General features: G+C 41.7%; 1 pseudogene; it reads right to left on the bottom strand.

The window, feature by feature from the left end:
• Positions 1-90,922: 90,922 nt before the first annotated feature.
• Positions 90,923-209,352, bottom strand: LOC126460251 (RNA-binding protein Pasilla-like; annotated as a pseudogene).
• Positions 209,353-210,522: the final 1,170 nt, after the last annotated feature.

The following is a 210,522-nucleotide window of genomic DNA, read 5'->3' as shown; positions in this document are numbered from 1 at the left end:
GCAGTGTTGTAGTCACTTGGTGGTGAATTTGTGAATGACCATTAATTGTGTTACTGGTAGGCTGCATACCGTATTTACTCGAATCTAAGCCGCACTTTTTTCCGGTTTTTGTAATCCAAAAAACCGCCTGCGGCTTAGAATCAAGTGCAAAGCGGAAGTTCTGAAAAATGTTGGTAGGTGCCGCCACAACTAATTTCTGTCGTCGAATATATGCAGCGCTTCGCAGGCACAAAGATAAATACTGGCACCAAAACCTCTGTGTCAGTAAATAAATTAAAAAAAGGAGGAAGACGAACTTTCTTTCTCCGCCCTGAGTTTCGACCACTGCCTTTTCATACATTATCCAACGAAGTAAATACAAATTCCGTATTGTTCATCTTCGAATGTAGCAGCATTTCAATGTATTGCGAAAATCCAACTGGCAGGACTGTTTGGGATGTTTATCAGTATGGCCAACTCTGCGTTCTGAATTTTTTCCTACCTGTGAGAAGAGATGGTTGCCAATAGGAACTTTTATGAATTGTGAATCACATGCAGTATTCTCTTCACCATAATAATAATAATACGAATATAAACATTTTGCCATGTATTCTTTCGTGTTTGCTGCTATCTCATTTACATTCTGTCTGTCAAACTAGAGTGAGACAACAGCAAACGCGGAAGAATATACATGTCATGTCATGTTTATATTCGTATTATTCTTATGCCGAATAGTGATACAGTCAGAAATGAAGCGCGGCAATTGATTAGATTTTTAAATTTAAGATGATTCTAATTTCTGTGCAATATGTAATGTACTAAAGAGGCGTCTGCAAAGATTTTCAAACGGAGAAAAATTTTCACTTTACTCTCGTTCAGAACATCTTCTCTCATACGCAGCCTATTATTTGGTTCTTGTTGATCATTATCAAAGAAAACAGCAGTGTAAGTAACAACAAATAGCAGTCTCTTGCCATTGTTTCGCTAATGATCCGATTCCTCTCTCTCTCTCTCTCTTTTTTTTAAAGCGGCGGTAGTGCGCACAAAAGCAAGCCATGTCGCAAGCAGCGACAGGCCGTAAACACTCATTATCAGAAAGCGACAAACAATGCATGACACAGTACAGTAATGCATTTTCAGCTTTGAGTGACGTAAACACCTATAACAAAGAGAACGGCACGTATCAGATCAAAGAAAAATAAGCAATCAATTCAAACCAGACCAAGCACGTGAAAAAGGAAGGGTACTCGTATAAATACGGACGGAGTGCCCGATGCATAGCAACGGCTACCTGGTAAAGCTTAACTGCTAAGCTTACGACTCGAACCAAACTACTATAGCTGTATCGTCATTCATTCGACCTAAATCGTGTCTCATATTACAATGGACCAACTTTGTTTCGATTTGGAGGTGTGGTCTAAACTTTTCTCTCCCCTTGAATTTCCAGTCTCGGATTTTAGGTGCGGCTTAGATCCGGGAAATTTTTTTTCCTCGATTTCGAGTCTCATTTTTCAGGTGCTGCTTAGATTTGAGTGCGGCTTAAATTCGAGTAAATACGGTAAATCTTTCCCATTCGGGAATAGCTGGCACTTGTGGAGAGGAGCCACTCGCCACGCATACATAGTTTATCTTGCAAGGAGAGTGTCCGTACGTGTGATTGAACAGGACCTATAACAGTAATCTGCTGCAACACATTGTTTGACTTGTGATGAAATATCTGAAGTTCCGTAACACATGGGTGACTGAATTCTGTTGTAGAGGTATGCAATTTAAGCCTCTGGTTCTCTTCAGATGTTGGGAGGTGCGAGGTTAGGGAGATGGATTTGATAACCCTCACGATGTGTAAAGCATTCCAAACAGTACTGGTGGAGCCAGTGTAACTGATATTGTCGAATACATATTGACAGCATGTTCCAGTTCGTATAGGCTCTTCAGTGTGGTAGGCAGTAGACAGCTCCAGCTGTTTGAGTTTATTTACATACTAGCTCACGTAAAAACTGAATAAGTACTTACTTAATAAACTGAAAATAACCGCCGGCCGGTGTGGCCGTGCGGTTCTAGGGGCTTCAGTCTGGAACCGCGTGACCGCTACGGTCGCAGGTTCGAATCCCGCCTCGGGCATGGATGTGTGTGATATCCTTCGGTTAGTTAAGTTTAATTAGTTCTAAGTTCTAGGCGACTGATGACTTCAGAAGTTAAGTCACATAGTGCTCAGAGCCATTTGAACCAGTTTTGAAAATAACCCCACTATTTAAACACGAGCTCATCGAAGTTATTTTCTCTACTCGCATAAGAGAACTGGACACGAAATGCAGGGGAGTGGGGAAGTTGCCTTTCCCAGAACAACTGCTGTACAGGAAGATTAAAAATGAGCTCCTCTTCAGCACATTAATTTTGTACCATTACAACAATATTTTTAATAATCCGCAACTTCTCCATCCCCTGCAATGCCAAAACTATCAGTCCAAGTGGAAAAATGAGTAAGACCTTTTTTGTAGGAAATTTAATGTAGTTCTTTTGTACTGGGAAACATTTATGTTAGGAGCAGCAGTTTTTGAGTTATATAACACAAAAAGCAATCTTTATACAATCACCGACACTAACACACACACCCCATTGATCAGTATTTTTGATATGTTGTTCGTGACACTAACTCCTGGCACTGTGCAAAAATTACTACTACACGATTTTTTTCCCTGTAACTTACTGGTTTTGGTCTTCATTGACTGGACTGAAATAGCAGAATTGGTCTACTACTTCTAAGTGCCACAATTCCTAATCTAATCCCTCAATTGCCTGATTTAGTTCTGCCATATTCCAGTAGGGCTACACTTGTTTTGCTTTTGTTGGTTTTCATCTAATATCCTTTTTTCGAGATGCTGTCAGTTCTGTTCGGTTTCCACGTATTTTGCTGTCTCTGACAGAATTACAATGTCATCTCCATGAAGGTTAGTGCTTTCTCCAAATTTTTCTTGTGTTTCCTTTACTGCTTGTTCATTATACTGATTGAATAGCATAGAGATATGTTACAACTCTCACACTCTCCTCTCAACCACTGCTTCTTTTTCAATCCCCTCTACTATTTGTAAAGGAATTATATAATTTTTGTTTTATGAATATATAGAGACTAGTTCAACTACCAGAGATTAATGCATAAAGCATTTGCTGAACAAAAGAAGCTTTACGCTCTTCGTTTATTAGTTGTAGAATAAGTTACCTTTCGCTGTTATCCTGTCCTAGTGTTAAGACGTGGTGATTTGTAGATTGCTGTTAGTAAAATATACGTGAATGTGTCACAAGATGGCGGATCATTTTCATTGATTGCATGCGTAAAAGTCATTTATGAGTCTACTGTTTTACCAGAGACATATTTTACTACATTGAATTACGCGAAAGAGCACGACGTCATCTGTGATTTGTTTACTTGTAGTACGAGCAGCAATAGTAGTGAAGTTCGGCTGCACGCTGGTTTACAATTACATACAGCTATGGTGAAATTAAGATCACAAACCAAAACGACGGATAATTCGTCAGATGAGGAATCAGAGAGAAAACATTGCAGATACCGCAGTCGCAGCGACTAAGTCGCAAGCGACAGACGAAAATATGTCAACTCTAGAAACTGGATTCCGCAGGTGTACCAGGTCCAGCAGAGCCAGGCATTACGCAGATGTTAAGAATAATAACAATACAGATAGGGAATGTAACAGTCCAAATGAATACGCAGATAGAAAACGTCACCGCACAGATAGGGAATGAAACAGCCCAAATGAACGCAAAGGCAGAAAATGTCACAACACCGATAGAAAATGTAACAGTCCAAATGAATACACAGATAAAAAATGTCACAGCGCAGATAGGGAATGTAACAGCCCAAATGAATGCACAGGCCGAAAATGTCACAACGCAGATAGAAAATGTCACAACGCAGATAGAAAATATCACAGCACAGATAGGGAATGTAACAGACCAAATGAACAAGTTCGACAGCAATGTAAAAACCCTTACTGAAATGCACAATAAGCTGACGACACTACAAAAAAGAGAGGTAGCAGATCAGGTAATAGAAGTGGTGCACGAAGATCTAAACTGTATGAATCGGGACACTGATAATTTGAAAACCACAGTTAAAGGTGTGCCAAATCGGAGAGGTAAGTTAACTGAAAATTTCAGTGCCATGAGTGTACAGCAAACCAAGCTCAATACAAAAATGGAGGAAGCTGTAAATGAGGTTGAGGACTTGACAAAACAGCAGAAACAGCAATTCCAGGACTTTTTAGAAGAGAAAGATACACACATAAACTGTACTCCAGAAACAAAGCTACAAAAAGCAATAAGTAACACAATGGAACAAGTACACACTACACAAAACATATCTGTAGTTAAACTGCAAGCTGACATAGGCCAGATACAGAAAACTTTGACACAGGACTTGCCAGGTTGGCAGAATGAAATAGTCGAGCAACTAAGCGGGAAACTTGGTACAATGAAAGAACAAAACCTACATGCAGCAGAAGAACTTGACAACATACCCACAGGTAAGAGCGATAGTGCGATCAGTAAATATCCTACGCCGAATGTACATGTGTATTCACCAAACTATGAGGTGTACGGTAACCAACGACCAAGAAGGGAACAGCAGATAGCTGAACCCACTTTGTCATAAGTTTTGTTTGAAGAGAGTCTTATAAACACCGCCAATTTCAAGTGTTTATCCCGGAAAAAAAATCCGTGCATCCGGCAATTTTTATAAAGTAATTCAAAAATGTATTGCCTAACACGTGGCTGGAACAGCAAAAAATACAATATGTTACGGGTTATATCCAAGGCGATGGAGCGTTATGGGCGACGGAAATATCAGAAACTTGTCAGACATTAGAACAGTTTGAAAACGCATTTCTTTCAAAGTATTGGTCACATGGCGTGCAAGAGGGATAAAGAAAAGCCTTATTCAACACTGAACAATATAATCCAAAATTTGGGTCACTCCAAAAGTACTTTGAGAAATATTTAAATAAAACAAGATTCTGGAATGAACCAGTGACACGCGCGGATGTCCTACGCATTCTTAAAGCTAAACTACCGCTAAATATTCGGGAAAATCTAGTACAAGTACCCAAAAGCAATTTGGAATATTTTCTATCTGTCTTGGACTCTATTGACTTAATTAATGAAGATGCAAGACAAAGCCACAGCAATCAACATAATTTCTGTAGCAGCGGTGGCAACCAGCCTGCGTAGTATGGCGCCAACAATATAGCATGCGCGGTTGAGTCACGACCGGCTTTTGTCGATCCTGCACCAGCAGCGCATATGCCAGACCAAAAATCGGGAGGCAATTGCAATAACAACTACAATCAAAATTTTAATCCAGGATTTAAAAGAAAAAGGAAAAAATGGGGACAGAAACTACTCTGGCTATTCCCGTAACCGGAAGCGAAACTGGAATAGCAACGATAACGGAAATCAGTGGGGTAACGCTTACAGTAATTTTCATCCTCAATTTAGCAACAACACGGCTAACCCACGAAATACGCAGTGGCAGTACCCGATTAGGAATCAACATTACCAGTCCCAAGCTCAAAGTAACATTACGTCTGTAAACTCGGGTAAAATCATAGTCACAGCGTGCAATGGAGTAACAACACATCGGGAGTGAATATTATAGAAGTGACGAATGGAACACCTACAAACAGTAATAATGGGGTATTAAACTAAACGTGGCCTCATTATGCTCCCCAATGTTGGCCATGAATAGTCGTTGGGGTGATCCATGCTACCACGGTAATAACTTGGTAAGATATCAAGATGAAACGGATATGCGGGCTTTGTTAACCAATGAGGGAGAACCACAGTTGTACAAAAAAGATGGTATAGTGCAAGCTAGCCCACAGGCTATAGTAGGAAAAATACCCACTCGTATCCTTGTGGATACTGGCGCAAAAATTAGTGTTATGTCGAAGGCATTGTTTAACGAGATTGACAGCCACAAAGCTTTACCGACCTAACCAGTGCAGAACTGCAGGATATTAGGAGCCATAGGTGGAAAATCTAAATTAATTAAGGTACAAACCATGGTCGAAATACAAATTGAAGAAATTGTTTTTCAGGCAATTTTTCTAGTAGTGGAAGGACTGACGGAACAGTGTATTTTTGGCGTGGATTTCTTAAGGGAAAATGTGCAAAAATTGACCTAAAAACTGAGAAGTGTTATCTGTTTATAAATGGAAAGAACTGTACTGTAGATATGATAAAAGTCAAAAGAAGCAATGCTAGGCCTTGTCAAGTTATACACATCCAAATTTTAAAAGTCAACACCTTTCGATGCCACGACGTACGAGATGTGGTGTCACCAAGTAGAGCAGCACGAATTTGAGGATAAAATATCAGAATGCACAGGAATCTCTCACCAACAAAAGAACGACCTCAGAATTGTATTGTTACGTTATGTACGCGTGTTCAACAAGAAACGTATCAATATCGCACAGATGTCCGGCCCCACAACACGTTCAGCAGAAACACTTATTCCGTACCGTGGTCACAAAGAGGGGCAGTGGCCCAGGAGATAAGAAGGATGCTTGCATGGAATATTATGGAGACCTCCTTATCGCCATATTGCAGTCCATTGCTTGCAGTAAAGAAAGCGGATAAATCGGTGAGACTTGTTCTCGATGCCAAGGAAAGATTATTGTTCCAGTAACCACCCGACCTGGAAACCTAGAAGAACAATTGCAGCGGTTCCACGGAGTACAATTTTTAACTAAAGTGCGCGTCATTTATGTTGGCGGCCGAGTTTAGGTTCGTTCTGCGCATCTGACGTCATAAAACACAGTCAGCCAATGAACAGAGAACGACGTTGCCACATCTCGACTGCAGTGCAGAGCATGGACGAGTGTCTTCAGTTTTAGAAACGTTCAGTCATAAATAAAGTACTAGAACAAAAGCAATGTCTTATAGCAGACATTCTTTTATACACAGTTTTGAAAAAGCATTCTTTATACCAATTGCTTCATATTCTATTAATTAATTAAACCAAACAAGCAATAAGACTCCTAATTCAGGTGATAGCGAGGAAAGGTGTTTGTATCACTCTCACGAACCGCTTTTTCGCAATAAAGAACAGCGGTAATTATTTATTTCCTATTGTACTTCGACAAAACGTGAATAATTCATAGTCATACCAACAGTGTTTGTCAGTATTTTGCGTACGTGTTATAGTCCTCATGGCATTAGGTAACCAGGCGATGTGCGTTAGCGTAACGGCTAAGGTGTTGGGCTGCTATGGGTAGGGTTATGAGTTCAAACCTTGTGTGGTGCTCAATATTTTCATTATTTAAAAACAATATCGAAGTGCCTTACTTCACGAATTATATTCGTTTGAATGCAATTTTTTGAAATTTCTAGTGCTTTGTCTCTTCATTAACCCTTTCGCTGCTGCAGACACGTGCTCGCCGCATTCCGCGCTGTGCGCGATTTTGTCATCACTGCACTGCTCGCCTGTGCAGACACATGGTGTTCCCACTGCTTTGACACACTTATCATTCGATTTCACAAAAACTATTTGGCCCAAAAATTTGATTTTTACACATCTTCTTGACTGATACCTTCGCCCCATAAATGACTTAATTTTGTTTCGATGTTCAACGCAGTTATTATGCAGCATTAAATGTAGTAAACCATTGCACGAAATTTTGAAGAGTTTGCAGAGGTAGAAGTCCATAGCGTATACTTTCCGTATGGTCGATTTTAGTTGCCACAATGTTGAGAATGAAATGTGGACAAGATACCTAAATTTCATATAAAATTTACTGTATAACAATATCTCATTTAATTTAAGTACGACATAGGTGTCGTATGTAATATTGAGAAATATTCCGTCTTTCGCGACTGTAATAAAAGTATTATTTACACCGGACGGGTTTGGCTTTATTTTAAAGCACTTCAATCAAGGAAAGGTATGGCACATACACAATGGTACTCATGTTCTCTTTCTTGGTTTTGTTCCACAGTTGCAGTTTTACCAATGGTACTGAAATATATTCCTCTTCTGCAACTTTAATAAGGGGCTTATTTAGACCAGACGCGTTTCTCTCTTTTGAAGCATCTTTAGTGGACAGTATTTTGTCTCCTCCATTGCCAAGTCACCTTTCGTAGTTTTGTGCTGCGATAACACAATACTCAACGTTTGTGTTGGCAGATCAGTGTTTTAGCAAATAAATGATGTTTGTGTGTGCCAGACACAAAAATTATATTTGACATAGCTCAGAGCACTTCACTGATAGACGGTATATTCAAGTCCTAATGTTTTTGTAAGTCCACAGTTTTGTTTAATGTATTTTGTCTACTTACTTTTGGTTGATTGAAGTGCTTTAAAATAAAGCCAAACGTGCTCAGTGTAAATAAAACTTTTGTTACAGTCACGAAAGGCGGGATATTTCTCAATATTACATACGACACCTATGTGGTACTTAAATGAGCTATTGTTATACAGTAAATTTTATATGAAATTTAGGTACCTTGTCCACATTTCATTCTCAACATTGTGGCAACTTAAATCGACCATACGGAAACTCTTCAAAATTTCGTGCAATGGTTTACTATATTTAATGCTGCATAATAACTGCGTTGAAAATCGAAACAAAATTAAGTCATTTATGGGGGGAAGGTATCAGTCAAGAAGATGTATAAAAATCTAATTTTTGGGCCAAATCATGGAGGTAAGAATAGAGGGAAACGACGTGACGTCACAGCTGTGAAGCTATGTGAAGCCGAGAGTAGCCATCTCAATCCGACCAAAACATTGCTGCTGTAAGCTTGTGTGCATAGGCTTGTCGCTCGTTTTTGGAAGGATTTTGGGCTATTATGGTGACTTGTGTGGTGTTCGGGTGTACGAATTCTTAGTTTTCAAGTTCACGTTTCAGTATAATACGTACGTATCGCCGATAATCGAAGTGTTGCGTAACTCACTTTGTCTTCATCATGTACCAAATTAAAAGCTAACACTACATTAACTGGCGTAAAGTATAGGCCTAAACAGGACACTGTGTAGATTTGCCATTCTGTGTACCGTATTTCAGTAAATATTGGTGGTAATGAACAGTGTTTCCCAGTAGTGTAACGTAGCTGAAATGTCCCAGTACGTATTACAAACAAGGTGTATTTATGGGGCTTTGGAGGGAGGGTATAGCTAACTTAGTTTTCAGTTTCTATTATTTAGTTTGTGATACACGTTTATTACTGAATTAACAAAATTGTATCGTTTACATTGAAGGCTAGCTATTCGTAATATTACATTAAAAACTATTTTTAATCAGAAGAAACGCGGAATTTCGCCTTTGCGAGATTTTATTTTAAACAAAAACTTTGAAACAACCAATCTGATGATGTTACATGCGTATGTGGTGCAATTAGCGACTGTAATACACGCAGCGCTATAGCACACTGGCAATGTTTTGGTCAGAGTGTCATGGCAGCGAGCCACGCCCCCATGGCTTCAAAACGTAGTACGGCTGGGATACGTAGCGCCATCTCCCCTTATTCTTACCTCCATGGGCCAAATAGTTTTTGTGGAATCGAATGATAAGAGTTTCAAAGCAGTCGGAACACGATGTGTCTGCACAGGCGAGCAGTGCAGTGACAAAATCGCGCACAGCGCGGAATGCAGGGAACACGTCTTTGTAGCAGCGAATGGGTTAATGCGGCCGTGGTGGCTTTACTTCATGAACTGCGTGCTCCCCCCTAAACGTAAGCTTGCGAACTATGCTATACTATGGCGCTGCTTCTATTGGCGCGTGCGTCGTGTGCAACTGGCAACGCAGCAATCTCCCGCGTCTGGGCGGGAATGCGCGATCCGCCAAGATAAAAGAATTGAACTATAGTGTCGACCTCCATAGTTCCCCTATCACCTGGAAGTAGGAAACACACAGCATTCATACTTGCCGGCAGATCCTACCAGTAGGCCTATTGCGTTTTGCCGTTCGGGTTAAACGTGAGTGCTGGTGTTTTCATCACTGCACTCGACACCGGCCTGACAGCTTAGAGAAACTCACAGTATCACAGTATATATAGACGACATCTTAATAGCAACACCTACTTGGGATGAACATACAGAACTTTTTTGACAGAATGTTACAGAGGTTTTCAGCAGCTGGTGTTACAGCGAACCTTAAGAAATCTAAGTTTGTAAGAAAATACATTAAATTTCTCAGTCACATAATTTCGCCCGCTGGCATAAAGCCTGACCCTAAGAAACTATTAGCGATAAAAAAATTTCCAGCCCCTTGCACAGAGCGACAGCTAAATGCATTCGTAGGCTTGTGTTCATTTTTCCGCCGGTTCGTTCCGAACCAATTGCTCAATAGCTCTGCATTATGAGACCTGTTAAAGCAAGACAAACAGTGGAACTGGGCGCAACAGTGCCGGGTTGATTTTGATAGAATAAAACATGCTTTGGTAAACTCCAATATTTTAGGACATCCTGACATGAGCAAAGATTTTTGTATAGTGGCAGATGCTTCATTTTCAGGATTAAGAGCCTGTCTGGACGAAGGTGGGGGCACAGACGATGTTAAAGTTATTGGTTTTGCTAGCTGCACACTATCAGAATGTGAATTCAGATATTCCACCAAAGAGTTAGAAGCCGTTTCTATTGTGTGGGCATTCAAGAAATTTAATTATTACCTATTTGGCAAACATATACGAGTCTACAGTGACCACCAGGCCTTAAGCTTTTTACTCATATGTAAGTTATTACATAATCGTCTTTTGTGGTGGACTTTGTTTTTGCAATCTTCTCATGATTTTGAAATTATATATATGAAGGGCAAAGACAACGTAATCGCCGATGCACTGTCACAGTTATTCCAAGGATTACCCGAGTTTAAAGAGTTGATACATTACTTAAGACCCAATGTGAAATGTTCTCTGTCAACCAAGAAAAACGCTAAGTGGCAAAAAAGATATACTGGTTCGTATATTATTGTACATATTCCGCATAACAAATGTTATTTACTTGCGTATCTACACAATGGTAAAATCAAAGAACACTATGCACACAGAGACTTGAGGAAATTCCACCATGTTTAAGTATCACACTTTATATCTATCTATGCACACGAGTGAAATAAGTAAGCTATGGTAAAAATACATGGAAGAACCCTGGAGATACTAAAAGGTATCAGATAGATTATATAATGGTAAGACAGAGATTTAGGAACAAGGTTTTAAAATGTAAGACATTTCCCGAGGCAGATGTGGACTCTGACCACAATCTATTGGTTATGAACTGTAGATAAAAACTGAAGAAACTGCAAAAAGGTCGACGGTTCTAGGCGTTTCAGTCCGGAACCGCGCTGCTGCTACGGTCGCAGGTTCGAATCCTGCCTCAGGTATGGATGTGTGTGATGTCATTAGGTTAGTTAGGTTTAAGTAGTTCTAAGTCTAGGGGACTGATGACCTAAGATGTAAAGTCCCATAGTACTCAGAACCATTTGAACCATTTCTTTTGGAAAAAGGTGGGAATATAAGGAGATGGGACCTGGATAAACTGAAAGAACCAGAGGTTGTACAGAGTTTCAGTGAGAGCATAAGGGAACAATTGACAGGAATGGGGGGAAGAAATACAGTAGAAGAAGAATGGGTAGCTTTGAGGGATGAAATAGTGAAGGCATCAGAGGACCAAATAGGTAAAAAGACGAGGGCTAGTAGAAACCCTTGAGTAACAGAAGAAATATTTAATTTAATTGATGAAAGGAGAAAATATAAAAATGCAGTAAATGAAGCAGGCAAAAACGAATACAAACGTCTCGAAAATGAGATCGATAGGAAGTGCAAAATGGCTAAGCAGGAATGGCTAGAGGACAAATGTAGAGGCTTATCTCACTAGGAGTAAGAGGGTCTATACAAGGGCAATGTACTTGAGGACAATATTATGGAAATTGAAGAGGATGTAGATGAAGATGAAATGGGAGATACGATACTGCGTGAAGAGTTTGACAGAGCACTGGGGGCCTGAGTCGAAACAAGGCCCCCGGAGTAGACAACATTCCATTAGAACTACTGACAGCCTTGGGAGAGCCAGTCCTGGCAAAACTCTACCATCTGGTGAGCAAGATGTATGAGACGGGCGAAATACCTTCAGACTTCAGGAAGAATATAATAATTCCAATCCCAAAGAAAGCAGGTGTTGACAGATGTGAAAATTACCGAACAGTCAGTTTAATAAGTCACAGCTGCAAAATACTAACGCGAATTCTTTACAGACAAATGGAAATACTGGTAGAAGCCGACCTCGGGGAAGATCAGTTTGGATTCCGTAGAAATATTGGAACAAGTGAGGCAACACTAACCCTACGACTTATCTTAGAAGAAAGATTAAGGAAAGGCAAACCTACGTTTCTAACATTTGTAGACTTAGAGAAAGCTTTTGACAATGTTGACTGGAATACTCTCTTTCAAATTCTGAAGGTGGCAGGGGTAAAATACAGGGAGCAAAAGGCTATTTTCAATTTGTACAGAAAGCAGATGGCAGTTATAAGAGTCGAGGGGCATGAAAGGGAAGCAGCGGTTGGGAAGGGAGTGAGACGGGGTTGTAGCCTGTCCCCAATGTTATTCAATCTGTATATTAAGCAAGCAATAAAGGAAACAAAAGAAAAGTTCGGAGTAGGTATTAAAATCCATGGAGAAGAAATAAAAACTTTGAGGTTCGTAGATGACATTGTAATTCTGTCAGAGACAGCAAAGGACTTGGAAGGACAGTTGAACGGAATGGACAGTGTCTTGAAAGGAGGCTATAAGATGAACATCCGAACATCGACAAAAGCAAAACGAGGATAATGGAATGTAGTCGAATTAAGTCGGGTGATGCTGAGGGAATTAGATTAGGAAATGAAATACTTAAAGTAGTAAAGGAGTTTTGCTATTTGGGGAGCAAAATAACTGATGATGGTCGAAGTAGAGAGGATGTAAAATGTAGACTGGCAATGACAAGGAAAGCGTTTCTGAAAGTATTTGCATGGAGTGTAGCCTTGTATGGAAGTGAAACGTGGACGATAAATAGTTTAGACAAGAAGAGAATAGAAGCTTTCGAAATGTGGTGCTACAGAAGAATGCTGAAGATTAGATGCGTAGATCACATAACTAATGAGGATGTATTGAATAGAATTGGGGAGGAGTTTGTGGCACAACTTGACAAGAAGATGGGATCGGTTGGTAGGACATGTTCTGAGGCATCAAGGGATCATCAATTTAGTATCGGAGGGCAGCGTAGAGGGTAAAAATCGTAGAGGGAGACCAAGAGATGAATACACTAAGCAGATTTAAAAAGGTGTAGGTTGCAGTAGGTACTGGGAGATGAAGAAGCTTGCACAGGATAGAGTAGCATGGTGTCAGGTCGATTTCCATCTTTATGCAGATAGCTACGTTGACTACGAAGTGTCTCTATAACAGCATTCTAAGCAGAGTTTAGCTGGTAACCGCTATCACGATTGATGAGAGTCTCGTTGTCAGGCAATCTTATTTCCACAGATTCATTGATAATCGAGCTCCAAAAGTTTGATGTATGGGCCAAAATTTTTGTGTCGTCGTAATTCATGGAATGGTCTGTGGAAATACAATGTTCGGCGATTGCGGACTTGGTGGGTTGGAGAAGGTGAGTATGCCGTGGGTGTTCCACAATGCGTTCCTGCACAGTTCGTGTCGTTTGCCCTATATATGATTTGCCGCATTCACACGGAATTTTGTAAACAGCTGGTTTACGCAGGCCCAGGTCGTCTTTAACGGATCCCACCAGTGATGAAATTTTGGAAGGAGGACGAAAGATGACTCTCACTTGATACTTTCTCAATATTCTGCCTATCTGTGAAGAAATATTCCCAATACATGGTAGATAAACAGTCGACCTGAAAGCCTCTTCCTCTTCATTGTTCCGTCGTTTGTAGGTCTTCACCACTCTGTTCACTTGCCTAGGTGAAAAGCCATTCTCCAAAATACTTTTTGCAGGTGTTCCAGTTCCGCTTGAAGACTGTCGGCGTCAGAGATAGTATGGGCACGGTGGACCAAGGTTTTGAGAACGTCCATTGTTTGTGCTGGATGGTGGAAACTAGTAGCTTGTAGATATAGATCTGTATGAGTGGGCTTTCTGTACACCGAGTGACCAAGTGTGCCATCACTCTTCCGTCACACCAAGACGTCTAAAAATGGCAGACAACCATCTTTCTCTGTCTCCGTGGTAAACTTTATGTTTTCATGTATGGAGTTCATGTGACGTAAAAATTCTTGGAGACGGTCCAGACCATGAGGCCACACTATAAAAGTGTCGTCAATGTACCGCCAAAATACTGTCGGTTTAAAAGTGGCAGAGTCGAGCGCTCTCTCCTCAAAATCCTCCATAAAAAGATTGGCTACCAGGGGAGACAAAGGACTCCCCATGGCGACACCATCAGATTGTTCGTAAATTTCGTTGTTAAGTATAAAATATGTAGAGGAGAGAGTGTGCTCAAACAATGCTGTAATGTATGCACCAAACATATTGCCAATGAGGTGTAGTGAGTCCACCAGAGGCACCTTTGTGAACAGTGAAACCATATCAAGACTGACCAATAAGTCACTACTTTGCAGTTGTAGCAAAATTCTTGGCATCTTTGTTCAAACCAATGATAGGCAAGTGTGCACATCACATAAAGAATTCTGGTGATTTTATCAGTCAACTTCAGTCAGTACTGATATCCGGCAGTTCTCCCGTGTTTTTATGGAACAATCAGTACGCCGGGAAAGCTTTAAACATCATATATGTATACGTGTCAGTGATACAATGATGCACACAAGTAAACATGAACAAACACAGACACAGACTCAGCAGTATAGCGTATAGCGGCCAAGCTTCATTATCAGTCTGTTGTTCGTAGTGCCTAACATTTTAATTTTTCTATTTATGTATGAATTTTAGTATAGTGATTTATTTATTGATATTTTTTATTTCTTTCTACTTGTTCTTGATGTGCACTATGCGTTGCTACAATCTTGGGTGATGTAAAGATGAAATTCTTCCCCCACAGTAACTAATGAACGGGTTTCGCCTCATTTGGAGACAATTTCTATAACAACTTTTTGTGCATTCATTTTTTGTAGTGTCATTTCAATGTGTGAGTGCGTCTATAGCATGGTCCTAAGTTAGGGGAGTGCTGTTGTTCACGAAAACGTGTTCTCTTCTGCCCTGTGAGATGTCAGATGGTATCGTGATTGCGAACTGTAGTACTAGAGGCACGTATGTTCTGTTCACACATTCAACTACCAACTTCTATAATGAAATATTTTGAGCAATATATACCCCAGTAAAGTTTTGAAAGAGAATACAGGAGCAAATAACGAGCATAGATATAAACTACTAAAAACCAGCCAGTGGTCCCATGAGCTATTATTTTTTTTGGGACAGAAAGAAAATCAACGGGACAGTGTACAGTTACCCACCGACAGGTTGTTATTCAGTGTCAGTGACATGTGAGATATACGCATAGGAACCAGTGAGAATACTGTTATACCACAAGCTTTCTCCTTCGAAGTAAAGAAGACTTGGTAAATCGAGAAAGTCTGTTATGGCACGAGTGTTTGTGCAAAGTATAGGACGGTGTGCCGTTGGCAAGCTAAATAATAAAGTGCAGTACTTAGCTTCGTGCAGTGACCGTAGGAATTGCCCTGTGGTCTCTTCTCACAGCCGAGGTGTACGGCGAGTGGAAGCAGATGCAGTAGTTTCGTTAATGCTGCACAAAACACTTCACACTCCAGCCTCATTGTTGCGCGTGCGGTTGCTTGTAACTGGCACTGACAGCGTGAAGCTGGGGGGCAATTTGAATAGGAAGCAAAAAATCTACGTTCAAATGGACGCTCACCATAGTGCAAAGAGGCATAGAGACTCGATTTCCTGACCTACTAAATAAAGTCTTATCACTACAGCTCATGATTTAGGCCTACGTCCCACGTTTGTGTAAATGTTAGTGTTAAGCTAGAATAAGTACTAATCTCTGTGAATGTCATTGTTAATTGTTTATCTTGCCCATGATGAGACACCTATGAAACCCAGAAAGGACATTATCAAATATCCTGGTATAAATGAGGGAGGAAGTGGAGAGCATAAGCGACTATAAGGAAGAATTTCTCCCACTTACTACTCCAGATACCCTTGCAGCTATACAGCCTGGATCGATACACTAAAATATACGACATTCTTGTACAACTTCTTGTTTTCAGCAAAAATGTAACTGCAGTATCATAGAAAAGACTTGTGAAACGTAATGTTATTGTCAACGTGCGATTGAAGATGTTTTTTCTACGTAGGAACAATGACATTGTGAGTCATCATAAAGAACTGAACCATAAATTTGATCTAAAAGACGACGTAATGTAAAATCCATGTATTTGATCTAAAAGACGACGTAATGTAAAATCCAATGTATTTGATCTAAAAGACGATGTAATGTAATATCCTTGTATTTGATGTAAAAGACGATGTAATGTAATATCCATGTATTTTATGTAAAAGATGATGTAACATAATATCCATGTATTTAATATAAAGGACGATGTAGTAATTTTTGTATCTAGTATGTGAGTATTTTGTGTGCCCTAGTGTGGACGTCTTGTTTTCCTTGCTAATACCAGTGCCAGCATCAGAAATATATAAACTAAGTGATGAAGAGAACTCCATTAAAGAAATGAACAATGTCATTTAAGTACATGTGTAGAGGAGTCAAGAACTACCAGTGTGTAAAGTGGTTGGGCCCATTGCCTGGAATTTGACATTTCTTCGGAGAATTCGCCAAAGGGGGAAATGTAAAGGAATTATGTAAATTTTTTTTAAATGAATATATAGACTCTAGTTCAACTATCAGATATTAATGCGTAAAGCATTTGCTGAACAAAAGAAGCTCTACGCTCTTCGTTTATTAGTTTAAGAATAAGTTACCTTTCGCTGTTATCCTGTCCCAGTGTTAAGACATGTTGTGCTATTTCTTACCGATAAAATTGGGTGAAATGATGAATTGATTTTGAACCAGAGCGATTTCATCTTTTGTGATACCATGGGTCCCAGCTCCTGAAATTCTGGAAAATTATTACTATTATTTTAATTTTATGCAGAGAATTTAGATGGAGGCGTCGATCTTCATGGCAATACTGCTCCACAATAGAGGTACGTGAGTGTGTTCATCTTTTTCCTTTCGTTGCCGCAACCGTCAACTTCAATATATTTGCCACGACATTCAGAACCTGCAGTCTTTCTTTTGATTTAATTTTGAAGTCCACATATTTACGTTGTTAAGATGAATAAATGCGTTTAACTGTAATTCTTTTTATCCAGGCCAAGGGGGATGATTGCAATCAAAATGTACATGCTTCTATCCAGTTCGTATGTTTACATACATTTGAGTATGTACAAGCGTAACTATATTTAAGACTCATTTCCTACCAGACGATTTATGTCGTTAGTGAGTGGGATTTGTGGTGTTCTTGACGTTTCTTCTGCGAATCCTGTCACATGGAAGACTCTAGTTCCTTGTATATCCAGCGTAGAAAATTGTTCGACTTTTTGTCGCAAATATGGAGTACTACCAGAGAAGGAAAGAAGGGACTGTGTACACTGTGGTGGTGCGGAGTGTGTAAAACTTCGTAAGAACAGTTTCGATGCTGAAATACCGTTACAATTTCATTGCGGACAGTGCGGAAAACGAACGAGTGTCAGAAAGAATACATGGTTCGACTCTTCCAAATTATCCATCCAGACCACCGTAATGGACTTTAACATGACAACACCGACGACGAGTAAGGTAAGTCGTCTCCTTTGCAATTACAAGTACACTCCTGGAAATGGAAAAAAGAACACATTGACACCGGTGTGTCAGACCCACCATACTTGCTCCGGACACTGCGAGAGGGCTGTACAAGCAATGATCACACGCACGGCACAGTGGACACACCAGGAACCGCGGTGTTGGCCGTCGAATGGCGCTAGCTGCGCAGCATTTGTGCACTGCCGCCGTCAGTGTCAGCCAGTTTGCCGTGGCATACGGAGCTCCATCGCAGTCTTTAACACTGGTAGCATGCCGCGACAGCGTGGACGTGAACCGTATGTGCAGTTGACAGACTTTGAGCGAGGGCGTATAGTGGGCATGCGGGAGGCCGGGTGGACGTACCGCCGAATTGCTCAACACGTGGGGCGTGAGGTCTCCACAGTACATCGATGTTGTCGCCAGTGGTCGGCGGAAGGTGCACGTGTTCTGTCGACCTGGGACCGGACCGCAGCGACGCACGGATGCACACCAAGACCGTAGGATCCTACGCAGTGCCGTAGGGGACCGCACCGCCACTTCCCAGCAAATTAGGGACACTGTTGCTCCTGGGGTATCGGCGACGACCATTCGCAACCGTCTCCATGAAGCTGGGCTACGGTCCCGCACACCGTTAGGCCGTCATTCGCTCACGCCCCAACATCGTGCAGCCCGCCTCCAGTGGTGTCGCGACAGGCGTGAATGGAGGGACGAATGGAGACGTGTCGTCTTCAGCGATGAGAGTCGCTTCTGCCTTGGTGCCAATGATGGTCGTATGCGTGTTTGGCGCCGTGCAGGTGAGCGCCACAATCAGGACTGCATACGACCGAGGCACACAGGGCTAACACCCGGCATCATGGTGTGGGGAGCGATCTCCTACACTGGCCGTACACCACTGGTGATCGTCGAGGGGACACTGAATAGTGCACGGTACATCCAAACCGTCATCGAACCCATCGTTCTACCATTCCTAGACCGGCAAGGGAACTTGCTGTTCCAACAGGACAATGCACGTCCGCATGTATCCCGTGCCACCCAACGTGCTCTAGAAGGTGTAAGTCAACTACCCTGGCCAGCAAGATCTCCGGATCTGTCCCCCATTGAGCATGTTTGGGACTGGATGAAGCGTCGTCTCACGCGGTCTGCACGTCCAGCACGAACGCTGGTCCAACTGAGGCGCCAGGTAGAAATGGCATGGCAAGCCGTTCCACAGGACTACATCCAGCATCTCTACGATCGTCTCCATGGGAGAATAGCAGCCTGCATTGCTGCGAAAGGTGGATATACACTGTACTAGTGCCGACATTGTGCATGCTCTGTTGCCTGTGTCTATGTGCCTGTGGTTCTGTCAGTGTGATCATGTGATGTATCTGACCCCAGGAATGTGTCAATAAAGTTTCCCCTTCCTGGGACAATGAATTTTTGTAACGCCCTTCTTTTGTCGTTGCTGTAGTGACCAACGTAAACATACTCATAACACCCGCCACCAGAGCCGCATGATCGATTTACGATCGCACGTTCAATATGTATCGTTTGGACCCAGCGACTTCGATAGGCAGTCATTCCTGGAAATTACCATTTGGAATATTCAGTGTCTTAGTTTCCACAATTGATCTTTGCCTGTGTCGCAAGAGCGCTTCACGCGAAGTATTTTTTACGCGACATCCACAATAACTTTTATTTCAAAATTTCGACGACCGACTGAATAAAGATTTTTCTAACGATAACAATAGCGAAACATAATAATATAATAGGACACATTACATATTGTAACTGCAATCTGGTTTCTCTGCAAATTTTAATCAGCTTTTCACTCCCTGTATTTTATCCCTGCCACCTTTAGAATTTGAAAGAGACTATTCCAGTCAACACTGTCAAAATCTTTTTCCGAATCTGCAAGAGCTATGAACATAGCTTTGCCTTTCCTTACCCTATCTTAAAGTCGTAGGGTCAGTATTGCCTCATTATTCCTATGTTCCTCTGGAATCCAAACTGATCTTCCTCAATATCGGCTTCTGCTAGTTTTTCCATTCTTCTTTAAATATAATGTATGTTTCTATTTTGCAGCCTTGAATTATTAACCTGATGGTTCGTTAACATTCACACCTATTAGCAACTGCTGCCTTCGGAATTGAAATTATTAGATTCTTCTTGAAATATAAGGATATTTCACCTGTCTCGTACATCTTACACACTGGGTAGAATAGTTTTGTTACTGCTGATTCTCCCAAGGATATCAGTAGTTCTGATGGAATTCTGCCTTCTCCAAGGGCCTTGTTTCAACTTAGGTCTTTCAGTGCACTCTCTTCTCACAGTACCGTGTATTCCATCTCATCTTCATCCATGTCCTCTCCCTTGATATTCAGACAGCTGCTATTCTTATCTCCCACAGTCTCTTTAATTTTGCTGTAGGCGATATCCATCCCCTAGTTGTATGTGCTTCTGTATCCTTATGGTTGTCTTCTATCCATTCCTGCTTAACCATTTTGCTCTTCCTGTCAGTCTCATTATTTAAACATTTGTCTTCTCTTTCACCTGCTTCATTTGCTACATTTTTGTACTCTCTCCTTTCATCGATTAAATTCAATATCCCCTGTGTTATCCAAGGATATCAACTAGGCCTTGTCTTTGTCCCTTTTGCTCCTCTGCTACCTCCACTATTTCATCTCTCAAAACTACTTGTTCATCTGCTGCTGTATTCCTTAACGCATTTCAGTTAGGGGTCATTCCATATCAAATCACCCGATAAAAAATAAATTTTACACCCACCTCCTTAGATTTTCATGAAATTTGGCTCAAATGGTTCTAATACCATCCTGACAACACCTGCATCTTTTTTTTTTGCTGTATCTCTTATAGCTTTTTTTATAAATTTTTAAAGTTTTTATGTTTTGCATTTTCAGAACCTTCGGAAATGGTAAATTTAATGTGTATTCAGAACTTTAAAATTGCTTATCTTAAAAACTCTTTTAGATAACATCATGAATTTTTGCAGCAAGTTTATTTATTATACATATTTGAAGATAAAAATGATACTATTAAAATATATTAATATTCTCTATGAAAAAAAATTGTTTTAATTTACTCTTAAACATATAGGCCACTTGATAAAACAAAAATAATGATGGCTTTTTAACATGTTTATTAATTATAGTAGATTACATTAGAATTATGTCCAAAGATAGTGTACTTACGACACTGATTGTTTAAAACATTGAATTTTTTGAGTAATTTTGTCTTTTTAATAAACATTAATGCTGATTCAAACTGTTTTTCCACTTCATCCAAGAACTTTCAGTTCTTTTGATACAGTCTTTTTTGAAGTAATACATTCTCCAGTGCCGCTTGATTGAGGTGCGTCTACTACACAGGCTATGTGCTCCAAAGGCACTATGCAAGAATCTTCTCTTTCAGGCCAATAAAATGATGCAGCTGGTCCTGAAGGATGTAGAAATAGAATTTCTGCATCTTATTCATCATTGAATATTTTTTTTACCAGTACAAAATACCCGTTACCATCATAATTTGCAGCCACATAGCTATTTATGGATGGTTCAACACGAACCCAGTCAGAAGAAGAATGGAAAGAAAAGACTAAGGAGGGTTTTACACTATCTGTAGTCCTTCTAATTTCAAGGTTGTTTGTTGGAAGTGGTTTGAAGCTATAAAAACTTCTTGTTCCAGGAATGGTTTGGGTTGCTGAAAAATGTTTTTCTAGTTTTAACCATAGCAAATCAGCTTCTTTTTTGTCAATAAAGTGAAAATGAATGTTTTCAATATTTTTTTCACAAAACTTGTACACATCAATTGCTGTCATTATTTGTTCTTTGTCTGAAAGCTGTAGACTGGCTTTCCTTAAAATTCTTTTAATAGTTCCTCCTAGGCCATCACAAATTGACTTCCCATGACTCCTGCAAAAAAGAGTGTTGGGCTTTCAAATTAAAGTATCTCAAGTGTTCAGTCAAATTTTTAAAACTGTTTCTATTTTTGTACTGCCCAGCACAACCATCTGTAAAGTAGTGAACTGAGTCAATGTCAATATGATGTAATGACAGCCACTTGTAATTTCTTTTTGTACAAAGTTAACAAAACCAGTGTTATGTTCTTGGTCATCACTAATAAAACAGTGGTTGGAAACAAAAACATTGTTTTCCTCATTTCTTAGAAAAACTCCAACTGGGTGTAGAGTACAGCCACCTCTATTCCAGTGGTAACTTTGGATCACAATAATTGCTGTTTTGGGTGGTGGGTCTTCTTTCATTCTTTTAAAGGCTGCTGATTGGGATTTTGCTATAAACGAGTGCGGGGTGAACTTTTCCAATGACCTAACCAATAAAGAAATGTAGTCTTCAACACTGATGGACTGTTTGATCATTTCTGCCCTGTCTGTGTTAACCCACTGACTGATTACAATTTCTTCTTCTAAATCATAATCTTCATTTAGTTTTTCAGTTAATTACTCAGTTAGTGCAGTATTTGCAAGACAGCTGTCGCAATGATGTAGCATGCAGTTTTGGTTTTCCGTGTTGTACACAAGCATCTTAATTAGGTCTTTATAAGATTCTTCAATTTTCACAGCATCCAGTAATAGTTTAACATTCTGGTGGATACTGCATACACAAACAGTGTGTGTGCCTGCAGCACCAGCAAGGATACACCATTTAGGTCTCAAGAAACAAAATTTTGAAAATCCTACTTCTACCTCGGGATTCTCCCATTTGAAAGAATAATAGAGTTCTCTCAAGTTACACAAAATGAGTCTTTTTTGCATGTACACATTTTTTTGAACACTTACTTTGTATTTTGTTCCAGGTATCACTCTGGAACTTTCATCCTTTTCATAAAAATCTGTTACAAGTCTTACTGTATTTTCAGAAAGAGTTTTACCTTTTTTTGGACCAGGAGTTTCCAAAATACCTTTTTCAGATTTTAGCTTTCTAGCTTGTCGCACCATGTACTCACTCACATTAAATCCTTTCATCACTTTATTTCGACTCCAAGAATCTGGAGCCAAGGTCAGAATCTGGATTTTTCTAGACCTACCAACAGATGAAATCTTCTCTTTCATAAGAGAAACCATTACATCAAAATCCTTTGCTTTCTCAACCACACTTGTATCTTCTTCGTCATCATCAGAACTTGTTGCATCATATTTTAATGCTTTGGAAATGGCCTTTTTTGCAGTCTTTTCAATACTGCTAATCTTCCTTTTAAAATAAGACCCTTTACTTTGTTCTGACAAGCCATGAAGCTGTATCGGTGTTAAACCTAAATTGTCAAGAGCAATGTTTGTTTGTACGAGGGATTCATTTCTGGATTCCAGTGATTCTAATTCAACCATGACTTCATCATCTGTTTCACTTTCATTGACTTCAACTCTTAATTTTTCCTCACAAAAGTTACAGCATGTTGAGCAAAGCTTTTGTCCAGGTTTTATGCTAATATTTTTTGTCAGTAATTGTTTAGTAAGATCCAAGCCTACACTTCTCAACGATTTTTTGATGAGCTTTTTGTGTTTTTTAGTGGGTCTACACATGTTGTTTGATACTTTTCAAAAACATTTAAAAAGTAGTAGCTGTGGTGTGAACATATATTCTTAAATTCACACAGATTAATTCCAGATCGTAAGTGGATCATATCTTTTTCTTCCTCACTCAATTCAGATACCGGTTGTAACTTTTTTGAAGGTGTGTAGGTTGTTTGGAAACAGTCAGATTTTTTAAATAACCCTACACTACAGGTTTGAATATCTGACATACTGATTTCACTTTTGGTCTGATTACTGTTCTGGTTACTTTTGTAGGATATTGGAAAAGAATCTCAGTAAACTAAGTAACAGTACTTACTGAAAGTTTGAATAAATTTAATAAAATACTATCCAAGCACTATTTAACACTGTAATAATTTTTTACTTCAAAACACAGGAGTAACAAAACAAAATCCAAGCGTACATTGTTACTCCAAGAAGACAAAAACTTATTTTCGGTGTCTAAGTCACTTGGTACTTTTTATTTTTAAAATATAATTAATATTATTTTAAAAATTAGATAACTATTAAACATGTTAAAAAGCCAACATAATGTTTCTTTTATCTAATAGCCTATACAATTAAGAGTATTTTAAAACAAATTTGAGCTTTCTATCAGGTCTGAGACTCTAGATATTGCAGTTTTTGTAAAACTAAACATCCGTTCCAAAATTTCATACTGATATCTTGAGTATTCTTTAATATACACATTTTTTTAGTTGTGAGGACATGTTTAAGTTACAATTTCTGACTGCTGAAACAACGCCAAATCTAAAAACTTTAAAAATTTATTAAAAAAAACTATAAGAGATAGAGCAAAAAAATTTTACAAGTGCTTTCAAGATGATAAAAGAAGTAATTATACCAAGTTTCATCAAAATCTGACATGGTTGGTGTCAAGGCCTGGGTGACTTGACATGGAATGACCCTTAGCCATTGCGTAATGCTCCCTCCGAAACTCTCTACAACCTCTGGTTCTTTCAACTTATCCAAGTCCCATCACCTAAATTACCTATCTGTTTGCTGTTTATTAATTTTAAATCTACAGCTCATAACTACATTGTGATCAGAGTCCAGCCTTGTCCCTGGGTCTGAAATCTCTGACTTCCCATTATACAGTAAAACTTGATCAAAACAGAACATGTATCGCTCGGAAAACTGCCCAAACCATACAAGTATTTCAGTCATGACACATTCAATACGTATTTATGTGCTAATTTTTCATATAAAGCAGAATGTGACTATCACAAATATGGAATGCAAATTTTAACTTGCAAAATACTACTGTATTATAGTATACGAGGGCTATTCAGAAAGTAGGAAACGTTTTGGCATTAAAAAAAAACTAAGTACAAGAAATACATTTTATTATATAAATCTGAAAGAGCGACTGACATACTACTTTTCCACATAGTCACCAAACACATTAAGGTGCTTATCATAACGGTGGACAAGCTTTCAAAGACCTTTGTCATAAAATTCTGCCACCTGAGACTTCAGCCAGTGAGTCACGCCCGCCTGGAGTTCTGCGTCGCCATCAAAGTGCTGTGTTGCAAGCCAATTCTTCATCTTGGGAAACAAGTGGAAGTCGCTTGGTGCAAGATCGGGCCTGTAGGATGGATGAGGGAAAATTTCCTATTTGAATGAATTAAGGAGTTCTTTAGTGCGGTTCACCACGTGAGGTTGGGCATTGTCACGCAAAAACAAAATTTTTCCTCGGGATTTGTTTTGAACTACTCTTCTAAGGCTGTGCATAGTTTGACAGTACCAGGCAGAATTTATGGTTGCTCCACATTCAAGAAAATCAATAAGAGGCACACCTTGCATATCCCAAAACACTGTCACCATCAACTTCCTTGCTGACAATGTTTACAAACATTTTCTTGGTTTTTGGGGGACCTAGTGTGCCCCCACCCCATGAACTATAATTTTGTCTCACAATTGAAGTGTTTTGCCGAAGTCTCATCACTGGTTACGATTCGATCCATTAATGACTCACCATGTTTGTGGTAGGCCTCCAGAAATGTCAACGTTGCCCTCATTCTCTGTTCTTTATCATGATCTGTAAGCATTTTGGGCACCCATCATGCACAATATTTGTGGTAGCCTAGCTTTTGAGAGACAATTTCAAACAAGAAAGTCTGTGAAACTTGAGGAAAAGAAAATGAAAGCTCCGTTATTGTGAAGTGACGGTTTTCACGAATTGTGTCATCAACTTGAGTGACAAGATCGTCAGTCACAATGCTCAGGCGTCCACTCTTCTCTTCATCATGAACGTTGGTTAGGCCATTTTTAAACTGAATGCACCATTTCCGGATGGATCACTCACACATTACATTGTTTCCATACACTTCGCACAGTTCATGATAAATTTCTGAGGTTTTAGGTTTTTTGCCAACAAAAACTGTATCGCAGACTGCACCTCACAATTGGCAGGATTTTTGATTGCAGCACACATTTCAAATTCGAATATAAAAAAAACCAGACGCGCAGAGATGATCCTGCTGTAACGGATGGATGCCGACTGAACTGATACCAAAATAACCTTGAACACAAAAACTGTACAGCCCTGACAATGCTATTCAGTGGAGCAAAGCCGAGAAAACAGGTGCGGACATCCAACTGCACCGCTCTGTGCAGTAACGACCAAGTTACGTGCAGTGTCAATACATTAAAATGAAACTGTTGGTGCTGTTTGTCGACTTTTCTCGTTTTCCATTATTATTGACCCGCAGGGGTGCACACTAGAACATTATTGTGCACCTACAAACACTGTGCTGTAATCTGCTCAGTGAAAGAGGTAGATCTTCTGTTAAACAGTGGTTTTACCCAGCAAGATCAAGCATCCCGAAGAAATACACTGCCTGCACTATTTTCTGCCAGTTTCAGTTAACTGATAGCACTTTAAGTGGTAACATCATGTCAAACAAAAATTATGTGGCACTGACACTTACTGGAAAGATTAAGTTGACTGAGAAAGGCAGACACTTTGTGTGCGAAATAATGTTGTGTTTCAAATGCGGTAAAACACAAATATATGATATCTTAAGAAACAACAATAAGATACAGGATGAATGGGTGAAATGGAATGGGCAAATGAAAAGAAAGCTGAAGAAGACAGGAAATAAAGAAATTAACGAGATAGTGTAGAAATGGTTTATAATTGTGTGGGCAAAGAACTTACCTTTGTCTGGATCCACGTTGCAGAGTGAGGCTCTGAAAGTCACTAAAGAGCTTGGAAATACGGAGTTTAAGGTGTCAACAGTATGTCTGGATAGTTGCAAAGATAGGCACAATGTCGTGTGGAATGCAGTGTGTGGGAAAGCTAGGAAAGTGTAACAATAGAGTGGAAAACAATACCTAACAACCTAATTGTGAATTATGATCCAAAAGATGTGTTCACTGTTGATGAAACAGCACTCTTTTATTGTGCATTGCCTCCAAAATCTATAGCAATTAGACGTGAAAAGTGGACCATGGAAAATTGTCCAAGGAATGACTCACTGTACTGCTGTGTGGAAACATGATGAATGAACTGGAGAATCCTCTGGGGATTGAAAAGGCAGCAAAAGCACATTATTTCAAAAACATAGCTGTCACTAAGTATCCAGTCACATGACGAAGCAATAAAAAGCCATGGATGGTGAGTGACCTTATGGAAGGAAAGCTGTGCTTTTTCAATGACAAAATGGAAAATTGAAATTGCAAAATTCTCCTTTTGCTAGACCATGCAACCTGCCACGCGAAAGTCAAGTTACCAAACATGAAATTGGCTTGATCCCCATCAGGCTCAACCAGCCTCACACAACCCCTTGGACCAAGGGGTTATTTAGACATTCGAGCCCCATTTAGGAAATTATTGTTACAGTTTCTTATTGTTATTGTTATGAAGTCGATACAGCATTTGCTCTTGCACAGTCAGTTTCTGTCCTGGATGTAGTAAACTGGACTGGCATGGCAGTAAGGGAAATAAAATCTGAAACTGTTACCAAGTACATCAACAAAGTGGGTTTGGGGGTCAAGAACAGGATGCTTAAGAAAATGCAGCAGCACTTTCTGTCAACTCACTTCATTTTTACTTCAGCAACATATTTAATAGAAATCTGCAACACAGAAGATGATCAGGAAGAAACAAATGAGGAAGAAGAGCAAAATGATGTGTGTATAAAAATTAATTTGCCTGAAGAAGCTACTGCATTCATAAACTATGTTATGCAATTTGCAACACACACACACACACACACAAATTCTCCCAAGCTGTTGGAACTATTGTATAGTGCAAGAAAGAAAAAACAGCTTTGAATGGGAGATTCAAACAGGTTCCCTCATCGATATGTGGAGAAAAAAAGAAATGCAAAGCAATTAAACACAAGAATATTATATATGTATGTACAACAATAAACAAATTTAGAGTAAAAATAAAGAAATGCTCTATTATTTATCAATTATTGTAATAGTCGAGTGTTCAACTCTAAATATACAGTAAAGGAACATCTACTGTGCAGGAGTGAAACTACGTAAATATGTGCAGAATTACACAATTTTACTTTTGTGCATGACCTGACAAATTTTATGTAGTGTAGTCTAGTGAGTTTTGTGTAATCCAGACACCTGTTCAATTTGGAAAATTATTTTAGTCCCATGTGATTCCATTTTGAGCAAGATGTATTGTATAATCCATCTGAAAACTTCCATTGGCTCCCGGTCTCTTCCACATATACATCGTTCTTTCATGATTGTTAAACCAAGTGTTAGCAATGATTAAATTATACTCTGTGCAAAATTCTACCACCATTTGCTTTTGTGCTTATAACCCTGTACTCACCTAACGAGAAGTCCAATTCCTTCTGCCACCAAGTTTCACTAATCCACACTATATCTAACTTCAGATTAACCACTTACCTTTTTAAATTTTCAAACCTACCTGCCTGATTAAGATATCTTAACCAACCTGTAGAGAGCCAGTTTTGTTTTTCCTGATGACAACATTCTCCTGAGTAGACCTCACTTGGAGATCCAAATGGGGAACTATTTTACCTCCAGAATATTTTACCCAAGGACATGCCATCATCATTTAACCATGCAGTAGAGCTGTAAGCCTTCAGGAAAAATAATGGCTATTGTTTCCACATGCATTCAGCCATTCACAGTACCAGCATAGCAGGACCATGTTGGTTAACATTACAAGGCCAGACGAGTCAATCATTCAGACTGCTGCCTCAGAAACTACCGGAAAGGCCATTGCCCCACTTCAGGAACCACATATTGGTCTTGCCTCTCAACAGATATTTCTATTGTGATTGCACCTTTGATAACCTATCTGTATTTTGACAATATTGTGCAAAGAAAAGTTGCTACTCACCATATAGCAGAGATGTTAAGTCACAGATAGGCACAACAAAAATACTTTCACAATTAAAGCTTTCAGCCATTGGCCTTCATCAGCAATACACACATGCGCACACACATGCACTCACACAAATGCAACTCACATGCATGTGTGTGTGTGTGTGTGTGTGCACGTGTGTGTCTATTGTTGACGAAGGCCAATTGCCGAAAGCTTTAATTGTGAAAGCCGGTATGTCGATCTTTGGCACGGATAACAGTGGCAACTCGACATGACATGGAAGCAATAAGACCTTAGCAGGTCACTGGAGGAAGTTGGCACCACAACTGTATACACATCACCTAATTCCCGTAAATTCCAGGGAGCGAGGTGATGAACTCTGACACGAGTTCAATCACATGCCAAATGTGTTCAATCAGGTTCAGATCTGGTGAGTTAGGGATCCAGCATACCAACTAGAACTAGTCACTGTGTTCCTTGAAGCACTTGATCACACCCCTGTCCTTGTGATACGGTGCATTATCTTGTTGAAAAATGCAATTGCTGTCAGGAAATGTGATCATCATGAATGGGTATATGTGGTCTGTAACCAGTGTATGATACTCTTTGGCCATCATGGTGCCTTGCTCCACTGGACCCAAGGATGCCCACACGAATGTTCCTCAGAACATAATGGAGCAGCCGCAAGCTCATCTCCGTCCTGTCGTACAGGTGTCAAAGAGCTGTTCCCCTGGAAGACGATGGATTCACATCCTCCCATCAACGTGATGAAGAAGGTATCAGGATTCATCACACCATATAACTCTCTCTGCTACTGCGCCAAATGTCAGGTGCCCATTTCACTCGTAGTTACCAATGTCATGCTGTTAACATTGGCACATGTGTTTCTCATTGGCTACGGAGGCCCATTGGTAGAAAAGTTTGGTGAAATGTGTGTTCAGACACACTTGTGCTCTGCCCAGCATTAATGTCTGATGTTGGTTCTGTCACAGTGTTCCACCTGTCCTGTTCTACCAGTCTGCCCAGTCTACGATGTCAGACATCCGTAATGAGGGGTGGCACCCAACCCCACGATGTCTGGACATTGGTTTTGCCACATGCTGAAGGCACTCACCATAGCACTCCTCAAACTCCCAACAAGTTATGCAGTTTCTGAAACGTTCGTGCCGAGCCTCCGGGCCATCACAGTCTGCCCTCAGTCACTTAGATAGATCACACGCCTTCCCCCATTCTACACATGGATAGCACACTCACTTGATGCTACATGAGGGATGCTACAGAGAGAGAGAGAGAGAGAGAGAGAGAGTGTGTGTGTGTGTGTGTGTGTGTGTGTGTGCACGTGTGTGTGTGTCTGGTCAATCCTCACCAGTGATGCTGCTATCACCTGGAAGCGTTTATAGCAGTAGTAGATTGTTGGTCATAATGTCCCGGCTGATCAGTGTATGTTCAGAATGGAGCCGATTAGTTAGACCATTTTATTCCAAAAACAGGTGACATGAATCACATGAGGACTGGCTGACACATGCTCCTCTGTGCCGTACTGAGTGAGTGAGGCAGTCAGGGCAAGAAACTTATTGGGTTATCTGGACCTTGCCTCAGTTACACAAGTTGGGTGGTACGGCGTACTGATATTTCAGAGCATTCACTTAGGAACTTGTCATTCCTGTCTGCAGACTGTTAAGCGATCTCCAGACTTCCCAATTTTTTGATCATCAGGGGATAGCTCTTTTGATGGTTCCATTCAGTAATGGTCTTTTGAACTTGGCCACATCTTCACTTTAGGCTCTGTTCAGTGTTCACAGTCCTCGGTTGCTCCGAGGAACTTGGATGTATTGTTGAATATCATGTAATCAGTCCTGTTCAGATGTGGAGCACTTCACTCTCACTTTGTAGGGAGTCGGCTCCTGTCAAATTGTGGGTAGAGCGATTCCAGCCAGTCGGCGAAACACACCTGCGGGACCAGGTTTCGTGCTGCAGTCATCTCTGAGTGTGACACCATCTGGCTTAGCACGCTTGAATTATTACCAGACAGGAGGAGCATATTTACTCGTGGAACTTCGAACTGCTAGTATTGTTTTTATCACTTGTCATTTGCCACCCTAATTTAAGCCTACAATTTTGTGCAGGATATTGTTTCTGCCTGTGAATTACATATAGGTATTGGCCTAGTACGAGTTATACGTGAAAGTTTTGTAGAGAGGAATACCAAACTCTTCGTAGTGACAATGCTCCGACAGGAATCCTCTCCACATAACCTCGAGCCATCACACGTGTGCCTGTCAGGAGGGATCAGTGTTTTTTAACATTTTCATTAAAGAAAGACTATTTGCTGTTGACTTATCTTTCTCTTCTCCTTGCATTATTTGATGACCATGTAGTACTGTTGGACTTATTCAAATCTCTGGCTTCAGGTTTATGTCAGTCATTGAAATCCAATAAAACACTGGTACCTGGCATTAGTGATCCTCTGAAGGCATAAAATAAATACTTCTCCTTTACATACATATGTTATGGAAAGTTCTGGCACAAAGTAAATAATTTAGGAACACGAGCAGCAACTCACTGAGCAGTGGAAGTGTTGAGTTCTCAACAGGCAAACCGGCATCCCTACTTGTCACTGCAGATGCCAGCTTCCTATACACCAATATTTCCCACACCTGTGGCCTCGCTGTTATCAAAAACTACCTCTTCTGATGTCCTTCAGACTCCAAACCCTCTATCTAATTTCTGGTACAGCTAACTGATTACACCCTCAGACATACATCTTTGTAGAGGAAGATTTATAAACAAATCTGCAGCACGACTGTAGCCATCCGAATGGCACTTTCCTATGGCAATCTGTTTACAGGCCATCTAGAGCAGTGGTTGCAAACCCTTCTGAAATCATTACACTTGAATCCAATCAGATATTAGCTAGTACACCCCCCCCCTCCCCCACCACCGCCACCAGGCCTGCCCCCCCCCCCCACCCCCCACCCCGTGTGCCTCCAACCATTGTCAAATTAGCTCCTAACAAAACCTTAGATTGAAAAAGACTTTCCTTTCATATCACGAGGCACCAGTGAAGTCTCCCTCTGCTGTGGCTGCCAGAGGCCTCAGGGCAGTCGGCCTCACGGTGCCGAGTGAGGAGCACCAGCACCTCTAGCACACTCACTCACTGCTCTCCACATCCCTCCGAGTAATTAATTTGCAATCACATTATGGCCAGTGATGGGTTCTTGATGGAGTCCGGACATTCACTAAGAGAATTGTGGAAATTAAGTGTCTCATACCCGTGGGACGGGTCACGATACTACCGCACACCCCTGTTCTACATCTACATCTACATTGATACTCCGCAAGCCACCCAACGGTGTGTGGCGGAGGGCACTTTACGTGCCACTGTCATTACCTCCCTTTCCTGTTCCAGTCGCGTATGGTTCGCGGGAAGAACGACTGTCTGAAAGCCTCCGTGCGCGCTCTAATCTCTCTAATTTTACATTCGTGATCTCCTCGGGAAGTATAAGTAGGGGGAAGCAATATATTCGATACCTCATCCAGAAACGCACCCTCTCGAAACCTGGCGAGCAAGCTACACCGCGATGCAGAGCGCCTCTCTTGCAGAGTCTGCCACTTGAGTTTATTAAACATCTCCGTAACGCTATCACGGTTACCAAATAACCCAGTGACAAAACGCGCCGCTCTTCTTTGGATCTTCTCTATCTCCTCCGTCAACCCGACCTGGTACGGATCCCACACTGATGAGCAATACTCAAGTATAGGTCGAACGAGTGTTTTGTAAGCCACCTCCTTTGTTGATGGACTACATTTTCTAAGCACTCTCCCAATGAATCTCAACCTGGTACCCGCCTTACCAACAATTAATTTTATATGATCATTCCACTTCAAATCGTTCCGTACGCATACTCCCAGATATTTTACAGAAGTAACTGCTACCAGTGTTTGTTCCGCTATCATATAATCATACAATAAAGGATCCTTCTTTCTATGTATTCGCAATACATTACATTTGTCTATGTTAAGGGTCAGTTGCCACTCCCTGCACCAAGTGCCTATCCGCTGCAGATCTTCCTGTATTTCGCTACAATTTTCTAATGCAGCAACTTCTCTGTATACTACAGCATCATCCGCGAAAAGCCGCATGGAACTTCCGACACTTCCGGAGAATATTCTACTAAAAGCAATTACACTTTAATTACATCAATTTACAAGTGCCTCACATAGTTTGCGGAACATAAAGAGCATGAAAAGTCTAAAAAATCGGGGACTCTAGAAATTACGAGCTACGTTTAACACTGGCACCTTTTCCGTGGCCAGCTCACCAGATGCATTTGCAGGCCGATTGTCTGGGGAGAGTGTCTGAGCTGAGTGAAGGCTTTGTGTCCATTCTTTTACAGGCTGACACTGTTAGTGAGGCTACAGTGAGAAGACAGCTCCCAGGTCAATTGCAGCAGATGCAGCTCCACATTCACACGTCATTCTCGTAGGTTTGATCCGTTTACTGACTGTCGGTATTTGTGTTAGTGGGTGCCGGAAATGTTTTGTGACCCGCTTCATTTCTCATTTAATTGACAGACGATGTGAGTGATTAAAGTTTAGCAGTGCCTTCGCCCGTCAGCACGGAGAGGTCGTCACCCTCCTTCGTGCCCAGTGCTCGTCAGTTCCGTCCGACAACGCGGTACATCGGGCTCGCCGGTTCTCCGGCCCACATCATCTGCAGCGGTGGGTGGTGCACTTGCAGCTTCACAGTTTGATGAGAGGAGCTATCTTACGAGTGACGGGACAGTGGAGCCACTGCTATTGTGGCACTACTGTGTTGTAGCGGAAAGAGGTAACACTGCAGCTACGGACACCGTTCACAGAACATTGTGACAGAACAAAGTACTGAAGTCCCCTGCCTCGACACAGACCTCCGATTGGAATTCCCTCCTAAGGCATAGGTGAACTTTGTACACGAAATGGAGAATGAAATCACTGCAGAGATAAAAACTCGTGACGAGATATGAAATATCACGATCCCCGTCTGACAAAAACTCATTCTGTAGACACACCACCAGGTGAAACGGGACAGCAGTTCCAGGAACTAAGAGTGGATAATATAAGGCAGTGACATGAAGTCACCCAGTCTCATCGTCAGAAGCAGAAATGTGAATTCATCTACATCTACATCTACATTGATACTCCGCAAGCCACCCAACGGTGTGTGGCGGGGGGCACTTTACGTGCCACTGTCATTACCTCCCTTTCCTGTTCCAGTCGCGTATGGTTCGCGGGAAGAACGACTGTCTGAAAGCCTCCGTGCGCGCTCTAATCTCTCTAATTTTACATTCGTGATCTCCTCAGGAAGTATAGGTAGGGGGAAGCAATATATTCGATACCTCATCCAGAAACGCACCCTCTCGAAACCTGGCGAGCAAGCTACACCGCGATGCAGAGCGCCTCTCTTGCAGAGTCTGCCACTTGAGTTTATTAAACATCTCCGTAACGCTATCACGGTTACCAAATAACCCAGTGACGAAACGCGCCGCTCTTCTTTGGATCTTCTCTATCTCCTCCGTCAACCCGACCTGGTACGGATCCCACACTGATGAGCAATACTCAAGTATAGGTCGAACGAGTGTTTTGTAAGCCACCTCCTTTGTTGATGGACTACATTTTCTAAGCACTCTCCCAATGAATCTCAACCTGGTACCCGCCTTACCAACAATTAGTTTTATATGATCATTCCACTTCAAATCGTTCCGTACGCATACTCCCAGATATTTTACAGAAGTAACTGCTACCAGTGTTTGTTCCGCTATCATATAATCATACAATAAAGGATCCTTCTTTCTATGTATTCGCAATACATTACATTTGTCTATGTTAAGGGTCAGTTGCCACTCCCTGCACCAAGTGCCTATCCGCTGCAGATCTTCCTGTATTTCGCTACAATTTTCTAATGCAGCAACTTCTCTGTATACTACAGCATCATCCGCGAAAAGCCGCATGGAACTTCCGACACTATCTACTAAGTCATTTATATATATTGTGAAAAGCAATGGTCCCATAACACTCCCCTGTGGCACGCCAGAGGTTACTTTAACGTCTGTAGACGTCTCTCCATTGATAACAACATGCTGTGTTCTGTTTGCCAAAAACTCCTCAATCCAGCCACACAGCTGGTCTGATATTCCGTAGGCTCTTACTTTGCTTATCAGGCGACAGTGCGGAACTGTATCGAACGCCTTCCGGAAGTCAAGAAAGATAGCATCTACCTGGGAGCCTGTATCTAATATTTTCTGGGTCTCATGAACAAATAAGGCGAGTTGGGTCTCACACGATCGCTGTTTCCAGAATCCATGTTGATTCCTACATAGTAGATTCTGGGTTTCCAGAAATGACATGATACACGAGCAAAAAACATGTTCTAAAATTCTACAAGAGATCGACGTAAGAGATATAGGTCTATAGTTTTGCGCATCTGCTCGACGACCCTTCTTGAAGACTGGGACTATCTGTGCTCTTTTCCAATCATTTGGAACCCTCCGTTCCTCTAGAGACTTGCGGTACACGGCTGTTAGAAGGGGGGCAAGTTCTTTCGCGTACTCTGTGTAGAATCGAATTGGTATCCCGTCAGGTCCAGTGGACTTTCCTCTATTGAGTGATTCCAGTTGCTTTTCTATTCCTTGGACACTTATTTCGATGTCAGCCATTTTTTCGTTTGTGCGAGGATTTAGAGAAGGAACTGCAGTGCGGTCTTCCTCTGTGAAACAGCTTTGGAAAAAGGTGTTTAGTATTTCAGCTTTACGCGTGTCATCCTCTGTTTCAATGCCATCATCATCCCGTAGTGTCTGGATATGCTGTTTCGAGCCACTTACTGATTTAACGTAAGACCAGAACTTCCTAGGATTTTCTGTCAAGTCGGTACATAGAGTTTTACTTTCGAATTCAATGAACGCTTCACGCATAGCCCTCCTTACGCTAACTTTGACATCGTTTAGCTTCTGTTTGTCTGAGAGGTTTTGGCTGCGTTTAAACTTGGAGTGGAGCTCTCTTTGCTTTCGCAGTAGTTTCCTAACTTTGTTGTTGTACCACGGTGGGTTTTTCCCGTCCCTCACAGTTTTACTCGGCACGTACCTGTCTAAAACGCATTTTACGATTGCCTTGAACTTTTTCCATAAACACTCAACATTGTCAGTGTCGGAACAGAAATTTTCGTTTTGATCTGTTAGGTAGTCTGAAATCTGCCTTCTATTACTCTTGCTAAACAGATAAACCTTCCTCCCTTTTTTTATATTCCTATTAACTTCCATATTCAGGGATGCTGCAACGGCCTTATGATCACTGATTCCCTGTTCTGTACATACAGATTCGAAAAGTTCGGGTCTGTTTGTTATCAGTAGGTCCAATATGTTATCTCCACGAGTCGGTTCTCTGTTTAATTGCTCGAGGTAATTTTCGGATAGTGCACTCAGTATAATGTCACTCGATGCTCTGTCCCTACCACCCGTCCTAAACATCTGAGTGTCGCAGTCTATATCTGGTAAATTGAAATCTCCACCTGAGACTATAACACGCTGAGAAAATTTATGTGAAATGTATTCCAAATTTTCTCTCAGTTGTTCTGCCACTAATGCTGCTGAGTCGGGAGGTCGGTAAAAGGAGCCAATTATTAACCTAGTTCGGTTGTTTAGTGTAACCTCCACCCATAATAATTCACAGGAACTATCCACTTCTACTTCACTACAGGATAAACTACTACTAACAGCGATGAACACTCCACCACCAGTTGCATGCAATCTATCCTTTCTAAACACCGTCTGTACCTTTGTAAAAATTTCGGCAGAATTTATCTCTGGCTTAAGCCAGCTTTCTGTACCTATAACGATTTCAGCTTCGGTGCTTTCTATCAGCGCTTGAAGTTCCGGTACTTTACCAACGCAGCTTCGACAGTTGACAATTACAATACCGATTGCTGCTTGGTCCCCACATGTCCTGACTTTGCCCCGCACCCATTGAGGCTGTTGCCCTTTCTGTACTTGCCCAAGGCCATCTAACCTAAAAAACCGCCCAGCCCACGCCACACAACCCCTGCTACCCGTGTAGCCACTTGTTGCGTGTAGTGGACTCCTGACCTATCCAGCGGAACCCGAAACCCCACCACCCTATGGCGCAAGTCGAGGAATCTGCAGCCCACACGGTCGCAGAACCGTCTCAGCCTCTGATTCAGACCCTCCACTCGGCTCTGTACCAAAGGTCCGCAGTCAGTCCTGTCGACGATGCTGCAGATGGTGAGCTCTGCTTTCATCCCGCTAGCGAGACTGGCAGTCTTCACCAAATCAGATAGCCGCCGGAAGCCAGAGAGGATTTCCTCCGATCCATAGCGACACACATCATTGGTGCCGACATGAGCGACCACCTGCAGATGGGTGCACCCTGTACCCTTCATGGCATCCGGAAGGACCCTTTCCACATCTGGAATGACTCCCCCCGGTATGCACACGGAGTGCACATTGGTTTTCTTCCCCTCTCTTGCTGCCATTTCCCTAAGGGGCCCCATTACGCGCCTGACGTTGGAGCTCCCAACTACCAGTAAGCCCACCCTCTGCGACTGCCCGGATCTTGCAGACTGAGGGGCAACCTCTGGAACAGGACAAGCAGCCATGTCAGGCCGAAGATCAGTATCAGCCTGAGACAGAGCCTGAAACCGGTTCGTCAGACAAACTGGAGAGGCTTTCCGTTCAGCCCTCCGGAATGTCTTTCGCCCCCTGCCACACCTTGAAACGACCTCCCACTCTACCACAGGTGAGGGATCAGCCTCAATGCGGGCAGTATCCTGGGCAACCACAGTCATAGTCCGATCAGGGGATGCGTGGGACGAGCTGGCCGTCCCCGACAAACCCCCATCCCGACCCCCACAGTGATGCCCATTGGCAACAGCCTCAAGCTGTGTGACCGAAGCCAACACTGCCCGAAGCTGGGAGCGAAGGGATGCCAACTCAGCCTGCATCCGAACACAGCAGTTGCAGTCCCTATCCATGCTAAAAACTGTTTTGCTAAGAACGTCTGAACTAATCTACAGAGAGCGCAAACAAATCGACAAAATTTAAACGGTTATTAAAATACAAGATTGCCTAGTAAATGCAGTAATGCTGCTACTTGCGCACTGCTGACACTGCTCGGCGGCGGAAGGAGACTAAGCGAAATTACACTATTCAGGTACTAAAACACGATGCTACACTCTCAAATACTATAATACGCCCGAAATTTATGAATTAAACAATGCAAGAATCAAAAACACGCAAAGAAATTAAGAATTAAACTATGTAACAAATGAGTGAGCTAGGAGTATACGACTTGCTGCTCAGCTGCTTATCCAACGGCGGCAGGGAGCAGTGGAGACAGGAAGAGCCACAGCAACCAGCTCCCTTTTATGCATCTGTGGCAGCAACTGATGCAAGAAACAAAATGGAAGCTCTCGCAGTCATGAAGATGTAATAGGCAAAATTGTAGCAAGATGCGACACTCTTTGTGAGATCTGTGAATGAGCAGGACACTGGGCAAATCTGGGTATCCCACACCAAAGAGATATACCCCAATAAAGCCCACTTAAAGGCCAGATCAATAAGCAAAACTAATGCAGTCATCATTGAGATAACATCCCAAGAAGACACTCAAAAATTTATAGAAAAGTCAAATAAAATAAAAAATATTAAATGAGGAAAAAAAAAAACCTGCTGATCTTTTGTCAGGTGCTGTACACCATAGCAGAGGAAGACTTTGTTACGAACTAAACTTAACTAAGGTAATGAGTAAGGATAAAAAAAAATGAGGCCAAGGCTGAGGTACACTTATCGCTTCAGTGAGGTAACCCCCATTTTGGAGATATCCTTTTGAAGCTGGGACACATATTGCACATTTTCAAGCCCTAAACGTCAATGATTTCATTCACATCTGAAAATATTTCAAATTTTGTGATCTAGGTCACCTAGCCAAATTCTGAAAGAAAACATGAGACTGTGAGTAATGTGGAAACAAAGGCCACCAGAAAAAGGACTGCATGAACCAAGAGAAGCAGGTAGGATGCATCCCACATGAGCAGCACGGGTGCCAGTGTAACGAGTGTGTGACATACCGACAGTTACCAGAGTGACAAACTGCATGGACGGAACACGAGCAGTAAGTAAGTAGCAATAAATAAAGAGGAATAGCAAAAGATAATCTGACTTCTCCTGATAAATATGTGGCTGGTAAAAAATCTGAGATAAAAACAAAACACAAATTCCCCTCCACCAGAGAACACTATTAGCAGTGTGCCACGGCTCCGTGTCAACAGCCGGTGCTTCTACCACGAGGATGGATGACTGGCGAAAATTCCTGTGCCACGGCTCCATGTCAACAGCCGGTGCTTCTCCCACGAGGATGGATGACTGGCGAAAATTCCTTACCGTACCTAGGTTTGAATCCTGCCTCGGGCATGGATGTGTGTGATGTCCTTAGGTTAGTTAGGTTTAAGTAGTTCTAAGTTCTAGGGGACTGATGATCTTAGAGGTTAGGTCCCATAGTCCTCAGAGCCATTTGAACCAATGCTGACTCAAGGAGGTTGGAATTAAAGGAGATGGCACTACCTATGCTGAGAACAGGCACTGATTGAAACCAGATAGCAGTACATTTCGCCATCTTTTTGTGACTAAACTAAGTATTTCTCCATTAAAACCTTGTGTGAAACTTGCCCTTCAGTTCAGGGAAAAGGTGAAAGTCACTGGGTGCCAGGTTAGGACTGTACGGTGAATGATTGTAAAATGTCCCATTGGAATTGTTCAAGGAGCTGTTGGGTTGTGTCAACAAGCATTATCATGGATCAAGTCAAATGCAAATTTGGTCATTCAAAACAAATGAAATGGCTCTGAGCACTATGGGACTTAACATCTGTGGTCATCAGTCCCCTAGAACTTAGAACTACTTAAACCTAACTAACCTAAGGACATCACACATATCCATGCCCGAGGCAGGATTCGAACCTGCGACCGTAGCAGTCACGCAGTTCCAGACTGAAGCGCCTAGAACTGCAAGGTCACACCGGCCGGCTCAAAACAAATGAAGAGGAATGCTGACTGAAGACATGGCTAGGAGGACAGCACTTTCAAACCAAAGATCTTCAAAACAATGTCAATGCTCATTTGAAATCATCGGCAGCAACATTTTTTGAAGAGGGTATGGCAAAGCTTGTCCACAGGTATGATAAGTGTCTCACTCTTTTTGGTAATTATGTTGAAAAGTAACCATAGGTATACAAAACTTTTGGTAATAAAATAATTGATTTCCATGAACTTATCTTTTATTTATAGCCTATTGGTGGTTGAAAAAAAAGACACTCATAATTTTTTATTAATTTTTTTTTTATCTCATTGTGACCTCACACCGATTTCAGTTGGTTTTTACCTTTCACTATTGCAGTACTCTCTCAGATTTTTTCTTGTTTCCCCTTATTTCAAGCCATTTCATCATTTTCATGATTTTTATTATGTAGTTGGGTGGCTTTTCTTATTTTTTTGGATTCAATTCTATGTTATTTACACATTTTTTCACCTTGTTTTGGCACTACCATGGATCCTTACTCCTTCCATATGCATCAATACAGGAAAGTTTCCAGAACCCAATCCCACAAACTGTTGCTGCATTGTTCGTTGGCTCACGGAATCCCACCAAACGCCTTAATATCAAATTACCCATCGCCAGCTGCCACCCTTCCTTCCACAATGATCTCCATCTGTTCCAATTGCACAAATTCTTAGCCCTCACCAACATAGTCCTGCAAAACCACATCAATCAAGCTCAATCTTCTTGCAATAACTCCTTTCCATCTGTAAAATACTCCTGCTATGCAATCCCAAATCCCTGGATCTCATAACACAGATTGAAACTCTTACCCTCCAGGAACTAGAGCAACATACACAATGTCACCTGAAAAACTCTCCACCTTGCTCACTTCCTACTCCCAGCTTGGACTACCACTGTCCACCACCTATCCCACATCCCCTCGTAGCTGACAAATCCAGTCTTGCAGACCTACTATAATTACACCATTCTTGTGGTCTGTACAGTGGGAAAACTTTTTTGCCACCAACCCTGCCCATCAGACACAACCAAAGACAAATGCTGAACCCTGCCTGACTCAGTTCACTCCTCCATCTAACTGTCGTCCACCCCCACTGCCCCTAAATCATCCTCGGTTAACTTTCCAGAATTTCTTAAACTCAAACCTTGCCTCACCACCATTCCCTGATCCCTCAATGTGCAAACTAACCTTGCCTGACAGATGGACTCCACCAGCTGTCAGATTTGTCCAGCTACAAACCCTGCCACAGTGACCATGATCCAGAAATCCAGGAGGATTTCCAGTCTCTCCTCAAAACCTTAGGACCATCCCAGAACCCCTCCCCAGAGTCCATATCTCTCCTCACCCCAACCACTCCTTGCTGCATTCCTACCTTCTACATACTTCCTAAAGTCCATAAACCCATCACCCAGGACCCCCCATTGTGGCCAGTTATTGTGCTCCACTGAGAGAGAGAGAATCTCTACTCTCAGAATCCTATACCTTCAGCCTATTACCTGCTACCTGCCCTCCTATATAAAAGATACCAACCTTTTCCTCCTCCAACTCTCCACAGTTCCTGTTCCTTTACCACAGGGTGCCCTGCTCGTCACTATTGTTGCCACCTCCCTTTGCACTAAGATCCCCAATGCCTATGGTCTTACCATTATTGAACACTATCTTACTCAATGCTTTACAGATTCCAAACCAATCACATCCTTCCTAGTCGCCATGACCAACTATACCCTCACCCACAATTACTTATCCTTTGAGGGCATTACCTGCAAACAAATTTGGAGTATGGTTAGGTGCACCCATGTGGCACCATCATATGCCAACCTATTCATGGGCCATCTATAGAAATCCCTCCTAAACACTCTATCCACATTCCTCCAGAACCTGAACAGCTTATCCCCCATTCACTTCACCTGGCCTTACTCAACACAACAAACACCTTCCTAGATGTTGATCCCTGCATCCAAGATGACTACATCAGTACCTCTGTCCATATCACACCTACTAATCACCTGCAATACATCCACTTTGACAGCTGCCACCCATTCCATATCAAGGAGTCCCCACCATACAACCTAGCCACCCAGTGACAAGCGGTTCCTCTCAAAATACATTGATGGTCTCACTGAGGCCTTTACAGACTGTAATTACCCCCCCCCCCCCAACACAAACTTGTACAAAAGCAGATCTCTCTTGCCTTATCTTTGCAGTAACCCACCATCTCCCAAAGTCCCACTGTCTGGCCACAGAGGAGCATTCTCCTTCATGACCCAGTATTGACCCAACACTGGAGCAATTGAATTAAATTCTCCGCCAGAGTTTCAACTACCCCTTGCTGTCCACTGAAATGAGAAATGTCCTACCCACTATCCCCCCCCCCTCTCATCCCCTCCTCACTGTGTTACTCCACCACCCACAGAACCTGCACAATACCTTCATCCATCCCTGCAAGGCCCCTGCTCCCAGACCTTTGCCTCATGGCTCTTATCCCTGTCATATACCTAGATGCAAGAGCTGTCCAATACATCCTCCCACCACCATCTACTCCAGTCCGGTCACAAGCATCACCTATCCCATCAAAGGCAGGGCTACCTGTGAAATCAACCATGTGGTCTATAAGCTAAGTTGCAGCCACTGTGCTACAGTCTACGTGGGCATGGCAATCAACAAGCTGTCTGTCTACATGAATGGCCACTGACAAGCTGTGCCCAAGAAACAAATGGACCATCCTGTTGCTGAGCACCTGCCCAACATGATATTCTTCATTTAAATGTCTGCTTCACAGCCTTCACCTTATGGATCCTTCCCACCAACACCAGATTTTCTGAATTACGTAGGTGGGAACTCTCCCTGCGATAAATCCTATGTTCCTGTAACCCTCTTGGTCCCAACCTTCATTAGTCATTTTCCTTACTCATCTAGCTCCTTCCCTGTTCCAATTCTAGCATTACACAGCCCTCCACCAATGCACTCAGCCTTTTTACTTCTCTCCTTTTCTACCAACCCCCCCACCTGCTTCCCCTCACCCCCAACATCCATCTAACCTCCCAACTGCACCTGGCTACTCTATCCTCTCTCCACCTCTTGCCTGCATGCTTTCCCATCGACACTTTACCATTTCCTACCCTTACCCCGCTATCCCTCCCCCTCTATGTGCCAACCTCATCCTTACCCCCACCACATTGCCTCCACCATCATGCACTGCTGTTTGTCCCTATCTGATGACTATCAACTTTCCTTTTCATAATATTGTTACTTTTTGGTTGTGTTAAGAACTTCAGTCCAGAGACTGATTTGAATCATTTCTCCATGCTACCCTATCCTGTGCAAGGTTCTTCATCTCTAAGCAACTACTGCAACCTACATCCTTCTGAATCTGCTTAGTGTATTCATCCCTTGGTCTTCCTCTGCGATTTTTTCCCTCCACACTCCCTCCAATACTAAACTGGTGATCCCTTGATGCCTCAGAATATGTTCTACCAACCGATCCCTTCTTCTGGTCAAGTTGTGCCACAAACTCCTCTTCTCCCCAATTCTATTCAATACATCCTCATTAGTTATGTCATCTACCCATCTAATCTTCAGCATTCTTCTGTAGCACCACATTTTTAAAGCTTCTATTCTCTTCTTGTCCAAACGATTTATCATCCATGTTTCACTTCCATACATGGCTACACTCCATACAAATACTTTCAGGAAGGGCTTCCTGACTATTAAATCTATCTTTCCTTGCCATTGCCAGTCTACACTTTATATACTCTCTACTTTGACCATCATCAGTTATTTTGATCCCCAAATAGCAAAACTCATCTCCTACTTAAAGTGTCTCATTTCCTAATCTGATTCCCTCAGCATCACCTGATTTAATTTGACTACATTCCATTATCCTCATTTTGCTTTTGTTGATGTTCATCTTATATACTTCTTTCAAGGCACTGTCCACTCTGTTCATTTGCTCTTCCAGGTTCTTTGCTGTCTCTGACAGAATTACAATGTCATTGGCAAACCTCAAAGTTTTTATTTCTTCTCCATCGATTTTAATTCCTACTCCAAATTTTTCTTTTGTTTCCTTCACTGCTTGCTCAGTATACAGATTGAATAACACCGGGTATAGGCTACAACCCTGTCTCACTCCCTTCCCAACCACTGCTTCCATTTTGCCCCTTGGCTCTTATAACTGCCATCTGGTTTCTGTACAAATTGTAAATAGCCTTTCCCTCCCTGTACTTGACAGTTGCCACCTTCAGAATTTGAAAGAGAGTATTCCAGTCAACATTGTCAAAAGCTTTCTCTAAGTCTACAAATGCTAGAAACATAGATTTACCGTTCCTTAATCTATCTTTTAAGATAAGTCATAGGGTCAGTATTGCCTCACGTGTTCCAAAATTTCAACGGAATCCAAACTGATCTTCCCCAAGGTCGGCTTCTACCAGTTTTTCCATTTGTCTGTAAAGAATTCGTGTTAGTAATTTGCAGCCATGACTTATTAAACTGATAGTTCAGTAATTTTGACATCTGTCAACATCTGCTTTCTTTGGGATTGGAATTATTATATTCTTCTTGAAGTCTGAGGGTATTTCGCCTGTCTCATACATCTTGCTTACCCAATGGTATATCTTTGTCATGGTTGGCTGTCCCAAGGCTATCAGTAGTTCTAATGGAATGTTGTCTACCCCTGGAACCTTAGTTCGACCTAGGTCTTTCAGTGCCCTGTCAAATTCTTCACGCAGTATCATATCTCCCATTTAATCTTCATCTACATCCTCTTCCATTTCCATAATATTACCCTCAAGTAGATCACCCTTTTATAGACTTTCTGTATACTCCTTCTACCTTTCTGCTTTCCCCTCTGTGCTTAGAACTGGGTTTCCATCTGAGCTCTTGATATTCATACAAGTAGTTATCTTTTCTCGAATGACCTCTCTAATTTTCCTGTAGGCTGTATCTATCTTACCCCTACATCCCTACATTTGTTCTCTAGCCATCTCTGCTTAGCCATTTTGCACTTCCTGTCGATCTCATTTTTGATATGTTTGTATTCCTTTCCACATGCTGCATTTACTCCATTTTTATATTTTCTCCTTTCATCAGTTAAATTCAATATCTCCTCTGTTACCCAAGGATTTCTATTAGCCCTCATCTGTTTACCTACTTGATCCTCTGCTGCCTTTACTATTTCATCTCTCAAAGCTACCCATTCATCCTCTACTGCATTTCTTTCCTCCATTCTTGTCAATGCAATATTGTATCAAATTATTTATTGAACTTAGGTGCAGTTCGGCATTACCACTAAAATCAGAAACTTCTGCTATATTCCATGTAAAGTCTGTCATTGTCTCTCTCACATATTTTTCTCCTTCTAAGAATGTGTAAATCATTCTACATACTATCAGCTTAGTCTGGCAGTTTTGCTCTATCAGGAATATATATTTCAGTCATGATTTTAATTCACCATTACAGTCATTAGTGCATATATATTCAGTTGTTGTTGCTGTAAAAAAAAGAGATATCAACAGCAAATGTGTTATACACTTAAATTATAATTTTATTTGCAACAAAACAATACTTGTTTTTTCCAAAGGTAAATCTTCATTTCACTTTCCAAACGAAAACAAACTTTCAAATAATTAAGCAGTGTACTTCACCAAAAATATACTTCACTGACTTTCAGAGATAATTAGGTTGATGTATTTACACTCACTTTTGTTTCTGTGAGGAATGATTTTGAGCAGTCTCACTGCATGAACTATACTATTCTGTAATACCAAGTGATTATCAAGCAAGCATTGATGTCTCATTTGAGCACTAATTCAGAAATAAAATCTTGTTTAAACACTTACTCATAACTTTACTAAGCATTAAATCAGTGGAATTCCATGGACATACATATTGCATCACCTGTGTAATGGGGTGCCTCACTTTGCTACCACTTATTTTTCTATAATGTCACAAGCAAATATTAAATATAAACCTGACATAATCATAAGCTCTTGTAGTGTAAAAGTTAAGCATTGATGCAAAAGGCCTCAAAGCTGATTGAAATTTTGTAAGAACAACTGAACATGTCTCAGCAAACTGATGTTACAAAACTTCATTCATTTATGCTGGATATACTGCTAACAACTGTAATACTATTCACCTATGTAATTCTTCTTTTGTAAGGCCTTTATAATGTGTGATTTTAATTTTTCCTAGAATAGGAAAATCTCGACTAGTTCTTGGGTGTTCAGCGAGGTGGCATCGTCTAAAAGGCATGATATTTCAGCACGCTCACTTCTTGCTATCTTCAGGCATTCCTGACTGAGTGATATCTACTGGGATCCATCTTTATAACCCCCCCTCCCCCCCTTCCGCTCACCTCCAGCCAGCACCACCAGGGACAGACATGGTGAGGTGGGGGAGGGGGGAGGGGGGGGGGGGGGGAGGAAGCACATCATCGGGCTTCAATCCAGGGCCCTCAGTAGTATTGCAACTGGTGTCAATTTCAGGTTTCTGTCCTCTCCAGTTGTCGTGACAGGAGCGGGCATCAACATAGACTGCCACTGTGTTCTGACAGCGTTCGAGCCTGGGTCTCGGGCCTTGCTTAATTGAAACCTGCTGTTCTTATTTATTAGTCCATCAAGCAATCAGATCTCTACAGCTTCTTTGAGAATACAATCTCAGAATTTGTTGGACTGTTGCAACAACTCAGTGTCGTCATAATTCACAGTACCTTCAAGGAAGATGAAATGCTTTGCCCCAGCAGACTTTGTCAGCTGAACATTATCTGTGTGGTGGTCCTGTTCAGTGCTGGTAGGCAGAACACACATTCGACTGTGTGTGTGTGTGTGTTCCACACACCAACTGAAACAAAAACGTTATTAGGATCAGTCGACAATGACCTAAGACTCTGGAAACCGTGAGTCTACTACATCTCTTGCCATTGTGGAAAAATGTATGTAGGCCAGACTATCCAGACAGTACAGGAGAGGTGCACTAAGCATAAATGCCACATGAACAATGTTCAACCAAAAACGTCCACTGTGACAGAGCATTGCATCTCTCAGAGACGTACCACGAATTATAATGACACTGAGCTGTTGCAAAAATCCGACATCTTCCAGGATTGTATTCTTGAAGAAGCTGTAGAGAGAGATCCAACTGCATGATGGACTAATACATAAGGACAGCAGGTTTCAATTCCGCCTGGCCTGGGACCCAGCCTTAAGCATGACCAGAGCATAGCAGCAGTCTATGTGGAGGTCTGCTGCCATCACAGTAACTGAAGAGGGCAAAGACACATTGTCACTACACTGGCAGTGACCCGCATCCGGCTCCAGCCGCAGCACTACTGAAGGCCCTGGACTGATGCTCAATGCCATGCCTCACCTGCCTCCCCCTCCCCCCCCCCCAACCACAACACAACTGTACCAGGTCTGTGCCCAGAGGCACTGACTGGTGGCAGCAAGAGGAGGAGGGGGGGGGGGGGGGGAGAGCGAGTGCAGCAGTTATCACTGTCTTCAGGAACGTCTGAAGATGGCAAGAAGCTGGCTTGCTAAAATATCACACCTTGTAGATGGTGCCACTCGGCTGTGTACCTGAGAACTGTTCAAGACCTCTATGATACAATTCAAATTACTATCTTGCTGCTCGGGGTGACAGTTTGATTGCTGAAGAAGATTGATTTTCTTTTCCACGTCCTGTGCATGTTCACACACAGTGCACAACTTTCTTTTGACGTGGGCAACAGCTTCATGAAGTGCAGCATCTGGACTGAAGGACATGTCACTGGCAGTGACCCGCATCCGGCTCCAGCCGCAGCACTACTGAAGGCCCTGGACTGATGCTCAATGCCGTGCCTCACCTGCCTCCCCCTCCCCCCCCCCCCCAACCACAACACAACTGTACCAGGTCTGTGCCCAGAGGCACTGACTGGTGGCAGCAAGAGGAGGAGGGGGGGGGGGGAGAGTGAGTGCAGCAGTTATCACTGTCTTCAGGAACGTCTGAAGATGGCAAGAAGCTGGCTTGCTAAAATATCACACCTTGTAGATGGTGCCACTCGGCTGTGTACCTGAGAACTGTTCAAGACCTCTATGATACCATTCAAATTACTATCTTGCTGCTCGGGGTGACAGTTTGGTTGCTGAAGAAGATTGATTTTCTTTTCCACGTCCTGTGCATGTTCACACACAGTGCACAACTTTCTTTTGACGTGGGCAACAGCTTCATGAAGTGCAGCATCTGGACTGAAGGACATGTCTCTTGGCAACACCAGAAAATAAACATATTCATAAAATTATCATTATGCTACATGTCACAGTTTTTGATGTGCATAAATTATTATTGCTTTCTGGAGCAGCTGTTCCAAAAATAAAGAACATTCTTCCAACATAGTATTTAGCAAAGTACAGAATAATTGCATATCCACAAAAAAGAATTAATATGTTGTTGTGTTAATTCAAATGTAAACATTTAAGTATAACATACAGTACATACAGCTGCCAAAGGCAAAGGAAGACAACATTATTTCACCCATTTTGGTTAGAGAGCACTGCAACCATTTTCGTAAATTACTCTGCAGGAAATACAGTATCCAGCCACTTGTGACGGGCTGCAATATTTCCTACATTGTAGCTAAAGGAAAATAAGTTTAACATCAAATTCTGAACTGAAACATTGTAATAATTTATGGAACCCGAATGAAACTTACATTCTACACGTACAAGGGAAACAATGATAAAAATTTGAGGTTTTGATGTGATCACATGATGCTGAAATACAATCACAGTGAGTTTTGTTGAAAAGTTCTGAACATGTTGTGTTGTATTTCACTGATGTGCTATATTTTGTCACAAAGCCTCGTTCCATGAGTTTTTCCTTGTGCCATCCTTGATCAATGAACGTACTGTAAATAAGGCAGTGAGTGAAAACATCAGAATGAACAGTCCACATTTAAACCAAAAGAATTAGTGTAGTTACAGTATTTACCTGTAGAAAGTAACATAGGCTTACATATGTGTAGGTAACACAAGTACCGATGTTTACACAAATTTACGTTTGCATTTTGATGAATAACCCTACAATACATACATGCCATTCACAATGTTTCAGTCACAAAAATTTAGCAGTGTGCGTAAGTTGTTGGCTTCACATCTACAGTGTTAGGCCATCTTTATAAATTCTAATCTCCTTGTGTTGAACCTAAAAAAACAGACTAGGCCCACTTGCATGTTTATAGCAGACTTGCCATTGGAGGCAACATAAGGAAACATGGGCTATAACTCATATATTTTCACAGGTTGTCCAGGAGGCAGGATTAAGGTGCATTTCTTGTGTTTGAATATACTGCTAGACAAAGAGTTACAGCTTCATCAACATTGGGCTTGCAACCAATCTGCTGAGTTACTGATAGGAAGTGTTTATTAAAAATCTCAGCCACACTTTTGGGGTTATCTACTGGGGTACCTTGATATCTGCTTTTATTTACATCTTCTTTACTTGTTGTGTCTCTTCCAGTTTTCTTTTCTTACAATGCTCAAGTCTTTTATACATGCTTAACATATTAACTGCACTTAGAGCAGCAATTTTTTTTAATGGGGAATGGATTAAGTCTCTTTGACACATTGGTTCTTTTTCCTAACACCTGTGCAAGAGCTTTTCTTGTGGGAACCAGTCATAATTCAGTAATGTCTGTACTTGATGGTACTGTGGAGAATAATGTCCTAAAGTGATGCCTACTGAAACCTCAACCAATTTGTGATGTTTTTGACGATTGCTATCTGTGATTAGATTCTGAGCAGTCAGAAGCAAATGCATAAAGACAAACTTCCAGTCATGGCAGGTGATTGCTAGAATCAATGACAAACATTGTCAAAGGCCGTCTATAAGAGGTGTGGATTTTGAGGTTGTTAGGGATACTTGTTATAAAAGACTCAAGGAACACAAGGGTCTGAATAACAGTTGTGATTTGCATTGAGACTAACTACTACACTGAAGGTTATTTGTAAACATAAGAAAAAGCAACAGAAGTGATTATCTGAGTCCATGGGGTGAGAGCTAACAAAAGTAGCAATCACTGGCAATGTCATAAAGTCAAACATTTGAGCAGCACCCAAACTGAGAAAACAGACTTGTATCAGAAGGAACCTGAGGCCAGTTGTCGAACAACACAGAGTGGATATCCCAACGATCTGATCAAGAACTCTTTTGAGTTTGAAAATTGGGAGTTTTTTAAGGATTTTGGTGCCATATAGTTTAATCCTGTCCATAGATGGCCAACCAATCCATCAGCACTTTAAGGCATCGGCCAATCTGACATGTCACTCTGAACTTCCCCTGTGCTGCTGGCCAATCATGTTCATATTCTTTCCCTCCTTCTACTCTTTAGATAGGAATGTTCCTGGGCTTTACACAAACAAACTCCATGTTTGGTAGTAACAGCATTCAGCTGAAATCTAAATGTCAGTTCCCTTCCTAATACAGCTAGCAACCACAGTGTTTTATGTTTCTTTGCCAACCCTACAGGTAGGACTCTTTTGGGAGTGGGGACCTCTGCTATACATCTACACCTACATCCACATCGCAACCCTGTGATTTACACTTCAGAGGGTTCATCAAACACCACCTTTGAGCCATTTCTTTGTCATTTCACTTTCAAACAGTCTGCAGAAAAAAACGAATATTTAAATCTTTCCATGTGAGCTCCGATTTCTCCTGTTTTACTATGATGATCATTACTTTCTATGCATGTAAGCGCCAACAAAATATTTTTGCATTTGGAGGAGAAAGTTTGTGACTGAAATGTCATGAGAAGATTCTACTGCAATGAAGAATGCCTTTGTTTTAATGATTGCCACCCCAATGTACATATCATATATGTGGCACTCTCTCCCCTATTTCATGATAATACAAAATATGCTGGCCTTCTTTGATTTTTTTTTATGTCCTCCAACAATCCTATCTGATGTTGATATCACACTATGCAGCAATGGTCCAGAAGCAAGCAGTGTGTAGGCAGTCTCTTTAGAAGACCTGTTGCACTTTTTAAATGCTCTGCCAATAAATCACAATCTTTGGTTCACTTTCCTGACAATATTTATCCACATGATCATTCTGAGTTCTTCCTAATGACAATCTCTAAGTATTTAACAGAACTCACAGCCTTTATATTTTTGTGTGATTTGTCATGTAAAGTTTTACTCATTTCCCATCTCACTCTAACTATTGTGAATCCACTCACATTGCAGTTCTCAGGGTCAAGTATGAAGCTTGGTGCATATGCTAACATGCCTGTTTGCAATCACCATCTATTGTGACACCTTACAACAGCACCTAAATGGTGTATAAAGTTACCAGTTAATTCTCTGAACTGAAACTCCTACCGTGGGACAGCCACCTGGAGCATATGCAATTCGCTGGCCTCTGCCATTACTATTTACCTCTCATAACTCAAATGCTACTATCTACAGTGGCCAACCTGCATTATGTCTTTGATTTCATGTTTCAGATTTCTCTCATTGGCCTCTACCAGCCTCGAGCTTAATGACACAATAATCAACAAATCATTGGCACATAGCATCTCACCCCGTGGGAAAAGTTTGTTGACAATCACTTGGCAACAGATATGCAGTCTGAAGGATATATTTGGTCATGGTCATGGTGACCAGTAATGAGGTTGTGGGATTAGATTTAGTTGGTCATTGGGAAAGGTAGTTTTGAATAGTGACAAGACCACAAGTATTGTGGATATTACTATGAAGGGAGATGGCATCAATAATGATGAGCAGGGTGCTGTGTGGTAAAGGAACAGGAACTGTGGAGAGACAGTGGAGTAAATGGTTGGTGTCCTAGGCTGAAGGTGTTGCCTCACAATATGGCCCCCTGGGTGATTGGGTTTGTGGACTTAGGAAGAATATAGAAGGTAGAAGTGTGGGGACTGGTAGCGATGAGGAGAGAGATAGATGCAGGTGAGAGGTTCTGTCGTGGCCCTAAGGATTTGAAAAGAGACTGGAGACCCTGTTGGATTTATGGAATGGAGTCACTGTGGTAGGGTTTGCAGATGGATGAATCTGACAGCCTGCAGAGTCCTTCTATCAGGTAATCCCTGTGGTTCAAATCACCTCGATGGAGCCTTTGTCAGCAGGTAGTATTATAAGGTCAGTATCAGCTTTTAGGAGGTGAATTGTGGTTATTTCCACAGAAATAGCGTTAGCTTCCATATTGAGGACTTGGGGAATGACGGTGAGGCAAGGTTCGAGACTAAGAAATTCTGGAATGTTAAATGCGGGTAAATTGGGGGCCGTGGGGGTGGATCGTGGTTGGATGGAGGAGTGAACTGAGTCAGACAGAGTTCAATATTGGTTATGGGTTGAGTCTGATTGATAGAGTTGGTGTCAAAAAGTGTTTGCACTCTATAGGTTCCAAGATAAAGAGAGAAGGTCTTTAACAAGTCCAGCATGATTGAATTTGGTAGTGGGGCAAAAGGTAAGGCATTTGAAAAGGACTGCTACTTCTATGAGACTAAGGCTTTTGTAGGAAACATTCATGGCTGTGTTTTTGGTCTGTTTAGGTTCTGTGTTGTGACTTAGCACGACAGCCAAGTCACAACGAGAGGAAGCCGAAAGGCACGCGTTAAACTCACGCAGATTGGCGTGAGGTCTGGAACAGTTAAAAGGAAATGAGAACTTAGAAAATGGACGCAGTTGCTGTAATACTTAACTTTAATCCACATTTGTAGAACATCGCTCTTGATGATACATGCTTCACAATATTAATTATCAAAGCTATGGCGCCTTGCTATGTCGTAGCAAAAGTAGCTGAAGGCTATGCTAACTATCGTCTCGGCAAATGAGAGCGTATTTGTCAGTGTACTGTTGCTAGCTACGTCGGCTGTACAACTGGGGCGAGTGCTAGTACGTCTCTCTAGACGTGCCGTGTGGTGGCGCTCGGTCTGCTATCAGTGACAGTGGCGACACGCGGGTCCGACGTATACTAACGGACCGCAGCCGATTTAAAGGCTACCACCTAGCTAGTGTGGTGTCTGGCAGTGACGCCACATTCTGCATTCTGTATGGTGGTGGGAGGGAGTTTCTGAGGATGTGGTAAATGTAATAATACTGTGAGACAGGATTTTTCAGCTATGTGCGATTAGAATTAGTTGGTCGTTGGGAAAGGTAGTGTTGAATAGTGACAAGACCACAAGTATTATGGATGTTACTGTGAAGGGAGATGGCATAGTGGTATAGGATTTCACACTGTTTTAGAGATTTTTTTATGGTGGTAGTCCAAGGCAGGAGTAGGAGATGAACAGGCTGGAGTGCTTTTGGGTGGCATTGTGCATGCCTCTCTAGTTCCTGCAGCACAAGAGTTTCAATGTGAGAGATGGGTTGAGGTATACTGGAAGGACTCCAAAAGCTAACAGATTTGTCCAGCTACAAACCCTGCAACAGTGACTTCGTTCCAGAAATCCAACAGGATCTCCAGTCTCTTTTCAGATCCGTAGGTCCACCCCAGAACCTCTTTCCTGAGTCTATCTCTCTCCTAATACCCATCAGTCCCTGCACTTCTGCCTTCTATGTGCTTCCTAAAGTCCATAAACTGATTAACCCAGGACACCCCATTATGGGCAGTCACTGTGTCCACACTGAGAGAAGCTTTGCTCTCATAGATCAACACCTTCAGCCTATTACATGTAATGTACCCTCCTATATAAGGAGCACCAACCATTTCCTCCACCATTTCTTCACAGTTCCTGTTCCTTTATCATCACACTTGTCATTGTTGATGCCACTTCCCTTCACACTAACATCCAAATGTCCATGGGCTTTGCACTATTGAACACTACTTTTCACAATGCCCCACAGATTCCGAAGCAACAACCTCCTTTCTGGTCACCATGACCAACTATATCATCACCCACAATTTCTTCACCTTTGAAGGAATCACCTACAAAGAAATCTGTGGCATGGCAATCATGGCAATGGTCATCTGAAGGATATCATATTATGTTAATTTATTCGTGGGCCATCTAGAGGAACCTTCCTTAACCATCCAGAATCCCAAATCTGTCATTTGGTTCAGACTGATTAATGATGTCTTTGTGATCTGGACTGAAGGTGAGCACACCCATTCACCTTCCTCCAGAACTTCAACACCTTCTCTCCCATTTGCTTCACCAGGACATTCCTCGATGTTGACCTCCGCCACAGATTGCTACAGACCAGATCTACCAACCAGCTGCAATACCTCCTCTTTGACAGCCGCTACTCATTCCGTACCAAGAAGCCCCTTCCACACAGCCTAGCTACCCATGGCTGCCACATCTGTAGTGATGAGCAGTCCCTCTCCATATACACAAAAAGGAGGCCTTCACAGACCGAAATTATCCTCCCAACCCTGTACAGAAGCAGATCTCCCATGCCTTATATCTCCAGTCACCCACTATCCAGCCACTATCCTTTCCCAACTCAGTACTGTGCACGACTGGAGCAACTGAATCACATTCTCTGCCAATGTTTCGACTACCTTTCATCGTGCCCTGAAATGAGGAATACTCTGTGCACTATCCTCCCAACCTCTCTCACAGTGGTATTCCACCACCCACTGAACCTATGCAATATCCATCCACACTGCATCCCTGCTCTCAACCCCTTGCCTCATGGCAAGGACATAGCCAGGATTTTGTCGAAGTGGGAATCTGATTTGTTACAGAGCACCTTAAAAACACTCACGTTTTTCATTTATTTTCAAAATTTCTATAAATAATGATCTCAGGGTTTTCATCCAGTGGTGATATTATCTAGTTATTTAGGAGTGCTGATTTTGCCAAACCACTAAGAAGCAGTCATGATCCAATCTCCCTTCACTCTCCAAGGTCATTTTACACTCTTCTTCTTTCAGTCTGGGTTTAAACTGAAGAAGTGATCAGGAATGGATGAGTGCTAACTTTTGGGTCACCACAATTATAACTGACACAGCTTTTGGAATATAGAGATCTCTGTTCACCAGAGATCCAGAAAAGTTTTTGGTGTCAAAAATTCAAAGGTTTCAGCTTTACATTTCCCTATATTTCCTCATTTAAGTATGCATCTGTCACATCTTGCAGAGTAAGAAAGAGCATTTTCTGTATAGAAGAATGTCCCAGCAGACAAATGCACCTAAATGAGGGAATTTGGATTGTTATTTATTTATCATTCGACTTTTAATGCTGGGACTCTCCAAAGAGGTGCTCTGCTTGCCTTTGACTCAGCTCTTTTCATTTAAGCAGATGGGTTGCATCTTTAATGGAATAAGAATCTGACAGGAAAGGTTGGCTGTGGCCTATAGTAAGGGACCAACACAAACATTTGCTTAAACTGAAACCGACAAAAGCATTTTCAAGGGTGCTGGCAGATGGATTCAAACCACCTCACCTCCCAGATCCAAGGATTGCTAACTTAGTGATGCAATGCTCAGAGCTACACCAAACTGGTTGAGAATTTGGTAAACTGGTCATTGTACATTGTTTTAAAATAAAATAAAATGCATCAAAGTGAAAGACCGAATTTTGACATTGCATATTTTTCCTTTCATTGTGCATATTTTGCATTGTGCATTTGATAGGACATGAATCCACATATACTTTACAAATTAATTGTACATGGAATTGCTGGATTCATTTATTATAGGCTTACAAGAGCATAAATAGATTTAGGATGAAAGTGGGGGGGGGGGGGGGGGGGGAGAGATGTAGTGAACACTCATCCTGGATGAAATTCAAGCAGCCTGCTGAGAAAATCATTTACAAATGAATGAACTATAGAATGAGCTGTCATTACATACTCCTTCTGCCCTCAAATCTCTCCCCAACATTCCATATTGAAACTGGTTTCCGTAATTGAGTACTGTTCAGATGACCAGATTGGGTGATGTTTTGCTGTTTTGGCTCCTAATGATAGAATATTGAGCACATCTGTTAAAGAAATGTAACCATTGCCATCTGGATGATATTTTTGTCGATTAACATGGTTTTTGGGCTACACGGACAGATCCAAGTCTATTCTTATGCAATAACTTCAATTTAATGTACTTGTAATGATTTTTACTGCTCCGCTGCCTTGTGAAATCTGAAATATTGCAACCCCGAAGTTCCAGAAGACTCCAAATAATGACTTAATTGCTAACATTAAATTGCTATAGATAGGTAATTAGGCTATTACAGATGTGTGCGCATACTTTTACCTTACCACAATAATAGCGGACTAATCGACATCAGTTTTCCTCTTCTTTCTTGTTACAAACTTATCCATAATTAGAAACTATCCCAACAGCACACAGCATAAAAATGATAAACAGTAACACCTATGTTAAATTCAACTGCAAGTAAGAACTGAACTTATCAACAAAACAACAACTGAGCTCAAGCAAGGCCAACAATTGGTCTCGGCTAAAATAGGAATGTGCGACCATCAATAGTGCTACAGATGTAGAGATAGTTTAAATGTATTGTCGACCTTGCTGAGTATCCATAGTGAATATTCCTTTCCATTGTATGACTGAAAATAAAAATATCTTTTAATTTCACTACACAGTAACTAGGTGGTGTGTAATTTCATTTAGGCCATATAGGGATGCAGACCCCCTGGAGCCCCCTTCACTACATCCATGCACGTGGCTCATAGCCCTGAAATAGACCTAGATGTGAGACATGTCCCATACACCCTCCCACCACCACCTACTCAACACCAGTCAACAGCATCAGCTATACCATCAAAAACTAAGCTATCTGCGAGAAAAGTCACGTGAACATCAAACTAAGCTTCAACCACTGTGTTGCCTTCTACATGGGCACAACAACAAACCAGCTGTTTGTCTGCACGAATGGCCGTCAATAAACTGTGGCTGACACAGCTGGACTGTCCAGTTGCTGAGGGTGTTACCCAACAGAATATTCTTCACGTCAATGAATATTTCACAACCTGTGCCATCTGAATCCTTCCTGTCAACATCAGCTTTTCTGAAATGTGCAAGCGGGAACTCTCCCTGCAATATATCCTACATTCCTATAACACCCCTGGCCTCAACCTTTGTTAGCCATTACCCTTACCCATCCAGCCTCTTCCCTCTTCCCATTCCAGCACTACATAGCCCTCTATTCCTCCAACACACACAGTCTTTTTACTTCTCTCCTTTCTCACTCCCCTTCACCCCTCTCTCCCAACTACACCTAGGTTCCCTATTCTGTCCCCACTATGCTCCTGCTGCATGCTTCCACAAGCAGCACATTACCATCCCCCACCCCTACCCTGATATCCCTCCCCCTCTCCTCCACAGTCTTGTCCTTGCCCCCATCACCAAGACTGCTTCTTTCAGTATGTGCACTTGTTCGCAGTGGCCAGAGATAGTGGTCATGTGTGTGTGAGCTGTGCTCGTGTGAATGTGTGTGTTGTCTACTTCAGAAGAAGGCCTCTTGGTTTACAGTCTTTTTGTTGTGCCTTTCTGTGATTAAATAACTTCTCTATTTAGTGAGAAGCAATCTATCCTTTTCATAATACTGTCATCATTCCACACTTGATTTGCCATTGTATAACAAAAACACAAACTATACCTAACATGACAAAAGAGAAAAGGATTCCCAGAAACAGTAAAGGAAGATAAAGGCACAAAAAATGGCCACAACAAACATAAGAAAAAAGTCATTATCATAGCATTAGAAACATAATAAAATAAGGCATACCTACAGGCTGAAAACTGTGAGCTAAAACACAGTTTAAAACGTTACTCACACCACTATGCTTGAGAAGATTCCAATCGTTCCTCTCCCTGCTAAAAGTACCACTCTTATTTCTGCTTGGGGTATATTTTTGCTGACCCCCCTCTGCGATTGCCGTGTTGCCTCATATGTGACTTGTGCATCCACAATAAAATTTTCGTTTCCCTGTGGTCTTGGATCGGAATCGGTTTTTGGGTTAAAAAATCGATTTTAGTTTTATTGGCGTATTATAGTACGTCAAGTTTCCTCTATAAATGACGTTATCATATGTAGCTCTACTAGAATTATAACTATTTTATTTTTATAGATTTGTGAGATCGGGTATTGCGCTTTAGTTATATACGTCTCTCACGGCTGACCATAAACTTTTTGGCAGTACATTAATGTGACATGAATTCAAATATCCTGCTTTCCAGCTACTCATTATACACTATTTGTCCGAAAATGTTACCCTCTAGTTTCCTCAAGTTACTCTTTGGCTTTGTGATGGGATTGTCTGTAAACTGTGTGCTATATGAAAGTTGTTGTTGTCGAGTTATTTTGTATTTAGTGCTTCATTTTTCGCAGTGAAAATGCCTAGAGCTAGAGCAAAAGTGTTTAAAAAGAATGATGATTAATTAGCAAAGCAAAGCAGTTCTTCATCATCACTGTTGGAAAATGTGAGTCCACTTACCGCTGATTTGCTGAGTGAACTTACTCCAAATGTAAACAGTGCTTCTCATAAAAAACTGAGAGATTTGGAAGAGAAATATAATTTACTTGATAAAGGGAAAGAAGTTTTTAAGCTCATTGATACAAGTATATTGTGCAAAGCTCTTGAAAACAGTAAGTGCTGCAAAAAATGTCAAGGAAACGTTTCTCTGAAAGTAGAATCCCATGTTGGCCTGGCTGCCCAGCTTAATTTAATATGCAGTGTTTGTAAGTACAGCTGCAAGTTTCCAAGTTCTGTTTCAGTAACTGTAAATAATGGAGACAAGAAAACTGAACTTAATAGTGTAAATATTAGGTTACTTTACGGATTACGAGCAATTGGTAAGGGTAAAGCAGCTGGTGATATGCTATGTGGTGTTGTAAATCTTCCAAGTGTACCTTCAAAGTTTGATGCATACAACTATGTACTAGGATCTGCAGTTGAAGATGTAGCACAGAAGTCAATGCAGGTAGCTGTGGAAGAAGCAGTGAAAGAAAATGATTGCAGTCATGACCTCACAGTGGCTTTTGATGGCGCGTGGCAAGAAAGGGGTCACATCTCCAACAATGGTGTTGTAACAGCAACTAGTGTTGACACCAGCAAGGTTATTGATGTTGCAATAATGTCTGAATTCTGTAGATGCATAGACAGGCTGAAAAATGAACATGGTGATGACTGTGTGGCTAATTATTATGGTAGTAGTGATGGCATGGAGGTTGCTGGGGTGGAAAAAATTTTTCATCGCTCTTCAGAGTGGTGTAATGTTTGCTATGTCAAGTATCTGGGAGATTGTGACTCTAAAGCATTCAAAGAAGTTTTGGAAAGCAAACCATATGGGAACAGTGTAAATATAAGCAATATTGAATGTATAGGAAATGTGGAGAAGAGAATGGTTGCCAGGCTGAGAAGGTTAAAATCAGTTATGAAAGGGAAAAAACTAGATGATGGGAAAACCTTGCAGGGCAAAGTAAGATTGACTGATTCCATAATAGACCGCATTCAGAATTGCTATGGCCTTGCAATCAGGCAAAATACAGGCAATCTTGAAGAAATGAGGAAAGCTATATGGGCTTTGTATTTCCACACCGCATCCACAGATGAGCATCCAGAACATGGTTTGTGCCCCAAAGGTAAAAAGAGCTGGTGTAAATACAATAGGGGACTAACAACTGGAGATTCACCACCACAGTCTACCACTAGCCATCATGGAAGAAATAAAGCCATTTTCAGAGATCTGGCTGACAAAAGTCTCCTGATGAAATGTCTTCATGGAAAAATGCAGAACCGCATCGAGTGCTTGAATATTGTGATATGGCATCGTCTCCCAAAAACAGTGTTTGTCGGAATTAATACACTACATTTTGTTGTGTATGATGCTGTGGTAACCTTCTATCTTGGGAATATAACTAATGCCAGGTCATTCAAAAGTTGGGTTTGCGTATTGGTTCCCGCACAGTACGTGCTATGTACTATAGAACAGCACAGACTAAGGCATGCTGACAATATAATCAAGACATTAGTGAAAAAAGCAATACATATGCAGAGGGGTGCCAAAAGAAGACTTGAAGATGATTATGGAGACTGTGAAGGAGGTATTAACTATGGATCAGGAATGTTTTAATCTTCTTTCTCCGTTTCCCATAAGTTTGCTTTTTACTTCTTCTAGGAACATTATTTCAAGTACTGGTGAATCTAGAAGTCTGAAATTTTTATGCCTTAGTCACATTGGTTTCTTTTACACACTGAAACAATTATTTTTTAATTACTTGATTTACAAAAGACTTAGGGGTGATAACCTAGTAAAAAGTGATGGAAAAAATTTACTTAAAAATAAATTTAAAATATCTCTGTAAGAAAATACTTTGACAATAAACTGCTGTTTCAGTATTGTTATGACATATCAATGCACATACAGTAAAAATTTTATCAATCTGTCTCCAGTACTTTGTGAGAAAATGTTCCCTGTAGTAGGCATATTTTAACATTGCGGGGATAGGCGATTCTGTATCCCCTTACGGGAGACAAATGATTATCCTTATGAACCTGATCATCCTCCTCACTGCAACTTGCATATTATATCTCTCACAATAACCTCTTGAACTCTTTGAGATTATCCTTACACAGCAAGAAACTGTTTGTAGCATACCCATATGATTACTGCAGAGCTGAACAGCACACCAAGACACTGATTTTTCCTCAACATTGCCTCAAAAAACTTCACTAGACTTTGGAAGTTACACCTTTCTAGATTATTATATCCTGTTTAACTATGTCATGGACTGATCTAGACCAAAAATATGTCTGTAAATGCCTTAGTGGCCAAGTGAGGGCAAAAGATGGCCAAATTGTGTAATCCTAGCCTTTATGTGTATGGTGTTACCATTATACCTAAAAATCTGGAATTTTCTCACCGAATGTAAGTGCTTGTAGTCAAAAGATTCATCTTCTTGTGATCTTGTTCAACTGTGGGTTGATGGATATTGCTCTTCCTTGTGATCACATAGTGTGGGAGAACAACCCATCAACAGCTTTTTTCTGGGCCAACGTATCCTATTCAACAACTATAGTTTTCCATAAACTACACACAATTATGTGCACTATTTGCATCTTCTTGTCAGCCAAACAACCTGGGCAACCTTTGCCTTGAAATCTTATCAATCATTATCCAAAGAGTCACTCCTTTGGTGCTGTATTTGGTTTATTCCTTCTTGTCTCTGTTTAGATGCAAGAACCAATTGTACTTCCACAGTTTCTGCTACTGATACCAGACATGTACCATCCAATTATTCATGCAAATTTCTCACTTCCTGGTCTATTATTTCAAGGCTGCTGATTTTAGGTTGTTCCATTACTTCACACAACCAATTTTCAACCTCTTCTGATACCTCATTAATTTGCTCCTCTAGGTCATCTATGCTATCAACATGGCTTTGTTGATCCCCTCGTCAAAGTTCTAGATAATTAATCTGTTGCTACATTATTTAGATTTGTTCGAGTTGGGTCCCCAAACAAATGCACTTCTGCATACTCAATATCTCTTTTGTATCATAACTTATTTTTACTATAAGTTTGAGTAATCCATCAACTTCTCCTTTTCTCCAAAGGATTTTGCCGATGATGCCCTGGGTTGGCTTGTTGAGCTTCACCAGGTGTGGTAAAATTTGAACTGGTGTTATCTCCTACATCAGAAATTTCAGATATCACAATCACATCTACATTTTCTGCATTGATGCATTCTCATTTGCACCTTCAGTTTCTATTTTCCATGACTCCCACTCTATTCTCTAAATTAAGAGCATCCTCTTGCTTACTCATATCAACACATGCCACATTTACACCACTAGTTTCCTGACTTTCAATATTTACCTCATTGTTTGCACCACAGTCCCCTTAACTATCACTCTCTAACTAGCTATGCTGCACAAGAGACTAGAATCACAATATTCCATCATTTTACCCTTTTATCTGTCTGATTTCCAATAATCTTCATTTTACAATAACAATTGAAAGTATCAAGAAAATCCTTAGAATGTGACATGCCCTTAGAAAGCAGCATTGAATCACACAAATACAATACTTACAAGTCAAATAACTGAGAACAAGAGAAAAATAATATTTTGCTGCGGTGCCCAAACCTCTATTCAGCAACCTAAAAAGTACCATACAAGAAAATAGTGAATCAGTGCTCCTGATCTCTCTCATATTTATTGTAGCTTGTGCCATTATGCATTGACCAGTAACATTGCCAGTAACATTACCAAGAACCAACAAAACTGTGATTACAGCAAAAAATTATGTCACACAGAAAAAAATCTTAAATTTGCTTAAAGCACCTTCATATTTGGATAACAAAAAAATCCCTTGGCAAACCTCTATCAGAAGCACGCTCCACACAAACCCAATAACCTCGATTACCTCTTTAGTTTCTCTGGATGTAACTATAGTCCAATCCCTAAAATTTCAAACCATAAGATAAAATTAATGTCAGGCCAAATATTGTGTAAGCACAATGTTCAGAGGCCTATACCCACTTAACAGTACCCATGTCCTACAGGAAATGTTACCTGCTCTTCTGCTACCATTTCCTGTCTGCTATGTGATATCTCCATATTTTTTCATGGTCTTTTCTTCCTGGCTCTCTATTTTGACCTATTCTGACTTTCGTCTTCATTCGTTTGTGACTTAATATAAGAAAGAAATTTTGCCTCTACTATCCTAGACAACACATGACATAGCAGCACACTGAACCAAGCACATCAGCACTAAAACACTTCCAAAAGGTTTCAGTGGTGACAAGTAACATTCTAGTCACAATAAAACACAATCCAAGAATAATCCTGAAGTAAAAAAAACACGAGTTTAGCTAAATGCATCAGTAATTTAAATTACTTAGCTTCCTCAATTTTGTTTTATGTATCAAAGATCTGGCTCTAAAGTGATCCCTTCTCACTGAAAACCCCGTAGTAGCTAGATCAATGGCAGCATGTTCTTTTTATGCAAGACATTGACTGCCATGATAGATCTTGAGTAGAAAAGCGAGCTATAACTGCCCATCAGTATATCTCAAAAAAGTGAATCATGGGAGCATTGCCACTTAATGTGAGATGCTGACTCAAGCTGCAAAGCATTTGGTCATTTTTGTGATCTGTTCCAGCTGGACCAACCAAGATACAGATCAGTGTGCATAAACTCAGATAGCAATTGAATTACTCGTGTAATGGACTGCATAATGAGAAAAAGAAGGACACTTTTAAGTGAGTTCTCGGTGTCAGTTCTTACAAAATCACTAAAGCTTAACAACTGTTGTAGGTAATATACTACTGAATTCATAACATTAGTCCAAATTACCCCAATTTCATTTACTCTTTGTGAGCACACATACAAAAAGAAAATACAAAAATAAAAGAAAATACAAGTAGCAAACATTGGTACAAATTAACAGATTCTTAGTTCTGCTTGACAGGCCAGCAAGAAATAGATAAGGCAAGAGTGACAATCATCTCAACAGGGTGTATCGCCTAACATGCATAATGGCTGTTGTATGCGCAATGATTGCTCCGATCACACCTGGAAACAAGATATGTGTTACACATATAAATATATAATCATTCTCAGTCACGAATGAGCCCTTTACTATGAGGTGAAATCTCAAGTTGCAATGTCCAATCAACTTCAAATGAAATGAGTTGGAAACATCTAACTGTTCCCCTTCTGTGACAGGCTACACTTCAAGCTGTTCTCACCAGAACCAACGGTTCAGAGCAACAAGACCTGTCTCTGCTGCAGCCCGCTGGAAGCTACAACTCATGTCATGGATTGATGACCTGATTCTCGAAGGCAACTCTGCGCCTGTCTTCTGGGTCTTCTGATTAACTACCTTTCTCCACATCCACTGAACAAGTGTGTTCTTCCAAATTTTATTCCTGTCTGCCACAGAGTCTCTCACAATAGTTCACATGAACTCTACTACACCTATTCCATTGCTTGGCCAAAGACTGTCCAATGAAATTTTAGAACTAAGCTCCAACATTTCACCTAGCAGATATTTTTAAGTCACCCACTGAGGTTCCTTTCCACATCATGAGAGAGAAATTTGTAGTTTGTGTGCTTTTGCATCTGGATGGCACCACTCCTCCCCACAAAAAAAGAGAAAAACTTCAACACTAAGTGCCAGATAACTTTCCCATTTAAAAAATGCAAATTGCTATATTTTGCCTGCGATGACTTTCTTCAGCTTTTTTTAGAAGATCTGTAAGTGAATAGGCACCACTACAGGCTCTTTTTAACGGTGATAGTGGCTGTAAAATAATTTATTTTGGATTGGCCAGACACACAACTTTGTCGCCAAACCAAACCGAGCTTTCTAGAAAGTCACCTCTGCCATGTGGAATGATGTTGACATTTCTGAAGCCACCCATTCACAGGCCAATGAGTCAGTCAATGCCCCCACCCCCTACCACTCAGTGGGTCGCCACTGAGAATGTGTGGGCACACTGGGACTGCGTCATGACTCTATCTGCGCCCAGTCTCGTGGCAGTTATCACCGTGCCAAAACAGTAGGGAAAAGGACAGAGTATGGAGCAGCAGGTAGAGGTCGGGGCCAGCAGGAAGTGGTGCACTGCTGCAACTGATGCACCCGGACCCCGGACCCAACCACTGTAAAATCATACACCATAAAGACGAATGTCTCGGAGCAGACTAGCTCGGCTAGAAGGTTAGCCGACTGGTCACCCTGTGAATGGACGGCTTAAGGGCCTGGATCTGCACATGACCACCCAGCACCACAGTGACAAAGCAGTGTGGCTCACAGAGACTACCTGATCTCGATCAGTCCTTTGTGTAGAATTCGCCCTATCCGTAGACACTCACTTGCTGCCCTCACGTGGCATTCCAGACTCGATGCTCTATGGCTCATCCATTTCTTCTGCAAAGACTCCAACTTCATTTAAGAAATGAACATGCTACTGGATAGTTGGATAAGAGAACAAAATAAGATGGGAGTTAGTAGCTCGGTCTTCTCAGTCATTATCATTACTAACAAACAGATATCTATAAACCGGCTCATTCCTCACACATACACTGATCAGTCAGAACAATACAACCACTGACCTAATATCTATATAAAACCAACCAGTCAATAGCAGTGTCACCTGGCAAGGAATGACAGCTCGCCAGACACAAGCACTGTGCACGTATTATCAGTGAGCGTGCTGTCTGTGTGTAGAATGAGGAAGGCACGCGATCTGTTTGAGTTTGACTGAGGTCAGATCGTGATGGCCCAGAGGCTTGGCATGAGCAATTCAGAAACTGAATGATTTGTTGGGTGCTCAAGGAGTGCTGTGGTGGGTGTCTTCAACAAGTGGTGAAACCGAGGTGAAGCGACGTCCAGACGCCATGGGGTTGGGCGGCCACCCTTCATTACAAATTACAGATGCCATAGGCTGGGCAGACAGATAAAACAGGACAAGCAGTGAGCTGTGGCAGAATGAACATCAGACTTTAACGTATGTGTCAATGTTAACACCACAACATCCGTAACTACGACTGAAATGGGAATGTGACCATCGGCAATGGACATTGGCACAGTGGCAGAGCATTTCATAGTCTGATCAATCTTGATACCTTCTTTATCGCACTAATGGGAGGGCACAAATACGCCATCTTCCAGAATGGAGACAAGACAGCGGCGGCTCCATTATGCCCTGGTGAACATTCACATGGGCAACCTTGGATCCAGTGGAGCTCCTGCAAAACTGCATGATCGCCAAAGAGTATCATACACTGGTTGCAGACCACATATACCCATTCATAACAATAATGTTTCCCAATGACAGTGGCAGTTTTCAACAAGATAATGCACCATGTCAAAAGGCCAGGAGTGTGATGTGATGATTCAAGCAACACAGTGGTGAGTTCCAGTTGATATTGCCAGTCCAGATCTAAACCCGATCAAACACATCTGGGATGTGATTCAACACTGTGTTAGAGCTCACCGCCCTCCTCCCCACTATTTACAGGAATTTGGTGACTTGTGTGCCAACTCCCTCCAGTGATCTAGTAAGGTCTCATTGCTTCCATACCATGATGTGTTACCTGCTCCAATGGTGCACATACTGGCTATTAAGAAGGTGGTCATAAATTTCTAGTTGATCAGTGTATTTCCATAAGTCATTGCAATGGAAAAATGAAACATGAAACTTATCAGCCCAATCCTTGGCCCACACCTTACAGTGGGAAGCGTCAACATGGCTAAACAACCTTCAACTATTATGGATGAAACAGGATCAGCAAATGAACACTTTGGTGTGTCACTATTGGAGCAACTGGATAATCTTGTTTCTAACATTGGTAACATAAATTACACCAAAAATGGTATTCTCCTTTGTGAGGAGCTTACACCCATTATAGAACCATTTTGTGACAACATTAGAGTTTTTAAAATATATGATCATGTGGACAGCCTAGAACAATTAGAGACTGGACTGGCTGTAATATTAAAAAAGTAAATGTGTGATGCATTAAATATTTTCATGATTAATTCTTGAAGTTCATCTCTGTAAAACTCAGCATCAAAGTAAAACTACCGTTTCTCATTCACTGGAACTACAATGTGGCAGCAAGAGGCTTATTGGAAAAAGTGGCAAGGAAGCACTGGAAACCATTTCAATGAAATATAAAGATCCTTTTGTTATACCATATAAAGTGCAATTGACTAATGCTAAAGTCACTGTAATAACAGAAGAGGTGCATTATTGCAGCAGCTCTGTTTAGCTGACCTTAAGGACCTGAACATAATGTAAGATTTTGCTGGGACTTTTAACAAAATGGAGATACATGATTACTTAACTTCAAACCACAACTTTCATGTGCAAGGAGACCACCAAGGAAATATCAGTGTGATTGTGAACAAGAATAAGACAATTGGAACAGATTGTTTAATACAGGTGTGCTCCAATTGCACAGATTGTGAACAAGAATAAGACAATTAGAATAGACTGTTTAAAATGGATGTGTTCCAATTGCAGAATAAAGATATGGAGTGAAGTTTTATGTCAGATCACAAGCCCAGCAATCATTACATCAATATTCTTTTACATATTCCGTTTCTTTTACATATTTCTTGGCTAAAAAACAGACTGGATACTGCAATATACTACTAGAGAATAGATCGTGTTTGACACTGTGGAAGTGTGTAAGTGTAATAAATGCTAACAAACAGTATTTACATTGTGCCCCTCTGTACCCTGTGGCATTTTCTTGTAGGCGGTATAAATTACTGGGTAGTTTGCAGGACAGTTATTGTGCTTTGTTTAACAGTGTTTTTTAGTTTGTTTACTGAGGCAACAAGAGTTCACAAAAACTGATTGATGGACAACTTCCAGACAATCAAGGTTGAGAAAAGACCACAAATTATCAGAATGAGATTTTCACTCTGCAGCGGAGTGTGCGCTGATATGAAACTTCCTGGCAGATTAAAACTGTGTGCCCGACCGAGACTCGAACTCGGGACCTTTGCCTTTCACGGGCAAGTGCTCTACCATCTGAGCTACCAAAGCATGACTCACGCCCGGTCCTCACAGCTTTACTTCTGCCAGTATCTCGTCTCCTACCTTCGGAACTTTACAGAAGCTCTCCTGTGAACCATGAAGAACTGGCACTCCTGAAAGAAAGGATACTGCGAAGACATGCCTTAGCCACAGCCTGGGGGATGTTTCCAGAATGAGATTTTCACTCTGCAGCGGAGTGTGCGCTGATATGAAACTTCCTGGCAGATTAAAACTGTGTGCCCGACCAAGACTCGAACTCGGGACCTTTGCCAGAAGCTTCTGTAAAGTTTGGAAGGTAGGAGACGAGATACTGGCAGAAGTAAAGCTGTGAGAACTGGGCATGAGTCATGATTCAGTAGCTCAGATGGTAGAGCACTTGTTCTCAAAAGGCAAAGGTCTCGAGTTCGAGTCTCGGACGGGCGCACAGTTTTAATCTGGCAGGAAGTTTCACCACAAATTATGTTCTGTCTGCATAGTTTTAATTTTTTGCTTGTAAACTATTTGGAAATTCTTAACCCAGAATCCAACAAAGACAACATAAGCATTATACATAAGTGTTATACTAAAGCAAGAGGATATGTTTTTCTCAATCCAGGATACAGTTCTAAAAAATAGCTCTGAGCACTATGGGACTTAACATCTGAGGTCATCCATCAGTCCCCCAGAACTTAGAACTATTTAAACCCAACTAACCTAAGGACATCACAAACATCCATGCCCCAGGCAGGATTCGAACCTGCGACTGTAGCAGTCGCGCGGTTCCAGACTATAGCGTCTAGAACCACTCGGCCACATCTGTCAGCGATACAGTTCTCCACAGTATCATCTGACACAGAAATTACGAAATTAGGATTGATTCCCATGAATAGTGTTATTCCATAGTTCTTAAGAAAAAGATCCAATGTATTCAAACACACTTAAACCATTCTCTATGAAAGAAATTACTTCCTTAATGTGTTAGGCATACACAAAACCGAGTGAGTTGGTGCAGTGATTAGCACACTGGACTTGCATTCAGGAAGACAACAGTTCAAACCCATGTCCGGCCATCCTGATTTAGATTTTCTGTGATTTCCCTAAATCACTTCAGGCAAATGCCAGGGTGGTTCCTTTGAAAGGGCATGGCTAGTTTCCTTCCCCATCCTTCCCTGATCCAAGCTTGTGCTCTGTCTCTAATGACCTCATAGTCAATGGGACGTTAAATTCTAATCTTCTCCTCTCTCTCTCATACACAAACAAAAACTGTTAATAGAAAAGACTGAAGTCAAAAAAATGCAAACTGGAACATATATTGAAAGCAATCAGCATAATGGAAGAATATAAACTGCTATTGGAAAAGAACAAGCCATTTGCAGGTGTGCAGGCGAGGCTTACATATTACCTTAAACACAGTGTGTGTAAAAATATGATTATGATTGAGGAATACAAGATCTCAGCATTTAGTGTAAATCCCAATGGAAAGTGGCTGTAAGTTGTGGTACTTACAGAATGCAATAGACCCATAAAAGTTCATTATATTAAAGACTTCACAAAAAATCTGTTTCTGAACCTACGTTGCCATTTGGACCTACTTAAGAAGAAAGGTTATATTGTATGTAAATGTGGCGGGTTGGACATTGTGTGTCTCATAACAGAAACACCATACCCAGAATTTAAAGCTGATGAAGTAATTATATTTAATGCTAATTTCTTTGCAAAAAATTTATAGTTACATTCAGGAATTCCACAAGAATTTGGAAGAGAAGTGTTGAAAACATACACCCAACAAGATGTGGAATGCTTTCACAAAAGTGTAAAGCAGGAAGTAAAAGTCAGAATTAAAATCCCTCAACGCTCTTCACTAGAATAACTGCAAGGAGGAACAGAGCTAATTGTTGATACAAGAGATAGTTTATGGGAAAAAATTAGATGTGTATTAGAATTTGAGAACATATCTTCTTTGTTTTTCACAAATTACTAGTTGAAAAAAGAATTGGATGATTCAGGCATAGATTTAAATTCTAAGTTGAAAATTAAGGTGGATGTTACTTAGACAACAACAGGCAAGAATTAAGAAATAGTTGTTTTCTGTATGTAAATTTATATGCAAAATTAATAAAGCTTTTGTACAAGAATATTTATTATTATTTGCTACACTGTGAACACCCTAAAAACTATCCTCCTCTAAAACGATCTACATGTGTATGTGGAATAGTGATTCATAAAAGTAGTCACAGGCAGATAGTTGGATAAACTTGATAAGTACATTGTTCATCATTTATTATTTACATGATGTTTTTTCTTCCTCCCTTTCCCATCTCCTCAATAATATATTACAAAGACACACATATTATTTGTCATAAACAGAGATATATGAAATATACTGATGAGGCAGCATTTTATTTTGGGATAAGCATTAGTGCAGTGTTGCCAGATCTCCCACACCCCTCCACCTCAACCTCACACCCTTATGACACCATGTGCTGTTGCCACATTTCCTCTTTCTTCCCATCCCTTCTGACTTACGCTAATTGTCCTATCCATCAAATGGCAGGGAATAAAAAGCAGCTGGGAATTAAAAACAATCCAGTAGTGCTAGAGGGTTTTCCCTGCACTCCTATGAAGTCAAGATTGTTCTAAGTATAACTTGGTGAGAAATCCAAGATTACACATTTTCCTGTCAAAATACAACATGTCGAGTCAAGATGACTGCCCTGGAATGCTTGGACATTCTGCACTGTTGGCAGATTTCCTCGGTTTCCCCAGCCATATGATGTCAGAACCCAAGAATGTGACATTTGCATGTTAGAGTGAGGGTGGCAATCTGGCCACATGAAGAGATCTGCTCTGTTATCAGATTTGCTGGGTTTTCCCCAGCCCTCATGCCAGTCTGAACCTGCAAAGGAAGTTCACAGACAGGATACAAGATGTTTATTTCCCCTGCAGGTCCATGCCTGCCTGTTAGACAAAAGATGTTTTCCTACTGTCAGCCTGAGCATGCTGGCTGTTACCAGGTCCTGTAAACATGTTTTTTCACAATGAAGGTAGTAACCATTGTGTAATTGCCTGCTGACCTACTTTCAATGACAAGAAAAACCATAAAACATATTTTCCCCATGCAGCAGAAAGCTGTTATTCTCTCCAGTATGAAAAGACCTGCAGAGCTATTTATAGCAGGCACAGTCGTCAGATTTCCCTGCTCACTAGTGCAGCTTGCGTGTGTGCCAGGCCATTTGTGTTAAGAATATAGTCCAGTCCTCAGTTTAAAATGGTGGGAAATTCTAAAATTATTAGTTTTCCTTTGACATTACAGATCATTTGCTGTAAGTTTAAAAACAGTGCAGCCTGCATGTTTAAAGGTTTCCCTCACCTATCTGACATCATAATTTAAATAATTATCACCCTAAGTTTGGAGCTGAGTTGCTTAAACTTCAGTCAAAACAACATACCACTACCACCTCACAGCCTACAGCAGACAAACAAGTCTGGCATATCACCACCCATGTGTTGTGCCATCATCAGCCAATGACAAGTTAAAATGACAGTCAAAATCTGAACATTCACTCAAGTTTAAAAAGACTTCTATGCCACACATACACTGTGCAGAGAGAATCCAAAGAATAGGGTGATGCACACTTGTCCTCCCTAGAGAAGAGGACTTGTGGAGTGGCTCAGAGCTAAAATAAAGGAAATGTTTAGGTTCTTTGTTGGTAAATTTCACAATAAAAAAATTATGGACTGCAGCTATGAAAACAAGCAATAACTTGCCTTGGTCATAGCCAGCTACGACAGAATCATCAGACACACAAATTTGTATGCACAACAAGAACACATGACACACATTTGAGAATGAAACACATCAATACTTATTAAAAAGTTGAACCGTAACCCTCAAAAATGTCACACATATATACAATGAAATAAAGAATATTTTACAACAATAATGGTCAAAAACCTTTATGTACAGTCAGTAGAATTTGAGATACCCCTCACCTCATCATTAAGCTGAACTACACAGTTTTACCATCTGTTAACACGGTATAACATGCAAGAACATGAAGTGCTACCGATCTATTGTCTGTAGAGGTGAAGTTGAAAAGCTATCGGAACATTGTCGGACGATTTTAGACACTGTGGAAGATTATACTGCTGCTGATTTATTTATCTCTTATGTTCATCTCCTCAGTTCAATAAATTAAAGAAAAAATGCTGTGTAGTATGCACTGTATTAATACAAATGAATTTCAGCTTATCTTTCTGACATTACAGAAAAGTCTTTTTAATAAAAGAAAGTATCCCAAGTTGTCATGAAATAGCAGGATAATACGAACTTTGAAATGGTATGTCTCTACTTCAATTTACATTTGTACTGAAGTAGCATTACTGGCGTACCATGAAAATATGCAAACACAGTAGTAGGTCTAGATATGGAACAAAACCCACCAAACAAATCATTCGGTGCGACAATTATGTCAGTTCAGTTAACAGAAGCATGAAAAATAGGCACTGACAAGTGTTCCATTCAGCAAGTTTATACCTTTAGATCTACAGGGTACAGAATCAAGGTAGCAATAAACGTTATGGGGCAGCTGTTTTAGCATTTCTTTACTGTTTGATGGTCTGCCCACAAGTACCTCTTTCACAGAAAAGGAAAAATCTTGTCTCCAGTGAGATCAGAACCATAAACTAACAAACTCTACTACTTAAAGGGTAAACAACTCTGTCATGAAATTTATTTTTGGTGAACCAATGATTTAACATGAAAATGAGTTCTATTTCTATAAACATCCTTTTTAAAGATAAGAGATTTTTACAAAATATTTCCACAATTTCTATCAATTAGGGATGTGTGAATTGCTGGAGTACTGAACAATTCAGTCTGCTTAACAAGACAGGTCCAAAGGAACAAAACAATCAAATACTTAAAAGTTACAGAATATGAAAGCATGTTTTTCACAACAACAGATAGTGAATGTACTGAAACTGACAAATCAATGACTATGTCAAATGGTATTATATATAATAGAGGGAAACATTCCACGTGAGAAAAATATATCTAAAAACAAAGATGATGAGACTTACCAAACAAAAGCGCTGGCAGGTCGATAGACACACAAACAAACACAAACACACACACAAAATTCTAGCTTTCGCAACCAACGGTTGCTTCATCAGGAAAGAGGGAAGGAGAGGGAAAGACGACAGGATGTGGGTTTTAAGGGAGAGGGTAAGGAGTCATTCCAATCCTAGGAGCGGAAAGACTTACCTTAGGGGGAAAAAAGGACAGGTATACACTCGCGCACACGCACATATCCATCCGCACATGCACAGACACAAGCAGACATTTTTAAAGGCAAAGAGTCTGGGCAGAGATGTCAGTCGAGGCGGAAGTACAGAGGCAAAGATGTTGGTGAAAGACAGGTGAGGTATGAGCAGCGGCAAATTGAAATTAGCGGAGATTGAGGCCTGGCGGATAACGAGATGAGAGGATATACTGAGGGGCAAGTTCCCATCTCTGCAGTTCTGATGGGTTGGTGTTGGTGGGAAGTATCCAGATAACCCGGACGGTGTAACACTGTGCCAAGATGTGCTGGCCGTGCACCAAGGCATGTTTAGCCACAGGGTGATCCTCATTACCAACAAACACTGCCTACCTGTGTCCATTCATGCAAATGGACAGTTTGTTGCTGGTCATTCCCACATAGAAAGCTTCACAGTGTAGGCAGGTCAGTTGGTAAATCACGTGGGTGCTTTCACACATGGCTCTGCCTTTGATCGTGTACACCTTCTGGGTTACAGGACTGGAGTAGGTGGTGGTGGGAGGGTGCATGGGACAGGTTTTACATCGGGGGTGGTTACAAGGGTAGGAGCCAGAGGGTAGGGAAGGTGGTCTGGGGATTTCATAGGGATGAACTAAGAGGTTACGAAGGTTAGGTGGACGGCGGAAAGACTCTCTTGGTGGAGTGGGGAGGAAGTCGTATCCCTGCTGGAGAGCCACATTCAGAGTCTGATCCAGTCCCGGAAAGTATCCCGTCACAAGTGGGGCACTTTTGGGGTTCTTCTGTGGGAGGTTCTGGGTTTGAGGAGATGAGGAAGTGGCTCTGGTTATTTGCTTCTGTACCAGGTCGGGAGGGTAGTTGCGGGATGTGAAAACTGTTTTCAGGTTGTTGGTGTAATGGTTCAGGGATTCCAGATTGGAGCAGATTCATTTGCCACGAAGACCTAGGCTGTAGGGAAGGGACCGTTTGACGTGGAATGGGTGGCAGCTGTCATAATGAACGTACTGTTACTTGTTGGTGGGTTTGACGTGGATGGACGTGTGAAGCTGGCCATTGGACAGGTGGAGGTCAATGTCAAGGAAAGTGGGATGGGATTTGGAGTAGGACCAGGTGAATCTGATGGAACCAAAGGAGTTGAGATTGGAGACGAAATTCTGGAGTTCTTCTTCACTGTGAGTCCAGATCATGAAGATGTCATCAATAAATCTGTACCAAACTTTGGGTTGGCAGGCCTGGGTAACCAAGAAGGCTTTCTCTAAGTGACCCATGAATAGGTTGGCATACGAGGGGGCCATCCTGGTACCAACCGCTGTTCCCTTTAATTGTTGGTATGTCTGGCCTTCGAAAGTGAAGAAGTTGTGGGTCAGGATGAAGCTGGTTAAGATAATGAGGAAAGAGGTTTTAGGTAGGGTGGCAGGTGACCGGCGTGAAAGGAAGTGCTCCATTGCAGCGAGGCCCTGGACGTGCGGAATATTTGTGTATAAGGAAGTGGCATCAATGGTTACAAGGATGGTTTCCAGGGGTAACAGACTGGGTGAGGATTCCAGGCGTCCGAGAAAGTGGTTGGTGTCTTTGATGAGGGATGGGAGACTGCATGTAATGGGTTGAAGGTGTTGATCTACGTAGGCAGAGATACGTTCTGTGGGGGCTTGGTAACCAGCTACAATGGGACGGCCAGGATGATTGGGTTTGTGAATTTTAAGAAGAAGGTAGAAGGTAGGGGTGCGGGGTGTTGGTTGGGTGATGAGGTTGATGGAGTCAGGTGAAAGGTTTTGTAGGGGGCCTAAGGTTCTGAGGATTCCTTGAAGCTCCGCCTGGACATCAGGAATGGGATTACCTTGGCAAACTTTGTATGTAGTGTTGTCTGAAAGCTGACGCAGTCCCTCAGCAACATACTCCCGACGATCAAGTACCACGCTCGTGGAACCCTTGTCCATCGGAAGAATGACGATGGATTGGTCAGCCTTCAGATCACAGCCGGCCGAAGTGGCCGTGCGGTTAAAGGCGCTGCAGTCTGGAACCGCAAGACCGCTACGGTCCCAGGTTCGAATCCTGCCTCGGGCATGGATGTTTGTGATGTCCTTAGGTTAGTTAGGTTTAACTAGTTCTAAGTTCTAGGGGACTAATGACCTCAGCAGTTGAGTCCCATAGTGCTCAGAGCCATTTGAACCATTTGAACCTTCAGATCACGGATAGCGTGGGCTTCAGCAGTGGTGATGTTGGGAGTAGGATTAAGGTTTTTTAAGAAGGATTGAGAGGCAAGGCTGGAAGTCAGAAATACCTGGAAAGTTTGGAGAGGGTGATTTTGAGGAAGAGGAGTTGGGTCCCGCTGTGACGGAGGACGGAACTGTTCCATACAGGGTTCAATTTGGATAGTGTCTTGGGGAGTTCGATCATTAGGAGTAGGAGTAGGATCATTTTTCTTCGTGGCAAAGTGATATTTCCAGCAGAGAGTACGGGTGTAGGACAGTAAATCTTTGACAAGGGCTGTTTGGTTGAATCTGGGAGTGGGGCTGAAGGTGAGTCCTTTGGATAGGACAGAGGTTTCGGATTGGGAGAGAGGTTTGGAGGAAAGGTTAACTACTGAATTAGGGTGTTGTGGTTCCAGATTGTGTTGATTGGGAGTTTGAGGTTTTGGTTTTGGGGGAATGGAGCTGGAAGTGAGAGATTGGGTAGATGGGAGAGACTGTGTCTGTGTGCAATGAGAGGAGGTTGAGGTTTGCTGGAAATATTGTGAAGGGTGAGTGAGTTGCCTTTCCGGAGGTGGGAAACCAGGAGGTTGGATAGTTTTTTGAGGTGGAGGGCGGCATGCTGTTCTAATTTGCGGTTGGCCTGTAGGAGGATGCTCTGAACAGTCGGTGTGGATGTGGGAGAGGGAAGATTGAGGACTTTTATTAAGGATAGGAGTTGACGGGTGTGTTCATTGGCTAAGTTGATGTGTAGGTGAAGGATTAGGTGGGTGAGGGCAATGGATTGTTCAGTTTGGAACTGGTATAGGGACTGATGGAAAGAAGGGTTACAGCCAGAGATGGGAACTTTAAGTGTGAGGCCTTTGGGGGTAATGCCAAATGTCAGACAAGCCTGAGAAAATAAGATATGGGAGTGTAATCTGGCTAGGGCCGCATGTTTGCGGAGGAAATGTAAATAAAACTTAATGGGGTCGTTGTGGGGATGTTTTGAGGGTGACATGGTATTAGAAGGTGGAAAGTGTAACATGAGGCTGAAATGAAAATGAAAATAAAAATATATGGGGAGAGATAAAGGTGAACTAGAAAGCAACTGGAGATCTGGTGTGAAAAACGGCGAAAAAGTTTGCCACGAAGAAAAATGAGCCTAATCCTACTCCTAATGATCCAACTCCCCAAGACACTATCCAAATTGAACCCTGTATGGAACAGTTCCGTCCTCCGTCACAGCGGGACCCACCTCCTCTTCCTCAAAATCACCCTCTCCAAACTTTCCAGGAATTTCTGACTTCCAGCCTTGCCTCTCAATCCTTCTTAAAAAACCTTAATCCTACTCCCAACATCACCACTGCTGAAGCCCACGCTATCCGTGATCTGAAGGCTGACCAATCCATCGTCATTCTTCCGACGGACAAGGGTTCCACGACCGTGGTACTTGATCATCGGGAGTATGTTGCTGAGGGACTGCGTCAGCTTTCAGACAACACTACATACAAAGTTTGCCACGGTAATCCCATTCCTGATGTCCAGGCGGAGCTTCAAGGAATCCTCAGAACCTTAGGCCCCCTACAAAACCTTTCACCTGACTCCATCAACCTCATCACCCAACCAACACCCCGCACCCCTACCTTCTACCTTCTTCCTAAAATTCATAAATCCAATCATCCCGGCCGTCCCATTGTAGCTGGTTACCAAGCCCCCACAGAACGTATCTCTGCCTACGTAGATCAACACCTTCAACCCATTACATGCAGTCTCCCATCCTTCATCAAAGACACCAACCACTTTCTCGGACGCCTGGAATCCTTACCCAGTCTGTTACCCCTGGAAACCATCCTCGTAACCATTGATGCCACTTCCTTATACACAAATATTCCGCACGTCCAGGGCCTCGCTGCGATGGAGCACTTCCTTTCACGCCGATCACCTGCCACCCTACCTAAAACCTCTTTCCTCATTATCTTAACCAGCTTCATCCTGACCCACAACTTCTTCACTTTCGAAGGCCAGACATACCAACAATTAAAGAGAACAGCGATTGGTACCAGGATGGCCCCCTCATATGCCAACCTATTCATGGGTCACTTAGAGAAAGCCTTCTTGGTTACCCAGGCCTGCCAACCCAAAGTTTGGTACAGATTTATTGATGACATCTTCATGATCTGGACTCACAGTGAAGAAGAACTCCAGAATTTCCTCTCCAACCTCAACTCCTTTGGTTCCATCAGATTCACCTGGTCCTACTCCAAACCCCATCCCACTTTCCTTGACATTGACCTCCACCTGTCCAATGGCCAGCTTCACACGTCCATCCACGTCAAACCCACCAACAAGTAACAGTACGTTCATTATGACAGCTGCCACCCATTCCACGTCAAACGGTCCCTTCCCTACAGCCTAGGTCTTCGTGGCAAACGAATCTGCTCCAGTCTGGAATCCCTGAACCATTACACCAACAACCTGAAAACAGTTTTCGCATCCCGCAACTACCCTCCCGACCTGGTACAGAAGCAAATAACCAGAGCCACTTCCTCATCTCCTCAAACCCAGAACCTCCCACAGAAGAACCCCAAAAGTGCCCTACTTGTGACGGGATACTTTCCGGGACTGGATCAGACTCTGAATGTGGCTCTCCAGCAGGGATACGACTTCCTCAAATCCTGTCCTGAAATGAGATCCATCCTTCATGAAATCCTCCCCACTCCACCAAGAGTGTCTTTCCGCCGTCCACCTAACCTTCGTAACCTCTTAGTTCATCCCTATGAAATCCCCAAACCACCTTCCCTACCCTCTGGCTCCTACCCCTGTAACCACCCCCGGTGTAAAACCTGTCCCATGCACCCTCCCACCACCACCTGCACCAGTCCTGTAACCCAGAAGATGTACACGATCAAAGGCAGAGCCATGTGTGAAAGCACCCACGTGATTTACCAACTGACCTGCCTACACTGTGAAGCTTTCTATGTGGGAATGACCAGCAACAAACTATCCATTCACATGAATGGACACAGGCAGACAGTGTTTGTTGGTAATGAGGATCACCCTGTGGCTAAACATGCCTTGGTGCACGGCCAACACATTTTGGCACAGTGTTACACCATCCGGGTTATCTGGATACTTCCCACCAACACCAACCTGTCAGAACTCCGGAGATGGGAACTTGCCCCTCAGTATATCCTCTCATCTCGTTAACCACCAGGCCTCAATCTCCGCTAATTTTAATTTGCCGCCGCTCATACCTCACCTGTCTTTCAACAACATCTTTGCCTCTGTACTTCCGCCTCGACTGACATCTCTGCCCAAACTCTTTGCCTTTAAAAATGTCTGCTTGTGTCTGTGTATGTGCGGGTGGATATGTGTGTGTGTGCGAGTGTATACCTGTCCTTTTTTCCCCCTAAGGTAAGTCTTTCCGCTCCAGGGATTGGAATGACTCCTTACCCTCTCCCTTAAAACCCACATCCTGTCGTCTTTCCCTCTCCTTCCCTCTTTCCTGATGAAGCAACCGTTTGTTGCGAAAGCTAGAATTTTGTGTGTATGTTTGTGTTTGTTTGTGTGTCTATCGACCTGCCAGCACTTTATATATATGTAACATAGCAATCATTTTGGCTTTTACTACTTTGTAGCCAACACAGCCAGGCCTCCATGTATGGCACCTAAGTCTCAATAGAAAACAGACGTTCTAATGATAATAATTATAATAAAATTTTATTGTCTTTCAGCTGTTTACAGCAATAGACAAAGTCAAGAGCATATATTTTTACTTAAACTACTATATTGATGTAAACTGGTTTACATAAAATAGGTACACATTAGAATACAGTATTTTCATTTTCAAAAAATTCATCAATGGTGTAAAATGGATTGTTCACTAGTAGCTTGTATAATTTAGCTTTAAAAATATTTACAAGCAGTTCTTTAAAGTCAGCACTTAATCTATTAAACATCCTCAGTCCAAGAACTAGGTAGGAATTCTGTAATTTTGGTCATCTATGATATGGCACGTCTAGAGATGTTCTGTTTCTAGTATTGTGGCTATGAATATCACTTCTCAACACAAAATTAGAGACATTGTTTCGAATGTACAATAAAACATTGTAGATGAATAAGTTTACTACTGTAAGACACTGAAATTTAATAAACAGAGGTTTACAATGTTCTGTTTTATCAGAATCTGTTATTGTTTTTATTACTTTCTTTTGTAAAAGTCAAATGTCATTTACATGACAGCTACTACCCCACAGTAAGATTCCATAAGAGATGATGCTTTGGAAGAAGGCAAAATATGTTGATCTCACATAGTCATTGGGAATATGTCTTTTTAAATTTCTAATTAGATAAATAACTCTTGAAAGCCTAGCCAATATATTTTTAATGTGTGGTTCCCATGTCAATTTATTGTCAACAGTAACACCTAAAAATTTGACAATTTCTAGTTATTGGTAGTTAGGAATCTCTTTGAGGCTAAAGTAAAGTGTCTGGGTTTTGTATTCATTTAGTAAGAAGCCATAAGCTTTGAACCATAATGAGGACTGAGCAAGGGTATTTTTGGTCAGTGTTTTCAGAGTACCTAGACCAGAGTTTTTACGTATAAAAGTTGTGTCATCAGCATACAATATTATGTGAGAATTTATGAACATGGGCAGGTCATTAATCATTAGTATAAACAGTAAAGCTCCAAGCACCAACCCTTGAGGCACTCCGTACCTAACATTAACCAAATTTGATTTCTCCCTACCAACGCACACGACTTGTTGACGGTTCTGTAGAAAAGACCTGAACATATTTATACTGTTGTCATCAAAACCATAGTAAACTAGCTTATTCAGCACAGTGTCATGCTCTACACAGTCAAAGGCTCTGCTCAGGTCACAAAATGTAGCCTGGGCGTAGTCCCTAGCCTCGAACACATCTAGTACCAAATTTATGAGGGAGTCCATTGCATCCGTTGTGGATTTACCTTTCCTAAATCCAAACTATCACTAATTGTATTTAGTTTACCCAAGTAGACACTAACTTGCTCATACATAATTGTTTCTAAAATTTGGAAAAAACTGGGGTTATGGACGTAGGTCTGTAACTAGCAGGACAGTTCTTTTCCCCTTTTTTATATATGGGCACAACTTTAGAAATATTTAATATGTCGGGGAACTTACTTTCAACTAGGCATTTGTTAATACAAAAAGTTAAGGGATAAATCACACAATCAATAACATCTTTCAACAAATTACATGACATATCATAGTAATCAACACTAACTGAAGGTCTGAAATTTTTCACTATTTTTGGGATATTATTTGGGCTCACTTCTGTGAAAGTGAAGGTGCCTAGGGGAAGCTTTTCAAAGCAGCTGTCCATAACATTAAATGCATTTTCAGGGGGTTTGTTTATTGAGCTACTAATTTCTTTGAGGAGGATTACTGGGTAGGTTGCACCAATAATCACACCCATTTAGCAATAGTTCATTTATTAACTTTAACACATACAAGGATCACAAAGAACTGACTGAACATGGAGGAACAGCCAAAGGTAATGCTCAGAGTCCCTAGATGAATGCATATCAATGTTGGTGTCCGATTTCTTCGGTGCCACATAACCCCCCACACACCCCTCCCCCTCCCCCCGCAGTATGGAGTACTCTTGAGAGGCCGGGGGGAGGGGGGGAGGGAGAGGGCTGACTATGGCATCGGCAGGGGTAGCCCGCAGGAGCCAGACCACGGTCAGCTCGACAGCGTCATCGGAGAGCTGTGTGGGTAGATGTCATGAAGGAAGGTTCGGCCACTGGACCTGGAAGTCGTTCAAGGGAGCTGGGCGTGCTGGTCATGCGGTGAGAGGTAGGCTGGCGGTTTGCGGGTGGAACGGGGCGACGACGACGACGTCTCCGGAGGGCGTGGCAAACACACGAAGCGTGTCCAGATCAGCGTCGTGCGGGAGGGGAACACATTTCACCAGGTGGCAGGGAATGGTGGAGGTTGTGTCATGAGCACTGGATGAAGAGAAAGACATGACAAACAGTGTATAATCACGCAGTATTATTGAGATGTCATGGATTATGTCCAGCGGGACAGGCACAAACACCTCGAGCGAGGGCACGTTCAGGATGGGGGGTGTGAGAAACCTCGACGGTGACAGGGAGAGGTCAAAGAGACCGGCAAAGGGCCTGGCGGCGAGGACGTGATCGTAGGTAAGCTCGACGTGGGGAGCATGTGGTCACTCGATGGAGTGTGTGAGACCGGTGTAGAGGGCGAGGTCGGAGGAGAGCTCGATGATTGGAGCTGGAAGTCACTCAATTGAGTGTGTAGGTCCGACATGGAGGGAGTGGTCAGAGCGTCATGAGCCACGACAGTGAGTGGCGTGGTCGTGGCCTGAAGGGGATGATAGCTGGACATCCGAAACGTGATACCCATGACTCGACAAAAGCTCGAGCAACAGTTTCTGCCGTAATATTGGGGAGGGGGACAGCCTCGACCCAGCGAGTTGTTCGGTCAATAGACGAGAGAACATAACGAAAGCTGTTAGAGGGGGAGAGAGGGCCGACAATGTCAATATGAATATGCTGGAAACGTCCAGGAGGGATCGAAAAGGCGCCGAGGGGGAGTGAAGTGTGCTTGTGTACTTTGCAGCGTTGGCACGCGATGCAGGAGCGTGCCCATTGCTCTGGCTGTCCTTGTTGACATTTCTCCACACAAAGCGCTCCGCTCCGAGACAGGCGGACGCACGAACAGTTGGGTGGGCTAAATTATGCAATGCATTGAAGACAGCTCCACTAAGTGTGGTTGGGATGACGGGGAGTAACGTGCCCGTACTGTCGTCGCACCAGATCTCACCAGAAATGCCAGGGTAGGTGGTTCGGACGAAGTGTAGTGAAGAAGTAGCGACTGAAATCAGGTTTTGCGTTTCCTCGTCGGCGGGTTGGAGGTTATTCAGTTCAGAGAGGTCTAACAGCGAATGGACCGCGTCGACTCGTGAAAGGAAATCAGCAACTATATTGTCAGCAACCTTTATGTGTCTGACATCGGTGGTGAACTGAGATATGAAGTCCACGTATCTGAAGCGGCGAGGAGGCGTGTCAGCTGGACAGTTTGTAATGGCCGCAGCCAGGGGTTTGTGGTCCGTTAAAACATAGAAAGGGTGTCCCTCAACGTCAGTCTTAAAATGCTTAATCGCTTCGTAAACCGCAAGCAACTCCCTGTCAAATGCGGAATATTTCCGTTGTGCGTTGGTGAGCTTTCGCGAGAAGAACTGCAGAGGCGAAGTTTGGCCGTCGATTGTCTGGCTAAGGACAGTGCCGACGGCAGTATCGCTTCCGTCTGTGGTGACGAAAAGCTGCGCATTGGGATGAGGATGCGCGATGGTGCAGGCCTCGGCAAGAAGGTTTTTGAGGGCAGTGAAAGAGTCCACGGAACGGGCCGAGATCCAGAAGTTTTGGTGCCTGCCAAGGCGTCCGTCAGCAGAGCCTGAATCTCCGCAGCCCGAGGCAGATGTCGGCGATAATAATTAAACGTCCCCATTAAGCACCGGAGATCTTTGAATGACAAAGGTCTGGGTAGGTTTAGTATTGTTTGTGCTTTCTCAGGGGGCGGTGAAATGCCGTCGGCAGAGACCCGAAAACCAAGAAAAGTGACAGTGGGTTGATGTAGCTGTAATTTGTCCTGGTTGGTCTCGATGCCTGCTGCTGTGAGAGTGTTCATAACAGTTTGCACATGTCGAATGTTGTCCTCGACGGAGGAGCTGAACACAAGAATGTCATCAAGATATGCAAAGCAGAATTTCAGGTCGAACAGCACTTCGTTGATGAAGCCTTTCCAGGTCTGGGTTCCGTTTTTCAGACTGAATGGCATGAATGGAAACTGAAATAACCCGATTAGGGTGGTCATTGCCGTCTTCTCGATGTCTTCAGGTGCCATGGGGATCTGTTGGTAGGCCCAACATGACAGAGAACATGGTCGCACCTGCGAGGGAACGGGTAAAGTCGGCAATGTTGGGTACGGGGTAGGTGTCCATAACTGTTCGTGCGTTTAGTCGACGGTAGTCTCTGTACATGTGCCAGGACCCGTCTTTCTTGGGTGTCGTATGTATGGGCATATACCAGCTACTGCCAGAGGGTTCAATGACGCCAGAGCTTAGTAGTTCAGAAATGTGATTTTTAAGGTCAGAGAGGGGCTCGGGACAGTCGGCGTGGTTTATTGGAGATCGGGGCACCTGGCGTGAGGCGAAGTTTGTGAACCGTGACGTTGGTGATGACGGAAATGTTGCCGGCGGCACGGGAGGCAGTTTGTTTACAGTGTGTGGCGGGCGGGGCAGGCGAGGTGTGGTCGTGGTGTTCGGAACCACTCGGCGAATCCGACGGGAGCCGAGGTGGCAAAGTGTCCCAGGAGTCAACGCGACAAGATGGCCGCCGGCCCGAAGCAGTGGCACCGTGGTAGGGTGAGCTCGTGATCCGTTAGTGAGTCCATTGTCCGAGGGCGCGGCCTGTGGCAGCACGATTGCGGGCGAAATGCTTGGCACGAGGGCACTGTTTGTGTTGTCAGTGGCGGTCGCACGGTGGCACACAGGAGCCGAAGTTGCACAGTTTGAGGTGCTGTCCGCGAGGGGCAGGGTAGGAGCCGTCAGTCTGGGAACACGTGACGCTCGTCGCGGATGCGCACTTGTGCCTGGCCGAGTGTCAAACACTGCCGTGTTAGGAAGGTGTGGCCCTGCGGAACGGTCAGTACACGTTATGGCAGTCTCGATAGCACAGTTGCGAGGTGTAGCAGGGGGTAAACACACGGAGGCTCGATTGCTGGGATTGCAAGCAGGTTCGGTGCACTTACTGACCTTGCTTTGTCCTTGCTGTAGTGTCTGTAATTCCTTTGCTGCATCGGAGAGCTGGAGCTGTGTTTCGTGGAGCCGGAGGGACAGCTCGAAGTTTTCCTTGTATAGGCGAGCGATGTGTTCAAGCTCGACAAGGCACTTGTGCCTGGTTTCTTGTAACGTCGTCGACAGAGACGAGCGTATACAGATGAGATGAGCCCAGACCGATGTGTCGGGGGGGTTGCTTAACAGAGCACAGGGGAAGTGAGTCTTGGACAGATGATGAAACACAGTGTTTCACACTAGGTCCGGTGAAAGTTTGTGGTGTCGCAAGAAGTCAATGCCTAGTATAGGTTTGTAATTATGCACACTAAAAAAGTCCACTTGAGTTTGCAGTTGGCAGTAAAGTATGATGAGGGCGGCTGTTCGACGACGCTAAGGACGTAGGCAGCAACGAAACATCGGCGCCTGTGTCCACTAGGAAAAGGTACCCCAACGAAATGTCTCTAATGTAAAGTCGTCCGCATTTATCCGGTTGTTCCCGGACAGAATGGAGCACTGGGGGGTGCCAGTCACGTTGTGCGCAGGAGGCAGCACCCGGACCTACCTGCGATTGGTGTTTTGGAAGTAGCAAGGTGGTCTGTAGTTCTGTGCCGCGTCACCAAACTGTGTGTGAAAGTAACAGTACGGGTTGTGCGGTTGCATTTTCTGTAGAAAGTTCGTTGCCAGTGGCAGTGGGCGAGGTTCGATGGCTGCAGCAGGTTCGGTTGCAGGAGGGAGCGTGACTGTGGACGGAGCTGGTGACGTCCCAGTTGCTCGTTTACTGCTTCCCGGAGTGAGCGGAACGGTCAGCACAGTACGGCCCTGGACGCGTCCTGACACAGGGCGATGAGCCTGAAACTGAGACTTGTCAGGCAGGCAGTGGCTGGCAAAATAGAGCAGTGATGCTTCGTGTAGCTTGTCAGCAATTGTCATTCTTTGCTCGACAGCTTCAGAAGACCTTTGAGCCAGAGCAAAGCCGATGTGAGTAGATAGTTTATCTGACCAGATGGCGAGGAGACCTGTCAGAGAATAGATCGGCGCTGACCGGGGCACGTAGCCGTCTCCAGAGCTAGGAAGGTTTGTAGTTGCCTCGTTACTCGACGTGGAGCACTTGCCGTATTGCTGCCTCAATTGAGCGTGCAATCGGACGTAGAACTGTCTTTTTGGCTGGAGTGTACTGGGTAGATGAGTCCGGGGCGTCGACCACGTCAGCAATCGAGTCCTCCTGGTCGTGCAGGCGGGTGATGAGCCACAGAAATCTGGTTGACTCGTCGAGTTTGTAATGGCCAAACACTTCGTCCACAATTTTGAACCGGGTTGTTGCTCTGTCGGGATTAAACGGCGTCAGCATCGGTAAGTGTTGTATAATGTTCGGAAGAACAGGTCGAGATGAGTTCGTCGGGGCACTGCCTGAATCGAGTTGTTGTTGCTGTAGTGTTCGAGGAGAGAGTGCCTCAGGGGGATGTGGCAACAATGGCCGTGCGGGTGGCAGCGTGAAGGTGACACGTTGTGGTCGAACACGATCTGTCGCGACGCGGAAGGCCGACGTGGGTGAGACACCGTAATGCGTCGATTGCGGCTGCAGAAGCTCGACACATTGTGGGTGTGTTCGGATTGACACATCGCGGAAGACCGATGCGGATGAGGCACCGAGATGTGCCGAGAACGGTAGCGGAAGCTCTACTGGAGCTGGCGCGGGGGCGAAAGGTGAGAAAAAGTTCAAAGTTTGAGAACGCGTGTCGGTCTGCGGAAAGCTCAATGTACACTCCTGGAAATGGAAAAAAGAACACATTGACACCGGTGTGTCAGACCCACCATACTTGCTCCGGACACTGCGAGAGGGCTGTACAAGCAATGATCACACGCACGGCACAGCAGACACACCAGGAACCGCGGTGTTGGCCTTCGAATGGCGCTAGCTGCGCAGCATTTGTGCACCGCCGCCGTCAGTGTCAACCAGTCTGCCGTGGCATACGGAGCTCCATCGCAGTCTTTAACACTGGTAGCATGATACGACAGCGTGGACGTGAACCGTATGTGCAGTTGACGGACTTTGAGCGAGGGCGTATAGTGAGCATGCGGGAGGCCAGGTGGACGTACCGCCGAATTGCTCAACACGTGGGGTGTGAGGTCTCCACAGTACATCGATGTTGTCGCCAGTGGTCGGCGGAAGGTGCACGTGCCCGTCGACCTGGGACCGGATCGCAGCGACGCACGGATGCACGCCAAGACCGTAGGATCCTACGCAGTGCCGTAGGGGACCGCACCACCACTTCCCAGCAAATTAGGGACACTGTTGCTCCTGGGGTATCGGCGAGGACCATTCGCAACCGTCTCCATGAAGCTGGGCTACGATCCCGCACACCGTTAGGCCGTCTTCCGCTCACGCCCCAACATCGTGCAGCCCGCCTCCAGTGGTGTTGCGACAGGCGTGAATGGAGGGACGAATGGAGACGTGTCGTCTTCAGCGATGAGAGTCGCTTCTGCCTTGGTGCCAATGATGGTCGTATGCGTGTTTGGCCCCGTGCAGGTGAGCGCCACAATCAGGACTGCATACGACCGAGGCACACAGGGCCAACACCCGGCATCATGGTGTGGGGAGCGATCTCCTACACTGGCCGTACACCACTGGTGATCGTCGAGGGACACTGAATAGTGCACGGTACATCCAAACCGTCATCGAACCCATCGTTCTACCATTCCTAGACCGGCAAGGGAACTTGCTGTTCCAACAGGACAATGCACGTCCGCATGTATCCCGTGCCACCCAACGTGCTCTAGAAGGTGTAAGTCAACTACCCTGGCCAGCAAGATCTCCGGATCTGTCCCCCATTGAGCATGTTTGGGACTGGATGAAGCGTCGTCTCACGCGGTATGCATGTCCAGCACGAACGCTGGTCCAACTGAGGCGCCAGGTGGAAATGGCATGGCAAGCCGTTCCACAGGACTACATCCAGCATCTCTACGATCGTCTCCATGGGAGAATAGCAGCCTGCATTGCTGTGAAAGGTGGATATACACTGTACTAGTGCCGACATTGTGCATGCTCTGTTGCCTGTGTCTATGTGCCTGTGGTTCTGTCAGTGTGATCATGTGATGTATCTGACCCCAGGAATGTGTCAATAAAGTTTCCCCTTCCTGGGACAATGAATTCACGGTGTTCTTATTTCAGTTTCGAGGAGTGTATGATCAGAGCCGGGGCCACCTGTGTTGCAGGGAGGCTACGGAGGTGCGGGCTGTCCAGAAGCACAGTGTGGGAAATGATGTCGAACGTGGGATGGAATGTGTGAATGTTCACTGTTCATAGTCACTCCACTCTAAACAGTGTGCGGATAAGGTGAATGTCGTGGCACAAAACACCGAGGCATAGCAGTGGGACAGAGGTGGAGGTCAGGCACAGATAACAAGCTATTGTTCCTGTTGTAGGCCGAGGTATCGAAGTAGGAAGGCATATGTTGACGCTGAACGGAGGTAGGCGCGGGCTTGGTCGGATGCTTAGGAGGTAGACCTGTGAATGAAGCAGTTCCGGCCATGTGGCGTGTATCCGCATGGTTCTGCACGGATTGCAGCGTGGAAAATTGTTGTCCTGGCGGTAGTAGGTTGTTCGACGAAGCATTTGCAGAAATCGGCATTGGTCCCGCACTGCACGGAGATCCGTAAGAAGTAACTACACAGTCAGTGAGGGAGGACACATGTGGCAGGAACAAAGGCGTTTGATAGCCGGAGTCATGCGCACTCCTAACCTCACTTATTGTTGCAGGCTCGAAAACGTCTGGCGGAATCATCGAGTGAGAGGCATCGTGTTGCAGACCTGGCAGGTGTACATCGCCCACAACACGTTGCATGTCGATCACAAAGCCGGCATTATGCGCTGGGCCGAAGTCATTGTTCGAATGCTGTGTTGATGTAATACACGCGAAAATAACCGACGCGGAGGACACAGTAAAACGGCAAAAACGGAAGACGTTACAACTCAGGGTCACCAGTGAGGAGGGTTACTGGGTAGGTTGCACCAATAATCACACCCATTTAGCAATAGTTCATTTATTAACCTTAACACATACAAGGATCACAAAGAACTGACTGAACATGCTGGAGCAGCCAAAGACAATGCTTAGAGTCCCTAGATGAATGCATATCGATGTTGGTGTCAATTTCATCGGCACCACATCTTCAATGGACTGAACGCAATATTTATTAATTTCTTCTGGAGTAATGGTGATTTCCTCTTTGTGTTTAGTGTGAGCAATGGAGTTTATTACACTCCAGGCCTTTTTGCATTTATTGTTAGATTTTTCAATGTTTACTATGTTATGCAGTTTTTTTGCTTCATTTATTGCCTTCCTATACTTGTATTTAGCTTTAGCATACAGTTCTTTATATAGTTCTGATTTACTGGTTTTGTACAGACTAGAATGTAGCATAACAGTATTTTTCAGTTGCCCTAACTGTGGAGTATACCATTTCTTCTTTTTCCTTTTCTTGTAATTACTACTAATATTCACTGTACATTTTTTCAGAGGGATGTTATTTTCGAATATATTTAAAAATATGGAGAAAAACTTGCTGAAAACAATATCAGCTGAATAGTGTTGAAGCCTAATAAAATGTGTGTCCCAACTGAAATAAGTGAGGGCATGTCTAAACCTATCCATCCTCTCTCTGCTCCCTGGTCTAGTAATCACAATTTTAGATTCTGATTTGGCACAGTGTGAAGTTACATTATTAAGACTAAGATATACTGCATCATGGTCTGAGTAAGGGAAACTAATTACATCTGTGGCATCGATCCATGGATCGATAGGCCACAATATCGTATGTGTATTATGTCTTCAAGTTGATCTTTGTTTGTATACTTCTGGGACCTCAGTTCCGGCCTAGTCTTCGACCTGTACATTTGTTGTGTAATAAAAGTATTGATGATTAGAAGAGAGAACCGTGGTCATTACCTTACCACCTTGATGTCTCCTTCACATCAGTGGACATACAAGTTATCTTAATATTTGTAAATATATTGTCTAGACTGGATGAGCCATTGGTAGGTTTGCAGTTAACATAGTACAGGTTAAATTGTTGAAACACCTTTTGAGCTCTGTCACAGTTTTTCTGTCCTTCAGGACATCAAAACTTGAATTGATATCGCCTCCAATGACAATATTGTATTTTTTCCATTTCAGTATACATATGTACATTAAGAGCTCCTCAAGTTTCTCCAGAAAGAAATGGGAGTCACCACTAGGTGGCCTGTACACTACTACTATCATTAGCTTAAGGTTCTCAATTACTAGACCTGATATTTCAAAATACGTTTTATCACAAAGGGTATTGAGATCCATCCTGCCACAGTTTGGTGCAAGAGGTGTTTTTGCATATATTCCTACCCCACCATGCAAGTGCTGTTTTCTGCAATAGCAGCTAAGTAGTGTGTAATCATCCAATACTTTGTACTCAAGCTCATCTTTTTTACACCAACGTTCACTTAAACATAAAATATCTACCACATTTTCATATGCACCATAATCTGTAAGAAAAAATTATATCATCCACAGTCCACTTACTTAAGGCAGTTTAATGAACAGCTATTAGGTCATCAAATACATCTACCTTGAAATAATATTTTAAAAAATCAAGACATCTAGAATGGAAATTTTTCATAGCTCTTAGAAACATATTAAAATTTACAAAAACAGAAAAACAAACATTAACAAGAGATTTCTTACTCACATACTGATTTTCTCACAATTTCTTGATCCCAGGAAGCACTGTACAATATACATAAATAGTGTACAATTTTAGAGAAACTTTTCTGGAAATTTTCCATCAACTAAATTTCCCACAAAACAGTCATGATCTTTGTGTCAGTAGGGCAAGTTGTTCTCCTGTACACTATCTTTATCTTAATGATAATAATAATGAAAAGGTAATGACAATAAAAATATAATGGAAACTTGACATTGAAGACTCTCATCTATACAGTAGTTATCACGTTTCACTTACGAATGTGATAATGATAAAACCCTACAATTTGAAAAATGCATACTGATGTCATACTCAAAACAAAGATGTGAGTTCCACTCATTTTTCATCTTCGTGATTAACATTATAAGAAAACATGACATGCTAATAAGCACAGAGAAAACAGAACCATAGTCTCTTGTGGAAACTTCCTAGACAATTACTACATCAATGCAGCTAACACAGACACTTTATAAAAGGATTGCTGCCAACAAGGGTGCAGAATGTTCACATAACACTGAAGTATATTTATCACTGAACAAGGAATATTAGTGCGGTACCTACAAGAGGCAACTTTCCGCAAACATTTCATCCGCTGAACACATTCCACAAAACTTCACACATTCATCCAACATGTAACAAATACACTGGAATATGTCATATATTATAGAACAACTGACAATTTTCTGCAAATGTTTTGCTGCCTATTCTGCCAAAATGGCAGTGCCAGCAACAGCTTTCAAGGAAATTAAGTAATAGCTCAACATTTTTGTTTTGTACTCAAAATTATCCTTGTCAATGTTACTGCAGAATATGACCTAGACATGCATTTCCTTAAAAAGATTCTTTTTTTCTCGTTCGATTTTATACTCTTACTGGTTTGGTCAGGTGACTGCAATTGTGCTATTGTTCAGCTTTCGATGACTTTGTGCATTCCAACTGTGAAAATATGACACAAATTTGGCTCCATTTACAATCTTTCTAAAATTGTGTAAACTGATTAACTCCTGAACTTTACTATTAATCTCTTTAATTAAACAAAGTGATCCCTGTGCATTAATAATCTTCCTAATAATGCTGTTCATGAAATGGTCTGCGTGTGCTGATAACTTTCGTAGCAAACTGATCCCGGAACACAAATATCTTACACCATAATTTAATTACTCAGAAATTCGGTGCTCGCTGCTCTCTGTGCGCCAGCAGCAAACTTCTAACCACAGTTGCTGCGAGTTCAGTGCAGTGTTCTGTACAATGAGTGAACTATTTTATACACACTGTTAAGTGAGACACCTTTAATAGAGACTGTCGATGCCACCTCCCTTTACGCTAACATCCCCGATACCCACAGCCTTACAGTTCCTTTCTTCAATATTCATATACTCATTCCTGACGGATGTCAGATTTCGGCATGTGCACAGCCACCAGGGCCAGTATTACACCAACATATTTCCACATTGACTTTCTTGTGATCTTCCTTGAGGTCTACACTTGCTCCCTTCAGCAGTGGTGAGGCTGCACCACCTGTGCCTAAACAAAATGAATTGCTGTTGAGAGATGGAGGGGAGGATGCACCTGGAGAGCTCATTTGTTGCCTGAAAGGATTTAGCCACCATTTGGACAATCAAAATGGTCAGTGTGGCTGCTAACTGCTGACACTGTGCCAAAATTGGCCCAAAGGTGCTAGAGCAGGCACATCCGCTCCTCAGTAGCCAGCTGAATCACTGCCCCCAGCCGCTGTCCCTGCAGTGTCCCTACACCTGCCAGTCCGAGGCCCACGCCGAGGATTCTGCAGGGAGCGGACGTGCTCATTGCAGCCATTATTTCTCCTGTCACTCATTCTGAGGAGCCACTTCCACATAATACAACTTGTATGTGTTCCAGTAACTGGGTTGTCAATGATGTACCTGCTGTTGGTGATTCTAAATTCAGGCTTAGGTTTAGTCCATTTAGTAGCTAGCAACTGACAGTAGTATTCAGACTCGTAGTTGAGCTACGTAGGTGCACGCTGTCCACTGTTAGTGTACGAAGAGCCTGTTGGGCTATAATTAACTACAGGACAAGAAACATCTGCATAACTCACATGAAGGCTGTGAGGGTCTTCAACAATTTTCACCAAAATTATTCTCCAAGCAGTCTCATTGTTTTCCATGTCACCAATGAGAATTACACATGTCTCCTGCAGAATCTGATCTTTTGCTTTTTGAGAAATCTTGACATATGAACCACTCTCCTCTTTAATTTACTTAATTTAACTGCCTTGCCAACAACCGTGCCAGCAGTGCTGTTTGGTACCAGTGTTTTAACCTGCTTGTCAAGCTCAGCAGTTGTTTTCTGTCAAAATCTGTAGCCTGTTTAGCATTCAGATCTGGTTGATGAAGATGAGAACAGAAATAATGGCATCCACAGTCTTTCTCTTGTGGCCGGACAAAAGTCGTTGGCCTCTAACACGTTAACCTGTATCCTTCTGCAGCTGAGCTATTGTCTCTCCACCCTTTCCTAGCACAGCTTGGTACTAACAATCTGGAATAGGAAGTGCTGTCCCCACCTCCAGCATAGTGTCATTTCTTAGCAACCTCATTTTTGACGTCACCATCTAGCAGCCTTTTTCTCGAATCTGATATTTCTGTGGATGGACACGCATCCGTACCCGTGTCAGCTGCCACACTGCACTGCGACCACTAAGCAAACACATAAGTGCATCAAACAACACTACCTTGTTGTCACAATGATGACCAAGACAGAGAATTCACAACTGAAATGGTGAAGGAAGCAGAAGTTTCTGTAGGAATTGGAATCACAACCATAAATTTGCTATTCCTGTCTTATTCCTTGAGTGAGAACAAATCAGAATATTTAATTAGAATGATGAGAAAATATGGTCTCAGTTTATCAGGATTCTGAACCAAATCAGGAAGTAAATTGACAGTTACATAATTTTCAAACATATTCTACAATGCTGTCAGTTTTACACTAGACTAAAAACAGGTAGAATGCATTTCCTTACCTGATGTCAATCTATAGCTGACTGTTACTATGCAAGCTCAACCATTCAAAAATGCAATGTTGACAGCTACGAAGCACTACCTGTATTTAAGACTCTATGTTTTTTATGGGAAAGAAAGTTTCATTGAAGATGGGGGACAGAATATATTTCAGTACACATTGCAGCTAAGTGCAAAAGAATTACTTGACCTTCATTTAGAACTTTTTTACCTCAAAGTCGCCCCTTCCTCTGCTTTCATGTCACACTAGTGAGCAAATCTGTTAACGTGCTTGTTAGATTGCAAGTGTCTGATCAACGTACTACAATTTTACAAAAATATCACAAAGCTACTGGAAAAAGATTGGTATGGAGGTTCTACGCGAGGCTTTAGTATCAAATAAAAAACAAATTTGCACTATTGGCATTTGGTCATTTGCCGTCCAATAGTTCATCACCGATCTCTCTGGTTTTAAGCCTGAAATAAAATTCTTAAAAAAACACAAACAATATTAAGTTCATAAAAGAACTATGTTAGATGAGAGAATTGAGATAATGCATGCCAGTACAAATGATGATAACATTTATTATTCAACTAATTAGGATATAGAGTTTAATTTGAACTTGAACAACAAAAAGGACAATACTTAGACAGTAGAAGAGTGAATCTTTATCACATTCCATGATGTGCATTTACAAAGCTAACACCCAGATTATACACCAACATGAGTCAAAAAGTGATACAAACTTCACTTGTATCCATCAAGGAAAAAAAAAAACTTTACCAAAATCCAACACTGAAATTATGAATTGAAACAAATCACAATTTATTCCAATCATACTGTTTTATCACTCCCTTGAATGCTTGTGGGAACAGCTTATGCTATGACAATTCAACTGCAGAGTGTGGGAGTGCAGTGTTTCTTTTAACACACAATACTTGCATCAACAATATTATGAAAAGGATAGTTGCTAGTCACCCTATAGGGCAGATGCGGAGTCATAGATAGGCACAACAAAAAGACAGTCACAAAATAACATTTCAGCCAATAAGGCCTTTGTCAAAAATAGATCACACACACACACACACACACACACACACACCTATGATAACAGTCTCTGGTAGCTGAAGCCAGACTATGAGCAGCAGTAGTGCATGATGGAAGAGGCAACTGGGTGGGGGTAAGGAGGATGCTGGGGTGGGGAGGGAGAGGTGGCATAAATAGTGACTATTGATGCCACATCCTTTATACTAACATCTCTAATACCCATGGTCTTATCCCTATTGAACACTTCCTTTCCAAATGCTTTACAGATTCCAAACACCTAGAATCCTAAACCCCTCACCTGCTTCAGATTCATTGATGACATCTTTGCGATCTGGATCAAGGGGGGGAGGTGGTGGTGGTGATGATGATGATGATGATTGGTTTGTGGGGCACTCAACTGTGCAGTCATCAGCACCCATACAAAATCCCAATTTTTTCAAAGACCAATTTTTTACACAGTCCAGCCTAGCCACTGTCATGAATTATGATGATGAAATCATGAGGACAACACAAATACTCAGTCCCCGGGCAGAGAAAATCCCCAACCTGGCCGGGAATTGAACCCAGGACCATGTGATCCAGGGGCAGCAATGCTAGCCACTAGGCCATGTGCTGCAGACTCAAGGGGTAGAACACCCAATCCACATTCCTCCAGAACCTCAAGAGCTTTTCCTCCATTCGCTTCACCTGGTCTTACTCAACACAACAACCGCCTTCCTTGATGTTGACCTCTGTCCATATCAGACCTACTAACCACCTGTAATACATCCACTTTGACAGCTGCCTCTTGTTCCATACCAAGACATACGTTCCATACAGCTTAGCCACTTGTGGCCATCGCATCTGCATTTTTGAGCGGTCCCTCTCAAAATATATTGAGTTTCTCACGGAGGCCTTTACAGACTTTAGTGCTCGAATGGGAACAAGAGGCCAAATGGGTGAGGAAAATGACTAACAAAGGCCAGGAGGGTTCTAGGAACATAGGGAGGGTTCCCACCTGCACAATTCAGAAAACCTAGTGCTGGTGGGAAGGATATATATGGTACAAGCCATGAAGCAGTCATTGAAATGAAGAATGTCATGTTGGGCAGCATGATCAGCAACAGGGTGGTCCACTTGTTTCTTGGCCACAATTTGTCAGTGGCCATTCATGTAGACAGACAGCTTGTTGGTTGTCATGCCCACATAGAATGCAGCACAGTCGTTGCAGCTTAGCTTGTAGACCACATGACTGGTTTCACAGATAGTCCTTCCTTTGATGCGATAGGCGAGGTTTGTGAACGGACTTGAGTCAGTGGTGTTGGGAAGATGTATGGCACAGGTCTTGCATCGAGGCCTATAACAGGGACACGAGCCACGAGGTATGGGGTTGGGAGCAGGGTTTGTGTAGGGGTGGACAAGTATATTGTGTAAGTTCAGTGGATGGCAGAAGACCATCAGCCCTGCCTGAATAGGGAGAGAAAGAAAATTAACAGGTCATTCTGAATGAATCGTATAACCAAACTTCATAACCAGATTTTTCATCCATCAAATAAAACAGTTCATCCATAAGTTTGCTGAGCACTAATACAGTCATAACTGTTATCGGAAAAACTTAATCATTCTTTCAGAAGAAACAGATCAGTTATGATTGAATTTATTTACTTTACAATCTAACAAACGTTTGAGAAAACTTGATGTTAGAAAATCGAGAAGAGAATGTAATAATATTATGAAAAAGATAGTTGCTATTAACCATATAGTGGAGATGCTCAGTAGTAGATAGGCACAAGAAAAAGACTGTCACAAAATAAGCTTTTGGCCAAAAAGGCCTTTGCCACAAATAGACAAAACACACACACACACAAGCAAATGCAACTCACGCACACACGACCACAGTCTCTGGCAGATGAAACCAAACTACGAGTAGCAGCAACAGTCCATGATGGGAGAGGCAACTGGGTGGGGGTGAGGAGTGAAGAGGGGGAGGGATAGCAGGTTGGGGGTCGGAGACAGTAAAGTGCTGCTGGGGAGCGTGCAGGGACGAGGTGGAGAGATGGTAGGGCAGCTAGGTGCAGTCAGGAGGTCAGGCAGAGGGCGGGGGGTTGGCAGGAGAGGAGAGAAGTAAAAGGACTGGGTGCATTGGTGGAGCCGAGGGCTGTATAGTGCAGGAGTGGGAACAAGGAGCTAGATGGGTGAGGACAATGACCAACGAATGTTGAGGCCAGGAGCGTTACAGGAACGAAGGATATATTACAGGTAGAGTTCCCACCTGCACCGTTCAGAAAAGCTGGTGCTGGTTGGAAGCATCCATTTGGTACAGGCCAAGGAGCAGTCATTGAAATGAAGAATGTCATGCTCAGCAGCGGAGTGTCCAGTTGTTTCTTGGCCACAGTTTGTCGGTGGCCATTCGTGCACACAGACAGCTTGTTGGTTGTCATGCCCACATAGAATGCAGCACAATGGTGTCATAGGTGGCCCCGCCTTTGGTGGGATAGGTGACGTTTGTGACCGGACTCGAGTAGGTGGTGGTGGCAGGAGAATGTATGGGACAGGTCTTGCATCTAGGTCTATTACAGGGGTATGAGCCACGAGTTAAGGGATCGGGACTAGGGGTTGTGTAAGGATGGACAAGTACATTGTGTAGGTTCAGTGGATGGTGGAATACCACAGTAGGCGGGGTGGGAAGGTTAGTGGGCAGGACATTTCTCATTTCAGGACACGATAAGTGGTAGTCGATACCCTGATGGAGAATCTAATTCAGTTTCTCCAGTACTGGGTGGTGCTGAGTTACGAGGGGAATGCTTCAGTGTGGCCAAATTCCTCCAAATAGCCCATGAATAGGTTGGCATAGGATGGTGCCATGCGGGTGCCCATTGCCATTGTTTGTAGGTAATGCCTTGAAAGGAGAAGTAATTTTGGGTGAGGATATACTTGGTCATGGTAGCTAGGAAGGAGGTTGTTGGTTTGGAATCCATTGGATGCTTGGAAAGGAAGTGTTCAATAGCTCACCGTCTGGCCACAATGGAGCATTCACCTAGTAACTCATTACCACCCAGGACTTCAGCAACTGAATTACATTCTCTGCCAGGGTTTTGACTACCTCTCGTCATGCCCTGAGGTGAGAAATTTCCTGACCACTAACCTTCCCACCCCTCTCACAGTGGTATGACAAACCTGCACAATATATTTGTCCATCCCTACACAACCATTGCTCCCAACCCCTTACCTAATGGCTCATGTCCATGCAATAGACGCAGATGCAAGATCTGTCCCATACATCCTCCCATCACCACCTACTCAAGTCCGGTCACAAACATCACCTATCCCACCAAAGGCGGGGCAACCTATGACACCATTGTGTTGCATTCTATGTGGGCATGACAACCAAAAATCTATCTGTCCGCACGCTGCTGAACATGACATTCTTCATTTCAATGACTGCTCCTCGAACTGTACCAAATGGATGCTTCCAACCAGCACCAGCTTTTCTGAACGGTGCAGGTGGGAACTCTACCTGTAATATATCCTTCGTTCCTGTAACGCTCCTGGCCTCAACATTCGTTAGTCATTGTCCTTACCCATCTAGCTCCTTGTTCCCACTCCTGCACTATACAGCCCTCGGCTCCACCAATGCACCCAGTCCTTTTACTTCTCTCCTCTCCTGCCAACCCCCCGCCCTCTGCCTGACCTCCTGACTGCACCTAGCTGCCCTACCATCTCTCCACCTCGTCCCTGCACGCTCCCCAGCAGCACTTCACTGTCTCCGACCCCCAACCTGCTATCCCTCCCCCTCTTCGCTCCTCACCACCACCCAGTTGCCTCTCCCATCATGGACTGTTGCTGCTACTCGTAGTTTGGTTTCATCTGCCAGAGACTGTGGTCGTGTGTGCGTGAGTTGCATTTGCTTGTGTGTGTGTGTGTGTGTGTGTGTGTGTGTTTTGTCTATTTGTGGCTAAGGCCTTTTTGGCCAAAAGCTTATTTTGTGACAGTCTTTTTCTTGTGCCTATCTACTACTGAGCATCTCCACTATATGGTTAGTAGCAACTATCTTTTTCATAATATTATTACATTCTCTCCTCGATTTTCTAACATCAAGTTTTCTCAAACGTTTGTTAGATTGTAAAGTAAATAAATTCAATCATAACTGATCTGTTTCTTCTGAAAGAATGGTTAAGTTTTTCCCATAACATTTATGACTGTATTAGTGCCGGGGTAAGTTATAGATGAACTGTTTTATTTGATGGATGAAAAATCTGATTATGAAGTTTGATTATACAGCTGATTCAGAATGACACGTTAATGTTCTTGCTCTCCCAACTTGGGCAGGGCAGATGGGAAAATAACGAACAGACAAAAAAGTGCAGCATTTAATGCATCTTTGCTTTCTGAAATATTTGCAACAAATCAAGATATGTGATACGGTCTTTTGACAATGACCATAAAGTTTGTCGAAGGCACTACATGTTCTGCAGAATCACACACATTACACGTGGTCCAAAACCAGACATTTTGTCTGTGTTCATAAGTGCACTATTTAGCCAAAATAAAGTTGTCTTTGAGTAACACGTAAAAACAAAGTAAGGTGCCGTCAATGATGGATACAGAAATACCTCGAGGAGGGGGCGCTAAAGGTATCTGGAACTACCTTTGCTTTTACCGCAGTAAAAAAAAATAATCAAGTGACATGCAAAGTCTAAGAAAGTTTTATTTAAAATGATTATAACGTATACAAGACAATGTCATCTTATGATATAAAAAAGTTACAATTGTGGTTCTCTTCCTTAACCCTTTTATCCCCAGTGTAGCCATGTGGCAACACTACTTTCTTATGGGCCACTCTTGGATTTGTCCACCTCTAATCTTTATCCTGTAATTGCCTTGTGGCCACACATATGTGTTTTGAGAAATCAGCAACAGATGGAAGCAGAATGCCCACCTATGAGTCTTAAAAGTAATCTTTGGTATGAGCTGCCATTCTGATGTTTCGATCAGCTGTTGTGTGCAATTGGATTGTACTCCTCTCTCCACGAATATTTATAAGGTAAGTTTTGCATAATATTGTTAAAAATGCAATGTATCACCAACTGTAAAATAATAACACATTTGTAATGATTTATATCAGGGCCGGCCAAACGCTGCACAATGTGCAGACGTGAGGAAGTGCTGCACATGTGCGCACGTGTGCGACAGCGACATTTGTTATTAGGCATGTGTCCTAAATGAACGGCGACGGCTCCACTTCCCTGTTTATGTGGTACAAGCAAGAGCGCAACATACCCAGTCTCGTTTATTCCTGGTGACCGTAACCTTAACAGAGAAGTACTGAAAAATGACAGGTACTATGAAAAAGCAAAGGACGTTAGATCTGTGTTCTCAGTCGTTTAAAAATGACTGGGAACTGCAATTCTTTTTTGTAGCCGTCGGCGAAAACTCACAGTGTTTGCTGTGCCGCCGAATAATAGGCGGCCAGCGTAAGTTTTCAATTGAAAGACACTACAATACATATCACAAAGACGATTGTAGTGTACTCAACAGTGGAGAACGGCAAGCAAAATTAAATGTCCTTAAGAAAATGGATGAGACACATCAACTCCATTTTACTGGACGTACAAGAAACTGATACTTCTTGAACTCTTAGTTTCTTGGGTTACATTTATGTCTATTTTACTGTACGCTGTACAATGTACTGTTTTCAATTTTCCAGAATGACAACCACACTAAATTTTGACTGCGAGCAAGTTCTAAAATTGCAGAATCTGGGAAACCCTTTTCCGAAGGGAAGCTTGTGAAAAGGCGTCTGATTGATGCTGCAGAACTTGTGTGTCCCACGAACGTCAGCAGGTTTCAAGAAATCAGTATATACAAACAAACAGTGACAAGACGTATCAGACGCCGGCGATGTGCACAGGCAGCTAATAAATAAGGCTAAAGACTTTGTTGCTTTCTCTGTTGCTCTCGATGAAGCAACAGATCTTACAGATACAGCCCAGGTTGTGATATACATACGAGGTGTCGACAACGCCCTTTGTGCAACAGAGGACGTTTCGGACTTAGTACCTTTGAAAGGGACTACTACAGGTGCGGACTTACTCCAAGCTGCCGAGCAAGCGATTGATGGTGTCGGTGTGGACTGGAATCGGTTAGTCTCAGTAACCACAGACGGAGCACCATCAATGCAAGGCCATCAGAGAGGACTCATAGCACGTATGCGCAAAAAGCTAGGGTGCACGGACGAGACGTTGTATGGAATTCACTGCATTCTGCAGCGAGAGGCGCTTTCTGCAAAATTAGTAACGTTAGAAACGTCATGCAACTTGTTGTGCGTACCATAAACTATCTGAAGACACGTGGGCTTACGCATCGACAGTTTCGGCGGTTCTTGGAGGAATTAGCAGCGGAGTACGGCGACATACCTTACTATATCGAAGTACGCTGGCTCAGTCGAGGTAAAATGCTGAAAATATTTTTTTATTTACTTTTGGTCATAGAAACATTCTTGCATGAGAAGGGAAAAAGTGACCCTATGTTGGAAGACCATTGTTGGATATCAGACCTTGCATTTCTCGTGGACATTACGTCTCACATGAACAGCCTGAACGTCAGTTTACAAGGTGAAAATAATTTAATTTCTGACATGTTGGAAAAAGTAAATGCCTTTGAAAGGAAGCTTGCGCTTTGGGAGAGCCAACTATTGACAGAAAACACTGCACATTTCCCGACTCTTGGACTGGTCCATGGAAGTGCTAGATTTCAAGAACAAGTGTCAATAATTGTAAAAATTAAGGAACAATTTCGAGCACGATTTGCAGATGTTACGAGTTTGTCTGCTGTCATTCGCCTCTTTGCTTGACCGTTCTCGTCATCAGTTGAAGATGCTCCAAATGATCTACAGATCGAACTGATGGACCTACAGTGCAATACAAGACAGATGGACAAGTTCTTTGCAGTGCGAAGTACAAAAGAATTCAACGAAAATTTTTCACAACAAGAATTTCGACGCCTGCACCGAGAAGCCGCGAGAGTTATGTCCATGTTCGGGTCGACATATGTTTGTGAAAGATTTTTCTCGGTGATGAAAATGAATAAATCAAGGTTTCGGTCAAGCATAAGTGATGAAAATCTTCGCAACTGCTTGCGTTTGTCAATGAGCCGTGCCTTTGTGCCCGATATTAACTATATCATTTCTCATGACCAGTGATAAACGTGTTTGGATTTATTCCTTTCATAATTAAAAAATATTGTTTACTAACTGTGCAATATTGCCTCATTCGGCTCCATGTTAGATTATTATCAGGAAAATTGGTCATTAAACCGATTGTTCCAATGTATACTTACATTTAGGTTTTTTTTTAAATGTCTGAAGGGTACGCTCAGCTGAAGTCGATAAAACATAACATTCATCTAATTGTCAGTTATTATGCAGATTTCAGACCGAACTGATGAAAGATATAGCAATAATGGTATTGAAATAACAGGTGATCATCGAGAGGTCTGCGGTTATCATTCTGTTCAGAGGTCAGTGAGACAGAAATTATGTGGGTGTAACTGAGGGCACCGATAATTAGTTATAGGAAACCTTGCATTAGTTTAATGTTATTTGAAATCATGAATAAGGTTCATTGGAAGTCGCTAAGTGCTCCCTTTTTTTAATACTAGATCGAAAACATTACGCGTATTTACGTGCCGTCAGTCAAGCTGCCTATAAAAACCCACTGTTGTTAATTGTATTACTTGTTTTACTGGGTTAAACTGTAAACATAAAAGTAGACGTCTCAATGAGTAGACTGTGACAGTATTTTAAATGTTTAATACGTGGAATACCTTCCCATGGTTGGCTTGCAAGCTGTGGAAAGAGTACTAAAATGCGTCGGAACAGAGTACCCCAGCAAGTGGATAAAGCGACATCTGTGCGTAGAAACCTGCACTGCATGAACGCTGACGGCTGCGGCGTGCACGCTGTGACCCGGAAGTTGCACACGTGCAGGAGCACCGCACGCGTGCAGAATTTCTGGCCGGCCCTGATTTATACTCTGATCACTTACTGAAATGTGACTGTTGCCATTTGGCAACTACGGGAATTCATGTCTTGCATTTACATGACCTCAGAAACTGCTTCCTGTTTCACAGTTTTATGAGAATGGCATTCCCCCAAAAAAGTCTAACTGATAAGGAAATATGAGAGCTGCTGCAGATTCCAGATGTCGATATTTCAGAGTTTAGCTTTTTGTCAGACGAAGAAAATAATGAGTCTGACTTCATCTAAAATGACTCCAACAGTGTCCTAGAATCTCCACAAAGTAATCATATTGAAACACACATGCAAGGAAAGGCTTATACTATTGAACATGAGGACATCTCTAAACTGCAAGTAACAAACATAGAAAGTAATGGTGTACAACCTTCCACCAGTAAGGTAAGTATTATATCATTTCAGCACGAAAAATTATTACATAGTGTAACCTCAAAATGCACATAACTGATTGTTTATGCGTACATTATGCTACAGGAAGCAGCTCAACCCGCAAAAAAGAAGAATAAAAATTGTTCATGGAAGAAAGGTGATTTCGTTCTGCCAGACGCCACATGGAAAGACAATATACCTCCACCACCATCTGATGAAGACCTGACTCCAATGAATTATTTCCAGATGTTCATTGATGATGAAATATGCAAATCCATTGTCCTTGAAACAAACCATTATGCCCACATCAAAGATGGGGTTTTCATTGATGTTTCTTGCAATGAAATAAAACAATATATTGGTATTTTACTATTTATGGGTGCAGTTCCAATGTCACAATATCAAATGTACTGGTCACAACAGTGTCGCTTTCCAACAATTGCAGATGTTATGAGTAGGAATAGGTTTCAAACCCTAACGTCATACTTCCATCTACGTAATAACAACAACCAGAAACCAGAAGGTGATCCCAAGCATGGCAAGTTATTGAAAGCAAGGCCCCTGATAGATTCTTTACAGAACAATATGTTGCAACTTTCTCCAGAAGAGAAACAGAGCACTGATGAACAGATGGTCCCTATCAAGGGAAGAAGTTCTTTAGTTCAGTATCTCAAAAACAAACCCCATAAATAGGGATATAAAGTGTTTATTCAAGCTGGAGTCTCAGGCCTAATATATGACTTTGCAATTTATGTGGGTAAAGGCACATGTGATGAGCACGGTTTAGGAGTTTCAGGAGATATTGTTCTGCCACTGTGTGAAGAATTACCAGAGGGCAAGATCTACAAGGCTTTTTTTAATAATTGGTTCAGCTCTTTAGAACTTTTAGACGTTCTCAAACGGAAAGGTATTTTATGTGTTGCGACTATTTGTTCAGACAGAATATCACTCAGCCCCGTAGCAGAAGAAAGGGAGCTAAAAAAGAAAGGAAGAGGGGCATTGGATTATAGCATTGATGAATCATCCAACATCATAGCAGGTATAAATCCACAGGATAAATGCAAGAGTTTGAGTAAAAAGGATAATCAGTCAATTCAGGTAAATCGGCCACTGATTGTGAAGGAATGTAATGAACACGTGGGAGGAGTGCATTTAGCAGACATGCACATAGAACTTCATAGGATAAATGTCCATTTCAAAAAGTGGTATATGTAAAATAGTTTATTGGTGCTTCAATGTTGCAGTTGTAAATTCATGGTTGCCTTACAGACATCAGTTGAATCAGCAAGGCACAACACCTCATGAAACTTCCTGGTAGATTAAAACTGTGTGCCCGACCGAGACTCGAACTCGGGACCTTCACCTTTCGCGGGCAAGTGCTCTGCCATCTGAGCTACCGAAGCACGACTCACGCCCGGTACTCACAGCTTTACTTCTGCCAGTATCTCGTCTCCTACCTTCCAAAGTACATCCCCCAGGCTGTGGCTAAGCCATGTCTCCGCTATATGCACATAGGAGTGCTAGTTCTGCAAGGTTCGCAGGAGAGCTTCTGTAAAGTTTGGAAGGTAGGAGACGAGATACTGACAGAAGTAAAGCTGTGAGTACCGGGTGTGAGTTGTGCTTCGGTAGCTCAGATGGTAGAGCACTTTCCCGTGAAAGGCAAAGGTCCCGAGTTCGAGTCTCGGTCGGGCACTCAGTTTTAATCTACCAGGGAGTTTCATATCAGCGCACACTCCACTGCAGAGTGAAAATCTCATTCTGGAAACAACACCTCATCTTTCTCTTCTGGATTTCCACATTCATATTGCTTCCGGTCTTACTATGGCAGGAAATGTTGTTCGTCACAAAAGAGGAAGACCATGTACAGAAGATATACAAGTTCCAAAGAAGATCCTCCATGCCTATTGCAAATGTCAGATATGATGAAGTTGGTCACTGGCCACAACAGAGCCACCAGAAAGGCCAATGCAAGCGATGCCCTAAAGGATTCAGCAGAGTGTCTTGCATAAAATGTAAAAAGTGTTCCTATATCTAACCATTAGGAAATTTTCTTATAACCAATGTAAAAAACCAACTCATGCTTCTAGATGAGAATGAAGATTTCCTACACAATTTAAATTCGGGAATAAAGGTAAATGATCAACCAAGTACAATCAGAACAAACCTAAAATCTCACCAGGTCACTCCTCTTCATCAGAATATATAGTCACTTAGGAATAAAGAAAGAGAGCTTGAAATCTTGCTATCAAGTGAACTCAGATATGTTAATGTACTGTGCGTAACTGAACACTGGCTGAAAGAAAATGAGTTAAAGACAGTGAAAATAACGGATTATGTGTTAGCAGCACAAACTTGTAGAAATCAGTTTACATGTGGAGGGAACTGCATATACATAAAGAAAGATATTGAATTCAATAACTTATACAATGTTGAATCCTTAAACACTGAGAAAGATTTTGAAATATCAGGCATAGAAATTCCAGCATTCAAGTTAATTGTAATCTGTTTATATAGATCTCCAGATACCCACCTAAAAAAATTCAACACTCGGCTTGATACTTTACTAAATAAAGTAGTAACAAATTGAAAGACAGTTCTTATATGTGGAGACCTAAATGTAGACATTAATAAGCGAACCAATTCAAAATCTGAGCTGATGAACATATTAATAGCCAATAATTTGGAGATTACAATCCGCTCCCCTAAACGTGAAACGAATCATTCTAGTACTACCATAGACCAAATAATAATTAGCTCCAAAACAAAATATAAATCAGTTGTAATTAAAGCTGGACTGGCAGACCATCATGCACAGGATATAAGCTTTTGTGTAAACACTAATCCATCCTATAATTATATGAGGAAGACTACACACATGGGCAGAACTTTCAGTAATACTGCAGTACAAACATTCCAGAATTATCTCCAACAAGAATCATGTGAGATAGTGTATAGCACAGAAAATATTTCTGATAAGTTTCAGACATTCATGAATATTTTTAAATATTATTTTGATCTTTTGATCTTGCTTTTCCATTGAAAGCCAAAACAACCCAAACCATTAAAAGCAACAAGTGGATTACTAGTTGGTATAAGGAAATCTTGTGCTAGAAAACAGTAACTTCACAATATTGCAAGAGGCTACATCACAAATCAGGAGTTTGATAGTTACTTTAAAAAATATAAACCTATCTTAAATAAAATAATATAGGGGGCAAAGAAATGAGACAGTGACAAATACATAGAAGATGCTTCAAACAGAACCAAAGTAATCTGCCTAGTTGTAAAGAAAGAAACCAAATCTTACAAAAATAGAGTTAATAATATAGTATTAAAGGCTGGCTTGGAAAACATTAATAACCCACAGGAAGTAGCTAATATGTTTAATAACTATTTTATAAATGTAACAGAGAAACTACTACAACAGACTTCAAATGGAAAACAGCATACAGAAACAGGGAAAAAAGTCTGTACCCAACAAATGTAGAAGTAGTACAAGTTACAATAAAAAGCCTCAAAATGAAACACTCTGCAGGTGTAGATGATATACCTGATTTCATTATAAAGAAGTGTGGAGATTTGATTGCTGAGCCCTTAACCCACCTTTGTAACCTATCTTTTGCTACAGGAGCTTTTCCTTCATGTTTGAAAATAGCAAAAGTAAAGCCATTACACAAGAAAGGCTAACAAACTCCTTAGAGGATAATGGCATTCTGTCAGAATCTCAACATGGATTTAGAGCAAACCACTCAACCGATTCAGCAGTTCACTCCTTTCTATTAGAGGCACTGATAGCATTAGACAACAAAAAACTTACCATGAGCATATTTTTAGATTTGTCAAAGGCATTTGACACCACAAATCATTACAAATTGCTACACAAGCTAGAAAATCTTGGCATTAGGGGAACAACTTGCATCTGGCTCAGCTCTTATCTCAAGAATAGGGAACAATATGTCGAAATAGATCAAGAAAGAGACAATGTCATTAGGAAATATAATTCCAAGCTACTGACTGTTAAATATGGAGTGCCACAAGGATCAGTAATGGGTCCTGTTCTGTTCTTACTTTATGTAAATGACCTAAACATAAGCAATGAGAGCAGTAAAATATTTCAATTTGCTGATGATACGAGTGTTCTAATTACAGGAAATTCGGAAGAAACTCTTGTAAAAAACATAAAAGAAGCCACTGACAGGCTAACATGTTACTTTGATGACAATAACTTAATAATAAAAACTGAAAAAACTGTAGCTATGGATATACACACAGCAGAAACAAAAAATATTATATCACCCAATCTAGAGCTATATGGACAGACAACTGCCAAAACACCCTGGACTTCATTTACAAGACAACTTGAAATGGAAAGCACATATTGAGCAAATGAAGAAAAAATTAAGTACTTCTTGTTTTGTGTTACATACATTAAAAAATGTACCAGCTACAACACCCTTCAGTGTGTATATTATGCAGTTGTACACTCTCACCTCCGGTATGGGATTATGTTCTGGGGGAAATTCTGGAGATGCCATCAAAACATTCCAAATTCAAAAAAAATTATAAGAATAATGGAAGGAGTAGATAATCGCAAATCACGTAGACCACTGTTTCAAAAAAGGATGATCCTGCCACTTCCCTGCATATATGTACTTGAAAATATAATGCATTTAAAGCAAAACTTACATACAAAAAGACTACTCATCACTCAAAATCACACAATCCACAGCTATGATACAAGACAAAAATTGGATGTACATGCTGAAAGTGCCAACAGAAAGTTATTTCAAATGGCCTTATCCATCCTAGTATCAAACTATACAATGCCTTACCAGATACGCTTAAACACATACAAATCATTGGTCACTTCAAATCCAAACTGAAGTTGTACTTGGTTGATCACTGCTTTTACACAGTAAATGAATACCTGAAAAACTAAATTTTTCTGTGTTAACCCAATGTAGTCTCATTCAGAAGAACATTTGTATTTTATTTCTCTGTATGTAGCACAACAACATTTATTTAAGTATTCATCATTAACTGATATATTAATGTGTGTTGTTATGTACAAAGGTATATTATATGTAAAACTGTTAATATTAACATACAAATCCAAATATTTCTCGCACATTGTACTGCTGTAGATGAAAATGGATCAATAAAAAAACAAATCTCAGCTGTTTGGGACGGGGAGAGGAGTGGGGTGAGGGCCGTAGAGATGGTGAGATGAGAAGTACTGGAATGCGTCAATGCTTAATATCGATCAACGACTATGATATAATTTTATTTCACTCTCGGAAGTAACTAATTTATTAGTTTATAAAATTACACAGGTACGTGATATATTATTATTATTATTTAGACGATCTTCAAGGCACTGTAGTTAACTGTGTTTTTGTCTGACTGGAATATATTCGCCTCTTATTGGCGGGGAAAATCCTCTCCGTTGCTTTAGCTAACATTTGGCAATGCCGAAGCGTTTTTCGTTCTTGGTCTGCCACTAGAAGTGCGACTTACGCCATGACACCGCCACAAATCACTCAACTGTGGCGCCATGTAATGTACAGTCTTAGACAATAAAACTGACCGCCGGCCGGCCGCCACAGAGACTAAGTCCGAGTCATTCACTTAAGGTGGCCAATAAAACTGACCGCCCCTGACAACTCTAAGTCCGGCAATCTGCACAATCTGGCAACACTGTAAGATGCGGAAGTGTCAGGAGGAAGTGTTATCTACTTCCGAGACACTGTCGGACTACGTGAGCCCGTGGTCTAGTGGCAAGCTTCGTGCGTTCTAAACTTACAGTCGGCTGTTCGCGTCCAACTGTATATATATATTTTTTTTTTCACCACACTCGGTCTAAAGTTATGAATCTGACTGAACATCCAAGATAATTCGCTTAACATTCTACCCACCAGCAATAACAAATATTCCAGAAACAATTCCGCAGGATAGCTAGTGGCTGCGCGCGATCATAACAGCCTACGCTCGAGCGTTTCCTCGCGCTGCAGCGGCCACCGGCCAGACGCCACCCGCCGCCTGAAATCCGGCGCCGCCCAGGTGAACGCGTCGCGACGCTGTCAGTGCGTGTCTCAACTGTCATTTTCGAGTTTGAAGTTCTAGTTATCATCTGGCAGTTAAGCAATGGATTTTGCAAACTTGAAAATCATGAACTACAGTTAAGCATTGTAAAATTGAGTCGTAAGTGGAAATAGGTGTAACATCTGCAACACAACGTTTACTTTTGGTACAACAGGGGGGTGAATGCAGAGGAGGCAGCTAGAAAGATTTGAATTGTGTGTGGAGCGACTGATTTTGGGAAAAATACGCCAGAAAAAGATATTCTTGTCTCAACAAAGATCGTTCTGGCATGAATGATTTTCCACATTAAGGAAGTCTCGACTACTGATATATGTGATAGATTACCATTTTACCATCATGCGACATTTGCATTCAACAGGCAAAGTTCAGAAGTCTGGTGTAGGAGTACTGCATGCTCTAATTCCAAACAACAAAAATCAACGGAGTGACTATTATTGAACGTCATCAGGTCGCTCATTGAGCATTCGTATGCAGTACTGTTACTGGTGACGTGTTATGATGCCTTTATCGTTAACTTCCTAAGAAGAAATGAAAGGCTGAGCCCCTCCAAAAGACATAAACTCGAGCAAAGAGTAGTATGAACATAATATTTTACATCTGATAGCTCCAAAAGTGTGTTTTGGGCTACGAATTCTGCCCCAAGGGCTGTGTGCAACACAGCTGGAATTTGTTGCCAACAACTGAGACACCTTTCGGTCTTAGCGTAAGAAAATCGAGCAACACAACTACATCACATGTGCTACTGTATGATAACGCACTTCTTGATTTGAGAAACAAAACTATCCAGGAGATTTAAATTAAAGTCGTCTCTCAAGCACTTGTATTGATAGAGAAGTCCTCTCTCAAGAACTTGTCCCTCTCGTCATATATTCGTAAAGATTTACCTTTCCCGCTCTTGATCGATCGACCGTCAACGCAATTCATTTCTAGACGAAAATACTCTTAAAACTACTCTGGTATAATGATATCGTTAGAACCAGTAGGTTTCTACTGGCGTAGAATTTGTAAACAACTTTAGCATGTCAGATCGTTTTAGATATCGTGAAAGAAAATTCTTTTGCTGATTAATTATATGTCGTCATTATGAATTTGCCAGTATCGTAAGGTTTTCGCTCTGTCACTAAGGGTTACTGAAAGTAGCAAGGCGCATTTTGCTCGAGCGTTGTCTTACGATTCCCTTATTGCGTTTGTATCTGCCTGCTTGTAGCTCTGCTACAAAAGAATTAAAAATCTGGCTCTCAGCGAGTCTCGAAAGGCGAATGAAAGCAGCTTGCACCTGGTAGCTAAACATGTTTCTTGGGAACAGGCTACTTCCTAAAGTGGGAAGACATTCTTTTGTGGTTGAATTGTTGACAGATGTCAGTCAGACGTGTGCCGTTGGTTTAAGCGTTTCGGTGTGTTGAATTTGTACCAATTATTTTTCTACAGGTTTTTTCTGTCCCAAATAGAGAGTCTCCCATTAGTATTTTCACGTCATCTTGGTGAATTTTGCTCATAGTGTTTTCGAGTGTATATCTTTTATAGGGGCTCTGAATGAGCATAGTCATAAGTCGATTGTTGATGGATGCGTTTTCTTTGACAGAGTTGATGATAGATCTGTGTTCGAGAAATGCAGTGCCGAAGATTGGTACGCCTTTCGCTACCTTCCGTTGTATTTTTTGGCGGACGATTTCTTTTGTGAGATTATTGAGGTTTCTTGTTTGGGTCAATGTGTCGATGCTTAGTTTTCAAATGAATGTTTTCTGCTTGTAGGGAAATTTACCAGAGATCTTCGATATTCTCTGCCGTGCTAACCTGGACTCCCCAGAGTGCGAAAATCCAACTGCCACCTATCGGGGGCCAGGTTGTGTACCACCTGGGGTAAAGTTACAGTTGCTTGCGTAGTTCATGTTTTCTTGTGTTTCATTGGTTTGGCATGGGTGATACCAGGACCGGACAGGACCAGAGGGTGTTGAAGCCTTTGGAAGCAAATAGTTTCAGCCAAGCTCATTGAGATAACAGACGGTGAGTAGCCGTTCAGGATTGTGTTAGTATTTGGTTCACCCCAAGTATTTGATTTCCTCGGTACCACCCATATGGGGGACGGTTTCCCCTATCGGCCACACGGGATTTTTATTATTATTATGTCATCAGCAAATCTGATATGGAGTATCTTCCCTCCACTGAAATAGATGTGTATTGTTCGATTCAATATGTCCATCAGATAAATATGGGTTATATTTACGTTACATTTCTGCTAGTCGACATATTTCTCACTTTTTCTTAGACAGTTGCTAGCTGTTACTCCATCATAGGAATTTATGTGCGCAGCATTGTTGCATTACAGACGTTGAAATTATCCGATTTCTGTAATTTCATTTCGATACAAGATCGTCCTAATCGTATTCAGCCAGTCCTGTCTTAATTTGGATATCCGACTACGCCTCTCATCATATGATTGACTGGGTGAACCACATTCTTAATCGCACTGTTGAATCCAGATCACTTATCTATGACAGGGCCTGAATTCTTAAACACTGTGGAAAATAATAATCCAATGTGATTATTACAAATACGTTATTTAAATATAAATATATGAACTAACGAGATAACAGTTTATTTACAGGTGCAGAGACCCATCCATCATAGCACGGCAGTGTGAGATTCGTTTAAGGGCCAGATAGACAGCTGAGGAACTGACTGGTGCATGTGTTGTTCAACACACAGTAGTTGTCATCCTCACTGGAATGAATGACTATTTGCGTGTGTGTGTGTGCGTGTGTGTGTGTGTGTGTGTGTGTGTGTGTGTGTTTTCGTGTTAACGCAGAGGTAACAAGGTCATTGTCATGTGTCCCTACAAATGCAAGCGACCTTTGGACGAATATAGAAAACGTATGATGGGAAGTAAACCATCACGCTACACTGTTGACGACTTAATGAAATCAATTCCCCTACGCCCTCGAGAAATCTTACGTAATGATCGTGGGTGAGTTGGTTACTAAAAGTATACCAGCCCACAAAGCCCATGTGGACAATTATCTGATAATCGGTCAAGCTTTGCTTTGTCGCAGCTCTTTAGCATACAACAAGTCCATTTACGTTCACTCCCCTCCTTACAATTCTTGCAATGCAAGGTAATTGAAAAATCTCATCAACTCTACGCCAACTGAGGAACTGACTTGTGCATGTGTTGTTCAACCCACAGTAGTTGTCACCCTCACTGGAGTCAATGACTGTTTGTGTTTGTGTGTGTGTGTTAGCGCACATGTGTGTATTCAGCAATGACTGCCAGCTGCCACAACACTTCACAGAATCCTTGCGGCAGGCAACACAACTGTGCGTGCACTTCAGACTTCATTCAGCGAGACGTCAGGAGATGGATGAAGACGTCAAATTAACGTCGCTAGAACTTAGAACTACTTAAACCTAACTAGCCTAAGGACCTCAGACACATCCATGTCCGAGACAGGATTCGAACCTGCGACTGTAGCGCCTGGAACCGCTCGGCCACCCCGGCCTGCATACTTGTATACTGACCATTCGTTATTTGATTAAATATGAACTACAGTCTGATTCGCATATATATGACATGGGCTAGCGTTGGCACAAAGTAATCACTGCCGGCCGAAGTGGCCGTGCGGTTAAAGGCGCTGCAGTCTGGAACCGCAAGACCGCTACGGTCACAGGTTCGAATCCTGTCTCGGGCATGGATGTTTGTGATGTCCTTAGGTTAGTTAGGTTTAAATAGTTCTAAGTTCTAGGGGACTAATGACCTCAGCAGTTGAGTCCCATAGCGCTCAGAGCCATTTTGAAAGTAATCACTAAGGGTTGGATGCCGTTGAAGTCCTGTTACATTGTTGGCAAGACAAATGTTCGCAAATCACCTCTATTGCCTCAAAAAGAATTGCATCTTAAATATCGAAGGACCGACGACCACACTGTCACAGCGCGTTGACATACAGCAACGACGGCAGATGAAAATTTGTGACCGACTGGGATTCGAACACAGACCTCCTGTTTACTAGACAGGAGTTCTGATAACTGGACTATTATTTTTTTTTAATGTTTAAGAAGACTTTCAGGACCAGGTAGGCGGAGGCAAAGAGGGCAGGGGTCGAAGATCCGGTCCTGTCATGGTCCTTCAGCAAGGTTCCGCTTCCAGTTGTTAGTGGCCATGCGCTTGGGATTCCCCCTTAACCACAGTCGGAGTTGGAGACTCTCTTCAGTTACATCTAACCAGTGCGCATCTATTGCACTATTGTAAGAACCGAGGTGCAGTATATTGGTATTAAAATTTTGTAAATTTGTGGTAAGAACTTATGAGACCAAGCTGCTTAGGTCATCGGCCCCTAAGCTTACACATTACTTAATCTAACTTAAACTAACTTACGCTATGGGCAACACACACACCCATGCCGGAGGGAGGATTCGAACCTCCGACGGTGGATACTATGATGACACAGCAGTCAACCTCTCTGCAGCACCTATCTACACACGCTCCTCGTCAGACGCGAATTCCCATTTTTGCCGCATACCACATGCGCGGTACCCCCCGGCCATTGTTCCACTAACTTGCGTCCACACTGTATTCCCGCGAGGGTCGGACGATGTCGTGCGTCTAGCACTGAAAACTTTCGATGACCCGTGGAGACCCAAATAATTATACAGGATGTTTCAGGAGGAATAGTAAATATTCTTGGAGATGGTAGTATAGACAAATTGTTGAAATAATGACATATAACATGCGTCCAATTTTTATTGAACATACAGATAGCTGGGTTCAATGCATTTCCGTTTCGTATGTTGGTCCTTACAGAACCCAGTTGTCTACACTTCCTTGAAAATGAGCTTCCAGCGTCATTGGAAGAGGTTCATTTGGCTACAAGAATACGTATGTTCCTCCAGCATGACGGGGCTCCTGCACATTCTAGTCGTCAGGTGACACATTATCCAAACCTAACATTTCCTAGAAGATGGATCATTGGATATGGGCACTTTTCTTGGCCTTCAAGGTCCCCGGACATTATCTCTTTCGATTTTTGCTTGCGGGGATGGTTAAAGGCGAAGTCTACAAAGAAAAAGTAAACCCAAGAGCCGATTTGATCGTTCGGATTATGAATAGTGCAGCCCTCATAAAAGAACGCAAAGACGACCTACACGTGGTGTTATCAAGAGAAGTCAAATGTGCATTGAAGTTGGTGGGAGAATTTTTGAAAATCAACTTTGAATGTCCTCGTTGCCTTTGCTTTCAGTTTGTTAGGGTTACGTACTAACAGCTGTATCTCTGTACAAAATAAAAAGTGGACGCATTTATATGGAATTTTTTATGCAATTCGTCTGTACTACCACCTACTAAAATATCTAATATTCCTCCTGAAACACTCTGTGTATGGATATATGTGTGGTGTCTGTTCTTTCGGACATGTCCGAGAGAAAATGCTTCATGGCATTCTTCAACGACCTTCGGTCGCAGGGGCTGATAGAGATTTCAGAGCTGCTTGGCTGTCTGAATAAAAGTAGATGCTACGATTTTTGTAGGGTCTACTCTAATTCTCCTCCGCGCACATGCTGATAGAAGATACTATGTAATACTGTGGCCATCTTCCCTAAAGAGATTCTAGGCAGTACACCAGACCCGGTGGTTTCATCTGTTTTCGACCTGTCAGTATTCAACTATATTATGTCTCCTGAACGGTGTAGTGGTTCGTTCTTCCACTGCTCCCTGCTTCCAACTGTTACATGGCAAGGTTTATTGAAACAGCTAGAAGTTGCTGTATAGTTAGTCGGCATTTCCCCAGCCATCGCCATACTAATTTGGGATTCCGTATATTCTAACTATATCCAGTTATTTACAATTTTTAGCCTTTATGACCCTGCTGTGGCCTCCATTTTAAGCCACAGGTGTAAGGCGGGCATGTCTAGCCTAATATCCATCCCAAGAGTGGATGTCCTGCTAATTCCGTCTGTTTGTGAAAGCAGGCCAGTCTCTGTACTTTACGAGACTTCCTAGCAGCCACCTTCTGTTCGACTTTGTTCATATTATATGACAATAAATTATCATTGGTATTTTTGCAGAGGTGTATATCCAGTACGTACTGGGTTTAGACTCCAGTTTACCATACAGCAGCTTCTAGTGCTTATAAGATTATCTTTCGCAGTGGAATATATTCTTTATGTGAGGTGTTCATAATAGTTTTCCATCCAGGGCTACCTCTAGATACACTTCAACCCTCTCTAAAGTTTCATCGAGAAACATAATTTTTCAGTATATGTGCTGGACATGCTTCCCCATAAATAATACTACACTAATTTTCGTGCGGCTTGTCTTTAAATACTTTTTCACAATGTTCAGTGCACATAGGTTTAACAATACTATCAAATTTTCTAAGTCTTACTGTGAATAAATCGTCTACTTATTCTTTTCAAGAGTAGTCTCTCGCATTCAGCTCATCTATGAGTTCATTCACCACTAGGTTCTTCATCTCTAACCATTTACTCGAAGGTCGTATTACTAGAACCCCCTCGACATCCAGGAAGATACAGAGAGCATCCAGAAAGGGTAGTGCTTTTTCCACCTTCCCGACAAGTTGGTGAAGTGTTACCTCACATGATTTGCTTCGTAAGTATTATGAAAATGTGGCAGTTCATAGATAAAATTACGTATTCACAACAACAAAAAAGTATGTCGGCAGAAAATAAAAGTGGCATTATGAATTTGGCAGTACCATAAGGTTTTTCGCTTTGACACTAAGGGTTACTAAAAGTAGCAAGACGAATTTTGCTAGAGCGTTGTCTTACCATTCCCTCATTGAATTTGTATCTGCCTGCTTGTAGTTCTGCTACAAAAGAATTAAAAATCTTGCATTCAGCGAGTGTCGAAAGGCGAACAAAGGCAGCGTGCACCTGACAGGCAAGCACGTTACCTAGGAGCTAGCGAACAGGTGCGGGTCTTTGACGTACTTACTGGCTCAGTAGCCGCTATGGCAAATAAGTCGCAACATAAGAGACGAGAGTAGTTGTATTTCCCGTGTGAAATCACTTTCGTTGACTCAAAAGCATTAACTGATATCCTTATGTCACGTCTCAAGAGAAAATCACTTACAGTATTCAATTGAAATGACACGATAATATCAAGTGAATTTAGCAGGATAGTTCTGTGCCATCAAGGAAGTAACTCGTCGTTCACAGAGTTGCCAAACATATTCTGCGCTGTTGCCAAGTTTCAGTTATAGTGCCAGGAAGGATACCAGCTGATGTGTTCTGTGAGTGACCTCGGAAGTGACTATAGCTTCATCTCAAAGTTGCGGGTGGCAAGGGCCGCAAGATCCTCATTATATGCCCATGAGTCTTATTCGCATTTCTGTAACTAGGTTTAGAGGCTAGAGTGCAATTACTTGTAATACATCGATGCACTGAATGCAAAGTAAATGTCATATATTAATAACTGCGACAATTATTTGTGCTTTACTGTCTTAATCGGATCGAAACCTTGAAAGCGTATTCACCATACGCGATTCACAATTTTGGAGCGTCTCTAGTGGTTGAGTTGGCAATGCCTCTTTGCTGTACAATCACTGTCATTGGCACATCCACCAGAAGACATGCATGGCCTGGCTTATTGTTGTCAGCTTTCCTGATGGATATTCTGCCTTTGCTCGAAACGTGAAGACTTAAGGTGAATTAGAATATTCCATATGGCGAAAATTTTATGTTACTATTCTTCCAGCTCTAACATACAAATAACAGTTACAATAAGCGGCAGAAAGCGCCTGTGAACCAACAGTTAATGATGCAATCATAATTAGTGGAATCTGACAAGTTCCTTCTGTCATCTGATAATTGTGAAAACTACTTTTTCATCTTCACAGCACCGCAGTATGAAATCAAGGGTTTCATAGAATACCTATACTTAATTTCGTTGTGATCGTTTTCAATGACAGTAGGGGAGGAGCAAAACCATCTGACTTGAAACATACTTTTCCAGTGGGATTTGAATCTTTGGTTACGGTTGCAGTAGCACGTCCAGTGAGGTATCAAGAATGTGAGCAATCACTCATTGCTGTAGTATAGCCTAGGGCAGAAAGAAGCAGGTTTCCGACAAAGTAAACGATGAGAGACACTGTCGCTGTCACTTATTAAACAGGAATTGTTCAGAAAATTACAACAATTTCTAGTGAAATGAGTAGGTTGATGCAGCTCCAGTCTGGCACTATCACTGAGTTGCCAAAAGTTTTCCGAATAGCACTTATGATATAAATGTGTGTGTGTGTGTGTGTGTGTGTGTGTGTGTGTGTGTGTATGTCTGTTCTTAGGACGTTTCCGGAAGAACAGACACTACGAATCGAAATAGACAGACTTCTTAATCAATTAAAGATTGAAGGAGAGATGTCCAGGCTGTCATGGGCATTAAAATAGAACAACAGCGTCAGATGAAAATTTGTGCCTGACCAGATTCGAACCCGGATTTACAAAATTTTAATACCAAAATACTGCATCTCGGTTCTTGCAATAGCGCAATAGGTGCGCACTGGTTGGATGTAACTGAAGAGAGACTCCAACTCGGACTGTGGTTAAGGGCGAATTCCAAGCGCAAGGCCACGAAGAATTGGGAGCGGAAACTTAATGTCATCAGAACCTTGTTGAAGGACCATGATATGCGATCGTTAGACCGACTGCACAAAGTTCAGATTATAAATACATACATACTTAGAAAAATATATTACGTCGGAGCAGTCTTACCGATACTGCAGGTCACTGCACATAAAAATATAAGCTGTAGCCTCTTGGTATCTGTGGAAACAAAATATCATCAAGGTATCCCTCGACACAGCGACTTTGCAGAGGCAAAACGGAGGACTTGGAATTAAAGACGTGCTTTTAAACTAATACACGCCACTAAGACAGGCATCACGAAACTTCTGTTCCTCTCGTTAGATCCTGGGGATAGGAACGCTCCTGTTAATGTAGCACGCCAGCCTAGATTAAGTCCGAAAGTACTATGGCGTTTGGAGCTGTATAAGACTTCCACGAGCACAAACCAACACTAGAACCGTTTATGATTATATTACCAGACATCGTCTTCACAAACCAATTACGGTAACTTAACCTACAAAAAACTGGAGGAACGTCTGGAAAAATATCAACAATAAAATTATACCAACTAGAGTAAGTGCCGTATGGTGCGACTTTGTAAACGAAACCATACCCACAGCGGAACGATTATGTAAAATCAAATTGAGACCATCACCATTCGGCGACAAATGACGGCTTGAAGAAACTGTAGCGCACATCTTCTCATGTGAAAATAGAATCATAATTTGGAACTGGACTTCGAAGAAGTTAGCACTGTCAATAGAACCGCAGAAAGTCAAATACCGATAACTGAAGCTTTACAACCCGACTGGAAATGTTACCCGTACGCAAAGAATAACAGTTATTCGTGGCTTCTGGGACAGTTTGTTTTACGTCATAACAAACAAAACTTAGTAGAGTATATGTTCTATATTGCAGTAGAACATTTCAAGCTGAAGAAGAATAACAAATATAAGGAATGGTTTTAAATTTTTTATCTACAAAGAGGTGGGCACTTTTATTCATTAGAAGAGGAATACTATTCTTTCACTTTTTTTATTCCTGGAATACTCTTTTACGTTGGACCTAAAATCAGAACTGTTCTAATTTGGCAAAACCCCAACGGCTCCGAAATTACTTTTATTTGTTGAAAAATATATGGCTTCCTTACAGACCTCATATGCATCCAGTGCATAATAAATTAAAATATGAATATATTTCTGAATGAATGTTGTTATGGATTTTTCCGTCACCCTTTCCATTGTTATAAGTTATGTTCTACAAGGAACGCACTCCACTGGAGGCGGCAATCTGTAATTTATTTTACCTAAATTACTACTTCAGTTTTGTTCTACAATTTAAAAGAATATACGGGTGCAAGCATGGAATACGTGGGAATAATAGCAGCTGCTCAGTACAGGTATGGGAGAGGCATTGTGGCCAGGCCTCAGGTCTTCGACCCCTGCCCTCTTTGCCTCCGCCTACCTGGTGCTGAAAGTCTTCTCAAACTTTAAACAAAAAAATAATAGTCCAGTCATCATAACGTCTGTCTAGTAAGCAGGAGGTCTGGGTTCGAAGCCCAGTCGATCACAAATTTTCATCTGCCGTCGTTGCTGTATTTCAACGCGCTGTGACAGTGTGGTCGTCGGTCCTTCGATATTTAAGATGCAATTCTTTTTGAGGCAATAGAGGTGATTTGCGAACATTTGTCTTGCCATCAATGTAACAGGACTTCAACGGCATCCAACCCTTAGTCATACCTTTGTGCCGGCGCTAACCCATGTCATATACATGCGAATCAGATTGTAGTTCATATTTAGTCAAATAACGAATGGTCAGTATACAAATATGCAGGCCGGGGTGGCCGAGCGGTTCCAGGCGCTACAGTCGCAGGTTCGAATCCTGTCTCGGACATGGATGTGTCTGAGGTCCTTAGGCTAGTTAGGTTTAAGTAGTTCTAAGTTCTAGCGGACTGATAACCTCAGAAGTTAAGTCCCATAGTGCTCAGAGCCATTTGAACTATTTCGGAAGCATACGAGTATTTACGAACAGTAGAAGCAGGATTGCAGCGAACTGATGACATAACCAAGTGCAACATGAAGTACCTGTGTAATGAGTCATTCCAGCTGCATAGCTGAGGGTAAGATTTGTTAAGCATTTCATTGCAGAAATAATATAATACCCGCACGATAATCTCTGCTGTCATACTGTATTAGGAGCCCGCGATTGGAGTACTATGTTAGTTGAATCGGATTACTCAAGCTGAGGCCAAATAAAGACAAGCGATGACGCCACAACACTATCTTCACTTAAGTAGGTAGTCGGCGCTAAATTATGTGCGCCACCATTAACGTTACTGTAAGCAGTTTGACAGCATAACACCACCACAACTACTGACAACCTGAGCCATATCATCACGCAGTTGTGACTCTCAGTGGTTACAGGTTGCTGATGTTTATCAAGAATAGCGGAAAGCGCCTCTGAAGTTCCATTTGCATTACGACTAGGACGGAGAGAATGCTAAATAACAGTAACAAGTCACCCAGCGAAGAGAAGAGTCCACGTATTGTCTCAAGTTCTTGCAGTTTGATATTAATGCAGTTCCCGACAGTTTCACACTAACGGGTTCTTTTGGCTTTCGAAATACTCATATGGGAATCATAAAAGTGTAATTACTAGAACGCTCAACTACCTTCGTAACACCTCATTCTGGATTGAATACGACTCGGAAAGCGACGTTAATTTGACGTTTTCATCCGTCTCCTGACGTCTCACTGAATGAAGTCTGAAGTGCACGCACAGTTGTGTTGCCTGCCGCAAGGATTCTGTGAAGTGTTGTGGCAGCTGGCAGTCATTGCTGAATACACACATGTGCGCTAACACACACACACAAACACAGTCAGTCATTGATTCCAGTGAGGGTGACAACTACTGTGGGTTGAACAGCACATGCACCAGTCAGTTCCTCAGTTGGCGTAGAGTGGATGAGATTTTCCAATTACCTTGCATTGCAAGAATTGTAAGGACGGGAGTGAACGTAAATGGACTTGTTGTATGCTAAAGAGCTGCGACAAAGCAAAGCTTGACCGATTATCAGATAATTGTCCACATGGGCTTTGTGGGCTGGTATACTTTTAGTAACCAACTCACCCACGATCATTACGTAAGATTTCTCGAGGGCGTAGGGGAATTGATTTCATTAAGTCGTCGACAGTGTAGCGTGATGGTTTTCTATATTCGTTCAAAGGTCGCTTGCATTTGTAGGGACACATGGCAATGACCTTGTTACCTCTGCCTACATATTCTCTATCTGGTTGATATTCGGTGATCGTGGAACAAACGGCAACAGCTTTATCCTCTCTTGACCCTGAAACCAATCTAGCACTGCTTTACTATGATGGATGGGTCTCTGCTCCTGTAAATACATTGTTATCGCGTTAGTTCATATATTTATATTTAAATAACTTATTATTTTCCACAGTGTTTATGAGTTCATTCCCTGTCATAGATAAGTGATCTGGATTCATCAGTCCGATTAAGAATGTGGTTCGCCCAGTGTATCATATGATGAAAGTCGTAGTCGGATATCCAAATTAAGACAGGACTGGCTGAATCCGATTAGGACGATCTTGTATCGAAATGAAATTACAGAAATCGGATAATTTCAACGTCTGTATTGTAACAATTCTGCGCACATAAATTCCTATGATGGAGTAACAGCTAGCAACTGTCTAAGAAAAAGTGAGAAATATGTCGACTAGCAGCAATGTAACGTAATTATAACCCATATTTATCTGATGGACATATTGAATCGAACAATGCACATCTATTTCAGTGGAGGGAAGATACTCCATATCAGATTTGCTGATGATATAACAATAATAATAATAACAATAATAATAATCCTCTGTGGCCGATAGGGGAAACCGTCCCCCATATGGGTGGTACCGAGGAAATAAAATACTTGGGGTGAACCAAATACTAACACAATCCTGAACGGCTACTTAATCCATTAAACCCAAAATCCAGACACATCTGAGTGAAAATCGCCGCTACTCTGGTCACCGTCTGTTATCTCAATGAGCTTGGCTAAAACTATTTGCTTCCAAAGGCTTCAACACCCTCTGGTCCTGTCTGGTCCCGGTATCACCCAGGCCAAACCAATGAAACACAAGAAAACATGAACTATGCAAGCAAAGGTAACTTTACCCCAGGTGGTACACAACCTGGCCACCGATAGGCGGCAGTTGGATTTTCGCACTCTGGGGAGTCCAGGTTAGCACGGCAGAGAATATCGAAGATCTCTGGTAAATTTCCCTACAAGCAGAAAACATTCATTTAAAAACTAAACATCGGTACATTGATCCAAACAAGAAACCTCAATAATCTCACAAAAGAAATCGTCCGCCATAAAATTCTCATCATTGCTCTTCAAGAACCACGATTAATTGACAATTAAAACTTGCATTACGGAAACCATGGCATCTTCAAGAGCAAAATACAACGAAAGGTAGCGAAAGGCGTACCAATCTTCGGCACTGCATTTCTCGAACACATATCTATCATCAACTCTGTCAAAGAAATCGCATCCATCAACAATCGACTTATGACTTTGCTCATTCAGAGCCCCTATAAAAGATATACACTCGAAAATACTATGAGCAAAATTCACCAAGATGACGTGAAAATACTAATGGGAGACTTCAACTCTCTATTTGGGACAGAAAAAACCTGTAGAAAAATAATTGGTACAAATTCAACACACCGAAACGCTTAGACCAACGACACACGTCTGACTGACATCTGCCAACAATTCAACCACAAAAGAATGTCTTCCCACATTAGGAAGTAGCCTGTTCCCAAGAAACATGTTTGGCTACCAGGTGCAAGCTGCTTTCGTTCGCCTTTCGAGACTCGCTGAGAGCCAGATTTTTAATTCTTTTGTAGCAGAGCTACAAGCAGGCAGATACAAACGCAATAAGGGAATCGTAAGACAACGCTCGAGCAAAATGCGCCTTGCTACTTTCAGTAACCCTTAGTGTCAGAGCGAAAACCTTACGGTACCGCCAAATTCATAATGACGACATATTTTTTGTTGTTGTGAATACATAATTTTATCTATGAAATGTCACATTTTCATAATAATTGCGAACGATACAGGTAATGAAGTAAATACAGATCTTTTCGAAGTCAAAAGTCGGTAATGTCCTACTAATTCGTGTTAAAATAGGCTCAATCGTCTTACAGATACTTAATGCTTTATTAAGATAGTCTGCCGTCGTGATGTTTCTGTAGTAAGCTGAATTTAATTTGCATTAGTACAGTGAATATTTTAATTGGATTTTCCATTAGTTTACTAAACGCAACAGTAATCATCAAAGAGAAATTAATCAGCAAAAGAATTTTCTTTCACGGTATCTAAAACGATCTGACAATGCTAAAGTTGTTTACACATTCTACGCCAGTAGAAACCTACTGGTTCTAACGATATCATTATACCAGAGCTGTTTTAAGAGTATTTTCGTCTAGAAATGAATTGCGTTGACGGTCGATCGATCAAGAGCGGGAAAGGTAAATCTTTACGAATATATGACGAGAGGGACAAGTTCTTGAGAGAGGACTTCTCTATCAATACAAGTGCTTGAGAGACGACTTTAATTTAAATCTCCTGGATAGTTTTGTTTCTCAAATCAAGAAGTGCGTTATCATACAGTAGCACATGCGATGTAGTTGTGTTGCTCGATTTTCTTACGCTAAGACCGAAAGGTGTCTCAGTTGTTGGCAACAAATTCCAGCTGTGTTGCACACAGCCCTTGGGGCAGAATTCGTAGCCCAAAACACACTTTTGGAGCTATCAGATGTAAAATATTATGTTCATACTACTCTTTGCTCGAGTTTATGTCTTTTGGAGGGGCTCAGCCTTTCATTCCTTCTTAGGAAGTTAACGATAAAGGCATCATAACACGTCACCAGTAACAGTACTGCATACGAATGCTCAATGAGCGACCTGATGACGTTCAATAATAGTCACTCCGTTGATTTTTGTTGTTTGGAATTAGAGCATGCAGTACTCCTACACCAGACTTCCGAACTTTGCCTGTTGAATGCAAATGTCGCATGATGGTAAAATGGTAATCTATCACATATATCAGTAGTCGAGACTTCCTTAATGTGGAAAATCATTCATGCCAGAACGATCTTTGTTGAGACAAGAATATCTTTTTCTGGCGTATTTTTCCCAAAATCAGTCGCTCCACACACAATTCAAATCTTTCTAGCTGCCTCCTCTGCATTCACCCCCCTGTTGTACCAAAAGTAAACGTTGTGTTGCAGATGTTACACCTATTTCCACTTACGACTCAATTTTACAATGCTTAACTGTAGTTCATGATTTTCAAGTTTGCAAAATCCATTGCTTAACTGCCAGATGATAACTAGAACTTCAAACTCGAAAATGACAGTTGACACACACACTGACAGCGTCGCGACGCGTTCACCTGGGCGGCGCCGGATTTCAGGCGGCGGGTGGCGTCTGGCCGGTGGCCGCTGCAGCGCGAGGAAACGCTCGAGCGTAGGCTGTTATGATCGCGCGCAGCCACTAGCTATCCTGCGGAATTGTTTCTGGAATATTTGTTATTGCTGGTGGGTAGAATGTTAAGCGAATTATCTTGGATGTTCAGTCAGATTCATAACTTTAGACCGAGTGTGGTGAAAAAAAATATATATATATACAGTTGGACGCGAACAGCCGACTGTAAGTTTAGAACGCACGAAGCTTGCCACTAGACCACGGGCTCACGTAGTCCGACAGTGTCTCGGAAGTAGATAACACTTCCTCCTGACACTTCCGCATCTTACAGTGTTGCCAGATTGTGCAGATTGCCGGACTTAGAGTTGTCAGGGGCGGTCAGTTTTATTGGCCACCTTAAGTGAATGACTCGGACTTAGTCTCTGTGGCGGCCGGCCGGCGGTCAGTTTTATTGTCTAAGACTGTACATTTGCATACAACTATGAAATTTTTTGTCGTATTTTCTAGTCTTAGTTCTGTCTCCAAAAAAAACATCAGGTACATCCTCAGCCTTGTTGTCATCATTCTTATTTATGTTGCCATATATTTTTTCCCTACTCATACAGCTACATATGTCTTTTGTCAGTGTAAAATTGCCACAATTTCCAGTACGTTTTGGTCCTTTTACGCCCTCTGCAGCAAGAAGTGTCCCGTTCACACTATCCACAGTTAGCCGGTTTCTTATGTCTGTTTTTATCAAATTAACCTTACTGAAAACTCACTCGCAGTCAGCATTTTATGAGGGTGGGACGGTGCAGTTAGAGCAAAAAGAGCCCACTCAGAAAAAGCTTCAGTTTTCAGTAAAAGGTCCCAAAACTTATCTTTTTTTTTCATGATCATCTGGCGCAATTATAAGCGGAACCACTTCAGTAAGAGGCGTTAGTATTGTAGTACTGGGAAACGGCTCCTGAAATTGTGAGAGTGCACTGATTCTGTTTTGAAAACTTGTAACTTTGACAAGACAGGGTGCTCCATTTTGTATCGTTCCTTTGTTTCTGTGCCAGCAACTTTGTAGAAATTTTTGCAACATGAGAAGAATTGTTCAATATCTGCAAGATGTCTGACCACATCTGGATGTTTTAAGAACTCGTACATTTTGACTCCAAGATACAGTTTAGTGTTATGGAGTTGATGTCGCTGGCTTTCAGGGTCTATTTTCGCGTTGTAAATAACGCAATAGAATATTCTGGTAGAATTCATGTATTTTCTCATGTAGATTGTGAATAACTACTTTCTCGCTTCGAAATTACAGATTTAATTTATTAAATAAAGAGAGCGACCATTCAAGGAAACAAACTAAAGTTTGTAGAATGGGTTACTGAGTTTTTCAGAAATAAATACTGCCTGATTTCGAACATCGGCTTTGGCTTTATGTGCACTATTTGTCATGAAATCGATAAAAAATAGACGTAGGGCTTCCCATTACTCTAATATCACTGCTGACAATGAACCCCATCATGTCAGAGATAGCTTAAGAATTTTGTGGGACTCACTTCAACAATTGACTGGAAGTTACGAAAATCAAACTGGTGTTTAGCACTATGTTTAAAAAGGTTATAAATATCACGAGCTAGTTGCTCTGCACTTTCAGGTAACTATTTACATGCTTCGCTGGCACACAAATGGGCTGAGTAACACACACATCTCGCTATTGTGATTCCTTTAAAATCACTTTGTAATCTAGTTTTTACGGAGTCGTTTTCACCAATCATGACGCTATAGCTTACCCATCTGAGCCAATGCCTATAAAATTTTCCAGTGGGGCATTATAGCTGGTGAATGAATCGATAAAAGATCTATATAAATTCTCGGCCCTGGCTGTGGGAATATCATCAGCATCGATTCTTTCCTTAAAAACTTTGTGCAACTCCCAAAATGTGCTGCAAATTTTTTGAGCTCCTTGATCAAAATGCGTACCACAATGCAAGCAGTTTTTACCGTTGAAATGTCAATTGTCTCGCCCATCATGACCAAAAACTTATATTTTTGTAGTTTTTGGACTAATTCTGCTCTATGACATTATCCAAGAACGTTCTTTACTACTGCTGTTACTTTAGTTCGTTTGAGCTCTGTCTCCTTAATTAATTTAGAATGCGTCACAACTTCTTTTAATAAAGGTATCAAATAGTCAGCAACCGAAAATGCAATTTAACCTACGTAAAAAAATAAATAAATAAATAAATAAATAAAAAGCAGCAAGTTTAATTTCTGCAAGTGCTTTTTCTTTATTTTGTGTAGTTACACCTTTTTCCCCCCTCATGAACCATGGACCTTGCTGTTGGTGGGGAGGCTTGCGTGCCTCAACGATACAGATAGCCGTACCGTAGGTGCAACCACAACGGAGGGGTATCTGTTGAGAGGCCAGACAAACGTGTGGTTCCTGAAGAGGGGCAGCAGCCTTTTCAGTAGTTGCAGGGTCAACAGTCTCGATGATTGACTGATCTGGCCTTGTAATACTAACCAAAATGGCCTTGCTGTTCTGGTACTGCGAACGGCTGAAAGCAAGGGGAAACTACAGCCGTAATTTTTCCCGAAGGCATGCAGCTTTACTGTATGATTAATTGATGATGGCGTCCTCTTGGGTAAAATATTCCGGAGGTAAAATAGTCCACCATTCGGATCTCCGGGCGGGGACTACTCAAGAGGACGTCGTTATCAGGAGAAAGAAAACTGGCTTTCTTTGGATCGGAGCGTGGAATGTCAGATCCCTTAATCGGGCAGGTAGGTCAGAAAATTTAAAAAGGGAAATGGATAGGTTAAAGTTAGATATAGTGGGAATTAGTGAAGTTCGGTGGCAGGAGATCAAGACTTTTGGTCAGGTGAATACAGGGTTATAAATACAAAATCAAATAGGGGTAATTCAGGAGTAGGTTTAATAATGAATAAAAAAAATAGGAGTACGGGTAAGCTACTACAAACAGCATAGTTAACGCATTATTTGGCCAAGATAGACACAAAGCCCATGCCTACTACAGTAGTACAAGTTTATATGCCAACTAGCTCTGCAGATGATGAAGAAATTGATGAAATGTTTTTTTTTTTTGGTCATCAGTCTACTGACTGGTTTGATGCGGCCCGCCACGGATTCCTTTCCTGTGCTAACCTCTTCATCTCAGAGTAGCACTTGCAACCTACGTCCTCAATTATTTGTTTGACGTATTCCAATCTCTGTCTTCCTCTACAGTTTTCGCCCTCTACAGCTCCCTCTAGTACCATGGAAGTCATTCCCTCATGTCTTAGCAGATGTCCTATCATCCTGTCCCTTCTCCTTATCAATGTTTTCCACATATTCCTTTCCTCTCCAATTCTGCATAGAACCTCCGCATTCCTTACCTTATCAGTCCACCTAATTTTCAACATTCGTCTATAGCACCACATTTCAAATGCTTCGATTCTCTTCTGTTCCGGTTTTCCCACAGTCCATGTTTCACTACCATACAATGCTGTACTCCAGACGTACATCCTCAGAAATTTCTTCCTCAAATTAAGGCCGGTATTTGATATTAGTAGACTTCTCTTGGCCAGAAATGCCTTTTTTGCCATAGCGAGTCTGCTTTTGATGTCCTCCTTGCTCCGTCCATCATTGGTTATTTTACTGCCTAGGTAGCAAAATTCTTTAACTTCATTGACTTCGTGACCATCAATCCTGATGTTAAGTTTCTCGCTGTTCTCATTTCTACTACTTCTCATTACCTTCGTCTTTCTCCGATTTACTCTCAAACCATACTGTGTACTCATTAGACTGTTCATTCCGTTCAGCAGATCATTTAATTCTTCTTCGCTTTCACTGAAATGTATGATGAGATAAAAGAAATTATTCAGCTAGTGAAGGGAGACGAAAATTTAATAGTCATGGGTGACGAATTCGAGAGTATGAAAAGGGAGAGAAGGAAACATAGTAGGTGAATATGGATTGGGGCTAAGAAAACAAAGAGGAAGCCGTCTGGTAGAATTTTGTGCAGAGCATAACTTAATCATAGCTAACACTTTGTTCAAGAATCATTAAAGAAGCTGTATACATCCAGACGTACATCCTCAGAAATTTCTTCCTCAAATTAAGGCCGGTATTTGATATTAGTAGACTTCTCTTGGCCAGAAATGCCTTTTTTGCCATAGCGAGTCTGCTTTTGATGTCCTCCTTGCTCCGTCCATCATTGGTTATTTTACTGCCTAGGTAGCAAAATTCCTTAACTTCATTGACTTCGTGACCATCAATCCTGATGTTAAGTTTCTCGCTGTTCTCATTTCTACTACTTCTCATTACCTTCGTCTTTCTCCGATTTACTCTCAAACCATACTGTGTACTCATTAGACTGTTCATTCCGTTCAGCAGATCATTTAATTCTTCTTCGCTTTCACTGAAATGTATGATGAGATAAAAGAAATTATTCAGCTAGTGAAGGGAGACGAAAATTTAATAGTCATGGGTGACGAATTCGAGAGTATGAAAAGGGAGAGAAGGAAACATAGTAGGTGAATATGGATTGGGGCTAAGAAAACAAAGAGGAAGCCGTCTGGTAGAATTTTGTGCAGAGCATAACTTAATCATAGGTAACACTTTGTTCAAGAATCATTAAAGAAGGCTGTATACATCGAAGAATCCTGGAGATACTAGAAGGTATCAGATAGATTATATAATGGTAAGACAGAGATTTAGGAACCAGGTTTTAAATTGTGAGACATTTCCAGGTGCAGATGTGGACTCTGACCACAATCTATTGGTTATGAACTGTAGATTAAAACTGAAGAAACTGCAAAAAGGTGGGAATTTAAGGAGATGGGACCTAGATAAACTGAAAGAACCAGAGATTGTACAGAGTTTCAGGGAAAGCATAAGGGAACAATTGACAGGAATGGGGGAAAGAAGTACAGTGGAAGGAGAATGGGTAGCTTTGAGGGATGAAATAGTGAAGGCAGCAGAGGATCAAATAGGTAAAAATACGAGGGCTAGTAGAAATCCTTGGGTAACAGAAGAAATATTGAATTTAATTGACGAAAGGAGAAAATATAAAAATGCAGTAAATGAAGCAGCCGAAAAGGAATGCAAAAGTCTCAAAAATGATATCGACAGGAAGTGCAAAATGGCTAAGCAGGGATGGGTAGAGGAGAAATGTAAGGATGTAGAGGCTTATCTCACTACGGGAAAGATAGATACTGCCTACAGGAAAATTAAAGAGACCTTTGGAGAGAAAAGAACCACTTGTATGAATTATCAAGAGCTCAGATGGAAACTCAGTTCTAAGATAAGAAGGGAAAGTAGAAAGGTGGAAGGACTATATAGAGGGTCTATACAAGGGCGATGTACTTGAGGACAATATTATGGAAATGGAAGAAGATGTAGATGATGAAATGGGAGATACGATACTGCGTGAAGAATTTGACAGAGCACTGAAAGACCTGAGTCGAAACAAGGCCCCGGGAGTATCCAACATTCCATTAGAACTACTGACAGCCTTGGGAGAGCCAGTCCTGCCAAAACTCTACCGTCTGGTGAGCTAGATGTATGAGACAGGCGAAATACCCTCAGGCTTCAAGAAGAATATAATAATTACAATCCCAAAGAAAGCAGGTGTTGACAGATGTGAAAATTACCGAACTATCAGTTTAATAAGTCACAGCTGCAAAATACTAACGCGAATTCTTTACAGACAAATGGAAAAACTGGTAGAAGCCAACCTCGGGGAAGATCAGTTTGGATTCCGTAGAAATGTTGGAACACGTGAGGCAATACTGGCCCTAAGACTTATTTTAGAAGAAAAATTAAGGAAAGGCAAACCTACGTTTCTAGCATTTGTAGACTTAGAGAAAGCTTTTGACAATGTTGACTGGAATACTCTCTTTCAAATTCTAAAGGTGGCAGGGGTAAAATACAGGGAGTGAAATGCTATTTACAGTTTGTACAGAAACCAGATGGCAGTTATAAAAGTCGAGGGGCATGAAAGGGAGGCAGTGGTTGGGAAGGGAGTGAGACGGGGTTGTAGCCTCTCCCCGATGTTATTCAATCTGTATATTGAGCAAGGAATAAAGGAAACAAAAGAAAAGTTCGAAGTAAGTATTAAAATCTATGGAGAAGAAATAAAAACTTTGAGGTCCGCTGATGATATTGTACTTCTGTCAGAGACAGCAAACGACTTGGAAGAGCAGTTGAACGGAATGGACAGTGTCTTGAAAGGAGGGTATAAGATGAACATCAACAAAAGCAAAACGAGGGTAATGGAATGTAGTCGAATTAAATCGGGTAATGCTGATGGAATTAGATTAGGAAATGAGACACTTAAAGTAGTAAAGGAGTTTTGCTATTTGGGAAGCAAAATAACTGATGATGGTCGAAGTAGAGAGGATATAAAATGTAGACTGGCAATGGCAAGGAAAGCGTTTCTGAAGAAGAGAAATTTGTTAACATGGAGTATAGATTTGTGAGGAAGCCGTTTCTGAAATTATTTGTATGGAGTGTAGCAATGTATGGAAGTGAAACATGGACGATAAATAGTTTGGACAAGAAGAGAATAGAAGCTTTCGAAATGTGGTGCTACAGAAGGATGCTGAAGATTAGATGGGTAGATCACATAACTAATGAGGAGGTATTGAATAGGGTTGGGGAGAAGAGGAGTTTGTGGCACAACTTGACTAGAAGAGGGGATCGGTTGGTAGGACATGTTCTGAGGCATCAAAGGATCACCAATTTAGTATTGGAGGGCAGCGTGGAGGGTAAAAATCGTAGAGGGAGACCAAGAGATGAATACACTAAGCAGATTCAGAAGGATGTAGGCTGCATTAGGTACTGGGAGATGAAGCAGCTTGCACAGGATAGAGTAGCATGGAGAGCTGCATCAAACCAGTCTCAGGACTGAAGACCATAACAACAAACAATACATCTTTTTGGAATCCAAGCGATGTTAATGTTTGCGTTTTTACACTAGAACCAGGATTGTTATTTATATGTTTTTTGCTAGTGTTGTGAATTACAAATTAGATATTTCAGCTACCATCGATGTTCCCGAGCAAAATGCACACTTAGCTTTAGTTGCATCATTGGTGTCTGGCAAAAGCCAGTCCTTAAAATCCGGGTTCTTTAACCTCAGATGTTTAAAATTTTTTGAGGCGGTGATGTGTTACTTTCCAGTTTTCTTGTCCAGCTAGCTTATGGTTATTTTTCTTGGTGGAGTAAGAGTACACGAACGGTCACTGTCTTCCTCACAGTCTCTCATAATTATAGGTAAATAGGTAGCACAAACAGCTACACAAGAGACTCAGTTATACACAAATGGAACAGAGAAAAGTAGATACTACATACGGCGAGGCGGGCTACTGCCAGTGCAGGAAACACACCTGCTCTGAACTACTGACGCACTATGAACTTTACCGAACGAGGTGGCGCAGTGGTTAGACACTGGACTCGCATTCGGGAGGACGACGGTTCAACCACGCGTCACAACTTCTTTTAATAAAGGTATCATCCTGATTTAGGTTTTCCGTGATTTCCCTAAATCGCTCCAGGCAAATTCCGGGATGGTTCCTTCCAAATGGCACGGCAGACTTCCTTCCCCGTCCTTCCCTAATCCGAAGAGACCTATGACGTCGCTGTCTGGTCTCCTTCCCCAAACAACCCAACCCAACCCACTATGAACTTAGAGCGGAGCAACGTTCGCCTGGTTTCGTTGAAGACCGTTGGATATGTGTTCATGTTCAACTGTGTGGCTACTTCATTAACAAATACCTACTGAAATAACACAGCACGACACATTGTTAGACAGGCTGCGTATGTTGGCAGCGCTACGATTTCAGTTCGGTAACAGTCGGTAAGCGTCGGAAGAAGGTGCCATCTATTCTTGGCTGAGTAGTACTTTCGTTTTTGTGATAGTGACAGACGACAAATACGAAGAGCGGAATTTTTTCCTCGCGGTTTCCCGGCAGTTAACCTCAGAGTGGACTGCCTTTTCTTTTAAATGATGACCTCTTTATTTAGTGATCGCTCAGACTACACTTTCAGTATACTATTGCAAGTGTTACGTCAATTTTTGTGTGACTGAAGGCCACTGAATCAAAAATGAATATCAATGAGAAAAAAATTATTTTATTTCCACTGGACTTTCTCGTGTTCACTGTCACGTACTCTATTCTTCAAAATTCGAAACTTCGTTAAAATGAATTTCAGACATAGGCTTTATCAACTAATTATGGCAAGTAAAAAAAGATTGATTAATGTCATCAATACAATAAAACATTTAATTTCTTTAGTAATGAGAAATTCACAGGCATGTTGTGTTTATGTCAAAATTTTAGAAATTTAAATTGTAACCAGAAAGTACAAAAATCTACCAACAGAAGCGCTAATTTTAGAGAACATTGCGCCATATTTAGGAAATGAACGAGTCTAATGTACTACCATGGAGAATCCAGGATAGAGTAGCAACTTTCCTTGTCGTAATAGTATTACCATGGAGAATAGATCTACTTTCCTTGAGTATTACATTTAACAGTTTTTTAATTGCTGAGTAGCAATCTGTTACGCATGTGACATTTCCATGCAAATTAGAAGTATAACTTATAATACACATGGGCGTGGGCCCCTATTCCTAGTTTCCTGGGATGAGAGGAACGCGAAGCAAGGATGAACGGAGCTAAAAGCCAACGCGAACAGCGGAAAGGCTGCTTCGCAGTATTGCCAATGGGCACGCACTCCTCACTTATTGTGGTGTAAACGCGCACGGAAGTAAACACATTTGCTGACAGAGTGTATTTCTGCAAGTTTATATTAAGTTAGGGTACTTTATACATCAGTGACTATGAAATATAGAAAAAAGTAAATCATGATGTGACACAGTTATTTAATGAGTGAGTCATTAATTACATTGAAAACCATGTAAAAATTTATTTTGATAGTCAGAACGGATATTATCATTAACAAGTCAGTCGCAGGCACTGCATTCTTCTGGATTCTGTAGAGTTCGGCGTCATCATCATCATCATCATCATCATCACTATCATCATCATTAACACTATCGCATCCACTGCACACTGAACTTGTGTTCCTTGTAGTACCGCACATTGCAAATCACATTCGTTGGCAACAGTGTGTAAAACTACGGAAAGTTCTGGACTCTGCCGATGAGCTCCGAGGAAAACTGAGGGGGCTAAGGGCACTAGGAAAACTTTGAAAGGTACATTAAAATGAGATGTATTCGCAAACATAACCAATGTGTCTACTTTTCATGTAGCACACCCATTGTAGCCAAAATGTAAACACACATTTACGCTATGAATTGTTGCCCACAATAAAAAAATCATGTTATAAAATTTCCTATGTTGGGATCTCGTGCGTCTATACGAGCCTGACCGTGTCCTCGTACCTCATACAGCAGACCACAAATCTCGTATTTGTAAGAGGAGCCTCGTATGTGTGGCAACCCCGGATTAGTGTGCGGGCTGACTGGAGGGGCGGCGTGGGTGGCAATGCGGGAGGCCCTCCAAGGGAGGAGCGCGCCCCCGTGCACCCCCCTCCCCCCCCCCCCCCCCCCATATGTGACCGCCACTTGGTGGCGCAGTGCTTAGAACATTGGACTCCCATTCGGGAGGACGGCGGTTCAAACCTGCGTCTGGCCATCCTGATTAAGGTTTTCTGTGATTTCAGTGAACCACTTCAGGCAAGTATGCTTCCTCTGAAAGGGCACCACTGCCGACTTCCTTCCCCATCCTTCCGTAATCTGATGGAACCCCCCCCCCCTTCCCGCCTCCCGCCCAAACAATCAACCAAATATCCTCCAAAACGTTTTAACTGTTATTTGTTCATAAAAGAATGAGGAATCTACATCGAAGAATCGGGGATGCTTAAGGGCAGATGTAGGGAAAAAACTGAAAAATTCGATTTTTTTTGTTGCGTAATTTATTAGATTGATTTGTTAAGAATAAATCGCAAAGTTTCATGATCAAACTCTTGCTAGAAATATATTTAAAAAAAGTTTATTTAGGCATCTGTGCGTGCCATGCCCCCTTTTTCTATGCTGTGATCCACACCTTTTATATGCTAGAAACTTTTTGTGTGTTAAGTTTTCGTTCACACAACTGAAACAAACTGCAGATGCGTCTAGAAGGCTGTCAGAAAGATTATCTTTATTTGTTCCTTTGTATACAACTTGGTTTTTTGTAATAGTATGTGCTGCAAACTTATTCCCACTTTTAGTTTTGTAAGTATCAACCCTTTTTGCTCGAAATGGGTCTTAACAGTGGACACATAATCAAAAATTGAGATGTCGAATTTCACGTGTGAAAGGAACAGGAAATTTAAATAACTGATGATAATCCTCAACATTCCCATTGCAACACATCATTGTGCAAATATCTTCAGCAGAAGCCAGTGGAAAGCCATACACCCACAAACATGGTTTTCCACTTGCTGTTTTACATGTTATGAAACCAACTTTGAGGTAACCGATCCTGAACTGCAGAAAAAATGTGTAGATGCGATAACACAGAATACAAATCAGAGCTACAGTCACCTTATATGAACGCATAGTCCACAAACATTATTTGTGTCCTCAATTGTTGTGAAGATAACCGCATGTGATGCCTGTCTAGTGTTCAATAGTGTAAATGTAGGTAGGATTAATTGCCTTTTGAGACTAGGCTTCCATCCAGATCCATTCACACTGCAGATACTCAGAAGCATTGATGAAGTGCGACTGGACGAAACTCAGGTAGCAGAAGGAAAAACCCAAAAGTTGGTTAGGCGAAAACGGCAGGGGAAGAAGACTAAGATGAGAAAGGGAATAAAGATCATGGGCAGCACCAGCCACTAGAAGTATCCCGTAGCAATATTGTCAAAAACTGAAAACTTTGCTCAGGAACTATAAAAGCCAATATTCTGAAATTTGGCATAGTTCTTAAGAATTACTGAATAATCCTGGGCAGTACTTTTCCGTGATCTTTTCTCTGAGAAAAGTTCTCCCTTAAAATTTGAAAAGAAGATAGAACAGTTCCGGATAGCACAAAACTGAAAAATTAATTTCAGAGCAACTACGACCTTAAACAAAAATCTGTTCCACACGTTTTATTTGCCTTTGTGCAGATGTAAACTGTAATTTCAGACCAGGCCCAAAGAAAAGACAGAGAGAAAAAGTGGAGCAACAAGAATCAGTCGCCGACGTTCAGACTGAAGTGGATAACGGTGCCAGTTTCAAAGTTGAATACAACTGTGAAAAATGTCTGTCATTGGTGGTAACGTGTAGAGTGATTTGTGCTTTGAGATCCGCGTTGCGTAATTTAAAACGCAAAGTAATGAAGTGCCAAAAGAAATGTTTGTCATTATGTGATGAGTCGGTGTGCTGCTGTAGAGGGCGTTGACGAAAATTGTTTCCTCTTATTGGGCAACTTCGTGGTGCTGATGAAAACATATGTAAATAAAATAAACAACTCTTCTGCATCCTGATTATTAAAAGAGAATGTCAGACTACAGAAAATTACGCATATGTGATCAAATAACTTCTCTAAGACGCCGAGTATAAATAGTTATATAGCTTATTGTACCCAGTTTTCTGACAAATAAAACTGTTTATTCCACAGATAAAATATTTCCTTTATGCTAAAATTCTCATCCTATGAACAGTATATTTTGTCGTAATAGTCATTACTGCACATATGAGAGCCAAAGCCAAGATATCTTATACTCGTATTTCACGCATGCTACCAAACGAAAACAATAATACTACCATTTCGAACCGCTAGATGTCATAGCTGTGCGCTGTATCATATGAACTAATGCATTCTTCCAAAGTTACCGCTATCATCTTTAACCGCTATTTGCTTTAATGAAGACGTTCGCTTAGTGTTCACTGTAACAACATTTAGTATGTTCATAAACGTTCACTAAAGGCAGTAAAGAAATACCCCTGTAGTGTCGTGGAATACTAAATTTTACACTAATCATACAACTTCTCACACTTACTTAGCACAGGGTAACAATTGACTGTGCAGTCACATTCTTGGTGTTCATCGACAAAACAGTTGTTTTGTCCGTGACAACGGCCGCACTGCTTTATAAGTTAGCGTTAGGTGTGTGTGAGTATACCACTTCGTGAAGAAACTTCGGGGGACAGAAGGAATCCAGGGATTATCCACATCGCTCCACCCAGTGTCCAGTCCGCCTGGGGTGAGTACCATTGCATTTTCTGTTTTCATATGTTATAAGCGCACACTGCCACATATCATTATGCCCATTGGTGCCCTATAACTTTGTGTGGTACTATGCGTTAGCTTAGTACTTCATTCTAACCGTAAGCCATTCGTAATTTACACTCAGGAACAGACGGAGTTTCTATATCCTCGGAACATAAAAAATGGCTCTGAGCACTATGGGACTTAACATCTATGGTCATCAGTCCCCTAGAACTTAGAACTACTTAAACCTAACTAACCTAAGGACAGCACACAACACCCAGCCATCACGCCTCGGAACATAAATAGCTTCCTTACAATACAAAAGTGAAATTACCAAGGGCGTACACAGGATCTCAACTGGGGGGGGGGGGGGGGGGGGGGGGGGCAGGTCATACTAGTCTCAGGAAACAAGGACTCGAGACAACATACAGCACTTCTTATCAAATAAAACAGTAAACCAGTGAAAAACTGCTTTTAATAAACATTTTAAATACAAGAATGCTCTTGTACAATCCGAGAAAACATGCAGCATTTCTTATTAAATAAAACAGTAAACTAGTGAAAACCTGCGAATACCTTCTAGGGCGGGAGGGGGGGGGGAGGGGGCAGCTGCCCCACCTCCTGCCCCTCGCTGGGTACGCCCATGGAAATTACATATCTGTGGGTCGGAGGTATAGAGCAATATGTCACATTTCCTAAATTTTACAGGAGAGCAGTTTGAAGGTGTTTTACTGTGTTCTCCCTTAAATATCTTGCCTATTAATAGCATCACCGTAACGAAATTTGGTCAGTTTACCCTTTGAACATTCAGTATCTTGCTTCACATGCAATAGCTTTTTTTAAATTTTGTACCAGTTTTGCATTGTGTGGCATAGTGCTCTTGGTATTTAACGAATAATATTACTCAATCACATTAATTTCATTGTATGAATATATTATGTGAACAGAACATTACTCACTTTGTGATACAACTTGCTGTACGAACATAAGTGTCACATTTGGTCCTAAATCACATCTATATTTTCTTCTGGATAGTTAGATATTACGTGTATGTTATAGGTTCTTATAAAATGCATGACAAACTGAAGGGATATATGGCAACAGTGCCATTAAATCATTATGTTTCTGCAGCGAAATAGGTCTTGGGACATCTGAGAGTTGGTTCAAATCTGCTGGACAACAAGTCCATGTCTGAGTAACCTAACGAAGTCGGCATATTTGTTGTCACCATAAAAAGATGTTTTGAAATACAGAATTCCCATTTTCCTGTTTCACTTGTAATTGCACACACTTTGATAGCAAACATGGCCGTTTCTCCATATCCATTTTCCTCTGAACAAAGGGTGGCATTTCAGAGTCTTTTGTGGCATACAGTGAATTAAAAATTTTGATATCTTGAAGTTCCATATTATGAACCACGTACTGCCCGGAAGTGTGTCTTACCAATTGCTGCCAGTCCCAGAGTGTTAATATGATCATATTATTCAATTTCTTCCGTTTCCTCTCTATCAACACATGTCTTCCCTTTTTGTTTTGAAAGGCCAGTGTCGGTTGGTCACAGCCAGTGTGCTCCCTGCCGCCGTTGGATAAGCAGCTGCCAGCAGCAAGTCGTATACTCTTAGCTCACTTATTTGTTACATAGTTCAATCCTTAATTTCTTTGCGTGTTTTTGGGTACTTGCATTGTTTAATTCATAAATTTCGGGCGTATTATAGTATTTGAGAGTTGTAGCATCGCGCTTTAGTACCTGAATAGTGTAAAATCGCGTAATCTCCGAGCAGTGTGTCAGCAGTGCGCAAGTAGCAGCATTATTGCATTTGCTAGGCAATATTGTATTTTAACAACCATTTAAAGTTTGTGTCGAATTGTTTGCGGTCTCTGTAGATTAGTTCAGACGTTCTTTGCACAAGTTTTTAGCATGGATAGGGACTGCAACTGCTGTGTTCGGATGCGGGCTGAGTTGGCATCCCTTCGCTCCCAGCTTCAGGCAGTGTTGGCTTCGGTCACACAGCTTGAGGCTGTTGCCAATGGGCATCACTGTGGGGGTCCGGATGGGGGTTTGTCTGGGATGGCCAGCTCGTCCCACGCAACCCCCGATCGGACTAAGGCTGTGGCTGCCCGGTATACTGCCCACATTGAGGCCGACCTCTCACCCGTGGTAGAGTAGGAGGTCGTCTCAAGGTGTGGTAGGGGGCGAAAGACATTTTGGAGGGCTGAACGGAAGGCCTCTCCAGTTTGTCTGACGAACCAGTTTCAGGCTCTGTCTCCGGCTGATACTGATCTTTGGCCAGACATGGCTGCTTGTCCTGTTCCAGAGGTTGCCCCTCAGTCTGCAAGGTCCGGGTGGTCGCAGAGGGTGGGCTTACTGGTAGTTGGGAGCTCCAATGTCAGGTGCGTAATGGGGCCCTTTAGGGATATGGCAGCAAGAGAGGGGAAGAAAACCAATGTGCACTCCGTGTGCGTACCGGGGGGAGTCATTCCAGATGTGGAAAGGGTCCTTCCGGATGCCACAAAGGGTACAGGGTGCACCCATCTGCAGGTGGTCGCTCATGTCAGCACCAGTGATGTGTGTCACTATGGACCGGAGGAAATCCTCTCTGGCTTCCAGCGGCTATCTGATTTGGTGAACACTGCCAGTCTCGCTTGCAGGATGAAAGCAAAGCCCACCATCTGCAGCATCGTCTACAGGACTGACTGCGGACCTTTGGTACAGAGCTGAGTGGAGGGTCTGAATCAGAGGCTGAGACAGTTCTGCAACGGTGTGGGCTGCAGATTCCTCGACTTGCGCCATAGGGTGGTGGGGTTTCGGGTTCTGCTGGATAGGTCAGGAGTTCACTACACGCAGCAGGTGGCTACATGGGTAGCAGGAGTTGTGTGGCGTGGACTGGGCGGTTTTATAGGTTAGATGGCTTCGGGCAAGTACAGAAAGGGCAACAACCTCAAAGGGTGTGGGGCAACGTCAGGACATGCGGGGGCGAAGAAGCAATCGGTATTGTAATTGTAAACTGTCGAAGATGCATTGGTAAAGTACCGGAACTTCATGCGCTGATAGAAAGCACCGAAGCTGAAATCGTTATAGGTACGGAAAGCTGGCTGAAGCCAGAGATAAATTCTGCCGAAATTTTTACAAAGGTACAGACGGTGTTTAGAAAGGATAGATTGCATGCAACTGGTGGTGGCGTGTTTGTCGCTGTTAGTAGTAGTTTATCCTGTAGTGAAATAGAAGTGGATAGTTCCTGTGAATTATAATGGGTGGAGGTTATGCTCAACAACCGAACTAGGTTAATAATTGGCTCCTTTTACCGACCTCCCGACTCAGCAGCATTAGTGGCAGAACAACTGAGAGAAAATCTGGAATACATTTCACATAAATTCTCTCAGCATGTTATAGTCTTAGGTGGAGATTTCAATTTACCAGATATAGACTGGGACACTCAGATGTTTAGGACGGGTGGTAGGGACAGAGCATCGAGTGACATTGTACTGAGTGCACTATCCGAAAATTACCTCGAGCAATTAAACAGAGAACCGACTCGTGGAGATAACATCTTGGACCTACTGACAACAAACAGACCCGAACTTTTCGACTCAGTAAGCGCAGAACAGGAAATCAGTGATCATAAGGCCGTTGAAGCATCCTTGAAAATGGAAGTAAATAGGAATATAAGAAAAAGGGAGGAAGGTTTATCTGTTTAGCAAGAGTAATAGAAGGCAGATTTCAGACTACCTAACAGATCAAAACGAAAATTTCTGTTCCGACACTGACAATGTTGAGTGTTTATGGAAAAAGTTCAAGGTAATCGTAAATTGCGTTTTGGACAGGTACGTGCCGAGTAAAACTGTGAGGGACGGGAAAAACCCACCGTAGTTCAACAACAAAGTCAGGAAACTACTGCGAAAGCAAAGAGAGCTTCACTGCAAGTTTAAACGCAGCCAAAACCTCTCAGACAAACAGAAGCTAAACGATGTCAAAGTTAGCGTAAGGAGGGCTATGCGTGAAGGGTTCAGTGAATTCGAAAGTAAAATTCTATGTACCGACTTGACAGAAAATCCTAGGAAGTTCTGGTCTTACGTTAAATCAGTAAGTGGCTCGAAACAGCATATCCAGACACTCCGGGATGATGATGGCATTGAAACAGAGGATGACACGTGTAAAGCTGAAATACTAAACACCTTTTTCCAAAGCTGTTTCACAGAGGAAGACCGCACTGCAGTTCCTTCCCTAAATCCTCGCACAAACGAAAAAAAATGTCTGACATCGAAATAAGTGTCCAAGGAATAGAAAAACAACTGGAATCACTCAACAGAGGAAAGTCCACTGGGCCTGACGGGATACCAATTCGATTCTACACAGAGTACGCGAAAGAACTTGCCTCCCAACAAACAGCCGTGTACCGAAAGTCTCTAGAGAAACGGAAGGTTCCAAATGATTGGGAAAGAGCACAGGTAGCTCCAGTTTTCAAGAAGGGTCGTCGAGCAGATGCGCAAAACTATAGAACTATATCTCTGACGTCGATCTGTTGTAGAATTTTAGAACATGTTTTTTGCTCGCATATCAGGTCGTTTCTGGAAACCCTGAATCTACTCTGTAGGAATCAGCATGGATTCCGGAAACAGCGATCGTGTGAGACCCAACTCACTTTATTTGTTCATGAGACCCAAAAAATATTAGATACAGGCTTCCAGGTAGATGCCATTTTCCTTGACTTCCGGAAGGCGTTCGATACAGTTCCGCACTGTCGCCTGATAAACAAAGTAAGAGCCTACGGAATATCAGACCAGCTGTGTGGCTGGATTGAAGAGTTTTTAGGAAACAGAACACAGCATGTTGTTCTCAATGGAGAGACGTCTACAGACGTTAAAGTACCCTCTGGCGTGCCCTATGGGAGTGTTATGGGACCATTGCTTTTCACAATATATATAAATGACCTAGTAGATAGTGTCGGAAGTTCCATGCGGCTTTTCGCGGATGATGCTGTAGTATACAGAGAAGTTGCAGCATTAAAAATTGTAGCGAAATGCAGGAAGATCTGCAGCGGATAGGCACTTGGTGCAGGGAGTGGCAACTGACCCTTAACATAGACAAATGTAATGTACTGCGAATACATAGAAAGAAGGATCCTTTATTGTATGGTTATATGATAGCGGAACAAACACTGGTAGCTGTTACTTCTGTAAAATATCTGGGAGTATGCGTTGGAACAATTTGAAGTGGAATGATTATATAAAATTAATTGTTGGTAAGGCAGGTACCAGGTTGAGATTCATTGGGAGAGTCCTTAGAAAATGTAGTCCATCAACAAAGGAGGTGGCTTACAAAACACTCGTTCGACCTATACTTGAGTATTGCTCATCAGTGTGGGATCCGTACCAGATCTGGTTGATGGAGATAGAGAAGATCCAAAGAAGAGCGGCGCGTCTCGTCACAGGGTTATTTGGTAAGCGTGATAGTGTTACGGAGATGTTTAGGAAACTCAAGTGGCAGACTCTGCAAGACAGGCGCTCTGCATTGCTTCCCGCTACTTATACCTCCCGAGGAGATCACGAATGTAAAATTAGAGAGATTCGAGTGCGCATGGAGGCTTTCCGGCAGTCACTCTGCCCGCGAACCATACGCGACCGGAACAGAAAAGGGAGGTAATGACAGTGGCACGTAAAGTGCCCTCCGCCACACACCATTGGGTGGCTTGCGGAGTATAAATGTAGATGTAGAACACTGTCAGCCTTCATATGGGCATGGCCTTTTAGTAGTAACTTCTGAGTTATGGTTTTAATTTGTGGATACTTATGCAGTAACCAGGAAAAAACCACATTATAATATTCACATTCTTATTTTGTCCATAGAAGTTGTCTGCCCAAAGTGTGATTTCCTCCACCTCACTGTCAGGTATGACACTATCTGCCCACCTCAAAACTGCTGATGCAATTTCGTTTCCGCCCCGCCCTTCATTTGACTCATCCCACATCACGCAGTGAACTGAGGAATCTGATGCATCATACAAGGTAAAATTTAAGGCCCAAAGTTTTTCCTTACAGAAACTAATACTTTTTGATATGTGTGAGGATGGAAAACCTTTCTGAAGGCCTCCGGTTAACACTTTGTGTGTTGGTGTTCCTCTTACCTTGTTAGTGTCATTACTTTTTAGAGGATACCTGTTTTTTGATTCATCCGGATGAGCAGTATGCTCAGCTTCAACACATTCTTTTTCTTCTGGAGTCAGATTACTTTTCAGCCTTGCCTGAAACATATGACAGGTACCGTTTTCAGGTGGTGTGACTAACAAATTGAACTATTTATTAAAGATCTATGTAAAGGAGGTATTGAATAGAATTGGCGAGGAGTTTGTGGTACAACTTGACAGGATGAAGGGATCGCTTGGTAGGACATGTTTTGAGGCATCAAGGGATCACCAATTTAGTACTCGAGGGCAGCGTGAAGGGTAAAAATCGTAGAGGGAGACCAAGGGATGAATACACTAAGCAGATTCAGAAGGATGTAGGTTGCAGTAGGTACAGGGACATGAAAGAGCTTGCGCAGGATAGAGTAGCATGGAGAGCTGCATCAAACCAGTCTCAGGACTGAAGACAACAACAACAACAACAACAAGATCCAGAATGAGGTTTCACTCTGCAGCGGAGGGTGCGCTGATATGAAACTTCCAGGCAGATTAAAACTTTGTGCCAGACCAAGACTCGAACTCAGGACCTTTGCCTTTTGCGGGCAAGTGCTCTACCTGCGAAAGGTGAAGGTCCCGAGTTCGAGTCTCGGTCCGGCACACAGTTTTAATCTGCCTGGAAGTAACATTAAAGATTTCTGCGTAAAGCCATTTTTTACCCCTTATCTCTGGGTCAATATTGTTTTGAATACAGTCATCTATGTATAGATCATAAATTTTTTGTATGTTCAGTTCTGGTCCTAAATATTTCCTGACCTCTGTTCTCTACTGTTGTGACTTTTATGATGCTGGAAAGAAGAAATATGTCTTTTCAACGGTTTCATCAGGTGTTTTTCTGCTTGGAGTATGCCTACTCCTTTGATCTTTCCTTACTACTCCACCTGTCTCCGTGTTTTTTAAAATGCTTACTACAAATGTATTTGAGATAGGAAGTGTGTTCAAAAACATAATCTTGCACACCACTACTCGTCCACCATTTACAGTAAAATAGTAGCTTAGAGTGTTTTCTTTACACTCATAAAAGGTTAAGTTTCTTTTTCTTGAACGAGTTGTACTACGTTGCTCAACACACACGCCAAGAAATTGCTTTTTCATATCTGTAGACATTTCCTCGTTACAGTATGAATGAAAAACCTCCAGTCTTTCAGTTTCAGGCAGTTTTTCTGAGCATTTCATTCTACTACACATGCACGGAGGCTGCAGTACTTTAGCAGGAACAGTCCTACCTTTCTTATTGACATATTCCTTCCTCCCCAGCTAATTTGCATTTACAGATGTTACATTTCCATTCATCAGCATGAACTACACGCGTTTTACCGTGCTGTGGAATATTAGTTTTATTGTTTACTTTCCTTCCCACACATTCGTTCATTTCTAAAGCTGCACAACTTTTTACAGCACTTTCACTATCACTGCTGAAGTATAAATCTCCCTCTAGTATATTCGGTATTTGTTGTTCATTTGCGACAGTTTGAACATTACTGTTGTTTTCTAACCTATTCTTTGATTGATTCCGTGTACTGTTATTGTCATCCGAATGAGACCTTGAAGGTTCACAGGTTTTGTCACAATCGGAGTCATCCTTTTCGTCATTACTCGAATGCTTCCCTACATCTTCTTCGCTGCTAATAGTATGATAGTTAGTTGGATTACTATTTGATTCTGAAACAAAATAGAGCACATAATGGTTCCTCATCTGGTGAAATACAAATGCCTCATAAGCTAGGTTATGTTTACAACTATATTATTCTTTAATACAACGACTGCAGAAAACATTATAACTTAGCTATTGTGGCAGCACTATTACTGCCTTTGAGTAATGTCATAATTTTGTACCCACAAGAGTTTGGATTCATAATTATTAACTTGTACAAAACACACACTGGAGATAACGCTATCAAATCCCTTGTAAAAATGACTGGAGTGACCTTAGTTCACGCTAGCGCCACCAGAGTGTGCAGAAGTATACGGCACTAGAGAGCCTGTATAGGGAGAGAGTGGCCAACCCGACGATACGGCGGCCATTTTTCTGCCAAACTGCGGGCGGTACTTTTGAATGGCCAGTAGTGGAGTACACACTCACCGAATGAAAAGCACAAGACAGTATGGCGAAATCATTCGTTAAATGCCTTTGTTTATAAGAATAATGTATTATAATAATTTTCACACAGCCAATTTACAGGTCTGTTTTCAAATTTAACTATGTATATTGTAAGTTGTTTTATATGTAGTAAAAAGCAAAAGCTACTTACTTCGCATGAATAAGAGTACTTGGTTGATTTCCACAAGGCTCCTGTGTGATTTATGTCAGCCCTGTTGACTTCGATTACCCACTGCTTATGTCTTTCTTCATTGCTTGGAAATGCTAACATGCGAAATCCACCTTCGCCTCTATTGGAACAACCAAATGCAGCACAACCTGGCATCGTTTACGAACGCCTGCAGAACGAATTACAGATGTCAAAAACAATACTGTACAATTACTAAGGTGTTTACTTCAAACATGTAGGCCTACCGCCTTCATCACAAAACGCTTCACTATTTCAACTCGTATTTAAGATCTCAAACGCTAATTACATACTAAAAACGATATACAACTAAATCGAACATTCATTCACGACGCATAACAAGTCTCTCAATAATTCAAATACCTTTTAATCGTTTCCAAAAGTCCTCTGAACTTTAATTCAACTCAAAAGCACAGCGAACATAGGAAGCACGAGAGACATTTGGCACCAGTTTTCTGCCAAAGCCAATCAACCAATCACGGACAACTTCAACTATGGCCACTCTCTCTGTATAAATGCTCTCTATACAGCACTACGTCCAGATGGTGTTGTATACCTCTAAAGTGAAGTGGACTTGGTGTTACTTCATTGCACCATAACTCCACCAGTGCCCTGATACAAATGAAATCATTTTGTATTCAGTGGCGTTATGTACACCATTGTCTTATCACTGCGAGTGAAAAGTTAACATCCTGATACATAACCACATATCAGAAAAAGAGAAAGAACAAATGGAAGCCCAACAGAATCGCATGCACAGAAGGAAACATGCGCCAAATAGCACTCATAAAACAGCTAAATCCTGTTCTATACTTAAGGCGCAACATGTCTAGAATAATCCATGCTTCATCGTTACATCTAGCACAATGTCATTTACATGTAAAGTATTAGGTAGTACATTCAAAATTGTAAGAATCAAACTAAATTTGCCAATTATAAAATAAGTAGAAAATTATGAGGAAGTACATCATTTGGCATAACTTGCACAAGAAGTAATTTTGTTTTGGCTTCAGCACAAATTATTACTAAAATGTATGTCTTATGTTATTTACATTAAGTAGACAGGCATGATATGATATTCAGTCATACTGTTTTTTTATTGCCAGTACCATATAGCCTCTACTCGTCTTACACATGTCACGTGAATGACTTCCCTGTCATTTCTGAATCACTCAGCATCAGTCGCTTCAAAATTCCATGTGCATGGGTGGTATTCTCCATTATAATTTTGTCATCTTCTAGTCTGTTCGTTCGATGATCATGTCATTTGTTTGTGGAGTTAGAGGAAACGTCTTCCTTCAGTAAACATTAAGACAGCTTTTGATATAGGAGGTGTGGTTACTCATTCACAAAGAACTTGTTTGCAATTTACAACTAGTTATCTCTGCAGTCCTTCACCATATTTTAGCCATTCATAAACAGCAGTAATTTATATCATGTCAGTGCAAACTGCTCGTTTTAAAGTAAACACTGTCAAACGTTAATATTTGTACAAAGAGAGGTATTATTACATATGCTTAGTTTCCAAAGAGCAATTAGTATTCCATCTAGTCTAGGTCATGGGAAATCTCATTTTATGTCATATACACAAATATTCGAAAAAACAAAGTATTTAAAAGTAAATACTTGCACAGTTTCTTGGAATGTGTGAAGATTCCTACTGCACTCGGTTTTGTAAGTCCTTTTGATGATAAAGTCTTTTAATTTTTAGAGATTCAGTGTGTGCAGTTAGGTAACACACTTCCTGGTTTATCCTGACTATCTTGTCATCCGTTTACACAGGGCTCCCAAAACCGAATTTCGGAAACAGATTTCCCCTACGCTGCCTTCATAATATTGAAAAATTTTCGCCTAATATGGACTGAGTGACTTTTCGTACAGTGGAGGATAAGTAGACATATTAGACAGAAGCTGTTTACATCTCGTCGAAGAGAAATAGCGATTGTGGGAAATCATAAACTATAACAGCTATTTTCCAGTGACATATTTAACTGTGCTAGCCAATCTGCTTCAGACCTTTAAGCCAGTTCCACACACGCAACAAAAGTGTCGCCACAGCTAGTGGAATACTGCAGTTGCATGTGTGAACTCCCAGTTTTTAGTGGCGCAACTTATGAGACAATACTTTTGTCACACCACAAAAAGTTCACGTTGGTTGTACTTTGTTGCGCCACTTTCCTACCATTGCTGCTCCCTGGCGGCAGTTACGCGAAACACGAGCATTCTGTCGCATTTATTGTGCAGTAATTGCTGCTGTACTCCATTCGATTTCAGTGTGTTTTTATTTTATTTCTGAAAAAAGTGAAAACAATGGTCGTAAAGTACACTTTCGTAGTTTCTAGGAGTACAAGAAAAGCAACCTATGTGTGATTTTCTGCAGCAGTGTGTGTGTGTGTGTGTGTAAGCCAATGACATATTTCACGAAGGAATAAATAAATAAACTTAATAAATGTAACCAAAAAAAAACGAGTTGTATAAACTTTGTAATTTTTGGATTGTTACTTATACAATGCTTTGTAGTATGAAGCGGCAGCTGTTAAAGTAAAAATTAGTTATTCGAAATGCCTAATCAACTAATACAATAAGATTCTAAAATCTTGGAAGGGTGGCATGTCTGCAGCTGATATTTTCATGCCAGTTGTTGGGTAGTTTGCTGTTGTGGACAGCATTTTCGTCTCCGAGTGTTATTTCTTTTACAAATGTGTTTCCTTCCCTTGACTAATCCCCGTGGGAAATCTCTTTTCGGATCCATCATTTGGATTTAATCTTCCATGTATTTAACTCTTGTCACAGCTTAACGCTTTAATATTCGTAGTCACCCATGTGAGGCACATGTTTATTAAGGATACTGGGTATTTTTCCAACTCAATATTATGTAAAAATCAGTAACTATTTCTTTCAGGCAGTCTTTATAATGTATATGTTTTACAGACTTTTTGTTGATATCAGGTAATGCAGCACACTTTCTAAACAAATTATAAGTAGTTTGAATATTTTTGCTTAGGGTTATTAAAAAAATTACAAAGAAATTGGTGCATTTTTTTCCAAAATGTTTCCTCAAATTGAGATACCATTTAATCCAATGCAATGGATTTGAAGGAGACCAAATTTTTACCAGATATGCATGACATGATGGCTGAGTTACTAGACCTATTTAATTCCACCTATTATGTATATTACAAAGATTAAAAAATATCACATCTTACATTTTAACTTTTATAAATTTTTTCCTAATAAAAACGTTATTTTTTCTATAATTTAGTTGATTCTGCAATAAAGCTTAGGTCTACTACATAAGTATGAACTATTGCAAGGTACAGAAAAAAATTAGAGCAATGCTTTATAAACTTTAGGAAATATTTGTACCTGAATAACGAAAAATACTACTTGCAGGAAATTGCAAATGAAGACATGAGTCCAATTAAACTTTCCCTCAGCCATTCCTGAAGAATAGTCTTCATCCTGGAGCATTTCTTCATCCTCAAGCTTCTTCTTGCATTCCTTTTAGCACTTCTTGTCTTTGGTAACCTGAAGAGCGAATCTTTCAGCTTCATGCACCTGTTGTATGTCATACACAAGCAATTGATCTTCCATATTAGAGCCACATTTTATGCCTAAATTTTTCAGGACTTCCAAGTTACTTATCCTTCTATCATTGAAACATATCACTGCACAACGTTTAATGTGTTTAGTTCTACCAAAACATTCTTGGGTATCCTTTCCCATATGCAGTGGTTGAAACTTTTATTTGTATTATGAGTGCCCCCATGAAAAATTTACTAAGCAAAACAGGGTCACTTAGGTCTATAAAAATTGGCTTTATTTAATTCAAAACAGGCTCAGGAAGACAATGCTTGTGATGGTATATTTGTCCACTTTCTTTTGCTTTTTGATAACTATTACAAGAATCTGCTCCTTCAGGGCAAAGTCCATGAACAGGGTGGTCATCTGTGAACAACTTGTGAAAGTAGGTGGCCCATATATCTTTTCTCATTACTGTATCATCATTCAGAGGTGCAGTTCGTCTAATGCCGAGTCCATAATAACTCTGAAGAAGGTCTGTTTAAGTTTCTGTCAGTCTGCCTCGGGCAGACAGAGATTTTCAATCAGATAGCAACTTTCCTTTCATTTCTTCGTAGCTGCCTCAATCTGGCACCCATTCTCTTTTGCACATGTCCACAACACTCCAGATTTGTTACCAACGTATCACCATAAACAGTGAACTCATTAATTTTATTGAAAGCTTTAGAGTCCCCATCGCCTAGGTCCTTCATATATCTAACATTATAAATGGATACTGACCTCTGAAATATTTTTAGAGCTCCATCACACTCCATACCTCCACTGTAACTATTAAAATTCGTAGATCACTGATGTTCAGTATTTCCTTCAGTGTTACCATGGCAGATGTTGCAGTACTTAGATAAGTGCACAACAGTATTGGGGCAAGGGTGATACTACCCCACTCTCCAATGTTGCCAGATGTATCCAAGATGGCGGCGATGAGGTCATCCGAGATGGCGACATGTAGACTTGGCAACAGTGTATGACATTGTCCAAGATGGCGACCGTGACGTTATCTAAGATGGCGACTTCTGGGGAGAAGTTTGAATTTTAGCGGGAAGATAGGTCAATTGGGCTACCTCCACTAACCTAACCCCCCTCCCCTCCCACAGAAAAATTGTGGGAAGTTCAGATTCCAACAGGATAATGCATTACACCTCTACTGACCTAAGAAAATCGTGGACTACCTCCACTAACCTACGTCACTCGACTGCCACCTCGTCCTAGGAGCTGGCGCCAAGTTTAAATTTTGGCGGCAAAGAAAGGTCACTTGGGGTTTCTCTACCAACCTAAGAAAATTACGGGAAACAAAGTTCACCTCCACTAACCTAAGACACCTGACCACCACCTCTTCCTAGGGATTGGTGGGAAAGGGACTCAGCCTGCACTGGGCTGCTGGAGAACGGAAGGAGTGTACTTTATTTATTTTGGAACAATTTATTTAGAGATGGAATATATTTAACACAGTGATACAGAAAACACACTCTGACATGCCACACAGCATACACACCTGCAAACTACTCCTAAATAACTCATGTATAATGCTCTACACATGAGCTTGCTAATTGTAAACTGTTAAAATAACGCATGCACAGCCTACAGACATGCAAACCACTCCTAAATAATGGAATACATTTACGTCCAGAGAGCCAAACAACTCGTAAATTGTCAAAATAATAATTCATCTAAAAAAAACACTGCAAACATGCTTGCTAATCATCCACTGTCGAAATCATGCACCAGTCTTTAATTAAACAATTAAAGGTAGCACCACCATCCAGTGTGTTCACCATGAGGTTCGCACTCAAACTGACCTAGTACACAGTACCACCGCCAGAGGGCACTGTCATCTGTTCTGTGACGTAATCCAATATGGCAGCCATGACGTCAGCTGATGACGCAAGTACTGTTATCTGAGATGGCGGAGAATAGTGTATACACCACGAGGCCTAGACCTAGTACACAGTACCACCACCAGAGAGCACTGTCGTCCGTTTCGTTACGTAATCCAAGATGGTGGGGGAAATGGTGAGAAAAGGACTTTGCCTGTGCTGGACATTAGTCTTTATTTTGCAGGCAGCCTCTCCACCACGAAATATAGAGTCCAACTGACCTAGTACATAGTACTGCTCACCAGAGGGTATTGTCATCCCTTCTGTGACGTAATTCAAGATGGTGGTCTGGAGGGGGAAATGGTGCAAAAATGACTCAGCCTGCACTGGGCTGCTGGGGAGAGTAAGCAAGGAGTGTACTCTATTTATTTTGGGACATTTTGTTTAGGGATGGAGTATATTTATCACACTGACGCAAAACACTCGCTCTGATGCGCTTGGGGTCACAATACACAGTCTGCACACCTGTAAGTTACGTCTAAATAACGCTCTCCAGCCGCAAACAACTCCTAACTTACCGAAATAATTTCAGCAGAGACATGCAAGCTCCTCCTAAATAGTGCAGTACACTGATGCGCAGACACAAAATCAACTCGTAAACTGCCCAAATAACGGATAGCACAGCCTGCAGACCGACTTGCAAACTAATGCAACAGACACGCAGTCAACGCACACAAGCATCCTCTGCCACCACCTGTCCACTAGACCGCACAGGGGGCTACAGGCAGCCCCAGCAAAGTGATGCACCCGTCAGCTGTCAAACTATGCACAGCTGCCTTCAAGCATGACGTGTCGACATCCCTTTCATTCTTGATACCTCTCGAAATATGTGTTCACCTAGGCACCATTGCTGACACGACCGGGCCCCCGGTGCAGACGCTCCAGCGGCGCGCGAGGCGTCACAGCTGTGAGCCACCAGCAGACACAGGTGAAAGTTAGAATGAAATTTTCACTCTACAGCGGAGTGTGAGATGATATGAAACTTCCTGGCAGATTAAAACTGTGTGCCGGACCGAGACTCGACTCGGGACCTTTGCCTTTCGCGGGCAAGTGCTCTACCAACTGAGCTACCCAAGCACGACTCACGCCCCGTCCTCACAGCTTTACTTCTGCCAGTACCTCGTCTCCTACCTTCCAAATTTTACAGAAGCTCTCCTGCGAACCTTGCAGAACTAGCACTCCTGAAAGAAGGGATATTGCGGAGACGTGGCTTAGCCACAGCCTGAGGGATGTTTCTAGAATGTCTCCGCAGTATCCTTTCTTTCAGGAGTGCTAGTTCTGCAAGGTTCGCAGGAGAGCTTCTGTAAAGTTTGGAAGGTAGGAGACGAGGTACTGGCAGAAGTAAAGCTGTGAGGACGGAGCGTGAGTCGTGCTTGGGTAGCTCAGTTGGTAGAGCACTTGCCCGCGAAAGACGAAGGCATAGTTAGTCTCGGTCCGGCAAAAATATTTAATCTGCCAGGAAGTTTCACAGGTGAAAGTTGTTTCTATTATCGAGTATACAGTCAGTGTCAAACTGACATCACAGAACTCAAAGGCACGCTAACGCCGGTCTCATACGTGAGACGCCTCTGGGCAGCACATGTCTTTACTGTTGATGAATGACAAGGGGAGGCCGCCAATTGTGAAATTCAGATTCGATTCATGCTGCGCATAATAGTAGCTCATGGCCAGAGGTGTAATGCGGCAAAGCACCAAGATGCACTTCTCAACCGTTGTCGAGAAAATCGAGTTAAAAGAAACCGTTGCGCTGAAATACTCTCTACGGTTATTAATTTTTTATATCGTCGTGGCTTAGCGGTAAGCGCTCGGGTTCATAATCTAAAGGTCGCCGGATCGAATCTCGCGCCATGCAACTTTTTTTTATTATTTGTTTTTTTTGTAATTCAAATATATATATATATATATATATATATATATATATATATATATATATATATATATAATTCCGGGTAATCAGTTGCAACAATTATGCATATAATAAGTTGTTGAAAGTCGTTTGTCGTGGAAAAATAAAACTTGGAATAAAACACAATATCACAAATAGTATTCAAGTTGATACAATTTATTGAAAAGTTCGGTATACACTCGCACATAATTAACCATTAGTGACCAGAAGTAGCCGGACTATCGCACGAACCAGAGTGATAGTTATCATAGAAACATGGAAAGCAGAAAACAGCATGACATCGAGCACATCTGATAAACGTTGCGTTTTTACAAGAACAATTGTTTTTTAAATATCTGTTGGGAAACACACCTGATTGACATTCTGAAAAAATTATTCTATCGTTCGTCAGGTTTGATGCATACCACGCGTATCGTATCATATCGGCAAAAATTGGAGAAGACAATTGATGGTGGACGATGGATATATATATATATGTGTGTGTGTGTGTGTGTGTATACATTTGAATTACAAAAAACAAAATAAAAAAAATTTGGATGGCGCGAGGTTCGATCCGGCGACCTTCGGATTACGAACCTTTTTTTTTTTTTTTTTTTTTTTTTTTTTTTTTTTTTTTTTTTTTTTTTTTTTTTGATCGTTTTCGTTCGTTGTATTTGCTCGGTGCGTACGTCGCGAGACACCCGTTTATGTTCGTTGTTGCTCGATTAACTCAGTTTTTTTTATTACAGAGAGCAGCTAACCCTCTGACCGAACACGCTGAGCTACCGTGCCGGCGTACCTGAGCGCTTACCCCTGCGCCACGACGCTACAGACAATTAGTAATTGTAGAGAGTACTTCACCGCAACGGTTTCTTTTAACTGCCGATTTTCTCGACAATGGCTGAGAAGTGCATCTTGGTGCTTTGCCACATTACACCTCTGGCCATGAGCTTCTATTATGCGCAGTATGAATCGAATCTGAATTTCACAATTGGTGGCCTCCCCTTGTGAGTAGCACAGGGCACGTTGTTCCTAGCGTGACACGAGAGACGCATCTAACCCTGCGTAACTACCCAGCGCGACTGACGCAAAACAGTGAAGTTCGGGCGCGAAATAAATTCGCAAGCGCATCTAACAAGCTTCTCAATCTTATACTGAAGTCACATGACTATGTAAAAAATAAGAACCGAGTCGACCTCGTAGAAATTGTATAGTATCCTGGAAATAGTTAACGCTCGCTTTCTTGATGTCTCAGCTTGTATGCACGAAAATTCTTGCCCTAACAAAACCTGTTTACGAAACTAAGGTCGAAAAATAAGCGAAAAATATACCTATTCAAAAAAGCAGATAAAAATTCACTTGATGCCTTCTTGAGAGATAATCTCCACTCATTCCAAATTAATAATATAAGTGTAGATCACATGTGGCTTAAATTCAAAGAAATAGTATCAGCAGTAATTGAGAGGTTTATACCAAACAAACGACGGGGCTGATCCTCCTTGGTACACAAAACGGGTTAGAACACTGTTGCAGAAACAACGAAACAAACATGCCAAATTTAAACAGACGCAAAATCCCCAAAATTAGCGATCCTTTACAGAAGCTCGAAATTTAGCACGGAGTTCAATGCGAGACGCCTATAACAGTTTCCAAAACCAAACTTTGTCTCGAAACCTGGCAGAAAATCCAAAGAGTTTCTGGTCATATGTGAAGTATTTTAGCGGCAAGAAACAATCAATGCCTTCTCTGCACGATAGCAATGGAGATACTATCGAAGACAGTGCTGCCAAAGCAGATTTGCTAAACACAGCCTTCCGAAATGCCTTCACAAAAGAAGATGAAGTAAATATTCCAGAATTCGAATCGAGAACAGCTGCCAACATGAGTGACGTAGAAGTAAATATCCTCGGAGTAGTGAAGCAACTCAAATCACTTAATAACAGCAAGTCTTCTGGTCCAGACTGTATACCAATTAGGTTCCTTTCAGAGTATGCCTATGCATTAGTTCCATACTTAAGTCATATACAACCGTTCGCTCGACGAAAGATGCGTGCCCAAAGACTGGAAAGTTGCACAGGTCACACCAATATTCAAGAAAGGTAGTAGGTGTAATCCACTAAATTACAGGCCAATATCGTTAACGTCGATATGCAGCAGGAGTTTAGAACATATATTGTGTTCGAACATTATGAATTACCTTGAAGGAAACGGTCTATTGACACACAGTCAACATGGGTTTAGAAAACATCATTCCTGTGAAACACAACTAGCTCTTTATTCACATGAAGTGCTGAGTGCTATTGACAAGGGATTTCAGATCGATTCCGTATTCCTGGATTCCCGGAAAGCTTTTGACACTGTACCACACAAGCAGCTCGTAGTAAAATTGCTTGCTTATGGAATATCGTCTTAGTTATGTGACTGGATTTGCGATTCCCTTTCAGAGAGGTCACAGTTCGTAGTAATTGACGGAAACTCATCGAGTAAAACATAAGTGATTTCAGGCGTTCCCCAAGGTAGTGTTATAGGCCCTTTGATGTTCCATATCTATATAAACGATTTGGGAGACAATCTCAGCAACCGTCTTCGGTTGTTTGCAGATGACACTGTCATTTATTTACTAATAAAGTCATCAAAAGACCAAAACAAACTGCAAAACGATTTAGAAAAGATATCTGAATGGTGCGAAAAGTGGGAGTTGACCCTAAATAACGAAAAGTGTGAGGTCATCCACATGAGTGCTGAAAGGAACTCGTTAAACTTCGGTTACACGATAAATCAGTCTAATCTAAAAGTCGTAAATTCAACTAAATACCTAGGTATTACAATTACGAACAACTTAAATTGGAAAGAACACTTAGAAAATGTTGCGGGGAAGGCTAACCAAAGGCTGCGTTTTATTGGCAGGACACTTAGAAAATGTAACAGACCTACTTAGGAGACTGCCTACTCTACACTTGTCCGTCCTCTTTTAGAATACTGCTGCGGGGTGTGGGATCCTTACCAGGTAGGACTGATGGAGTACATCGAAAAAGTTCAAAGCAAGGCAGCATGTTTTGTATTATCGCGAAATATGGGAGAGAGTCTCACAGAAATGATACAGAATTTGGGCTGGAAATCATTAAAAAAAAGACGTTTTACGTTTGCGACGGAATCTTCACACGAAATTCCAATCACCAATTTTCTCCTCCGAATGCGAAAGTATTTTGTTGACACTGACCTACGTAGGGCGGAAGGATCACCATGATAAAATAAGGGAAATCACAGCTCGTGCAGAAAGATATAGGTGTTCATTCTTTCCGCGCGCCATACGAGATTGGAATAATAGAGAATTGTGAAGGTGGTTCGATGAACCCTCTGGCAAGGACTTTAACATGCTACCCAGTCCATCATGTGTTACACTTCCTGCTGTCAACACACACAAACGTTCCCTCCGCTATGTAGAGGCTCCTATATCCCAGCATAAAGGATGTCAAATGATAGGACCCTTGGTCTAGGGAGCAGCCGGCACGGTAGCTCAGCGTGTTCGGTCAGAGGGTTAGCTGCCCTCTGTAATAAAAAAACTGAGTTACTCGATCAACAACGAACTTAAACTGATGTCTTACGACGTCCGCCCCGAGCAGATTCAACGAAAAAAAAAAAAAAAAGAAAAAAAAAGAAAAAAAGGGGTAGCGTCTTTGATTCATCATGAAAAACGTCTTCGGTCCTGGGTTCGATCCCCGCCACTGCCTAAATTTTGATAAATAATCAGCATTGGCGGCCGAAGACTTCCGGCATAAGAAGTCTGCCTCTTTCTGCCAACGGCCTTGTCAAAGAGGGAGGAGGAGCGGATAGAGGTTCAGCGCACTCTCTTGTCCTAGGGGTGGGAAATTGTCCCTAAAGGCGGAAGGCTGAAGAATCAGCAATGATCAACGACATGAGGATGCAGAAGGCAATGGAAACCACTGCATTAAAGACACGTAACGTGTATCCACAGGACATGTGGCCTGCAATTGAAGAAGTGTCATGATGATCTCTCCATTGGCGAAAGATTCCGGAATAGTCCCCCATTCGGATCTCCGGGAGGGGACTGCCGAGGGGGAGGTTACCATGAGAAAAAGATTGAATAATCAATGAAAGGATAACGTTCTACGAGTCGGGGCGTGGAATGTCAGAAGCTTGAACGTGGTAGGGAAACTAGAAAATCTGAAAAGGGAAATGCAAAGGCTCAATCTAGATATAGTAGGGATCAGTGAAGTGGAAGGAAGACAAGGATTTCTGGTCAGATGAGTATCGGGTAATATCAACAGCAGCAGAAAATGGTATAACAGGTGTAGGATTCGTTATGAATAGGAAGGTAGGGTAGAGGGTGTGTTACTGTGAACAGTTCAGTGACCGGGTTGTTCTAATCAGAATCGACAGCAGACCAACACCGACAACGATAGTTCAGGTATACATGCCGACGTCGCAAGCTGAAGGTGAACAGATAGAGAAAGTGTATGAGGATATTGAAAGGGTAATGCAATATGTAAAGGGGGACGAAAATCTAATAGTCATGGGTGACTGGAATGCAGTTGTAGGGGAAGGAGTAGAAGAAAAGGTTACAGGAGAATATGGGCTTGGCACAAGGAATGAAAGAGGAGAAAGACTAATTGAGTTCTGTAACAAGTTTCAGCTAGTAACAGCGAATATCCTGTCCAAGAATCACAAGAGGAGGAGGTATACTTGGAAAAGGCCGGGAGATACGGGAAGATTTCAATTAGATTACATCATGGTCAGACAGAGATTCCGAAATCAGATACTGGATTGTAAGGCGTACCCAGGAGCAGATATAGACTCAGATCACAATATAGTAGTGATGAAGCGTAGGCTGAAGTTCAAGACATTAGTCAGGAAGAATCAATACGCAAAGAAGTGGGATACGGAAGTACTAAGGAATGACGAGATACGTTTGAAGTTCTCTAACTCTATAGATACAGCAATAAGGAATAGTGCAGTAGGCAGTACAGTTGAAGAGGAATGGACATCTCTAAAAAGGGCCATCACAGAAGTTGGGAAGGAAAACATAGGTACAAAGAAGGTAGCTGCGAAGAAACCATGAGTAACAGAAGAAATACTTCAGTTGATTGATGAAAGGAGGAAGTACAAACATGTTCCGGGAAAATCAGGAATACAGAAATACAAGTCGCTGAGGAATGACATAAATAGGAAGTGCAGGGAAGCTAAGACGAAATGGCTGCAGGAAAAATGTGAAGACATCGAAAAAGATATGATTGTCGGAAGGACAGACTCAGCATACAGGAAAGTCAAAACAACCTTTGGTGACATTAAAAGCAACGGTGGTAACATTAAGAGTGCAACGGGAATTCCACTGTTAAATGCAGAGGAGAGAGCAGATAGGTGGAAAGAATACATTGAAAGCCTCTATGAGGGTGAAGATTTGCCGGATGTGATAGAAGAAGAAACAGGAGTCGATTTAGAAGAGATAGGGGATCCAGTATTAGAATCGGAATTTAAAAGAGCTTTGGAGGACTTACGGTCAAATAAGGCAGAAGGGATAGATAACATTCCATCAGAATTTCTAAAATCATTGGGGGAAATGGCAACAAAACGACTATTCACGTTGGTGTGTAGAATATATGAGTCTGGCGACATACCATCTGACTTTCGGAAAAGCATCATCCACACAATTCCGAAGACGGTAAGAGCTGACAAGTGCGAGAATTATCGCACAATCAGCTTAGCAGCTCATGCATCGAAGCTGCTTACAAGAATAATATACAGAAGAATGGAAAAGAAAATTGAGAATGCGCTAGGTGACGATCGGTTTGGCTTTAGGAAAAGTAAAGGGACGAGAGAGGCAATTCTGACATTACGGCTAATAATGGAAGCAAGGCTAAAGAAAAATCAAGACACTTTCATAGGATTTGTCGACCTGGAAAAAGCGTTCGACAATATAAAATGGTGCAAGCTGTTCGAGATTCTGAAAAAAGTATGGGTAAGCTATAGGGAGAGACGGGTCTTATACAATATGTACAACAACCAAGAGGGAATAATAAGAGTGGAGTATCAAGAACGAAGTGCTCGTATTAAGAAGGGTGTAAGACAAGGCTGTAGCCTTTCGCCCCTACTCTTCAATCTGTACATCGAGGAAGCAATGATGGAAATAAAAGAAAGGTTCAGGAGTGGAATTAAAATACAAGGTGAAAGGATATCAATGATACGATTCGCTGATGACATTGCTATCCTGAGTGAAAGCGAAGAAGAATTAAATGATCTGCTGAACGGAATGAACAGTCTAGCGAGTACACAGTATGGTTTGAGAGTAAATCGGAGAAAGACGAAGGTAATGAGAAGTAGTAGAAATGAGAATAGCGAGAAACTTAACATCAGGATTGATGGTCACGAAGTCAGTGAAGTTAAGGAATTCTGCTACCTAGGCAGTAAAATAACCAATGACGGACGGAGCAAGGAGGACATCAAAAGCAGACTCGCTACGGCAAAAAAGGCATTTCTGGCCAAGAGAAGTCTACTAGTATCAAATACCGGCCTTAATTTGAGGAAGAAATTTCTGAGGATGTACGTCTGGAGTACAGCATTGTATGGTAGTGAAACATGGACTGTGGGAAAACCGGAACAGAAGATAATCGAAGCATTTGAGATGTGGTGCTATAGACGAATGTTGAAAATTAGGTGGACTGATAAGGTAAGGAATGCGGAGGTTCTACGCAGAATCGGAGAGGAAAGGAATATGTGGAAAACACTGATAAGGAGAAGGGACAGGATGATAGGACATCTGCTAAGACATGAGGGAACGACTTCCATAGTTCTAGAGGGAACTGTAGAGGGCAAAAATTTTAGAGGAAGACAGAGATTGGAATACGTCAAGCAAATAATTGAGGACGTAGGTTGCAAGTGCTACTCTGAGATGAAGAGGTTAGCACAGGAAAGGAATTCGTGGCGGGCCGCATCAAACCAGTCAGTAGACTGATGACCAAAAAAAAAAAAAAAAAAAAAAAGGATGTGAATGAATCGAGCATTATGATTGGCTCCTATCGAATTTACCAGCCGAATTACTGTTTCTGTCGGTATCGAAGCACCATCTGCCTCTTTTCTTCTGCAGATGAGACTTTCAGTGGTTATTTTACACAGATCGCCATATTGCACTGGCAATTAAATCTTACTAACTACCATACATATCGTCAAATATGGAAAGACTCTTACTCATTTACACTGCTCTCCCACCGAGGACAGGATTTTGAATATTAGTGTGTGAAACCGATCTCCAACCCAGCAATATATCACCGTGTGCCATTTTGATGTAGTAAACATACAATTCGTATCCTGTGCCAAACAAAATCATCCCTTTCACAACATTTGTACATATACCACAAAGATGGACAGTATCTTATATACTCCTCACAGCGCTAGATATTTACCCGCATCCAACGAACACACGTCATCCACCCCCAATGCGCGACCACAGCACCCACAGCGGACCAAAGTCACTCTCAGAACTGTTCTACTAATTCGGGCTCGTTTCCCCTCAGCACAGACACATTACTGTTTCTACACTCATCTCCAGATTTGGGGATTACAAGAACACATGTATTTTCGCATGGTTCGCAATAATATTGGGCCATTTTCGCGGTACTTCTCGATATCAAGAACAAGGCAGCATCCTACCGATCGCTAGCACAGCATAATTCCCAAGATATAGATTGGAAATTATTTCTCTACAAACGCGAAACTTAGGCTAGGTGGGGCGTGCTGTAAACCACTGAGTAACTGGAAACTTGTCACGTCTGTGATGACATTTACTCAGCAAATCGAAACAAATTGAGGAAACTGATATTTCCACTCTCGAATACCGATGTCAGTGATATAGTAGATTCCAAATAATCCCTATAATTTACAAGGTCAACTAAAGTGTTTCTCATGTCTAGATAGCTGGCAAACGTGTCTTCCACACGCTAGATGCACACACCACACAATCGATCTCCCCTCAACTAAATAAAGGCGTGAAATGTGCAGAAGCAGTGAACCAAACAATTTACACGGGAGGGAAAAACGATCCAGCACAAACGCACCTCCATATTCAAGCTTCTCAAATTTCCACGCAATCACGAAAGCTATCCAACACATACCAAGTATTAGTTCGCTATTCGGTCGTCTAGAGGACAACACTGTTAATTCATCTACACTCCTACCCTCCAACAGGCATCTCCAGTCTGACAGCTCCTACCTTTAACGGGAAACATGAATCACCCCCACACAGGTCACCGGCGCTGCAGGACGGGTACGTACAGGTACAATGTTTATCTTAAGAAATTGGTCACATACATATTTTATGCCTGTATTTATAACTAAATGCAACGATCGTGGTCTCAGTTGAGCGACATTTGATAATGAGCAAAGTATCGGAAATACACTCTGTTGACGGCTGTGGCTCTGGAAATACAAATATCAGTACCATTCTTATGACTTGACATACTCTTCCCATGCTATCACAGTACTCTACATCAAATCCATTCATTCCTTACAACTGGACATAGTCATTTCCTTTGCACATGTCGAAACACAAACACAAACACATACTTAATAAGCCTGATTCTCAATACGAACATATCACTCAGTCCCTACTACTAAGTATAATACTTCGTCAATAACTGGTCGCTGGCGATACGAAATAATACTGAGAGAAAATCACCCATGGGTGGACATGTCTCGTAAGTTTTTCTTGCGTGTCTTAGAAAGAGAGATATAATTGGCCAGATGTTAAAAGAACTCGATCCAAACAACTACTGTATCTTACTGTCACGAGCGGCCATGGTTCTACAGGTTCACATAAGTATATGTGTTAAAAGCTATACTGGCTTTATAAATTGAGGTAAGACATTACATCTGAATGAGGTGGTTTTTCTATCCTGACAAATACCAAGACGGTGATCGCTGGAGTGTATATTATCGGACTAGCAGCGCGCTTACATGCAGCCCACAGCACGACCTCATGATAAAATCGCAGAATTTTGAAAGTTATTCAGTTAAGGAACATGGTATGAAATAGGTATCTGCGACGCCCTCACGCCGCTAGCTATTTATCCAGTATGTGTAACGTATTCTGCCTCGATACCATGTCAGAGGTTCTGCTATATATCCACTGAGTTATAGGCAATGACTGATTGAGGATGATCACAAACAGTAGCAAATCGTATGCTTATTGAGGTTGTAAGAAATGTACACTAGCTTTTCAGATCTCTAGTGTTTCTATCCACTAGAAATGCTGCCTCCGATTTTGAATCAAGTCCTCCCATCCAGCCACATTCCTGCGCTGGATCACAGCCACATGTGAATCATATTTCTGGCACTCTCATATCTCGCAACGAGTCACTTCCTCGAACCTGTCTGCTACAGTAAAATTACAACCTGATTTTAGTCAGTTCCTACGCATCTTGAAAAGGCTCCCATTTCTACAGCTTTGCACACACGAGGTCGTTCCATTTTAAGTCAGAATTGAGCAGACGTCGGAGAAAACCATATCCACCACCTTCTGCATCCCGTGTAGAAACAGAGCGACCTGACTTAGTGCAACAGGAACATGTTTTGACATTCGGTGGAAATGCGCGCATTGTGGTGGATCCCCATACTACATACAAGTACTACAGATCTGCGTCCATTCAAATCTATGAGCCCAACATGCTATCATCGTGATTCTCTACCCCACAAACAGAGAAAGATTAAGAACTATAGAAGCTCCACTAACTTCATCCAATATAGAACTCACCTAGACACCATTGCTTGCACGATGACGCAAAGCTGCGGTAGGGCTCCAGCATGGAGAGGGAGATTTCGCAATGCTACCCAGAAGAGCGCAGCGTGCAGCCCTCCAAGCATTCGTAACGGTATACCCCATCCCTCACCGAATTTACATCTCAAACTGCTGCTGCTACTGCTGCCTGTGTGGCACGATCCTATTAAATATACAGGCACTGCAGAGGCCACTTTAAAAGTTTGATCACCTACATTCTAGGCGAATGATCGTATCCCACAGACCATACCAAGTCGCAAAAGACGCTCCCTCTTGTCCTGTTTAGTTGTTTCAAACACTGGTTTCTAACACGCTTTTGTACAATACCGAACATTTCGTTTTGTTGCCATGACTTCGAGCCTTTTGCCAGGTTCTAAACTGACATTAAGATATTCTGATCCACGGCCTCTCACAGAAAGCTAGACATTTCACAGTGTAAATCATTTTGTTACTGCAGCTACAATAACACGCGACACATGGTGGATGATTTTAAATAAAAGACAGTTACAACATGAGGAAACTAGAACAGTTCGGCTGTGTTGTCGAGAGATTCCTAACTGATGTCGGAAAGTGATTGACAACCTCTACATTTAAAGTCATCCATCACAGTGATGCAATACATGATGTCTTCACATTCCGTTTCGACTGATTCCTCACATTGAACTCATGTACGTGATCACTATATTGCTGCTAGCAGCCCCCAGAAGGGGTCACCCATCCACAAAACTCTCTCTCCAACCTAAACAAGCGCTGTCAGTCAGTCATTGTGTGGTAACCAACAGCACGCCAATGCACGGATGGGGTGGAAAAGACACCGCTATTGTACTGTAATAATAAGCATCCCAGTTGATAGCTCGAACAATTTTAGCAATTTTACAGTAACTTCAACAGTGGCCAATGATGTGACAGCATGTTTCCCCAATTTCAGTATCATAGCTAAACCACCCCTTCTCCACTTTGTATCATTGCGAACGTGGATAGATGACTGTGCAGCACATCCATTCACAGTTAATTGTCGAACACAAAAATAATCAAAGTACACCAGACAGCGTTCCACATATTTCTAACACGACAAGCATACTACATAATTTATGCTGATGAGAGTCACCGAAGATTCTGGCTGTCTTAGGGTAAAATTAGATGATGAAAGACCCTCTTGCACTGTCATTGGCCAGCCCACCCTGCAGCACCGCTACCGATTTAATCTGCATCCGACCAGAACTAGGCCGCTACATTCCACGTCTCGTGAACAAATGGAGCTTACAGAGTCCTTGCCCACCCAAGAGCACAAGATTTCTCAAGATGCGCCCATGTCGAGGAGCTTAGCACTCGTTATCGATGTATAGGAACAGATTTCAAAGTGTAGTGATGTAATAGCAGGCGGTTAAGAAGAACAACAAACGAATGATTTTTATGCGCGATGGAGCTCCAGACGGTTGGAGTTCGACGCATTTTTACGTAAATCAACCAAGCTATCAACTCTAAAGTATTGTTCTAGAGTCTAGGATCGGTACCTGGAAGTTATTGGTAAGAGAGAACATGAACACACACACTCCTAAGGCTACAACGTTCTACACTTAACACGGGCTATAATGTTAGATCGCTTGCACTTCCGAACCATCAGTTGTATGGAATGTAGCGCTGTTAATATTCCAATGTAAGAAATGTATTCCAAGAGCATGACATACATCCTTCTCCCAGGTTTCTCTACGATAAACTACGGTATCGATACGTTAAACGGGAAAAATACTTCCTTAAAACATTGGCTATGCGTAATAAATGCATAATATAACTTTCCAGACATGTATAGCGTCCACTGTTCACATCCGATCACGGTTCATAAATTGTACAATGCCTGCATCAGACCTATATAAAATGACCGTTAGTAGTGGGGGGATACCTCCTGCAAGAAAACAGATAAATACATAGCAGCAGCGTCCGACATGTGAAAATTACAAGTCATTCCACCACCAACTCTGTAAACAACACATCTGTCAGGCAAATGTGTACACGGAGATTGCAGCGGCTCACAAGCACCTATCGCTAACTTAGTTATGGCCCTGAAGTCTCGACTTTACACCCGAGACGATAGGGGGAGGTGGGGTGGAGCACATTGCATAAATCAAAGTTAATTTAGAGGAATGTCTCAAGTTTCATCACACATGAGATGGAATTCCTCTGATAACCGGCCGGTTTACCGTTAACAATCGCAAGTAGACAGTGCTTTAAACAACATACAGAACACATGGCTGTATACGAGTAAAACGCCGGCTATGTCACACAACTGATGCATCCAGACAGAACAGTGGAAAAACTGACCTACAGCAACTTCTCCTTCTCTAGAATGCATTGGTCAACCATTAAATGACTTAGTAGAGGTATGACGCATTATCCTGTTGTAATTTGAACTACCCGCCATTTTTCTAGGGGGAGGGGAAGGGGGTTAGGTTAGTGGAGGTAGCCCAATTGACCTATCTTCCCTCCGAAATTCAAACTTCCCACCAAAAGTCGTAAACTTGGATGATGTCATGGCCGCCATCTTCGATGACGTCATGCACTGTTGCCAAGTCTACATGCCGCCATCTAGCATGGCGTCATCGCCGCTACCTTGGATACATCTGACCACAGTGGAAAGTGGGATAGAATCACCCTTGCCCCAGCACTCTCAACATCAACAACTTTTCCATTCTGCAGTGAAGTAGCACTGGAGGAACGATGCCCTTGACGTTGCCATGTCCTATCAAGTGCAACTGCAATGTCTATGGTTCCACTGATATTTACAGCTTCTTCTACAGCGCGTTTCATAGACGCTTTAGACATGACTGTCAAGGAACCTAGAAGTATTTTTATGTATTTGTTGAACCTACTGGGACGAGGAGGAAGGTCCATCAAACCACAAAACAGCCTTTTTTCCTTTTCCTGTTGCACTCACTGCATACACTAACTTCAAATTAACATCATATGAATTATGCACAAAATTTTGACACTAAACTCGTCCTGCTACTTTGTTTTTCAGTTATTTCCAGACACCGTACACCATCGCATTGTTTACATTTCGCCACTTCCTTTACCAAAAAAGACAAGATGCCAACAACAACAACAACAACAGAAGATCCAGTACGAACAGCGTCATTGTTAACACAAAAATTTGAATTACGAGGAGCTGTGCCATGTGAGAGTTTCTTCCCTGAAGAACTGATACATAGGTTACTTTCAACAGTGTGGCTTGCTTTGTTTGTGAACTGGTTACCACGGAATTTCCTTTTATTGGATTTCTTGATGTGTGGCATAGTTCGTATTTATTGCACACTACAGGATATGTTCTGCCACAAATATATGTAGCACTTGGGCAACAAACATTCTGTAACACTTGAAAAAAGTGCTTCAGCGAAACAAAAGTAAATACTAGACAAGATAATCATTTACAGATTCTAAAAACCTGCGCTGTTGCCGACATATACAATGTATCAAACGTATAATGGCTGAAGTTCCCAGCTCTTTTTGAAATATTACTGGTTTCTGTAATAGAAATAATGGGAGCATGGCGGATACACGACCGTAACATTAAAATTTGGTATATATAGGTCATTTTTCATTTGAGACCCTATGATGTATATGTCAACATAATCAAGAAAGACTATAGAATTTAATAAAGTCATAATAAATTCGATTTTTCCTCCATTTATAAGTGTCCTGAATCCTTGACCTTCAGTGACCGCCATTTAACATACGTGTGAAAGGTCAACGACGTTTAGAATAAGATACTCTGAACACATGAAGCACTGAAAAGTGGACGCATGTAGCATCACATTTGCAAACCACTTCATGTAACGGAATCACCTCCCCACCCCCTACTGGCATAAAACGTCAGTGAGCATTAATAATAATTTGTAGACAATCGATGTACCTACTACAACACAAATAAAGATCCATTATAGTAACTTTACGCCATCCTTGTCATTTGAGCAAATTATTTTTTTGAGGTTATAATTCACACCTAAAATTCTGAAAAAGATTTTGCCAACTTGTGGTTTCTAATAAACCTGCGATTTGAGTAGATTACAAACTGTATCCCCATTATGATATTTTTATCCTCAAGGTGTCACAAACTGATTCCTTCTTGGACTAAACATCAGTTTCTGGCAGCTCATATCTGAAATCATCGATCGATTTGGCCGACGAAAACAAACTGATTTGAAACTCATCGATTGTCGTCCGACATCTCTACGTTCGGCTGAGGAGATTGGCTACAGTGTGTCTGCGCTGATAGTGGTGTACTTGTTTGAAAGAGATCGGCCGTCTTGGGCCGATGTTGGACGTCGGCGTAATTCACTGATATCAGTGCCACTATGACCACAGACTAACATGTAAACATGACAGTGAAAAACGATTTTCGAAATTCGGTTTTCGTCTCTCGGAAGATGTGTCGCATGCAAACGTAGTGAGTATGCTTCAGTGTGTAACACTTGCCATTTTTTGTTTCTTTTCTGTGAGAGTGAGGGCTTTGGGTGCGTTTTCAATATAATTTTCAATATACTTTTCTCGCCAACAAGAAATTCCTGTATCCGACACAGCCCATTGTCATGGTCAGACTTCCGAAGGCGTGCACGTGCGTCCACATGGATGATTGCTTGCATTATTTACAAACACTGCATGACGTGGCAGCGTCATTTCTTTCGTTGCTTCGTGCACGACAAAAGTCTCGTAGGAACACACCATTGTTGTTTATAAACATATCTCTACAGTGGCTCTGACATTTGTTATTCTTCATCGTTGATTGTCAAAAGTGTAGCAGAGGCTCTCAGTTTCATACACTCGCGCAGTATTTACCTTATAGCTTACAAGGTTCACGTGGACAACAAGATTTAACAAGACACGTTGTTAACATAGAACATAATAAAGATTGTCTCCAGATACATTGTTCTCTCATGGTAGATGGGCCTTATTGATTGGCTTTTCTTGCTTGTTGTACGGTCCTTCTGTTTTTTCATTAAAGCTGAAATGTATCTCTGAACAGTTGAAAATAGGCCTTGCATTTTTCAGTAGCAACAAGCAAACTGATTGCATACTCAGTTATTTTACTTCTCAGTTCTACTCCCAGGACTCAACTTAGAAAACAGAGTATTTGGCAGAACTTTTAATTGTATCTCACACATGTTTGCACCTGTTAATGGTAACCCTATCAGAGTGGGTGTTGTCCCCATCGATTAATTAGAATATTCAGTGTTAGGATTAACCTGGTCAGTTTCTCTACGACACGATCGGTGGTAGGAAGCGTCCCTCTCATATATGTTCGGAGCACTAGTAGTGGCGTGTGACGTATCACACTGCGGGTTCTGCACACGTGAACACGTGATGCAGGTCCGAGACCTGAGAGTTGAAACTGTTTCGCCATTGTCGAACATCATCCTTTAACAGGCGTGTAATGTTCCGTAGTTATGTTTGAACAGCGTCACTTGACTTACTATGGTCAGTGAATTCATAAATTCAGTGGCAATTCTTTCTCCTTCATCATGTAGGCACACTCATAATACTTCATGTGCTGATTTTTTACTCATGCAGTTTTAATCGTCTGCAGTATCTGAATTTCATTTGATGATTTTTCTATCGCTGTAGGCATACCTTTGCAGGTTTCCCTCAGGTCTGAAATTGACGTATCTCATACAGTGGCGAATACAGAAAAACCTAAGAAAAACCTGAAGATATCTTGAGCTACCTTTATTTTTACCGTAATGAAAAATAATAAAGTCAGGTGCAAAGTTTAAGAAAGTTTATTTAAACTGATTATACACAATATTGTTACGGGTATCGTAACAATATTTTTACTGAGAAATTACTATGAATTATTATTATAAATATTTCACAATCGACTGATCACTCTCACTTTTGACTATCTTCACACTCGCATTTGGTGCAACTAGGACTTTTACTTATTCATTCTTCAGTCTCAATATTACTGCTTCTGAATGTAAACTAGCTTCCTATTCGAGAATAGTCCGTATTTATAACGCTACGTGTCGGAGGTTCTCTGTACAAGAAAACAGCAGAATATCCGCGACTTTTCTCGAACAAATGCCAGACAGAATAACGTATCGAGATCACTAGAATGGCCGCGACTTTTCTCGTAGATAAGTATTAGCTATCTATGTGCGAGACACAAGCGTATAAAATGCGATGACGCGGACGCGCGTGCTACATAGGAAGGTACAACTGCTCGGTAACTCGATTCAGTCGAGTTTACTAACGAAAGAAAAGAATGAACAGCTTGCGGGCTGATTGGCGCGGCACGCCGTATGAATCCGCCACTGATCTGATAGGCTATTATTCATTTGCATGGCCAAGTCTTCGTCTCACGTTTCAAGTGTGATATTTACCTGTGCAGAAATTTGCAATGCTAGCTCCTTATCTCTTTCAGCGAGAGTGACATTAGTAGTAGAGCAGGGCTGTTTCTGGCCAAAAATGCTAACTCGTTAACTGGGAGCACTTTTTTATCATGGTGTCATACTACAGCTGAGAGAATTGCACTTGCCATATTTCGCTGACACCAGAATCATTGCTTCCTTATCTGCAAGGTCATTCCAGGAATCATGAAGTCCTGCTACATGCCAAGGTCAAAGAGGGGCACGAAGGAGACGGGAGGGACGGGCTTCCGAAAACTCTGCATGAAGCACCCCCTGCTTACGACCAGGCTTGTAACTGTAGAAAAACACGGGTTAGCTACGAGACAACAGAAAGATCGAATGCAACCATTCATCCCCTGTCGAATATAACAATTCTTTATGCAATTAACACGAAATTGGTTGAAGTATATGCACTGACATTTCCATGAGTGTAACATGTGGTGTTATACACTTCTTTATAAACATTAAATAGTTTTTGACGGTATTCTGCGAAATACAGATCGTACATTGGCAAGAAGGTTGTGGGTATGTGTCTCGAACATTCCTATTAAGAGGTTCAGAGTATCCAGTCAGAACCAATATGACGTTTGCGACGCCTCTAGGGTAGGAAATAACAAACCTCATGAGAAAAAAGCGTTTATGGCGCCTCTACTGCAGTAACAATGAGTTTGAATAGGTTATTGAAGGTGCAGCGCCGTTCAGTGCAATATTTATTTATTTATTTATTTACATGTCAAGTTCCATATGACCCAACTGAGGAGCAATCTCCAAGTCATGGAACGTGTCAGTACATGAAATTACAACATAAAAGTAATAACAGATAAAAATAAAATGTTTATGAACCTGTAAAAAGTCAGTTCATAAATTTAAGTAAATGCAATCAACAATACAATAAGAATCAGCTTAATTTTTGAAGGAACTTGACAGAATAGAAGGAGTGACCCATGAGGAAACTCTTCAGTTTGGATTTGATAGTGCATGGATTACTGCTAAGAGTTTTGAATTCGAGTAGTAGCTTATTGAAAATGGATGCAGCAGTATACTGCACCCTTTTTTGCACAAGAGGTAAGGAAGTCCGATACAAATGCAGGTTCGATTTCTGCCGAGTATTAACCGAGTGAAAGCTGCTTGCTCTTGGGAATAAGCTAATATTGTTAACAAGAAATGACAGTAAGGAATATATATATATATATATATATATTGAGAGGCCAATGTCAAAAGACCCAGACTTGTGAACAGGAGTCGACAAGAGGTTCGTGAACTTACACTACTTATTGCCCAAACCTCCCGTTTCTGAGCCAAAATATCCTTTTAGAATGAGGAGAGTTACCCCAAAATATAATACCATACGACAAAGCGAATGAAAATAAGCAAAGAAGACTAATTTTGGTGTTGAACGATCACTCACTTCGGATACCATTGGAATAGTAAAAATGGCAGTATTAAGTCATTGAACAAGATCCTGAATGAGGGCTTTCCACGACAGCTTACTATCTGTCTGAACACCTAGAAATTTGAACTGTTCAATTTCACAAATCATATGCCCTTTCTGTGAAATTAAAACGTCAGGTTTTGTTCAATTGTGTGTTAGAAACTGTAAGAACTGAGTATTACTGTGATTCAGTGTTAGTTTATTTTCTACAACCCATGAACTTAGGTCATATATTGCATTGCTTGAAACCAATCCAATGTTGCACACCACAGCCTTTACTACGAAGCTAGTGTCATCAGCATACAGAAATATTTTAGAGTTACCCCTAATACCAGAGGGCATATCATTTATATAAATAAGGAACACGAGTGGCCCCAACACTGATCACTGGGGCACCCCCCACTTGACAGTACCGCACTCAGACCCCACATCACAGCCGTTATCGACATTGTGAATAATGACCTTTTGCTGCCTGTTGTTAAAGTAAGAGTTGAACCAATTGTGAGCTACCCCCCGTATTCCGTAATGGTCCAACTTCTGGAGCAATATTTTGTGATCAACACAATCAAATGCCTTAGTTAAATTAAAAAAATATGACAAGGATTCGAAACCTTTTGTTTATCCCATCCAGTATCTCTCAGAGAAAAGACAATATAGCATTTTCAGTTGTTAAATAACTTCTAAAGCCGAACTGTACATCTGATAGCAAATCGTGTGATATAAAATGATCTATTGCCCTTACATATAGGCCTACAGCCATTTCAATAACTTCTGCAATCACTGGCGGCATAAAAATAGGTCTAAAATTATCTACAGTATCCGTTTCTCCCTTTTTATAAACTGATTTACTACTGAGTGCTTTAATCACTGAGGGAACTGGCCATTACTAAAGGAAAAATTTCAAATATGGCTAAATACAGAGCTAACATGTGCAGCACAGTACTTTAATATTCTGCTAGACACTCCATCATAACCATGAGAGTCCTTAGTCTTCAGTGATTTAATTATTGACTCACTCTCCCTCTTGTCTGTATCACAGAGGAGTATTTCAGACATCAATGTCAGAAAGGCATTTGCCAAGAAAGTTATATGATTGCCTGTCGAAACGAAATTTTTATTTAATTCATCATAAATGCTCAGAAAATGATTGTTAAATACTGTAGATGTATCTGACTTATCAGTAACAGAAATGTTTTAACTGCAAACAGACCTTATATTGTCGACCTTGTGCTGCTGACCAGACATTTCCTTCACAACTGACAATATGGTTTTAATTTTATCCTGTGAATTAGCTATTCTATTTGCATACCAAATACCCTTTGCCTTCCTAGTAACATTTTTAAGCACCTTACAATACTGTTTGTAATAGGCTACTGTGGATTGATTGTGACTACTTCTAACATTTTGATATATATTTACCACTTTGTTCTACAAGATATCCTTATCCCACTGGTCAGCCACCTGCAGTGCCTATTACTGCTAGTATCCTGTTTAGAATGTTCTAATGGAAGCAACTCTCAAAGAGTATGAGAAATGTGTTAAGGAAAGCATTGTATTTATTATCTATGTTATCGGCACTGTCAACATCTTGCCGCTCTTGTTCCTTGAAAAGTTTTAAAAAACTCTCTATTGCTGTTGGATTAGCTTTCCTACATAGTTTGTGATTAAATATGACAATGGTTTGCGTACAAAAGTCTTTTAGTGTTAAAATTTGTGCATCATGGTCTGAAAGGCCATTCACGCTTTTACTAACAGAATGCCCATGTAGTAATGAAGAATGAATAAAAATACTGTCTATGGCTGTGCTACTGTTCCCCTGCACCGTAGTTGAAAAAAAAAAAAAACACAGCCTGCATCAGATCATATGAATTTAGGAGATCTACCAACATCCTTTTTCTTGCACCATCATATACAAAATTTATATTGAAGTCACCACATATAACTAGTTTCTGGTACTTCCTACGAAGTGAATCAAGAACCCTCTCTAGCTTGAGCAGAAATGTTCTGAAATTGGAGTTAGGGGTCCTATAAACAACAACAATTTGAAGTCTAGTTTCACTAAAGTCAACTGCCCCTGCACAACATTCAAATATCTGTTCAGTGCTGTGTCGTCATACGTCTATGGACTCAAATGGAATACTGTTTTTTATGTACGTAGCCGCTCCCCCAGTCTGCAAGGAACTCAATGAGAAACAGCCAGCTAATCTGTATCCTGGTAAAGGAAGCCTCTAAATTGTCAAATTATTTAAGTCGTGCTCTGATATACCAATAATTTCGGAGTCAACATCTATAAGCAGTTCACTAACTTTATCTCTAATACCTCTTATATTTTCATGAAATACGCTAATTTCTTTTCTACTTGGAAACATTACATCCTCGGATGGTGAGCCCTTAGTCAGAGGGACTTCCTTTAAGCAGGTATACCTATCAGCTGACTTCAATCTAAAAAAAGGTGCAGCTCTAGCACCAACTACTACAGGAATTTTTCCATGAGTGTCCCCACCACCACCACCACCACCACCACCCACTACACTGTCACATATAAGCTTAGCCAGACTCCCCTTCCCATACCTATTGATGTGCAGCCCATGCCTAGTGAAACTCGATCTACTGATAGACCCAACTTGCACCACTGAGATGTGACCCATGCCCTCTGCCATCAGCGACCTCCCCAGCCCCACATTAACGCGCCTAACAGCCGCATTAAGTTGAGGCCGATCATGACGCTGAAACAGTTGCACGAAATGCACCCTAGTGCCGCTGGTTTGAGTAGCTATCTTAACCAGATCACCACCTGCATCATATTCCTCGTCCCTGTGAAGAATGTTCCCTGCTCCATTCACTATCACTACCTGCCCCTTCTTAGTAAAATTCCTGCATAACTCCCTTATGCTGTCAGTCACTTGAGCCAACCCTGCACTAGGCTTCAGAATGCTGGTGACCTGGTACTCACTCCCCAACACTTCCTGCAACTGCTGGCCCACACCTCTACCGTGAGAACTACCTAGCAGCAGAACCTTCTTCTTTCTGTTAGACTTTGCAACTAACCTAGGCCGCCTAATTGCTGAGGACTGCTGCATGTTCCCAAAATCTACAGCTACTCGAGGCTCCTCTCCACTCAACTCTGACTGTTGGTCAAATCTATTGCATATACGCAAAGTAAAACTGTCTGAATACCTCCTCCGCCTAGCTGCATGGAATGGATTTAGAGAGACCCTCATCTGATGTATGGACTAATTAAATTCCAAACGGAATACATTTTATATTGTTTGGAATTAATAAAATTAGAAAGCACTTTCGATAAAATTCCGATAGTGTCTTTATTATATTATATGTATTTATAGTGGTAATTAGTAATAAAAATTATGTGTTAGGCAAAATAGTTGTGTCACAAATATACGTTTTTCGTGAGTTATCTTTCGTGTGTTGGAAAACGTGAGATGCTTCTGAATATTAATCTAAAAAAAAAAATAATGCCGGCAGTTGTAATGAGTACTGGATTAAATACATTCAAAATATCGTCACAGATAGACGCTAACAGTCCAGAAAAACGAAAGTTTCTAGAACTAGCTAGGACTGTACATACTACAGCTGTGTACATATCGCTTCCATTGGAATAGTGAGGGAAAGATTGGATTAATTACAGCATACACACAGGCAATTAAAAAGTCATTCTTCCAACCATCAGCACAGGAATGGAACTGAAAGAAGTCGTGACAAGGACGCCTATACCTGGGGGTGATAAATTCCAAGAATGATTGCCAATCAAATGTACGGGCCCATAACTGTATAAATCGAATGTGCAACTATGTTACTAATGAACATGGATCCACCTACATTACTCGAAGAACTTTGGTCCACTTACTCAGTGTGCTCGTGCAGCTCTGTGTTACTACGTCATGGTTAAAGTTTCATGTTAATTAATATTATATTCGGCGGGAGGCTCCAATGTGTGACTTTAACACTATTATAGGTAAACATTGGTACATCTACCTTCCTCTACGCTTTAAACATAAAAAGTATTAATCCACTTACTTAGTGTGCTCGCGCTTTCGATGGGCAATCCGTCTTGCAAACTACCCCAGGGGCAAGGGGGTGGCAGAGAGGACATATAAAGGCACATTTGCATGCCGAGCGTGAGTTTCCTCGGAAACGCGAAATATTAATTAAATAAATAATCAGTGACAAATAAATAAAGCCTATGGCACACAACTGCAGCGCTGTGTCGCTGATAAAACAAAAGCACAATTACGTTACTCTTATGTTTGATTAAGAAAGAGAGAGCTCTGGTTGAAGTGGTGCGAGAAGCACGTATTTTATTTTATTGTCTGGCACACCGCCATATTTCATGTTATAGAAGAATACTGCGAGTTGCAACCACACTAGGCACTCGATTCTGTAAAGAATTTACATTTATAAAAGTAAGTAGGATTATGAACTGTAGGCTTATTCATTGAATATATCTGATTTAACTAACTGTGTAACTTTTTTATGTTTAGTAGACAATCACCTCTGTACGACGTATTGGCATGGCTGGCAAATTATTGTAATATTGAGATTTAGATTATGAGTCCGCACCTACCGCAGCAGTCTTTGGAAACGATTAAATTACGAAGTCCGATTATTCAGTTTTATTTCACGGTCAACTACGAGTAACATTGCCTTTACGAAAAAGCCATTGTCAAGCGTCTGATACCGAATAATTAAACGTCCACGTTCCAGATAAGCAAATACAATTGCAATCACAATCACCATCATACAGATAGAATAATTAACATATTCAAAATAACATTTTTTATTTAATTTTATTTATTTTATAGACAGTATAGTGTAGTTAGGTGTTTTTATTTTTCAAGAAAATGATTTACAAGTCGGTATTATGCAGGTTTTTAACGAAGTCACCATTTGCCTTCAAAAAATACTTCCTCCCCAGTTCCCCCTACTCTCCCCGCCCCTTGTGTCCTAATAATTTGTTCAGCGGCACGAAGAAGTTCGTAGTGGTTTGTAAAGTATGGATGTAGATGCAGCTTTGTGACCCTACGGTTGTGTCACTGACTGCTAAAATAACATGAAATTGTTAGCATAGGCGAGAGTACAAAAACCTTTTTGTGGCAACAGACTGAACTGCTGCACAGCCCGAGGTGTAGATTAGGTTGGAATGCAACAGACGAGCTGGCGAAGCCATCCAGTGTTATAGCGAAAAAAGTGTCTGGTGACAGACTGTCTGTAATGTAGCCCGACGTCAAGGATACGTTGAAATGCAACAGACTGGTTGTGAGTTGGCAAAAGTAACCAGTTTTGTAGCGAAAAACGTGTCTGTGGTGACAGGCTGGCCCGAGTTCTAAGTTAACTTGGAATGCAACGGTTTAGTTGTGAATGGCAAGCCAACGATTTGTGATAGCGAAAGACGTGTCTGTGGTTACAGACTGGACGTAGTGTGGCCCGAGGTATAGGCTAGGGTGGAATGCAACAGTTTGATTGTGAGTTGGCGAAGCCAACGAATACGACAGTGAAAAGCTTGTCTGTGGTGACAGGCTGGTCTTTAAATTAGTTTGTCTAGCCTATACTGGAAGGTCACATTCCAGCTGATAGAGTTTAAGTAATAATTACGCCATATGAAACGTGTTGGAAATGCTTGTTCCAAATATTAAATGGTATAACGAATCTATAATGACTAGGCTTGCATCGCAGTGCAAAATTTCCTTTGTCCCCCGAATGGGAATTGACCTATCAGATGCTGTTCCTCTCGTTTTGTAATTTCAGTCTCTAAGAGTATGCTGTGCTGTGTTATCAATATATAATATTCCTTTTTTCATTAGTTGAAATTACAAACACAACAGTGTGCTGCCAGTGTGCGAAGCTGACTCATAATCTGTGAGGTGCGTTGTGAAATCGGGACTTAACCATTTTCTTTCCTTTTCGTTTTCCCGCTGCATGTGACGCCGTCATGACAAGACAGGAACCGAGGTTTCTTATTGTTTGCATGATTTCCAAATTCCAGACCTATCTGTCATTGCCAATGTTCACTCTGTATTTAAGACTCTTTTCATTATAAATTAATAAAAGTGTAAGATAAATGGAGAAATGTCGTTGTACGCGATAGAAAAAACCTTTCTGATTATTTCGATGCATCATACAAATATATACTGCATGTAAATTATGGGAAATGCGAGGGAAGTCCAATAACTAACTGTTGCTATATCTTTGAATGGATTTAGAGAGACCCTCATGTGATCAATGGACTAATTACATTCCAAACGGAATACAGTTTATATTGTTCGGAATTAATACAATTAGAAAGCACTTTTGACTTAATACTGATAGTATCTTCCTTATATTCTATGTATTTTACAGTGGTAATTGTCAATAAAAATTATGTGCAAGACAAAATAATTGTGTCGCAAGTATTACACTTTTTCGTGGGTTATCTTTCATATGTTGTAAAATATATTGTAGTACTGAATATTAATCTTAAGGAAATACCCGTAGTTGTAATGACTACTGGATTTAGTTTATTCAAATTGTCGCAAGCGATAGCTGCAAAGAGTTCTGAGAAATCCTGTGGACATAGTTTCAAATGGTTCAAATGGCTCTGAGCACTATGGGACTTAACATCTATGGTCATCAGTCCCCTAGAACTTAGAACTACTTAAACCTAACTAACCTAAGGACATCACACAACACCCAGTCATCACGAGGCAGAGAAAATCCCTGACCCTGCCGGGAATCGAACCCGGGCACGGGAAGCGAGAATGCTACCGCACGACCACGAGCTGCGGACGACATAGTTTCAATAACTAGCTAGGACTGTACCACAACCGTCCTTTTTCACTTCCGTAGGGATGGTGAGAAGGAGGTTAGATAAATTACAGCACACACAGAGACATTTAAAACGTCATTCTTCGGATCGTCAGTACACGAATGGAACTGAAAGAAGCCTTGACAAGGGCGCCTGTTCCCGGAGGCGGTAATTTCCTAGAACGATGTGCGGGCTCCTAACGGTATATATCGTACGTCCAACTTTATTATTAATAAACATTAATCCACCTGCAGTCCCCTATGATTTAATTAAAAAACATTGCTCCAGGTGTTTTCCCTTCAACGAAGTACAAGTCGCTGTTCGTCTTGCAAGATATTAAAAATACTTCTTACCCTCCAGTTACCACATGGGTGCCCTTAAACCCTAATAACTTGTTCAACCGGAAGTACCATCTACAAAGCAACACAATGGATGAGGATGCAGATTTTCAACCTTATGGTTACGTCACTGATTGGTAAAAAACATGAAATTATTGATAGGCGTGAGTGCAAATTACATGTCTGCATCGTAGCCTGAATGCTAGGTTGGGATGGAATGCAACAATCAGATTGAGAGGTCGCGAAGACAACAAAGGTGGTAGTGGAAAACGTTTCTGCGGTGACGGGCTGGTCTGTAGCGTAGCCCGTGGTCTGGATTAGATTTTAATGGAGCAACTTTGTTGTGGTGCACTGAAGACAACGAATGTAATAGCGAAAACTGTGTCTTTGGTGACAGACTGGTCTGTAGCGTAGCCCGAGGTCTAGGTTACTTTGGAATGCGACAGTATGATTGTGAACTGGCGAAGGCAACGAATGTAACAACGAAAAACGTGTCTGTGGTGACAGACTGGTCTTTACCGCAGGCGGAGGTCTAGATAAGGTTGGAAGATGAAATTTGAGCTATTAGAAGTTAAATAGTAAGTGAAAAGCATTAGTTAGCTTTTGTTCTACAGTATTAATTTATTGTGTTAAACCGGTTTTCGGTTACAAGGCCATCATCACACATTTACTGACTGTTGTCGCCAAAGAAGACACAATGTTTGCAAACGACATTGGCAAAGAAGTTACAGATATACTTCTTTGACGGGGTGGTGGTAATGCAATGTAAAATGTAAAAAGGTGAACAATAAATAAAGGGAGCAAACAGGAAAAAACTTTAACACAAAGCTTGAAAAGCATTCCTACATAACAGTTTATATCAGTAAATAAAACCAAGAAAAAGAAAATTAGTACTTGGGAAGGCTTCTTCAAGAGGTATAAAACATGGAGAGTAAGGGTTAGCTTATTCGTGAAATGAGATAAATATTCGTATTACGGGTTTGAGTTGCGGTCGCTCAAATAAAATTTGAGTTTTAATATTAATATAACTTTGTTTGGCTTTTGTTTTTAGTGATTTTTGCATAGCCTCAAAAGAATAATGGCTCCCATAATTAAAACAATTTAAATATTATTTTGTCGCCGGATAAGGAAACATCAGACTTCGATATTTAAAAGGCACAGGTTGTTGGTCTGAAAGCACAGAATACGAGACCGCTAATAAAATGTTAGTTAACGCCATTATCCTTCGTCAGTTATCCTCTCGCTGATTGCTGTGAAATATTACTACACAAATACAAATTTATTATGACAGGAGTTATTAGGTCGGTACATTGTCATTTTAAGTAAAACTCCGATACTTACTTATCAGCTAAACAATTATACAGCTTCCGGTATATTATTCTAAGACGTTCGTCTCCAAACTCTAACAGGCAGAATAGAAGAATAATAATGAAAGTTTTTGTCTTTTGATTTAGAAATAAAAGTTAACTGAGATATTATCTCTTACGCCTATCACGTGTATATAAATTAATTCTTGGCCGGTACTAGTCATATTTATTCCATACTGAATCTTTTCTTTTAAAGATCAATTACACTACCCCCTAAATAGTGAGGCTGAGTTTCAAACTACAGTCGAACTATTTTACTTCTAAGTTTTGTTTACAATATGCTTCAGAAACAGACGTACACCAGCTCTCTTTTACATTTATATACGATAATCAAATTTAAATTCTCGCCCGGCTCTTCTCGACATATTATTCTAGTCTCACGTCAGTGCGAGAAGAATGCGTCACGAGGCCCGATATGTCACAGCCGACGTCACACAACGTTCATATTTCAACCGTCTGTTATATGCACAGTACCTCGTTGTATGCGTCTTTCCAAAATACAGTGTGTAACGGTTTAATACTTTGTCACATGTGGTTAAATATTTTGCTTGTTACATCAAGATCATCAAGAAGAGGAAATCATACACTGTAACATAGAAATAACAAGGTAAATATATAACAGATACTACAATAAATCCAATTCGTTTTTTTACACACAAAATATATGTTGCTTATGTTTGCAATACGTATACTGATGTCATCAATTTAATAATTTTTAATGTCTTTGCAGATTGTCCGTGGCACGCAGTGAGAGCTGAGGGTCCAGACAAACTTAACATCGTTCTAAGGTTAGTGTTTCTGAAGTTAACTGTTTATTCGTCGTCATTGTTAAGAGTCTGTTCTCATAATCCATGTCCATTCCATACAATGTTTGTTTTTTTAGGGTGCTCTTTTTTTCAGAATAACACATGCACACAACGATATCCATCTGGTTGTCTTCGTGCTTGCTATTCATTTGGAAAAAAGTGCCATAACGCAATCATTCTTTGTGGGGTCGTGCGTGAGAGTGGTAGAAATTCTGCGTCGACCGCAGTTTTGGATGCTGTACTAGGCGGGTGGGTTGTCATCGCGTTTCCGAGAACATTCGCCCTCCAAATTCCACACTACGTCTCACATCTGTAGTATTCATTCGTTTTCTCTCTCTCTTCTTTTTCTTCCTTTTTCTTAGCCTCACACGTGTTTCACTGTTGTCTTTCTAAACGTTCTACTATACGTTTGTTTTTGCAGCAGTCCTTTGTTTCTTTTATGTTACCTTAGAATTTGTTTAATTACTACTGAAACCTGAAAGAAAAGATTAGTCCCAGTACAAGCCGTGCAACAACACATGATCTCAAGCGCATATCTATGAATCAAATACTACAGTAAAACCAAAAATTAAAATTGCTCAAAATCGAGCTACAAGATACAGTACTTGAAGTGTTTGTGGACCCTAATCTGTTTTCGAAAGTTATGAAATGGTTTCGTTCATTTACATCATTTGTCTGCTTCCTTTGAGATTTTCGATCATATTATGAAAGTATGTGGCTTCATAATGTGTTTTGAAACGCAGTTCCTTTCTAGGAACGATTTCCGTTTTTGTCAGGCTTATACGTGCTCAGTCTTCTGTCATTACTGTTACATAGAAAATTCCTGGGTGGTTGGCATAACCTTCATTATGCATACTAAGAAATTAAATAAATCATTTATCATATAGAGATCATTTAAATCATAATAAAGTTTTCATCCTCGCCATCTCTTTTATTCTTCTTAGCTGCTAACCTGAAATAAAATATCTTGGACGATTTTGTATATTTGTAAACCATAGACACTCGTGGTTTGTGATTCACTTATCTGCTTGTCACTTAATGACTGTGTATGCTTTTGTATGAAGCTTACATAAATCTTTATGATAATATAATGCAACTATTTTGTTTGTTCTAGGATTTTGTAACAAATACGACCCAGCATGTGGAATGCGAGCAGTTTTGTACGGACCTTCACAAAGAAGCGCCCACATATCGTTACTTCGCTTCAATGCACAAGATCTTAGGTGAGTATGCAAAAGTACTTTCATGCCTATTGTAGATTCCTGAGTACGTTTCATAGTTTTGTTAAATTCGTGTTTTCTGATTCTAGCGTTTTTTTCTAGGGTAATTAATACATCTTGTATCTTGTCGTAGGATACCAGTTGTCCAGGAATCTTCGGAAGGGGATCACACCATTTGTTACTTTCCATTACATCTAACATAATTTCTGTAGGTGTGTAATTAAACTCATATATTGGCAAATTATTGTAAACGTCCTCGAAAAGAGACAAATAGTTCACCCACGTGGAATGATTTCATGATATGTACGTTTTCATACAACGGTTTAGTTCCTTTAATACCATTTCACACGGATTAGATTGAGAGCTGAATCTCGAGATAAGGATAATTTTAATATCATTAGTTTTCAAAAATTTCCTGTGTAATATGATTTTCTGAAAGGGTAATGACATGTTTGCCAACACTAGTCATATAATCTCTACTTATCCGTTTAAGGATTGTGTTGGCTGTCGCGCATTTTATGGCATATAGTTTCACATATTTTGAGAAAAGGTCCTGCAGAGCGAGTACGTAAATTTCTTTAGGTTTACTGAAAATAATTGGATGCAATTCTATTTTACAACCTAGATTCTCAGGCTTTGCTTTTTGACAAATGGTACAAGTTTTGATAGGCTTGTGATTTTTTTCCGCGTGTTTGTGAAATAACAGTAAGAGCTAAGTTTCTGAATACATTTCTTTCTGCTGTAGTGTTCGCAAGTAAAATGTGTACACCAGATTTGATTTGCTTCTGGTTCTTGTGGTTACAGATGTACCATACGCCGACGGTAGTATAAGACGTTCTGATATAGTTTATAATGCTTTCCAATAGATGGTCAGGGTTGTTTGCTATTGCCCATCTTACTCGTACTTTGCTCCACCTACTATCAGCCTTTTACGGTGCTGGCGTTTCCCTACACAAGTCGAGACAATATTGACGGTATTGTTTCTGCTGCATCATTATGATGCGATTATCGTCCATATGTTCCAGGTTATCTACGCCATGAGATAGTCTCAGTGGTAGACGTGACGATGCGTCTGCAATAATGTTGTCATTAACCTTGTTGTTGTTGTTGTTGTTGTGGTCTTCAGTCCCGAGACTGGTTTGATGCAGCTCTCCATGCTACTCTATCCTGTGCAAGCTTTTTCATCTCCCAGTACCTACTGCAACCTACATCCTTCTGAATCTGCTTAGTGTATTCATCTCTTGGCCTCCCTCTACGATTTTTACCCTCCATGCTGCCCTCCAATGCTAAATTTGTGATCCCTTCATGCCTCAGAACATGTCTTACTAACCGGTCCCTTCTTTTTGTCAAGTTGTGCCACATACTCCTCTTCTCCCCAATTCTATTCAATACTTCATTAGTTATGTGATCTACCCACCTAATCTTCAGCATTCTTCTGTAGCACCACATTTCGAAAGCTTCTATTCTCTTCTCGTCCAAACTATTTATCGTCCATGTTTCATTTCCATACATGGGTACACTCCATACAAATACTTTCAGAAACGACTTCCTGACACTTAAATCTAAACTCGATGTTAACAAATTTCTCTTCTTCAGAAACGCTTTCCTTGCCATTGCCAGTCTACATTTTATATCTTCTCTACTTCGACCATCATCAGTTATTTTGCTCCCCAAATAGCAAAACTCCTTTACTACTTTAAGTGTCTCATTTCCTAATCTAATTCCCTCAGCATCACCACAATTAATTCGACTACATTCCATTATCCTCGTTTTGCATTTGTTGATGTCCATCTTATATCCTCCTTTCGTGACTCTGTCCATTCCGTTCAACTGCTCTTCCAAGTCCTTTGCTGTCTCTGATAGAATTACAATGTCATCGGCGAACCTCAAAGTTTTTATTTCTTCTCCATGGATTTTAACACTTACTTCGAACTTTTCTTTTGTTTCCTTCATTCCTTGCTCAATATACAGATTGAATAACATCGGGGAGAGGCTACAACCCTGTCTCACTCCCTTCCCAACCACTGCCACCCTTTCATGTACCTCGACTCTTATAACTGCCATCTGCTTTCTCTACAAATTGTAAATAGCCTTCCGCTCCTTGTATTTTACCCCTGCCACCTTTAGAATTTGAAAGAGAGTATTCCAGTCAACATTGTCAAAAGCTTTCTCTAAGTCCACAAATGCTAGAAACGTAGGTTTGCCTTTCCTTAATCTTTCTTCTAAGGTAATTCGTAAGGTCAGTATTGCCTCACGTGATCCAACATTTCTACGGAATCCAAACTGATCTTCCCAGAGGTCAGCTTCCACCAGTTTTTCCATTCGTCTGTAAAGAATTCGCGTTAGTATTTTGCAGCTGTGACTTATTAAACTGATAGTTCGGTAATTTCCACATCTGTCAACACCTGCTTTCTTTGGGATTGTAATTATTATATTCTTCATGAAGTCTCAGGGTATTTCGACTGTCTCATACATCTTGCTCACCAGATGGTAGAGTTTTGGCAGGACTGGCTCTCCCAAGGCCGTCAGTAGTTCTAATGGAATGTTGTCTGCTCCCGGGGCCTTGTTTCGACTCAGGTCTGTCAGTGCTCTGTCAAACTCCTCACGCAGTATCGTATCTCCCATTTCATCTTCATCTACATCCTCTTCCATTTCCATAATATTGTCGTCAAGTACATCGCCCTTGTATAGACCCTCTATATACTCCTTGCAGTAGCTACTGGGAGATGAAAAAGCTTGCACAGGATAGAGTAGCAGGGAGAGCTGCATCAAACCAGTCTCAGGACTGAAGACCACAACAACAACAACATACTCCTTCCACCTTTCTGCTTTCCCTTCTTTGCTTAGAACTGGGTTTCCATCTGAGCTCTTGATATTCGTACAAGTGGTTCTCTTTTCTCCAAGGGTCTATTTAATTTTCCTGTAGGCAGTATCTATCTTGCCCGTAGTGAGATAAGCCTCTACATCCTTACATTTCTCCTCTAGCCATCCCTGCTTAGCCATTTTGCACTTCTTGTCGATATCATTTTTGAGACTTTTGCATTCCTTTTTGGCTGCTTCATTTGCTGCATTTTTATATTTTCTCTTTTCATCAGTTAAATTCAATATTTCTTCTGTTACCCAAGGAGTTCTACTAGCCCTCGTCTTTTTACCTACTTGATCCTCTGCTGCCTTCACTACTTCTCCCTCAAAGCTACCCATTCTTCTTCTACTGTATTTCTTTCCCCCATTCCTGTCAGTTGTTCCCTAATGCTCTCCCTGAAACTCTGTACAACCTCTAGTTTAGTCAGTTTATCCAGGTCCCATCTCCTTAAATTCCCACCTTTTTGCAGTTTCTTCAGTTTTAATCTACAGTTCATAACCAATAGATTGTGGTCAGAGTTCACATCTGCACCTGGAAATGTCTTACAATTTAAAACCTGGCTCCTAAATCTCTGTCTTACCATTATATAATCTATCTGATACCTTTTAGTGTCTCCAGGGTTCTTCCATGTATACAACCTTCTTTTATGATTCTTGAACCAAGTGTTAGCTATGATTAAGTTATGCTCTGTGCAAAACTCTACCAGGCGACTTCCTCTTTCATTTCTTAGCCCCAATCCATATTCACCTACTATGTTTCCTTCTCTCCTTTTCCTACTCTCGAATTGCAGCCACCCATGACTATTAAATTTTCGTCTCCCTTCACTACCTGAATAATTTCTTTTATCTCATCATACATTTCTTAAATTTCTTCATCATCTGCAGAGCTAGTTCGCATATGAACTTCTACTACTGTAGTAGGCGTGGGCTTCGTGTCTATCTTGGCCACAATAATGCGTTCACTATGCCGTTTGTAATAGCTTACCCGCAAACCTATTTTTTTATTAATTATTAATCCTACTCCTGCATTACCCCTGTTTCATTTTGTGTTTATAACCCTGTATTCACCTGACCAAAAGTCTTGTTCCTCCTGCCACCGAACTTCGTTAATTCCCACTATATCTAACTTTAACCTATCCATTTCCCTTTTTAAATTTTCTTATCTACCTACCCTGTTAAGGGATCTGACGTTCCACGCTCCGATCCTTAGAACGCCAATTTTCTTTTTCCTGATAACGACGTCCTCCTGAGTAGTCCCCTCCCGGAGATCCGAATGGGGGACTATTTTACCTCCGGAATATTTTACCCAAGAGGACGCCATTATCATTTATCCATACAGTAAAGCTGCATGCCCTCGGGAAAAATTACGGCCGTAGTTTCCCCTTGCTTTCAGCCGTTCGCAGTACCAGCACAGCAAGGCCGTTTTGGTTAATGTTGCAAGGCCAGGTCAGTCAATCATCCAGACTATTGCCCCTGCAACCTCTGAAAAGGTTGCTGCCCCTCTTCAGGAACCACACGTTTGTCTGGCCTCTCAACAGATACCCCTCCTTTGTGGTTGTACCTACGGTACGGCCATCTGTATCGCTGAGGCACGCAAGCCTCCCCACCAACGGCAAGGTCCATAGTTCATGGGGAAGATACACTATTTCGGACGAGTAGTTCGAAAATCGTGGATGTACGAGTTTGCATGCCATTAAAAAGGTTAACGTCTTGCGGTCAACATATACCTTCACATGTCTTTCAAAAATATAATATTTAAATTTCTTAAAAGCCCATATAATTCCCAAGGTTTCCAACTCTGTGGCTGAATAAGTACGTTTGCACTCACGTAGAGTTCGATTAGCAAAACCTACAATTTTTACCTCTTGGTTGCCTCCAGTTCCTTTTACCTAAAAAAGTCATGATCCAAGCGCTGCGCGTGTTGCAACGCTTGCAGTACAGAAATCTTCGTTAACATCAAGATGACTCGAAATATTTGAGTTTATCAATGCTTCCTTTATTCTGTTAAAATCTCATATACATTGTTCCGTTCAAACTCAAGCATAATTCGTATTTAAAAGTGTCAGTACGTGCTTGCTCGTGAGTAATTGATTTGGAACGAAGGGCCTAAAAATGAGGTTGAACTAAGGAAAGATGTTAATTGTTTTCTGGCACACAGGTAAGGAAAATTCTTAATTGTATCTAGTTGACTAGGATCTGGTCTAATGCCTTCGCAACCGATTATGTCTCCCAAGTATTTAATCTCATTTCGTGCAAATTTTGATTTCTGTAGATTTGCTGTAATACCAGCTTGTGCGAATTTACGTAGGCCTAAAGTCTTTTCTAAAATGTATGTGTGATTTCCCGTGTTGCGTGGCCACAAGACTATTATCAACGTACAACTTTACCTCTTCCAGTAATTCTGTGACTAGAACTGTGGCTACATCATTAATGAAAACACATGAACGTACATTGAGTCCCAATGGTAGTACGCAAAATTGGTAATTGCGGCCACAAAAAATAAATGCAGTATACTTCGTTGACTCTTTGCTTGACGGTACGTGCTAAAATGAATTTTTTAAATCCGCAGTTGATAAATACTTTACTCCTAAAAATTTTTGCAATTGTTCTTCGAGATTTTCTGGTTTAATGCGAACTGGCCCGATGATTTCGTTGATCGCACGCGCATCCAAGTCCATACGTGTATTTCTGTTTCGTTTGATTACAGTTAGCAATGGACTGCAATAAGGAGATATTGCTGGTTCTATGATATTCCATTGAAGAATTTTCTCGATTTCTTCATGAGCCGCAGGCTGCTTAGACAGGAATCTTATATGTGTTATAGCAAAAAATTTCGTGAGGTTTAACTTCCATTTTATGTGTAAACGTACTGATCACACCTTGTTTCTTTGTAAATAGGTAGATGTGGTTTAGCAATAGTTTGTGTAGTGATTCTTGTTGTTGCTTGTTAATACCTGTAGTTTCATTTACTTTATCGTTAATTAGGGATTGTAGGTCCTCCACCTCATGATCAAATACAGGTTCTTTGCTGGTAGTGTCATCTTGTCCACGTACTAACTGGATCTTGTATCCTGAACAGCATTTATTGTGGTTATGCTTATCCAGACTAATGTCGAAATGAGTGCCATTGTGTTTAATAAAACATTTACCTTGTGAGAAGTCAGTTATACTGTCCTTCTCTCTTATTAAACCTACGCCAATCAGGCAATTTATGACCAGGTTCTCTGCAAGGAACGGCCATTCTATTGTGCCTTTTCCTATTCCATAGTCGCAAATATTGGCTTGCTTACCTTTTTTGATCTAAATCCAACCGCAGTTAAGATTCGGCATCTTTGAACAGGAAATTCAGGTATCGAACCTAATTCAACCATTTGTTTATAAAAATTGTGAAATACGGCACAAATCGCCGCTCCCGTATCAATCATAATACTCGACGATATACCACCCACAGAGCGATCTTTTTTACTGGTGATTGGCACTGAATGTGATCCCCAAGTTGCTCGTCTGTTAAACTTGCGTCGTGATTGTACCTTAGTAAAAGTATGTGTGGTTCGTTTACATCCATATTTATACTTGTGTTTGTGTACTGTTCTTCATTCATTGTCTGTTATTGTATCGTCGTCCCCCACGCATTCCTATCACCACCTGGGTATGAGTTTTGACCTTATTTAGTTTGTCGAATGTGCGGTTGTTGGAGTGACTTCACTCGCCACCTCCACAATATTTACAGTCAGATACTATCTATTCCAGTCACCGTTTTTCTGTCTTGGTGTGTGTGTGTGTTTTTTTTGATTTGTCATATTATTACTCGAACAGTCCACAGGTGTACTGCCGGTCCATAGTGTCCAACGGGCACAATATTTCGGCGATCAGCCGTGTCGCCATCGTCAGGTGCGCTGACGAACTGAGCTCCTGAGGGCGGGCGTACCAGGGACGGACTCGTCAACAGAGATTGCGGCTATAACCTCAGCAAGGCATGCGAACCAGCACTGAGTCTAATTAAAAAGAGGCTCAGAAAGAAAACGAACGAGCGACCAGGGCGGACGGGGCAGTTACACCGACGCCATCACAGACACCGACGCCAGCCTCTCAGCGACCGCGGAGAGAACGCCTCGCGGGGGAAGCTCAGTTCGACAGCGCACCTCACGATGGCCACATGTCTGATCGCCGAAATATTGTGCCCGTTGGACACTATGGACCAGCATTACACCCGTGGACTGTCCGAGCAAGAAATACGCCGGGAGAAGTTGAAGAATCATGTCATATTATTGTTCTGGGTGACCATGATTCATTAAGTTAGTTTTGCTGCGTAACACTTCGTGGTCGTTGCCAATGACTTTGCTGGTTATTAAAGTATGAAAAACCACCGTGTCCGTAATGGTTTCCATAATACTGTGGTTGCGGATTATTTTGATACGGCGAGTTTCGCGTGTTATATCGACTGTAATTGTGATTATTTCCACGTCGATAGTTGTTGTTATTGTTACCAGCTTTTTGTGTTTTGTTTGGATTGACTCCATTTGAATGCACGCCATTGTTATCATTGAACACGTTCAGCTATGGTTGCACGTTTTGTTGTGCCATGCAGTTGACAGTCTCCGCGTGTGGATTAGGTTGGCTAATCTGCGCTGTCCACATTTCTGACAGACGGTGTATACGACCCGGTACAACCGGGAGATCCGGGAAAAACCCGGGAATTGTTTCATCCGGGAGAAAACCCGGGAATTTTTAGAATTCCGGGAATTTTTCTTTGTTTTAGTTTTCAGTTAAATTTTTGTAAATTTGACTGGTAAGAACCGATACTGTAACAAAGGATATTACTGTATACCGCTACTGCAGAATAATACTTCAACAATAAAAAATAAACGAGAGAAAAAACTAAAATAAATTGCAAAGGAAATGCGCCATATACAACGACACACAGTGCTAATGCAAGCGTCTGCCAACAGCAAAATGTCGAAGGCTTTAGGAAGACTATGCAATGCTTCATAACAACAAATTGCCTCCGATGAGCGTGAAGTCACAACTGTTGACATTAGATTCGTTTTAGAGTTACGAGCGGGCATGCGCAGTTGAGTCGCGTTTGAGTTGTAGATTCTCCCGCTTCTGGCTACAGGAATGTGGCTGTTGGCTGTGCAAGCAGCTAGATGCCACCAGGAAAAGGGGGCGCCAAATTCATATTCTTGAGGAAAAGAACTTGTTTCACAAAATGCCTAGCATCCAGCGCACGTTTGTCTATAGATTATTCATATGATTTTGAAACGCTTCCCTGTTGGTTTTTGAACATTTTTCGACACATTTTAAGTTGATTTCTGAATGAATCATAAGTTGATTTTTGAATGCGTGATGTCTCTGCCAGGAGAATCCTCGTCGCATCTAGAAATAAACTTCCCGCAGACAAAAGGGGACGGGGCTGTACGAGCTGAGCGGAGTAAAGCCGAACGGATGGATGCCAATCGCTTATGATTACGTGGTTGATTGGGTTTGCGAACAATCAGCGTTATTATAATTACTAGCGAAATCTATAGATTCAGACTACCACAATGGAAATAAACGACTGACAGGAATAACAGGTTACCTTCTCGGTGTATCCAAGAAAATGAAATTTTGACAGAAAATTTTTGGCCAGATCGCTATATTAGTAAGGACCAGTTGTACAGTCCCCAGCTAGCAGCCGCTTAAGTTCAATTTTGGAAGTAACGCGGAAAACGTGTTGTACGAACACGTAATAGCGCCTAACCGGAAAAAAATCGCGGGAAACTAAACCTGTGATTCTGGTAGGGTTAGTGAAGTTACTTGGCGAACAAATTTTGACAATGGCAGGAATAGCTACAGAAATGGTGTTGACAAAACTATTTGTTAGAACGAGGAAGGTGAAGAAACGGAGACATCACACAAATTATAGAAGAATAAGACGACTCCGAATTTATATAAAAATTTCGTAATACTACTTTTCGATCTCATGCTTGAGAAACTGGTGCGTATGAATGAAATGTGAAACTATTTCCTAACATAAAGCTTTTTGCTTGTAGTAGGCCAAATAGGCATTTGAAATTGGTACTTCGTGAACTATATTGTCTTGTTATAAAAATGGCTATTTGTGCCAAAACAGTCTCGTTTATTTGGTGTGTGTTACAAAATTGCTGCAATATTAGAAAGGCCTATTTTGTTTTATCTAGCAGACAGTGACAAAATAGACGTAATCAGATCGAGAAATCACACCAGTGTTGGGTATTATTTGTGTTAACAGCTTTTTCAGTATTAGATAACGACAATGCGATTTTTCATGTAGCAAAACGTTTGATGGCATCCATTACAAAATATACACGTTTCAATCCCACAGAGCGAAATTCAGTGACGTGCGGTAGAAGAATGCTTTATGAAAAGGCGTGGCAGTGCACTTTGGCATACTTAAGACCAAATAATATGTCTTACATTTCCTCGAACATACATGTTTCAGACTTTCCAGAAAGATATGCGCTACAAGATGAACATATTTTTGAAAATTCGTTTTTTTTAGTATTGACCCGGTTCGCAAATATCGTAGATCCGGTGCTGATGCGCAGAGCAGTCTGAGTTAACAGTGGGTAGTCTCCACGTGGCCGGTGTTTACATTTAGTGATTTTGCGGTTTCCCCCTCGTTTACTCTCACGTCAAATGAAAACAAAACGGATATCTGTGACCGGAAGCTATCAAGTGAATTAAAATGCATTCACATAATTACGGAAGGCTAAAATTTGTCATTAGTTTCAGATTTGATTTTATTTCCACTTTTCTGACAGCCAAGCATTAATCGCCTTGCGGAACAATGAAGTTATTTTTGTCTGTTTGCTAAAGAAATTTGACTTTTATAAACTTCTTCCGCAGAGGCAGTCAATGTATTTGAAACGAAATGTTTAATTCCGCAGTACTGTCAAGTTTCAACTGTTCGCTGCATTTCAAGTGCACGCTTTCATCTTCTAGCACGTATGCCATTATGCCATAATAAAGAACCAAACATGATACAATACAGTACTGGTGCTCCAAGAAAATTTACATCCCGAAAACCACACTAACAGCTTAATACCAGGTCTGAACACACGAACGTGCACTTTAAGTATGCACTTTAAATGTGCACATTTTAGTATGGTTCACGAAATTCCTATGCTCTTGGAGTATCCTCTGATGTCTTGTTTCTTTTATGACGTAATGTATGACCTTTTAATATTTTACACGTACGTACATACGGGCTTCGTACGTCATGATAGCTGCGCAAGCGCGGTGTCGACTGTTATCTGCGCTCTCTGGCAACTGCTGAAACGAACCTGTTTCGCCAGCCAGAGTGGCCGAGTGGTTCTAGGCGCTTCAGTCTGGAACCGCGCGACAGCTACGATCGCGGGTTCGAATCCTGCCTCGGGCATGGATGTGTGTGATGTCCTTAGGTTGGTTAGGTTCAAGTAGATCTAAGTTCTAGGGGACTGATGACCTCAGATGTTAAGTCCCATAGTGTTCAGAGCCATTTGAACCCTTTTTTTGAACCTGTTTCTAACAGGTCACGGGAAAATATTGCGAATGGTGGTTTGAAAAGCGTTACTTTCACGGTAAATATCCTTTTACGTAAGTTGAACTATGTGCGAGAATGTACCATGAATTTATTAAATCACAGAGCGTTTGACTCGCATTTAAAAATCAATCTTTGATGACGAGCCATTTAGAAGAATTTCGAACCCTGAAGATCAGACATTTATGTCATTATTAAAAATTTTACTGCCACATTTGTGTGATATATCTTAAACGTAACAGGCGCAAAAAGATCAACATTATATGCGAAAGCTTAGCTTCTCTTGCAGCTTATTAAACTTAGAGACCAATATTATGTGTGAAAGCTTTTCTTTTCTTGTAACAACACTATGTATATTAATTTAAACTATTAACTTTCCCTGTTTGTGTGTTTGTGCTACTTAACAGTGATGTTGCTGTTGGCTGACTACATCACGTGTCCTATGCTCTGAATATCCGCTGCCATCGGCTGGCGAGATCACGTGACAGGAGCTATGACTGACTTACAAACGCGTATCGCAATCTCGATGTCAATGATTCGGAAAGTAACATGCGGTGTTTGGTGGAATTCCAATGTATACTTTCGTAATACGAAAATATGCAGCGTACATGTTGCTGCACATCAAACATATTTCCAACACGTGTCTTTTTCTCTGAGTTTCATTTTCTAAAGTGCTGAGAAAATCTACTCCCTTGTATAAAACCATTCAAAGGATTGCTAAAGGAAAATATACTGTCACTTAACAGGGAAAACGCGTGTTTTTCACCCGGGAGAAAGTGTATTTTTCACCGGGAAATCCGGGAATTATTTTTCCTTGTCCGCCTATACACCCTGAGCACTCCGTATGTCTTCATTAACGATATCAAATGAATCTAAGTTCTAAACAATGATCTGGTACCTGTATTACCCTTATGTGAAATGGTAATTGTTTCTTTAATACACAGATTACGTTCCGCGAACACAGGATCATTCCAGTAATGTGTGAATTCAAAATCTTTTCAAAGTAACGACGAAGATGGCCTTACCTCGACTTGAACGGTTCTGGTTCGAACACCATTTTTCGAAGCCTCTCCTGAACCGAAGCTGACCAGAATTTGTCCAGAAAAGCTTGCTCGAATTGTTCATAATATGTACGAGCACAACGACGAGCAAAGTTACATGCCCATATGGCTGCTTTGTCTTGTACGAATCGGATGACATAACATATCTTTCGCCTATCTGTCCAAGTACGAGGAAAAGTGTTTGTAAAAGCTTTGACAAAAGCAATTGGATGTACTGTTCTCTTTTCATGAATAAAGACTTGGAATTGCCTGTATTTTAATAAACTTTCATCTTGCCACTGATTCAAAATATGCTCGTTTCCCATATAAATTGGTAGCGGTATATTATTTATATTATTGCTATATGACGGCAGTACATGATTCTGATTTAGGTCTTCCGTGATTTCCCTAAATCGGTTCAGACGAATGCCGGTGAGGTTCCTTTACAGGGCACGTCCGACTTCCTTCCCCACCCTTCCCTAATCCGACGAGACCGATGACCTCGCTGTCTGGTCTCTTCCCCCCAAATCAACCCAACCCAACATGTTCGTACACTTGTTCCTGAACGGGCTCACAATAATATCTACGATTTGCATTAAAATCATAACCATTCTCTTCATTTGCATATTAGTTGCTATTTGTATGTTTTGTGTGCTCATCAGGTATGTAATCGTTTGACTGTGTACGTGTCTATCGGTTTGCGGTGGAATATCACTCCTCAAAATTTCTGTAACCGTATTATTGAAAATCGTAGGCAAAACTTTTTGTAAACAACTTTCAACTTTCTTTTCCTCCAGCCATGTGTGAAAATCTTTGATAACTTGACGAAAGTGATTGTCGGAGTCTAATTGCAAACTGTCTTTGAAAGTATTTGCTAAGGTATCTACCTTGTTATTTAGCTCTGACACATGTGTTTACAGAAGCGCGTGCGTCAGCAACTCTTAGTGCTTGTGTGCTTAATGTATCACGATTAGAACACAACTTGCAACATCAGATACAAGTACCTTTTACTGATACTCGTAGTTCTTATTCTGATTAAACAAAGAATCAGTTTTAGCAGTCGATTGACCCTATTACTCATTAAGTGTTGTAATCTGTGTGTGTAAAACTGTAACCTGACCAGTGGCCGCGTGGTCTGAGGCGCGTTGCCAGAGTTCGCGCGGCTCACGTCGTCGGAGGTTCGAGTCCTCCCTCGGACACGGGTGTGTGTGTGTGTGTGTGTTGCCCTTAGCGTAAGTTATATTGAGTAGTGTGTAAGCCTAGGGACCGACGATCCCAGCAGTTTGGTCCCATAGGAACTTACCACCACCTGACCAGTGAGTCGAGTTTTTAGTTCGTCAACTTTGGTATTTAGTGCAGTGTTACTATTTTTCAGTGTGACTAATTCTGCTTTTATCTCATCGTGACCGGTTTTTGCTCAGTTTGTATGTTATTCAATTTAGTTTGGACTGTGTCCAGTTTGCTTAATACGATTTGCAATGCGTGGGTGACGTTTGACGACGGCGCAGGCTGTGCCGCAGCCGTCGCGCCTCACAGTAATACGTCAGCCCCCAGCAAAGGCTCCGACGCACCTTCATTCATCCTGCTAAACATGTTCCCGAACAGATTTTCGTTATTGTCTACGTTTTGTGCAGATACTGTGATATTCTGTGACACACACTGTTCATTTCCATTATCTACAACACTGTTCGCGTAAGAATCTGCATTTTCAATTTTATGCTCCATTTTCGCGTATTGTATACACCTTTTAACCATCCAAGTACAAAAATTCTGTTAATAAATATTTATTTTGGTAGGAAGCGTCTGATTTTTAAACATCCCCTTCTACAAAAATTCGTAAATTGAAATTAAAAAAAAAATTCCGTCTCAGTATTATCTACTTAATGGCGGCTCGCCATTTTATGAATGATATAGCCAAACGAAGCCATCTTGTTAGAACAATGTTGTACGTGTTATTGTTGTACAGGGTTGCCACAAGTTCTGGAAATCAGAGAATACTAGTGAATTTGAAGCACATCAGGGAAATATCAAACAAATCTGGAAAAAAACACTGGAAAAATGTCGTTTTTGTGTGAGTAAATGAAATGTTTTGTGTAGTGAGGTGTGAGGTAGTGTCGTTTCCCTCCCCTCAGCTTGCAGTCAGTGGTGCCAGCAGTTCTCGTCGCTAGCCTGGCAGCTGCCGACGAGAGGCAGGGAGGCGTCAGCAGTCGTTTGTTGTATCTGGTTCTCAGATGTGTGCACGTGTGTGTGTGATTGTGTTTTCTATGTGGCCGTCTGCAGCTCAGCAATTTTATTTACGGTGAGTTGCTACCTATTCTCATTATAATTGATTTTCAGAGTATTTGAACTACTTATCTAACAGTGGAAAATCCAGGATGGAATGTAACGATATTATGAAAAGGAAAGTTGCTACTCACCATCATAGCGGAGATGCTGAGTCGCAGATAAGCACAACGAAAAGACTGTCTCTAACAAAGCTTTCGGCCAGTAAAGCCTTCGTCAAAATAGACCACACACACACACACACACACACACACACACACACACACACACGCAGATCTTTGGTGTGACGCACGTATGCTGCACTGCTGTTGAAATAGCTCGTTAATATTTTATAAATTTTAGACTTCATTTACTTATTTTAAAGTTTATTTGTGTTAATATTTGCCGTAAAAGTAACTTATCAGTGGATTTTCATTAATCTCAGTCTTTCTTCCTGTGTTACTGACTCGAGTGGTCTATTATTTGTGAGTGTGCTTTCGTCGTTCGTCTAAGCGTCGCGCCTCAGTAGTGTGTTTACATTTTGCGGCGTGCATTGCAGCTGTAGCGGTTATAAAGCTACGTAAGTACTGACAAACGTATTTGTGCTCTGTAATACAGTTATTAAATTTAATAGATTTCAGCGGTGTTGAGTGCCGTCTGTGGCGAAATAACGACTTAATAAACTGTCGTAATCGTTCGCTCGCTGTGTGTTTTAGAGTTGTCTGTGCGTTGAAGTCGTGTAGTAAATTTCGTGCTTTAGTTTTCAACTGACGTTTATTATTCTTTCTAGTGAAATATTTCAGTAAAATTTTCATTCAGTGTTTTAACTTCGCTTAGTGTTACATAAGAGATGGGGCCCCTCCACGCCCGCACCAACGTGGTGACCAAACCAAAAGTTCTACTGTCACCTCCGTAAACATGTTAGTTGTCTAGTAAGTGGATCACAGGATGCTGGGCTGTGATGTTGTCCGTGCGTCTGGGTAAGGCTACGCATTATCACGGTGCATCAGGTGATATATAGTGGACGAAACGCGAGTGAGGGTAGCGATTTGAAGAGCAGAGGGAAAGAAGTGTCATGGCTCGTGCCGTGGGAAAAAAAAAAACCTCTGCGACAGTGGGATGGGTAGTAAGAGCAGTAGTGGCTTACTAGCTGCGATAGCTCATGCAAGGTTGGATTTGTTAGTATCGGTATCATGCATCATTACCGTGACAAGCGATGGCGATGTGTCCCAGTTCCTGCAGCTGCTACATTCCTGGAACAATCAAGATCGTTATACAGTAGTGGGAGATCGGCCATAGATCATCTCACTGTGTGGGGGATGTGTGGAGCTTGTTTGCATGCAGTGTACGGTACGGCTTCCCGGTGTGGTGCCAGTTATTCGGCAGTGTATTCCAGCTGGATATCCAGTAATGGCGTCTGATTAACAGGGGCTCGCCTGTGCCGTTGTGTTTGCGTATGCTTGGCCATAGATGTTATGTCCTTACAAGTATGTCTTTTGGTCTTTTATGTTTCCATCTATGGTTGTGGTCGTAGTTCCCCAGATTCAGAATAAACGGGTTCTGCTAATGTCTGGAGTTTCTGTATAGTCTTGTGGTGAGTTTGTGGATTACCTCCGTGAGAGTCTCAAGTCGGTATTCCCGGTGAAGGTCTGCGATGCGTGTGTATCGTGGAGCATTGCTTATAATTTTGAGTACTTTGTTTTGTATGAACTGCAGACGGCGAGGCGCAGCGTATCCCCAGACAGGAGCTGCGTACGTCATCAGGGGTCGGATAAGTGTCATGTACATGGACCTCGACACCCTTCTGTTCAGTGTGCTACGCCTGTTGAGCATAGGATAAAGCTGTTTGAGCCTCGCGCTAGCTCGGTTGTCATGTGTTGTGTGTGTCCCCCCAGAGTAATTTCCGGTCCAGCCAGACACCGAGGTATTTGACTTTCTCGCGGAAACGTATTGGGCGTGCATGTAGAGTTATTGGTCTGCAGTAGCGGTGTTTGCGCAGTTGCTTCGGTCTTCTAGTGAACAGAACGGCTTCGCACTTGTCGACGTTTACTCTAACACGCCATTTCTCCAACCAAGGCTCGGCCACTCTGAGTGCAGTCTGTAGGCGTGACGTAATGTTTGATGGTTTCCAATCTTGCGCAAGGATGGCTGTGTCATCCGCGTAGATTGCCATCATTGTGTTGTGTGTGGTTGGGAGATCGTTTATGTAGAGGTTAAACGGTAGGGGCCCTAGGATGCTTCCCTGGGGTACTCCCACGTGTATACCGTGTCGTGTTGATTGTTTTCCCTGCACGTCAGTGTTGAAACTCCTGTCTGTGAGGTGTGAGTGTATTAGACGCTGCAGCCCGTCAGGGAATCCCGCGTCGCTGAGTTTGCGGATGAGGCCGTTGTGCCATAGACGGTCGAAAGCCTTTTCGATGTCCAGGAACACTGCCCCTGTAGCTTTGTTTATGTTGAGGCCATGTGTTATATATTCAACGACCCGTAGGAGTTGTTGTGTTGTGGAGTGGTGATTCCTGAAGCCGAATTGCTCCGGTCTCAGGATGTCATTTGTTATGCAGTGCCTAGTGATGCGTTTGAGAATCACCTTCTCAACAATATTACTGAGCGAGCTCAGAAGGCTGATGGGTCGGTAATTTTGTGGGAGGCTGTGGTCTTTCCCCGGCTTCCTGAACATCAGGACCTTGGCCGTCTTCCAAAAGGCGGGGAAGTGTTGGTGTTTTAGTATGGCATTCGTTATGTGTGTTAGGTACTCAGTTGCTTTATCCGTGAGCTCCTGGAGGACACGGTTTTGAATGCCATCATGACCAGGGGCTTTCCTAGCAGCGGAATGCATTATAGCCCAGGAGACTTCGGCTGTGCTAGCATGTCGAATGTCGTCGCACGATGGTTGGGCTAGAATGCGTGTAACCTCTTGGTCAGTACCAAGTGTGAACACTGGATCTGATGGTACCAGGTTCGGTGTGAATGACGCTGCGAGTGTTCGAGCCATTAGTTCTGCTTTCTCTTCCGCTGAGTATGCAGGTCCGTCAGGCCCTTGAAGCGTTGGGGTGTATATTTTCTCCCTGGTGAAGTGTCGGGCTAGCTGCCACACGCCAGGTCGTGCGGTGTCCAGCCCTTCGAGTTTTTGATTCCACTGTTGTGTTCTATGTGTTTGTATTTTATCGTGTATGATTCCCTGTAGTCTGTTAATGTGCCGTTTGAAGTACGGACGCCTGGTGCGCTGCCATTGTCTCCTGAGGCGATTCCTCATTGAGATTAGGCCCAGGATTTCCTGGGGCAGGGCCGCACTGCGTTGTTGTGAGGTGCGATCAGGTATGGTGCCTGCCATTGCGTCCCGGACGGCGTTAGTGAGGGTTTCTACTGCCTCGCCAATTTGTCCTGTTTCGTTAATTTCGTGTATAGGTGGGATGTGGCTATCGAGCGTTTGCTTGAACAATGTCCAATTCGCACGCCCGTAGTCCAACATCTTGCGTTGTTCCGTGTGTTGCAGTGTTTCCTCAATGTGTAGTATTACAGGTTGGTGGTTTGAGGGCAGATCGTTTTCAATGGCAACGTTGAGTGTCGCTGTAATGCCCTTGATGAGGGCCATGTCTATCACGTCTGGCCTGTGTCCTCTCTGATAGGGAATGTGCGTCGGTTCAGTCGACGCTAGTATAATGTAGTTTCTGCCTAGCGAATGTTCGTATAGTTTTTTGCCGTTGGGATTTCGTATGCGTGAATTCCATTCTGGGTGTTTTGCGTTCAGATCTCCAGCGACTATTACTCGCGGTGAAATGTTGAGTAATGTGCTGATACCGCGTGTTGAGATGCCTACAGGGCTGTTGTATACCGATATCAGTGTGGTGTAGGCTCCGTTGAACTTGACTCTGACGGCCGTAGCCTCGATTTTTTCCAGTTCAGGGAGCTCTATGTTTGTGTGCTCAATGTCTTTGTGTATGACGATTGCAGTTCCACCTGCCACGGCGTCGCCCGGTCGGTCGGTACGATAGGCACAATAGCCAGGAAAGTTTAATTGTTTGTGCGGTTTAAGTTTAGTCTCGCTCAGTAGCGCGACAAGGATTCCCTTGCGCTCCATGAACGCGGCAAATTCTGCCCTTTTGTTGTGGATCGAGTCTGCATTCCAGAACAGGATCTGTGATAGTGTATGCGGGTCTGCGTTATGGGCCGGGTGTGGTATATTATTCATGTAAGAGTGTGAAAGAGTGTTGTGATGGCAGTTCGGCGCTCATGAGCTGGGTGATGAGTGTAGTGACGGCCGTCAGCACCTTGGTAAGGATTTGAACGGTCGTGTGTCGGGGGAATAGTGTTTCCAGTATTCTCCCAGGTGGTGTGTTGGTGTTGGGTGTGGCAGCCTGAGGTGGTGTTGTGGAGTTAGCGGCCGCTTGTGCGGGTATTGGTGTGTTGTTAGGAGCGGCATTTGTGCTTTGTGACAGAGGTTGTGGCGCCTGTGTTACTTCTGTGGTGAGGGGGATGGTAGTGTGAGTTACAGTCTCGGTGTCTTGTTGACTGTTTTCCTGTGTGTTGCTGTTCTGTTGTTGCTGTGTGGCCTGTTGTGGTGATTTCGTGTTCCCCGCCCTGTGTTTGCGTGTACGTCTATTCCTCCTCTGGGCTTGGGGTTCGGGGGGTTCTTGTGTGGGTGTGTTTTCCTGTATATGGGGCGTTTCTTCGCAGCACGTGATTTCCGGGAGTGGGGTCGTGTTGTTTGGGGGCATAGGTGTTGGTACCGATGCTTGTTGGGTTTCAGGTGTTGCCTGTGGCTGTTGTGTGGCTGTTGCAGCGGTTGTTTCACGTGTGTGTGTAGCTTAGTGTTACAGTGGTCGTTTTAATTTTTTGATTTTAGCTAATAATTTTGTGAAGTTTTGCTGGTATTGGTATCGGCTGTGTTGTAGTAGTATTAATACAAGTAGCTGCATTCTTAGTAGGCAGAGAATTTCGAGACCATTATTGTTAGTTCTTAAATAGTTCTACTGATGTAACTGATCTTTGCTAACGTAGACGAATAGTTTTTTTTTCAGTAACTGTAAAATTTTACCATGAGTGAAAAGTGTGGGCTCTGTCGTAGATTTGTGAGTAGTGGATTACGGTGTGGGATTTGTTCAAAATATTTTCATTGGGGGGAATGCAGTGGGGAAGCCATTGGTCATTTTAGGGAGATCTTCTCCTGGGAATGTAGAATGTGTAGTAGAAACAAGTTAATAGAGGAGCAGGAGCGTAAGATCTGTGCCCTGCAGGTGCAGTTACAATGCGCAAAGGAGGAACTAGATGGGTTGAGGAGGGTGATGAGTGGTGGGGAATGGGAACTGGCAGTTGGCAAGAAGGTAGCTAGGAAGAGGAGGTATTCAGACAGTTCTGCTTTGCATACATGCAAAAGATACGACCAACTGTCAGAGTTGAGTGGAGAGGAGCCTCGTGTAGCTGTAGATGTAGGGTTCATGCAGCAGTCCTCAGCAATTAGGAGGCCTAGGTTAGTTGCAAAGTCTAGAAGAAAGAAGGTTCTGCTGCTAGGTAGGTCCCACATTAAAGGTGTAGGCCAGCAGTTGCAGGAAGTGTTGGGGAGTGAGTACCAGGTCACCAGGATTGTGAAGCCTAGTGCAGGGTTGGCTCAGGTGACTGAAAGCATAGGGGAGTTATGTAAGAATTTTACGAAGGGGATCAGGGAACAGTCTCGATAGGGACGGGGAATATGATGTAGGTGGTGACCAGGTACAGATAGCTGCTCAAACTGGTCGCACTAATGTGCATTTCGTGCCACTGTTTCAGCGTCGTGACCGGCCTCATCTTAATGCGGCTGTTAGGCGCGTTAATGTGGGGCTGGGGAGGGCACTGATGGCGAAGGGCATGGTGCCAGTTGGGTCTATCAGTAGATGGGGTTTCACTAGGCATGTCCATTATAATTATCCGGGCTGTTACGCCGTAGTCGGTTGATGAATTCTGTGGTGATTCCCAACGTTTCGTCTCCGACTGCGGGAGACATCTTCAAGGGGGTCCGTAGCTCGATGGAAGGTCCAACACACCCACTGGCTCGCTACTGACTGCCGCTAAATTCCGTGTCCGCGCGCTCCCGCGCCGCTGCGTGACGTCACGTGTTTTGAAAACGTCAGTGCAATTGGCCGCTGTCCGTCGCCGTCGATCGCCGTTGCCATCACCCAGTAGTGGACGGGTGGTACACATATTCTTTAACACCGGCATCCATATACCGTTTAATTTCACGCCCTCCACCTTTCGGTTGAAATTATTTGGGTGTTTAGCGATTTCGATTGCCTCCCTGTAGAGCCTTCCGTAATATCCGCTTGTGGCTGCTAGTACTTGCGTCTCCTCGAAACGAATATTCTGGTTCCCTGGCTGGAAAGCATGCTCCGCAATAGCTGATCGTTACGTTTCTCCTCTTCTGCAATTTCCCTTCTGCTCTTCCAAACGTTTAGAAACAGTTCTTTTAGTGGTACCCACATAAACATCACCATAGCTGCATGGGATCCTATACACTCCAGCTTTTTCCAATGGTTTTCGAGCGTCCTTGGCAGGCTTAAGGTATTCCTGTATCTTCCTGGTGGGCTTGCAAATTACTGTAATATTCCGCTTCGTCAAGATCCTCCCTATTGTTTCCGTTACATTTTTAACAAACGGCAGGAAAACCTTAGATTTTGCAGTAGCCAGTACGTCAGTATGATTTCTGCGTGGCTGCCTCAACGCACGTTTTATTTCGGCGGACGAATATCCGTTCTTCATTAGTGCGTTGTGGAGATGTTCCATCTCAGCGTCGAGCAACTCAAGTTCACAAATATTTCTAGCTCTGTCCGCTAACGTCTTGATAACACCCCGCTTCTGTTGTGGGTGGTGGATCGAATCCCGGTGCAAATAACTGTCCGTGTGCGTGGGTTTGCGGTATACTGAGTGGCCCAAACTACCATTTTCGTTTCTAAAAACAAGCACATCGAATAAATGTAATTTGCGGTCCACCACCTCCTCCATTGTAAACTGAATTCTCGAGTTTATACTGCTCAGATGTTCGTGGAACCGGCTTAGTTCCTCCCTACCATGTCTTCACAGCACAAACGTGTCCTCCACGTATCGGAACCATACATTTGGTTTTTTGCTGGCAGTACCTAACGCCTGTTCTTCGAATTTCTCCATAAAGAAGTTTGCAATTACGGGACTTAAGGGGCTTCCCATAGCCACGCCATCCGTTTGCTCATAAAACTGTTCATTCCACTTGAAGTATGTGGTCGTCAAACAACACTTAAACAGTGCGACGCCTGGAAGGACTCCAGAAGAAGAGAGTGCAGCTTTTGTGTTCTACTTGAAGGACATCCTGCGACCCGTAGCCACGCCCTTTCTGCACAACACTCCAGTCGCCATTTTTTCAGCAAGACAACATACCACTATGTGTCGCCGCACGAACACGTGCCTCCCTGGTGTCACAGGATGTCAGCCTTTTGCCCTGGTCCGCCAGATCACCAGACTTGTCGACAATCGAAAATGCGTGGGATGTGGTGAAACAACGAGAGCAGTACTGTGTCGCAGTGCCAACCACAGCAGGTGAACTTCAGAACCACGTGAATACAGCATGGGTGGCTTACGTCACAGGACGCTATTCGCGCCTTATACGCATTGACGCCACCACGCATTGGACTCATGGCGGACCCTGTGGCTAATAGGCAGCAACACACGCTGAACCGAGACAACAGAAATGTAATCATTTCTGCAGAATCCTGTAAATACGAGCGTCCTATCTCTAGTCGCTCAAGGTGTCCTGTTTTTTTTTTTTTTTTTTTCCTGAACGTAACTAGAGCGACGGTTGACAATAAATGTGTACTTAAAAAACAATATTCCATTTGAATCCATTGACGTAACACACATTGCTCTGAACAGATATTTGAATGTTGTGCAGGGGTAGTTGAATTTTTGTTGTTGTTTATAGGTCCCCTAACTCCAATTTCAGAGCATTTCTGCTCAACCTAGAGAGGATTTTTGGTTCACTTTGTAGAAAGTACCATAAATTAGTCATATGTGGTGACTTTAACATAAATTTTGTATATGATGGTGCAAGAAAAAGGATGCTGGTACATATCCTAAATTGATATAATCTGATGGAGACTGTATCTTTTCCAACTAGGGTGCAGGGGAACAGTAGCACGGCCATAGACAATATTTTTATTCATTCTTCATTACTAGATGGGCATTCTGTTAGTAAAAGCATGAATGGCCTTTCAGACCATGATGCATAAATTTTCTTTTGTACTCAAATGTCACATATAATTACAAACTCTGTAGGAAAGTTAATCCAACAGCAATAGAGTGTTTTTTTAAAACTTGTCAAGGAACAACAGTGGCAAGATGTTTATAGTGCTGATAACATAGATGATAAATACAATGCTTTCCATAACACATTTCTCATGCTCTTTGAGAGTTGCTTTCCATTAGAACATTCTCAACGGGGTACTAGCAGTAATGGACAGCCTGGTTGGCTGACTAGTGTGATGAGGATATCATGTAGAACAAAGTTGGAATTATATCAAAATGTTAGAAGTAGTCACAATTAAACTACAGTATCCCATTACAAACAGTATTGTAAGGTGCTTAAAATGTTATTAGGAAGGCAAAGAGTATGTGGTATGCAAATAGAATTGCTAATTCACAGGATAAAATTAAAGCCATATGGTCAGTTGTGAAGGAAGTGTCTGGTCAGCAGCACAAGTTCGATGATATCAAGTCAGTTCGCAGTAATAATATTTCTGTTACTGATAAATCAGATATATGTACAATATTTAAAAATCATTTTCTGAGCATTGCTGGTGAATTAAATAAAAATTTAGTTACTACAGGAAATCAAATAAATTTATTAGAAATGCCTTTCCGAGATTGATGTCTGAAATACTCCTCTGTGATACAGACAAGAGGGAGAGTGAGTTAATAATTAAATCAATGAAGATTAAGGACTCTCGTGGCTATGATGGAGTGTCTAGCAGAATATTAAAGTACTGTGCTGCACATGTTAGCCCTGTATTTAGCCATATTTGTAATTTTTCCTTTAGGAATGGTCAGTTTCCTGGGCGATTAAAGTACTCAGTAGTAAAGCCGCTTTATAAAAGGGGTGAAAGGGATAATGAAGATAATTTTAGACCTATTTTTATCCCATCAGTGTTTGCAAAAGTTATCGAAAAGGCTGTGTATATAAGGTTAATTGATAGTTTTATATCACACAATTTGCTATCAAATGTAAAGTTCGGCGTTACAAGTCATTTAACAACTGAAAATGCTATATTCTCTTTTCTCTGTGAGGTACTGGATGGGCTAAACAAAAAGTTTCGAACGCTTGGCATATTTTTTGATTCAACTAAGGCATTTGACTGTGTTGTTCTCACAATATTGCTCCAGAAGTTGGACCATTACGGAATAAGGGGAGTAGCTGACAATAGGTTCACCTCTTACTTTAGTAACAGGCAGCAAAAGGTAATTATTCACAATGTTGATAACGGCTGTGATGTGGGGTCTGAATGGGGTACTGTCAAGTGGGGTGTGCCCCAGGGATCAGTGTTGGGGCCACTTGTGTTCCTTATTTATATAAATGATACGCCCTCTGGTATTGGGGTAACTCTAAAATATTTCTGTATGCTGATGACACTAGCTTAGTAGTCAAGGATGTTGTGTGCAACACTGTCTCGGTTTCAAATAGTGCAGTACATGACCTCAGTTCATGGCTTGTAGAAAATAAACTAACGTTAAATCACAGTAAGACTCAGTTTCTACAGTTTCAAACACACAATTGAACAAAACCTGACGTTTTAATTTCACAGAACGGGCATATGATTTGTGAAACTGAACAGTTAAAATTTCTAGGTGTTCAGATAGATGGTAAGCTGTCATGGAAAGCCCACGTACAGGATCTTGTTCAAAGACTTAATACTGCCATTTTTAGTATTCGAACGGTATCAAAAGTGAGTGATACTTCTACACGTAAATTAGTCTACTTTGCTTATTTTCATTCACTTATGTCGTACGGTATTATGTTTTGGGGCAACTCTTCCCATTCTAGAAGGATATTTTTGGCTCAGAAACGGGCGGTTCGGGCAATAAGTGGTGTGAGTTCACGAACCTCTTGTCGACCTCTGTTCACGAGTCTGGGTATTTTGACATTGGCCTCTCAATATGTATATTCCTTATTGTCGTTCCTTGTTACCAATATTAGTTTATTCCCAAGAATAAGCAGCTTTCACTCGGTTAATACTCGGTAGAAATCAAACCTCCATTTGGATCGGACTTCCTTAACTCTTGTGCAAAAAGGTTTGCGGTATACTGCTGCATCCATTTTCAATAAGCTGCCAGTCGAATTCAAAAATGTTAGCAGTAATCCACGCGGTTTCAAATCGAAACTGAAGAGCTTCCTCATGGGTCACTCCTTCTAGTCTGTCGAGGAGTTCCTTGAAAAATTAAGCTGATTCTTATTGTATTGCTGATAGAGTTTACTTAAACTTATGGACTGACTTTTTTTCAGGTTCATGAACATTTATTTTTATCTGTTATTACTTTTATGTTGTAAGTTCATGTACTGACATGTTCCATGACCTTGGAGATTTGCTCCTCAATTTGGTCCTACGGAACTTGACGTGTAAATAAATAAATAAATAAGTAACACACGACTGCAGTCTCAGGCAACTGAAACTGCACTGTGACTGAAACCAAATTGTGGTTTAAATTGTGGTTTCAGTTGGCTGAGACTGCAGTCGTGTGTGTGATCTGCGTTTGCACGCGCGCTCTTGTGTGTGTGTATGTGTGTGTGTGTGTGTGTGTGTGTGTGTGTGTGTGTGTGTGTGTGTGTCGTCTATTTTTGACGAAAGCTTTGTGACAGTCTTTTTGTTGTGCCTATCTGCGACTCAGGATCTCGGCTATATGGACAACTCTTCTGTTGAATGGACTGATCACCATGGCCTCATTTCATCAACATGCTGTCTGTGACTCGTGAATAGCTGACTACATGATTGGATTTCCGTGTCGGGCCAAAACCACATACTGTTTCTGAGGGTATCTGTAATGGATTGGGCCTGCCTATCTGAAGCCATTCGGTTTCCACTGATCTTCAGGCTCTGTCTGTCGAATCTAGTCTCACCGATCAGTCCGCAGGCCGGGTATGTTTGTGTGTGGCATAGTGCAGCGGATTTTCGTGGTTTATCCGTGGACCTAGGTCTGTGGTGCTCCTCAGCAGGCCAGAGGCCATGGGCCATGGATTTCAGGAATTGCGACTGCCTCACTGCAAGAACATTGTACAGCGTGTTGTTTCATAGACATTTTATTTGGTCCAGTACATTTTGGCAATTCAAAAGTAGTTTAAACGTTGGAAAGTATGGACCATAAGGTGAAAAAAATTGTCAATCGCTGGTGGTTTGCACGCTATGTACTCAGGTGTTTCTTGAAAGAAAAATCGCACAATACCTGTAAAATGATATATATAACACAGTGAGTAACAGCCGACAATAACGGACATCATAGAACGAACATTTTATTGGTGGTCACCTACAGTGTTGGTTTACACAATTCTTGCCTGCCTTATACACTTCTTTCAAGAGGCCTACTTTCTTCTGAGTATATTTCTGAAACCAATGAAGGTATTTTAAATGTGTCTTGCGACTCCAAGGAAATGTGTATTTTTTTCACCAAATGTGTTTCGTTTTATTGAAATAAAATAACATCAGTGGTCTTAATGAAACACACATACCAATTGGCTTGCTTTCTCCATCTAAAACAGTTCAATACAAAAGATGTTGACGTTAGTAGCTGCAAAGACAGATTGTCAACTTACGCCTTAAATTACGCTTGAGATCTGAAAATTTGTCAGAGGAAAATGCTAAAACTTGTCTGGAAATCACGAAAATATGAGGGGAAACTTGTGGCAACCCTGTTATACTTTGTCGTGGTGTAAGTGTTATATGAATTTTGAAATGAAAAGTGCTGCATCAACTCCAAACTAAAAGACATTTTACATTATAAAATCTGCGACACACATGCGCTGTTGCTAATGTGCTGCCGCTAAGCATTGCTGCACCTTACCTTTTCTGCTTCTCCTCTCGTAACTACTTCTTTTAATTTTCTCGTGAGATAAATTTCACTTTTCGGTTGCAGTGGTTCTCCGAATATCAACAGTTTTGTAGCATGAAACAACGAATAAAATAAACACTAGTACACAATTACAATAGTCCTTTCACGCAAGTCGCCAGTAAAGGCTGGCTTATTTGTGTAATGAGGCAAGACTTCGATATTTAAAAGATAAAGGTTGATGGTCTGAAAGGACACATATTATAATACGAGACGCGCTGATTGCTGCGAAATATTGATACACAAATACAAAACTTTTATGACAGAAGTTATTAGGTTCGGTACATAGTCATTTAAGTGAAACACCGATACTTTTGATGACTTGACTTATCAACTAAATAATCGTACAGCGTCTGGTAGAATACGCTGCGACGTCCGTTTCAAAACTCTTAACTGACAGAACAGAAGAATAATAATAGAAAGTTTTTGTCTTTTGTTTTAGAAATAAAAATTAACAGAGATCACATACATATAAATTATTCTTTGCCGCTACTCGGCGTATTTATTCCATACACAAGTTTTCTTTTTCCCTAAAAGATCTATTGCATTACGTCACTCAATTTTTCTTGTCATTTAGTTTAAATATTCTCATTTATTCTCACTTAAGGGATGGCATGTGATTTTGAGTCTTGGAAGATTGTTCCAATAGCAACTGCTGTTACCATCGTCATTAACGTTGGGAATTTCTTGTGTCAGGCATTATGAGGACCTCAAGGGAGCGCTGCTGCATACTACACTCATGCTCATAAATTAAGGATAATGCTGATACATGGTGAAACGGCGCTCTGGTGGGCAGTTTTCGGGTTTAAACCACCTCGGGATATGACCATGCGGTGCATTTGACCTGTGGTCGTCAAACGGTGGCGCTGGCAGCAGTCCACATACGCAGAGGTGTGTTGGTGCATGTCTAAGTACGGTGCAGCGAGTAAGTGTGCAGACGTTTGTGTTGAAAATGACTCAAAGAACACATATTGATGACGTTATGAGGGGTAGACTACTATGGCGACTGGAGGCTGGTGAAACACAGCAGGCCGTGTGCCACAAAGTGTGATCTCAAGATTATGGAAACGATTCCAGCAGGCAGGAAACCTGTCCAGACGCTACAGTACGGGACGTCCACAGTGTACAACACCACAACAAGACCGATATCTCACCATCAGTGCCCGCAGACGGCCGCGGAGTACTGCAGGTAGCCTTGCTAGGGACCTTACTGCAGCCACTGGAACAGTTGTTTCCAGACACACAGTCTACAGACGACTGACACGGTTTATTCGCCCGGAGACCGGCAAGGTGCGTTCCACTGACCCCTGGTCACAGGAGAGCCCGTAAAGCCTGGTGTCAAGAACACAGTACATGGTCATTGGAACAGTGGTCACAGGTTATGTTCACAGACGAGTCCAGGTATAGTCTGAACAGTGATTCTCACCAGGTTTTCATCTGGCGTGAACCAGGAACCAGATACGAACCCCTTAATGTGCTTGAAAGAGACCTGTATGGAGGTCGTGGTTTGATGGTACGAGGTTGGATTATAATTGGTGCACATAAACCCTTGCATGTCTTTGACAGAGGAACTGTAACATGTCAAGTGTATCGGGACGCCATTTTGCACCAGTATGCCCGCCTTTTTAGGCGTGCAGTGGGTCCCACCTTTCTCCCGATGGACGATAACACACGGCCCCACCGAGGTGCCATCGTGGAGGAGTACCTCGAAACACAAGATATCAGGCAAATGGAGTGGCCTGCCTGTTCTCCAGACCTAAACCCCATCGGCACGTCTGGGATGCTCTCGGTCGACGTGTCGCTGCACGTCTTCAAACCCCTAGGACAATTCAGGAGCTCCGACAGGCAGTGGTGCAAGAATGGGAGGCAATACCCCAGCAGTTGCTCGACCACCTGATCCAGAGTATGCCAACTCGTTGTGCGGCCTGTGTACGTGTGCACGGTGATCGTATCCCATATTGATTTCGAGGTACATGCGCAGGAAACAGTGTCATTTTGTACCACATGTGTTTTGGGACGGTTTTCTCAAACTATCACCAATAACGTAGACTTACATATCTGTGTCTTGTGTGTTCTCTATGTGCCTACGCTATTAACGCCAGTTTTGTGTAGTGTCACGTTGTGTGGCACCACATTCTGCAGTTATCCTTAATTTATGAGTACGAGTGTAGTTTAGCGGTAAGGAGTTCGCCAGTCAAGTGCGCATGGTGTATTAGTTTCTGGTTCTTGTGGTCATCCAGAGATTGTGGTGCCACGTTAAAGCCGGAAAGTCTAATGTATACCGCAGACGTTAGCGATGGGTCATTGCAATCCGCAACAAGCAGCAGAGGCACTCGGAAGATGGGGCCTCCCTCTCAGCACGGCACAGTATCCGATAGTGCCTTCACACTCAGGTCAGTGTAGTGTTGAGCACGCGAGAGCACCGAGTTCGTGGCCTCGTGTCATCGTAGTGTAGGACCAACCAGTTGTTAAAGTTTCTGATGAACTTGTACTTTAGTAAAGGTCGAACAATGTAGCTCAAAGCAGCTGTTTGTTAACCCTTTCATGACCGAATTATTTTTTGCTTAGTTTTTTAAATTTTTGTTTTGTATTTTGCTTAAGGAATAGCTTCTAAAGTGAAATTTATAAAAAGTGTATGATTGCTATGACCAGTTTTTTTAATATTTTAAGTGGGACTTATGTCTCCCATTGGTCATTAGATGGGAGAAATGCAAAGGTTTGGATAAAAACAGAGATGTTGATTTTACCAATGCCGATATCAGGAACATTTATTCTCTATGAAATTCTTCAAAGCAGGGATGTGCACATAGACGAACTTTGCAGTGTATGCACATCATGTTGGTTTGTACTTCCTTCTGCTTTGTGTCTTTTACTGGGAAATGTTTTCCAGCTTGGAGGCAAACTTCGTCTGGTACACTTTTGACACCCAACTTGTTTCTTCTTAGAAAATTTTGTCTTCCTCTTCTTATGATTTCGTGACGTGCTGTTAGTTGTGTGATAAGCGAAAGGCGAGAGGATAACTGGTTATGTTCTCCTCCATGCTTACTGTTCCACATTATGAAACTGTTAACAATTTTCCGGCCAATTACGAAAAAGAAAAGATGATGCCACCACTTTAGAGATCGCCTTCCAATTGCATACCTCTCACGCATCTGATCAAAGCGATCCACACCTGCCATAAATGTATTGTACTCTGCAACTGCTTTAGGACAGAAGACCTCTGATGAAGTGCTGTCTCTGTTTTTCCTATTGACAAAGGTTACATCTTTAGGGCCATGTTAAGTACTTAGTATTGTCATAGTCTTGTTGTCTTGCCATTTTATTGCTGACACACATCCCTTTGTTTTGAACATAAACTTCCCCCGTTGTAATTTGTCTTGTTTCTTCATCATACCTGGAAGTCCCTTCTTGTTTGTCCTCACTGTTCCAACTCCAAAAAGCCCTCTTTCATTTAGTGACTTCATCAGATTGTACGGCATAAAGAAATTATCGAACACAATTAGTTGGCGAGACTGCATATATGACTCAGTAAGATGGAGCACAACAGTTTCTCCCAAACTGAACGATGAGTCTCGGGTGTCCTTATTTCCAGTATACACCTCAAACTGGGTTATGAAACCTGTTTTTGAATCGGCAAGACACCAAATTTTGTAACCTCGTTTTACAGGTTTCATTGGAAGGTGCTGCTTTAAAGAACAACACCCTTTGAATGAGACCATACTTTCGACAACAGCCATGATCCTTGAGGGAGTGTATGATTCTCTCTAATTGTTATGGACAGCGTCAATTATTGGGCGTAATTTGTGCAGTCGATCATAGCCAGCTTCACCTCTTGGTACTGCTGTAACATTGTCATTGCAATGAATGTTTTCAGTCAGTTTTATCAACCTGGTTTTACTCTTTAGTTGATAAATTGCACTTACACCTAAAAATGGGTCGGTGGACCAATAGTGACTCAGCTCAGGCAGCCTATGTATTCTCATTAGAATGTGAATGGCAATAAAATATTTTATTTATTTGTCAATGTCTTTCCAATTGCAGTTGGCCCGTCTTACCCTTTTACCTCTAGTAACATTGTCACATATTTGAGTTGCATAGAGGTTAGTCTCATCTTTGACCTTCCTCAAACAATCATCAGTAAAAATTGTAAAAATGTAATCTATTTCTTTATCATTTTGTCCAAAATCTAACTTTATATCTGCATTTCCATCAAGAGATGCCGACAAGTTTTCAGAATAAGTTATGTCGTCAGTCCACTCTGTTTCAGTTTCATTGGCATGTTCGGCCCCATTCTCTTGTTCTGCACACCCAATAACTTCATTTGCAGTGTCATTGGTGATTTCGGTGACATTTTCTTTTACTGACACACAATACCATCATTTTCTGCCACCTCCATTCTAGCACTGTCACCACTGTTGTGACGACCATTGCTAGTATCAATAGATGCACTATTGGATGCATCAAGACGGGTGAGTTCATCTGCAGCTTCATCATCACCATCTTCCTCCGAAAATTCTTCATTATCAGAAAGCGAAAAGTAAAACTCAAGAAGTTCTTCATCTTTCAGACGTGACATTTCTAAGAAGGTCTGCAATTGGGATGGCGCACTGTATTGTGCGACAAATTATTATTATTATTGTTGTTGTTATTTTTATCATTATTGTATGAATACTTTACCGAGCTAAGTGATGTAGCATCGCACACAGAAAGAAATAAAGCCAAAACGTCTACTGTATAACGAAATTATAAATAATATGTGGGAGAAATATGTCCCAGTGGCCATGTGACTCACATTTCATGCAGTCAAAAACTAAAAACTATTTACCAAGTCACTGAAAGACATTTTGCACTGAAATTCCACGTAATGTTTACAAATAAATGATGAGAAACACAATAAATACGATGCTTACCTTGTTTATTTACAAAAGAAAAGTTGAAAATACGGTGCTTACCTTGCTTATTTACAAGAGAAAAGTTGAAAAATATGCAAAAGCTTTCACCGAAGCGATCAGACAAGTGCACTGCATCGAACAACTTCCAGCAAAATGCAGCTGTTTGGCGGGAAGAAGTCTGTAATGGTTTCAAGTAGTAGCGAAGGCTTCCAGTAGATAGCAGCACAATACAGATCTGAGTTTCTATTGGCCCCTTGGTCGTGAAGCACGAAAAAGTGAAGTGCGACACATATGTCCCGCAGGTCATGAAAGGGTTAATTAGTGCCTTAGTGCCGCGTCCGGATGTAGGGGGGTGAGGGGCAAACCGATGTATCTGTCCGGGCTGCAATTTCAGGGGGCACCAAATTCATATTCTTGAAGAAAAAAAAAAATCTTGTTTCCGATCTTGAAACGCATTCCTGTTGGGTTTTGAACATTTTTCAACACATTCTAAGTTGATTTGTGAACGAATCATTAGCTGATTTTTGAATGCGTGCGTAGTGTATGTGATGTCTCTGCCATGGTATTCCTTATCGCAACTAGACATAAAAAAATTTCCCGCAGATAAATAAAATGGAAATGTCGTGTGGCTAGGGCCTCCCGCCGGGTAGACCGTTCGCCTGGTGCAGGTCTTTCGATTTGATGTCACTTCGGCGACCTGCGCGTCGATGAGGATGAAATGATGATGATTAGGACAACACAACACCCAGTCCCTGAGCGGAGAAAATCTCCGACCCAGCCGGGAATCGAACCCGGGCCCTTAGGATTGACAGTCTGTCACGCTGACCACTCAGCTACCGGGGCGGACCTACCCG

Source organism: Schistocerca serialis, chromosome 1 (assembly GCF_023864345.2).
Source record: "Schistocerca serialis cubense isolate TAMUIC-IGC-003099 chromosome 1, iqSchSeri2.2, whole genome shotgun sequence".
NCBI classification, from domain to species: domain Eukaryota; kingdom Metazoa; phylum Arthropoda; class Insecta; order Orthoptera; family Acrididae; genus Schistocerca; species Schistocerca serialis.
Note: the sequence above shows the minus strand (reverse complement) of the source record. Positions and strands in the feature narration are given on the sequence as shown.